A 253193-nucleotide genomic window follows, 5' to 3' on the forward strand; every position below is an offset into this window, starting at 1 on the left:
CTCTAGTAAAAATACAAAAAATTAGCCAGTTACAGTGGTGCACACCAGTAATCCCAGCTACTCGGGAGGCTGGGGCTGGAAAATTACCTGAACCCAGGAGGCGGAGGCTTCAGTGAGCTGAGATCGCACCACTGCTCTCCAGCCTGGGAGACAGAGCAAGACTCAAAAAAGAAAAAGAATTTAAGAGTGCACAGTTTACTAACATGATGGCAGTGGTGGTGCAGGTTGGGCCACAGGAGTCATGTTGACCCATTTTAAGTTTGAGATCTCCATTTGTTTATTCAAGTGGTTATATCTTATGTCTGGGGTTTGGGCTGCAGATAAAGATGTGGAAGTCATCAGTGATGCTATTTAGAGAATCTGTGATGTCTGGAGAGAACAGGAAGCCCAGGGTGTACTTGGGCAGGCTGCTATCTTGGGAGAGCATGTGGGATTAGATACTTAGGTTTGGTTTAGGGGAGCCACTGTGGGGGTAGTGTGACAATATCTGGGTTGGAAACTTCTGAGCATTCACCAGGAGCCAGAGGAAAGATTTGGCTCTTCATGAAGTTGGTATCTTGAAAAAAACTGATGGTCTACTAACTCCAACCAGTCTCCCCATAAGTCATCCCAGCAAAGAGATCCAGGGTAGCTCTGCCCCCAAACACGCACACACACACACACACACACGCACACGCACACGCACACACCCTACCTACCTGGTAAAGGTGGTGATTCCCAGGATGGAAATTTCTGCTTCCAGACTCAGAGTAGGTTGAATGTCTTATTAGACCAGGGGTTGGCAAACTTCTCCTGTAAAGGGCTAGATGGTAACTATTTTAAGTTCTGTAGTCCATAAAATCTGTTGCAACTATGCAGATCTGCTGTTCTAGGCAAAAGCAGCCATCAACAATACATAAGTGAATGAGTATAAAACTGTTCAAATAAAATTTTATTTGCAAAACCAGGCAGCAGGCTAGAGTTGGCCATAGTTTGCAGACCCCTGTCTTAGGCTGTAAATTCTGTTGCATGTGACAGAGACCCAAAATAATAGTGGCTTAAATAAGATAGAAGTTTCTTTCTTTCTTTGCAATATGGAAGTGGGCTGGTATGGTGGCTGTGCTCCCTGAAATTGACGAGAGACCCAGGCTCCTGCTATCTTGTTGCTCTGCCATCCCACGTGTTGCTCTTGTCCTTATGGTCTGAGATGGCTGGATACCATTTCCGTATTACAGTTAGGAAGGTGGAAAAAAGGTATGTCCCTTTCCTTTTTTTTAAACGGAGTCTCACTCTGTCACCCGGGCTGAAGTGCAATGGCACGATCTTGGCTCACTGCAACCTGTCTCCCAGGTTCAAGCAATTCTCCTGCCTCAGCCTCCCAAGTAGCTGGGATTACAGGCATATGCCACCACACCTGGCTAATTTTTGTATTTTTAGTAGAGACAGGGTTTCACCATGTTGGCCAGGCTGGTCTCAAACTCCTGACCTCAGGTGATCCACTGGCCTCAGCCTCACAAAGTGCTGGGATTACAGGCGTGAGCCACTGTGCCCAGCCGTCCCTTTCTTAAGCTTGCCTATTCTACCCAGGAATTTAGCCAGAAATCAGTCACAAGGCCACATCTAGCTGCAAAGGAATCTGGGAAATGCAGTCTTTTCAGCTACTGTATGCCTAGCTAAAAACAGAGACAGTGATCAGTCTACCACATCCACCTCACCTGTGGGCTTTAAAAACATCCCTCAACATAAACAGAGTCTATAAGTGTTATATGCAAGGCATCAACCATTATCTGCAGGTGCAGGGCAGGTAACTAAGGGGGTAAAACTGGCCTGGTGAGACTCATCTCCAGTTGAGGGTGACACCCACTGCTCCCTCCAGCCTGTTGTAGCGTCTGTCCTGCCCCTGCTGACAATGTGAGCCTAGGTTGGGCCTTTCAAGAGAGCCAAAAATAGGATCTTAATGGGAAATCTCCCAGTGTTGGCCAAATAAAACCCGAAACAGAAGGTATCTCTGTTTGATTCCAAACCAGTTTCCCCATAAAGCGAGGCCAACTCTGGCCTGAGTTCCCCCACCTGCCCACACCCTTATGTTCTCTGGAAATTCCCACTCAAAAGCCAGGGCTCCCTGTTTAGACATTTTAATATGGATGTTTTCTGTTTTTAGATACTATTCCTGTTAGCTTATTCATACCATTTCACCTACACATATGAAAAAAATATTTCATGACTAGAATGATATACAAAATTATTTAAATGAGACATAAATTAACGGGGGACTAGTGCCATCTAGTGCCATGGCCCCTGAGTGAGGATGGCAGGGGGTGGGAAAGAGACACAAGGACTCCAATTGCCACCCCCACTCAATTGGGGTCCAGCTCCCAACTTTGCTGCCCCATCCCCAAAAGCCCAAGTTGCTCCACATCTGGAACTCATCTGGTGGCATTACAGGCCAGCAACACCTCACCTTCCCTGCCCCCATTCAGGCAAAGGTCCAGGGCAATTTGCTCCCATAGCCTATGGCATCCATCTGGGAAGAATGAAGGGTGATGGCACAATCTGCAGCTAGGTATTTAACTGGGAATAAGGGAGACACAAACCATTTCTCTCCCGCACTCCCTTCCCATTTTTTTTTTTAAACAAAAGATTTCATTATTGTCTGATTTCACTGTCTCACGAAGGCCCTGTGTCCTCCAAAGACTGAAGCTCTAAATGAGAATCTTCTGGGTCCTCTTTATTAAGAGCCCTCTGCCTTCCCAGGGGAGGGAAGCAAATCCTTCAGGGCCCCCAGAGTTCCTGCACCCCATATCATCGGTGAGTCCTACCGGCCACAGAGCCACCTGTCACCATGGAGAGGCTTAAGCTGCACTCAGAGCTCCCCCCGGGCATGCCGAATGTAGTGTTGATGCAGCCCTGCTTCCTGAGCAAAGTCTTGACCGCACTCCGTGCAGGCGAAGGTGCCAGGAGGGGCACGGACCTCATGCATCTGGCGGTGCCGCCTCAGAGAAGCAGCCTGCCCAAAGGTCTTGCCACAGTCAGGACAAGGGAAGGTGGGCTGGGCAGTGGTGGTTGCAACTGGCGGGGTGGGCTTGGCGGCTGGACCGTGGCTGCGCTGGTGGGTGATTAGGGCTTTGGAGGAGGGGAAGGAGCGGGCGCAGGTGAAGCAGATGAAGAGGACCCCCTGCAGCTTCTGGGCCACGAAGTCCGCTGGGTGCTCCCGCTTCATGTGACGCTCCTGGAACTTGGAATCTGCGAAGGTGATGAGGCAGCGGGTGCACTTCGGGGCCCCCAGGTGGCCTGAGGGATGTGGGGGAGAGGTCAGGGGAGGCCATCAGGAGTCTCCAAGACCTCTCCTGAACCCCAGAATCATACCAACAATTAACATTGAATGTGCTATGTGCTAGGTTCCATGCTAATGCTGGACAACCAAACGGGAGAACTGTTCTTGGACCTATTTTATGGATGAGCAAACTGAGATTCAAAGAGGTTAGGCAAGTTGCCCATAGTCATGAGGCTAGGAAAGGAAATGGCGGAGCCAGGGTTGGAACCCAGAGTGTCAGCCTGCCCAACAGAGGGGTATGGTGATTACAGCACAGCCTTTGGAGGCAGACTGCTTGGGATCGAATCTCACCTCCACCACTTCCTAGGCAATTACATCAGTTTCCTTATCTGGAAAATGGGCTAATAACAGTATCTACTCCATAGGACCGTTGGAAGAAATAAATGAATTGCTGTACAGTCATTTGCAATTATGACTAATGATACAGAGAAATCCACCCCGACATCCAGGATCTGGCCTGGTACTCACAGCTAGACCTTGATGTTCTGTTGAACATAAATTTTCACAGAATATCAAGGACAGACAAGGCCACGCTGTGACTAGAATGAATCAAGACAAGACTATATCATCGTAATGTCTGAGCACAGACAAAATATGAATGCTGTCCAAGCAGAAAAATGACCAAACATCCTCCTATCCTGGCTAATGTGAATGTCTGCTGCTGCTTTATCAGTCAGAGCTTGAGCCTCGCCTCCTTCCTTCCTCCTTCTGGGTAAGATTTATTACGATAGCCAATCATAGAATTGCCCCTGCTTCCTGGTAGCATCCAATCCAGAGCAAAACAATTTTGCTCGAACCTTCCCCAGAATCACCACCCACAAGCCCAAATCCTATGTCGTTTTTACCATCCTTAGTGAGACACCCCACAGTTCCCCCCATGGTGTGTGTTCTTCGTTGCAGTGAGAAACCCAACGTGTTCAACTGCAGGTGTGTTCCTGGTAGTCTCTGGCTCAAGGGCTTTGAGACTACAGCTCTTGTTACAAATAGCTCTCTTTGCCTCAGTTCCCAGTTTAAAGGGCCTATTATTAGAAGGATTCAATGAGACAATGAATGTTAAAATCGTTCATAATATGAGAATAAATACACCTAGCTCATAATAAAACACTGAGCAGGAGGTGTTGCTATTACGTGTCAAACTGGCTACCATCATTAACCCCTAGCTTCCCCCTTTGCTGCAATTAATCCCATAACCACCCTGTGAGGTGGGTAGTGCCACCCTCTTTTGACAATCAAGGAAACCAAGGCCCAAGTTACACTGAAAGTCTAGGGCAGAGATGGGACCAGAATCTTGGGGCTTCTCTCCCAATAGAACCATTCCCAGCCACATCTCCAACCCAAGCCTCTCCTGGAAGCCACCCTATCTCTCTGAATACATAAGCATTGCAATCCTGCTTATGTGGCCAGAGGAGGGTGAGTGCTCTGGCCACATAAGCTGGTGTGAGGAGATGCACTTCCTGCTAGGGCAGCTCAGGGACCATTACGGCCCCTTCTCAACAGGCAAAACTCTGTGGCGCCTTGGATACCGAAGTGCCACAGAGATCTTCTTAGCATCAGCTCCTGCACCCCACCCTCCTCTAGCCCGCCAGCCATGTGTACTCACAGATGTTGCCTCCTGGGCTCTGGGGACTTCTCTCCTTGGGTGAATCTTGCTGCTTCATGTTCTCTTCAGGGTTCGGGTCCCCCATGGTGCTGGGACCCTTCTAGTCAGGAGAGGAGCATGCATGAGTGAAGCTGTTCATCTGTTACCAGTCTTAGAGGGCACCCTAAGTCTATGACCTTTGACATCGCCAGAGGCTCTCCTTGCCTGCCTTTGACCCCTACGACATACTATCTCCTTGAACTCTAATTGATGGAGTTCTTGCTAAAAGAAGCTTCAAACCTCCCAAAGGACTGGACTTCCTGGGTTTGGGACTCCCCTAGAGTCTTCTCACTGGTGTGACCTGTGACCTGCTGCATCAAACTAACTCCCTGAACTCAGCGTGGAAGCCTTGATCTTTGACACCAGCGTCATCCCAATCTCAAGTGTCTTGGGGCAGGTAGTGATACCCACCCTTTATCCCAGTTCTTCCCGGGAAACATCCTCTGACATCCTGTGATTTTTTGTTCCGCCCAGAGCCCCCGCCTCCCACGCGCGCTTGCAGCTGCTATCCCGCTACCCTCAAGCGCTGCCTACAGGTTTCCTGCTCCAAGGCCTCAGTTTTCCTCCTTAGAGCAGAGGGCTGCCTTTCGCTGCGCCTGTCAGTCGCTGGCTACAGCGCCGCCACCCAGAGACAAGTGGGATAGGGACCACTCAGTCTCAGGGCCCGCGTGGTTTCCGTGCCCTTTTGCCAGATGAGCCTCTCGTAGCCGAGATCTCGGATTTGCCATTCGGCAGTAGTATAGTCGCACCAGCCCGGTCCTTAAAATAACGGGAGGGGTCCTTCTCTGCCCTATGGCACGTTATGATGACGTTCAGCCTCCCGCGGCGTAGCTAACTAAGCTTTTTGCGCATGCGTGGGTAGGCTCTCGTGGCGCGCAGGCGCGTTGACTCATTCATTGTTCTAGGCCCTGAGGCCGCCGAAGAGGGGCGTGCGCACTTCGGCCGTTCTGCGCAGGCGCTGCGAAGGGCTTGGTCTCTGCGGTCTGTCTTCCAAGACACACCCCCTTGGAAGAGGGAGTGACGTCAGGTTGAAGCTACCGGGACGGGTCCCGGCATCTCTAAATCACCGCGCCCTGGCCTCTTCGGCCTCCGTCCGCCGTGGCCCAGGGGCCGGGCTTCTCAGCTGCTGACCCACTGCCACCGACTGCGCTCTCTCCCGTGGGTCGGCTTTTTGCTCGGTTGGTGATTTGGAAGGGGGAAGGGGAAAGATAAAAATAACAATGTGTCCGAGGGAGGAGGGACTGGAAGCCAGATTTCTGAGGTTTTATTTGTCTTTATTTATTTTTCAGAGAGGGTCTTGCTCTGTCGTCTGGGCTGGAGTGCGGTGGTGTGATCACGGCCCACTGCAGCCTCCAACTCCTGGGCTCATGCGATCCTCCCGCCGGAGCCTTCCGAGTAGCTGGGGCTACAGGCGCACGCCACCACGCCCGGCTAAATTTTATTTTTTGTAGAGACAGATACTACCAGAGAGGGCCCCACATGTTGGCCAGGCTGGTCTCGAATTCCTGGCCTCAAGCGATCCTCCGGCCTCGGCCTCCCAAAGCGCTGGGATTACAGGCATGAGCCACCGCGCCTGATTTCAGAGTTTTTGAAGCAGAAAGGGAAACGTTTCCATCTAGAAAGAGGGCGGACAGACAGGACCCCTGGGATTCTGGGGGAATAGGGTCTGGGCTCTGGATTTTTTAGGTCCTGGAGAGTGACACTCAAGAACCGAAGGGGACAGGGTGGAGGACTGAGGCCTGGGTTCCGAGTGGGGCGGCTAGGAAAGGAAAAGGCTAGGTGCTCCCTGACCCGGGTCTTCTCCACCCGTTGCTTTCCAGCCATGCCTCCGCCGCAGGGTGATGTGACCGCCTTGTTCCTGGGGCCTCCGGGCTTGGGGAAGTCCGCGCTGATCGCAGCGCTGTGCGACAAGGATGTGGAGACGCTCGAGGCCCCCGAGGGACGGCCGGACTCCGGGGTCCCCAGCCTAAGAGCTGCGGGCCCAGGCCTTTTTCTGGGCGAGCTGAGCTGCCCACCCGCAGCACCGGGGCCCTGGGCGGCGGAAGCCAACGTGCTGGTACTGGTGCTGCCCGGACCCGAGGGGAACGGGGAACCGTTGGCTCCAGCCCTGGGAGAGGCAGCGCGGGCCGCCCTGGCTCGAGGGACCCCGCTACTGGCTGTGCGGAACCTGCGTCCTGGGGATTCACAGACTGCTGCCCAGGCCCGTGATCAGACAGCAGCTCTGCTGAACAGCGCGGGGTTAGGAGCCGCGGATCTGTTTGTGCTACCGGCACACTGCGGCAGCAGCGACGGCTGCGAGGAGCTAGAGCGCCTCCGGGCGGCGCTGCAGAGCCAGGCAGAAGCGCTGCGGAGGTGAGTGCCGGCTTTCTGGCTGGGTCCGTTAGTCGAGACCCTAGGCACCTAGGTGCGTCCGTGGAGGTCCATGAGATCCCTCTCCCAGTGAGTTTGGGGCAAGGCTTAGCTCTGTTATTATTATTTTTTTTTTTCCTGAGAGACAGGGTCTCGCTATGTTGGTTAGGTTGAATTTGAACTCCTGGCCTTAAGCAATACTCCCGCCTCAGCCTCCCAAAGTGCTAGGATTACAGGTGTGAACCACCACACCTGGCCTTTTTTTTGAGACAGGGTCTCACTCTGTCTCCCAGGCTGGAGTGTAGTGCCAGGATCCTAGCTCACTGAGGGCCTCCACCTCCTGGGCTCAAATGATCCTCCTGCCTCAGCCCCCAAGTAGCTAATACTACAGGCTGCAAAACAGGATCTCACTGTTTCCCCAGGCTGGTCTTGAACTCTTGGCCTCAAGCCATGCCCCCACCCAGGCTTCCCAAAGCCCTAGAATTAAAAGGGAAAGGCTTAACACTTTATCTGCTGGGGTCCTGAGGCTCCTTTTTCCAGGCCCTGCCCTGACCAAGGTGATCCACCCTCCTTGGCCTCCCAAAGTGCTGGGATTACAGGCGTGAGACACTCTGCCCAGCTCCCTGGAAGATTTTACCTGAAAACTCTAATCCTTGAGCCCTCCCCACCATCAGCTTTGTTTTCAAGCTACCTAAAGCCACACCCGCAATGAGCTTTATTATTTTGGGGCATCCTCATCCACCTCCTTTCTCCAGCTCCCTCTCGTTTCTGTGCCCACTTGCTGGCTACCTCCTGAATTTGCTCTACCATCTGCCAGCCTCCCCATTTTACAGACTTTAAAACGAGGCTCTGAGAGGGACAGTCCCTTGTCCCAGTACACTATCATCTTTTTTCCTTAGCCTCACCTGCCCAGGAGTCACCTTAGCCACTCCCCCTTGGTAAGAACTAGTAGATGAGATTTCTCCCCTCACTGACCCTCCTTAGGCCCAGCCCCTGAAAAGAGTGCCCTTGGGGACCTTGTCTGTCTCAAATAGTGCTGGACTTGTGTTTAGGCCACAATACAGTTGCGAGTCTTTGTTCTAGGCCCCACCGTCTGTGAGCTTTGTCCCACCCAGCACAGCTGACCCTTGGAAAAAACCCCGCCCCCAAATACTGTATTCCATGGAAGCTTTAGCCCAATCCCCATTTTAGGCTAGGGTGAGAAACCTGACCTTATGTCCACCCGTTCAATAATCAAGACTCCCATTATTGCTTGAAGCCCCACCCATATAATCATGGCCCCTCCCCATCTGGTTTTTATTTGCTGTGCCATCAGTCTGGCCCTTCCCTTTCCTACCCCTGCCCCATTCTGAGATCATTAGGACAGCTCTGCCCTTGTCGTCGTAGCCCAGTCCATGTCACCCAGCCCCTCTTCTACCTTTGACCCTGTCCCTTCTTGTCCCCACAGGCTCCTGCCACCGGCCCAGGATGGCTTCGAGGTGCTGGGTGCAGCAGAGCTGGAGGCTGTGCGTGAGGCCTTTGAGACCGGCGGCCTGGAGGCTGCGCTGTCGTGGGTGCGCTCAGGCCTGGAGCGCCTGGGCAGCGCACGGCTAGACCTGGCCGTGGCCGGCAAGGCTGATGTGGGCCTTGTGGTGGACATGCTGCTTGGATTGGATCCTGGCGACCCAGGTGCTGCGCCTGCTTCGGTCCCCACGGGACCCACTCCCTTCCCAGCCCCAGAGCGCCCGAATGTGGTGCTCTGGACCGTGCCTCTGGGCCCCACGGGCACTGCCACCACCGCGGCCGCCGCCTCTCACCCAACGCACTACGACGCCCTCATCCTCGTCACCCCTGGGGCCCCCGCTGAGAAGGACTGGGCCCAGGTCCAGGCCATGGTGCTACCAGATGCGCCTCTTGTCTGCGTGCGCACTGACGGCGAGGGCGAGGATCCGGAGTGTCTGGGAGAAGGCAAGATGGAGAAACCCAACAGCGAGAGCTTAAAGAACGCAGGCGGAGGGGGATTGGAGAATGCACTCAGTAAGGGAAGGGGGAAATGTAGCCCTGGATCGCAGAAAGCAGGCAGCGGGGAAGGTCCTGGGAAAGCTGGCAGCGAGGGTTTGCAGCAGGTTGTCGGCATGAAGAAATCAGGTGGTGGCGACTCAGAGCAGGCAGCCGTGTTAAGCCCGGAGGACGAGACGTGGGAGGTGCTGGAGGAGGCGCCGCCGCCAGTGTTCCCCCTACGGCCTGGCGGACTTCCAGGGCTGTGCGAATGGCTGCGGCGAGCGCTCCCCCCAGCCCAGGCGGGGGCGCTGCTGCTGGCGTTGCCACCAGCATCTCCCAGCGCTGCCCGAACCAAGGCTGCGGCGTTGCGGGCCGGGGCGTGGAGGCCAGCTCTGCTGGCTAGTCTGGCGGCGGCGGCAGCACCACTCCCAGGGCTGGGCTGGGCATGCGACGTGGCACTTCTGCGGGGTCAGCTGGCGGAGTGGCGACGGGGCCTGGGGCTGGAACCCGCGGCACTGGCTCGACGTGAGCGCGCCCTGGGCCTGGCTTCTGGAGAGCTGGCAGCTCGCGCTCATTTCCCAGGCCCGGTGACGCGCGCCGAGGTGGAAGCAAGGCTGGGCGCCTGGGCGGGCGAGGGCACTGCTGGGGGCGCAGCACTGGGCGCCCTCTCCTTCCTCTGGCCTGCGGGTGGTGCAGCGGCGACAGGTGGCCTGGGCTACCGAGCGGCTCACGGCGTCCTGCTGCAGGCTCTCGATGAGATGCGGGCTGATGCTGAGGCTGTGCTGGCACCCCCTGAGCCTGCCCAGTGAGGAGTGGGAAGGGGCTTGGGAGTCCAGACTCTGACAGGGGATGCCTGGGCTTAATCCTGGGTGCTTACGGGGATGTGGGCTCTTGACTTCTAGCTGGGATGTGTGACTTCTCATCACCTGGATTCAGAGAGTCTGGGGGACAGGAATCCTGATTTCTTTTTTTTTTTTTTTTTTTTGAGATGAAGTCTCTTGTTGCCCAGGCTGGAGTGCAATGGCGGGACCTCGGCTTACTGCAACTTCCGCCTCCCGGGTTCAAGCTATTCTCCTGCCTCAGCGTCCGGAGTAGCTGGGATTACAGGTGCCTGCCACCATGCCTGGCTAATTTTTTTTTTTTTGAGACGGAGTCTCGCTCTCTCACCCAGGCTGGAGTGCAGTGGCGGGATCTCGGCTCACTGCAGGCTCCGCCCCCCGGGGTTCACGCCATTCTCCTGCCTCAGCCTCCCGCGGAGCTGGGACTACAGGCGCCCGCCACCTCGCCCGGCTAATTTTTTGTATTTTTAGTAGAGACGGGGTTTCACCGTGTTAGCCAGGATGGTCTCGATCTCCTGACCTCGTGATCCGCCCGCCTCAGCCTCCCAAAGTGCTGGGATTACAGGCTTGAGCCACCGCGCCCAGCTCGGAATCCTGATTTCTTTGGGAACCATGGTGCGTGACATCCAGACCCGTCTGTCCTGAAGGGAGTTGGGTGCCCAGACTCTAGCAGGGACTATGTCTTTGTCTCCTAGGGAGTAGAAACGAGTTGCTGGATGTTTCGTCCTCCAGGGGAGGGGGGTAGAAGTCCTGTTTCCTAATTGGTGGGGAGGTGTCCATGACTGGGACCTGAACTCTATCTAGTATAGGGGAGGGAGACCTGATCGCCCCAGGGAGCTGGAACTCTTGGGCTTCAGAGCCTCAGAGGGAAACAGGGTCTACATTTCTCTGGGAGAAAAAGCCTGCGCACAGGTCCCCAAGGAGCAGTGGGCTTTGAATCTTGATGGGGTGGCGGAGGCCCCTGGGGTCTCAGACCCCGGGGTTCTAAGATGGCTGTGGACCTTGGTTCCTAAATCTTGGGTAAGAGGAGGTCTGCATCTGGAGGAGGGATCGGGGGCTTGTGGGAGAAAGCTGGAGACTTCTTGATCTCTCCTGGGGAGTGGATGGGTTTTTATAATTGCCCTCCAAAAGTATGTAGGGAGGGTGGTCCCACAAAAATGAGGTGAGGTGGGTAAGAGGTCTGGGCATGGTGGGCTGTGGGAGTAGCCAGGGACCAGGAATGAGGCCTTCTGGGTGTGGAAGGGCAGGAAAGCATACCTCAGAGACAGCTCCTCCAAACCTTGTATTGGGATCCCGGCAACTGCCTCTCTGAGTGTGACTGGGAAGGGATATGACTGCCTTCATCTTCTAGGTGCTGAGCAATTCAGGTGATCTCTGGGGAGTCTGTTTCTCTGTCTCTTTTCTTTAGGAGTTTCTATCTTTTTTTTGGCCTTGGTTTCTCCTGTTATTTAACCATAACCCTTTCTGGCCTTGGTGTTTTGTGCACCTTCCTTTTTGGAAGAGCAGCTGTACTGCTGCACTGGTCCAAACACTTCTGTATAGACACCTCAGGTATCCCCAAGAGGCTCTGCTTTCTGGTGTACGTAGAGGGTGCTGCATTGAGCCAGGGGCCCACAAAATGGGTGGTCAGGCATTCGAGACCATGGGAATATGCCAGGAGTGAATGAAGCAAAGGCAGAAACCACAGTGCCTGGAATGTTCTAGGCTGCTAGCCACACGTGGGGGAAAAGTTGCAGGTTACAGAATTCTTCAGTGTCAAAAACAGAAAAGGAGGATCTGAGAATCCAAGCGATAGAATCCCTTTTGTTGTAGACAGAGCAAAATCCAGAGAGGGCAGGCTTGAGGCCCAACAGCACACAGTAAGGCCCTGTGGGTCTGGCCCTTGCCCGTTCTCATTCCCTGCCCCTTCTCACTCCTGTCCAGCCTGATAGACTTTCCTTCTTTTTTTTTTTTTTTTTTTTTTTTGAGATGGAGTCTCACCTTGTCACCCAGTCTGGAGTACAGGGATGTGATCACTGCTCACTTCAACCTCCCTCTCCCAGCTTCAAGCGATTCTCCTGCCTCAGCCTCCCGAGTAGCTGAGATGACAGGCATGTGCCACCACACCTGGCTGATTTTTGTAGTTTAGTAGAGAAGGGATTTCACCCTCTTGGTCAGGCTGATCTCGAACTCCTGACCTCAGGTTATCTACCCGACTCAGACTCCCAAAGTGCTGGGATTACAGGTGTGAGCCATCGTGCCCGCCTGACTTTCCTTCTGATGCCTGAGTGGCCACCTTGAGTCCTGTGTGGGGACCCTTGCACCTGCTGTTCTCTTTCCTTCAAGGCTCTACTCACAACTTCCTGTTCTACTCTCAAACCTTCCTGTGACGGGCTTAGTCAGATCTCGGCTCACGTATCCCCTCAGAGAGGCCTTCCCCTCCCTACCACCCTATCTGAAGTAGCTCACATCCCCCCATTATTCATTTTGGCCAGTTGAGTTTCCTTGTAGCAATTATTACTGTCAAAAATGATCTTATTTATTTACCTGTTTATTGGCTTTTGACCTGTTGCCTGTCCTGTTCTCTGTTGTTCCCCCAGCATCTAGAACAATAGGTGCCTGACACAATAGGTGCTTCGTAAATATTTATTATTATTATTATTATTATTATTATTATTATTTTAGAGACAGGGTCTTGCTCTGTTGCCCAGGCTGGAATACAGTGGGATGATCGTGGCTCACTGCCATCTCCAACTCCTGGGCTCAAACGATCCTCCCACCTCTGCCTACAGAGTAGCTGGGTCTATAGGTACGTAGCACCAAATTTTCTGTAGAGACGGGGGTCTTGCTTTGTAGCCCACACGAGTGTTGAACTCCTGGCCTCAAGTGATCCTCCTGCCTTGATGGGATTACAAGTGTGAGCCACCACACCCAGCCTAAATGTTTATTTCATTGATCAGTGTCAGAACTAGGGTTGGAAGTTAGATTGTTGATCTCTTGCCACAAGATAGGAAAATGGAGCAAGATGAAGAGAAACGAGCATTTAATGGGAGAGAACACCCTTGTCTGAGGTCAGGGACCTGGGAAGCAAGCACGACTTTGCCACTGTCACTGTGTTACTTGGACAGTGCCTTATTTTCCCATCTGTGAAATGAAAGAGCTGGATAAGAATCTTAAATAGTTTTGAGATACTGGCTCCCTTAAAAGCTGAAGACAAGGGTAACTGATCCAAGGGCAGATACTCGAGGGATGGTACCATCATCTCCAGCTTGGACTCCTACTGCTGACACAATTTGTCCCATCAAAGTTGAGATATCTACCATGGGGAAGAGCACTTGGTTCTATACAGAATGGCTCGAGGCATTTTCATGAAAGCTCTTTCAGCTTTAGGGGAAGAATATTCATCTATATCTGTAATATCTACACCTCTTTACCCCATCATATTAGTGTCTAAGCCCTGCAATCAGGCATGTCAGCCAGGTGATGGAATGGGAGGGCTGCAGGGCAGCACTGTCCAGTAGAAACAAAATGCAAGCCACATATGTCATTTTAAGTTTTCTTTTTTTTGAGATGGAGTTTCACTCCGTCACCCAGGCTGGAGTGTAGTGGCACGATCTCAGCTCACTGCAACCTCTGCCTCCCGGGTTCATGTGATTCTCCTGCCTCAGCCTCCTGAGTAGCTGGGATTACAGGCGTATGCCACCATGCCTGGCTAATTTTTGTATTTTTAGTAGAGATGGGGTTTCACCATGTTGGTCAGGCTGGTCTCGAACTACTGACCTCAGGCCACCCGCCTTGGCCTCCCAAAGTGCTGGGATTACAGGCATGAGCCACCGCGCCCAGCTAATTTTTGTATTTTTACTTTATTTATTTATTTTTTTGGAGACGGAGTCTCGCTCTGTCACCCAGGCTGGAGTGCAGTTGTGCGATCTTGGCTCACTGCAACCTCAGCCTCCTGAGTAGCTGGGATTACAGGCATGCACCAGCTAATTTTTGTATTTTTAGTAGAAATGGGGTTTCACTGTGTTGGCCAGGCTGGTCTTGAACTCCTGACCTCAGGTGATCCACCGGCCTCAGCCTCCCAAAGTGCTGGGATTATAGGCGTTAGCCACTGCACCCGTCCTAATTTTTGTATTTTTAGTAGAGATGGGGTTTCAGCATGTTGGCTAAGCTGGTCTGGAAGTCATGGCCTCAAGTTATCTGCCCACCTCAGCCTCCCAAAGTGCTGAGATTACAGCCAAGTTTTCTAATAGCCACATTAGAGAAGTAAAAGGAAACAGATTAAATTCATTTTAACATGTTTTACTTAACCCAATGTATCCAAAATAGCATTTCAACATGTCATCGGTTTTTTAGTTTTTTTTTTTTTTTTTTTTTTTTTTGAGATAGTGCTTTGCTTTGTTGCCCAGGCTGGAGTGCAGTGGCACAATCTCGGCTCACTGCAACCTCCACCTTCCAGGTTCAAGTGATTCTCCTGCCTCAGCCTCCCGAGTAGCTAGGATTACAGGCACCCACCACCATGCCCACTAATTTTTGTATTTTTGGTTAGAGGTGGGGTTTTGCCATGTTGGCCAGGCTAGTCTCAAACTCCTGACCTCAGGTGATCCGCCCACCTTGGCCTCTCAAAGTGCTAGGATTACAGGCATGAGCCACCGCGCCTGGTGTCATCGGTATTATTTAAATGAATTATGTTACATTCTTTTATGCTGTCTTCAAAATCTGTTGTATATTTTACACTTACACCAAATCTCAATTACCATGATACATTTTTATCTGAAATGCTTGATCTGTATTTTGATTTCATAAAATTCATTGTTGGAGAAGTAGATTCACATATCTAAGTTGTTCCAATTATATAGTAGTTTTCCAAAAACTGAGATGGGTGTCCATTTTTTTTAAGTAGAGATACAGGTCTGGTTATGTTGACCAAGTTGGTGGGTTGTTTTGTTTCGTTTTGAGACAGTCTCACTTTGTCACCCAGGCTGGAGGGCAGTGGCATGACCTCAGCTCACTGCAACCTCTGCCTCCCAGGTTCAACTGATTCTCTTGCATCAGCCTCCTGAGTAGCTGGGACTACAGGTGTGTGCCACCATGCCCGGCTAATTTTGGTATTTTTCTCAGAGATGGGGTTTCACCATGTTGGGCATGCTGGTCTTAAACTGCTGACCTCAGGTGATCTGCCCACCTCAGCCTCCCAAAGTGCTAGGATTACATAGTGAGCCACCAAGCTGGTTTTGAACCCCTGGCCCAAAGTGATCTTTCCACCTCAGCCTTCCAAAGTGCTGGTATTACAGGCATGGGCTACCGCACCTGGCCTCAGCTGTTCAATTAAAAGTAAATAAAACTTAAAATTCTATGTTTCATTGGCAGTAGTGCAACATTAATACTGAGTAGCCACATGTGATCAGTGGCTACAGTATTGGACAGGGCAGGTACAGAATACTTCCATCAACATAGAAAATTCTATCAGTCTAGTTCTAGGGGCAGATAGTCCTTCAACTGACGGGCAAGTCACTCTACAAATGGCATCTACCTCACATGGTTATGGTGAGAATTCAGCATATATATGTACATGCATGCACACAACATGCACACACACACATAACATAGTGCACCCTTTCCTGAAAAGCCTGACACAGAGCTCAAACGTGAGTGCCACCCACCCCTGGGCAGCACCAAGATGGCTCTAGTCTGGGCGCCTTTGTCTCACCCCCATGCCTTTGCTCGAAGTGTGCTCCTCATTTTTCTGCCACTTTGACCCTGTCTCTGATTTGGTCCTGTCTGACATCCCTGCCATATGCTTCGCTGCTCTCAATTTCCTCTGCCCTCATGCCAGCAGGAGTCATGCCAGAGATCATATCTGAGAAAGCAAGACAATTTTGTGTGTGTGTCTGTGCCCATAGAGGAGTGCTGGTTGTGTTGATATAGTTGTAGATTGGTTGTGTTTACACAGTTGTATATATTGACGCCCTTGAGTGTTATGACTTCTTTTGGGGGTGGTCGCCTTTTAAATGATGACTTTTGATGGGATTCCATTTTAGTCTTTGTGAAGACGTAAGGTTGTTGGTAGGCATCTGTCCCTGGGAGCATCCAAGCAGAAAAGACTAAGACTCCCTTGTAGACAGATCACTGGCCACCACTGAAGTGTGTCTGCATGGCACCACAGGGCTGGAAGACCCTTGAAGGCAGGAATTCAAGGAAATGTGTGATGAATTTTGGCATTGCCATCAGAAGCAGAACAGGCATGGAAAACTTGGGTGAGTGGGCGAGACAACCTCATCACCACAGCAGAGTTCCATACATGCCTGGATAATGATGGAGGGATTTGTGTCCACTGCAGTGGGGAACCATGAAGGACATATCAAGGGTGTGGTTGGCCTGTGGTGCTCTTTGGAGGAATGAATAAAAATGAATAGAAATCCTATTGCGTGTCTGTTCTTTTGGAGTTTGAGGGAAAAGAAAGATCCTTGAGATTATGACTGGGCTGGAAACCTAGACTCCAGCGTCTGGGGATAGGAGGGATGGTGGGGAATCCGCTGGGAAAGACTGGGCTGTGATCAAGAGAATTTATCAGTATCTGAGTTTTGCCACCCTAGAAAGAGTGCAGGCAGACTTACTGTTTAAACATTGGGAGCTTATGATGGTAAAGCACCTTAGCTCTGGAGCCAGCTATACCCATTAATGACCCCAATTGGGCCAGCCTTTCTGTAGCCATGCCCTTGGATTCTTGCTCTCCTAGGCTTGACTATGGTTTGCTTCAGCCACTAGAACAATAGCAAACATGATACAAGCAGAGGCTTGAAAAGTGCTTATGCAGCCGGGTGTGGTGGCTCACACCTATAATCCCAGCACTTTGGGAGGCCAAGGCGGGCAGATCACAAGGTCAGGAGATCGAGACCATCCTGGCTAACACAGTGAAACCCCATCTCTCTACTAAGAATACAAAAAATTAGCCGGGTGTGGTGGTGCACACCTGTAGTCCCAGCTACTCGGGAGGCTGAGGCAGGAGAATAGCTTGAACCCGGGAGGCTGAGGCAGGAGAATAGCTTGAACCCGGGAGGCGGAGGTTGTAGTGAGCTGAGACTGCACCACTGCACTCCAGCCTGGGCGACAGAGCAAGACTTTGTCTCAAAAAAAAAAAAAAAAAAGTGCTTATGCACTGGGACTTCCTCTCTTGCTCCCCTTGGGACCCCTACCACCACTGCCACATCCAAACCCTGGGCTGGCTGAGCATGGTGGCATATGGGTATAAACCCATAATCCCAACACTTAGGGAGGCAAAGGTGGAAGAATTTCATGAGCCCAGGAGATCGAGACCAGCCTGGGCAACATGGCAAGACCCCCATCTCTACAAAAAAGCAACAACAACAAAATTAGCCAGATGTGGTGGTGTGCACCTGTGGTCCCAACTACATGGGGGAGGCTGAGGCAAGCGGATTGTTTGAGCCCAGGAAGTCGAGGAAGTGAGCTATGATGGCTCCACTACACTCCAGCCTGGGTGACAGAGCAAGACAATGTCTAAAAAAATAAAAAGAAGGAAAGGAAGAGAAAAGATCTGGGCTAACCTGCTGGGTAATAAAGGGAAAAGAGACACATGGCTCCGTCATCCTTAATCCCCACCACCCATAGCCAACCAATCTCTGAAACAGAGCTCCCTAGCTGATAGGCAGCTGAACCCAGCTGAGACCAGCAAAAGAACTGCCCAGCTGATCCCAGACCAAGCTGCAACCCAGAGAATCATTAACTAAATAGGTGATTGTTCTAAACCACTAAATTTTGGAGTGGTTTGTTGTGTAGCAAAAGCAACTAATACAGACTTGTTCTCTCTGTGTGTGATGTGGTCTCTTTCTCCCCAACAACATAACCCAGTGATTAAAATCTTAAACTCTGCCACTTTTTAGCTGTGTGACCGCCAATGTGACAGCCTTCTGAGCCTCTGATGTCTCTTGAAAACAGGGATGTGAATAATAGTGCCTATCACATAGAGTTGTGAAAATAAAATGAAAAACAGCTTCTAAGGGGTCATGGTGGTCATTTGTGCTATTAATGAAAAGTGCAGTTCTCTGCCTTCTGACCTTGGGGCAGGATCTCACTTCCTGGTGCCCATGTGGCTGGGTGGGCCATGTGACTAGCTCCATCCAGTGACTCGTATTAAGTCACTTCTGGGTCACAGCATGTGATTGCCCGTGGTAGACTTCCTGTGACACAGAAATTGGCCACATTCAAGTCGGTGGATGCTTTATTTTATTTATTTAAGGCAGGGTCTCACTCTGTCACCCAGGCTGGAATGCAGTGGCAAGATCTCAGCTCACTGCAGCCTCTGCCTCCCAGACTCAAGCAATCCTCCCGCCTCAGCCTCCCAGGTAGCTGGGACTATAGGCGTGCACCACCACGCCTGGCAAATTTTTTTTTTTTTTTTTTTTGTATTTTCATAGAGATGGGGTTTCGCCATGTTGCCCGGACTGGTCTCAAATTCCTGGGCTCAAGCGGTCCTCCTGCCTCGGCCTCCCAAAGTGCTGGGATGACAGGCGTGAGCCATTGTGCCCTGCCGGTGGCTGATTTATGACTATGATGAGCAAAACACCCTCTGGATAGTGCTAGGGTGAAGGAAAAGTTAACCTTTTGTGAATGGGCAGTCATTCAGCAAATATCCACCTCTCCCTTCCACTGGAGGGGGAATATATTTCCCTGCTCCACTGATGGGTTTGACCATATGATTTACTTAATAGAATTTTAGCAGACCTAACCTTAGCAAGGGCCTTAAATACACTTGGCTTTTGTGTTCCTGTGATGTGCCATGAGAACATTTGCCAGGGAGCTGTTGATCCCAGAAAATTGTGGAATCTCATGGAAGAGACCTGAATCCTCCCAAACTGCAGCCAAAGCAGCCATCCCACAAACTCTTATAAGAATGCTTGTTGGCCGGGCGCGGTGGCTCACGCTTGTAATCCGAGTTGCAGTGATGGCCAGGATACAGTCTAGGACACAGGAGAACCGTCTTAAAAAAAAAAAAATTACCGGGCTGGTGGCGGGCTTGTAGCTTGTAATCCCAGCACTTTGGGAGGCTGAGGTGGGCCGATCACGAGGTCAGGAGATCGAGACCATCTTGGCTAACATGGTGAAACCCCGTCTCTACTAAAAATACAAGAAATTAGCCGGGCGTGGTGGCAGGCGCCTGTAGTCCCAGCTACTTGGGAGGCTGAGGCAGGAGAATGGCGAGAACCCGGGAGGCGGAGCTTGCAGTGAGCCGAGATTGCGCCACCGCACTCCAGCCTGGGCGACAGAGCAAGACTGTCTCAAAAAAAAAAAAAATGCTTGTTGGTATAAGTCTCAGTTTTCATGTTGGGAGTCCAAGGTGGGTGGGTCACTTGAACCCAGGAGTTTGAGACCAGCCTGGATAACATGGGGAAACGCTGTCTCTACAAAAAAAAAAATACAGGAAATAGCTGGGTGTGGTGGCGCATGCCTGTAGTCCCAGCTACTAGGGAGGCTGAGTGGGGAGGATCGATTCAGCCCATGAGGTTGAGGCTGCAGTGAACTGTGATGGTTTCACTGCACTCCAGCCTGGGAGACAGAGTAAGACTCTGTCTCAAAAAGGAAAAAAAAAAAAGTCTCAGTTTTAGGATGATTTGTTACACAGCATTATTACAGTGTTAGTTAATATAGCTTTGTTGTTTTAAACCACTGAGATCAGGGACTTGTTTTGTTACTGTAACATCATCTAGTTTCCCAATTGATGTCAATGTTTAGCACCTGTCAGCTAATGGCCACTCAGTAAGTGGCAGCTATTATGATGATTACTGTTTACTCAGGCATACATTGTCTTTAGAATCCACATGGTCTTAAAGGTGCTAGGCATTGCACTAAGTGCTTTTTAAGTTGTCTTTCATTTGACTCTTACAACAACCTTATGAGGTTATAACTATTAATATCTACATTTTGCAGACACGAACACTGAGGCAAAAAGAGGAAGCAGTTAAGTGAGAGAGATGATCATGGACTCTGAAGTATACCAGACTTGGGTTCAAATCAAGGTTCTGACCCTCCCTAGTTGTTTGACCCAAGGCAAATGACACCCACAATCTATGCCTCAGTTTGTTCATCTGTAGAGTGGGGATAATAATATCAACCTCACAGAGTTGTTATGATCATGAAATGAGGTATAGCATGGAAAACACAGCACAGGGACCTGGCAAAGAGTAATCCCTTCATAAAAGGCAGGGCCACCAGGCATGGTGGCTCACACCTGTCATCCCAGCACTTTGGGAGGCCAAGGATCGCTTGAGCCCAGGAGTTCAAGACCAGCCTGGGCAATGTAGTGAAACCCTGCTGCTACAAAAAAACAAAAAAATTAGCCAATCGTGGTGGTACACGCTTGTAGTCCCAGCTACTAGGGAGGCCGAGGTGGGAGAATCACCGAGCATGGTGGTGCATGCCTGTAGTCCCAGCTACTGGGGAGGCTGAGGTGGGAGAATCACCTGAGCCCGGGAGGTTGAGGCTGCAGTGAGCCTTGAATGCACCACTGCACTCCAGCCTGGGTGACAGAGTGAGACCCTGTCTGAAAAAAAGAAAAGAAAGAAAGGAAGAAGGCAGGGCCTTCCCTCTCTTCCTCAAAAGGAGGGGATTTGAAATGAGGATTGAGACCCCCTATTTCCTGCATTCTATCTCCTCAAGATACATCACACCACAAGGACTCAGGCTTGCTCTATTAACTTCTTTATAGGCACACAGGCAGTTACAGGCTGAGGACAAATGGGGACTTCACACTACATATATCTTCCTCTGTTCAGATCGCTTTCCAGGGGGAGAGAGTGCACTCTATATGATGGAGGAAGAGGACATGGGTGCCTGTGGGCACTTCAGCACCAGGCTTGGTGAAGCACATACTCTCTGTAGCACAGCCCCGCATAGCAAATCTGGGTTTGAAGATACCTGAAAGGGAGATTTCAGACTGGAATCAGGGACCTCAGCCCCTTCTTCCTCATAGTCCCAGAACACATCCTCACCCACTTCTCTGGAACCCTCTCCTCCCATGGAATCTAGAAGTTTGGGCCTCTAGTTCTGTTTCCTTTTCCAGAGATCCAGGCACCACTCACCAGCCTGCACGTGTCCAGATAAGGAGACGCAGTGGTTTTCCTTGCCAGTACAGTGGGTCATGGGCCCCACGCATTTGTCCCTGAAGTTCTCAGTGCAGGCGGGGCACATCAGGCCATTCTCAGTATGATTGGTCAAGGGAACTGAGGATGAGGATGAAGTGTAAGGTGAATAGGGATGCTTAAGCCGTTCCCCCCAGCCTCCCAACAACCCCGGGAAACACCAGGGTTGCTAGTAGACTGCATTTCACAGGTAAGGAAACAGGCTCAGAGCCAGCAAGTGGCTAAAGCAAGGGTCAGTGGAGAGCCAGAGCACACACCACACACCACGGGCTTCTTACCAGACAAAAAGGCACTGTTGCAGCCGTCGCTCTGGCAGCAGAAGGAGCTGGTTACCATGTGGTCCTTGGGGCCCATGGTGGTGGATATAACGCCAGAGTAGCAGTCCCGGGACCTGATGCAGCCCTTGTAGGTGTGCACCAACTCCTTGCCCTCTGTGGGATGGGGACAGGCAGGGACGGTGCTGGCTGACCACTCCCTGGCCTCAACCCCTGCCTCACGGTCTTGCCTAACCCTAGGCCTCCCCAACCCCACAGCTTCCTGGTCTCTTTCTTTTTTTTCTTTCTTTCTTTTCTTATTTTTTTTTTTTAGACGGAGTTGCCCAGGCTGGAGTGCAATGGCGCGATCTCGGCTCACTGCAACCTCCACCTCCGGAATAGCTGCGATCACAGGCGACCGCCACCATGCCCGGCTATTTTTTTGTATTTTTAGTAGAGACGGGGTTTCACCATGTTGGCTAGGCTGGTCTCCAACTCCTGACCTCAGGTGATCCGCCCGCCTCGGCCTTCCAAAGTGCTGGGATTACAGGCGGGAGCCACTGCGCCCGCCCGGCCAGGGCAGTCTCTTTCAAGCCCCCTAGAGCCATGCCGCCTAATCTGTCTGGTGCATGGCCTGGAGTGCTTTCTTAGGTAGCCCTCCCTCCCGCTGCCATAGCCCCTAGTCGGCGTTTGGTGGTCTCTTCCAGCTCCCCATTGTCAACCTCAGCCTGCTGGATGTGGTCCCTTCCACCCCACCCCACCCCACCCACGGCTACCCCTCTCTCCCTGTCCTGCCAGGACTACTCTATTTCAGCCCGCCTATGGCCACCCCCATGCCTTCGTGAAATGGTCTCTTCCAGCCTTCACAACTCCCCGCCAACACCCCCCCACCCCGTAGTCTCTTCCAATGAACCCCGGTCCCAGCAACAGGCATCCTCCTCTCAGATCCTGCCATGGTCACTCCTCAGACCTCCCAACGAGGGTCTCTTGCTGCCCCTCTTGGCTATTTTCAGGTCTTGTTTAAGGTGGGTTCTTCCAGTCTCCCAGGCCTTCCCCCTCCCCACCATGTGGTGGTCTCTTCCTACCCAATTCACAGGTTCCCCCTTCAGCCCATCGAGGGGTGGCCCAGCTCCCTCTCCTCCCTTCCCCAGGGTGCGTTTCCTCTTCTATGTGGGGATGGGGGTTCTCTTCAAGCCTTTCAGGTCCTTCCCTAACCCACCAACGCTGGCTGGGTGATCTTCTATCTCACTTTCCTTTCACAGCCCCTCCCCACCAGTGGTTTCTCCCTGCACCCAAAGTCGCCTTCATTCCCTCACCAGTTCTCATCATCTCTCCTCCTGTGACTGAAAGTCTCTTTCAGCTTTGTATAAACATCCCTGTCCCCCATTGGTCTCTTCCATTGCTCCCTTTCTCCTCCATCCTTTTTCAGGTCTGGGGTGGTCTCTTTCATTTAACTCATGCCCATCTTCTCTCTTCCATTTTATTTTCTGAGACAGGTTTCCTTCTGTCGCCCAGGCTGGAGTGCAGTGGTGTGCACTTAGCTCACTGCAGCCTCGATCTCTCAAGCTCAAGTGATCCTCCTGCCTCAGCCTCCCAAGTGGCTGGGACTACAGGCATGTGCCACCATGCGCAACTAATTTTTTTTTTTTTTTTTTCCTGTAGAGATGGGATCTCTTTTTGTTGTCCAGGCTGGTCTCAAACTCCTGGGCTCAAACGATCCTCCCACCTCAACCTCCCAAAGTGCTGGGATTACAGGCGTGAACCACTGTGCCCGGCCTCCCTTTCATTTTACTCATCCACATCTCCCCCTCCCTGTCTCTGCTTCTCCTCTTTAAGATGATTTGCTCAGCCAGGCACGGTGGCTCATGCCTGTAATCCCAGCACTTTGGGAGGCCGAGGCGGGAGGATCACTTGAGGTCAGGAGTTCAAGACCAGCCTGGCCAACACGGCGAAACCCCATCTTTACTAAAAAACACAAAAATTAGCCAGGCGTGGTGGCACGCACCTGTAATTCCAGCTACTCGGGAGGCTGAGGCAGGAGAATCGCTTGAACCCGGGAAGCGGAGGTTGCAGTGAGTAGAGATCGCGCCATTGCACTCCATCCTGGGTGACAGAGCAAGACTCCGTCACAAAAAAGAAAAAAAATAGGCCGGGCGCGGTGGCTCAAGCCTGTAATCCCAGCACTTTGGGAGGCTGAGGCGGGCAGATCACGAGGTCAGGAGATCGAGACTATCCTGGCTAACACGGTGAAACCCCGTCTCTACTAAAAATACAAAAAATTAGCCGGGCGTGGTGGCGGGCGCCTGTAGTCCCAGCTACTCGGGAGGCTGAGGCAGGAGAATGGCGTGAACCCGGGAGGCGGAGCTTGCAGTGAGCCGAGATCGCGCCACTGCACTCCAGCCTGGGCAACAGAGCAAGACTCCGTCTCAAAAAAAAAAAAAAAAAAAAAAGAAAAAAAATGATTTGCTCCATACTTCAAGGTTATCGTCCCTCTCCTGTTTGGGGTGGTCCCTTTTCTGTCTCTCCCACTACTTCAACACTCCAACGTCATCTCTCCTCCGTCAGGAATGACCTCTTCCCTGATTACACTTACACTTTCCCACCCCAGCCCAGCCTCTTCCTTCTCTATCCACTCCCCACCATTTCCACCTCCTGCCGGTTAGATTCTTCCCTTCTCACTATTTCTCTGCCCCCCTCCACAGTGTCTTTCCTTACCCCTCTTCTGCCTAAGAAAGTCTATTAACTCTCACCCCTCCCACATTTTCCTTCTCTTTAGGACAGTCTCATTTTCAGAATTCTGTGACAATAATGATTTCTATCACACCGTTTATTTCTCTTCCCTCCATCTCATGATGGTCTTTCCCTCTTTCCTGCTCTCCACTGATTTCTTCCCACGCTCCCCCATCTTGAGAACCGTGATGATCCCCCCTCAGCGTGGTAGTCTCTTCCACCCTGAAGGTACACCCCACCTCCCCATCAGGTCCCAGGCCACATCCTCTTACTTGAAGTAGCCTTCCCCACCAGGAGCACACATGTGTCCTTGTCACTGCTGCAGGTCTTCATTTGGCCATGGCACCTGCTCCCCGCCGCCGTACATATTTCGCAGTGTAGTGGGCACCCTGCAGTGTAGACAGAGGGCGAGGCTGTAGTCATGGGTGGTGTGGTCTTCGAACCACGACTTTGACTTAGGACTTTTGTGTCCTGAGAGAGGAGAGACCAGCAGCTCCCTGGTTTTTCATGGGCAGGATGCTGACCGCTGCCCAAGGAACTATCCAGAGTCGGATGAAGAAGCAGTGGTGATGCCAGCCAAGCTGCTTCCAGGGGCGGGAAGCGACTCCACCATGAAGCCTGTTTGCCTAATTACATGGCTGGAGATTTTGGATGCCAGGGTCCTCTGAGAAAGCTCAGGGGCAGGGAGGGGTCATGGTGGAGGTTTCCATGGACTTCTGTGAAACTTCAGGTCCAGCTGGTTCTTGAATGTGGGATTCTCCTCCTTGAAGGTACCATGTAGGTACCGGGAGCTCGGGCAGGGGGCCCTGAGGCTGGGGTCTGCATCCCAGGTCAAGGAGGGAGAGTGAGGACCAGGAGGGCAAGGACTTGAACTTCTTGGTCCTGAGAAAGGGGACAACTAGGGGCCCAGATACCTGGGCCCTGGGGAAAGTGAGTCTTGCCTGGACTCCTGTGTGCAGGGGAGCAGGGGGCTGGGGCCTGAACTTTGTAGTCTAAGGAGAAAGGAAATCTCTCTTGCTCTTTTAAAAAAATATATCATATTATATTAATGTATTTTTTTTTTTTGAGATGGAGTTTTGCTCTGTCACCCAGGCTGGGGTATGCAGTGGCGCAATCTTGGCTCACTGCAACCTTTGCCTCCCGGGTTCAAGCAATCCTCTCACCTCAGCCTCCCAAGTAGCTAGGATTACAGGCGCCCACCACCAAGCTCAGCTAACTTTCTTTGTATTTTTAGTAAAGATGGGGTTTCACCATGTTGGCCAGGCTGGTCTTGAACTCCTGACCTCAAGTGATCCACCCGCCTCGGCCTCTTAAAGTGCTGGGGTTACAGCCATGAGCCGCCGCACCTGGCCTTCTCCCTCTTTTTTAAAAAAAAATTATATTTTTAAAGACTTCCCTTTCCAGCCATGCTCTCATCTGATTTCCTAGAATTGAGATGTATTTGGGATCCTTCCTGGAGGATGGAGGATTCAGAGCCCACCAAGCCCCTCTCTCAGGGATCCAATCACAGGAGCTTTTCTTCTCTGGGACCCCCAGGCTTTCTCTTCCTTTACCCTTGGCCTCTTCCATGAATCTGAATTTCCAGAATGCCTCCCCGTTCACCTTGAGGACTTGCTGAAGGCTCTCTCTCTATCTATCTCTATCTCTCTCTCTCTCTCTGGGACCTCTCTCTTCCTGAGGTCCCAGAGACAGTCCAGGTCCCTTGTCACTTACCAAGACCCAGGAGGGTGCAGAGCAGCACAAAGGCCAGCAGAAAGGTCCCTGGTCTCCTGGAGGACCTCATGGTGTGTGTATCAGCAGTACCTCATCCCCAGCTTTTATAGGAAGCTGAGGAGGGGCGGGTCTGGACCCACATTCACCCTACGGGGAGAAATAGCTGAGGTCAGAACCCAGGGCAGTCCTCTGTGGCCTCTGGGTTGGGAAGGCCGAACCAGAATCCAAAAGTGTCCTGGGCATCTTGTGCCCAGCCCCCCACCTCCATGGAGACCCCAGGAGTCTGGGCTTCCATCCCTCTCTTCCATTAGAACCCAGAAAGTCACTACCCTGTTTTCTCACCTTCCCAAGGCCCATTGCTGTTTGTTTGTTTGCTTGAAGACCAAGACGGAGTTGGGCCTCTTGATTCCCAGTGGCTGCAAGAACTGGGATTCCCTCTCCTTCTCTCTCTTCCCCTCTCCTCCCAAGGAAGCACCCAGTGTGGGTAGGGCCCCACCTTGGAGCACCCAGCATGTCCAGGCTGGTCCTGCGGGTGCGGGGGTGCCTCGTCTCCCTTCCCTTCTCTTCATGTGCTTGGCTCACACTCCTTGCGTGTTTGGGCTGTCTCCAGCTGCGACCCCACCCAGGGCTGCAGCCTTGGGTCTCCAAGGGACCGAATGAACAGAGGGATGTCTGTCAGCAGTCATAGGCGGGCATAGTAAAAGACAGATGCCCACAGTCCACATATTGGGAAACTGAGGCTTTTGTAGAAGAACTCCAGGATAGGGGTGTGTGTGGGGGGGGGGGGGGGGGGGTTGGGCACATGCTTTGTGTTATATTTAGGACGCTGAACCCTTCTCTTTTGGCCTCAGGCATAAGGCTGAGAGAGATCTGATAATTTTTTTCGCGCGCGCGCTCGTGTGTGTGTATGTATATGTGTGTGTGTGTGTGTGTGTGTGTGGCAGGGGGACAGAGAGAGGAGTGCAGCCGCCTGAGCCATTTGAGGAGATCCTGTTGCGTAGAATCCAGGTTCCCTACGAAACTAGGAAAATTCACTGAGATCTGCTGTCCTAGCCCAGCGCGGTCGCTCACGCCTGTAGTTCCAGCACTTTGAGAGGCCAAGGCAGGTGGATCGCTTGAGCTCAGGAGTTCGAGACCAGTCTGGGCAACATTGCAAGACCCGCCGCTCCCTCACCCCGTGTCTCCACAAAAAATACAAAAATTAGCCGAATGTGGTGGCGCGTGCGTGTAATCCCAGCTACTTAGGAGGCTGAAGTGGGAGGATCCCTTGGCCCCAGGAGACAGAGGTTGCAGAAAGCCGAGATCCTGCCGCTGCACTCCATCCTGGGTGAGAGAACAAGACCCTGTCTCAACAAAAAATTAAAAAAAAATAATAATAATACAGCAAAAAGATTTGCTTTCTCGCTTCAGTGTGGGCGGTGACTCCATCGTCCAATGAGAATGGCGAATTTCTTCTGGACACCAATCCCGGAGGTCGCTTCTGTTGCTAGGCTCCCAGAAAGCAGGGTTCTGACGTCATTGGGAGGCGAGGCTAGAGCGGGTTTGTGTGTGGCGGAGGGAGGCGGGGCTGGAGGAAATGCTCGTTGCTAAGGAACGCAGCGCTCTTCCCGCTCTGGAGAGGCGCGACTGGGCTTGCGCAGTGTCGACGCCGGCGCCGGCGCGCCGGGGTTTGAAAGGCCCGAGCCTCGCGCGCTTGCGCACTTCAGCCCGCGCAGGGCGCACCCCACCCCCTCCCACCTTCCCCGCCCCTCGGACCCCATACCCTACCTCATCCTTCTGGCCAGGCGAAGCCCACGACGTTGACATGCCGGAGATCCGCCTCCGCCATGTCGTGTCCTGCAGCAGCCAGGACTCGGTGAGGGACCTGCATGGGGGAGGTTGGAAGACGTGAGGGAATTAATGAGGATAGCTCTTAAAAGAACTTTTGGGGTTCTCTTGGAAGTCTAAGGAGAGTCATGGGGGGATTTCCAGGAGGCTAAAAGTGAATTGTGGAGAGATGTTGAATTAGGGACGTTCCGGCGTCTAGGGAACTTCCGGAGAGAAAAGGAGGAATAGGGAAGCTTTCTTGGAGAGCCCATAGGTGAACTTCCACGGGAAACTGTTGTAGGGGAAACTCCAGGCAGAGTGTGGGGGGATTAACTGGAGAGTTTAAATCTGGGGGATCGTAGAGGCCTTGGGAGGACTCAAAGGAATATCTGAGAGCTAGAGGCCTAGCTGTCATCTCTGTGCCCTAATTCTCCTCTCCCACTGTTGTTTCCAGACCCACTGTGCAGAAAATCTTCTCAAGGCAGACACTTACCGAAAATGGCGGGCAGCCAAGGCAGGCGAGAAGACCATCTCTGTGGTCCTACAGGTGATCCTGCCACCCCACCTCCTCCTCACTAGGAGTCTGGAGTCCGGGGTTCCAGATTCTGCTCCTGAGCCAACTGGCAATGGGTTGAGTCACTTTCTTTGCTGGGCCTCAGCTTCCTTACTTGGAAAATGGGTAGCATAATCCCTGTGCCCCTCAGCAGAGAGGAAAGGAGACCCAAGGATTAAGTCCAGGATGACCACAGGAATCAGTGTGTGGTCCTGGGCAGGTGGCATCTACTTTCTGGGTTCCAGTTTCCTCAGCTGGAACAAAATGAATCATTGCCATGTACCCTGCAGTGGGCTCAGGGCTGGAAGGTGTCCAGGAAGATCATCTAAGCCAATCAACTCCACTTTAAAGAAGGGGAAACTGGCCGGATGCCGTGGCTCATGCCTGTAAACCCAGCACTTTCAGAGGCTGAGATGGGAGGATTGCTTGAGCTCAGGAGTTCCAGACCAGCCTGGGCAACATATCAAGACCCTGTCTCTATTTTTATTAAAATAAATAATTTTTTTTTTTTAAAGAATAATAGGCCAGGTATGATGGTTCACACCTGTAATCCCATCACTTTGGGAGGCCAAAGCTGGAGGATCGCATGAGCCCAGGAGTTTGAGACCAGCCTGGGCAATATAGTGAGATGTCATCTCTACCAAAATTTTATAAATTAGCTGAGCATTGTGGTGTGCACCTGCAATCCCAGCTACTGGGAAGTCTGAGGTGAGAGAATTGCCTGAGCCCAGGAGATGCAGGCTGCAGTGAGCTGAGATTGTGCTACTGCACTCCAGCCTGGGCACCAAAGTGAGACCCCCAAAATATAAAAAATAAAATAATAATAATGAGAGCTAACATTATTCACCGTTACCTGCCAGTCACTGCTCTACACACCTCACTCACATGGATTAGCTCATTGAGTCCTCATAAAAAACCCCAAGAGGCAGGCTCTGTTATCCCCACTTTTACAGATGAGGAAACTGAGGCCCAAAGAAGTTATACAATTTGCCTGACAGTCAATCTTTTATTTATTGAGACAGAGTCTCACTCTGTTCCCAGGCTGTAGTGCAGTGGCATGATCTTGGCTTGGCTCACTGCAGCCTCTACCTCCTGGGCTCAAGCGATCCTCCCACCTCAGCCTCCTGAGCAGCTGGGACTGCAGGTGTTCTCCACCATGCCTGGCTAGTTTTTTTTGTATTTTTTTAGAGATGGGGTTTCCACCATGTTGCCAGGCTGGTCTCAAACTCCTGGGCTCAAGCGGTCCTCCTGCTTCAGCCTCCCAAAGTGCTGGGATGACAGGTGTGAACCATTGTTCCTGGCCTGGGGGCTGCTTTATGACTATAAGGAGCAGAACACTCTGTGGATAGTGCTAGGGTGAAGGAAAAATTAACCTTTTGTGAATGGGCAGTCATTCAGCAAATATCCACTCCTCTCCCTCCCACTGGAGGGGGAGTATATTTCCCTGCTCCATTGATGGGTTTGACCATATGATTTACTTAATGGAATTTCAGCACATCTAACTTCAGCAAGGGCCTTAAATGCACTTGGCTTTTGTGTTCCCATGAGAACATTTGCCAGGTTACTGCTAATCCCAGAAAACTGTGGAATCTCATGGAAGAGACCCGAATCCTCCCAAACTGCAGCCAAAGCAGCCATCCCACAAACTCTTATAAGAATGCTTGTTGGTATAAATCTCAGTTTTCATGTTGGGAGGTCGAGGTGGGTAGATCGCTTGAACCCAGGAGTTTGAGACCAGCCTGGGTAACATGGGGAAACCCTATCTCTATGAAAAAATACAAAAAAATAGCTGGGCATGGTGGCGCATGCCTGTAGTCCCAGCTACTAGGGAGGCTGAGCGGGGAGGATCGATTGAGCCCATAAGGTTGAAGCTGCAGTGAACTGTGATGGTTTCATTGCACTCCAGCCTGGGAGACAGAGTGAGACTGTCTCAAAAAAAAAAAAAAAGTCTCAGTTTTAGGATTATTTGTTACACAGCATTATTACAGTGTAAGTTAATACAACTTAGTTGTTTTAAACCACTGAGATTAGGGACTCCTTTGTTACTGTAACATCATCTAGTCCATCCCAATTGATGTCAATGTTTAGTGCCGTCAACTAATGGCCTCCACTTCCCAGGTTCAAGTGATTCTCATGCCTCAGCCTTCTGAGTAGTTGGAATTTACATGCCTGGCTAATTTTTGTATTTATAGTAGAGACCGAGTTTCACCATGTTGGCTAGGCTAGTCTTTTTTTTTTTTTTTTTTTTTTTGAGATGGAGTCTCGCTCTGTTGCCCAGGCTGGAGTGCAGTGGCGCAATCTTGGCTCACTGCAAGCTCCGCCTCCCGGGTTCACGCCATTCTCCTGCCTCAGCCTCTCCGAGTAGCTGGGACTACAGGCGCCCGCCACCACACCCAGCTAATTTTTTTTTTGTATTTTTAGTAGAGACGGGGTTTCACCGTAGTCTCGATCTCCTGACCTTGTGATCCGCCCGCCTCGGCCTCCCAAAGTGCTGGGATTACAAGTGTGAGCCACCGCGCCTGGCCAGCTAGGCTGGTCTTGAACTCCTGACCTCAGGAGTTCAAGGCAAATGATCACCAAATGCTAATTTAAGTGATCCACCCACCTTGGCCTCCCAAAATGTTGGGATTACAGGCATGTGCCACCGCACCTGACCTCAGTCTTTTAAACTGTGATAGATACAGGTTGCTGACGGTTTTAGTCTTGAGATCTAGATTCAAGCCCCCAGCTCTTCCTCTTACTCGGTGACCTCAAGCAAATTGTTTCATTTCTCTAACCTGTTTTCTCATGTGTCCATTGGGAATAATAACATCCAAGCCCGGAGTTGTGAAAATTCGGTGACATAATGTCTGCACAAGTGCTCTGTCAACATGTAGGTGTTTGTGTAGAGGGAGGGATTCATGTTTTTATTACTTAGTGGGTGATGATTCCACTGGGCTCTGTTATGATCAAGTGACTCCAGGGAAATCACATTTCATTTTGTTACCCCAGTTGCTGTGGAAACAGAGTGACTGGAGGCAGAAGAGACAGAACCTGTCTCTGGCCTGGGAGAGACTGAGGGAGTATTGCAGCTGTCACCAACATGGTAGACCCCAGAGGGAGCAGCTTGGGGAGGTGATGTGTTTCAATTGGGATGTCCAGGTTTGATGTGACTTTGGGACATTCAAGGGGTGGCATCCAGGAGGCAGTTGGGGATCACATGTGGAGCCAGAGACAGAATGTGTGGAAGTTGTCAGTGCAGGGAAAGAACCTGTAGACTCAGGAGTAGATGATGGATTTATTTGTTCATTCACTCATTTATTTAGTCAAGTATTTATTAAGTGCCTTCTGTAGGCCAAGCACTGTTTTAATACAGCAGTACACAGCAGAAGACAAAAAATATTCACTCTCAGTGGGGTGCAGTAGCTCACGCCTATAATCCCAGCACTTTGGGAGGCCAAGGTGAAGGGTCATTGAACCTGGCAGTTCGAGACCAGCTTGGGCAACACAGGGAAACCTCATCTCTACTAAAAATACAAAAATCTGCCAAGCATGGTGGCCCATGCCTGTGGTCCCAGCTACTCCAGAGGCTGAGACGGGAGGATCACTTGAGCCTGGAAGATCAAGGCTGTAGTGAGCTGTGATCGCACCATTGCGCTCCAGCCTGGGCAACAGAATGAGATGCTGTCTCTTAAAAACAAAAGAAATTCAGTCTTGTGGAGCTTTCACGTTAGTAGGGGAAGACTGACAATGAGTCAGTAAAACATATGTTGGATGATGAGTGCTGTGGAGGAACTTAATGAAGGGGAATGAGAGTGCCCCAGCTGGAGCTGGAGCAGTGGCAAGGATTTTTATTTAAATAGGGTCCGGGAAGGCCTCCCTGAAAACGGGACGTTTGAGCAACATGAGCTATGTATGTATCTAGGGAAAAGACTCTGAAGCTGGCCTGTGACAGCAAGGAGGCCAGTGTGGCTGGGGTGGAGTCAGCCAGGGGGAGAGAGGTAGGAGATGAGGTAACAGGGTGGGACTGGGAACCCCTAAAAAACCCCTTAAGGCCTGGAAAGCCATTGAAAGGACTTGAGCTTTTACTCCGGGTGAGATAGGAGCCACCCGAGGGCTCCGAGCAGAGGAGGGACAGGATCTGCCTTAGGCCTTCACAGGATCCTGCTGGCTCCATGTTGACAGTCAGCTGCAGGAGCCACACACAGGAGTGGGAGACCAGCATTGCAGCAGCAGTTTTGTTAACTTATTCCACGTCAGAGACCCTTTGGAATGACTGATTGCATCTGGCAATGACTAATTTGTGGGGTTACTCTGGATTCATCAAATGCTAATTTTGATTCTTTTGACATAACTGATAAGGCAGACATTTCTGGCCACCAAGGCAGCAGGCTTATCTCTGGGTTGTTTTGTTATGTTTTGAGATAGGGTCTCACTCTCTTGCCCAGGTTGGAGTGCAGCTGCAAAGTCATGGCTCACTGTAGCCTCAACCTCCTGGGCTCAGGCAATCCTCCCACCTCAGCCTCCCAAATAGCTGGGACTACAGGCGCGTACCACCAGGCCCAGCTAATTTTAAAAATTTTTTGTAGAGATGGGGTCTCACTGTGTTGCCCAGGCTGGTCTCGGACTCCTGGGCTCAAGCAGTCCTCCTGCCTTGGCCTCCCAAAGTGCTAGCATTACAGGCATGAGCCAAGACACCTGGCCACATTTGTGGGTTCTTCTACTACCCTGCATTTTCTCCTCTAATCATTGTTACGCATCATCTGGATCTTACCACATGGGGCTTAGCCATCTGCTTATGACAGCCCCACACACCTGATTGTTTGCAGTAGCCACAGCAGGCTCTGTTGTCTGTTCATCACCTGCCCCCAGAGGGAAATGCCAAGCTCTTTGCTAACTACTCCTGGGCTAGAGGGGTGGCTTGGACAAGACCCAGGTATAACTCCGGTGTGTCACTGGAGGTGTGTCATTTTTAGAAAAAATGTTCATCAGCAATAGGGCCTGTGGTCATTTTTGATTGTCATTGGTTTTCTAATCACTCAGTTCGCCACTGTGGTGTTTTAAATTTGTTTTTACTGTTTCTTGATATGTAACATACATAGAGTGAAGGTGTAAGTAAGCGTACAGCTCAGTGACTCTTCGCAAACTGCAGCCCTGTGTTGCACTCCACACCCAGATGCAGCACAGAACGTGCCTAGCCCCCAGCAGTTCCCTCAGGTTCTTCCTGTCAGTACCCCTGCAAGGGTGACCGCTGTCCTGATTGTTAACAGCATGGATTCATTTTGCCTGATTTTGAATTGCATATAAAATGGAATTGTGTGGTATAAACTTTTCTTGTCTGGCTTCCCTTGTTATGTTTGTTCGTTTCATCTATATTGTTGAGTGTAGCTGTAGATGGTTTATTGTGATTTTTTTTTTTTTTTTGTCTGAGATGGAGTTTTGCTCTTGTTGTCCTGGCTGGAGTGCAATGGCACAATCTCAGCTCACTGCAACCTCTGCCTCCCAGGTTCAAGTGGTTCTCTTGCCTTGGCCTCCCAAGTAGCTGGGATTACAGGCATGCCCCACCACACCTGACTAATTTTTTGTATTTAGTAGAGACAGGTTTTCACCATGTTGGTCAGGCTGGTCTCGAACTCCTGACCTCTGGTGATCCACCTGCCTCGGCTTCCCAAAGTGCTGGGATTACAGGAGTGAGCCACTGTGCCCGACTCCTATTGTCTCTTTTTTTTTTTTTTTTTTTGAGACAGGGTCTCTGTCGCCCAGACTGGAGTGCAGTGGCACCATCTCAGCTCACTACAGGCTCGAACTCCCGGGCTCAAGCGATCCTCCCACCTCAGCCTCCTCAGTAGTTGGGACTACAGGCATGTGCCACTTCACCAGTCTGATTTTTGTATTTTTTTGCAGAGATGGGGTCTCACTGTGTTGTCTAGGCTGGTCTTGAACTCCTGGACTCAAGCATTCCTCCTGCCTCAGCTTCTTAAATCCTTGGGATTATGGACATGAGCCACTGCGCCTGGCCTATTGTCATTTCTGTATAGTATTCTGTTATATTGAGATAACTATTACGGTTTTATTTATTTATATTTGATTTTTTTTTTTAAACGGAGTCTCACTATGTTGCCAAGGCTGGTCTTGAACTGTTGATCTCAAGTGATCCCCCAACTTGTCCTCCTGAGTAGCTAGGACTATAGGTGCACACCACCACACCCAGCTCATTTGGTTTTTTTGTTTTTTTTTTTAAGCTTTTTGGAGGCAGCTTCCTGAGTAGCTGGGATTACAGGGATTACTGACAGGCCACAAAGACCTGGCCATTGTGGTTTTATTATATTTGCTTCCTGAATGGGCATTATATGCATATAGTGCAAAATTCAAAAGGTGCAAAAGGGTATACACTAAAAAGAAAATCTCCCGCTGGGCGCGGTGGCTCACGCTTGTAATCCCAGCACTTTGGGAGGCCGAGGCGGGTGGATCAGGAGGTCAGGAGATCGAGACCACGGTAAAACCCCGTCTCTACTAAAAATACAAAAAATTAGCTGGGCGTGGTGGCGGGCGCCTGTAGTCCTAGCTACTCGTAGAGGCTGAGGCAGGAGAATGGCTTGAACCCGGGAGGCGGAGCTTGCAGTGAGCCGAGATCGCGCCACTGCACTCCAGCCTGGGCGACAGAGCGAGACTCTGTCTCAAAAAAAAAAAAAAAAAAAGAAAATCTCCCCTCATCCTTTCCATCCCTGCCTGCTTCCTCCCCAACTCCTGCTCCCTCATTCTTCTCTCTTGATGCAACCACCATTAGCAGTTTTTTTGGGTGGTCTTCCTGGGTCATTCTGTACACATACAAGCACATATACCTACCCCCTCCATCCCTTTTTTTTTTTTTTTTTTTTTTTTTTTTGAGACGGAGTCTCGCCCTGTCGCCCAGGCTGGAGTGCAGTGGCGCAATCTCGGCTCACTGCAAGCTCCGCCTCCCAGGTTCACGCCATTCTCCTGCCTCAGCCTCTCCGAGTAGCTGGGACTACAGGCGCCCGCCACCACGCCCGGCTAATTTTTTTTTTTTTGTATTTTTAGTAGAGACGGGGTTTCACCGTGGTCTCGATCTCCTGACCTCGTGATCCGCCCGCCTCGGCCTCCCAAAGTGCTGGGATTACAAGCGTGAGCCACCGCGCCCGGCCGCCTCCATCCCTTTTTAAAAAATTCATAGTACATACACTGTTCCCTTGTGTGTTTTTTTTCAAGTAACAATGTATTTTGGAGATGCACACTGCATAAAGTTCTACCTTATTTATTTATTTACTTACTTACTTTGAGACAGAATCTCACTCTGTCGCCCAGGCCGGAGTGCAGTAGTGTGATCCTGGCTCACTGCAACCTCCCGCTCCCAGCTTCAAGTGATTCTCCTGCCTCAACCTCCCTAGTAGCTGGGATTACAGGCACATGACACCAGGCTTGGCTAATTTTTGTATTTTTGGTAGAGATGGGGTTTCCCCATGTTAGCCAGGCTGGTCTTGAATTCCTGACCTCAAGTGATCCTCCTGCCTTGGCCTCCCAAGGCGTCAGCCACGCCGCATGCAGCCTACCTTATTCTTTTAAATGATGCATACAATTGCATTTCATGGCCGGGTGCAGTGGCTCACGCCTGTAATCCCAGCACTTTGGGAGGCTGAGGCGGGTGGATCACGAGGTCAGGTGTTCAAGACCAGCCTGGCCAAGATGGTGGAACCTGTCTCTACTAAAAATATAAAAATTAGCCAGGTGCAGTGGTGGGCGCCTGTAATCCCAGCTACCTGGGAGGCTGAGGCAGGAGAATTGTTTGAACCCGGGAGGCAGAGGTTGCAGAGGGCCGAGATCGTGCCACTGTACTGTAGCCTGGGTGACAGAGCAAGACTCTGTCTCAAAAAAAAAAAAAAAAAGATTGCATTTCATGGATGTGGAACAGTTTTTTAGCAATATACCTCTCAGGAACTTTGCCTTCCTGTGCCATGTTTGTTTCAGGAACAGTTCATATCATGAACTGTGTCTCCCTGAGAAAGCTGCATGCACACGAACCCAGGCCACAGATGATAGTCATCTTGTGCCTGTATCCTCACAGCTGATACATACTGAGCACTCATCTCTTATTTTGAGAAAAATTCACATAAAATTAACTGTTTTAACCATTTAAAGTGCACATTTCAGCCAGATGCGGTAGCTCACACCTGTAATCCCAGCACTTTGGGAGGCCAAGGCGGGTGGATTGCTTGAGGTCAGGGATTCGAGACCAGGCTGGCCAACATGGTGAAACCCAGTCTCTACTGAAAATACAAAAATTAGCCGGGTGTGGTGGTGCGTGCCTGTAGTCCCAGCTATTCGGGAGGCTGAGGCAAGAGAATCACTTGAACCGGAAGGCAGAGGTTGCAGTGAGCTGAGATTGCACCACTGCACTCCAGCCTGGGTGACAGAGTGAGACTCCGTCTCAACAACAAAAAAAATAGATAGATAGATAAATAAATAAATAACTAAAGTACACATTTCAGGGTTTTTTTTTTTTTTTTTTTAGCATATTGACAATGTTCTTCAACCATCTCCATTCTCTAATTCAGAATATTTTCATCACTCCAAAAAGAAACCACATAACCATTAAGCAGTCACTTATTCTCTCCCCAATGTTGCCCTTGGCAACCACTGATCTACTTTCTGCTTCTCTGGATTTGCTTATTCTGGACTTATAAATGTATATGTGGTCTTTTACACTTAACCTTGTTACACTTTGCATAATGTTTCTGAGGTTCATCCATGTTGTAGCATATATCACAACTTGAGTTTTTTAAATAACTGAATGATATTCCATAAATATACTGTACAATGTTTATTCATCAACTGATGGACATTTATTGGGTTGTTGCCATGTATATACAAACTTTTTTTTTTTTTTTTTGAGATTGAGTCTTGCTCTGTTGCCCAGGCTGGAGTGCAGTGGTGCAATCTCGGCTCACTGCAACCTCTGCTTCCCAGGTTCAAGTGATTCTCGTGCCTCAGCCTCCCGAGTAGCTGGGACTACAGGCGCATGCCACCATGCCCAACTAATTTTTCTGTTTTTAGTAGAGACGGGGTTTTGCCGTGTTGCCCAGGTTGGTCTTGAACTCCTGGGCTCAAGAAATCCACCTGCCTTGGCCTCCCAAAGTGTTGGGATTACAGGCGTGAGCCACTACCCCCAGCCTCCATGTATAAACATTTTTATCAGATTTTTAAAAAGTATTTATTTACTTTTTTTTTTTTTTTGAGGCAGAGTCTCGCTCTGTCATCCAGGCTGGAATGCAGTGGCGTGATCTTGGCTCACTGCAACCTCTGCCTCCCGGATTCAAGCAATTCTCTGTCTCAGCCTCCCGAGTAGCTGGGATTACAGGCGCCCGCCACCATGCCTGGCTAATTTTTGTATTTTTAGTAGAGACGGGGTTTCACCCTCTTGGCCAGGCTGGTCTTGAACTCTCCTGACCTTGTGATCCGCCAACCTCTGCCTCCCGAAGTACTAGGATTACAGGCCTGATCCACCATGCCCAGCCACTTTTTTTTTTTTTTTTTTTAGATGGAGTCTCGCTCTGTCATCCAGGCTGGAGTGCAGTGGCATGATCTGGGCTCGCTGCAACTTCTGCCTCCCAGGTTCAAGTGATTCTCTGGCCTCAGCCTCCCAAGTAGCTGGGATTACAGGTGCATGCCACCACGCCTGGCTAATTTTTATATTTTTAGTAGAGACAGGGTTTCACCATATTGGTCATGCTGGTCTCGAACTCCTGGCCTCAAGTGATCTGCCTGCCTTGGCCTCCCAAAGTGCTGAGATTACAGGTGTGAGCCACCGTGCCCAGCCTGTTGTTTTCTCTCTTGAGACAGAGTCTCACTCTATCACCCAGGCTGGTGTGTAGTGGCTCATCTCAACTCACTGCAACCCCCACCTCCCAGGTTCAAGTAATTCTTGTGCCTTAGCCTCCTGAGTAGCTGGGACTATTGAGGCACGTGTCACCACACCCAGCTAACTTTTTGTATTTTTGGTAGAGACAGGGTTTTGCTATGTTGGCCAGGCTGGTCTCGAACTCCTGGCCTCAAGTGATTCTCCTGCCTCCACCTCCCACGGTGCTGGGATTACAGGCGTGGGCCAGTGCTCCTAGCCAGGACTTTTTTTATATATGAAGAAGAAATGTCAGGGAGTGCCTGTGCATGTTTAAAGTAGAAATAGTTATATATGCAGTAGGAATTGTTCATTTAAAATACAAGCATCTCCATCCTACTACATTTAGGAGCCGTGCTGAATATTGTGGGAGAGGTAAAGATGCTGAGTTTGACTCAGGGATGGAAGGAAAGGAGTTGAGAACAGTGGTAGTATTGGACAGTGCTTTGTAGTCAGGCAGTTGGGTCTGAAGTACTCTGCTACTTATTAGCTTGTGTGCCATGTAAGCTATTGATTTAACCTGTCTGAGCCTCAGTTTCCCCATCTGTGAAACTGGAGTCATAGCAGACCCTTCTATTTAAAGTTGTTTTGAGGCTTCAGTGATGCCCAGCCCACGCTTAGCCAAGTGTGGTGGACAGAACACTGGTGCTCAAAAGATGTTCATGTCCTCGTCCCCAGAACCTGGAAATATTTTAATGGCCAAAGGAGCTTTGCGGGTTTGATTAAATTAAGGATCTTGAGATGGGAGAGTGCCCTGGATTATCTGGTGGGCCTCATGTAACCCCCGGAGGCCTTATAAGGGAAAGAGGGAGGCAAGAGAGCTGGAACCAGAGCTGTGAAGATGCAAGCAGAGCCTGGAGTGATGCCAGCACTTTCAGCAGCTTTGAAGACGAGGAAGGGACTGTGAGCCAAGGAAGGCAGGTGGCCTCGAGAAGCTGAAGATGCAAGGAGACACATTCTCCGCTAGTGCTCCCAGAAGGAAGGAATGCAGCCCTGCCGCATCTAGATTTTAGCCCTGTAAGGCCCAGTTTCAGACTTTTGACCTCCAGATCTGTAAGATATTAAATTTGTGTGTGTGTGTGTTTTTTGTTTTTTTTTTTTGAGACAGAGTTTCGCTCTTGTTGCCCAGGCTGGAGTGCAGTGGTGTGATCTCGGCTCACTGCAACCTCCACCCCCTAGGTTTAAGTGATTCTCCTGCCTCAGCCTCCTGAGTAGCTGGGATTACAGGCATGCGCCACCACGCCTGGCTAATTTTATATTTTTAGTAGAGACGGAGTTTCTGCATTTTGGTCAGGCTGGTCTCGAACTCTCGACCTCAGGTTATCCGCCTGCCTCGGTCTCCCAAAGTTCTGGGATTACAGGCGTGAGCCACTACACCTGGCCAAATTTGTGTTGTTTTTAGCCACAAAATTTGTGCTAATTTGTACAACAGTTAACAGGAAACTCATACACCAAGCACCTGGCACACGGTGATAATTTGAAAATGTTAGCCATGATGATCCTCTTGTGACAGATGGGACACCCAGGCAAACAGCAGAGAAGGGGCTCAACAGGGCCACTTGATAAGGGAGGACAGAGCCAGAGTTACTGCTTAGTAACTCTTGAGTAGTAACTTCTGCGAATGGTCGCTGGGCGCCTGTTCTGCGTCCGTCTATCCATCCATCGGGAATGCACTAGAGGCCTGCTGTGTTAATGATATTCTCAGCTGACATTTATATAGTGTTTGCTCTGTGCCAGGCAGTATTCCAGGCACTTGGTATGTTATTTCTCATTCTTGGTATGGATTTGAATGTTCTCAACAACTTTATGAGATAGACGTTATTATTGTCCCCATTTTATAGGTTCGAAAACTGAGGCACAAGGGGTGAAATGAAACCATTTGCTCCAGGATCACACAGCAGGAAATCAGCAGAGCTGGGAAGGACAAGACACTGTTCTTGGCCTTGGGGACACAGTAGGGAACAACTCAGACACTGTCCTTGCTCTTGTGGAGCTTAAAAGTCTGGCGGGAGAGACAGATGCTAGACAAATACAAACAAAAAAGATGTAACTGTGTAACACCAAGCGGTAATCATGAAGAAAAGTAAAGTCGGGTAGGGAGATAGAGAGTGGCACCAGGTAGGTTACTTATGGTCTGAAGTGACATCTGAGTGGGCACCTGAAGCACAGAAGGCAAACTTTTACCCAGCTATGGATATGTTTGAGGGAAAAGTGGTCCAGACAGGGGGATTGGCAGGTGCAGAGGCCCTGCGGTGGGAAGGAGCCAGACTGTTCTTGGCACAGAAGGGAGGCCGTTGTGGCTGGTGGAAAGTCACCAAGCCTGGCCTGGGGAGCAGTCGGACTGGGACTTCTTGTTTTTTTTTGTTTGTTTGTTTGTTTTTGTTTTTTTCGAGACAGAGTCTCACTCTATCGCCCAAGCTGGAGTGCAGTGGCACAATCTCGGCTCACTGCAACCTCTGCCTCCCGGGTTCAAGTGATTCTCCTGCCTCAGCCTCCCCAGTATCTGGGATTACAGGCGCACACCACCATGCCCGGCTAATTTTAATTTTCATATTTGTAGTAGAGACAGGGTTTCACCATGTTGGCCAGGCTAGTCTCAAACTCCTGACCTCAAGCGATTCACCTGTCTCAGCCTCCCAAAGTGCTGGTATTACGGGTGTGAGCCACCGCACCCGGCCCAGACTGGAACATCTCATGAGCCCAGGCAGCACTGTACACTGCCCAGGGCCCAGGGCTGGGAGTGGTGGTGGAGGCAGGGGAGTCAGCAGGAGGTCTGCCGGCCTCAGCCTTAGGCAAGCCCTTCCTCCAACACCATCTTCCTCCTCTAGCGCACGTCAGTGGTGTGATGGAGGAGCACGCGTGGACTGTCGCCAGCCTGCCTGAGTTCTGGTCCGGCTTTGCCACCCACCAGCTGTGAAGTTACATAACCACTTCCTGCCTCCGTTTGCTCATGTATAAGATAGAGATAATTATAGCAACTGCCTGGCAGAGCCGTTGCAGGAGAGTAGCTACATGTATTATTAGCAGGAGTCTGGCACACCAGGAGCGCTCAGCGCACTCGGATGTTGGCCGCAGTTGTGGTTATAGTTGTTAATTCTGTGTCATCTCAACTTCCTTCAGAGGGAGGTCTGAAGGACAAGGTCTGAGGACAAGGTCTCATCACTCTGTCGCCCAGAGTACAGTGATGCGAACATGACTCACTGCAGCCTTGACCTCCCCAGGCTCAAGTGATCCTCCTTCCTCAGCCTCCTGAGTAGCTGGGACCACAGGTATGTGCCACCATGCCTGGCTAATTTTTGTAATTTTTGTAGAGACAAGGTCTGGCTATGTTGCCCAGGCTGGTCTTGAACTCCCAGCCTCAAGTGATCCTCCCACCTCAGCCTCCCAAAGTGCTGGTTATAAAGATGTGAGCCACTGCGCTTGGCCAAGGAGGGAGGGTTATGACCATCTTCCCTTTTTGCATGTGAGGAAACTGCCTCACAGAGATGTTGACTACATCACCCAAGGTTGTGCAGGTTGGAAATGGCATTGCTGTATTTGAGCCCAGGCCTACCTCACCCCAAGTCCAGGCTCCCTCCTCCCATACAGTGGTGTTCCTGTTGATAGCAGTGTGCAGGTGATGTCTAGATGATCTGACAGGGAGGCAATAGAGCAGATTGGAGCATCTGTCATCACTAGGGGTGGGAGAGGGCAGTGTAGGGTGGTGGATTAGGTACCTTGTTTTTTTTTTTTGAGACAGAGTCTCGCTGTGTCACCCAGGCTGGAGTGCAGTGGCATGATCTCTGCTTACTGCAACCTCTGCCTCCTAGGTTCAAGAGATTCTTGTGCCTCAGCCTCTTGAAGAGCTGGGACTACAGGCATGTGTCACCATGCCCAGCTATATTTTATATTTTTAGTAGAGAAGGGGTTTTGCCATGTTGGCCAGGGTGGCCTCAAGTGATCCACTGCCTTGGCCTCGCAGAGTGCTGGATTTACAGGCTTGAGCCACTGCACCTGGCCTAGGTACCTTTGAGAGTTGTAATAATGCATCATTCTAGGATCCTAATAAAAGAGCCCCAAACTGGAAGGCAGGACACTTGCCTCAACCTAACTGCCTCCCGTGCCCGCACAGCTCGCATGGCTTTCTGCATCTTTATCTGTCAGACAGGAATGGCAGATCCTTTGAGATGAGCCCTCCTGCAGGTAGCTCTTTTCTTCTTTCAACAAATAGTTGTCTAGCACTGACTAATAATACCTCCTGACTGACAGCAGTTAATTGCCTACTCTTCGCCATGCCCTGTGGCCATTATTTATGTGCATGATCCTAGATATGGTGGTCATTCCCATTTTACAGATGAGAAAACTGAGGCTCCAAAAGGTTAACTGGCATGGTCATACAGTTAGTGTGCAGCACAGCTGGGATTCAAACCCAGGAACCAGTGGTGAGCAAGATCGGACAAAGCCCCTGCCCTCAGGGAGGTTTCCTGGAGTCCTCAGCGATTGTGGGTGAGGGGTGACATGTGCTGTTTGTCTGCATGATGATTTGAATAAAGTTATAACTCTGGCAAGTGCTTACCAAGGAGAGCTCCATGGCGGCGTGTGATAGGCTGACCTGGTGGAGTCTGGAGAGGTCAGGGGAGCAGGTATGTGTGGGGTGGGTGCGTATGCATTCATTCAGTGACTATCTTGTGAGTTCCTGCTCCATGCCATACCCTGTGCTGCATGGAGGGGACATATGGCACCACTCAACCCTGGTGTGCCGCCTCACAGAGTTGGCGTTGCAGGGACATGGTGATCCAAAGGAGATTCATCCTGAGGTCCCACCGTGAGCCCAGAGGCAGAGCAGGCACTGACAGTGGCCTCTCTCTCTGCCCACAGTTGGAGAAGGAGGAGCAGATACACAGTGTGGACATCGGGAATGATGGCTCAGCTTTCGTGGAGGTGCTGGTGGGCAGTTCAGCTGGAGGCACTGGGGAGCAAGACTATGAGGTAAGTAGGGCTATGAGATGGATCCCATACTGACCTCTGCCCCTCATGCTCACATCACCGTCTCCCCCAGGGGCTGGGCCTGGGAAGACATGGGGCAGATGTGAGTCACACCTGATTGCTGCCCTCTGGAGGATCACCCAGTGTACGGAGGAGACAGAAGGCAGACACAGGGTGGTAAACTGCACATCAGGGAAGAGAGCAAGTTTGGATCATGGCTTAAAATGACACAGATATATTATTTGACTGTTCTGGAGGTCAGAAGTCTGAAATCACTCTCACTGGGCTAAAATCTAGGTGTGGGCAGAGCCGTGTTCCTTCTGGAGGCTCTAGGGGAGAATCCATTTCCTTGCCTATTTCAGCTTCTAGAGTCCATCTGCCCTCCTCAGCTTGTGACCCTTCCTTCATCAAAGCCAGCACTCCTGTCACTAACGCCTGCTTCCACTTCCATTGTTACTTCTCCAACTCTGACTCTCTTGCCTTCTTTTTTTCTTTTTCTTTTCTTTTTTTTTTTTTTTTTTTTTTTTTTTTTGAGATGGAGTCTTGCTCTGTCGCCCAGGCTGGAGTGAGTGCACTGGCGCGATCTTGGCTCACTGCAACATCTGCCTCCCGGGTTCAAGCTATTCTTCTGCCTCGGCCTCCCGAGTTGCTGGGACTATAGGTGCCCACCACCACGCCCGGCTAACTTTTTTTTTTGTATTTTTAGTAGAGACGGGGTTTCACCATATTGGCCAGGCTGGTCTCGAACTCCTGACCTTGTGATCTGCCCGCCTCAGCCTCCCAAAATGCTGGGATACAGGCGTGAGCCACTGCGCCCGGCCTTCTTTTTCTTTTGTTCATTTTTTTTTTTTTTTTGAGACAGGGTTTCATTTCCGTTGCCCAGGCTGGAGTACAGTGGCATGATCTCAGCTCACTGCAACTTCTGCCTCCGAGGTTCAAGCGATTCTCCCACCTCAGCCTCCCAAGTAGCCGGGGCTACAGGTGCACACCACCACTCCTGGCTAACTTTTGTTATTTTTTGTAGAGAGAGGGTTTCACTGTGTTGCCCAGGCTAGTCTCAAACTCCTGGGCTCAAGCGATCCACCCACCCCAGCCTCCCAAAGTGGTAGGATTACAGGCATGAGCCACCACACCCAGCCCTCCTTTCTTATAAAGACCTTTATGATGACACTTGGCCTACCCGGATAATCCAGGGGCATCTCCCCCATTTCAGTATCGTCAAGTTCATCACATCTGCAAAGTGCCTTCTGCCACATTTCCAGGTTCAGGGATTAGGATGTAGACATCTTTGAGGTGCTGTTATTCTGCCTGTCTCCTATGTTTTCTTCTAGAAGCTTTCTATTTTTAGATTTTACATTTAGATCTCTGTTTCATCTCAAGTGAATTTTCATGTATTGTGTGAAGCAGGGGATAAGGTTTATTTTTTCTGTATCTTTTTTTTTTTTTGAGATGGAGTCTCACCCTGTCGCCCAGGCTGGAGTGTAGTGGCGCGATCTTGGCTCACTGCAAGCTCCGCCTCCCGGGTTCACGCCATTCTGCCTCAGCCTCCCAAGTAGCTGGGACTACAGGAGCCCACCACCACGCCCGGCTAATTTTTTGTATTTTTAGTACAGACAGGGTTTCACCGTGTTAGCCAGGATGGTCTCGATCTCCTGACCTTGTAATCTGCCTACTTTGGCCTCCCAAAGTGCTGGGATTACAGGTGTGAGCCACCGCGCCTGGCCCTTTTCTGTGTCTTTTTTATGTTTGTTGACAATGCTTATTTATTTATTTTATTTATTTTAAGACAGAGTCTCACTCCGTTGGCCAGGCTGGAGTACAGTGGCATGATCTTGGCTCACTGCAACCTCCACTTCCCAGACTCAAGGGATTCTCCAGCCTCAGCCTCCTGAGTAGCTGGGACTATAGGTATGAGCAGCCTCCATGCCCAGCTAATTTTTTAAAAAATTTTTTGTAGAAATGGGGTTTCACTACATTGCCTGGCTGGTCTTGAACTCCTGAGCTTAAAGTGATCCTCCCACCTCGGCCTCCCAAAGTATTGGGATTACAGGCCTGAGCCACTGCACCTGGCTGAAAATACTTAAAAAAAAAAAGACTTCCCTTTTCTCATTGAATCATTTTGACTCCTTGTTGAGAATTAATTAACCATATGTATGGGTTTATTTCTGTACTCTCTTCTCTGTTCCATTGATATGTATATTTTTCTTTATGCCAATACCAAACTGTCTCTTTTTTTAACCATGTATTTCATTTTATTTATTTATTTATTTGAGATGGGCGTCTCACTCTGTTGCTCAGGTTGGAGTACAGTGGCATGATCTCAGCTCACTGCAACCTCTGCCTCCTGGGCTCAAGTGATCCTCCCGCCTCAGCCCCTGAGTAGCTAGTGGTAGCCACCATGCCCAGCTAATTTTTAAATATTTTTTGTAGAAATAGGGTTTCACTATGTTGCCCAGGCTGGTCTTGAACTCCTGAGGTCAGGTGATCCACCTGCTGCGGCCTCCCAAAGTGCTAGGATTACACATGTGAGCCACTGTGTGTACCTGGCCTACTCTTTTTTTTTGAAACGAGGTCTCACTTTGTCACCCAGGCTGGAGTGCAGTGGCACAATCTCAGCTCACTGCAGCCTTGTCCTCCCGGGTTCAAGTGATCCTCCTGCCACAGCTCCTCAAGTAGCTGGGACTACAGGCTTGCATCACCATGCCCAACTTTGCACTAGTCAGTGTGACAAGGTGAGAAAAAGAAAAAACTATCTTTTTTCACAGATGACGTAATTGTCTATGCAGAAAATCCCAAGAGATCTAGACAAACTACAAGGTTTAGTAAGTGAAGGTCACAAGATGAGAAGTCAATATACAAAATCAACTGTATATTACACGTCACTTCTGTGGTATTCTGGCCAAAGTGTGCAACCTAAATTAATCACAAGGAAACATCAGATATTTTGTACAATAAGTGATATCTGACAAAAATCACTGACCTCTACTCTTCAAAAACATCAAAGGCACAAACCCAAAGTCACAGGAGCCTTCCTTCCTTCCATTCTCCCTCCCTCCCTCCTTTTTTTTTTTTTTTTTTTTGAGACGGAATTTTGCTCTTGTTGCCCAGGCTGGAGTGCAGTGGTGCAATCTTGGCTCACTGCGACCTCCACCTCCCAGGTACAAACAATTCCCCATCTTAACCTCCCAAGTAGCTTGGATTACAGGCCTGTGCCTCCATGCTTGGCTATTTTTTTTGTATTTAGTAGGATGGGGTTTTCCCATGTTAGTCACCAGATGATAAATGCGGCTTCCCTGTCAGCTCCAAATCAGGCCTTTTATAAACAAGTATAGTCAAGGTCAGGAAGAAAGCTTCCCTTCTGTATAATTGTCTTTCTTGTTTCCTTTGCACAATCAGCTGTGCACAAAGAGAGCTATAGTTATGTTCTGTTTTTCTCAGCAAAAGGCTTTATTGTCCAATTTTATAAATTTCACAGCATGTCAGTTAGAAAAGAGACTAAGTCAGTAACAAAATATACCCAACCAAAAGTGGCTGCATTCATCTTTTTTTTTTTTTGAGACAGAGTCTCGCTCTGTCGCCAGGCTGGAGTGCAGTGGCGCGATCTTGGCTCCCTGCAACCTCCACCTCCTGGGTTCAAGTGATTCTCCTGCCTCAGCCTCCCAAGTAGCTGGGACTACAGGCACGCGCCACCATGCCCAGCTAATTTTTTGTATTTTTAGTAGAGACGAGGTTTCACCATGTTGGCCAGGATGGTCTCGATCTCCTGACCTCGTGATCCGCCTGCTTTGGCCTCCCAAAGTGCTGGGATTACAGGTGTAAGCCACTGTGCCCAGTCTTTTTGTTTCGCTTTTTGTTTTTTGGCAGAGTCTTGCTCTGTCACCCAGGCTGGAGTGCAGTGGCACAATCTTGTCTCACCATCACCTCCAACTCCTGGGTTCAAGCAATTCTTGTGCCCCAGCCTCTCGAGTAGCTGGGATTATAGGTGCCTACCACCATGTCCAGCTAATTTTTGTATTTTTAGTAAAGATGGATTTTCACCATGTTGGCCAGGCTGGTCTTGAACTCCTGGCCTCTTGTCCCCCAGGCTTAAGTGCAATGGTACGATCTCAGCTCACTGCAACCTCCACTTCCTGGGTTCAAGCAATTCTTGTGCCTCAGCCTCCCAAGCAGCTGGGACAACAGGCGCCTGCCACCATGCCTGGCTTAAGTTTTGTATTTTTAGTAGAGATGGGGTTTTACCATGTTGGCCAGGCTGGTCTTGAACTCCTAACCTCAAGTGATCCGCCTGTCTTGGCCTCCCAAAGTGCTGGGATTACAGGCGTGAGCCACTGCGCCTGGCCTCAGCTTGGGTTTTTCAATTGCTAACATGAATTTCTACTCTAAATTCCTTGAGAAAACAGACGTGAGGAGTTCTCCAGAGAAGAATTTTCACCTTTTCTTTGGTGTCCCCCCAAGCTAAGGCCAAGACAGACAGGCCTCCCAGGGACTCTTTCTACAGGCTCATTTCCCCTTCATGTAACTAGTATGGGCGTTGCCTTTGGGGAGTCCTCAGTTCTATGCAATGTGGTGAGGATCTCTGAGATGCCACTCTCCCTTGCTTGGAGCCTAGGTTTTCTCTCTTGTTCTCTTTCACCACCACGTGCATAACTCTTAAAGATCAAGTTCTAGCTGGGTATGGTGGCTTACACTTGTACTTCCATAGCTTTGGAAGGCTGAGGTGAGAGGATCATTTGAGGCCAGGAGTTCAGGACCAGCCTGGGCAACATAGCAAGACCCTGCCTCTACAAAAAATAAAAAATTAGCCAGGTGTGGTGTCGTCGTGCATCTCTAGACCCAGCTACTCAGAGGCCAAGGTGGGAGAATCACTTGAGCCCCGGAGATCGAGGCTGCAGTGAGCTATGATCGCACCACTGCACTCCAGCCTGGGTGACAGAGAAAGACCCTGTCTCTTAAAAAAATAATAATAATAAGTGAAATCAAGTTATTTGCCACCTGGGATCAGCACCACGACAAACTACCAACATTAGTGCTGCCGGGTCAGTCAGGGTCCTGCCAGGAGACTAAAACCACACCAGTTATTTTAACAGATAATTTGATAGAAAGAACCAGTAACTAGGTGTTACTAGAAGACTAGGATATGAGGGAGAAGCAACTGCAGGGAGTAGCTACCACTTCCAGGGTTGGGGGAACAAAAGAAAGGGGCAGGCATTATTGAAACGTAGATGTTTGGAAACTTGGAGGTGGGGCCCCAGGAGCTGAAATTCAGATTGTTTGAGGAGGGCTTCCTTCCCCACTGGCTGCTCAGAGGGGCTGAATGTGGCTGTTTCTGGTGGTATTGGGACACTGCAAACTGGATTCATCTGCTGCTGCAGGCAGGAACCACTGCAGCAGCAGAAACTTAACTGGGGGTGATGCTCACAGGATCTGCAAATGCACGAGAAGGAGGGCCCTCCTCCCTCCTGCAGTCTTGCAGCCTCTCTCTCTCTCTCTCTCTTGCTCCCCCTATTGGCAGAGCCTGGTTACGATCAGCTAGGGAAGCAGAAATGTGGTTTGCCTAGTGCGGGCCCAGATCACAGAGATGAGTTGTAGAGGGTAGGTTTGAGCTGAGAAACAATCACTTAATACTTAGTGCAGCTCGCCTGACTCTCTGGATTCTGATCTCTCATTTCCAGCCTCTAGTAATTCCCCTTGCCTTTCCGCTGACTCACCTGTGCGTTTCCAAAAGGTGTTTGAATATTGTGCCAGTTTACTGAATATTCTCTGCTGGTAAAGTTCCTTAGGACATGTAGCCCGCTGTATTGCCGGATATGGAAGACTCCATGGGAGAATTTAGATAAGGGTCGCTCACATCTGGAGGATAAAAAGATCCCTCTGGGGCCTGTGTCAGGGCAGGACTGACTCAAGGCCTAGAAACAAAGGGTCTGGAGACATCTAGGCCCAAGCTACATTCTAGTGGCTCCCAGTCCCCTACGTGGGCCCTGTGCCCTCTTCCCCAGCCCCTAGAAGCTCTCATCTAAGCCAGTCTGCCCTGGTTCTCATGCACTGTGGCTTCTCCCACCCAGGTCCTTCTGGTCACCTCATCTTTCATGTCCCCTTCCGAGAGCCGCAGTGGCTCAAACCCCAACCGCGTTCGCATGTTTGGGCCTGACAAACTGGTCCGGGCAGCCGCCGAGAAGCGCTGGGACCGGGTCAAAATTGTTTGCAGCCAGCCCTACAGCAAGGTACCTAGGGTGGGAGCCAGGGTGCAGAGTCCTTGGTTCTGGGCAAGGAGGGAAATAAGGGCCAATATTGAGTCCCACAGGGCTGGGAGGAGTATACAGCTGGTGTCCCATGGGATTATGGGGAGGCTGGGTCTCTGCGTTCCCCGAAATGGGTTTGGGATCTTTCCTGTAATGAGAAGTTTCATCTCCCTAAGGGAATCTAGGAAGGGTGAACTGCAGCATCTCAGAGGGGAATCGGAGGAGGGGAACTGACTTGTTAGAGAGGTGGCCTAGTAGAGTGGGCCTAGTAGTTAACATCAGGAGATCTGGAGTCTGATTACTGAGTTCACGTCCTGGCTATACCACTTTTTAGCTGTGTGATCTTGGGCAAGTGACTTACGCTCTCTGGGCCTCCATTTCCTCATCCTTATAGGGTTGCTGTAGGTTAAGGGATGCTAAAAGCTGTGGTAACAGTGAGACTGGAGTATGTGATGATGCCACACACTAAAGGTGTGCTTCTTGCCCAGGTAACTGTCCTGGGGAGTGTTTAGCCTGTCAGCTGGCTTCTCCTTATGAGGTCATGCAGGGACCCAGTCTTCTCCTATTTTCTGGCTCCGCATCCAGCTGGCAGAGGAGAGAGCCTGGAACACTTCGGTGTTCTGGAAGTGGCACGCAGCACTCCCTCCCATTCCACAGGCAGGACTTTGTGCATAGGGCAGTGGATTCGCTGGGACACCCAGTAGACTCTGCCAATTGCTCAAAGAGCTAATGCGTGAAAAGGGCTTGGAGCCAGACTCAGAGTTAGGGCTCAGTCATAATAGCTTAATCCTATAATTGTCATCACCATCACCAGGGCCCCTCCTTCAACATGGGTGTTCATGAGAGGGAAAGAGCCAGGAAGGGGTTTCCCTGAGTGAAAGGGTCTTGGGGCCTGGCCTCTGTCCTTGGGCCAGACTCCCTGACTCCCACCCCTCCTTTCCCAGGACTCCCCCTTTGGCTTGAGTTTTGTACGGTTTCATAGCCCCCCAGACAAAGATGAGGCAGAGGCCCCGTCCCAGGTAAGCTGTACCCGTCGCTCCCCATGGCCTTCTCCCTGCCTCTCCACCCCCACTCACCAGCAGCCCACCTATAACACTGACCTTGCGGGACCTTAGAAGGTGACAGTGACCAAGCTTGGCCAGTTCCGTGTGAAGGAGGAGGATGAGAGCACCAACTCTCTGAGGCCGGGGGCTCTCTTCTTCAGCCGGATCAACAAGACATCCCCAGGTGAGCGCTGACAACCGGGGCCCTAAGTGAGTAGGGTTGAGACCTAGACTCGTGGGTCTGAGGGTAGAGGGGGCTGGAGCTCAGATTCCTAGGTCTGAGGGAGGAGGGTAGTGCAGTCCTGGACTCCTGGGTCTCAGGGGGAGGAAGGTGGGCCTGGCCTCTTGTGTCCTGAGGGATGAGAGGTCTGGGGGCTGGGACTCCTGGATCACAGGTGGGTTTTGGCAACAATACTCTGTGTCCCATAGATAGGAATGAAGGGGTCTTGGGGCTCAGCCCTCTCATCCTGGATCCACTTTCTCCCTTCATAGTCACAGCCAGCGACCCGGCAGGACCCAGCTATGCAGCTGCTACCCTCCAGGCTTCTAGTGCTGCCTCCTCAGCCTCTCCAGTCTCCAGGGCCATAGGCAGCACCTCTAAGGTGAAATCATCAGACTTTGGTGGGGTAGAGGAGGGGAGAAGCTGGAGGCCTCAATCCATCCCCATCCCCTCAGCCTCAGGAGTCTCCCAAAGGGAAGAGGAAGTTGGATTTGAACCAAGAAGAAAAGAAGACCCCTAGCAAACCACCAGCCCAGCTGTTGCCATCTGTTCCCAAGAGACCTAAATGTGAGCTAACTAGATCCCTTGTTCCCATAGGGGCCTGTGCTCCTGTGTCCTAGGGGAAGAGGGGCTGGAGCCTGCTGTACTGAATCTGAGGGAGGAAGGGCTGGGGGCCTGGACCCCTGGGTCTGAGGGAGGAGCGGCTGGGGGCCCAGATTCCTGAATCTGAGGGAGGAGGGGCTGAGGGCCTGAACCCCTGGGTCTGAGGCAGGAGGGGCTGGGAGCTTGGACCCCTGGGTCTGAGAGAGGAGGGGTTGGGGGCCTGGACCCCTGGGTCTGAGGGAGGAGGGGCTGGGAGCCTGGACCCCTGGGTCTGAGAGAGGAGGGGTTGGGGGCCTGGACCACTGGGTCTGAGGGAGGAGAGGTTGGGCCCTGAACCCCTGGGTCTGAGGGGGGAGGGGCTGGGGCCTGGACTGCTGGGTTTGAGGGAGGAGGGGCTGGGGGTTGAGCCCCAGTGGTGCTAACTGAATCTACTCTTTGTCTTCTCCAGTGCCAGCTCCCACTCGTACCCCAGCCACAGCCCCAGTCCCTGCCCCAGCACAGGGGGCAGTGACAGGCAAACCCCAAGGAGAAGGCGCCGAGCCCAGACGACCCCGAGCTGGCCCAGAGGAGCTGGGGAAGATCCTTCAGGGTGTGGTAGTGGTGCTGAGTGGCTTCCAGAACCCCTTCCGCTCTGAGCTGCGAGATAAGGCCCTAGAGCTTGGGGCCAAGTATCGGCCAGACTGGACCCAGGACAGCACGCACCTCATGTAGGCTTGCGCCCCCCTCCCTGCACCACTGCAGTTTCTCTCCCAGCTCCCTGTGTCTCCTCCACCTTGTGCTTTCTCTGTGTCCACTATGCTGCATGCTTTCTCTCTCTCTCAGTCGCTTTCTTTCTCACCTGCACTCTGTAGCCTTTGTCTTCTCTCTGATTTTTGCATCTCTCCCTCGATCTCCAACCTCTTTTTGTTTCTCCCACCTCAATCTCATGATCTGTCTGTCTGTCTGTCTCTCTCTCTCTCTGTCTGTCTCCCCGGTCTCATTCCCCTTTGTCCCTCAGACCACACCTAACTGGCATCCTCACTTCTGCCCCCCACCAGCTGTGCCTTTGCCAACACCCCCAAGTACAGCCAGGTCCTAGGCCTAGGAGGCCGCATCGTGCGTAAGGAGTGGGTGCTGGACTGTCACCGCATGCGTCGGCGGCTGCCCTCCCGGAGGTGAGGCCACACACACCAACCCTGCTCCTTATCCTGTGCTGGGCAATGCCAGGGATCTGGAGGGGAGTCAGACTGGGGCCCGCCAGCAGAGAACACAGGTGGTCCCAGCCCAGAGTCAGCAGACTTCTGAGAGGAGCAGGGCAGGGGCTGGGGTACTCCAGATGAGGGAAGGAGGACCTGCCTGGGAGGTCACAGAGGGCTCTGTGAAGCCTGCTTATCAGAAAAGGCTGGAGGAGTAGTTTGTACAAAAACTCAGGGGTGGGAGAACAAGTTCTAGGCTCCATATTCATTCATTCATTCATTCAAAGTGAGTCCTGGTGCAGTGGCTCACGCCTGTAATCCCAGCACTCTGGGAGGCTGAGGCAGACGGATCACTTGAGGTCAGAACTTCGAGACCAGCCTGGCCAACATGGTGAAACCCCGTCTCTACTAAAAACACAAAAATTAGCTGGGCATGGTGGTGCACGCCTGTAATCCCAGCTACTCGGAAGGCTGAGGCAGGAGAATCGCCTGAACCTGGGAGCCAAAATCGTGTCACTGCACTCTGGCCTGGATGACAGAGCGAGACTCCATCTCAACAAAAAGAAAACCAAAAACCAAAATGAGTCCCAGAAGCCCCTGCTTGGTGTCAGGCTGGACTGTACAAGGCTGAGGATCCATTCATCGAGCCCTGCCCTTGAAGGCTTCTCACTTTGATGAAGGATCAGAATTGTTGTAACAGTGCAGTGGAAGCCCCACGGGGTGGCCCGCAGAGAGCGAGGGGTCTTGAAGGTCCAGGGGAGGTTTTTCAGGCTGAACAGAGGCAGAGAACATGCTGGGCAGAGGAGACAAGGTCAGGGCAGCCTGTTGTCTGCCTGGAGTTGTAGGTGAGGCTGAGCTTACATGGGGGCAAGAAGTGGCAGGAAAAGTGGGACTGGGACAATAGGAACCACAGAAGGCTTTGGACTGAGCAAAGGCAGGCTCAGATCTGAGGCCCATGGATTGGAGGGGAGACTGGATTGTACTCCATGGCCTGAGTGTGTTCAGAAGTTAGCTGTACCTGGTGTATTTGAGAAATTATTTGCCTTGGGGGATAGTGAGGCTGTGAGGTGGGTGGGCTCAGGTCAGAAGGGGCTTCCGGAGCCCGGCCTGCACACTGGGCTCCATGCAGCTTCACAGAACCCTCATCTGTTATTCAGGAATCCAAACATCTCTAGAAGCTGAAAGTTCTTTTCTAGGTTCAGCATAAACTCATTTCGCTGCAGTCATCCTGAACTAATGTGAGGCTATTTGTGGACTTTTTTTATCCCCTTAAGTGTGTCATGGTCTTAACTGCAGAAATATTAGTGGGTTTGATCATGGGGTGCTCCCCCAGGCCCTCCTGGGAGTTTATGTAACAATCTGTACGCCAGCCATTTGCCTTTCTGAAATCTGAAAGTTTCAAAATTCTGAAGCCCATCTGGCTCTAGGAGCCTCCTCTGTGAGCAGAGGGGAGTCACAGAAGATTTGATGGGGGCAGGGGCAGGCTCTGTTGGGAGGGATGAAGTGTCAAGGGGAGGCTGCAGGTGAGGACCCCTGAGTAGGCTGGGGCCTCAGGAACAGAAGAGGGGATGGGCTGGTGCTATATTTGGGGCAGAGGGAACCAGATTTGGGTTATTATCTGCCTGGGAGAGCTTAAGTAGGGCATGAAAGAAAAGGGAAAAAGACAAACAGTGTTGGATTTGCAACTGGTCTTAACAAAAAGAATTCACAAAGCCTTTTATAGTTTTAAAAATTCTGGCTTGTACTCATTTATAAAATAAAATTAACTATATGACGTGGGCAACATAGTGAGACCCCATCCCTACAAAACATGAAAAAATTATCCAGGTGTGGTGGCACATACCTGTAGCTACTTGGGAGGCTGAGGTGGTAGGATCACTTGAGCCCAGGAGGTCGAGGCTGCAATTAGCCATGATTGCACCACTGCACTCCAGTCTAGGTGGCAAATCAAGACCTCATCTCAAAAATAAAAATTCGGCCGAGTGCGGTGGCTCACGTCTGTAATCCCAGCACTTTGGGAGGCCAAGGTGGGTGGATCACTTGACATCAAGAGTTTGAGACCAGCCTGGCCAACATGGTAAGCCCCCATCTCTACCAAAAAATACAAAAATTAGCTGGGCGTGGTGGCGCACACCTGTAGCCCCAGCTACTCTGGAGGCTGAGGTGGGAGAATCCCTTGAACCTGGGAGGCAGGGGTTGAAGTGAGTCGAGATCAAGCCACTGCACTCAAAAAATAAAAATAAAATAAAAATTCAACTATAGAAGGAAGACCCCAAGAGGATGACTCTCCATACCTAATAAGCACAAATTTAGTTTTTTTAAATCTTTGAATAGAGCACTTTGAAGAAAAAGTTAAGTAAACCTACTATTGACTGTTAATGAACTACTACATTTTAAATCCTCTGAATCTCCTGTAGCCACCGTTTTATGAGTGTGACTTACCTAAACAGCATTTCACCAGCTTTAAAACAACCAAATTAAATGCAGAAGGGTCTTAATATGTATGTCTCAGAAAAATGGAACTAATACATTCATTTGCGTCTGCATACCTTCCCTGTGGCTTAGGGCAGATTAAATAATCTCTCTGTGCCTTAGTCTCCTCACCTGTAAAATGGGGCCAAAAATAGCACCTACGTCAAGATTCAGTGACTCAGTCAGTATTTGCTACCTGGCATGTAGGAAGTCCCATGTAAGTGTCAACCTGCTACTGTTAGAGCTAGGAAAATCCTTTTCCTGGAATGTTAGTGGCTTAAGGAACCATGATTATAGTGTTGTAGTCTTTCAAATGTGTTTGCTTTGAGATTTTCCCCTTAAATGGTGGGTATTTTCCTAATGAGAAACTGACTTTGATTCTTAAAGGGGAAAGTTCTGATTTTTCGTTCCTTTCTGAATTGAGACATTTCTTCCCCAAGAGGGAGGGGAATGCCGGGTGCTGTGGTTCATGCCTGTAATCCCAGCACTTTGGGAGGCTGAGGTGGGTGGATCACTTGAGGTCAGGAGTTTGAGACCATCCTGGCCAGCATGGTGAAACCTCGTATGTACTTAAAAAAACAAAACAAAACAAAAAACACAAAATTAGCCAGGCGTGGTGGCACACACCTGTAATCCCAGTTACTGGGGAGGCTGAGGCAGGAGAATCGCTCGAACCCTGGGAGGTGGAGGTTGCAGTGAGCCAAGATCACGCCACTGCACTCTATCCTGGGTGACAGAGTGAGATCTTGTCTCAAAGAAAAAAAAAAGGCCAGGAGTGGTGGCTCATGCCTGTAATTCCAGCACTTTCAGAGGCCGACGGGGGCAGATCATGAGGTCAGGAGATAGAGACCATCCTGGCCAACATGGTGAAACCCTGTCTCTACTAAAAATACAAAAAATTAGCCGGGCTTCGTGGTGTGCACCTGTAATCCCAGCTACTAGGGAGGCTAAGGCAGGGGAGTCGCTCAAACCTGGAGGCAGAGATTGCAGTGACCCGAGATCAGGCCACTGCACTCCAGCCTGGCGATGGAATGGACTCTGTCTCAAAAAAAAAAAAAAAAAAAAAAAGAGGGAGGGGAAGAAAGGGGGTACCCAGGTCTGCAGGGCAGGTGGCCAGGCTGACTGGGTTCACTGGGGCCTTCCTGAGCTGGGAGAGAATGGGCTGGGAGCAAGACCATGAGGCCCACTAGAGTGAGTATTTAGTAAATGCCAATGGCTGTTGCCTCCTGAACGCCCTCCCCACTTCCCTTGGGCCTGTCTGTCTGAGGCTCGATTTGTCCCCTAGGTACCTCATGGCAGGGCCAGGTTCCAGCAGTGAGGAGGATGAGGCCTCTCACAGCGGCGGCAGCGGAGATGAAGCCCCCAAGCTTCCTCAAAAGGTCTGATGCCCCCTGTCCAGTGGGGGAGGGTGTAATGGGAGGATGACATGGGTCTGCTGTGGCACCCCAAACTTCCCACTCCTGCCTCTTGCAGGTATCCCCCCCATCACACCCACACTGTTCCTGCCCTCCTCACCCACTCACTCTCCCTCCTCAGCGCCCCCAGACCAAAACCAAGCCCACTCAGGCAGCTGGACCCAGCTCACCCCAGAAGCCCCCAACCCCTGAAGAGACCAAAGCAGCCTCACCAGTGCTCCAGGAAGATATAGACATTGAGGGGGAACAGTCAGGTCAGACTCTGAGGGAGGAGAGGCTGGGGCCTGGACTCTTGTGTCTGAGGGAGGAAGGGCTGGGTCCTGGACTCCTGGGTCTGAGGGAGGAGGGGCTGGGGACCTAGACCCCTGGGTCTGAGGGAGGAGGGGCTGGGCCTGGACTCCTGGATCAGAGGGAGGAGGGGCTGGGAGCCCAGATGACTGGATCTGGAGGGCAGTTGAGGCCAGGGGCATGAGATGCCTGTGTCTGTGCCATACTGGGAGAGCTGCCAGTCTTCAGAGGAGACAAGGCAGCCTTGCATTGACTGAGCTTCTACTTGCAGAAGGACAGGACAACGGGGCGGAAGATTCTGGGGACACAGAGGATGAGCTGAGGAGGTAGGGCTGGGGCTGGGGTTTGGGGTGGCCTTGGGTGTAGGGGAGGCTGCCCTGCATGTTCACTCTTACTCCTCTTGGCATCCCCAGGGTGGCTGAGCAGAAGGAACACAGACCGCCCCCTGGCCAGGAGGAGAATGGGGAAGACCCGTATGCAGGCTCCACGGATGAGAACACAGACGACGAGGAACACCAGGAGCCTCCTGATCTGCCAGTCCCTGAGCTCCCAGGTGGGAAATCCCCCCATCCCTCCTGAAGCGGCATTTTCTCTTCTCAGTTCTCAGCTGGGACTTGCCCTGGCCAGCCCTGGGGTCACTGCTGCCTGGGTGTCTTGCCTCCCCTCTCCTTCCTCAACCCACTCCCTGGCTCAGCACCTCCAGGTTCTGCTAGGCTTGTTCCTTTCCTTTCAGCATCCTGTGACTTCCCTTTTTCTCCCGTCCAGATTTCTTGTTCTGACCACTCCCCTCGCAGCCATGTGCCAGGTGTGACCTCCTTTTTTTTCACGTCAGAGGTGAGGGTCCTACCCTCATGCTAGTGCTTCACTTGCCCAGGTGCCATTCTTTTGGTCTGGGGTGAAGCCGGGCATACCAGGTGACAGGGGCACTGCTGTCAGGCCCTGGGTGGGCACACACCAGTGTTCGCTTTAACATCAGCCATCACTCTGGACATGGATGCTGTCTGCACACATTGTGTGTTTGCATTTTCGGTGTAAAAGAATAAGAACAAAAGGAAATGGGGAAACTCTTCAGGGAGTTTTGGGATGAGGGGCAGGGAGTCAAAGCTTCTTCGAGAATGAAGGGAGCAGAGGAAAGACAGTCATGGGCTGTGCAGAGGTCTGGTTCAGGGGCTTCCAGAAGAGCCATTTCCACCCAGTTCCTTGTGAGTGATGGGCAGGAAGATGCTTTGATTCTCCAAAGCCCCTAAAGTAGCATCAGCAAATTGATGGCCTAGAGAGTCACTTTAAAATGGAAAGAAGGAGCCACCCTAAAGGTCAGAGCAAGAAAGGTACTGGTTGGAAAGGAGAGCAAAGGTGAAGAAGTGACAGATACTGACGTTTTCAGCCTGGACTAAGCTCATTAAGTGGCTCCAGGCAGGCCAGGCGCGGTGGCTCACCCTGTACTTTGAGAGGCTGAGGTGGGAGGACTGCTTGAGTCCAAGAGTTCAAGACCAGCCTGGGCAACATAGTGACACCCCCCCCCCAACCCCCGCCTTTACAAAAAATTTAAAAAATTAGCCAAGCGGGGTAGTGTGTGCCTGTAGTCCTGGCTACTCAGGAGGCTGAGGTGGGAGGATTGCTTGAGCCCAAGAGTTTGAGACCAGCCTGAGCAAAATGTCAATACCCCGTCTCTCTACAAAAAGTTTAAAAATTAGCCAGGTGTGGTGGCACGTGCCTGTAGTCCCAGCTACTGGGGAGGCTGAGATGGGAGAATCACTTGAGCCCAGGAGGCAGAGGTTGCAGTGAGGCAAGATTGTGCCACTGCACTCCAGCCTGGGCGACAGAGTGAGCCCTTGTCTTAGAAAAAAGAAAAAAGAAAGGGAAGTGGCTCCAGCCTGTCTGTCAGAAACAAATCACAATAATAGTCATTGTATCTTCTACTGTTAAAGCAAACCAACCAACCAACTAACCTACCTCCCCAGAAGGCTCTGATAGGCTGCTGGGCAGGGGCCACTGCCTGCCATCAATCCCCGCCCACATGTGGACAGCCCTCTCCTCATCTCCTGGGTCAGCCTCGTCACTCCTGTCTGGTGCCTGGGAACTCCTGGGGCCTCACGCTCACCTTAGCCCCCTTCTCTCCTGCAGATTTCTTCCAGGGCAAGCACTTCTTCCTTTACGGGGAGTTCCCTGGGGACGAGCGGCGAAAACTCATCCGATACGTCACAGCCTTCAATGGGTGAGTCTCCAGGGAATGGAGGGGGGAAGGGGTGATGGATCCAGGGGAGGGCTCAGGGACCTGCTGGGTGGAGTGGGGGTGTGGGAAAGAAGACCATCAGGAGGATGGAGAAGGGCCATGCTCAGCAGGTGGACACAGGCCATGGAATCCGAATGCCAGCTTGCCCACCGCTGGCAGCCCAGGATGCATTGCTCGCCTCAATTTCCTCTTCTCTACGGCGAGGATCCCTACCCCTACCCCTGCTTCTGAAAGGGCCGGCCTGAGGATTAGCCACTGTGGGAGCTCTGGTCATTGTGGCTGTGGCAAGATGGATACACGGAAGAATGGAGGCACCACAGGCAGCCTAGAGGGGGCATAGGTGGGGACAGTGTGAGGACAGCCATTGAGAGTGGCTGGGGAGTAGGATGTCAGTGCTGATTCCCTGATGTGCCTTCTACCTCTTTTCTTCTCTCCCACCAGGGAGCTCGAGGACTATATGAGCGACCGGGTTCAGTTTGTGATCACGGCGCAGGAATGGGATCCCAGCTTTGAGGAGGTGAGTATCAAAGAGGCAGAGAATGGGAGACCCTGGCACACCTTTGCATCTCCTCCATCCTCCCCTCGATGACACATTCCCATATGGACTCCACCCCACCCTACAGGCCCTGATGGACAACCCCTCCCTGGCATTTGTTCGTCCCCGATGGATCTACAGTTGTAACGAGAAGCAGAAGTTACTTCCTCACCAGCTCTATGGGGTGGTGCCGTAGGCCTGAAGTATGTGCTACACACACACACACACACACACACACAGAAGATGCATTTAATAAAGATGAGTTGGTTTGGAGCAGCTGCCTATTCTCACCCAGGAGTCTCCCAAAACTCTAAGAGGCTCCCTGGGACCTGGGGAAGAATGCTGGGCACCTTCATCAGAGATCTGGTAGAGAAGGAACTCTTTGTCTCTTCTGCTTGGCCCCTTATCCCTGTGTTGGCAAGAGGCAGGGAACTGGGAATCTGACCCTCAGCACTGCCCCTCAACTTGTTCTGGCCCTCTGAGCCACACCTGTGTCTTGGCTGTCCCTTTGTGGCTGGAGGCCTGGGTACCCATGAGGCCTGTCTCTCTTCTGAAGCCTCAGCGTCCCCAGGCCAGGGATAGTGCCTTTCCTCCAGGGTTTCCAGAAGTAGCTGTATAATGAATGTCACCACTGTAGTTTTACATCACCTAATTAGGAGGTAGAATGGGAGGAAGGGACATTTTAACCCACCCAAACCCTGGACCCCCTTCAAGGCTCCACAACATTTAAGTGGGAATTGAGCTGCTTGTGAGAGAATCGGGGCAGAGGATGGGATGGTGCTCTAGGCAGAGGCCACAGCATGGGCCAGGAGGTGGGAAGCAGCCTGAGGCTGCTGCCGGAGAGCATTGCTGCCTTTGGTGAAGAGGCTTTGGGGGCAGATTTAGAAAGCCAGGCACAGTCCTTGCAGTTCTGCTGTTCAGTGTGATCACCACTGGGTGCAGGTGGCTATTTAAATTAATTAAAATGAAATGAAATGAAATGTAAACTTCACTTCCATAGTCACACTGGCCATGCATTTCAATTGCTCAGTGGCTACTGTATTGGGCAGCACAGAGAACATCTGCATCACTCTAGAAAGGTCTTTTGGACAGGGCTGGCCTGAAGGTCTGCGAACTCCAGGCTGAGAAGCCTGAACTTTAATCTGAGGGTGGGAAGGTTGGGAGGGGGTTTGAGCAGGACAGATGCCAGGGTCAGAGGTAGGTTTGAGATCTGACCTTTGCGTAACCTTTTATTGGACATTCTAAGCCCTTTCCCAACTTTTGCCTCATCAACCAAGGGCTACCAGTCTCACTCCTGTCTCTTTCTGGACCTTTGTTTTTACATCTTTAAGATGAGGGTGGTTTTTTATTATCATTATTATTATTATTATTATTAGAGACAGGGTCTTGCTCTGTTGCCCAGGCTGAAGTGCAGTGGTGCAATCACTGCTCACTCCAGCGTCGACCTCCTGGGCCCAAGGGATCCTCCTGCTTCAGCCTCCTGAGTAGCTGGGACTATAGGCATGTACCCCCACACCTGATAAATGTTCTATTTTTGTAGAGGTGGGCTCTCACTATGTTGCCCAGGCTGGCCTCGAACTCCTGGCCTCAAGCAATCTTCCCACTTTGGCCTCCTCAAGTGCTGGGATTACAGGTGTTGAGCCACTATGCCCAGGGTGGCTTTAGACTTCACGTTCACTCATTCATTTGCTCATTCACACTCCTACCAATAATTCACCATGTTAGTTTTGTACTACTGCTATAACAAATTATCACAAACTCAGTGGCTTAAAATAATAGAAATGTATGATCTTATAGGTTTGGAGGTCTGAAGTCCAAAATGGGTGTCCTTGGGCTAAAAATCAAGGTAGGCAGGGCTGCGTTTCTTCTGGAGGCTCGAGGGGAGAAGCTGCTTTCTTGTCTTCTAGAAAGCCACCCACATTCCATTCCCCTTCTTTATTCCAGGCCTGCAATGGCCTGTTGAGTCCTTCTCACATCCCATCACCCTGACCTTGACTCTTCTGTTCCATACTTCCACATGTAAAGATCTTTGTTATTGCAGGCCAGGGGCAGTGGCTCACGCCTGTAATCCCAGCACTTTGGGAGGCCAAGGGGGGCGGATCACCTGAGGTTGGGAGTTTGAGACCAGCCTGACCAACATGGAGAAACTCCATCTCTACTAAAAATACAAAATGAGCCGTACGTGGTGGCACATGCCTGTAATCCCAGCTACGCGGGAGGCAGAGGCAGGAGAATCGCTTGAACCCAGGATGTGGAGGTTGCAGTGAGCTGAGATCATGCCATTGCACTTCAGCCTGGGCAACAAGAGATCTTTGTGATTACATTAAGCCTACCTGGATCATTTGGGGTAATCTCCCTGTTTTTTTGTTTTTGAGACGGAGTCTTGCTCTATCACCCAGGCTGGAGTGCAGTGGCGTGTTCTTGGCTCACTGCAACCTCTGCCTCCCAGGTTCAAGCAATTCTCTGCCTTAGCCTCCCGAGTACCTGGGATTCCAGGCGCCTGCCATCATGCACAGCTAATTTTTGTATTTTTAGTAGAGACGGAGTTTCGCCATGTTGGCCAGGCAGGTCTCGAACTCCTGACTTAAGGTGATCCACCCGCCTCAGCCATTCAAAGTGCTGGATTACAGGCATGAGCCACTGTGCCCAGCCGGGATGTGAACATCTTTGGGAGGCCATTACTCTGCCTACCACAGCCACCATGTGGGGGACACTGGGAAGACAGTATGAAAAAAACAGTAGTCCCAGATCTCATTGGCCTGACATTGTATAGGGGGAGAGAGATGGTGCATGTGCAGTGCAACCTTGGACAGTGGGAAATGCTGTGAGAGCAAGGAAAATAGAGCATCATGAGTGACAGAGCAATGGCAGTGTCCTGGTAGTTTAGATAGGATGATTGGGGATGGCCTCTTGGAGGACTTACCCCTCTGCAGGGACCTGGGAGAAGTAAGGAGTATCTGAGAGGGCCCTTCCAGGCAGAGGAAAAGCAAGTGCAAAGGCCCTGAGGCAGGAGCGAGCATTATGTGTTCAAGGAACAGCTAGGTGGGTGTCAGGCTATCAAGAGACCTAGGATCCACCTAGACTCAGGTACTGCCCTGTGGTTTGGTTGCCGATAAATCTCATCTTTCCTGGCCTCATTTCCCCCATCTGTAAAAGTAAGGTTGGACCAGATCAACGCCCTCTCAAATGAGTATGTATCTTTGAAACTTTGCTGCTGGTGTGGTTGCTTTGGAGAAACTGTTCCGGACAGTTCTCTGCATATACGTGGATACAAGCAGCACTGCTGGGTTGGGAGGACAGAGTAGAACCCTTACCCCTCCCAAAACCTTCCGCGAAAGGCCTTACTGAATAGAGTGCAGTACAGCAGCCTGCTCAGTCCTAGCCCTCATGCTGGACGCTTTCTTTTCTCCTACTTTTATTTTAAGTTCAGAGGTACATGTGCAGGATGTGCAGTTTTGTTTCATAGGTAAATGTATGCCATGGTGGTTTGCTGCACAGATCATCCCATCACCTGGGTATTAAGCCCAGCGTCCATTAGGTATACTTCCTGATGCTCTTCCTAGCCCCCCACCCCCACCTCCTGACAGGCCCCAGTGTGTATTGTTCCCCTGATGTGTTCTTTTTTTTTTTTTTTTTTCTGAGACAGAATCTCACTCTGTTGCCCAGGCTGGAGTGCAGTGGCATGATCTTGGCTCACTGCAACCTTTGCCTCCTGGGTTCAAGGGATTCTTGTGCCTCAGCCTCCCGAGTAGCTGGGATTACAGGCATTTGCCACCATGCCCAGCTAATTTTTGTATTTTTGATAGAGGGGGGGTTTTGCCACATTGGCCAGGCTGGTTTTGAACTGACTTCGGGTGATACGCCCGCCTCCACCTCCCAAAGTGCTGGGATTACAGGCATGAGGCACCATGCCCGGCCATGTCCCTGTGTTCTCATCATTCAGCTCCCACTTATAATTGAGAACATGCAGTGTTTGATTTTCTGTTCCTGCGTTAGTTTGCTGAGGATAATGGCTTCCAGCTCTATCTGTGTCCCTGCAAAAGATGTGATCTCATTCCATTTTATGGCTGCATAGTATTCCATGGTGTATATGTACCACATTTTCTGTATCCAGTCTATGGACACTTTCTACTCTCTCACTCCTTCCACCACAACTTTCAGATCTCAGTTCAAACATTACATCCTCAACAAGGCCCTTCCTAACCTCCACTATATAATAGGATATGCCAGGTACACACTCTTAAAATACTATATCTCATCCATCCTAGTCCTAACTTTACATTCGTTTATGGTCACATTTACCCATCTTTTCATCTATGATTTACACTCTTTTGTCTCTTAAGGATACTGTCTCTACTTCTGGAATTACTAAGATAATTCTTCTTATTTCCATGTAAATATTTTTGAGTTTTTCTCTTCAGATTTGGATCTTAAACTCCCAGAAACTTGTTTTTGCATATGGTGTGAGGTAGGGATCTGCAGTAGTTTCCCATTGTTACTGTAACAAATTGCCATAAGCTTAGTGGTTTTAAACTACACAAGTTAATTTTATTATAGTTCTGGAGGTCAGTAGTCCAAAATCAGCCTTACTGGGCTAAAATCAAGTGTCAGCAGGACTGCAATCCTTCTGGAGGCTCTAAGGAGGAATTTATTTCCTTGCCCTTTGTAGGCAAAATTCCTTGACTTGGGGCCTTTCATCACTCAAATGTTTGCTTTCATGATCACCTCTCTCTGTCTCCTGCTTCCTTCTTTCCCATATAAGGACCTTTGTGATTATATTGGGCCTATCTGAATAATCAGGATAACTTACCCAACTCAATCACATCTGCGATGTCCCTTTTGCTACATGCAAGCTAACATACAGGTTCTGGGGATTCAAATGTGGATATCTTTGGGGGATCATTCTTCTACACACCAGGGGATTCAACTTAATTTTTCCCCATGTCTCTTAGCCTTATTTATGATTAGTCTGTCCATCCTCCACTCATCCATGTCAAGGTTCAACAAACTGTAGCCCACAGGCAAAATCCAGCCTACCTAGTGTTTTGGTAAATGTTTATTGGAACACAGCCATGCTCATTCATTTATGTATTGTAATGTGTGTGGCTGCTTTCCTGCTACTGTGGCAGAGTGGAATAGTTGTGGAAGACACTGTATGGCCTGCAAAACTTAAACATATAACAGATGCAGCTGGGCTTGGTGGCCCATGCCTGGAATCCCAGGACATATTGGGAGGCCAAGACAGGAGGATCACTTGAGACTAGGAGATTGAGACCAGCCTGGGCAACATAGTGAGACCCCATCTCTACAAAAAAATTTACAAAAAAAATTTAGCTGGGGGCTGGGCGCAGTGGCTCACCTCTGTAATTCCAGCAGTTTGGGAGGCCAAGGCAGGCGGACCACTTGAGGTCAGGAGTTCGAGACCAGCCTGGCCAACATGGTGAAACCCCATCTCTACTAAAAATACAAAAATTAGCTGGGCATGGTGGCGCACACCTGAAATCCCGGCTACTCAGGAGGCTGAGAGGTAGGAGAAGCTTGAGCCCGGGAGGCAGAGATTGCAGTGAGCGGCAATCATGCCACTGCATTCCAGCCTGGGCAACAAAGCAACACTCCATCTCAAAAATAAATAAGCCGGGTGTGGTGGTGCTTGCCTGTAGTCCCAGCTACTTGGGAGGCTGAGATAGGAGGATCGCTTGCGCCCAGGAGTTCAGGGCAATGAGCTGCGATCGTGCCACTGCACTCCAGCCTGGACAACAGAGCAAGACCCTGTCTCAAAAACAAAACAAAACAAAACAAAAAAAACAATGCCCCTTGACTTACAATGGTGCTAAATCCAGATGAACCCATCACAAAGTTGGAGAATCCTGAAATCAAACCATTGTTAAGTCAGGGGACATTTGTACTCTTTGGCCCTTTATAGAAAAAGGTTGCCACTCCCAGGTCTACAGGTCCAGTTTGTCATATGTCAGCATAAGCACAGGTCTGTTTCTGAGCTCTCAATTGTCTTCCACTGGCCCATTTTCAAGCCAACACCACCAATTTCATTATTGCACAGCTTTGTAATAATTCTTGTATCTGGGTTGAGGGGGTGGGGAGCCAAGGCTCTCCTACTTATTCTTCTAAATGGACTTGGGGCCGGGCATGGTGGCTCATGCCTGTAATCCTAGCACTTTGGGAGGCCAAAGTGGGAGTCCAGAAGTTCAGACTAGCCTGGGCAACATAGACCCTGTCTCTACATACATACACACGTGGATGAATGAATGACTTGGCTGCTGCTGGTTTTTTTTTTTTTTTTTTTGAGGCAGGCTCTCTGTCGCCTAGGCTGGAGTGCAGTGGTGCAACCTTGGCTCACTGCAACCTCCGCCTCCCAGGTCCAAGCGATTCTCATACCTCAGTCTCCCAAGTAGCTGGGATTACAGGTGCATGCCACCACGTCCAGCTAGTTTTTGTATTTTTAGTAGAGACGGAGTTTCGCCATGCTGACCAGGCTGGTTTTGAACTCCTGACCTCAAGTGATCCGCCTGCCTCAGCCTCCCAAAGTGCTGGGATTACAGGCCTGAGCCACCCTGCCTGGTCTGCTGCTGCTTTTTAAAATTAGTGTTCACTTTCCTCACTAGACAAGGTCTGTCTTCAATGCTGTGTCCCCAACACCGCATGCAGGGACCAGCACGCAGGAGGTGCTTAATATCTGTGGAATGAAGAACATTCCAATGTTGGCTTGTTCATCCTTATTTTATAATGGGAGAAACAGGCTCCAAAAGGGGAACTGACTTTGCCTGAGGTGTTGCTTGCCCCTTACAAATGCCTTATAACCCACCCATTTTACAACAAAGGCATCTGAATCCAGAGGAGTGACAAAGCTTGTCCAAGGCCTGGCAACTTGTAAGAAGTGGGTCAGGGATGGGTCTGAATCTTGGGCTTTTTTTTCTTTTTCTTCTTGAGATGGGGTCTCGTTCTGTCACCCAGACTGGAAGGCAGTGGCATGATCACAGCTCACGGCAGCCTTGACCTGCCAGCTCAAATGATCCACCTTCCCCAGCCTCCCAAGTAGCTGGGACTACAGGTACATGCCACCACACGCAGCTCTTTTTTTTTTTTTTTTTTTTTGGTAGAGATGGCGTCTGGCTATGTTGCCCAGACTGCTCTTGAACTTCTGGCCTCAAGCTATCCAAAGTGCTGGGATTATAGGCGTGAGCCACCACACCCAGCCTGAAGCTCGGCTTTTGAATGTCTTTAAATGGTCAGTGGTATACCCTTTGTTCTTGCTTTTATCACCTATCAGAGATCTTTCCACATCAGTACATATAGCACTTCTTTTTTTCCTATGGCTACCTATTCCATTCCATGGCTGTAATTCAATAGTCGGTCCCCTGTTCTTGGGCACTTGAGTTGCTTCCAATCTTTGGCCACAACAGTCGCACTGCGGTGAACACCCTTAAACACTATGCTTTTTTTCACATGCATGAGTTTATATAATAAATTCCTACAAGTGGAAGAGTTGAGACAAGCATGTATGTATTTTCAATTTCTTAGATACCGTCATATGGCCAAAGTAGAGACACCAATTTAAACTTCTAACAACAAGAGAGCCTGTTTGCCCACAATCCTCATCAACCCACGATAGTAGCAGACTTTTTACCTTTGCCATGTAAGTGTGTGGGGAGAAGCAGAGCCAGCGCTGTCAAACCACAGCTCCAGGTCCATGGTTTGAGATCTCCCCAAAGCAGGGGAACAAAGAGTTCCTCGGGCTTCTGAGCTCGAGCCCAGTATAAATGGCCAATCCCTTGCCCTGCCCTCTGCCAGCTATCTGCTCATACAGTCGGTCTTAGAAATCCCACCTCTTACTGGCGAGGGCTGGCGGCAGAGGGGGACAGTGAACCAAGAGAGGGCTCAGTCTCTCTCCCCCTTGTGCTCCACCTGGTGGTGGCTGCGTTGATGAAGGAGCAGTAAGCGTCTCTGGCCAAAGGCCTGGCCGCAGCTGGAGCATCGGTGCCGGGCAGTCGCCTGGCTGCCGGGCGCGGCTGGGGGGTCGTGACATAGGCGATGGGCGGCCAGCTTGGAGGGAAATGAGAAAGCCTTGGGGCAATGCGGGCAAGGATAGGGGCGGGCGTCGGTGGCGTGGTGTGTGTGGCGGTGGGCCGCCAGCTTGGAAGGGTAGCAGAAGGACTTGGAGCAGTCGGGGCACGGGTAGGGGCGGGTGGGTGCGTGGGTCCAGAGGTGAGCCGCCAGCTTGGAGCGGTGGCCAAAGGCCTTCGGGCAGTGTGGGCACGGGTGCGGGCGGGCGCCGCTGTGCGTGAGGCGGTGGGCTGCCAGCTTGGAGGGGTAGGAGAAGGCCTTGGGGCAGTCTGGGCATGGGTGGGGTCGGGCGCCTCCGTGTGCTAAGCGGTGCGTGGCCAGCTTGGACGGGTACGAGAAGGCCTTGTCACAGTCGGGGCAGCGGTGCGGGCGCTGGGGCGGGGGCCGCCGGCGAGGCCGGGGAGGCGAGCCCGCGGACGCGGTGGGCCCTGGAGCTGACTGGCTGGGCTTCTGCGGTGGGCCCTGGTGGGGAGCTGGGGGACAGGAGGGCTGGTGGGCTCCAGGAAGCAGCCAACGCCCTGGGCCTAGGCCAGGGTCCGCCACGACTTTGCTATTCGAGGGGCTCCTCCAAGTGTACCTGGGCACCTCAAGCATCACATTGAGACTCCCCAAATTGCATGTTTCTGCTCCCCCCTCCCCCCAGGCGTCATTCTGAGGGACTCCAAAGGGTTACTTTCCTGGATCCCCAAAGCTACTAAGGCTTCCTCAAAGCTACCAAGGTGTCCGTTTCTAGTATCTTCCCAGTGATCACCCTGACATCCCGCATGTCATCCCTGCCCCGTCCCTTCTGTAATTTCCTGAGCCCTAGCAAATGATCACTGAGGCTCTCTCTGAGCCAAGTGGGAGGATTTCCCAGAACGTGGCAGTTTTGGGGATCCCAAATAGTCATCACCGTGGGGCCCTCAAACTTTCACCCTGAGATTCCCCCAGAATGTGATTATTTTGGCCCCCATTCCTGGAGAATGCTTCCTACTCACAGGCGGGGCACTCTCACCTTCTTTGGTCACCGGTTCCTTGCCAGTGGGACTAGGATCGGTGACCCCGGTGGCGGACTCCGCGCCTCGCTCTAGCATCTTGCTGGCACAGGAACCTAGGGGCAGGGCGCGGGGCGGGGGTGACGCCGGTGATTACCAGGCTGATGGGGATAGGGTTGGAGGGCCTAAAATGAGGGATCACACTGTTTAGGAGCAAGGTCTGTAAGTACAGGATGCTAAGGCGAGGGCAGGCTTAGCGGGGAGGCGGAGCCTAAGAGCACAGTGAGCGGGGCTATGCAAATTTAAGCCAGAGGCGGTCCCTTCGCTATCTAAACCCAGAGTTGGAGTCTTTGAGCAGAGTGGGCGGGGTCTCCGCAACTAAGCGCCCATCTTAAGCGCGGAGCCGGCGGGGCCTATGCGCAGAGTGGGCGGGACCTTCCCCACCAGACCCTGCAGTCCTGGAATGGGCGGAGCTGTACAAGAAAAGTCTTGTTCTGAAACTAGACCCAGGGGGCGGGGGCCTTCGAGCGGAGTGGGCAGGTCTTTCATCACCGTCCCAGGGGAGGGGCCTACAGGCACAGTGGGCGGGGCTTCACGTCGAAGACCTAGCTTTACCCGGCTTTTGACTTAGTCCCAGTTCATTGACGCCGCGTCAACTGCGTCCTTCTTGCCGTTAAATTTCATCCCTGGCTTGGATGGGGCCGTGGAGGATAGAGGGGGGACCTGGAGGAAGATACGGAAGGAACCTGGCATGTGTCGCGGTCCAGAGACCCCTAATGGACTTTTCCCTCAGAGTCTCAAGCGTAAAGGATTCAATGCACCCCTCGGAATCAGACATTCAGGTACCGATGCACCCTCCCGAGGCTCTGGCACCAATGCACAGTCCCTCCAGAATCTCCAGAATCTAGGCGTCCGGACCACAACCGATCTCCCTCGGGGTGATTCTGGCATTCAGCCTGCAAGCCAATATCCGCGCCCGAACCCCTGCCTCCTCACCTGCAGGACGGCCCCTCCCCGGGGGCGGGGCTTCGGGCTCCTCCCGCCGCGGCCACGGCCGCAGCCGCTGCCGCTGCACTGCCCTCGGACCAACGGAGCTGCACCGCCCGGCGCGCGTCCGGCGTCGGGGGAGGGCAGGGAAGGGAGGGCGCGCGAGCTGCTCGGCCCAACCTCATTTCCATCCCCTCCTCCCACGCTGGACCAAAGGGGGCGTCAGAAAGCATGCGCAGTGCCGGCTGGCAGAGGCTGCGGAGCGGGAAGGAGGAATGGAAGGAGGGGCTGGGTGCGCCACCCAGGCAGGCAAGTTCGTGAGCAAGCGCGAAGCTACCGTATCGACAGAAAGTGCACAGCCGGTGGCGGGGCCTACGGTGGCTGACTGGAGTCAAGCACGTGCAAGACTAACATGGACAAACTGCGCTTGGAAATAAGTGCATGCACCCCTCTTTTTAATGTCCCTCTTCTTTTCGAGAATTCCGCTGGGTTCCATTTCCAGAGGCAGTTTCAAGAGCTCGCTGCTAATTCTACCCTTCAAGGCGTTTGCAAAAAGTCTGGCCACTTCTTCGAGAGAGGTCGGGGGCGGGACTCCGGGCTCATAGCCAGTGCCCAATAAAAGGCACAGTATTTGCACAGCGCCTTGGCACACCTCGCTACTGGGTGATTGAAGATTCTCAGCCACGCCCCCATCTACCTTCCGCCTCGGAAGCCTGTGTGGTCCCGAGGTGCCCTGGCCCATGCTCCTGGTGCCAGGCCTGGGGTGGCATGCAGCTTGGCATTCTTCCCGAGCAGTGGCGGTGCACCTTCCTGCCTGGTGCAGAAAGGACCAGGAAATGCCCATAAAAGTCCTCTGCATGGGTGGGTCTCCAGTCCGATAATCCGCAAGGTCTGGCGATCCCTGGGAGTTGTTTGGCAGGGTTATTTGGACTCTGGAGCCAGATTGCCTTGGTAACTGGTTTGGAATACGGCTGTGCCACTTTCTGGCCGTGTGACCCTTTCTAGCTCTCTTTCTAGGCCTGTTTCCTCATCTATAAAATGGAGCGTTTTGAGGATTAAATATGATAATCAATGGAAAGTGTTTAGAATAGAAGGTGCCAAGGCCGGGCTCCCTGTCTCATGCCTGTAAATCCCAGCACTCTGGGAGGCAGAGGCGGGCGAATCACTTGAGCCCAGGATTTCCAAACCAGACTGGGGCCAGGCGCGGTGGCTTACTCCTGTAATCTCAGCACTTTGGGAGGCGGAGGTGGACGAATCACTTGAGGTCAGGAGTTCGAGACCAGCGTGGCCAACATGGTGAAAACCCATCTCTACTAAAAATACAAAAATTAGTTGGGCGTGGTGGCACACGCTTGTAATCTCAGCTACTCCGGAGGCTGAGGTGGGAGGATGGCTTGAACCTGGGAGGCAGAGGTTGCAGTGAGCCAAGATCAAGCCACTGCACTCCAGCCTGGGCAACAGAGTGAGACTCCGTCTCAAAAAAACAAAAAAATAAAAAACCCAAACAAACAAAAATCCCAGCCTGGACAACATAGTGAGACACCTCCCCATCTTAAAAAAAAAAAAAAAAAAAAAAAAGACTGGCTTAATGGCAGCCTGTAGTCCCAGGTATTTCACTGGGGTAGGGAGTGGGGACTCACCCAGGAGTTCATGTCTACGATGAGCTATGATTGTGTTACTGCATTCCAGCCTGCGCAACAGAGCGATACCCCATATCTTTTAAAGAAAATTTTTTAAAAATAATTATTCACTCATGACCAGTATTGTTTGATTTACCCCCATCCACTCTTCCCAAATGATTCTGAAGCTAAATGTCAAACATCATATCTCATAAATATCTTTTTATTACACTTGATTTGCTTGACTCAAGATCTAAATGAGCTCCACACATTGTATTAGTTTGAAGTGACACTTCGGTCTCTCTCTCTCTTTTTTTTTTTGAGATGGAGTCTCGCTGTGTCCCCCAGGCTGGAGCGCAGTGGCGCAATCTTGGCTCACTGCAACCTCTGCCTCCCGAGTTCAAGCGATTCTCCTGCTTCAGCCTCCCAAGTAGCTGGGATTACAGGCGCTCACCACAACACCCAGCTAGTTTCTGTATTTTTAGTAGAGACAGGGTTTCACCGTGTTGGCCAGGCTGGTCTCGATCTCCTGACCTCGTGATCCACCCATCTCGGCCTCCCAAAGTGCTGGGATTACAGGGTGAGCCACCATGCCCATCCCTTTCTTTTTTTGTACGGAGTCTCGCTCTGTCACCCAGGCTGGTGTGCAGTGGCGAGATATTAGCTCACTGTAACCTCCGCCTCCCAGGTTCAAGTGATTCTCCTGCTTCAGCGTCCTGAGTAGCTGGGATTACAGGCACCCGCCACCACGCCTGCCTAATTTTTTTTTTTTTTTTTTTGTATTTTTAGTAAAGATGGAGTTTCACCATGTTGGCCAGGCTGGTCTCAAACTCCTGACCTCAGGTGATCGGCCCACTTCGGCCTCCCATGGTGCTGGGGTTTCAGGTGTGAGCCACCGCGCCCAGCCTCTAGGGCCACAGCTATTTTCAAGAACCATGATTTTAAGAAGGCAGAGTAGAAGCCAGAAGACCAGTGACGGTATTGTTATATATTAATTACAGTATTAATTGCTAGCACTTATTATACACTGGAAACTGTCCTTATGTGCATTAATTTATTTAATCCCCATAGCAACGTTTTGAGAGGAGGCACTACTATCATCCTTGTATAGAGGAGGAAAATAAAGTGTGGAGGAGAAGGTCATCCCAGCCAGGAAGTATCAGAACCAGGATTTGAATCCCTCAGCCTGGCCCTGCAGTCCAGACAATTTGCATTTATGCTTTGCTGCCCCTTGAATGGGGCAGAGGGTGTGATAATGGAAAAGTGGCCTGGTTAAGATCGGTTAAATCTGGCTGGGCACGGTGGCTCGCCCCTGTAATCCCAGCACTTTGGGAGGCTGAGGCAGGTGGATTACTTGGGGTCAGGAGTTCCAGACCAGCCTGGCCAACATGGTGAAGCCCCATCTTTACTAAAAATACAAAAATTAGCTGGGTGTGGTGGTGTGCACCTGTAATCCCAGCTACTTGGGAGGCTTGGGCAGGAGAATCTCTCGAACCCAGGAGGCGGAGGTTGCAGTGAGCTGAGATTGCACCATTGCACTCTAGCCTGGGTGACAGAGCAAGACTCCATCTCAAAAAAAAAAAAAAAAAAAAAAAAAAAGAAAGAATAAAAAAGAAAAAGAAGAAAAAGAGAGAGGTTAACTCAGCAGGGCCTGGAAGTGGGTGGAGGTGGCAAGGGTAGGAAGGAGTCAAGGATAGTGACAAAATAATGATGGGCAGTTCCCATTGAGAGCCTGTGCTATGGCAGGCTATTGAACTATTTTCAACCTCATTTTGTAGGTAAGAAAACTGGAACCCAGAAGAAGATAAGTTTTCAGCCCAAAGTCCTACAGCTGAGAAAGGTGAAGCCAAGTCTAACTCTTAGAACATCTCACAGCTAAACCTATAAACTCCGCCTAGGGTGTGTCTTCAAAGGACAAATAAATGGTCTAGAAATTCTGCAAAAACAACGGGAAAGGGTGCCAGGGGTGAGAAGTTCTTATTTGGGGGACCCTCTCAGTAAGGAGTGCCTGAGGGTCTTCCTTTCCCTGGCTCCTCCCTCCCCTGAGCTCCCCAAATCCCTACACCTCCCTGTGTCTCAGACCTGCTGTCCCTACCTCTCTCCCCTACCAGCCAGACTGAGTCACCTCTGGGTCCTCAGCTTTGTCTAGCTTGAGTCAGGCATGCATGAGACCTCATACCTGGAATTTTTTTTTTTTTTTTGAGACGGAGTCTCGCTCTGTCGCCCAGGCTGGAGTGCAGTGGCATGATCCCGGCTCACTGCAAGCTCCACCTCCCAGGTTCACGCCATTCTCCTGCCTCAGCCTCGAGAGTAGCTGGGACTACAGGCCTCCGCCACCATGCCTGGCTAATTTTTTGTATTTTTTTTAGTAGAGACGGGGTTTCATCACGTTAGCCAGGATGGTCTCAATCTCCTAACCTCGTGATCCGCCCGCCTTGGCCTGCCAAAGTGCTGGGATTACAGGCGTGAGCCACCACGCCTGGCCTTTTTTTTTTAGACACTCTAGCTCTGTTGCCCAGACAGGGTTTTGCTATGTTGCAGAGGCGCAATCTTGGATCACTGCAAACTCTGCAACCTCTGCCTCGGGTTCAAGTGATTCTCATGCCTCAGCTTCCCAAGTAGCTGGGTCTACAGGCATGCCCCACCATGCCCAGCTAATTTTTTGTATATATATATTTTTTTTCAGTAGAGATGGGGTTTTACCATGTTGGCCAGGCTGTCTCAAAGTGATCTGTCTCAAGTGATCTGCCCGCCTCGGCCTCCCAAAGTGCTCAAAGTGCCTGTGCATGAGCTAGGCCATATACTTTTTTTTTTTTTTTTTTTTGAGATGGAGTCTCTCTCTGTCACCCAGGCTGGAATGCAGTGGCACGATCTCAGCTCAGTGCAACCTCCACCTCCTGAGTTCAAGCAATTCTCCTGCCTCAGCCTCCTGAGTAACTGGGATAACAGGTGCGCACCACTACGCCCAGCTAATTTTTGTATTTTTAGTAGAGATGGGGTTTCACCATGTTAGTCAGGCTGGTCTCGAACTCCTGACCTCGTGATCCACCCGCCTCAGCCTCCCAAAGTGCTGGGATTACAGGTGTGAGCCACCGCGCCCAGCTGGCCACATAAAATTTTAATGAAGCAATTTGATAGGCTTAAGGAAAAGCAGGCCTTCTTTGTGTAAAGGCATTCACACAGGGCCTGCTCTGAAAATAGCTCCAGGGACCATTCCCTGGAAACTCCAGAATTAAGATAAATGTTGTTGCAGGAAACCCCTCCTCAGAAGCTGTGGGACAGGATAACTCAGTGGTTCATACCCGTAATCCCAGCATTTTGGGAGGCCCAGGTGGGAGGACCATTTGAGGCCAGGAGCTGGAGACCAGCCTGGGCAACATAGCAAGACCCCTGTTTCTACAAAAAATTTAAAAAATTAAAAAAAAAAAAAACTCTGCCCCTAGGCTGGAAATCAAGGCTGCTCTGATGTCACAAAGTGACATAGATCCTCCAGATGAGAGTGGGATGTCCTATTCTCACTACTGCTACGATTACAAAGAGCAGACTGACAGCTCATGACTTGAGACGACAGTTTCTCAGCCCCAGGTCCTTGGTGTAAATGAACAAAAGCTCTTTTCAGAGGTTCACACCCCAACAGAAGATGAATAATCCCCAATCTGATTATTCAAGAGATAATGCAAAATTATCTTTTTTTTTTTTTTTTTAAGATTTCTTCCTGGAAAGAGAGAAACATTCCTGATAAAATGCTTCTGCAATTTCTGGATGAACTTTAATGGGATTAAGTGTTGTTCTGGTAACCAGGCACCCACTCAAAAGTCCTTCAAGATATTAATGACCTGGAACCGAACGAATATCTTTTCTTTTTTTTGAGATGGAGTCTTCCTCTGTCGCCCAGGCTGGAGTGCAGTGGCGCCATCTCTGCTCACTGCAACCTCTGCCTCCCAGAACCGAACATCTTTTTCTAACCATGACTATCCTACCATCTGCTAGAAAACGGCCCCAGGGGACGCGGTGGCTCACGTCTGTAATCCCAGCACTTTGGGAGGACAAGGTGGGAGGAACGCTTGAGCTCAGGAGTTCGAGATCAGCCTGGGGAACATAGTGAGACCTCCGTCTCTGCAAAAAACAAATTACATGTGTGTGTATATATATATGTGTGTGTATATATATATATGTGTATATATATGTGTATATATATGTATATCTATGTATATATATGTATATATGTATGTATGTATATATGTATATCTATGTATATATGTATATATGTATATCTATGTATATATATGTGTGTATATATATATGTGTATATATATATGTGTGTGTGTGTATATATATATATATATATATATATAATGCCGGGTGTGGTGGCAACGTGCCATAGTCCCAGCTACTCGGGAGGCTGAGGTTGGAGGATCGCTTGAACCCGGGAGTTTAAGCCTGTAGTAAGCTGAGATCGAGTCACTGCACCCAAGCCTGCGTGACAGAGCAAGACTCTGTCTCAAAATAAAACAAAAGAAAAAGGAAAAAACCGGCCCCGAGGCTATGAGTGTACTGGGGCCTCTCCCTGGGTTTCTACTTCTCTCCCTATCTGTGTTCCTACATGAGTATGTCTGTGTGTCTCTGAGCGTCTGTCCCTCGCACTTTGAGTGTCTCCCTGTTCTCTGTTTTCTCTGGATCTCAGAGCGTCCAGGCATTGCACTCTGGCTTCCTCGGTCTCGCCCTCGCCCTAGTCCCGCTCGGCGGTCCCCCGCCCTCCGCCCCAGGCGTCCGTGGCCCCTTTAAGGCGTGCTCCGCCCCCGCCCCGCCTTTCCCCGGGTCAGTGCCGTAGCGCCCGGCTCCTGCAGGCGCTCGGCCTCGGCTCATTCCTGACCCCGCAGTGGGCGCGATGGCGGGGGCTGTATTGAGGGTCGCCCGGCGGCAGCTGAGCCAGCGCGGCGGGTCTGGAGCCCCCATCCTCCTGCGGCAGGTGAGGGTGGCTGGACCTAGGAGGGGACTACTGGGCGCTAGGCGGCAGCAAGGACGGAACTCCGGGGTCTCTTAATAGGGAGAGATCCGGGGGACCCACGCCTGCATCTTGCGGAAAGCGGGGTGGAGGTTTAGGGCTGGACTCTTGGGTCCTTTAAAGGTGAGTGGTCTGGGGACCTCTGGGCTTGGGGCCGGACCCCTGGGTCCTCTGAAAGAACGTGCTGGGGACCCTGATTTTGGGATGTTAGAAAGTTGGAACTCTTGTTCTGATAGTGGGGCTCCAGACTCCCGACTCCAGCGGAAAGAAGGGGCTGGGGTTTCTGCTTCCGAATCTTAGGAAGAGGATAGAGTCAGTCTGGACTACTTGCCCTGCAGTGGGTGGAAATCCGGTTCTGCGCTCTCACCTGGGTCCCCCGTTCCCAGATGTTCGAGCCCGTGAGCTGCACCTACACGTACCTGCTGGGTGACAGAGAGTCCCGGGAGGCCGTTCTGATCGACCCGGTCCTGGAAACAGCGCCTCGGGATGCCCAGCTGATCAAGGAGCTGGGGCTGCGGCTGCTGTATGCTGGTCAGTCCGGGGACCAAACTCTTGGATCCCAGCGACGCTGGGCTGCAGCGTCAGTGGAATGGGAAGCCGGGGACTTGAACTCCTGAGTCTGAGGGAGAAGGATCTGGGCTGGGACTCCCAGGTCCTTTCTGTACCCTCCTGGACCTGTCCCTCCTCTCTCTCCCAGTGAATACCCACTGCCACGCGGACCACATTACAGGCTCGGGGCTGCTCCGTTCCCTCCTCCCTGGCTGCCAGTCTGTCATCTCCCGCCTTAGTGGGGCCCAGGCTGACTTGCACATTGAGGATGGAGACTCCATCCGCTTCGGGCGCTTCGTGAGTTGGGTGCTGGGTCCCCAAGAGGGTGGTGGCCTGGACTCCTTAAACTTAAGGGAAGAGGGGCCTGGGGGCCTGGGATCCTGAGTCCTTGGGGAGGAGGGACCTCAGGACCTGAGTTTCTGACCCCTGAGCTCATATTTCTGGGAGGGGGGCACCATAAACCCAGGTGGGGCACTGGGGCAAGAGGCTCTGGGCAGGTGGGGCACTGGCGGAACTCCTAAGTCAACAGCATTTAAGGAGTTTCCTTCCTAAAGCTTAGGGGCAGCTCTTTGGCCTGGCATGCATCTCCATAAAAGTTGATTAAGGGGCTGGAATTCTGAGGGCAGGGCTGAGAAGGAAAGAGACCCAGTCCTGTCTTGCGGAAACCTCCGTTTGAGGAAGGAGCATCTGGGTGCTTAGAACCCGGAGCCCAGGACTAGGATAAGGACTGTGAGGACCCTGGAGTGCAACATTTAAGGAGGCATTCGCTCTCAGGGTCCTGTAAGAGCAGGGCCCGCACCTGTGAGTGGGCGCCTCCTTAAATCTTGCACCAACAGCCTCACCCTAGTCCTAGCCCTGCCGTTGCCTCACACTGGGAAGTTCTAAAGGTTCCTGCCTTCCTCACTTTCTTTGCCACAGGCACCAGCGGGTTTCCGGCCGTAATTGCAACCAGGCCATGGGGGGAGGGCCAGGGGAGTTGCCCTCAGAGAGAGGGAAACAGCTGGCAGGGCATTTTTCTGATCAATTGCTAAAGATGTATAATAAAGTTTGGCTGACTTTGGGGACAGAATGTCAGGTGACAGAAGACAGCCTCCAGGTTAGAGAGTTTTGCCAAATAGGGACAGTTCATTTGAGTCAGAGTGTTTAGAGGAAATGAGGGCTGTGTGTGGGAAGAGAGTTTAGCTACAATGGTTATAGAAGCTTTATTTCAAGCCTTTTTCTGGAAGCAGGCAAAAATACATTGTACATGTATGTACATTGTACATAATAGGTGCTAACAAACATGTCTTGAAATGAACGAAGGGTTTAGCTATGGTAGATTTAGCTTCAGTGTTTTTGTTTTCTTTCTTTCTTTCTTTTTTTTTTTTTTTATTTGAGACTGGGTCTCTGTCACCCAGGCTGGAGTGCAGTCAGCCTTGACCTCCCAGGCTCAGGTGATCCTCCCACCTTAGCCTCCCTGGTAGCTGGGACCACAAGCATGCACCACCACACCTGGCTAATTTATGTATGTTCTTGTAGAGACAGGGTTTTCTTATGTTGTCCAGGCTGGTCTTGAACTACTGGACACAAGTGATCCTCCTACCTTGGCCTCCTAAAGTGCTGGGATTACAGGGCCTCTGAAAGTGCTGGGATTACAGGCATGAGCCACTGCGCCCACCCTTTTTTGTTGTTGTTGTTTGTTTGTTTGTTTTTGAGAAAGGGTCTTGCTCTGTCACCCAGGCTGGAGTGCAATGGTGGGATCATAGCTTACTGCAGCCTTGACCTTCTGGGCCCAGGTGATCCTCCTGCCTCAGCCTCCCAAGTAGCTGGGACTACAGGCACCTGCCACCATACCTGGCTAATTTTTTAATTTTTTGTTGAGCTGTGATCTCACTATGTTGCCCAGGCTTAATAGCTTTATTGATATAACCCACATACCATATGATTTATCTATTTCGAGTGCACAATTCAATGACTTTTAGTATATTCAGAGTTGTACATCCATTACTACCATTAATTGGAAAATGTTTCCATTACTCCAGAAAGACCCCACACCCCTTAGCCATCACCCCTGTCCTTCCCTTTTCCCCCCTCAGCCTTAGGCAACTTTTTTTTTTTTTTTTTAATTTGAGACAGGCTCTCACTTTGTTGCCCAAGCTAGAGTGCAGTGGTGCGATCTTGGTTTACTGCAACCTCCACCTCCCGGGTTCAAGTGATTCTCTTGTTTCAGCCTCCCAAATAGCAGGGATTACAGGCATGAGCCACCAAGCCCAGCTAATTTTTTTTTGTTTTACTTGTTTATTTATTTATTTGAGATGGAGTTTTGTTGTTGCCCAGGCTGGAGTGCAATGGTGCTATCTCAGCTTAGCGCAATCTCAGCCTCCCGAGTAGCTGGGATTACAGGCATGTGCCACCATGTCTAGCTAATTTTGTATTTTTAGTGGAGACGGGGTTTCTCCATATTGGTCAGGCTGGTCTCCAACTCCCTATCTCAGGTGATCCATGCGCCCTGGCCTCCCAAAGTGTTGGGATTACAGGCATGAGCCACTGCACCCGGCCACATTTTTATTTATTTTTTTGAGACAGAGTCTTGCTCTGTCACCCAGGCTGGAGAGCAATGGCAAGCTCTCAGTTCACTGCAGCCTCTGCCTCCTGAGCGCAAGCGATTCTGCTGTCTCAGCCTCCCAAATAGCTGGGATTCCAGGCACGTGCCACCATGTCTGGCTAATTTTTGTATTTTTAGTAGAGATAGGGTTTCACCATGTTGGCCAGGCTGGTCTCAAACTCCTGACCTCAGGTTATCTGCACGCCTCGACCTCCTCAAATTGCTGGGAATTACAGGCATGAGCCACCAGGCCTGGCTTGTCTGAGATTTTGGAGATGGGGGTCCATTTTTCTCTCCTTTATTTTTCCTTCTACTTTAAAAAAATGAATTGTTAGCCTGGGTGTGGTGGCTCACGCCTGTAATTCCAGCACTTTAGGAGGCCATGGTGGGTGGATTGCTTGAGCCCAGGAGTTCAAGACCAGCCTGGGCAACATGGCGAGACCCTGTCTCTACAAAACAATACAAAAGTTAGCAGGCCATGGTGGCATGTACCTGCAGTCTGAGCCACTCAGGAGGCTGAGGTGGGAGGATCACTCGAACCCAGAAGGTGGAGGTTGCAGTGAGACGTGATCACGCCACTGCACTCCAGCCTGGGTGACAGAGCAAGACCCTATTTCAAAAAAAAAAAAAAAGAAGGTCGGGCACGGTGGCTCATGCCTGTAATCCCAGTACTTTGAGAGGCTGAGATGGGTGGATCACTTGAGGTCAGAAGTTCGAGATCAGCCTGGCCAACATGGTGAAACCCGTCTCTACTAAAAATACAAAAATTAAGCAGTATGGTGGTGGGGCACCTGTAGTCCCAGCTACTCAGGAGGCTGAGGCAGGAGAATTGCTTGAACTTGGGAGGCAGAGGTTGCAGTGAGCCGAGATCACACCACTGCACTCCAGCCTGGGTGACAAAGCGAGACTCCATCTCAACAAACAAACAAACAAACAAAACCCAGTTGTTAACATTCATGGAATGAAGTGAGTCCACATATTATATATGTGCATGAGTACTTACCCAGATCCCGATACAGAACTTTCCCATCACCCCAGAAGGCTTCCTTGCCTCACTTTCTGGCCAATGACCGCCCTCCCAAGGCACCATTCTTCTGATGCATTTAACCACAGGCCAGTTTTGCTTGTTCTGACTTTATAAACAGGACTTATACAGTGTGCTCTTTTGTGTCTGGCCTTTTTCCCACTCTGCATGACGTTGGTTTATACTTGGAGTTCTTTCCTTCTTATTGCTATAGAGCAGCAGTTGGCCACCTTTTTCTGTGAAGGACCAGATAGTAAATATTTTCAGTTTTTACAGGTAGTAGGGTCTCTGTGACAGCTACACAGCTCTCTTATTGTGGTATGAAAGCAGCCACAGGCACTGCATAAATGAATAGGCATGGCTGTGTTCCAATAAGACTTTATTTGTGGCCTCTACTTTTGGATTTCAGGCCAGGCTCATGCCTGTAATCCCAGCACTTTGGGAAGCTGAGATGGGTAGATCACCTGAGGTCAGGAGTTCGAGACCAGCCTGACCAACATGGTGAAACCCCATCTCTACTAAAAATACAAAATAAGCTGGGCGTGGTGGGGTGTGCCTGTATTCCCAGATACTCGGGAGGCTGAGGCAGGGGAATTGCTTGAACCTCCACTGGGAGGTGGAGGTTGCAGTGAGCCCAGATGGTGCCATTGCACTCTAGCATGAGTGACAAGAGTGAAACTCTTATCTCAAAAAATAAAAAATAAAATTTGGATTTCATATAGGTTTTTTTTTTTTAATTTTTTTGAGACAGGCTCTTGTTCTATTGCCCAAGCTGGTATGCACTGGCATGAGCATAGCTCATTGCACCCTCCAACTCCTGGGCTCAAGTGATCCTCTCACTTCAGCCTCCTGAAAAGCTGGGACTATGGGCATGTGCCACCATGCCCAGCTAATTTTTAAAAAATTTTTTGTAGAGACTTGAGTCTTGCTGTGTTGCTCAGATTGGTCTCGAACTCCAGGCCTCAAGCAACCCTCTTGCCTCAGCCTCCCAAAGTGTTGGGATTACAGGTGTGAGCCCCATCTAGTTTTTACATGTTACTTTGATAGTTTTCAATGTGAAAAAAAGTTAAAAATATTCTTAGCTTACAGGCCTTACAAAAACAGATGGCAGGCCAAATTTGGTCCACTGGCCATAATTTTTGCCCTACAAAATGGGCAGGTTGTGGTGGCTCCTAGGCTCAAGCGATCCTCCTGCCTCAGCCTCCCAAAGTACAAAGTGAATTACAGGCATGAGCCACCACATCCCATTTTCCTTCTGATTATTCAGTTTTTGGCTACCACGAATAATGCTGCTATGAAGATTCTTCTGCTAATATCTTGGGGAACATTGTCCTGAATTCTAAGGATTGGACTTGCTGGGTCACTGAGTCAACAAATGTTTAACTTTCATAGAAACTCCCAGTTTCTTGAACTGGTTGTTCATCTTATATAAAAGGTGGGACAAATTTAAGTGGTTTCATTGTAGAATGAGTTTTGTTTCTTTTTTTTTTTTTTTTTTTTTTAGAGACAGAGTCTCACTCTGTCACCCAGGCTGGAGTGCAGTGGCACAATCTCGGCTCACTGCAACCTCTGCCTCCCTCTGGGAGCCTCAGTTCCCTGCGCTAAAACACAGGGTTTATCACAGCACCTTCCTCTTGAGGCTATTTCAAGGATTAGCTGGCTGCCCTCAGGGTCTCCAACCCAGAGGTTCCCCTTCTAGGTGTGAAGCCCAGAGACACCCTTGCTCATGTGCACAAAAGACAGCAGGGGTGTAGGGCAGGGGACAAAATACACCACAGGGGACTGTTAAATACATGATGACGCCACAAGGCAGGGGACAAAGTACACAGCACGGGACTGTTTAATACATGATGACGCTACAAGGCTGTGGATCGCCAAAACAGGAGCAATTCTTTTTTTTTTTTTTTTCTGAGACAGAGCCTCACTCTGTCGACCAGGCTAGAGTGCAGTGGCACAATCTCGGCTCACTGCAACCTCTGCCTTTCGGGTTCAGGTGATCCTTCTGCCTCAGCCTCTCCAGTAGCTGGGATTACAGGTGCACACCACCACGTCTAGCTAAATTTTGTGTTTTTATTAGAGACGGAGTTTCGACATACTACCAGGCTGGTCGTGAGCTCCTGGCCTCAAGTGATCTGCATGCCTCAGCCTCCCAAAGTGCTGGGATTACAGGTGTGAGCCATCGCGCCTGGCCCGGGTTTTCTTTTTTTAATAAACAATGATTGAGAAGTGAACATCTTAGCTGCCACAGGGTGGCTGAATCAGAAAGTTAGGTTTGCCTGTTAAATATGCTGGCTTAGAGAAGTACTGCTGAAAACACTGATGCCCCAGGTCCCTTAGAATCAGAGAGTCTGATTTAATTGTTCTGGGTGGACACAAGGAATTGGCATGTTTTAAAAGCTCCACCATTGATTCTTATGTGGCTCAAGTGTGGGTTTCAATACTTCCTCCTTTTAAACTTGTGAAACAAGTAATTTTTCTTCCAACATTTTATTATGAAAAATTTCAAGCATAGAGAAAAGCTGAAATTTTATTTTTTTATTTTTATTTTTATTTTTTGAGACAGGGTCTCACTTTGTCATCCAGGCTGGAGTGCAATTGTGCAATCATAGCTCACTGCAGCCTCTACCTCCTGGCTCAAGTGATCCTCTTGCCTCAGCCTTCCAAATAGCTGGAACTACAGGTGTGCACCACCACTCCTGGCTAGTTTTTGTGTTTTTTGTAAAGACAGAGTTTTGCCATATTGCCCAGGCTGGCCTCGACCTCCTGGGCTCAGGCAATCCTCCCTCCTGGGCCTCCCAAAGTGCTGGGATTAGAGTGAGCCACTGGACCAGGCTTAAAATTTTTTTTTTACAGTGTACATCTCTATCCATCCATCACTCCATCTTTTTTTCTTTTGAGATGGAGTCTCACTCTGTTGCCTAGGCTGGCATACAGTGGCACAATCTCGGTTTACTGCAACCTCTGCCTCCTGGGTTCAAGCGATTCTCTTGTTTACAGGCAAGTGCCACCACACCCAGCTAACTGATTTTTAAAATATTTTTAGTAGCAATGAGGTCTCACCATGTTGGCCAGGCTGGTCTCGAACTCCTGACCTCAAGTGATCCACCTGCCTTGATCTCCCAAAGTGCTAGGATTACAGGTTTGAGCTGCTGCGTCCGACCTATTCTTTTTTTTTGGATGGGGTCTCGCTATGTTGTCCAGGCTGGTATTGAACCCTGGCTAAGGCGATCCTCCCGCCTCAGCCTCCCAAGTAGCTGGGCCTACAGACATGCACCATCATGCCTTGCTGTAATTGTTCTATTTTATTATTAGCTATTATTGATTTATTAGTGTGCCTAATTTATAAATTAAACTCTATCATAGGTGCGTGTGTATAGGAAAAAGCATAGTGTGTAGGGTTCTGTACTATCTGCGGTTTTAGGCATCCACTCCGGGTCTTGAAATGTATCCCAGGCAGATAAGAGGGGTTTACTATAGTTTTGAGTAATGAAGGGAAAGAACTTGGGAACCAAATGGAAAAGAAGCTGAGAGCTTACTTGCCACCAGGGGGCAGTGTCGGCCGTGGGAACTCCAAGGCCAGCAAGCTGAATGCTTTACAGGATCCCTTCTGGGTTATGTTTCTTTGACGGGGGTAGTTTCAGGTTTAGCTGCTGCAGGGAACAGATGAAAGAAAAGCTCTGGGGATGTGTCACGGACATGATGCATCACAGAAGGGAAGAATGAATTTGTTGAAAGAATTTGGGGTTAGGCAGGCTGGGCTGTTGCGGAAATCACTTGACAAGTTTCAGGGACAATGAAGGCTGCTTTAGGTCAAGATGTTATGTGCTCCCCACCCACAATTTCTTATTTTGATTTTTTTTAAATCTACATGGAAATAATAGTACAAAATGTAACAATACACAAGCACAGGCCGGGCGCGGTGGCTCATGCCTGTAATCCTGGCACTTTGGGAAGCCGAGGTATGTGGATCACCCGAGGTCAGGAGTTTGAGATCAGCCTGGCCAACATGGTGAAACCCCATCCCTACTAAAAATACAAAAATTAACCGGGCATGGTGGCACGCTCCTGTAATACCAGCTACTTAGGAGGCTGAGGCATGAGAATCACTTGAACACCCAGGAGGTAGAGGTTGCAGTGAGCCGAGATCGCGCCACTGCACTCCCGCCTGGGCCACAGAGCGAGACTGTCTCAAAAAAAAAAAAAAAAAAAAGAATACACAAGCACAAATTTCATCAGCCATCAGAGCAATTATGTCACTATAGGTCATGAAACTTTTAGAACCGCCCCTCCCTCCCCCAAATGTTTTTGGGGAATGAGAGTGAAAATGGGCAAAAAGTCCAAAAATAGTTTTGATCTTGCAGACTGTCAGCGTTCTCTAGGCTATACTTTGAGACTTACTCTTTTACAAAACCTTTGTCACGTCTAACAAAATATACAGTAACTTTATATCATCATTAAATATTCAGCTTGTGTTAAGATGTCTCCAATTACCCTAGGAATAATTTTTACAGCTTTTTTTTTTCTTTTTTCTTTCTTTTTTTGGTAGAGATAGGATCTCACCATGTTGCCCAGGCTGGTCTCAATCTCCTGGGCTCAAATGCTCCTCCCCTCTCGGTGACTCAAAGTGCTGTAATTATAGGTGTGAGCCACGGTGCCCAGCCTATGGCTGTTTTGAGGAACCAGGATGCAGTTGAGCTTTGTGTTTGGCCACTATGTCTATTTAGTCTCGTGTGTGTGTGTGTGTGTGTGTGTGTGTGTGTGTGTGTGTGTGTGTGTGTGTGTGTGTGTGTGTGTGTGTGTGTGTGTGTGTGTTTTCTTTTTCCTTCTTTTGTTTTTGTTTTGTTTTCTTTTTATTATTTATTTACTTGTATTTATTTATTATTTTTTATTTATTAAAAATCTTTTTGGATCTAGAACAGTTTCATATCCTTTTGCCCCAGGATATTGACCTTTTTTTTTTGAGACAGAGTCTCGCTCTGTCACCCAGGCTGAGGATATTGACTTTTGCTTTGTTTTTTTTTTGAGATGGAGTGTCGCTCTGTCACTCAGACTGGAGTGCAGTGGCATGATCTCTGCTCACTGTAACCTCTGCCTCCCAAGTTCAAGCGATTCTACTGCCTCAGCCTCCCCAGTAGCCTCCCCTGTAGGCGTGTGCCACCACGCTCGGCTAATTTTTTTTTTTTTTGAGGCGGAGTCTCACTCTGTCACCCAAGCTGGAGTGCAGTGGCATGATCTCGGCTCGCTGCGGCCTCTGCATCCCTGGTTCAAGCAATTTTCCTGGCTCAGCCTCCCGAGTAGCTGGGATTACAGACATCACCACCACGCCTGACTAATACTTGTATTTTTAGTGGAGACAGGGTTTCACCATGTTGGCCAGGCTCGTTTGAACTCCTGACCTCAGGTCATCCACCTGCCTCGGCCTCCCAAAGTGTCACGATTACAGGCGTGAGCCACCGTGCCCAGCCTTGGCTAATTTTTGTATTTTTAGTATGGATGGGGTTTCACCATGTTCACCAGGCTGGTCTCAAATTCCTGACCTCAAGTAATCCACCTGCCTCGGCCTCCCAAAGTGCTGGGATTACAGGCATCAGCTACTGTGCTCGGCCTCCAGGGTATTGACTTTTGAAGCTTCCTGACATGCTGTCTTCTAAAATATTCCACGTTCTGGACGTGTTCGACTGTTTCCTCATGGTGTGTCATTTAACGTGTCTTATTAAAACTTTTCTTTCCTATGAACTGAAGTAGATTGTAGATATTTTTGTATTAGTTAATAATAATAAGGCTGGGCACAGTGGCTCACGCCTATACTCCCAGCACTTTGGGAGGCTGAGGTGGGCAGATCATGAGGTCAGGAGATCGAGACCATCCTGGCTAACACGGTGAAACCCTGTCTCTACTAAAAAATACAAAAAAAATTAGCCGGGCGTGATGGTGGGTGCCTGTAGTCCCAGCTACTCGGGAGGCTGAGCCAGGAGAATGGCGTGAACCCGGGAGGCGGAGCTTGCAGTGAGCCGAGATTGCGCCACTGCACTCCAACCTGGGTGACAGAGCGAGACTCCATCTCAAAATAATAATAATAATAATAATAATAGGCTGGGCACAGTGGTTCACGCCTATAATCCCAGGACTTTGGGAGGCTGAGGTGGGAGGATAGTTTGAGCCCAGGAATTTGAGACCAGCCTGGGCAACAGTGCAAGACCCTGTCTGTACAAAAAATTAAAAACAAATTAGCCAGGCATGGTGGTGCGCCTATAGTCCCAGCTACTGGAAAGGCTGGTGTGGGAGGATCACTTGAGCCTGGGAGTTCCAGGCTGCAGTGAGCTGTGATTGCGCCACTGTACTTCAGCCTGGGTACAGTGTGAGGCCCTGTCTTAAAAAAATGCATTTTATGTATGCATATTTTTTTTCCAAGATGGAGTCTCACTGTGTCGCCCAGGCTGGAGTACAGTGGTGTGATCTTGGCTTACTGCAACTTCCGCCTCCCAGGTTCACGTGATTCTCTTGCGTCAGCCTCCCGAGTAGCTGGGATTACAGGTGCACACACCACCACGCCTGGCTAATTTTTTGTGTTTTTAGTAGAGACCGTGTTTCACTATGTTGGCCAGACTGGTCTCGAACTCCTGACCTTGTGATCTGCCTGCCTCAGCCTCCCAAAGTGCTGGGATTACAGGTGTGAGCCACCGCACCTGGCCGCATTTAATATATTTAACCTACTAAACATCATAGGTTAGCCTACTTTACCTTAAAGTGCTCAGAACATTTACATTAGCCTACAGTTGGGCAAACTCATCTAACAGAAAGCCTTGTATTTTATACAAGAGTGTTGAATATCTCATGTAATTTATTGAATACTGTATTGAAAGTGAAAAACAGAACGGCTGTATGGGTGCATGGAATATGATTTCTATTGAAAGTGTATCACCTTTGGCTGGGTGCAGTGGCTTATGCCTGTAATCCCAGCACATTGGGAGGCTGAGATGGGAGGATTGTTTGAGGCCAGGAGTTCAAGACCAGGCTGGTCAACATAGTGAGAGCCCATCTTTACTGAAGAAAAAAAAGAAAAATGAAAAAAAGAAATAAAATGTATCACTTTCACATTATTGTAAAGTCAAAAAATTGTTAGTCATCGGGCACATCACACCTGTAATCCCAACACTTTGGGAAGCCAGTGTGGGCAGATTGCTTGATGCCAGGAGTTCAAGACCAGCCTGGTCAACATGATGAAACCTCGTCTCTACTAAATAACAGTACAAAAATTAGCTAGACACAGTGGTGCGTGCCTGTAATCCTAGCTACTCAGAAGGCTGAGGCACAAGAATTACCTCAACCCAGGAGGCCGAGGTTGCAGTGAGCCGAGATTATGCCACTTCACTCCGCAGCCTGGGCAACAGAGAGAGACTCTGTCTCAAAAAAAAAAAAAAAAAAAAAAAAGCCAGGCGTGGTGGCTGGCTCATACCTGTAATCCCAGCACTTTGGGAGGATGAGGCAGGCGGATCATTTGAGGTCAGGAGTTTGAGACCAGCCTGCCCAACGTGGTGAAATCCCATCTCTACTAAAAAGACAAAAATTAGCCAAGTGTGATAGTGGGTGCCTGTAATCCCAGCTACTCAGGAGGCTGAGGCAGGAATCGCTTGAACCTGGGAGGCAGAGGTTGCAGTGAGCCGAGATCGCAGCACTGCACTCCAGCCTGGGTGACAGAGTGAGACTCTGGTTAAAAAAAAAAAAATCATAAGTCAGACCACCTTAAGTCGAGGACCACATGTATACCAAGGGTTGAGCCACAGGGTATGTGTAGATTTAGCTTTAGTAGAAACTGCCCATTAGTTTTCTGTGTACTCTCCCACCATGGTGTATGAGAGCTTCAGTTACTTCAAATCAATCTTTTTCATTCCAGCCATTCTGGTGTTGTGTAGTAGCATCCTATTGTGGTTTTACTTTTATTTCCTTGATGACAGATGAAGTTAGGCACCTTTTAATGTGTTTGTTCCATCTGGGCACCCTCTTCTGCAAAGTGTTTTTTTCAAGTCTTTGCTAATTTTTCTATTAGGGAATCCATCTTACTGATTTGTAGATGATCTTTATATATTCCAGATCCAAGAACTTTGTTGGATCCACTACAACTCCTTTACCTGTGGTTTCACTTTCTATGGTGTCAATTATCTGTGGTCAACCATAGCGTGAAGATATTCAATGGAAAATTCCAGAGTTAAACAATTAGTAAGTTTTAAATTGTACATCGTTCTGAGTAGCATGATAAAATCTCACACCATCCCACTCAGGACATGAGTTATCCCTATGTCCAGTGTATCCGTGCTGTATAGGAGTATGTTACCTGCTCAGTAATCACTTAGTAGCCTCCTTGGTCTTCAGACAAAAAAAAAACATAGTATTGGCCGGTCACAGTGGCTCACGCCTATAATCCCAGCACTTTGGGAGCCTGAGGCGGGTGAATCACCTGAGGTCAGGAGCTTGAGACCAGCCTGACCAACATGGTGAAACCCTGTCTCTACTAAAAAAATACAAAAATTATCTGGGCATGGTCATGGGCACCTGTAATCCTAGCTACCCGAGAGGCTGAGGCAGGAGAATCACTTGAACGCGGGATGGGGAGGTTGCAGTGAGCCAGGATCATGCCATTGCACTCCAGCCTGGGTGACAGAGCCAGACTCCGTCCAAAACAAAACAAAACAAAACAAAACAGTATTTATAGGGTTTGTACTATCTGAGGTTTCAGATATCCACTGGGGTCTTGAAGGTATCCCCTGCGGATAAGGAAGGACTACTGTTTATGTTTGTAAATATCATTTCCTACTCTGAGGGCTACCTTTTCACTGTCTTTTTTTTTTTTTTTTTAAGGTGGAGTTTTGCTCTTGTCATCCAGGCTGGAGTGCAATGGTGCAATCTTGGCTCACTGCAACCTCTGCCTCCCGGGTTAAAGTAATTCTCCTGCCTCAGCCTCCCAAGTAGCTGGGATTACAAGCATGTGCCACCATGCCTGGCTGATTTTTGTATTTTTAGTAGAGATGGGGTTTCACCACACTGGCCAGGGTGGTCTTAAACTCCTGACCTCAGGTGATTTGCCTGCCTCAGCCTCCCAAAGTGCTGGGATTATAGGTATGAGCCACAGTGCCAGGCGCCACTGCCTATTTTTTATTTTTAAAAGTGTAAAACATTGAATTTTATTTCAACAGTACTGCTTTTAATGACTGTTGGGTATTCCATTTTTATATTAGTGTGCTTACCTTTTTAAAATTGATTTGCAAGATCTGTTTGTATATTAAGTATATTGACCACTGTGTGGTATGTGTCTGTTACAAATATATTTTCCCAGCATGTTGGTTCTCTTTAGATTTTGTTTATGGTGCTGCTGCCATTCAGAACCTTCTGACTGATCTTTTCCTTAATGATTTATCATTTTAGGTATCACATTTGAATATCCCTTCTGTATTAGTCTGTTCTCATGCTGCTAATAAAGACATATCTGAAGGCTGGGTGTGGTGGCTCACACCTGTAATCCCAGCACTTTGGGAGGCCAAGGCAGGTGGATCATATGGTTAGGAGTTTGAGACCAGCCTGACCAACATGGTGAAACCCCATCTCTACTAAAAACATAAAAATTAGCCAGGTGTGGTGGTGCATGCCTGTAATCCCAGCTACTCAGGAGGCTGAGGCAGGAGAATTGCTTGAACTGGGGAGGTGGAGGTTGCAGTGAGCCGAGATTGCACCACCGCACTGCAGCTTGGGCGACAGAGCGAGACTCTGTCTCAAAAAAAAAAAAAAAAAAAAAAAGACATACCCAAGACTGGGTCATTTATAAAGAAAAAGGGATTTAGTGGGCTCACAGTTCCACATGGCTTGGGAGGCCTCCCAATCACGGTGGAAGGCAAAGCAGGAGTGAAGACATGGCTTACATGGCGACAGGCAAGAAAGCGTGTGCAGGGGAACTGCCGTTTGTAAGATCATCAGATCTCGTGAAACTTATTCACTATCATGAGAATAGCATGGGAAAAACCCACCCCCATGATTCAATTACCTCCCACCGGGTCCCTCCCACAACCCGTGGGGATTATGGGAGCTGTAATTCAAGATGAGATTTGGGTGGGGACACAGCCAAACCCTATCATTCCACTTTGGTCACTCCCAAATCTCATGTCCTCACATTTCAAAACCAATCATACCTTCCCAACAGTCCCCCAAAGTCTCAACTCATTTCACCATTAACTCAAAAGTCCACAGTCCAAAGTCTCATCTGAGGCCGGGCGTGGTGGCTCACACTTGTTATCCCAGCACTTTGGGAGACCAAGGCAGGCAGATCAAGACCAAGGAGTTCAAGACCAGCCTGGCCAAAATAGTAAAACCCAGTCTATACTAAAAATACAAAAATTAGCCAGGCATGGGGGCACATGCCTGTAGTCTCAACTACTCGGGAGGCTGAGGCACAAGAATTGGTTGAACCTGGGAAGCAGAGGTTGCAGTGAGCCAAGATTACACCACTTCACCCCAGCCTGGGTGACAGAGTGAGATTCTGTCTCCAAAAAAAAAAAAAAAAAACAACAAAATAAAGTCTCATCTGAGACAAAGCAAGTCCCTCCCACCTATGGGCCTGTAAAATCAAAAGCAAGTTTAGTTATTTCCTAGATAAGTGGGATACAGGGATTGGGTAAATACATCCATTTCAAATGGAAGAAATTGATTGGCCAAAATGAAGGGGCTGCAGGCTCCATGCAAGTCCTAAATCCAGTGGGGCAGTCAAATCTTAAAGCTCCAGAAAGATCTTCTTTGACTCTGTGTCTCACATCCAGGTCATGCTGATGCAAGAGGTGGGTTCCCATGGTCTTGGGCAGCTCTGCCCCTCTGGCTTTGCAAGGTACAGCCCTGCTCCTGGCTGCTTTCACAGGCTGGTGTGGAGTATCTGTGGCTTTTCCAGGCACATGGTGCAAGCTGTGCATTCTGGGTTCTGGAGGGCGATGGCCCTCTTCTCACAGCTCCACTAGAGGCAGTGCCCCAGTGGGGACTCTCTGTGGGGGCTCCCACTCCACAATTCCCTTCTGCACTGCCCTAGCAGAGGTTCCCTATGAAGGCTTCACCCCTGCAGCACACCTCTACCTGGACATCCAGGCATTTCCATACAGCCTCTCAAATCTAGGTGAAGGTTCCCAAACCTCTGTTCTTGACTTCTGTTCACCAGCAGGCCCAGCACCACGTGTAAGCCACCAAGGCTTGGGGCTTGCACCCTCTGAAGCAATGGCCTGAGCTGTACTTGGCCCCTTTTAGCCCCGACTGGGATGCAGGGCACCAAGTCCTGAGACTGCACAAAACAGCAAGGCCTTGGGCCCTGCCCATGAAACCATTTTTTCTCCTAGTCCTTTGGACCTGTGATGGGAGAGGCTGCTGTGAAAACTTCTGACATGCCCTGGAGACATTTTTCCCATTGTCTTGGTGATTAACATTTGGCTCCTCGTTACTTATGCAAATTTCTGCAGCAGGCTTGAATTTTTCCTCAGAAAATGGGTTTTTCTTTTCTATCACATTGTCTGGCTGCAAATTTTCAAAACATTTATGCTCTGTTTCCCTTTTAAACATAGGTTCCAATTCCAAACCATATCTTTGTGAATACATAAAACTGAAATGAATGCTTTTAACAGCACTCAAGTCACTTCTTGAATGCTTTCCTGCTGAGAAATTTCTTCCACTAGGTACCCTAAATCATCTCTCTCAAGTTCAAAGTTCCACAGATCTCTAGGGCAGGGGCAAAATGCTGCCAGTCTCTTTGCTAACACATAACAAAAGTGACCTTTATCCCAGTTCCCAAAAAGTTCCTCATCTCCATCTAAGACCATGTCAGCCTGGACTTCATGGTCCATATCACTCTCAGCATATTGGTCAAAGCCATTCAACAAGTCTCTAGGAAGTTCCAAAATTTCCCACATTTTTCTTTCTTCTTCTGAGCCTTCCAAACTGTTCAAACCTCTGCTTGTTACCCAGTTCCAAAGTCACATTTTCACATCTCCTTATAGCAGCACCCCATTTTACTGGTACCAATTTACTATATTAGTCTTTTCTCATGCTGCTAATAAAGACATCCCTAAGACTGGGTCATTTATAAAGAAAAAGAGGTTTAATGGACTCATAGTTCCACATGGCTGGGGAGGCCTCACAATCATGGTGGAAGGCGAAGGAGGAGCAAAGGCCTGTCTTACGTGGCAGCAGGCAAGAGAGCGTGTGCAGGGGAACTGCCCTTTATAAAACCATCAGATCTCGTGAGACTTATTCACCATCATGAGACAGCATGGGAAAAACCTGCCCCCATTATTCAATTACCTCCTGCCCAGTCCCTCACATGACATATGGGGATTATGGGAGCTACAATTCAAGATGAGATTTGGGTGGGGACACAGCCAAACCATATCACCTTCCTAACCAGAGGTCACATATTTTTTGTATTTTTATTGTTGTGTGTCACAGCTTTGTGGTTTTATTTTTCATGCATTTAAATCTTTAATCCACTTGGAGTTTACTCTGATAATATAAGATTACAGCCTGGGAATCTACATTTTTTACCAAAATGTTTATCTAGATAAGACCCTGGGGTAGGGTGGGGCTTTGGGGGCCAGTTTCATCTTGAAGGCTTCTCGGTGACTATCTCTGTACTCTTCCACCCCTGCTAGGCCTTGGAGACCAGGGCCAGCCCTGGCCACACCCCAGGCTGTGTCACCTTCGTCTTGAATGACCACAGCATGGCCTTCACTGGAGATGCTCTGTTGATCCGTGGGTGTGGGCGGACAGACTTCCAGCAAGGTGACCAGCTCCTTTATCCAGCCCAAGATCTTCATAGTTACGTGTGTGTCAAGTGTTGAAGTATCTGTTACACGAATGAATGGATGGACATTAGACTTTTAGGGGACTTCAGTATTAAATTCAAGTTTACCTGCTAGAACAGTGGTCCCCAACCTTTTTGGCACCAGGGACCAGTTTTGTGGAAGACAGTTTTTCCATGGACCATGGCAGGGCATAGTTTTGGGGATTCAAATGCATTACATTTATTGTGTACTTTATTATTATTACATTGCACTAGATAATGAAATAATTATGTAACTTACCATCATGTAGAATCATTGGGAACCCTGAGCTTGTTTTCCTGCAACTAGATGGTCCCATCTGGGAGAGATGGAAGATAGTGACAGATCATCAGGCATTAGATTCTCATAAGGAGAACATAACCTAGATCCCTCGCATGTGCAGTTCACAATAGGGTTTGTGCTCCTGTGAGAATCTAATGCTGCTGTGGATCTGACAGGAGGCAGAGCTCGGGTGGTAACGGGAGTGATGGGCAGCGGCTGTAAATACAGATGAAGCTTTGCTCATTCACCCACCGCTCACCACCTTCTGCACAGCCCAGTTCCTAACAGACCACGGACTGGTACCCAGGGTTAAGGACCCCCATGCTAGAGTATGGGAAGAGTTAGATTCAGGGGCTTAGCTGTTGGGGGACAGTTAGATTCAGGGGTGTGTTAGTTACCTATTTGAGCCCAGCTTTGGCAACATAGTGAGACTCCCTCTCTAAGAAACAAATATAGCTAAGAAAAAAAAACAAAGGGCCTGGCACGGTGGCTCACGCCTATAATCCCAGCACTTTGGGAGGCTGAGGCGGGTGGATCATGAGGTCAGGAGTTCAAGACCAGCCTGGCCAAGATGGTGAAACCCTGTCTCTACTAAAAATACAAAAATTAGCTGGCCATGATGGTGGGAGCCTGTAATCCCAGCTACTCGGGAGGCTGAGGCAGAGATTTACTTGAACCCAGGAGGCGGAGGTTGCAGTGAGCCAAGATTGCGCCACTGCATTCCAGCCTGGGTGACAGAGTGAGACTCCATCTCAAAAAAAAAAAAAAAAAAAAAAAAGTTGTTAGAGCCAGCAGTTTTAATTGCCAGGGAGCAATGAATGATCCATTTGGAGTCTAGCTGCTAGGGACAGTTAGATTTAGGAGCTTCCCTATAGAAAGGGAGTATAGTTTCAGAATCTCAGGGTTGGGCCATCCTTTGAGCATGTGTGTGAATGTGGGGTTAACACTAGGCCTGGAATTTAGCTGCCTTATGGGGAGAGGTGAGGCTGGATGAGAGGGAAAGACAGAAGCCATGATGAGACGGCCATGGGAAGCCACATCCCCAGGCCTCTTCCTCCCTCTTCCCTCTCTCCTTATCTCTGCATCTCAGTCTCTGTCTTTTTCTCTCCAAGGCTCCCAATCTCCCATTTATCCATTCGCAGTATAGTCAGGAAGCTGAAGGATTTAGGCTGAAATGCAAGGTGGAAGAGAAGTTTGCCCCATACTTAGGACTCATCGCTGCTTGTGGGGACCATGGCTTCACACTCTCCTCCTGGGCCTCGTGTCTGCAGTTTCTTTCTTCTTCTTCTTCTTCTTTTTTTTTTTTTTTCTTGAGACAGAGCCTCGCTCTATCTCCCAGTCTGGAGGGCAGTGGTGTGATCTTGGCTCACTGCAACCTCCACCTCCCGGGTTTAAGCAATTCTCCTGCCTCAGCCTCCCGAATAGCTGGGATTACAGGCATGGGTCACCACGCCTGGCTAATTTTTGTATTTTTAGTAGAGACAGGGTTTTGCCATGTTGGCCAGGCTGGTCTCGAACTCCTGACCTCAGGTAGTCCACCTGCCTCAGCCTCCCAAAGTGCTAGGATTATAGGCATGAGCCACTGCACCCGGCTTTGTCTTCAGTTTCTTACCTTCTAGTCCACCTTCCTTGTTCAGAACCCTTACTTGACATCCCGTGGGTGACAGCCAAGGTCACAGATGACACTCTTTGGTGCTTCACGGTGTCATTCCAACCCTATTTACAGCCATGCTGAATTTCTCATCATTCCTCAGTTATTTGTATATGCTGTTCCATCTACTTGGAATGCCTTTCCCTGTTCTCTACTTAGACAAAGGGATATTGGCAGGACACGAAGGAGAGGGTTTAGCTGTAGTGATTTTATCCTCCTACTCTTTTCTTGAAGGAAGGGATTAGAGTCTTCTGTCCTGTTGATCCACCGACCTCTGATCTTTCCTTCCCTAGGCTGTGCCAAGACTTTGTACCACTCGGTCCATGAAAAGATCTTCACACTTCCAGGCGACTGTCTGATCTACCCTGCTCACGATTACCACGGTGAGGGCTTCCTGGAAGAGGTGTGGGGCGTACATAACTTTGAAAGTGGAGTGTGAATTTCTGTAATCCTTGTAGGGCATGAAGACGACCAGTCTCAGAAATTTCTCTGGCCAAAAAAAAATTAAGTGTTTGAGGCTGGGCAAGGGGGCTCACGCTTGTAATCCTAGCACTTTGGGAGGCCAAGGCAGGAGGCTCCTTTGAGCCCAGGAGTGAGTTCGAGACCAGCCGGAGTAACATGGCAAAACCCTGCCTCTACAAAATACAAAAAATTAGCCAGGCATGGTGGCATGCTGCCAGCTACTTGAGAGGCTGTGGTAGGAGGATTACTTGAGCCCAGGAGGTTGAGGCTGCAGTGAGCTATGATCGTACCACTATATTCCAGCCTGGGTGACATAGCAAGACCCTGTCTCAAAAAAAAAAAAAAAAAAAAAAAAAGATAAAGTGCTTGAGCCTGCTGTGTGTGGATGTAGAAACCATGTGACTGCCAGATGCCTAGAATTCTGCAGGGCATGGGTTTTCCTGGGCCTTACTTGTGGAGCTTAGGGAACTGGGGGAAAACTAAATTTCCCATAGTGCCCATGGAGGAGGGAAAGCTATTTCAGGAATATTCTGGGAAGAGCCCCTGCCAGAGAGGCCCCTGCCAGAGAGGCACCCAAGGCCTCCTGGGGAATGTAGTTCTGAGAGGCCTGAGGCACTGGACTCCTCGACTTTCCTTCCCCTCCCTTGGCCACTAGGGTTCACAGTGTCCACCGTGGAGGAGGAGAGGACTCTGAACCCTCGGCTCACCCTCAGCTGTGAGGAGTTTGTCAAAATCATGGGCAACCTGAACTTGCCTAAACCTCAGCAGATAGGTGAGAAGCTGGGGACCTGGACTCCTGGGTCTGAGAGAGGAGGGGCTGAGGGCTTGGACTCCTGGGTCTGAGGGAGGAGGGGCTGGGGGCCTGGACTCCTGGGTCTGAGGGAGGAGGGGCTGGGGGCCTGGACTCCTGGGTCTGAGGGAAGAGGGGCTGGGGGCCTGGACTCCTGGGTCTGAGGGAGGAGGGGCTGAGGCCTGGACTCCTGGGTCTGAGGGAGGAGGGGCTGGGGGCCTGGGCTCCTGGGTCTGAGGGAGGAGGGGCTGGGGGCCTGGGCTCCTGAGTGTGAGGGAAGGAGTGGGCTCAGGCGAAAACTCTAGTTCCCTGAAGAGGAAAGGTTCCCAGGATTTCTGGGTCTCCAGTGGGGCCTGGAGCTCTGCCTAGGCCCCTTAGTTTTAACCTTGATTTCTTCCTTTCAGACTTTGCTGTTCCAGCCAACATGCGCTGTGGGGTGCAGACACCTTCTGCCTGATCTCACTTCTGTCAGATGCTCCCATCGGTATTAATGCACTAGGCAGGAGGAGAGGGCGGCGTCGACACTGCACCTCTCCTTTCCCACCCCATTCCCGAACCCTAGCCCCTGGAGCTTCCTAAATAAAACTTTTTTTAACATGAGTCTGACTTCTACCTATTTTCTGGGGGAACCAATTGGGTTTCTGGGCCAAAAGGGATGGAGTTCTGGTCCTGTAGAGACGCCAGGGAGCCTGCAAGATTTCTTTTCTTTTTTTTTTTTTTGAGATGGAGTCTCCCGCTGTTGCCCAGGCTGGAGTGCAGTGGCACAATCTCGGCTCACTGCAACCTCTGCCTCCCGGGTTCAAGCGATTCTCCTGCCTCAGCTTCCCGAGTAGCTGGGACTACAGGCGCGTGCCACCATGCCCGGCTAATTTTTTTGTATTTTTAGTAGAGACAGGGTTTCACCGTGTTAGCCAATATGATCTTGATCTCCTGACCTCGTGATCCACCTGCCTCGGCCTCCCAAAGTGCTGGGATTACAGGCGTGAGCCACCGCGCCCGGCCTGGGAGCCTACAAGATTTCTAACTCACAAGATCAAAAACAAACACAGATATCTGGGGCAGGTCTTCTCATCACCTTGGATTAGAACACCGGCTTGCTTTTGAGCCACTTCCCACTTAGCCCTGGGGTAAGGTACTTCACTTCTCTAGGCCTCAGTTTTCTTATCTGTAAAATGGAAGGGATAATAATAGGGTGTTGTGATGCTCTGATGAGTCAATGTGTGTGAGTGCTGGGCACGTGACCTATCGGTGTTCACCATTAAAGTTACTATCATTTAGAATGATCTTTTGGGTACATCCTGGCTTGTAGTGACAGTATATGCAATGGTTAAGAACATGGACTTTTGAGAGAATGAAGCCTGCGTTTTACCACTTACAACATGTGTAGATCTTGGCTACATTTTTTTTTTTTTTGAGATGGGGTCTTACTCTGTTGCCCAGGCTGGAGTGCAGTGGCGCATTCAAGATTCACTGCAGCCTCGACTTCCTGGGCTCAAGAGATCCTCCTGCCTCAGCCTCTGGAGTAGCTGAGATGACAGGTGTGTGCCACCACACCTGGCATAATTTTTGTAGTTTTAGTAGAGATGGGGTTTCTCCATGTTGCCCAGGCTGGCCTTGAACTCCTGGTCTCAAGCAATCCACCTGCCTCGGCTTCCCAAAGTGCTGGGATTACAGGCCTGAGCCTCTGTGCCCAGTCAACCCTGGGTGCATTTGTCTTCCTCAGCTTGTATCCCCAAGTATAAAATGGAGATAGTAGGCCAGGCGCGGCGGCTCACACCTGTCATCTCAACACTTTGGGAGGCCGAGGCAGGCAGGTTGTTTGAGCCCAGGAGTTCAAGACCAGCCTGGGCAACCTGGAGAAACCCAGTCTCTAGTAAAAAAAAGAAATGGAGGTAGTAATCACTTTCTGGCTGGGCAGCTTTGAGGGTGAAATTAAATGACTGGGTATAAAGTGTTTAGCACAGCTCTTGACTTCTAATCATCCCTTTTCATATACCAGTTATTTTCCTGTTTTCGCCCAGAGAGGAAAGGGTCTGGCTGAGACCTTTAACCTCTGCCCTCCACCCCATAGCGAAGCGGGGGGGTGGGGGGGGTGGCGGTACACTTCCCTCAGTCTCTGGGCAGGTCTCTGACTCAGTTCAGGGCACCCCTTCCCCTTGTCCAGCTCCCCAAACCGGTCAGGGCCCTTCTGAAGGGCTCATTAGAGGGGAGACATCCCCATCTTCATTCCTGCCTTCCTTTCTGAACTCCCAAGGTCTGGACATTAGAGCGGCGCCCATACAGAGGTGGCCAAGACTCCTCCAGGGGGGCAGGAATGAGGGGCTCGAGGGAGACTGGGAGGTCGCGATGCTGAGTTCCACAAGGGTGGGGCCGGGGCCGGTGGGGCCGGGATGGCCGGATGCCGAGGCCACGGGTGGGGCAAGCCCGTCGCTCCCTCCTCCCTCGGGAGCTGTTGGACCTGTTGTCCCCCCTCCACTTCCGGGCTGCTGGGGAGGGGGACCGGGCGGCCTCTCTCCTCCCTCTTCCCCTGCCACCTGTCTCATAGGCAGAAGCAGCCGTGCCCAGCGCGCAGAGCGGAGCGCGCCGAAGCCTGAGCTGGTGAGGGGGCCGAGGCTGTGGGGAGGTGGCAGCTGGACTTCGGAATCTCAAGGACTCCGACTCCTGGCTTGTTCAGAGGAGAGCCTGGGAGCCCCGACTCCTGGATCCCTAGGTGAGGCGGCATGGGCGCTGTTGCCCTGCACAGTGGGGTCGGGACTAAGACTACGGGGCTCCGGGAAGGATGGCGCGGGAGCCGAACTGCTGAGTCTCGGAGGGAGAAGATGGGTCGCTCTAAGCGAATCCAAGAGATTGTAGGGGGCTGCTCGGAGGGTACACGGCCTGACACCTGGAGCTGAGGGAGGGGAGGCGGAGTCGAAGAGGCCAGTAGGGGGCGTGCTACGACCCAGACTCAAATTCCGGTCCCGTCTCCGGGGGCGTGTCGCCTTGGAGCCATCAAGCCCCGCCTCTGGAAACTTCAGGACACGCCTCCGTAACGCTCAGTTCCATCCTTTGAACTCTTAGGCCCCGCCTCCTGGGGGGGGTCTCGGCGCCCCGGAGCAGACGCGAGCGGCGCTCAGCCGTCCTAGGCTTAGCCCCCGCCCAGGCCCCGCCCCCAGAGCGCCTGGTCCCGCCCACCCCGCAGGAGCCCGAGCGGCCATGGGGACGCGGAGCAGCCCCGAGGAGGGGACCCCGCCGCCTCCGGTCCCGGAATGCGACGTGGATGTCCAGCCCCAGGGCCATCCCGAGGAGTCCCGGGAACAGGAGGCACCCGAAGTCCTGGCGGAACCTTCGAGCTGCAGGGGAGCTGAGCAGCAGGCGGAGGAAGAAGAAGTGGGAGAAGGCAGCAGCACTGAGAGCAGCCGCGACGCGGTGAGTGGCCCTAGGGCGACAGCGCGGGGGGCTTGGACGGACGGGGACCCAAACAGGTGGCCGGACAGGTAGACAGGTAGAGGGAAACCAGAAAGACAGAGACCCGGAGACAGGGAGAGAGACCCAGTGATAGCAGAGACTACTGAGAGACAGACACCAGGACACGGAGCCAGAGAGGCAGAGGCACAGACGGACAGAAACCAGATACAGAGACAGAAACCAGATAGAGCCACGGGGAGGCCCCAAGAACGGAGACAGACCCAAACGGGCGACAGTGTCAGAGAGATGGGTATAGAGGAACCAGATAGGTGGCTCACGCCTGTAATCCCAGCACTTGGGGAGGCCGAGGGGAGGATTGCTTAAGCCCAGGAGTTCGAGACAAGTCTGGGCAACATAGCAAATCCCTGTCTCTAGAAAAAAAAATACAAAAATTGTCCAAGCACAGTGCCGCATGCCTGTAATCCCAGCTACTCGGGAGGCTGAGGCAGGAGGATTGCTTGAGCCCAGGAGTTGTAGGCTGCAGTGAACTATGACTGCGCCACTGCACCCCAGCCTGAGACAAAGCAGAACCTATCTCTAAAAACGAGAGAGAGAGAGAGAGAGAGAGAGACCAGATAGACAGGAGAGACTACTGAACAGAGAACCAAACGAGTAAGAGATGTAGAGAGATCAAGAAACCAGACAGAGACCCAGAGACATGGAGACTGAGAGACAAAGACCCCAAAAAGACAGAGACACAGACTAGAGTCAGAGAGAGGGGAATCGAGACAGAGGGAAACCCAGAAATAAACGGCAGAGATGCTCAGAGAAACAAATAGAGAAAAACCTCGAGAGAGGGACATACTTCGAGAAAGAAAGATCTAGTGATTCAGAGGCAGTGGACAGATACCGAATCTGAGAGACTGGGGTCGGGTGGAGAGACAGAGAGACAGATCCAGGCACTACAAGAAAGTGACGCCAAGAGAATAGGACCTGCTAGAGAAAAAGAAACACCTTTCATAAGTCGGCTTTACATCCGCCCAGCCTCCATACGGTACTGCAAGCCTCTGTGGTCCGTGTGATTGGGTGGTCACGGGACTTGCACCCTCCCCTACTCCGACCTGAAATACAAGGGGCTGAGGCCGGGCGCGGTGGCTCACGCCTGTAATCGTAGCACTTTGGGAGGCCGAGGTGGGAGAATCGCTTGAGCCTAAGAGTTTGAGACCAGCCTGGGCAACATAGCATGACCCCTTCTCTACCAAAAAAAAAAAAAAAAAAAGAGATTGGCGTGGTGGTGCGCGCCTGTAGTCACAGCTACCTAGGAGGCTGAGGCAGAAGGATCGCTTGAGCGCGGGAGGTCGATGCTGCAGTGAGCCATAATCGCGCCACTGCATTCCAGCCAGTGAGACCCTATCTCAGGACAAAAAAAAAAAAAAAAGAATGAAAGAAAATAAAAAGAAAAGAGCCTGCGACAGATTATGGGAGTGGTGGTTGGGTTAGGTAAGTGGACTGATGGACTGAGACCCGCAGAGGGGGATGTTGGGTGGGGACCAGACCTACTTAGTGATTGCAGGGGGCGAAGCATCTCCGCTTAACCACGCCCCCTCAACTTCAGCCCGAGGCTGCGCCTCGGATAGCGATGGCGGCCACACCTCCCGCATCCACCTCTTCGCGGGAAGGGGTGCGAGGGGCGGCGCGGCGCCTGCAAGGACAGCAGCTGGAGTCATTGACTCGCGTGGCCCTGATGGAGCAGCGAGTGAAGGAGCTACAGCGCCAGAGGAAGGAGCTGAGGATCGAGGTGAGGCTGCGGACCCCTTGGGAAGCCTGGCCCCAACTCAAGCGGAACTGGCAAAGCCGGACTGCCAGCCTTTTCCTCTGGTGGGATCGGATTTTAGGGCCTCCGCTCTACTTCCCTCCAAATTCAGGTCCCTGGAGTCCATCCTCCCTTCGAATCCGGTAGTTCAGGCCCTGGGCCTCTTCCTTGGACCTAGGCGTTCGAGCCCCCAGCCCTGGCATTCTCTCCGCAGATGGAGGTGGAGGTGGCCTTGCTGCGGGGTGAGCTGGCTGGGGAGCGAGTGGCCGCTCGCCGGGAGGAGGAGCAGCTGCGGGAGCTGCTGGGGCAGCAGGCGGCCTCGGAGCATCGCGGCCGCCAGCAGCGGGAACAGGTCTGTTTGGCTCACCGGGTCTTCATCAGCAGCGTCCTTCCTGGTCCATGGATGTTGGTGTGCTCCTAGCCACCTGCGCCCCGGGGTTGTCCCCATTCCCCAAAGGAAGACATTTGGGCTCCTGAGAGAGTGAGGGGCAGATTCCCCTCCTGGTTTTCCTCCTCCCTCCCTGGGCGAGATTTTTGGGGCTCTTCCTTTGTCCCCTGTCCGTTTGCTATTTAAATGCGGGTGTGTGAAAACTTCCAAACTGGCCGGAAGCGGTGGCTCACGCCTGTAATCATAGCACTTTGGGCGAGGCGGGCGGATTGCCTGAGCTCAGGAGTTTGAGACCAGCCTGGGCAACATGGCGAAACCCCGTCTCTGCTTAAAAATACAAAAATTAGCAGGGCGTGGTGGTGGGCGCCTGTAGTCCCAGCTACTTGGGAGGCTGAGGCAGGAGAATCGCTTGAATCCGGGAGATGGAGATTGCAGTGAGCCAAGATCGCACCATTGCACTCCAGCAGCCTGGGAGACAAGAACGAGACTCCGTCTCAAAAAAAAAAAAAAGTAAAGAAGAAAACTTCCGAACCCACTATAGTTAGGCAGCTCCCATGTCTTGTGCCCACCAGCTTCAGCAATGATTAATATTCTTACATTCTTGTTTCATTATCTCCAATTTGTTCCCGTCCCCAGTTTTAAAAGCCAATCCCAGACATCATATGGCCTGTACATAATGTTTAGAGTGTATCATTGACAGATAAGAAATCCTTTTTGGCTGGGCGAGGTGGCTGACACCTGTAATCCCAGTACTTGCTGGGGAGGCGGGGTGGGGCGGGGGGGGGGAACGAGGGCGGGGCAAAGTAGGAGGATCGCTTGAGCTCAAGACTATGAGACCAGCCTGGCAACATAATGAGACACCGTTTCTGTGAAAAATAAAAATACAAAAATTAACTAGGCATGGTGGCATGTGCCTGTGGCCTCAGACTCAGAAGAGTGAGGTGGGAGGATCAATTGAGCCCAGAAGGTAGAGGCTGCAGTGAGCTGTGATCATGACACTGCACTCCAACCTGGGCGACAGAGCTAGACCCTGTCTCAAAAATAAAAAATTAATTAAGTTCTTAGCATTGTCTTATTTCTGGTTAGTTTTTGTGTTTCCCAGACAGTCTCAAAATGCCAGTTAACAGGTGGCTTGTTTGAATGAAGTCCCCAAAGGTCAGTGTGATTGGCTGATATGTCTTGCCCGTTGTTTTATCTCTGGTGGTTCCTACCCGCTGTGCCTTCTCCATATTGTTTATTGGAAGAACGCAGTCTTCTGTCCCATAGGCAGAGCATGGCCGATTGCATGCCAGTGGTGCCCTTGAACATGCCTCTGTTTCTGCAAGTGGGTGTTGGTTAGAGGGAGAGGTTTGATCGTATTCAGAAGTGCTTTAGTGCTTCCTGAGCTGGTGTTGGGAACCTCATCTCTGGTTGTCCCAACCTAATGAGATCACCCTAGTCTCTCTCTTTTTTTTTTTTTTTTTTGTGAGACACAGTTTCGCTCTTGTTGCCCAGGCTGGAGTGCAATGGTGCAATCTTGGCTCACCATAACCTCCGCCTCCCAGGTTCAAGTGATTCTCCTGCCTTAGCCTCCCCAGTAGCTGGGATTACAGGCATGTGCCACCATGCCCGGGTAATTTTGTATTTTCAGTAGAGATGGGGTTTCTCCATGCTGGTCAGGCTGGTCTCGAACTCCTGACCTCAGGTGATCCGCCCGCCTTGGCCTCCTAAAGTGCTGGGATTACAGATATGAGCCACCGCAGTTCGAGGCCAGCCTGGCCAACATGATGAAACCCCATCTCTACTAAAAATACGAAAAATTAGCTGGGTGTGGTGGCAGGCACCTGTAATCCCAGCTATTCGGGAGGCTGAGGCAGTAGAATTGCTTGAATCCGGGAGGTGGAGGTTGCAGCTCCCAGGAGCCAAGATCACACCACTGCACTCCAGCCTGGGCAACAGGAGCAAAACTCTGTTTAAAAAAAAGAATCTTTTATCTGAAGATTGTAACATCCATCAGTTGTCATTGCTTGGGTCAGTTACCATTATAGATTGGAAAATGGTGACTTGTGATTTTGTCAGTTTTTTTCTTTGCAAGTGTCGTGTATGTTGGAATTTTATGAGGCTGGGTCCTAGGCCCTCATTTATCCTCAAAGATCATATATTTCTCCCAGGCCTTCTCTCCTGAGACAGAAATGTGCCCTTCTTCCTAGGGTACTGGCTACTAGGTACTCCTTTCTCACCCAGATCCAGAAATCTCGGTCACAGCCCCTTCTCCCTCTGTCCCAGGAGTCCAGGCCCCCAGCTCCTCCTCCCTCAAACCCAGAAGTCCGGATCCCCAGATCCTCCCTCCTCAGATCCAGGAATCCAGGCCCCAGCCCCTCCTCCCTCTGACCCAGGAGTCTGGCTGACCTCAGCAACTCCCTTCTCCACACTGTTTGTCTTGCTGTCCCTTTGGTCACCAGGCCAGAGTCCTGGACTTTGCCCTGTACACTTCCCTGTCTCTCACCTCCAAGCCCGTCAGCCACCATGTCCTATCCTTTCTGCTTCCTGATCCTCTTTGTCTAGTCCATCTATTTTTCAGCCCCACTGCCCAGGCCCCAGCTTAGGTCTCACCCCCACTGCTTGGAGGACTCCCAAGGGAGCTGCTCTCCACCCCTCTAACCCATCTCCCAGAGGGATGATTCCTAGCTCCTACTCCATCCTTTCAGTCCTTCTGAGGCTCCCCATATCCCCAGGTTGACCAAACCCCCTGTGAGCTGGACGAGCTGGCCTTCCCACTGTCCTCTCCCACCACGTTCTTCCCACCACCACATCCTCTTCCACCCTGGCTGGAGTTTGTCCCCCAGACTTCTTGTACTTTTCAACTTTCATGCATTTGTGCCAAGCCGTTTCCTCTGCCCAAAATGCTCTTCTAGCTCCTTATATTTTCCCAGATCCAAATGCTCCCTGACTGTTTTGTTTTGTTTTGTTTTGTTTTTGAGACAGGGTCTCACTGTCGCCCAGGCTGGAGTGCAGTAGTGCAATCACTGCAGCCTCAACCTCTGGCTGACGTTGTTCTTCATTCTAGGTTCCCACAGTCTCTGGATTTTACTGCCCTGATCTTTCCAACTGGCTGTGTTCCCACCTGGAGGACAGGGCCCAGACACAATCCACTTCTGCATCCACTGTATCACATAACATGAATATGTTTTGCATTCATTTTTCTTTCTTTCTTCCTTCCTTCCTTTTTGTTTCTCTTTCTCCTCCTTTCCTTTTCTTTTTCTCTTCCCTCCCTCCCTCCCCCTTTTCTCTCTATCCTTCCTTCCCTCCCTCCCTCTTTCTTTCTTTCTCCCTCTTTCTTTCCTTCCTTCCTTCCTTCCTTCCTTCCTTCCTTCCTTCCTTCCTTTCCTTTTTCTTTCTTTTCTCCTTTCTTTCCCTTTCCTTTCAAGACAGTGTCTCCCTCTGTCACCCAGACTGGAACAGTGATGCAAACACAGCTTAGTGTAGCCTCAATCTCCCTGGCTCAAGCAATCCTCCCACCTCAGCCTCCCAAGTAGCTGGAACTACAGGCGTGCACTAACACACTCTACTAATTTTTTTTTTTTTTTTGTAGAGGTGGGCCCCCCCTATGTTGCCCCAGGCTAATCTCAAACACCTGGGCTCAAGAGATCTTCCCGCCTTGGCCTCCCAAAGTGCTAGGATTACAGGTGTGAGCCACCACACCTGGCCTCATTCATTTCTTTAAAATCTTGGCGCTGACTGTGAGGCAGGCCTACACAGGAGTGAATCACATGGATGAAGTCCCTGCCTTTGTACAGCCGACACCCCAGGCAGGCGCTGAGATACGGCTGGCTGCTGCTTCCCCTGCTACGCTTAAGCTGAGGCTGAGAACCTGGTTGTTCTTTCAGGAGCAGAGGCGGCTGAGCCAGGAACGGGATCGCCTAGAGGGTCTTCGCCAGAGACTCCGCGAGGCCCAGGGACAGCTCGACTCACAGCCAGAGGACCAACGAGAGCGGCTTCTGCAGGGTGTGCAGGAGGTAATGGCCCTCTGGTTTTTTTTGTTTGTTTGTTTGTTTGTTTTTGAGACAGAGTCTCGCCCCGTTGCCCAGGCTGGAGTGCAGTGGTGCGATCTTGGCTCACTGCAACCTCCGCCTCCCAGGTTCAAGCAATTCTCCCACCTTAGCCTCCCGTGTAGCTGGGACTACAGGTGCGCACCACCACACCTGGCTAATTTTTGGAATTTTAGTAGAGACGGGGTTTCACTGTTTTGGCTAGGCTGGTTTCGAACTCCTGACAGGTGATCCACCCGCCTCGGCCTCCCAAAGTGCTGGGATTACAGGCGTGAGCCACTGTGCCCAGCTGGCCCTCTGATTCTTAGCCCCCTCCTCCCCCAGGACCCAGGAATCCAGGTCCTCAGTCACCTTCTTCCTCTAACCAGGAGTTCCAGCCCCAGCTCACTACTCCCTGGGGTCCTAGGGATTCAGGCCTCCACGCTTTTTGTGTTCCGACCTATAGATGAGGGAACAACTGGATGTGGCCCAACGCGCCTATGAGGACCTGGAGTTCCAGCAACTGGAGCGGGAGAGCCGGCAGGAGGAGGAGGATCAGGACAGCCCTGGGCCCCAGGTGCCAGACCCCAAGGTCCAGGAACTTCAGGCCAGCATGGCGCAGCACAGAGTGAGTCATGCCCGACCAGCGCTGCCCCCCTTGCCGCTCCTCTCTGTCTCCCCTGCTCTGTCTGCATTTTTCTCTGTCCTTGTTTCCTGCCTGTCATGTTCTTCTGAATAGTAACAACAAGAGCTGATACTGATGAAACATTTACTATGTGCCAGATATGGTCCTGAATATTTCATGAGCATTTCCTCACTGAATCCTTACAACAAACCTATGAGGCAAGTCCTATTACGTTTTTTTTTTTTTTCCATGTTATAAATAAAGAAGCTGAAGGTCAAGGTGCTTAAGTAGTCTTTTCCAAGTTTCCTTAGTAAGGGATAAAGCCAGGATTTTTTTATTTTTATTTTTTGAGATAGGGTCTCACTCTGTCACCCAGGCTGGAGTGCAGTGACACGTTCACAGCTCACTGCAGCTTCGACCTCCTGTGCTTAAGTGATCCTCCCACCTCAGCCTCTCGAGTAGCTGGGACCACAGGTGCGAGCCCCCACACCTGGATAATTTTTGTATTTTTAGTAGAGACAGGGTTTCACCTGGTCTCAAACGCTTGGGCTCAAGCAATCTCCCCACCTTGGCCTCTCAAGGTGCTGGGATTACAGACATGAGCCACCGTGCCTCGCCACAGCCAGGATTTGAACAAACTTGGTATTCACCACCACATTCTTTGCCTCTATTCCAAAAAGACGCTCCATCAGATCCCTCCTGGGAGCTTCACATTCAAGGGTCTGACTTGTCAGACCCTTGGGAAAAAATGGGCATGTTTGACCATATTTAACCCAGAGTTTCCCAAAGTTTTGGATTAGAAAGCTCGGCCAGGCTTGGTGGCTCACTCCTGTAATCCCAGCACTTTGGGAGGCCGAAGCAGGCGGATCACCTGAGGTTGGGAGTTTGAGACCAGCCTGACCAACATGGAGAAAGCCCGTCTCTATTAAAAATACAAAATTAGCTGAGCGTGGTGGTGCATGCCTGTAATCCCAGCTACTCGGGAGGCTGAGGCAGGACAATTGTTTGAATCTGGGAGACAGAGGTTGCGGTGAGCGGAGATTGCACCATTGCACTCCAGCCTGGGCAACAAGAGTGAAACTCCATCTCAAAAAAATAAAAAATAAAAGCTTTTCTTGGGTCTCCTTTCCCCACCTGTTTCTGGATCTTTTTTCTGTCCCGCTGGCTTTTCCTTTGTCTCGGGTTGTCTCTATTTGTCTCTGTTCTATTTCTATCTTTTCTTTTGCCTGAATCTTTGTCTACATCTCTGTCTTTTGGGGCCTGTCTTGGTTGCTGTTCTCTCTGTCCATCCCTTTCTCTTCATCTTCCCTAGATCTCTTCTGGACCCTCAAAAGGGAAGAGGGTCCAGGGAGCTGAACGCTGGGTCCCCAGCCCTGGACACTCCGATCCCATGGTCTCTGGGAGGGGCTGGAGCAAACCCCATCCCTCCAGGCGGATGTGGTCCTGTGGGAGGGTGGCCTGGAGAGCTGGCTGGGGCCTTGGCAGAGGAGTAACTGGGACAGAGGGGTGCTCTGCAGCACCGGATCCGGGTCCTGGAAGAGCAGCTCAAGTCACTGGGGGAGCAGATGGCAGCCGAGAGCCGGGGGCTGAGCCGGAAGAAGGAGGAGGCCCTTCAGGCCCTGTCACAGGTGAGCTCCCTGGCACCTGTCCTACCGTCCTCACTTTCCCCTGGGGCATCCCACCACCTCCCTGCACCCCAGATGTCTCCTGACATTAGGGAAAGCAGCTGAGACAGCCCATTCTGACTTTGACACGTAGCTGTCCATATCTTCTGGTAGGAACGGAGCCGGCTGCTCGAGCTCAACTGCCTTCAGGGAACACCTGGCGGGGACTTCTCTGACCCCAACCCGGCCCTCACTAAGGTATGGGGATTTTGTATGCCTCTCACTCCCTCTTCCCTCAGACTCGAAAGTCCAGGCCCCAGCCCTTCCTCCCTCAGACCCAGGAGTCCAGGCCCTAGCCCCTCCTCCCTCAGACTCAGGGGTCCTGCCCCAAGTCCCCTCTTCCCTCAGACCCAGCAGTCCAGGTCCCCAGCCCCCTCCTCTCTCAGACTCAGGAGTCCAGGCCCCAGCTCCTCCTCCCTCAGACCCAGGGGTCCAAGTCTCAGCCCTCCTCCCTCAGACCCAGGAGTCCAGGCCCCAGCCCCTCCTCCCTCAGACTCAGGGGTCCTGCCCCGAATCCCTTCCTCTCTCAGACCCAGGAGTCTAGGCCCCAGACCCTCCTCCCTTAGACTCAGGGGTTCTGCCCCAAGTCTCCTCTTCTCTCAGACCCAGGAGTCCAGGCCCCAGCCCCTCCTCCCTCAGACCCAGGAGTCCAGGCCCCCAGCCCCCTCCTCTCTCAGACACAGGAGAGGCCCCCTGCCCCCTCCTCTCTCAGACCCAGGAGTCCAGGCCCTCAGCCCCTCCTCAGGGAGCCAGGAGTCTCTGCCCACAGCCCTACACTGGGAGACTGGACAATAAGGACCACATTTCATCTCTCCTTAGTTTGTCTTTCTGAGAAATGGGTGGCACTAGAGGCATGGGCCAGAGCATGTGGAAACTGACAGTGGCTCTGGGGTCCCTCCTGCTCCCATGAAACTTCACCCCCCTCTCCTGCAGCTGCTGTTCACCCAGAAGACAGACCGCCAGCTGCTGGTGCTCCAGGACGCCGTGGCCCACTCCGCTGCCACCCCTACTTCTTCCTGCCTCTTCTCTGTCCATAGCTCCATGCAGGTGCCTCCCCCACTGCCTCTGTTTCCCCATGTGTCTTTATTGGTCAGTGGGGAGGGAGGGGCTAGGAGCAGAGTCCCCGAACTGGGGTCTCCAGAACTTCCACTCTGATTTTCTGTAGGGGGTTGGGGGATAGGGAAGCTTGGCCAAGGGGTATTCCTATGACTCCAGCTTTATTATTATTATTTTTTTCTGCGTAACACCCACCCCTGCCCTGGCGAAATGGGAACATGTGCACCCAGGAGTAGATTTTAAAAGCAACCAAACAGCATATTTTAATAAGGTCTCCCCTTCTCAGAAGTAACGCAGCTACTTGTGTTTTGAGAATCCTTCTAGACTTCCTTAAAACTGCGGAGGTGGTTAGGGGGCAGCTCATTTATAGTTAACAACAGACGGCCAGAGTGGTGGCTCATGCCTGTAATCCCAGCACTTTAGGAGGCCACGGCGGGCGGATGACCTGAGGTCAGGAGTTTGAGACCAGCCTGGCCAAGATGGCGAAATCCCATCTCTACTAAAAATACAAAAATTAGCCGGGCATGGTGATGCGAGGCTGAGGCACGAGAATTACTTGAATCTGAGAAGGCAGAGGTTGCAGTGAGCCGAGATTATGCCACTGTACTCCAGCCTGGGCGACAGAGTGAGACTTTGTCTCAAAAAACGAACCAAAAAAATCCCTAATCCAAAATGCTCAAAAATCTGAAACTCTTTGAGTGTCTACATGATGCTGCAAGGAAATGCACATTGGAGCAGTTTGGGTTTCAGAGTTTCAGGTTAAAGATGCTCAACCCAAATATTCCAAAATGTGAAAAACAAAATCCCAAATCTGAAACCTTTCTGGTCCCAAGTATTTTGGAGAAGGGATATTCAACCTGTCCTTTTGAAAAATGTGTATATTAGCTACTAGTTGGCTTTTCTTTTTAAAAATGATATATTTTGAACATATTTATGGGATACCTATGATATTACATGCATAGAATGCGTAATAAGTCAGGGTATTGGGATATCTATCACCTCAAATGTTTATCATTTCTGTGTGTTGAGAACATTTCAAGTCCTCTTCTAGCTTTTTTTTTTTTTTTTTGACAGAGTCTCACTCTGTTGCCCAGGCTGGAGTGCAATGGTGGGGATCACAGCTCACTGCGGCCGCAACCTCCCAGGCTCAGGTGATCCTCCTTGAGTAGGTGGGACCACAGGCACGCACCATGCACCACCATGCACAGCTGATTTTTGAAGTTATTTTTGTAGAGATGGGGTCTCCCTATGTTGCCCAAGCTGGTCTTGAACCCTTGGGCTCAAGTGGTCCTCCTGCTTTAGCCTCCCAAATTGCTGGGATTACAGGCATAAGCCACCGCGCATGGGCCCAATTTGTAGAGATAGGGTCTCACTGGCTTTTATTTATTTATTTATTTAGAGACAGAGTTTTCCTCTTGTTGCCCAGGCTGGAGTGCAATGGCGCGATCTCAACTCACTGCAACCTCCGCCTCCTGGGTTCAAGCGATTCTCCAGCCTCAGCCTCCCGAGTAGCTGGGATTACAGGCATGCACCACCATGCCTGGCTAATTTTTGTATTTTTAGTAGAGATGGGGTTTTGCCATGTTGGCCAGGCTGGTCTCGAACTCCTGACCTCAGGTGATCTGCCCACCTTGTCCTCCCAAAGTGCTGGGATTACAGGTATGAGCCACTGCGCCTGGCCCACTGGTTTTTATTTTTTAACTTAACTCTATCTTGGAGATTGTTTTATATTGATACATTTAGAGTTGCCTCATTTTTAATGACTTCACAATAATAACAATAATAATAACATTGACAATGGCAATAATCATAACAATGGTTTTATTGAGGCATTATAGTATTCAAGGCATGGTTACAAATTCTTCTGCTGATTGGCTTACTGATTTGTCTTTGCAACAAATCTGTGAGCTAGGTTCTTGTTTCCATGTTATAGGCAAAAACACCAAGACAGAGAGGTTAAGTTGTTTAACCAGCTAGTATGTGGCAGAGCTGGGATTTGAACCCAGGTACTCTGTTTTCAGAACTTAGGTTCTTTTTCCTTTTTTTTTTTTTTTTTGAGATAGGGTCTGGCTCTGTCACCCAGGCCAGAGTGCAGTGACATGATCTGCCTCCCAGGCTCAAGCCATCCTCCCACCTCAGCCTCCAGAGTAGCTGGGACTACAGCCACCACACCCATCTAATTTGTGTGTGTGTGTGTGTGTGTGTGTGTGTGTGTGTCTGTGTGTGTGTGTGTAGAGATGGGGTTTTGCCACGTTGCCCAAGTTGGTCTTGAACTCCTGAGCTCAAGCAATCTTCCTGCCTCGGCCTCCCAAAGTGCTGGGATTACAGGTGTGAGCCACCACACCCAGCCTCCTAGAGCCTAGGTTCTTAATCACTCTGGGCTTCACAACTCTACTGTGGGGGCATGGAACAGCTCTCCCTCTGCAGATGGTGATTTGAGGTTTTTTTTGCAGTTTAAGCAATACTGTTAAGAATACCAGTGTGTGGGCCGGGCATGGTGGCTCATGCCTGTAACCCCAGCATTTTGGGAGGCTGAGGCGGACAATCACCTGAGGTCAGGAGTTCCAGACCTGGGCAACAGAGTGAGACTTTGTCTTAAAAATAAATAAATAAATACATAAATAATAACAGTGTGCATCAGCTCATGCCTATAATCCAGCACTTTGAGAGGCCAAGGTGGGTGGATCCCTTGAGGTCAGGAGTTCAAGACCAGCCTGGCCAACTTGGTGAAACCCCATCTCTACTAAAAATACAAAAAATTGGCTGGGCCTGGTGGCTCATGCCTGTAATCCCAGCACTTTGGGAGGCTGAGACAGGCAGATCACAAGGTCAGGAGTTCGAGACCAGCCTGGCCAACATGGTGAAACCCCGTCTCTACTAAAAATACAAAAATTAGCTGGGTGTAACGCACGCCTGTAGTCACAGCTACTTGGGAGGCTGAGGCAGGAGAATTGCTTGAACCCGGGAGGCGGAGGTTGCAGTGAGCTGAGATCATGCCACTGCACTCCAGCCATGGGAGACAGAGCGAGACTCCATCTCAAAAACAACAACAACAACAACAAAAACGCCAGGTGCAGTGGCTCACGCTGGTAATGCTAGCACTTTGGGAGGCTGAGGCGGGCAGATCATAAGGTCAGGAGATCGAGACCTGCCTGGCTAACATGGTGAAACCCTGTCTGTACTAAAAATACAACAAATTAGCCTAGTCCCAGCTACTCGGGAGGCTGCAGCAGGAGAATTGCTTAAACCTGGGAGGCAGAGGTTGCAGTGAGCCGAGATTGCACCACTGCACTCCAGCCTGGGCGACAGAGCCAGACCTTGTCTCAAAAAAAAAAAAAAAAATTAGCTGGGTGTGCTGGTGCGTGCCTATAATCCCAGTTACTTGGGAGGCTGAGGCAGGAGAATAGTTTGAACCCAGGAGATGGAGGTTTCGGTGAGCTAAGGTCGCACCACTGCATGCCAGCCTGGGCGACAGAGCGAGACTCCATCTTAAAAAAAAATCTTGTTATTTATTAATCAATATTAATAACACTAATTTTAAAGCACTTAATATAGGTCAGGGTCTGTTCTAAACCATTTTATCACTTTGAACCTTATGGAATTGCTATTATTTGGAGGCAAGAAACAATCATATACTGGCAATTCCCCTGGCTCAACCTAACACATAAAATTTCATTTTTTCTTGAGAAGAACCCCCACAAGCAGGTTCCGTTATTATTTGGGTGAAGGGTTAGCAGATGTTCTTCTGTATGGGAAATTAACTTTCTGGCTGCTTCCCCTGGAAACCTGATGAAGGTAGGTGTCAGCTGTGTTGCCAGGCAACGTGTCTTGGCATAGCAATTACCCTTATTAGTAAATTGCATATATGAAAATACTTGGTGGGACGCCATGTCCAGTCCTATGGAGTTGTCACCTGAGTTGTTGGCGCCTGTGCACTGGAGGCCTCTAAGCCCAGGTGCACCCTGTACCCACCAATGTGGATCATTGCTTAGCTTCTGGATCTCACCTGGGGGCCATGCATGCTCTACATGCATTGTGGGAGGTCACTCATTTAATCCTTGCAACAACCCAGGAAGGGCAGTGAGATGTTACCCACTTTACAGAGAGGATACCTCGCTTGAGAAGAGAAATGGCTTGCCTACGTCATGCACCCAGGAAGTGGCAGAGCTGGGATTTGAACCCGAACCGGCCTGTTTCTATGGCCTGCTGATGGCTTATGCAGTTCCTACAACATAAGTGCCATGCTGACAAAGCTGGGGTCTGTCCTGCCCACTTGGTTCCTCAGTGCCAAGTATCTAAGATCTCCCAGCTAGGAAGTGCTGGGAATGTGGCTGGAAGGAAGGAAAAAGTCAAGTAAAGCACAGGGATTTGAGCCTCAGTTTCTTCTCTGTGAAGTGGAGCTAACATTTCTCAACTCCCAGAGTTTTTATTTTTTTTAGTTTTCAGCTTTTGAGACAGTCTCGCTCTGTCGCCCAGGCTGGAGTGGAGTGTAATGGTGCGATCTTGGCTCACTGCAGCCTCTACCTCCCAGGCTCAAGCGATTCTCCTGCCTCAGCCCCCCAAGTAGCTGGGATTACAGGCATGCGCCAGGCTAATTTTTGTGTTCTTTGTAGACATGGGGTCTCACTATATTGCCCTAGGCTGGTCTCAAATTCCTGAGCTCAAGTGATCTGCCTTCCCTGGACCTCCCAAAGTGCTAGGATTACAGGTGTGAGCCTTCATGCCTGGCCCATTATTTTCTTACCCATGATTCCCCTTAACCCCTAAATATTCCTAAATTTACTACCTAATGTCAAGCCCATTCTGTTACACAAGCACAGTTCAATGATCGATTTCAGGAAACTAACACTGAGGCAACACTATTAGAATCCACAGACCTTATTTATATTTTGTCAGTTGTTCCACCAATGTTTTTCCCTCCCTCCCTCCCTCCCTCCCTCCCTTCCTTCCTTCCTTCCTTCTTCTCTCTCTTTCTCTCTCTCGCTCTCTCTTTCTTTTTTTTTTTCTTTTTGGCAGAGTCTTGCTCTGTCGCCCAGGCTGGAGTGCAGTGGTGTGATATTGGCTCACTGCAACTTCTGCCTCCCTGGTTCAAGTGATTCTCCTGCCTCAGCCTCCCAAGTAGCTGGAATTACAGGCGCCCACCACCACGCCCAGCTTATTTTTGTATTTTTAGTAGAGACAGGGTTTCACCATGTTGGCCAGGCTGGCCTCGAACTCCTGACCTCAGGTGATCCGTCTGCCTCGGCCTTCCAGAGTGCTGGGATTACGGGCATGAGCCACTGTTCCTGGCCCCACTAGTGTTTTTTCTAGCAAAAAATTCACAAAAAAAACAAACTTTTTTTTTTCTTGGCTCAGGAACACAGGTTGCACTTAGTTGTCATGTTTATTTGCTTTTAAAAAGTTAACATTCTCCTCGTTCAAAATTCACACGGCGTGGGAGGATATTCAGAGAAGACTCTGCAGCTCTTATTCCCCCTCCTACGCTGTTCACTTCCTGAGGGCCAGCAGGGTTACCAATTTCCCATGTGTTCCCCGGAGATATTCTGTGTTGACACAGCTAGTCATGTATGTACTTTCGCCCTCTTTTTATGCATACCTAGTTTATTCTATGCTGTTCTGTACTTGCTTTAAAAACAAAACAAAACTTTAAGAGACAGATCTCACTGTCGCCCAGGCTGGAGTGCAGTGGCATGATCATGGCTCACTGCAGCCTCAACCTCCTGGGCTCAAGTGATCCTCCCACCTCAGCGTCCCGAGTAGCTGGGACTACAGGTGCACGCTACCACACCTGGCTTTGCTTTTCTCTTGGATATTATGTTCTGTTTTTTCTTTTCTTTTTTGGATATTATTTTCTATCTGGATGTAGGATGCATCTTCCTCTTGTTCTACACTGCAGGATTGTCCTTAGAGTCAGCTGGGTGCGGTGGCTCACGCCTGTAATCCCAGCACTTTGGGAGGCTGAGGCAGGTGGATCACTTGAAGTCAGGAGTTCGAGACCAACCTGGCCAATATGGTGAAACCCCATCTCTACTAAAAATACAAAAATTAGCCTGGCGTGGTGGCACACGCCTGTAATCCCAGCTACTCGTGAGGCTGGGGCAGGAGAATCGCTTGAACCCAGGAGGTGGAAGTTGCAGTGAGCCAAGATTGTGCTACTGCACTCCAGCCTGGGTGACAGAGTGAGACTCCAACTCAAAAAAAAAAAAAAAGTCTATGGAGTGCATAAGCCATGTTCATTTACCTTGTCCCCTTTTGATGGACACTTAGGTGGTCTCCAGGCTTTTGCTAGCACAGATGGCACTGCAGGGAATCACCTTGAACTCAGATGACTTTGCATGTGTATGAGTATATCCATCCGCTGAATTCCTAGAAGTGGAATTGGGGCTCCATGGTTTATGCATTTGTCATTCAGATTTTTTTTTTTAAAAGCCAAGTTGCCCTCCATAAAGCTTGTTCCAGTAGAACACCCCCAGTATCATGTGAGGGCATCTGGGTTTCCTACATAGCCACCAGCACGGTGGGTTTTTTGTTTTTTTGTTTTATTTATTTATTTTTTTGAGACAGGCTGTTGCTCTGTCGCCCAGACTGGAGTGCAGTGGCACAATCTCAGCTCACTGCAACCTTGACCTCCCGGGTTCAAGCAATACTCCCACGTCAGCCTCCACAGTAGCTGGGATTGCAGGCATGTGCCACTGTGCCCAGCTAATTTTTCTATTTTTTGTAGAGACAGAGTTTCACCATGGTACCCAGGCTGGTCTCCAACTCCTGGGCTCAAGCAATTTGCTTGCCTGGGCCTCTCAAAGTGCTGGCATTCTAGGTGTGAGCCACTGCGCCTGGCCGCAGTGAGATTTTTTTTTTTTTTTTTTTTTTTGAGATGGAGTCTCACTCTGTCGTTCAGCCTGGATTTCAGTGGTGAGATCTCAGCTCACTGGAACCTCTAACTCCCAAGTTCAAGCAATTCTCCTGACTCAGCCTCCTGAGTAGCTGGGATTACAGACACGTGCCACCACACCTGGCTAATTTTTGTATTTTTAGTAGAGACGGGGTTTCACCATGTTGGCCTGGCTGGTCTCGAACGCCTGATCTCAAGTTATCCACCCGCCTTGGCCTCCCAAAGTGTTGGGATTACAGGTGTGAGCCACCACACCCGGCCCACAGTGGGATTTTTAGAAAGAGTTTTATCGAGGCATAATTCACGTCCCCATACAATTCATACATTTAAATTGTACAGTTCTGTGTCTTTTAGTATATTCAAAGTTGCGCAAACATTACCACAATCAATTTTAGAACATTTTCATTACCCCGCAAAAGAAACCCTGCATCCCTTAGCCTCTTGGTTCCCCCATCTACGCCTGTCTGGGCAACCACAATTCTACTTCCCATTTCTATGTTAATTTGCCTGTTCTGGACACATTTCTTTTTTTCTTTTCTTTTTTTTTTTTTTGAGACAGAGTCTCACTCTGTCACCCAGGCTGGAGTACAGTGGCACGATCTCGGCTCACTGCAATCTCTACCTCCTGGGTTCAAGCGATTCTTCTGCCTCAGCCTCCCGCGTAGCTGGGACTACAGGCGTGTGCCACCACGCCCGGCTAATTTCTGTATTTTTAGTAGAGACGGGGTTTCACCATACTGGCCAGGCTGGTCTTGAGCTCCCAGCCTCAGGTGATCAGCCCGCCTTGGCCCCCCAAAGTGCTGGGATTACAGGCATGAGCCACTGCTCTAGGCTTGATATTTCTTATAAATGGGATCATACCCCTGTGAGGTCCTTTCACTCATGGACAGTAGCGTTTTGATTTGTGCTGACTGGATGGTGGTTGCACTGGGCAGTGCTCTGACTTAGGGTGGAGATCAAGCCTTTTTCCTACGCTCATGAGGCTTTTGTGTTTTCAGGGCTCCATTGGCCTCCAGAGGACTGGGAGCCTGCCCCGGAAAAGGGGAGAGAGGGCGAGCCAGAGAGGATCCCTCCGACCTCTGTCCTTCCATTGTACTGGTGAGGATCCCCCTGTTCCCCACTTCCTTCCTGCATCAGCACCCATCCTGCAGCAGAGGATGGAGGAAACCCGCACCTATGCCTGCAGGGGAGAAGTGGAGGGGCTCAGGCCAGGGTGTATCCAGCCCTGTAACCTGGTCCCCTCTACCCTAGAATCCCTGGAGGCCTCAGCTCTCCCACCAGCAGTGGGGGACTCCGGCAGATACCCCCTCTACCAGCTACTGAACTGTGGCCATGGGAATAGGTGAGACATCAGAGAGAAGGTGGGGAGATGGGAGAAGAGGCCCAGCCACTGTAACCCACCCCGTCTGTGTTCCCTCCTCCTAGCTGTGGGGCCATCCACCCACACATTGCCCACATGGAGCGGCTCCTGCAGCAGGCCATGGCAGAGAGGGAGCGGCTGCTCAAGGCCCGGGTGAGAGCCCAGGCCATCCTCTTAGGAACAGAAGACTGCCCCAGCCCCTCCTCCCTCAGACCCAGGAGACCCCCAACCCCTCCTCCCTCAGACCCAGGAGTCCAGGCCCCCAGCCCCTCTACCCTCAGAACAGGGAAACTAGGACATTCTCCGGCCACCCCACCATCTTATGGGCTGGCATCCTCATTGAGTGCTTCATCCTGAATCCACAGGAAGGAACAAGAAGGGGCACGGAAGGTTCCTCAGGCCCTGCTGTTCCTGCCATCACGGTCAGTCCCACCCCCGCCCTCACGCCCACCGCTCCCTACTCTGTTTCTCCCCCTGACCTATGCCCTTTCTTACATCTGACCCTTTCCTCTCCTCCAATTGAACAGAAAAGTGTCCTGGGCTTGGCAAGGGAAAGGGAACTGCAGAGGACCAGTTCCTGTTCCCATGACCCGATGACGGTCATCTCCATGTGTGGCAGGTCCTCGGGTAACTTGCTCTACTCTGCCTCAGTCTCCTCTTCTGTACATTGGTGACAATGTCAGCAGTCAGTACAGAGGAGGACGAGTCCATGCTGGGACTTACTCCTGGCCTCAAGCAATCCTCCTGCCTCAGCCTCCCAGGGTACTGGGACTATAGCATGAACCACCATGCCCGGTCCATGCTGGAACTTTTCAAAATCATTTAAAATTTTGTTTTTGGCCGGGCACAGTGGCTCATGCCTGTAATCCCAGTACTTTGGGAGGCCAAGGTGGGTGGATCACCTGAGGTCAGGAGTTTGCAACCAGCCTGGCCAACATGGTGAAACCCCATCTCTACTAAAAATACAAAAATTAGCCGGGCGTGGTGGCACATGCCTGTAATCCCAGCTACTCGGGAGGCTGAGGCACGAGAATCACTTGAACCCGCAGGTGGAGGTTGCAGTGAGCCGAGATTGCACCGCTACACTCCAGCCTTGGCGACAAGAGCAAAACTCCGTCTCAAAAAAAAAAAAAAAAAAAAAACCCTCAAAAAACTGTTTTTATTTTTATTTATTTAAAAAACCTTTTTATTATAGAAATATTCAAGCATATGCACGAGAGAAGGAGTAGATTAATAGACCCCCAGGTGCCCACTGCGCAGCTTTAATCATTTTCAATATTGAATCTTGTACTTGGCAACTTTTTATTTATTTATTTTATTTAATGTTTTAAATTGTGTGAGTATGTACTAGGTATATATATTTTATTTTTATTTTTAATATTTTTCTTTTTTCTCATAAGTCTTCTGCAATCCTATATTTTTAATGTATTTTATTTTTGTAGAGATAGAGTCTTGCTATGTTGTCCAGGCTGATCTCAAACTTCTGGCCTCAAACAATCCTCCCATCTCAGCCTCCCAAGGTGCTAGAATTATAAGCATAATTCTAGGGCATGGGTGCCCAGCCACCAATTTTATTTTACTAATCCCATACCTACATCCCACTCTGCACTGAAATATTTTAAAGCAAAATATTGTATCCTTTCACTCAAACATCACTATGTATCTCCAATAGATAGGCTTGTGTTTTGGGGGACAGAGTTTTACTCTTGTCGCCCAGGCTAGAGTGCAGTGATGTGATCTCAGTTCACTGGAACCTCCGCCTCCCTGGTTCAAGCGATTCTTCTACCTCAGCCTCCTGAGTAGCTGGGAGTACAGGTGCCCACCACCACATCCATTTAGTTTTTTTTGTTTTTAGTAGAGATGGGGTTTTGCCATGTTGTCCGGGCTGGTCTTGAACTCCTGACCTCAGGTGATCTGCCTGCCTTGGCCTCAAAAAGTGCTGGGATTACAAGTGTGAGCCACTGTGCCTGGCCAATAGTTTTTTTGTTTTATTTTTAACATAACAAAAATTCCATTGTCATATCTTATGAGATTATTAATTTCATTATATTGTAATATATAGTCCATATTCACATTTCTCTCATTGTCTCCAAAATATGTTTTTTAAAATTTATTTATTATTTTTCTTTCCCTTTTTTTTTTTTTTCAAGATGGAGTCTCACTTTGTTGCCCAAGCTGGAGTGCAGTGGCACGGTCTCGGCTCACTGCAACCTCCGCCTCCAGGGTTCAAGCAATTCTCCTGCCTCAGCCTCTGGAGTAGCGAGGATTACAGGTGCCCACCACCATGCCTGGCTAATTTTGTATTTATAGTAGAGACAGGGTTTCACCATGTTGGCCAGGCTGGTTTCGAACTCCTGACCTCAGGTGATCCACCCGCATTTGCCTCCCAAAGTGCTGGCATTACAGGCATGAGCTACCGTGCCTGGCTTTGTTTTCCATTTTTAACAGTAGAGACACTAGGTTGGCCAGGCTGGTATTGAATTCCTGGCCTCGAGCCTCCCTTCTGGCCAGCCAAAGTGCTGAGATTATAGGCCTGAGCCATCATGCCTGACCCAAAATATCTTTTCACAGTTGATTTATTTGAGTCTATATGCAAAGCACACACTATGCATTTGGTTTAATGTCTCTTAAATCTTTTAATCTCTAACAGTTCCGCCTCCCCATTAAAGAAATGCTATTTATTTGTGGAAATAATCAAATCATTTATCCTGTTGATTTTTCACATTCTTGATTTAGCTGACAGCTCCCTTACATAAATTATATTTTTGCCTATACTAATAACATTCATAGAATCAATGCGTTTTGTTATAAAGAATGATAAAGCTAGGCACTGTAGCTCACGCCTATAATCTCAGCACTTTGAGAGGCCGAGGTTGGAGGATCACTTGAGTCTCGGAGCTGGAGACCAGCCTGGGCAACATAGGAGACCCTCATCTCTACAGAAATTTAAAAAATTAGCAGGTGTGGTGGTGCAAGCCTTTGGTCCCAGCTACTCGGGAAAAGGCTAAGGTGGGAGAATTGCTTGAGCCCAGTGGGTGGAGGCTGCAGTGAGCTATGATCGCACCACTGCACTCCAGCTTCAGTGACAGAGTGAGACCCTGCCTCAAAAAAAAAAAAAAAGAATGATAGATAAAGTATTAAGAAAGTGGTCACTTTCTTCCTGATCTCACTTCTACTGCTGAGAAGCCTTCAAATCTATGTTTATACTTTTCCACATGCAACAATCAAGGCATATTTTGTGAATTTGTCTCATAAATAAGCACATCCTTCCCAACCTTTTTGTTTTTACCACCATCTGTCCTTCCCTTATTCATTTCAGCCAATATTTATTGAGTGCCTACTGTGTGCTAGACCCTGGGTTATAGCAGTGACCAAGATGACAATCCCCACCTTTGGGGGAAGCTGATGTTTTAAGGGGGAAGATGGACACAAAGCAACATCAATATGTAAAATAAATAGCATGTCAGAGGCTGTTAAGAGCCAGGGAGCAAAATAAGGCAGGAACGGCAGTGGGGTCTTCTGCATTGTTAGGCATAAGCTTGTGCTCATTAAAAACGAAGCACAGGCCGGGCGCGATGGCTCACGCCTGTAATCCCAGCACTTTGGGAGGCTGAGGCGGGCGGATCACCTGAGGTCGGGAGTTCGAGATCAGCCTGACCAACATGGAGAAACCCCGTCTCTACTAAAAATACAAAAATTAGCCAGGCATGGTGGCGTGTGCCTATAGTCACAGCTACCCGAGAGGCTGAGGCAGGAGAATCGCTTGAACCCAGGAGGCAGAAGTTGCAATGAGCCAAGATCACAGGACTGCCTTCCAGCCTGGGTGACAGAGCAAGACTCTGTCTCAAAACAAACAAACAAACAAACAAACAAACAGAATTGCTCCTGCTCTGGTGTTCTGCCTGGCTTGTAGTGTCATCATTTATTAAACAGTCCCCTGCTGTGTGCTTTGTCCCCTGCCGTACACCCCTGCTATTTGTTGTGCACATCAGCAAGTTTGTCCCTGGGCTTCACACCTAGAAGAGGAACCTCTAAGTGAGAGACCCTGAGGGCAGCCAGCTCATCCTTGAATCCTGGGTGGATTTGGGGAGATTGCAGGCCCAGCGGGTGCTCTTTAAACCTGGCCTTTCCCTCTCTGCAGTCCTCCTCCCTAATCCTTCTCATTTCCCCACCTCACTCTCCTGTCTCCAACCAGTAAATCTCATCTGTTTCTCATCCCTTCTTGCTCTGGCCTTGCTTCAGTTTTCTTTCTTTTCGTTCTTTCTTTTTTGTTTGAGACACGGTCTCCCTTTGTCCCCCAGGCTGGAGTGCAGTGGTGTGATCTCGGCTCAGTGCAACCTCCACCTCCTGGGCTCATGCAATCCTCCCACCTCAGCCTCCCAATTAGCCGGGATCCTAGGCACACACCACCATGCCTGGCTAATTTTTGTATTTTTTTTTTTTTGAGACAGAGTTTTGCTCTTGTTGCTGGGGCTGGAGTGCAATGGTGCCATCTTGATTCACTGCAACCTCAGCCTCCCGAGTAGCTGGGATTACAGGCATGCACCACCACACCTGGCTAATTTTGTATTTTTAGCAGAGATGGGGTTTATCCACGTTGGTCAGGCTGGTCTCAAACTCCCGACCTCAGGTGATCCCCCCACCTTGGCTTCCCAAAGTGCTGGGATTATAGGCATGAGCCACCACGCCCAGCCTAATTTTTGTATTTTTTGTAGAGACAGGGTTTCGCCATGTTGCCCCAGGCTGGTCTCAAACTCTGGGTTTAAGTGATCCTCCCCTCTTGGCCTCCCAAAGTGCTGGGATTACACGTGTGAGCCACCACACCCATCCTGCTTCAGTTTTCTAACTCCTTGACACTCAAAGTGTGGCTGGTGGAACAGCAGCATCAGGGCCCACCTGGGAGCTTGTCAGACATGCCGAACTTCTCCCCCTACCCCAGACCCCACCCTGAAATGACTGAATCAGAGTCTGCATTTTAACATTTTAACAAAATCCCCAGTGGATCTGCTTGCATGAAGAAATCTGAGCTGTACTACCCTGAACCTCAGTTTGACCTCCGGAATCATACCACTGTTTGCAGGGATTATTTGGGAAGAATAGGTTGGATCAGACCAGCTCATGGTCAGGCTCTCATAAATAGTGGACACTTGTATTGCCTTAAATCCTCCTTCCCAACCTGTATGACCATCTGAGGTGCCCACTCTACCTGGTGAGTCCTGGCTGTGTCAGCTCTGGCTGTGTGACTTGTGCCGAGTGATTTAACCTCTCTGAGTCTTGGTTCCCACATCTGTGAAATGGAGATAAACGTACTTACCCCTCCAGGAGAGTTTGAGGGGGCAGAGATTATATGTAGAAAGCACTTAGCAGAGGATTATATTCATTAATTTCATCACAACAATAATAACAACAATAATAATGTAAACAAGCTCTCTTTTTTATTTTTGAGACAGGGTCTCACTCAATCACCCAGGCTGGAGTGCAGTGGTGCGATCATAGCTCAATGCAAGTTCGATCTCCTGGGCTCAGCCTCCTTAGTAGCTGGAACTATGGGTGTGCGCCACCAGGCCCAGCTAACTTTTTGGATTTTTAGTAGAGATGGGGTCTCACTATATTGCCCAGGCTGGTTTCCAACTCATAGCCTCAAGTGATCCTCCCACTTCAGCTTCCCAAAGTGCTGGGATTACAGGCATGAACCACTGCACATAGCTTATCTCTCTCTCTTTTTTTTTTTTTTTAAATAGAGAAGGGGTCTTCTGTGTTGCCCAGACTGGTTTCAAACTTCTGGGATCAAGGGATCCTCCCACCTCAGCTTCCTGAGTAGCTGAAATTACAGGCTCAAGCCACCACACAGGCTCCAATCTTCATTCCTTTTTTCCAAAAAAAATTTTTTTTTTCAGAGACAGGATCTCGCTATGTTGCCCAGGCTGCCCTTGAATTCTTAGGCCTAAGGGATCCTCCTGCCTCAGCCTCCCAAAGTTCTGAGATTACAGGCATGAGCCACCATGCCCGGCCCAATGTTCATTTCTGTTGATAGGCCTCTGATGTTTCAGGGTGAGCTCTAGGGTCAGAAATACCTGGGTTTGTGTCCCGGTTCTGCTGCCTAGAAGCTCTGTGTGACCTCGGGTGCATTATGTCATCTCTCTGTACCTCATTTTGTTCATTTGTAAAATGGGGCTCACAGTTGCCATGAAGTGCCAAGGAGCTGATGTCCATAAAGTCCTGGGCAGAGCATCACAGTCAATCCATGTAGCCGTTGCATTTGTCAGATGGTGCTAATTAATATTACCCTCTAAAGGCTGTAGTGGGCCTTACATGCAAGCTGCTATGACTTGCTCCCCTCGAGGGGCTCCAGGCTGTAGAATCCCCCGCCCCTTACATCAGCTGCCCCTTCTCTTTGCTCCCCAGGCCCCGCCCACCCCACCCCACTCTCCAGGCCCGCGAATCTTGGATCTCCGGCAGCATCTGGAGGGATGGGGCCACAACCCGGAAAACTGCCCACATGTGCAGGTGTCTGGGGGCTGCTGCCGCGGACCCCTGGTGAAGATGGGTGGCCGCATCAAGACCTGGAGGAAGCGATGGTTCTGCTTTGACCGCCAAGCCCGCCGCTTGGCCTACTATGCGGGTAAGCCCAGCCTGGCCACCACGGGCCCCGGGACGCTGGAATTCCACTCCGGAGGCCTTTCCGCTACAGGCACCAGAAGTCCTGGCCCCCACTTTCCATGTTCCCCTGGATCCAGAAGTTTGGTTCCCTAGCTCCTACCTTCTCTACAACCCAGGAGTCCAGGCTCCCAGCTCCCTCTTTCCTCCATACCCTGGAGTCCAGATCCCCAGCCCCTCTTTAAGCCACCCAGAATTCAAACCCCCAGTCCTCCTCAGGGACATAGATAACAGTTTAGTACAATTCAAGCTTTCCAGGGCCCATGTTCCTAAGACATCCATGAGTCAACCTGCACTGTCAGCTGCCCCCAACCCCCAACGGCCAGGAGTCTGGGGCCCTTGTCCTTCTTCTCTAGGAGAATCTATTATTCCAAACCTCTCCTTGGACATTTTGTTTTGTTTGTTTGTATGTTTGTTTGTTTTGAGACAGAGTCTCGCTCTGTCGCCCAGGCTGCGGTGCAGTGGCACGATCTCAGCCCACTGCAACCTCCACCTCCCCGGCTCAAGCGATTCTCCTGCCTCAGCCTCCCGAATAGGCAGGACTACAGGCTCATGCCACCATACCCGGCTAATTTTTTGTATTTGTAGTAGAGACTGGGTTTCACTGTGTTAGCCAGGATGGTCTCGATCTCCTGACCTTTTGATCCGCCTGCCTCAGCCTCCCAAAGTGCTGGAATTACAGGCTTGAGCCACTGCGCCCAGCCTCCTTGGACACTTACCTGTATGACCCTGTATGACCATTTGACTCTACTTGGTGAGTCCTGGCTCTGTCAGCTCTGGCTGTGTGACTTGTGCCGGGTGACTTAACTTCTCTGAGTCTTGGTTTCCACATCTGTGAAATGGAGATAAATGTACTTACCCTCCAGGAGAGTTTGAGAGGGTTAGAGATTTTACCTAGAAAGTGCTTGAGCACTCCCTGAGTTCCTTCCCTTCTCAGAGACCAAGACATTCAGGGCCTAGGATTCCAGCTCCACAGACCCCACTCCCTAATTGTGTCCAGTTTCTGTACCCAGTCTCCCATCCAGCGTTAACATTCACTCACCTCGCAACCTTTAGAGACCTTCAGACTCTTGTCACCATGTTTCTTACCCCAAATCCAGTCTCAGGACTTAGGGCCAATGATCCTCACCTCGACACACACAGACACACCTTTCTCACTGGCTCTCTTTTTCTCTTACCTCCCCTACCAGACAAAGAAGAGACCAAGCTCAAAGGTGTCATCTACTTCCAGGCCATTGAGGAAGTCTATTACGACCACTTACGCTGTGCCTTCAAGGTGAAGCCCCTCAATGTCACCCTGCCCTCCCAGCTGGAGACCCAGTTGGAGTCAGGCCTTATCTCATCCTTGGCTCATCCTGGGGAAAGCCACCTGCAGCTTCTCCTGTCAGGGTACTCATAGGAGTACCTGTTTGTTGCAGAGAAAACAAACAGGTCACCTGACTGCAGGACTAAAAATTAAGAGCCCAGACTCTAGTTTTCAGCCACTGTTAATTTTCTTTTTTTTTTTTTAAGATGGAGTCTCATTCTGTCACCCAGGCCGGAGTGCAGTGGCGCCATCTCAGCTCACTGCAACCTCCGCCTCCCTGGTTCAAGCAATTCTCCTGCCTCAGCCTCCTGAGTAGCTGGGATTACAGGCACCGTGCCCAGCTAATTTTTGTATTTTTAGTAGAGACAGGGTTTCACTGTGTTGGCCTCTCAAAGTTGTGGGATTACAGGTGTGAACCACCACACCACACACGGCTCTTTTTTTTTTTTTTTTTTTTTTTTTAGACGGAGTCTGGCTCTGTCGCCCAGGCTGGAGTGCAGTGGCGCCATCTTGGCTCACTGCAACCTCTGCCTCCCAGGTTCAAGTGATTCTCCTGCCTCAGCCTCCCAAGTAGTTGGGATTACAGGCGCGCCACCACACCTGGCTAACTTTTGTATTTTTGGTTGAGATGGGGTTTCACTATGTTGGCCAGGCTGGTCTTGAACTCCTGACCTCATGATCTGCCCACCTTGGCCCCCCAAAGTGCTGGGATTACAGGCGTGAGCCACCACACCTGGCCTGTCACTGTTAATTTTCTTGGAGCAAAAGTTTTAGAGCTAAAATATGGCAAACTCTGATGTTAGACTGGGAATAAATGAATGAATAGGTCAGAGCAAGAGTGGGGCAGCCTGGGAGCATCTAAAGGAGATGATCTACCAGGCGTGGTGGCTCATGCCTGTAATCCCAACATTTTGGGAGACCGAGATGGGAGGATTGCAGGAGGCCAGGAGTTTGAGACCAGCATGGTCTCAAACTGTTTTTTTTTGATCCCATAGCAAGATCCCATCTCTGTTTTTTTTTTTTTTAATTTTTTAAATGAAAAATAAATAAAGGAGATGGTTGTTAGTTGGCTCCTGCCAACAGTTGCCAAGTGGGAGTGGGCCCCATGGTGTTATCTCGTATTTATTTTTTCCCAGAGAACTCAGGAATTGGAACTTGAATAAAGCACAGTGCCAAAAATTTAAATGTTGGCAACTGATACAATATTTAGAAAGCTCTGTGGAGAATAACCAAACTGTGGCTTTTTAGCAATTAGGTTGGAATCTCAGCTATGTGATATCAGGAAAGTGACTTCCTTTCTTTAGCCTTTAGCCTTAGTTTTCTTTGTTTCTTTCTTTTCTTTTTTTTTTTTTTCTTGCTCCGTCGCCCAGGCTGGAGTGCGGTGGTACAATCATAGCTCACTGCAGCCTCTACTCTCGGGCTCAAGCAATCCTCCTGCCTCAGCCTCCTGAGTAGCTAGGACTATATGTGTGTGCCACCACACCCAGCTAATTTGTTTTGTTTTGTTTTTCTGGTATTTTTTTGTAGAGATGGGGTCTCCCTATGTTGCCCAGGCTGGTCTTGAACTCCTGAGTTCAAGCAATCAATCCGCTTCAACCTCCCAAAGTGCTGGGATTACAGGCGTGAGCCACCCAGCCCAGCCAGCCTTAGTTTTCTCATGTGTAGAATGGGCACGCATCAACCCATTCCATCAGGGTTATTGAGAGGGCTAAAAACAGATTATGGACATAAGGGATTTACTCAATTTGGGACTGGCAAGTGGGTACTCAAATAACGGATTCTAGACACTAACTTTCCCCAGGTACAAGGGGACCTAGATTTTGGGGAGGTGGAATTTGAATGCTTGTATTTCTAATATAGGAGAAGTTAGGCTGAGAGAAGACGCCGTAAGTCCTACTTTTAAATTTCTCGGCCTGGCGCAGTGGCTCACGCCTATAAGCCCAGCACTTTGGGAGGCCGAAGCAGGCGGATCACAAGGTCAAGAGATCGAGACCATCCTGACAAACATTGTGAAACCCGGTCTGCACTAAAAATACAAAAATTAGCTGGGCGTGGTGGCGCACGCCTGTAGTCCCAGCTACTCGGGAGGCTGAGGCAGGAGAATCGCTTGAACTCGAGAGGTGGAGGTTGCAGTGAGCCAAGATTGTGCCACTGCACTCCAGCCTGGTGACAGAGCCAGACTCCGTTTCAAAAAAAAAAGAAAAAAAATTTATCTTGCCCCTAATTTATCAGTAGCGCTCTACAAGTTAATTTTAAGCACTTTCTTGTGTTAATTCATTTAATCCTTATGATCCAGTGAGGTAGGTGGCATCATTTGGGAAGACAGGGAAACTGACATTCAGATACTTAAGTAAGTATCTGACTTACCACACAGACTGTAAGCAGCAAGGCTGGATTCGCACCCAGACTGTGGCCGGTGTCTTTTGTCTTAATTACCCTCACTTTCTGCTTATTGCAGAGCCCCAACCCCCGCCTGACCTTCTGCGTCAAAACCTACGAACGCCTTTTCTACATGGTGGCTCCGAACCCCGAAGCCATGCGCATTTGGATGGACGTCATCGTGACAGCAGCTGATGAAAACCACGCCCCCTGAGTGGCCCCGCCCTCTTGGGGGAAGTCCCTTCGAGGCTCCTCCGGCGCGGGGCGCGGGGGCGTTCCTGGGCCCCGCCCACTGCCGGAAAACTTGGTCGCACCGCTTTGGAACTCTCCCGGGAATTCCGCAGGCGCCGCAGCTCAGCTGGCCTGAGCTGCTGCGTTCTGGGTTGCAGGTGCCTTGCCTCCGACGGGATCGCCGGCCCCTGAGGCCCTGCCCGGGGCAGGAGGAAGATTGCAGGGGCGGGAAGAAACTATTTATTGGTGCTCCTGTGATACCGAATTAAATACGGAGGAAAAACAGGAATTGCTGCTGTGGTTTCCAGCCCAGGCATCCGGGGCCCCTGGGGCCCTAGGCAGGACATCTGAGTTATAGGTGCCTCTGGGAACCACGCGTCCCACAGCCAGCTTTCTTTAGCAATGGAGGCCTTCAACTCTAAGGTCATGGCTGGGAGAAGAGGGTGAGAGGCATGTGTCCTTAGTGTTTGGCAGTTTTGCTTTTTTAGTTTGTAGGCCCTTCTGTTTCCACCCTTTCTGGCCTGATTCGCTGCTGGAAATTTCTAGGAACTCCTAGGCTTCCCCTCTTTGGGCCTTTGCCTACGTTGTTCCCTCTGCCCTTTTCTTCCCTTTTTTTCTTTTATCTATTTATTTTTATAGAGATGGGGTCTCACTGTGTTGCCCAGGCTGGTCTCCAACTCCTGGACTTAAGCAATCCACCCACCTTAGCCTCCCAAGGTGCTGAGATTACAGGTGTGAGCCACCACGCCCGGCCCCTCTCCTTCCCTTAATCAGCTGCACCTCATTCTTCCAGCCTTAGTTCAGTTGGCACCTCCTTCAGGAAGCCCTCACTGACTTTCCTGGCTGGGTCAGGCACCCCCTTTTGAGCTCTGTCATCCCATCCTTGAGGACCCTGGGTCATCATGGGCGATGGATCTGTGTCCTTTATGCGCTGGGAGCTCCATGAGGCACAGCCAGCATTGTCCTGGTCACTGCTGTTCCCAGCACCATAGAGCATGTCTCATTCCATGAAAGTGGAAAAAAACCAAAAAACAAACTCGCTTCCCTTTCACCTCTGGGCCTTTGTACATTCTGTTCCCTTTGCTTAGGCACCTCTCCCCATTCCACAAAAGCCCTACTCATCATTTAGCTTTTAGTTCCTGTGTTAAGTCTCTTTCTTTAGGAAGCCCTCCCTGATTTTCCTGGCAGGTCAGATGCTTCCTCTGGGCTTTTCTTTTTTTTGAGACAGAGTCTCGGTCTGTCGCCCAGGCTGGAGTGCAGTAGTGCAATCTCGGCTCACTGCAACCTCCACCTCTCAGGTTCAAACGATTCTCCTGCCTCAGCCTCCCGAGCAGCTGGGATTACGGGCACCCATCACCACACCACGCCTGGCTTTTTTTTTGTTGTTTGTATTTTTAGTAGAGATGGGGTTTCACCATGTAGGCCAGGCTAGCCTCCAACTCCTAGGCTCAAGCGATCTGCCTGTCTCGGCCTCCCAAAGTGTTGGAATTACAGGCGTGAGCCACTACTCCTGGCCCTGGGCTTTTCATTATAGCCCTGACCGCCCCACCTGTGCCTCCCCATTCCCAACCCTGATCATTCTATCCTGTGCTTCTCTCATCATGGCCTTCACTACCTGGGATCATTACTGCTGTTGAGTCTGTCTCCCTCTCTGGCCTGGGAGTGAGTGCTGTCTTGGTCACCACTGAACCCTTGGTACAGCAGAGGGCCTGGTGCATACTAGGTACGGACGGAACATCTAGTGGTTGAATAAACTGATGGGAAAGTGATGCTAAGGGCTGGGGACTGTCATGAACAAGGCAGGCAGAGCTCTTTGGCTGACTTCATCCTTCAGGTCTCATCTACGGCGCCCCTTCCTTCAAGAAGCTCTCCCTGACCCCTAGGCCGGGTCAGGTGCCTGCTCTGGGCCTCTACAGTCCTCCAGGGTCCCCCACTTGAGCACTCTAGGCTGTCACTCTGGAGACAGCTCTTTCCTGCCTCAAAAAGTTCCCTTGAGTACCCAGATAGAGTGCTCTGAGTCCCGGGAGGGCAGCCACCCAAATTCCTAGGTCCTCTGGGACTGTAGGTGTCCCTTGGCCTCTACCTTCAGGTGTGTGACATCTGTATTCTTGGATCAGTTCATCCCCCAGCCCCTCTGCAAACCGGGTCCCTTACTGAATCCCACTTCATGGACATCTGACCAATGTAGACGACAGCTCCCCGTGTTCAGAAGAGCCCTGCTCTTGGGTTTAATGCTCTGTGGTCACTGTGTAGAAATTTGTAAACGTATCTTTGAATTTCTGTTTTGTAAGATAAGACTAATGAGACAATGAAAGCATGATGAGGCAGCCTCACCTCTCTGGGACAAGTTTCCACTCCTGTCCCCACCTCCTTTTTTTTTCTTGAGACGGAGTCTTACTCTGTCACCTAGGCTGGAGTACAGTGGCGTGATCTCGGCTCACTGCAACCTCTGCCTCCCAGGTTCAAGCGATTCTCCTGCCTCAGCCTCCTAAGTAGCTGGTATTTTAGGCACTGGCCACCACACCTGGCTAATGTTTGTGTTTTTAGTAGAGACAGGGTTTCACCATGTTGGCCAGGCTGGTCTGGAACTCCTGACCTCAAGTGATCCGCCTGCCTCGGCCTCCCAAAATGCTGGGATTACAGGCGTGAGCCACCGTGCCTGGCCTGTTCCCTTCTCAACTCTGCCCCGTGATCACTGGCCCTGTCCATCCCCGTTGCAGGCATGCCGCAAGACGATCAGGGTTGGGTGCTTGTGCCTCATGGTATCTTGGGGTGGAACATGGCGGTGGGCATCTGGTGGGATGGGGAACCCAGCCAGGTTGCCCACGTTGTGTGGCAGGGTCCCTTCGAAGCCACTTTCGAAGATCTGTGCTGGTCCCACGAGTATCTCTGTGCCCAAGGGAACATAACATTAAACACCATGAGGGCTCAAGAGAAAGGCTGAGGGCCGGGTGCAGTGGCTCATACCTGTAATCCTAGCACTCTGGGAGGCTGAGACAGGAAGATCACTTGAGCCCAGGAGTTTGAGACCAGCCTGGGCAACATAGCAAGACCCTGTTTCTACAAAAAAAATTTAAAAATTAGCTGGACATGGTGGCACACGCCTGTAGTGGCAGCTACTTGGGAGGCTGAGATGGGAGGATTGCTTGAGTCTGGGAGATAGAGGCTGCAGTGAGCTGTGAGCTGCATGCCAGCCTGGGTGGCAGTGAGACTGTCTCAAAAAAAAAAAGAAAGAAAAAAAGGTTTTCTTTTTAGGTACCTTACATTTTCCTTTTTTTTTTTTTTTTTTTTTTTTTTTTGTGAGACAGATTTTGTCACTGCAACCTCTGCCTCCTGGGTTCTAGCGATTCTCCTGTCTCAGCCTCTGGAGTAGCTGGGATTACAGGCACACGCCACCACACCTGGCTAATTTTTTGTATTTTTAGTAGAAATGGGGTTTCACCATGTTGGTCAGGCTGGTCTGGAACTCCTAATCTTAGGTGATCCTCCCACCTCGGCCTCCCAAAGTGCTGGGATTACAGGCGTGAGCCACCGTGCCTGGACTCTTTTCCTGCCTTTTGAACCAGGTCTCTAAATTTCATTTTGCACTGGGGCCTGAAAATTACACAGTCAGCCCCGTCGCTGACTCCACTCCTTCCCTAACTTGTCCCAAATGGTGTATCCCAGAGGGAGTGGGCCTGAGTCAGGCTGGGAACCTCACTGGGCTCAGAGCCTGCTCTGCCACAGGGAGACAAGAAATCCAGAGTGAATATGGTCCTGGGCTTGTCTGAGGCCTGGGAGTGATCTGTATGGCTGGCGGCTGCCTCCGCACTGACCCCTGAGCCAGATTCTAGATTCTTTGCCATAAAATCTGCAAAGGATCTAGAAGAGCCAGCCACCTACCACACAGCGGGCTTAAGTGGTGCCCTGCATTCAAACCTCCTTCTGTTCTCTGGTCATGGGCCAGGCAGGGGTCAGTGCCCAGAATCCGGGCAGGCCTGAGCAAGAGGTACCTCTCCACCCTGGGTCCCACTCCCTCCCGAGATGCTAGTTCTTCTGGTCTGGCCAGTTGGGGTTCCTCCCTGAAACTCTCCCACACAGCTGGGACCTGCAGGGCCTCCTGCTTCAGAGCAGCACACAATAATAATGCTAGTCTCACCCTGCCTGTCACTCACTGGGTGCCCGCTCTAGCCCTCAGGAGGTAGGGGTTTTCAGCTGAAGTTCAGAGAGGGAGATCGAGTTGCTTGAGGTTACACAGCAAGAGGGTGGCAGAGATAGGATTAAAATGTGTCTGTCCACTTCCAGACTCGATATTTTGCCCACTGCCTTACCCTACCATGAAAGATAATCCTTCTTTTATTATAAAAAAGACACTGTGGGTCGGGCACGGTGGCTCACGCCTGTAATCCCAACACCTTTGAGAGGCCGAGGCAGGCGGATCACCTGAGGTCGGGAATTTGAGACCAGCTTGACCAACATGGTGAAATCCCATCTCTACTAAAAATACAAAAAATTTGCCGAGTGTGGTGGTGGATGCCTGTAATCCCAGCTACTCGGGAGGCTGAGGTAGGAGAATCGCTTGAACCCAGGAGGCAGAGGTTGCAGTGAGCTGAGATCACGCCATTTGCACTCCAGCCTGGGAAACAAGAGTGAAACTCCGCCTCAAAAAAAAAAAAAAAAAAAGACACCTTGGAGGCTCAGAGAGGTGAAAGCATTTATGCAGCATCACACAGCAAAGCAAGAATCGGGGCTGAGATTCCAAGGCTGGGAGGCGGGGGGGCAGGAGCCAGTGCTGAATGAATGACTTCACAAGGAGTCATTCACTTTCTCTCTCTGAGCTTCAGCGTGATGCCAAGTGACCTCACCCAGGTGACTGAAGTGCTCGTCATTGTTGGGAACGGGGGTGCCTCACAGGGTCTGGAGAACAGATAATATCTTTATAAACACGACCGCTGCTTGTCTCATCATCAGACAGTGAGCCAGCCCCCTGCAGCCAGGTCTGACATCTGACTCTGCCGCTTCCCTTGCTGTGTGAACTTGAACAGATACCTTCCTCTCTCTGGGTCTCAGAGTCTTCCTCTGTGAAAGAGATCCTCCTCTCTACCCCCTCGTTAGGAATTCAAGGTGAGATTGCTTGTATAAGAGCCGACCACCCTGTGTGGCACACGGTTGGAGCTCAAGAAGTGAGGGCTATTACTAATAATAGTAATACTAACAATCTACTTATTATTATTATTATTGTTGAGACAGGGTCTTTCTCTGTCAATCAGGCTGGAGTGCAGTGACGTGATCACAACTTACTGCCGCCTTGACCTCCCAGGCTCAATGTGATCCTTCCACCTCAGCCTCCTGAGGAGTTGGATCTACAGGTGCGCACCACCACGCCTGGCTAATTTTTGTATTTTTTGTAGAGATAGGGTTTCACCATGTTGCCCCGGCTGGTCTCAAACTCCTGGGCTCGAGTGATCTGCCCGCCTCAGCCCCCACAAAGTGCTGGGATTACAGGCATCAGCCACTGTGCTCGGCCCTTAACCTATTATTAGTAATAAAAACTAATGCTTTCATAGCTCCTAGAATTTGACCCTATTTTAATCGTTTCACATATATTTAACATTGATGCCCTAGCAGTATAGTATTTCACATATATATAACATTGATGCCCTAGCAGTATAGCACCTAGTATGAGGTGGGTACTACTAAGACCCTCATTTTATGGATGAGGATGAGGACACTGAGGCACACGGGGCCAAGTAATTGTCAAAGTTTCACAGCTGATATCCAATGGACCCATGTACCTAATTATAGGTACTGTTAGTTAAGCCAGACTGCCTGAGTTCAAATACTGTCTCCACCACTTCCTAGCTTCGTGACCCTGAGCAAGTTGTTAAGCCCCCCATGCTTGCCTCGATCTCCCCATTTGTAAATTGACCATCATAGAAATCTCTCATAGGATCATGTGTAAAGGGTGTGGAAAGTTGCCTGGCACAGAGGAAGCACTGAATGCATGTGCTTTTGTCATAGTCCTTGTTTAGACAGGAAGCCTCTGAACATCAAAGAACTGGAGCCACTTGATCAAGTCACACAGCAGATTAGGGTTGGTATTCAAATGCATGCCTCTCTTGCTGTGAAACTAAGGGTCATTGCAAAATATAATCTCAGGCCTAAAGCCAGGCTCTGACTTTGGCAAATGGCATGGAGGCCTTTGGAGACAGCCCTGGATTCAAATCCCAGTTATGCCACTTCCAAGCCTCTCCCAGTCTCAGTTTCCCCATCTGTGAAATGAGATTTAGTTCTCTCTTTGCAGAGCTGTCGTGACATTCAGAGAGGATTCACAGAAAGTGCTAAGCACAGAGTAGGTGGTTAATAAATGCTAATAAGCGTACTTACAGGTGAGGATTAAATGAGATAATGCATGCCCCCTGTTCAAAACAGTTTCTGGGAAACAAACACTTGATACTCAGTCACTGTTGTTATTATGACTTTTGTTACCATTGTTATTAATGTCACGATGTGGTTTATGGCAAGAACTGTCTGGAATCAGCTTGGAAACCTCCCACTTCCTCATCCCTCACATTGGATCCATCAGTAACTTCTACCTGTTCTTCCTCCTAAAATATTTTAGATCTTTCCACTCTTCACCTTTCCTTTGGGACACCCTTGGCCAAGTACATCTGCTCTGGCCTGTGTTCTCCACCAGGGACACACCTGTGGTTGAACAAGTTTGGTTTATTGCTTCTTGCAATGAGGGAGAAAACACACCATGAGGTAACTGTGAGGTGTCTAAGTAAAAGGGTGTTAGAAAGGATTGATTTTTTTTTTTTTTTTTGAGTCAAAGTCTTGCTCTGTCGCCCAGGTTGGAGGGCAGTGGCACGATCTCAGCTCACTGCAACCTCTGCCTCCTAGGTTCAGCGATTCTCCTGCCTCAGCCCCTAATCCCCAGTAGCTGGGATTACAGGTGTGTGCCACCACACCCAGCTAACTTTTTGTATTTTTAGTAGAGACAGAGTTTCACCACGTTGGCCAGTCTGGTCTCAAACTCTTGAGCTCAGGTGATCCACCCCCTTGGCCTCCCAAAGTGCTGGGATTACAGGTGTGAGCACCTGGCCAGAAAGGATTGATTTTAAGATTTGGGCTTGTGTGTGGTGGTCTTGGGAACGGTGCAAGGAAGTGGGGCCTCGTTCTGGTTTGGATACTGTTAAACAGAGAAGGAGTAATGCTGTGGTTGGGCATTTGCATAAATCTCATTTATGAGGCAGGAGAAATAAAGTGAGGTTAAAGTTGTAACTTTATAATATAATGTAAGCAGTCATTTATATTAGCCAGGATATGGGGATGCTTAGTCATTCTGCGGTTTGCACAATGATCTTGTTTGTTTCTGTGTTCAGACATGGTTATGGATTTGTCTTGATTTTTTTTCTTTCTTTGTTTTTTGTTTTTTTGAGACAGGGTCTCACTCTGGTTGCCCAGGCTGGAGTGCAGTGGCGCAATCTCAGCTCACTGCAGCCTCAACCTCCCAGGCTTGGGTGATTCTCCCAGCTCAGCCTCTCAGGTAGCTGAGATTATAGGTGCACACCCCCACGCCCAGCTAATTTTTTGTATTTTTAGTAGAGACGAGGTTTCGCTGCGTTGCCCAGGCTGTTGATTTTTTTCTTGATCCTTTACTGTCGCAGTGTGGCCTTGTCCAGGTTGGTGCTCTGTGAAATTATCTATGTGCAGTTGAACTCCATGGCCTCACTGTGTGTGTCAGGCCAACTCCCAGCTGTTAGGGGCTATTTTTCTCTTTCTTCCATGGAAAACTACCCGGCCCCCTGTTGGTTTCCTGGCCTTCTCTCTCACCCCTTCTAGAGTCATTTTCCTTTTTCACACAGAGGCCACAGTGACATTCTTTACCTTGTTTTTATTGAAGAATAACATACGTCCAGTGACAGGCCTGAGTCACTGATTCTCTGTGTATCTGTACACACATGCGGCTGTCACCTAGATGAAGATCCTGGGGGCTCCTCCCTGTTGCTCCTTCTGGGGTGATGCCCTCCCAAAGGTAACATGTGTTCTGATTTCTATCACCACTGGTTAGTTTTGTCTGTTCTGGAACTTCATATATATTGAGTTACACAGTATTTTTGTTTGTTTGTTTGTTTAAGGCTTTCTAAACTCTAACACCAAGTTTTTTCTTTTTTTAAAATAAAATGAGATGGGCTCTCATTATGTTGCACAGGCTGGTCTCAAAACCCCTGGGTTCAAGTGATCCTCCCACCTTGGTCTCTCAAAGTGCTGGGATTACAGGTGTGAGCCACTGTGCCTGGTCCCAACACAAAGTTTTTGAGATATGTTGCTGCATATATCAGGTGTTGGATCTTTTCCATTGGTGTGTAGTATTCCATTGGCCAAATCAACCACTCTCTTTTGCCATTCACTTCTTTTTCTTTTTCCTTTTTTAAAATCATATATCCTACTCTCAGATCCATTTACTTTTAAAAAATTTTTTAATTTTTTAATTTTTTTTTGAGACACGGTCTCACTCTGTTGCCCAGGCTGGAGTGCGGTGGCGTGATCTCAGCTCACTGCAACCTCCACCTTCTGGGCTCAAGTGATTCTCCTGCCCTACCCTTCCGAGTAGCTGGGACAGCAGGTGCACGCCACTGCACCTGGCTAATTTTTTTTAAATTTTATTATTATTTTTTAATAGAGATGAGGTTTCACCATGTTGCCCAGGCTGGTCTCAAACTCCTGATCTCAAGTGATCCACCCGCCTCGGCCTCCCAAAGTGCTGGGATTACAGGCATGAGCCACCGTGCCTGGCCTCCATTTACTTCTTGATGGCTAGCTGCACTCTTTCTCAGGTTGATCATATTAGGAAGCAAATCTATTATGTCCTCCAGCTCATTTAGACCCTCTTAAAGATTCTCTACTATTCTCAAAATTAATCCAAATCTCTTGTCGGGGCCTCTAATGCCCTGAGTGGTCTCGGCCTCTGCCTGACTCTTTCATCTCAGTTCCTGCCCTTCTCTCATGGACTTCTGAGCTCAGGAGCACTGCTCTCCTTTCCATGTTTGAATGGTTCATCCTACCTCCTACCTCCAGGTGCTCCCACGTGCTGTTCCCTCTGCTTGTAAAGGACTGTGTCCCTCTCTTGACCTGCTCTAGCTGGCTACATCCTGCATGCCCTTGAGGTTGCATCTCAGATAACCTCAAGGAAGCCCTCACCGACCAGCCCCCACCTCTAGACTCCACATCTCCTTGTATCACTACACTTTTTCCTTCAGTGTCTTAGTCTCTGTGGTAAACACCAATTTGTATGATTATTTGATTAGCATCTGTCTCCCCCATCAGACTGTGAGCTCTGCCAGGACAGGCGCTGGTTCTGTCTTCACCTCCAGCATTACCTAGACCAAAGCCGGGCACACTGTAGATGCTCATTTACAGTTCCCGAACACTGAATGTCGAGTAGCCCCAGCCTGTCTTTAAGCCCCACTACTCTTCCACTCCAAACATACACAGACTTTCTCCCGCGAGCTGTCAGGGAACCTCAGCCCCCACCCTTTACCTCCTTGGCAACTTCACAGGGCAGGGACCGCTCTCCCTGTGGATGACGCGCCTAGGGGCGGGGCCCCGCCCCACAGCCGACGCTGAGTTGGCCCGGTTGGGCAAGGCTGGGGTTGCCTGGGGCGAGGTTACTCATCCTGGGCTCAGGTAAGAGGGCCGCAGCTGGGAGGCGGCACACCCAGGGGGGACGCCAAGGGAGCAGGACGGAGCCATGGACCCCGCCAGGAAAGCAGGTGCCCAGGCCGTGATCTGGACCGCAGGCTGGCTGCTGCTGCTGCTGCTGCTCCTTCGCGGAGGTGGGTCTGCTGCCCAGAGAGGTGGAGGGGGTAGAGTGGGAGCTCCTAGGGAGGAGGCTTCTCTGGCCCCGTATAGAGAAGGCTGTGGGAAGGATCCCCACATAAGCAGAGGGCACTGTGGGCAAAGTTCCCCCGTCCTGAGCAAGCGAGGCAGAGGGAAGGGTCCTCCACCATGGGCAGTAGGAAGGGTTCCCCACCACGGACAGGGGGAACTGTGGGCAAAATTTTCCTATCCTGAAGCTGTAGAAAGAAGTCCCCTGTTCCTAGGCCGGGCGCGGTGGCTTACGCCTGTAATCTCAGCACTTTGGGAGGCCGAGACGGGCGGATCATGAGGTCAAGCGATCGAGACCAGCCTGGCCAACATGGTGAAACCCCGTCTCTACTAAAAATACAAACATTAGCTGGGCGCGGTAGCGCGAGCCTGTAGTCCCAGCTACTCGGGAGGCTGAGGCAGGAGAATCGTTTGAATCCGGGAGGCGGAGGTTGCAGTGAGCCGAGATTGCGCCACTGCACTCCAGCCTGGCGACAGAGCGAGACTCCGTCTCAAAAAAAGAAAAAAAGAGTCCCCTGTCCTGGGCAGAGAAGCTGTGGGTAGAGTTCTCTCATTTGAGCAGAAGGGAGCTGTGGGAAGGGATCCCTCACTGAGCACAGTCTAGCACAGTGTACTGTGGGAAAAGTTCTCCCACACACTGTGGGAAAAGTTCTCTCATTCTGAGCAGAAAACTGTGAGGAGGTATCCCTCCTACCCCGGGATGAGGGGCTTCATGGCGGGGATCGCCTACAGTGGGCATACGGGGCTGTCGGAAGGATGTGCCCACGGTTGGCATAGTGGGTGTGAAGGAAAAGGGTCCAGTGATTCCCGTGCTTCCAGATTTGTGGAAAGCTTTTCCCTACTCCTGCCCTGGAAAAGTGTGTGCAATAAGACTGTCTTATTCCGGGCCAGAGGGCATGGGAAGGACTATTTCTCCCTTGGGGATGGACGCTTTAGCAAGGAGGACTCAGGTCTACTCGGCTCCGCTCCCCCAGGAGCGCAGGCCCTGGAGTGCTACAGCTGCGTGCAGAAAGCAGATGACGGATGCTCTCCGAACAAGATGAAGACAGTGAAGTGCGCGCCGGGCGTGGACGTCTGCACCGAGGCCGTGGGGGCGGTGGAGACCAGTGAGTGGGGACCCCCGGGCCACGCACACCACTGCAGGCTCCTCCGGCCCAGCCCGCCTCCTTAAAGTCCTTTCTGGATCTGGCCACGCCCCTTTAACGCGGCCCCACCCCTCCCTTTCAGCCTGGCCGGGACCCTAAGACACAGCCTTGCCCCTTCTCCCAGGCCAGGGCTTCTCTATTAACAATTACAAGGGCGAGGAGCAGAGAGCTGAGAACTGGGTGGGGCGGACTGGGAGAGCTCGGGTTCGGAACGAGGTCACGTCCTATGCACTTCTTCTGCTTCACCACTGAGACCTCCCCATCCCTGCCTGTCAACCGAGCTGTCTCCTCCGACTCTGCTCTTTGAGGTTCCGCCCCCGTTCCATGACCCCGCTCCTCCCTCCTTCAGTCGTTGTTTCAGCTCTGAGCGGCTCTTTGGGGGCGTCCATCCGCCAATTCCTGCCTGTCGGTCCTGTGGTGTTGGCCTATTTGAGGCCCCGCCCCTCCCAGACCCTACCCAACTTTGGGCCACGCCCCATCTGAGACCACGCCCACAGCGAATCCTGCCCTTGTCCGTCTCCCCAGTCCACGGACAATTCTCAATGGCAGTGCGGGGTTGCGGTTCGGGACTCCCCGGCAAGAATGACCGCGGCCTGGATCTTCACGGGCTTCTGGCGTTCATCCAGCTGCAGCAATGCGCTCAGGATCGCTGCAACGCCAAGCTCAACCTCACCTCGCGGGCGCTCGACCCGGCAGGTCCGTGGGGGGCGGGGCCGTAGCTGCGGGGGCGGAGCCACATTCGGGCCGGCCAAGATGGAGGCGGAGCCGTGGCGGAGGCGGGAGTACTCGGCCTGGGCTGGGGGTAGGGTCACACTCTGGGGCGGGGCCAAGAGGCAGCAGGAGGGACTTTCTGGCTGTAGGCGCCGGGAGGTTGCGCGCTGGGGCGGGGCTACTAGTAGGCGGGGTCATCGATAGTGCGGGGCCAGGCCTTAGGGGCGGGGCTAGAGGACGAGCTGCGGTTCCCGAACCCTTTCGACGCCTTTTCTTCCTCTCGGCTCCCCTCGCAGGTAATGAGAGTGCATACCCGCCCAACGGCGTGGAGTGCTACAGCTGCGTGGGCCTGAGCCGGGAGGCGTGCCAGGGTACATCGCCGCCGGTCGTGAGCTGCTACAACGCCAGCGATCATGTCTACAAGGGCTGCTTCGACGGCAACGTCACCTTGATGGCAGGTGAGGGAGCCCCGGAGCACGGGACCTGTGGGAGTTAGGGTAGCCCTTCTGAAGCACCCTGGGCGGTAGGGAACCCTTTACCCAAAGCGTTTCCTTCACCTGCGACGCATTCTGGGAACCGTGGGGCCTAAGTGCTTGTATCGTAGGGCATCATGGAAAATGCAGTCCCTTCCCCCAACATATTAATAGTGTGGGGATAGTGATGCTTTGTCCCAGAGTGTTTTGGAGGGAAATACATTTCCATAGAGGGCTGCCAGGTACTTAGGAGGCATTTAAGCCTCTAAGCTTCTGCCCAGGCACTGCGGGGAATCTCTAGTTCTTAGCCCTTAAAACTCAAGGGGTCCTCCGCCTGTCCCAGACTATTGAGAGATGTAACCATGGAAAATGAAGTTCTTCAAACCCCATCCCCTGCCAGTTATGCTATGGAAGATGTAGTTCTTTTTTATTTTATTATTACTTTTTTTTTTAAGCGTCTTGCTCTATCGCCTAGCCTGGAGTGTAGTGGCGCAATCATAGCTCACTGCAGCCTCTACCTCTTGGGCTCAAGCAGTCCTCCTGCCTCAGCCTCCCAAGTAGCTGGGACTACAGGGGTGCACCGCCATGACTGGTTCCTTTTGTTTTTGGTAATGGTGGGGTCTCGCCATGTTCCCCAGGCTGGTATTGAACTCCTGGGCTAAGCAATCCCCTGCCTAGGTCTCCCAGAGTGCTGGGATTACAGGCGTGAACCACTGAACCTGGTGCCGAGATGTAGCTCTGACTCTGAGACTAAATTCTGATGGGGAAGTAAAAGCCGGGGTGAAGGCTAGGGGGATGACGGCGAGAGGGTTGTAGAGGAAGTTTGTTCTGCCCCGTGGTCTTGTGAGAGGTCTCGTATCTCAGTCTAAGTCTTTGTTTTAAACCCTACTTTTGGTTCAGCCTACACACATTTCCATTCAAAGCACAATGGAAAATGTTAATCCACCATGTGCCAACCAAAGACAGTGAGTCTGTCTGTTTCTCATAGTAGGACCTGAGTTGAGATTTTGGGATTAATGGATGCAGGGACCTTCTGTCTCCTTTTGGGTGTTCTCTGTTCTTTTTTTTTTTTTTTTTGCAAGACAGAGTCTCACTCTGTTGCCCAGTGATCCACCTGCCTCGGCTTCCCAAAGTGCTGGGATTACAGACTTGAGCCACCATGCCCGGTTGGGTTCACTGTTCTTGTCTGATGCCTCTAAGTTTCGTTCTGGCCATGTCAACCTCTCTCCCTCCAGCCACTGACCTATCTGTGTCTCCTTCCTGCAGCTAACATGACCGTGTCCTTGCCTGTCCGGGGCTGTGTCCAGGATGAATTCTGCACTCGGGATGGAGTAACAGGCCCAGGGTTCACACTCAGTGGCTCCTGCTGCCAGGGGTCCCGCTGTAACTCTGACCTCCGCAACAAGACCTACTTCTCCCCTCGAATCCCACCCCTTGTCCGGCTGCCCCCTCCAGAGCCCACGACTGTGGCCTCAACCATATCTGTGGCCTCAACCATGTCTGTCACCACTTCTACCTCTGCCCCAGTGAGACCCACCTCCACCACCAAACCCATGCCTGCCCCAACCAGTCAGACTCCGAGACAGGGAGCAGAACATGAGGCCTCCCGGGATGAGGAGCCTAGGTTGACTGGAGGCGCCGCTGGCCACCAGGACCGCAGCAATTCGGGGCAGTATCCTGCAAAAGGGGGGCCCCAGCAGCCCCATAATAAAGGCTGTGTGGCTCCCACAGCTGGATTGGCAGCCCTTCTGTTGGCCGTGGCTGCTGGTGTCCTGCTGTGAGCTTCTCCACCTGGAAATTTCCCTCTCACCTACTTCTCTGGCACTGGGTACCTCTCTTCCCATCACTTCCTGTTCCCACCACGGGACTGGGCTGGCCCGGCCCCTGTTTTTCCAACATTCCCCAGTATCCCCAGCTTCTGCTGCGCTGGTTTGCGGCTTCGGGAAATAAAATACTATTGTATATATCCTGCCAGGGGTGTTCTAGCTTTTTGAGGACAGCACCTGTATCCTTCTCATCCTTGTCTGTTTGTCCTCTTGTGATGTTAGGACAGAATGAGAGAAGTCAGCTGTCACAGGGAAGATGACAGAGAGGATGCTAAGCTTCCTACTCACTTTCTCCTAGCCAGCCTGGACTTTGGAGCGTGGGGTGGGTGGGACAATGGCTCCCCACTCTAAGCACTGCCTCCCCTACTCCCCTCATCTTTGGGGAATCGGTTCCCCATATGTCTGCCTTACTAGACTGTGAGCTCCTCGAGGGCAGGGACCTTGCCTTACGTCTGTGTGTGATCAGTTTCTGGCACATAAATGCCTCAGTAAAGATTTAATTACTTTGTATAGTGCTTTAAAGGAGTCACTTCCACCTTGTTTCTCGCAATAACCTCTGTAGCTGAGCTAGGGTGGGCATCATAAAGCCTTTAACAGGAGAGATATTGGACCTAGAGCCACAGCCCTGGGGGAAAGTCATGGTTGAACTTTAATCTCCTGGGGTCTAGCCTGCATGTGGGTGGTCCCACTGGTGAGGGGGAGACCGGGCGAAACCGTAAGTGGCATGGAGGGGTGAATGGGGCTTTTAGCAATGCCAGGGAACAGAGACCTTTGTCTAATGAGTTTGTGTACCCTCCCTAGGCTCCACCCACCTTGCCATCCAGCCAGCCGTCTGCATTTTTTTAGAGACGGAGTCTCTGTCACCCAAACTGGACCGCAGTGGCCCAATCATAGCTCACTGCAACCTCTAACTCCTGCCTCAGGCTCTCAAGTAGCTGGGACTACAGGCTCACCCTATCATAATTGGCTAATTTTATTTTTTGTAGAGATGAGGTCTTGCTGTGATGCCCAGTCCTCCTGCCTTGGCCTCCCAAAGTGTTGGGATTATAGGCAGGAGCCACTGCACCTGGCTTCATCTGGTTTACTAAGAGTCATTAAGGCTGGGCGCAGTGGTTCATGCCGGTAATCCCAGCACTTTGGGAAGCCGAGGCAGCCGGATCACCTGAGGTCCAGAGTTCGAGACCAGCCTGACCAACATGGAGAAACCCTGTCTCTACTAAAAATACAAAATTAGCTGGGCACGATGGCGCATGCTTGTAATCCCAGCTACTCGGGAGGCTGAGGTGGGAGAATCGCTTGAACCCAGGAGGCAGAGGTTGCGGTGAGCCGAGATCATGCACTGCACCCCAGCCTGGGCGAAAAGAGTGAAACTCCGTCTCAAAAAAAAAAAAAAATCGTTAACTGGGCTCACCTACTGTATCCCACTTGTCCATAGGGCCCAAGGGTGCTGCTGTTGGTCTTTGCTTGATGTTGGGGACCTGGGGCTTGAGCCCCACCTCCATCTCCTTCCAATCAGATGAAGGCCTGGCCCTAGAGGCACTGGAGGGGAAAACGCCTGGCTTGGGAATGAGAGAGTTCCTGGTAGGCTTTGCAACTGCTTGATGGGAGGAGGATCAGATTTGGGGAATAGTGAGATCATAACAGTATATTGCCAATATTACTATTGATAGCCAATAGTACTATTGATAATGGGGAGTAGTGTGAGGTAACAACAAAACAAGAGCAAATAATGAGTATAGCAACAAAATAGAACATCAAAAAGAGTATGAGCTCTTATTCTGAAACACATATATTATAATACATGTATAGAGGGAAACATCAGTGATGGTAGATGTAGTGTTGGGAGTATTAGTGATTTTTCTTTTTTTTTTGAAATGGAGTTTTGCTCTTGTTGCCCAGGCTGGAGTGCAATGGCACAATCTCGGCTCACCACAACCTCCCCTCCCAGGTACAAGCGATTCTCCTGCCTCAGCCTCCCGAGTAGCTGGGATTACAGGCATGTGCCACCATGCCTGGCTAATTTTGTATTTTTAGTAGAGACAGGGTTTCTTCATGTTGGTCAGGCTGGTCTCAAACTCTTGACCTCAGGTGATCCACCCACCTCGGCCTCCCAAAGTGCTGGGATTACAGGCGTGAGTCACCATGCCCGGCAGTGATTTTTTAATTTTAATGTAACTTTTATTTGTATTGTAGAGATTGGTGTCTCACTATGTTACCTAGGCTGGTCTCGAACTCCTGGGCTCAGATGATCCTCCTGCCTCTGTCTCTCAAGTGCTGGGATTACAGATGTGAGGCACCGTGCCCAGCTGTGTTAGTGATTAAAGACAGTCTTACTAGATGCCCAGTCTATGCTATCAGTTTGCAGCCATCATGTCATTGACTTTTCCACATTATTTTCAGATGGGATGATTGGGGAAACTGAGGCTTAGAATGGTGAAGTAATTAACCCACAGCAAATAATACATTTATTATGTGCCAGGTACTGTTTTAAGTGCTGTACTTGGATTAATATATTTAATCTACAAAACCATCCTATGAAGTAAGTGTTAATCATCTGCATTTTACAAGATGCGGAAATCAGGGCTAGAGAGGTTGAGAAACTTGCCCCAGGTCACTCAGCTATTAAGCAGTGGAGCTCAGATTTGAACACGGGCAGGTCAGCTTTACAGAGTGTACCAACACTGCCATAATGTTTCCCTCAGCTTGACTAAACTTTAGACAGGCTTCCTCCTGCCTCTAGGCCCTCAGAATCCAGAGGGTCTAAGCACTGAGGCCCCTTATCTCCCTTTTCTTAGAGCATTTACTTGAGAAAACTTGTCATTGTAAATTATTTCTTTGTCCATTTGAGATGGATATAAACCTCTTCAAAAGTCTTGGCCGGGTGCAGTGGCTCACACCTGTAATCCCAGTACTTTGGGAGGCCGAGGCAGGCAGATCACGAGGTCGGGAGTTCAAGACCAGCCTGACCAACATGTTGAAACCCCGTCCCTACTAAAAATACAAAAATTAGCCAGGTGTGGTGGCACGTGCCTGTAATCCCAGCTACTCAGGAGGCTGAGGCAGGAGAATCGCTTGAACCTGGGAGGCGGAGGTTGCAGTGAGCCGAGATCACGCCATTGCACTCCAGCCTGGGGGCGACAAAATGACACTCTGCCTCAAAAAAAAAAAAAAGATATCTTGCCAGTTTATAGCCCAGGAAATGGAGTCTCACTATGTTGCCCAGGCTGATCTTGAACTGGGGTCAAGGTATCTTCCTGCCTTGGCTTCTCAAAATGCTGGGATTACAGGGGTGAGTGACCAGGACCCAGGAAACTATCTCTTTGAAATGTAAACATAAAAGGAAATGGCACTCCTATCTCCCCCAAGAAGGTGAGAGCCTTAACTTTGGTAGATGACTCAGCTCTCAGTTGTGAAATACCTCTTGTCATGAAGGCAGAAGAAAGTTGCCTTCTCCTCTGGGTAAAGCCGATTAAAAACGCAAATGACCTACAATCTCCCATTCACCCCAGCTCAAAATTCCTACCACTCGGCCGGGCGCGGTGGCTCACGCCTGTAATCCCAGCATTTTGGGAGGTTGAGGCAGGCGGATCCCTTGAGTCCAGGAATTCAAGACCATCCTGGGCAACCTCGTCTCTAAGAAAAATACATTAAAAATTAGCCAGGTGTGGTGGCACGCACCTGTAGTCCCAGCTACTTGGGGATGCTGAGGTGGGAGGATCGCTTGAACCTGGAAGCCGAGGTTGCAGTGAACCATGATGGCGCCACTGCACTCCAGCCTGGGTGACAAAGCGAGATGCTGTCTCAAAAAAAAAAGAAATCTGGCTTCCAATTTTTTTTTTTTTTTTGAGATAGAGTCTCACTCTGTTGCCCGGGCTGGAGTGCAGTGGCGTGATCTTGGCTCACTGCAACTTCTGCCTCCCAGGTTCAAGCAATTCTCCTGCCTCAGCCTCTTGAGTAGCTGGTTCTACAGGCACACACCACCACGCCTGGCTAATTTTTGTATTTTTAGTAGAGATGGGAATTCGCTATGTTGGCTGGGCTGGCAATATATTTACTTAGTGGATCCATCCCCCTGAAAGTAACCAATCTTTTGCAGCTGTCACTGTCCACCCTTCCCGTCTTCTTGGGAGGATGACCTCCTTACCCATCTTGACCTCTGAAACCCGTTATGGGCCCTGAGACTCCTGCTCCCCCACCGCAACCTCTCCAACCTCCTTCCAGACAGCTACTTGCTTGTGTTCAGGAGGAGAAGAGAAAAGAAGAGCTTAATGTGTTTAAAATATAATCAGTTGTTTTGCTCATCTAGTTTCTACTTCTAAGCTCCTAGCTCTGCTTTCTGTTAAAAATACCAGATTCTGGCCAGGTGTGGTGGCTCATACCCATAATCCCAGCACTTTGTGAGGCCGAGGTGGGTGGATCTCTTGAAGTCAGGAGTTTGAGACCAGTCTGGCCAATATGGTGAAACCCCATCTCTACTAAAAATGCAACAAAATCGGCTGGGCATTGTGGCTCACGCCTGTAATCCCAGCTCTTTGGGAGGTCGAGGCGGGCAGATCACCTTAGTTCAGGAGTTCAAGACCAGTCTGGCCAATATGGCGAAACCCCATCTCTACTAAAAATGCAACAAAATCGGCTGGGCATGGTGGCTCATGCCTGCAATCCCAGCACTTTGGGAGGTCGAGGCAGGCGGATCACCTTAGGTCAGGAGTTCAGACCAGTCTGGCCAATATGGTAAAACCCTGTCTCCACTAAAAATACAAAAATTAGCTGGATGTGGTGGTGCACTCCTGTAGTCCCAGCTACCCAGGAGGCTGAGGAAGAAGAATCGCTTGAACCTGGGAGGCGGAGCTTGCAGTGAGCCAAGATTGTGCCATTGCACTCCAACCTGGGTGACAGAGTGAGACTGTCTCAAAAAAAAAAAAAAAAAAAAAAAATCAGCCAGGCTTGGTGGTGTGCACCTATAATCCCAGCTACTTGGGAGGCTGAGGCAGGAGAATCGCTTGAACCCGGGAGGCAGAGGCTGCAGTGAGCTGTGATTGTGCCACTGCACTCCAGCCTGGGCGGCAGAGTGAGACTCTGTCTTTCTCTCTCTCTCTCTCTCTCTCTCTCACACACACACACACACACACACACAGCCAGATTCTGTATAACTTATTAGACTGGACATGGCTTTAAAGTGTTTTTAATGACATCTCACCAAAACAGAAGTGAGAGAAAGAAGAAAAAGGAGGAGGAGAAAGAAAGGGAAGAGAGAGTGAGAGGATTTAGCCGTATGAAAAGCCACAGAGGGGGAAAGTTACAAAATCTCTTTCCTGTATTTTTTCCAAGGTTTGATGTCTGAGGTCCATGTGTGAGAAATTGATTTCAGCCTCTTCTTCAGGGCTTGCTGGGGACAAGGCAGGTGTGACAAGGGGCAGGGTGGATCTGCCTGAACTGACCTTGCTGCTTTCTCTTCTTCCTGGATTTGTGTGTTTTTAACGAAGGGCTTGTTTAATTTTAATTACATAAGCAAGACATGACTATCTTCTTGCTGTCAAACATTAGAAAAATACAGAGACAGCAAAAGAGAGAGAGCTCAAAAAGCCCTTTTGAGAAATGATTGGTCAATCAGTTGCAGGGGAGGGAAATTGGGGTGCAATTTGGAAACGTCTCTCTAAATGACAAATGCAGATCGCTTCTGACTTGGCAGGTTTTTCTCTCAGGAATTTATCTCACATGTAGACGTGGATGCCTGTGGCCGATGTCAGGTCTGCCCAAGGATGTTAACTGCAGTAGTGTTTGGAATAACAAAACATTAGGAATAACCTAAATGTTTATCAGAAGGGAACTGGTTATGCTTACGATGGTGCGCTCACACAGTTTGATGCTTTATGGGCATTATAAAAATAAAATGAGCCGGGCGCAGTTGTTCACGCTTGTAATCCCAGCACTTTGGGAGGCCGAGGTGGGTGGATCACCTGAGGTCAGGAGTTCAAGAGCAGCCTGGCCAACATGGCGAAACCCCCCTCTCTACTAAAAATACAAAAATTAGCCGGGCGTGGTGGTGGGTGCCTGTAATCCCAGCTACTCGGGAGGCTGAGGCGGGAGAATTGCTTGAACTCGGGAGGTGGAGGTTGCGGTGAGCCAAGATCACGCCACTGCACTCTAGCCTAGGTGACAGAGTGAGACTCTGTCTCAAAAATAAATAAATTAATAAAATAAAATAAATAAAATGAGGCACATCTATTTGTATTAATCTAGAAAGATCTTGAAAATAATGTTAAGTAAAATAAAAGATAAGATACAGAACAGTGTACCACTATTGTGTAAAAAAAAAAAATCTGTGTGGAAATGCTTGTATATGCCTAGAACACATCAAGAAATACCCACAGGGCAATAAATACCATTGCCTCTGGAAAGGGAATTGGGTGGCCATGGGATGGGGGTGGGAGGAAGCTTTTCCATCTTTCCCCTCTGTGTGACGTTGGATGAGTCACATGTCTCCTCTGAGCCTCAGTTTCCCCATTTGGAAAGAGAGGGTCATAAAATGAGAGACTAGAGTTCTCCTTCCAGAGCCTGGCACACTGGAGATACTTGTTGAAGAGAGGCTCTCCTGGCCGGGCGCAGTGGCTCACACCTGTAATTCTAGCACTTTGGGAGGCCGAGGTGGGAGGATCGTTTGAGCCCAGGAGTTCTAGACCAGTCTGGACAACATGGTGAAACCTTGTCTCTACAAAAAAATACAAAAGTTAGCCAGGTGTGTGGTGGCACGCGCCTGTAGTCCCAGCTACTCAGGAGGCTGGGGTGGGAGGATAGCTTGATCCCTGGGAGGTTGAGGCTGCAGTGAGCTGTGATCATGACATTGCACTGCAGCCTGGGTGACAGAGCAAGACCTTGTCTCAGAAACAAAACAAAACAAAACAAAAAACCCCACAAAAACCAAACCAAACCAAACAAACAAAAAACAAGAACAAAGAGAGGCCCTCCTCCTACATCCATCCTCCTGGTCTGGGACTTCACAGGGCACTCACCCCAACTTTCTGCTTTTCCAGTGGTGAAGAATCCAGTAGCAGTGACAGCCACTAGTCTATAGCCCATAGTGCAAGGGGATTTTTCCAACTCCCTGGCAATCTGTGGCAAGAAAGAGGAAAATCTTTTCCCACATCTCTTCACTCCCACCCACACCGTCGTTCTTGGGACCAACTGTGGGTTTTCCCTTCAGTATTCTCAAGAATCACTACCATTCTCTCTTTACTGAGACCTCTGGGGGGAGTAGGATTGGACCACCAAGGACTCACACTCACCCAGCCCAATGAATGACCATGTAGGAACCCATCTCTGCTCTCCTTGCAAGGAGCCCAATGGCCCAGGTTCAAATCCCTGCTCCTGCTCTAGCTTGTGACTTTGGACAAGCCCCATCATCTTTCTGTGCCTCAGTTTCCTCATCTATAAAATGGCAATGGCTGGGTGCGGTGGCTCACACCTGTAATCCCAGCACTTTGAGAGGCCGAGGCAGTCAGATCACCTGAGGTCAGGAGTTCGAGACCAGCCTGCCCAACGTGGTGAAACCTTGTCTCTACTAAAATACAAAAATTAGCCAGGCGTTGGGAGGCCGAGGCGGGCGGATCACGAGGTCAGGAGATCGAGACCACGGTGAAACCCCGTCTCTACTAAAAATACAAAAAATTAGCCGGGCGTGGTGGCGGGCGCCTGTAGTCCCAGCTACTCGGAGAGGCTGAGGCAGGAGAATGGAGTGAACCCGGGAGGCGGAGCTTGCAGTGAGCCGAGACTGCGCCACTGCACTCTAGCCTGGGCGACAGAGCGAGACTCCGTCTCAAAAAAAAAAAAAAAAAAAAAAAAATTTTGCCAGGCGTGGTGGTGCGCACCTGTAATCCCAGTTACTCAGGAGGCTGAGGCAGGAGAATTGCTTGAACCTGGGAGGCAGAGGTTGCAATGAGCCAAGATGGTGCCATTGAACTCCAGCTTGGGTAACAAGAGTGAGACTCTGTCTCAAAAATAATTAAATAAAAAAAATGTGGTTGCTAGAAAAAAAAATTTTTTTTGAGACAGGTTCTCGTTCTGTCACCCAGGCTGGAGTACACTGGTGCAATCACAGCTCACTGCAGCCTCTACCTCCTGGGCTCAAGCAATCCTCCCATCCCAGCCTCCTGAGTAGCTGGGACTACAGGCATGTTCCACCATACCTGGTTAATTTTTGTATTTTTTTTTTTTTTGTAGAGATGGGGTTTTGCTATGTTGCCCAGGCTGGTCTCGAGCTTCTGAGCTCAAATGATTCTCTCACCTTAGCCTCTCAAAGTGCTGGGATTACAATCATGCACCACTGTGCCTGGCCAGAAAATTTATTTTTAAAATTTATTTATTTTTCTTTTGAGATGGGGTCTTGCTTTGTCACCCAGGCTGGAGTGCAGTGGTGCGATCATGGCTCATGGTAACCTTGAACTCCTGGGTTCAAGAGATCCTCCTGTCTCAGGCTTCTGAGTAGATGGGACTACAGGTGTGCACACCGTGCCCATGTAATTTTTAAAAGCTTTTTTTGTAGAGATGGAATCTCACTATGTTGCTCAGGCTGGTCTTGAACTCCTGGCCTCAAGCAGTTCTCCCTCCTTGGCCTCTGAAAGTTCTGGGATTCCAGACATGAGCCACTGCACCCAGCCAACCTTTGTTGTTTTGAGTCACTGAATTCTGGAGCTGTTGGTCACTGCAGCATAACTTAGCCAATCCTGACCGATATGTTCCCTCATCTCCTTCCCCTGTTTTGCAATTGGAATCATTTGCAAACTGGTGAAGTCCTCCCATTGACTATAACCCTGTTGTGACTCCCAGCACTCGCAGGGTAAGATTCCAATGCCCTACCATGGCTTACAAGCCCACACAGGAACTGGTGACTGCTGCACGCTTGCCTTTAACCCCTCCCTACCCTTTGCTTCTTTCACATTCCAGTGACACTGAACTTTTCAGTTTACTGCAAGCATCAAACTCTTCCGCTCACTCCCAGGCCTTTGCAGGTGCTGTTCCTTCTGCCTGGAATGCTTTTCCATTGCCCTTCCCTCTCTACCTGGCTGACACCTACCCTTTCTTTAAGACTCAGCTTGGATGTTCTCTCCATCAGGTAGCTTTCCTGACCACCAGTCTGGGTCACATGCCTCATTTGGGGCTTCCCCCATTATTGTTTTGATCACTTGGGATTGTTGCCATCTGGATATATTAGTCCGTTCTCACACTGCTATAAAGATACTACCTGAGGCTGTGTAATTGATAAAGAAAAGAGGTTTTTTTTTTTTTAATTTATTATTATTTTTGAGACATAGTATTGCTCTGTTGCCCAGGCTGGAGTGCAGTGGTGCAATCTCGGCTCACTGCAACCTCCGCCTCCGGGGTTCAAGTGATTCTCCTGCCTCAGCCTCCTGAGTAGCTGGGATTACAGGTGTGTGCCACCATGCCCAGCTAATTTTTGTATTTTTTTAGTAGAGATAGGGTTTCACCATGTTGGTCAGGCCGATCTTGAACTCCTGACCTCGTGATCTGCCTGGCTCAGCCTCCCAAAATGCTGGGATTACAGGCATGAGCCATCATGCCCAGCCTTTAATTTTTTTTTTTTGAGATAAGGTCTTACTCTGTTGCCCATGCTGGAGTGCAGTGGAGAGAAGTTGGCTCAGTGTAACCTCCACCTCCCAGGTTCAAGCGATTCTCCTGCCTCAGCCGCCCAAGTAGCTGAGGTTACAGGTGTCTGCCACCATGCCTGGCTAATTTTTGCATTTTCAGGAGAGATGGGGTTTCACCATGTTGGCCAGGATGGTCTTGAACTCTTGACCTCAGATGATCTGCCTGCTTTGGCCTCCCAAAGTGCTGGGAGTACAGGTGTGAGCCACTGCGCCTGGAATGAAAAGAGGTTTAATTGACTCACAATTCTGCATGGCTGAGGAGGACTCAGGAAACTTACAATTATGGCAGAAGGTCAAGGGGAAGTAAGGCATGTCTTACATGGCAGCAGCAGAGAAAGAGAGAGAGACAGAGAGAGTGAGAGAGTGCAAGGGAAACTGCCACTTTTAAACAATCAGATCTCGTGAAACCTCCCTCATTATCACAAGAACAGCACAAGAGAAACTGTCCCCATGATCCAATCACCTCCCACCAGGTCATTCCCTCACACATGGGGATTACAATTCGAGATGAGATTTGGGTGGGGACATGGAGCCAAACCATAACACTGGAAGATGTGTCTGTCTCTGCCCCGGTCTTTGAGTCTCATGAGGGAAGGGCTGGGGCCATGTTGTCAGTGCCACACGCACAGCTCAGGGCTGGGCACAGAGGAGGGCTTCAATTACAGTTTGTCGAATGAATAGTGCATGACTTCAGACGTTAGGCAGATCTGTTCATCACAGGATTTCTGAGAAGCGAGAGTGCTGTCTCTTTCTCTTCTCTGCACTTTTTCCCTGACAGGCTTTCTTGAGAACTGAGACTTGACAACTGGCACAGTTCTTTCCTGGAGGCCAGCTCTATGCTGCAGGGAAGCGGTTGTGGTTTCTGTGGAAAGTCCCAGAGCAATTCATTTCTTCTTGGTTCCTCCAACCAATCAATCCAATCCAAATTCCTTTGCTGACTCAACACTTTCCCAAATTTTTATTTTTACTTTTGCACAGACCTTTAAAATGAATAATTTAAAACATAGAGAAGCTAAAATAATCTTACAGTGAACACTCATACATACCCATCACCTAGATTCTATTTGTATGATGATTATTATTTTTTTTGAGACAGAGTCTCACTCTGTCACCCAGGCTGGAGTGCAGTGGTGCGATCTGGGCTCACTGCAACCATCACCTCCCAGGTTCAAGCGATTCTCTTGCCTCAACCTCCTGAGTAGCTGGGATTACAGGTGCCCACCACCACGCCTGGCTAATTTTTGTATTTTTAGTAGAGATGGGGTTTCACCATGTTGGCCAGGCTGGTCTTGAACTCCTGGCCTCAAGTGATTCCCCCGCCTTGGCCTCCCAAAATGCTGGGATTACAGGGGTGAGCCACCGTGCCCAGCTCTATTTTTATTTTATCTTTGGACACAGGGTCTCACTCCCATAGCCCAGGCTGGAGTGCAGTGGTGCAATCTTGGCTCACTTCAGCCTCGACTTCTGTGGCTCAGGTGATCCTCCCATCTCAGCCTCCTGAGTAGTTGGGACTAGGGGCATGTGCCACCACGCCTGGCTAATTGTTTTTTGCAGAGATAGGATTTCGCCCTGTTGCCCAGGCTGGTCTCGAACTCCTATACTCAAGCCCTCTGCCTGCCTTGGCCTCCCAAAGTGCTGGGATTACAGGCATGAGCCACCACGCCTGGCCGAATCACCTAGATTCTAAATTAATTAACATCTTTCTCAACTTGCTTTATCAAGTATTTACCCACCTTTCCATCCATCTATCCACCACTCCTTCTTGCCTTTTCGATGCATTTCAAAGTAAGTTGAAATGCATATTTATTTAGTTTTTCCTTTTCAGGTAAAATTTACATATGCTGAAATGCACAAAACTTAAGCACATTGTTAGAGGAATTCTGACAAATGTGCAGGCCCATGCCGCCGAAATCCTTATCTTGAATCAGAACATCACCATCACTCCAGAAGGTTCTCTCCCATCCCTTCCCAGTCAATCCCTGGGTTTCAGAAAGGAATGTAGTGGGTGGGGTGGGAAGAGGAGGCAGAGGTTAGGCCTAGACCTTGAAGGGCCTCATAGACCACAATAAGAAATACAATAACAATACAAATATAACACTATGCTGGATTTTTTCTTTTTTCTTTTCTTCCCTTTTTTTTTTTTTTTTTTTTTTGGAGACAGGGTCTCACTCATGCCCAGGCTGTAGTGCAATGGTACAATCATAGCTCACTGCAGCCTCAAACTCCTAGGCTCAAGCCATCCTCCCTCCTCAGCCTTGGAAATAACTGGAATTACAGGTGCATGCCACCATGCCAGGCTAATTAAAAAAAATTTTTTTTTTTTGGTAGAGATGAATCTCATTATGTTGTCCAGGCTGGTCGCGAACTCTCGGCCTCAAGTGATCTTCACGCCTCAGCCTCCCAAAGTGCTGGAATTACAGGTGTGAGCTGCCGTGCCCGGCCTATGCTGGATATTTTTTGTTTATCTCTTCAGGTCCACTCTCCACCTCTCCCCGCCATACTCCTGGGAGTCTCATCATACCTTGGGATCAGCATGAACCACAGTGAGCTTTCTGAACCTCTAGCTTTCTGCATTGGTTTGCCCAATGGGGAGACCCTGGCAAGAAACTGGAGGGTGGGTATTTCCCCAGCTCCCTTCTTGATGTGTGGTTGCCTTGGACTGCCTGTATCTTTCTACCCACTGCCTCCACCCTTGTAAACTCCTTTTTTTTTTTTTTTTTAGACAACAGTCTTTATCACCCAGGCTGGAGTGCTGTCAGTGGCACCATCTCGGCTCACTGCAACCTCCGCCTCCTGGGTTCAAGTAATTCTCCTACTCAGCCTCCTGAGTAGCTGGGATTACAGGCGGGCGCCACCACGCCTGGCTAATTTTTGTATTGTTAGTAGAGATGGGGTTTCACTATGTCGGCCAGGCTAGTCTCAAACTCCTGACTCAGATGATCCGCCAGCCTCGGCCTCCCAAAATGCTGGGATTACAGGCATGAGCCAGTGTGCTCGGCCCGATACTTACTTTTAATTACATGTAGATTAAGGGGCGGTTTACGCAGAAATTTCTAGGGAAGGGGTAATGACTTTTGGCTTGTGGGGTTATTGGCATGGAAAGGGGCAGTAATGCCCAGGTGTTGCCATGGCAACGGTAAACTGACATGGCACACTGGTGGGCGTGTATTATGGGAAACTGCTTAGCTAGTCCTCAATTTGGTCCCATACCCAAGTCCCACCTCTGGAGGTGAGTCCAGCCTCCTACCTCAAAAACAGTGGCATTGGCCAGGCGCAGTGGCTCACACCTGTAATCCCAGCACTTTGGGAGGCCAAGGCAGGCAGATCTCTTGAAGTCAGGAGTTCAAGACCAGCCTGGCCAACATGGTGAAAACCCATCTCTACTAAAAATACAAAAAAAATTAGCCAGGCCTGGTGGCGGGTGCCTGTAATCCCAGCTACTGGGGAGGCTGAGGCAGGAGAATTGCTTGAACCCAGGAGGTGGAGGTTGCAGTGAGCTGAGACCATGCCGCTGCACTCCTGCCTGGGCAACAGAGTGATACTCTGTCTCAACCCACCCCCCCCATAAAAAAACAAAACAAAAAAGCCCCCCAAGCCCCAGAAAAACAAACAAAAAACAGTGGCATCTTGGCGGGGCGTGGTGGCTCATGCCTGTAATCCCAGCACTATGTGAGGCTGAGATGGGAGGATCACTTGAGCTCATGAGTTTGCCCAGCTTGGGCAACATAGCGAGACCCCATCTCTGCTAAAAATACAAAAATTAGCTGAGTGGTACACACCTGTGGTCTCAGCTACTAGGGAGGCTGAATGCTCACCTAGCAAAGCTAAAGTGCAGTAAGATAATCCAGAATGCAAGTACCACTCCAGTGACAACCATCATCACTAGTGTCATCAAGGGCACTTCATATAAAAGTGCCAGTGTGCGCCGGGCGCAGTGGCTCACGCCTGTAATCCCAGCACTTTAGGAGGCTGAGGCGGGCGGATCACGAGGTCAGGAGATCGAGACCATCCTGGCTAACACAGTGAAACCCTGTCTCTACTAAAAATACAAAAAATTAGCCAGGCGTGGTGGCGGGTGCCTGTAGTCCCAGCTACTCGGAGGCTGAGGCAGGAGAATGGCGTGAACCTGGGAGGCAGAGCTTGCAGTGAGCTGAGATGGCGCCACTGCACTCCAGCCTGGGCAACAGAGCGAGACTCTGTCTCAAAAAAAAAAAAAAAAAAAAGTGCCAGTGTGCATCAGGGATAAGAGTGAGACAGCATCCACTGGTTTATAGTCAGCCAATGAAACAAGAACAGCAATTAGGAATTTATTAGGATCAACAGGAATCCTAAATATTAGCAGTAAATTAGCACATCACAAGAAACTCATGAACATGGGTTAACAAAATGAACCACTGACAAGCCAACTTTTCTGTGTCAAAAGGTGGGAGGTTCACTTGAGCCCAGGATGACGAGGCTGCAGAGAGCCGAGATCGCGCCACTGCATTCCAGCCTGGGTGACAGAGCGACACCCTGCCTCAAAACAAACAAAACAAAAACAGTGGCACCTTAACTGTTAATTATAAGAGCAACTGGGAGCTCCTGTAGGGTTTTCACTCTAGAAGTCAGATTGGTGTTTTCCATGCGCCCTCTGGCGGCTTGGAGCAGCAATATCAGCTAAGCATCAGCATCCAGCCCTGGCTGGACTTTCGGGAAGTACTACTGCTATTTGGCGAATGCACTTGCACCAACATTCAGCTAAATCTGCAGCAGAGACAGTGACACAGCTCTGCCTGGGTTTCCAGGACATCTTCTCAGAGGTCGTGATGGATAAGACCAGGATCGGGATCTTAAATAACAAGGAGCACGTGCAGAGGCCTGAGCGAACATGCCTTGTGTCGGAAACTGGGTGCAGCTTCCTGGGAGGGAGCAGGGAGATGAGGTTGGGGAATTAGGTCGGGCCCATTCGGGAAAGAACCTTGGCATTGGGACTTTCCTGTAAACCAGTTTGGAGATTGTGAACCAGCAAACTTCAAAGACAAAATTGGAGGGTCAAGCATTAAGGATGTCAACTTTTAATTTTGTTAGTAGGGACTTAAAAACAACTATTCTTATTCATCCTAAAAGCTTTTAATGAACACCTACTGTGTGTTAGGGAATGTTCCGGGCAGGATCTGAGTCTGCGTTGCTCACTGTTGTACCCTCAGAGTCTAGAGTCATGCAAAGGCCCCAAAAGAAGGGATGAATGAAAGGAAAGATCATTGCTAAAGCAAGGTCAAGGCAGAGATGAACTGCCAGGGGTGAGTCCAAGCTGGATGAGATTGTGGATGAGTTTGGAGACAGAAAAACATAAAGGTGAAAGGGCTTAGTCCGGCCAGGCATGGTGGCTCACGCCTGTAATCCCAGCACTTTGGGAGGCTGAGGCAGGCAGATCACGAGGTCAGGATTTCGAGACCAGCCTGGCCAACATGGTGAAACCTCATCTCTAATAAAAATACAAAAATTAGCCAGGCACGGTGGCAGGTGCCTGTAATCCCAGCCACTCGGGAGGCTAAGGCAAGATAATTGCTTGAACCCGGGAGGTGGAGGTTGCAGTAAGCCAAGATTGCCCCACTGCACTCCAGCCTCGTGACAGAGCAAGACTCTGTCTCAAAAAAAAAAAAAAAAAGAGAGAGAGAGAAAGTGTTCCAGTCCCTGAACTATCAAAAGACAAAAGCACAACAAATTTGCTAGTAGATTCCCTCCCGCCTCAGCCTCCCAAATAGCTGGGATTACAAGCATGCACCATCATGCCTGGCTAATTTTTGTATCTTTACAAAAGATACATGTTGGCCAGGCTGGTCTCGAACTCCTGACCTCAAGTGATCCACCTGCCTCGGCCTCCCAAAGTGCTGGGATTACAGACGTGAGCCACTGTGCCCAGCCTGCTTAAAGATCTTAAATGGTTTTTATTCGTGATTTTAGAATTGGGCAACATCGAATTATGAGAGATAGAATGAGTGTTCTGATGAGGCGAGCAAAGGAGGTTGGTTTTTTATTTTTTTTATTTTTTTAGACGGAGTCTTGTGCTGTTGCCCAGGCTGGAGTGCAGTGGCGCGATCTCGGCTCACTGCAAGCTCTGCCTCCCAGGTTCACGCCATTCTCCTGCCTCAGCCTCCCAAGTACCTGGGACTACAGGCGCCCACCACCACGCCCAGCTAATTTTTTGTATTTTTAGTAGAGGCGGGGTTTCACTGTGTTAGCCAGGATGGTCTCGATCTCCTGACCTCGTGATCCGCCCACCTTGGCCTCCCACAGTGCTGGGATTACAGGCGTGAGCCACTGCGCCTGGCCAGGAGGTTGATTTTGTAGACAGAAAGGGCAGAGACTGCAGAAACAGAGAAGAAAAAGTGGATTGGCCATTTCAAAATTACTTTCTTTGTAAAGGTTAAAGGACAGGGGGTTTCCTTATCATGCAGGTTAAAACTGGCCTACTTGGGGACTTGGCTATCATCTTTCACTCTCCTGATTTCTTGGAAGGTCAGATAAACAACTCGGTTTTGGCTTGGTGATGTGGCAGTTAGCATGAGTGACTCCATTTTGGTTTGGTCTGTTGGGCTTTGCGCAGAAGCTTGGTCCAAACTAGTGGCCTCTGGTAAATTTCATTTAACAATATTATTATTAGTTTTTTTCTTTCTTGAAACAGGGCCTCACTCTGTCACCCAGGTTGGAGTGCAGTGGCGTGATCATAGCTCACTGCAGTCTTGACCTCCCAGGCTCAAGCCATCTTCCCAGTTCAGCCTGGAGAGTAGCTGGGATTACAGGTGTGTCCCACCATGCCTGTCTAATTTCTTGTAGAGATGGGGTCTCACTTTGTTGCCCAGGTTGGTCTTGAACTCCTGGGTTCAAGCGATTCTCCCGCCTTGGCCTTCCAAAGCATTGGGATTACAGGCATGAGTCACCGTGCCTGGCCAAGAATGGTTAACTTTTGAAACACTCATTGAGTGGAAACGCTATGCCCTTGGCGTGCCCACAGGCTCCACGGGGTCTGGCCCTGACCACTGTGCTGGCCGCACCTCCTTGCACTACCCACTGCCTGCTCCACTGCAGCCACGCAGGTCTCCTGGATGAGGCTTAGCCACAGAAACCCATTCCCTTCTCAGAACCTTTGCACTTGCTGTTCCTTCTGCCTGCAGTGCCCATCCTGCATTTACCAACAGCTATGCGCCAAACACTCCTGGCACCAAGCACAGTTCTGAGCTGTGAGAGGAAAATAAATATTGGGGCCCCAAAATCACCAAAGCTAAAGGGAAAAGTCAAGCTGGGAACAGCTTAGGGCGAACCTGCCTCCCATTCTATTCAAAGTCACCCCTCTGCTCACTGAGATAAATGCATATCTCATTGCCCCATTTGGAGAGGCTAATCAGAACCGCTTGAACCTGGGAGGGGAGGTTGTGGTGAGCCGAGATTGTGCCATTGCACTCCAGCCTGGGCAACAAGAGCAAAACTCCATTTCAAAAAAAAAAAAAAAAAGAAAAATCACTAATACTCCCACCTTTCCCTCTGCTGGGAAAACCTCCCTCATGGTCTCTTCATTCACACGTGGCTGGGATGTCATCTCCTTTTGGTGGGCGTCCCTGACTACCTTATGGAAAGCAGTGTCTCCTCTCCCCATCACAGCCTCCATCCTTTAGTCAGCTGTGCTTCTCTTCAGAGCACTTACTTCTCTCTACCTGACTTCATATCATAGATCTGTTTGCTTTTTATGCATATGGAACTTTCTCTCGGTCACTGTTTTGGTTTTTTTCAGACGGGGTTTTGCTCTGTTGCCCAGGCTGGAATGCAGTGGTGTGATCATAGCTCACTTCAGCCTCAATCTCCTGGGCTTAGGTGATCCTCTCACCTTGACCTCCCAAAGTGCTGGAACTATAGGCAGGAGCTACCACCCCTGGCTAATTTTTAATTTTTTTTCTTCTTTTTGAGATGGAGTTTCGTTCTTGTTGCCCAGGCTGGAGTGCAATGGTGCGATCTCGGCTCACCACAACCTCGGCCTCCTGGGTTAATTTTTTTTTTTTTAGAGATGGGGTCTTGCTATGTTGCCCAGGCTGGCTTTCAATTCCTGCGCTCAATCAATCCTCCCACCTTGGCCTCCCAAAGTGCTGGGCGTGAGCCATCATGCTCAGTCTATCTTGGTCATTGTTGTCTCTTTCTCACACAGAGCAAGAGGAACCCCATAAACTGTCAGCTCCTGAATGATGGAACCATCTTGTTGGGTTAGACCTGCTCTTATCCCATTTTATAGACGAGAGATCTAAGGCTCAGGGAGGTTCAGTCACTCAGCTGACAGATAATGGAGATGGGTTTCAAATCCAAGCAGGCTAACTTCAGGATTTGGCTGAGCAGCTGCAGGTTTCTTGTATTGGTTAGTTACAATAATGCTGTGTAACAAACCGCCCCAAAGCTCAGTAGCATGTCTTTTTAGCTTCTGAGTTTGAGGGTAGGCCGTTTAGCTGGGCTTGGCTGGATGGTTCTTCTAGGCTCATCTGTACCTTCTCATATGTCTAGAACTCAGCTGTCAGCTATTCTAGGTTGGTCTTGTCTTCAACAACTGGGTTGGTTGGTCTCTGTGAGGCTTTCGTTTTCCAACAGGCTAGCTTGGGTTTCTCACAGAGGTACAAAATTACAAGTGGCCAGGTGTGGTGGCTCACTCCTGTAATACCAGCATTTTAGGCAGCCAAGACCAGAGGATTGCTTGAGTCCAGCAGTTCCAGACTAGCCTGGGCAACATAGCAAGACCCGATCTCTACAAAAAATTTAAAAATTAGCCAGGTGTGATGGTGTGTGCCTGTAGTCCCAGCTACCTGAGCGGCTGAGATGGGAGGATCGCTTGAGTCAGGGAGCTTGAGCTTGAAGTGGGCTATGATTGTGCCACCACACTCCAGCCTGGGCAACAGAATAAGACCCTGACCCCCCACCCCAAAACAAAATCCCCACAAAAGTACAAGTGGAAATGTGCAAAGACCATTTGCACTCCTCTCAGTGGAGGCCCAGGCTTGAAACTGGCACGCTGTCACTCCAACCTAATTCTGTTGGTAAAAGTAAGTTGCATGATGTTCTGTGGTGAGCAGGTATATGCAAACCTACCCCAAAGGCCCAGGGTGCTGAGAGGCCCATACATCCAGTTTCTCAGGAAGAAACATTTCACAGGGATTCACAAACATAAGCAATGTCTCAGGTGGCCATGAGACGGTGGGTCCCTGCACCTGCCCTACAGAAATTATCCTTTTATATAGCAAGCTTTTAGGCTAAAACGTGTAGCTGGTCGTGTCTCAGATGTTCTTGCTGAAACATGTGATCCCTGGGAGGTTGGATGAGCATCTTTTTGAGGGGTTGTCTCTGCTATTGGCATTGTTTAAAGAGCTTGTTGCAGAGCGCCTTGGTACGTGGAGGTCAGGCACTTGGTTTCTTAAATCGCCCACTTGGCCCTCTTCCAAATGCACTTTCCTTTCCTTACTGTTATAAAGCTTTATTTTTTTATTTATTATTATTATTTTTTGACTTAGTTTCACTCTTGTTGCCCAGGCTGGGGTGCAATGGCGCAGTCTCGGCTGCAACCTCCACCTCCTAGGTTCAAGCAATTCTCCTGCCTCAGCCTCTGGAGTAGCTGGGATTACAGGCACCTGCCACCACGCCTATCTAATTTTTTTGTATTTTTAGTAGAGACAGGGTTTCACCATGTTGGCCAGGCTGGTCTCGAACTCTGGACCTCATGATCTGCCCGCCTCAGCCTCCCAAAGTGCTGGGATTACAGGCCTGAGCCACCGCACCTGGCCTGTTCTAAAGCTTTTTAATAAGCTTCCAACCTTGCTCTGAAACTTGCCTTGGTCTCTTTTTCTGCCTTATTCCCTTCAGTTGAATTCTTTCTTCTGAGGAGGCAAGAACTGAGGTTGCTGCAGACCTGTCTGGATTTGCGGCGGGTAACTCAGACACCTTCCACTGGTAACATATTTGATGCCACTTGACTCAGATGGCAAGGGATGTCTGTGCCTCGCCTTCTTCCCATGGAGGCATCCAACCCCCCTGCATGGTTTTTCTTCTGCTCTCTCTCTCTTTTTCTTTCCTGCTTACTAACCAACCCTAAGAACAATTCCTCTTGGACATAAGTGACTCTGCTCCCCCATGGCTCACAGGGGTGGGAAGGACCTTAGGGTCCTCACTGAGAAGGCTGGAGGCACTAAATGGCCCTCCTTGACAAGAGGCTTGCAAGAGAGGTGAGACTAAGGTCTAAAAAGCATGCAACGTCTGGGGTTTCCTCTGCTTTTCAACTAAAATCTGCTCTTTTCCAAAAACCTGAACTGCTCATACTCCTGTTTTCTCTGTGTGTGTTCTAAAATGGCTTTGCACACCCGCTGGACTGTCCACCTTGGGGGCAAGTCTGCCTCTTTGCTTACACTTTCCATGCAAAATGAAAACAAAAACAAAAAAAGAAAAAGAAAGAAAGAAAAAAGAGCACCTTGGTATGTGGGGGTCAAACATTGATCATCGTGCCAGTTTTGCTTGAAGATGGCGTCACTCTTGCCATGCAACAGGCTGCTTTCTGATACATGGCCAAGCCCAGAGTCCTCTCATCAGCTCAACGTTCTTGGGCTCTGCTTCCAGGTAAGAGAGTCAGAGGCCGTTTAGGGGAGGACCTCAGGGAGCTCCCTTGTATGGCTTCTTTAAAGGACACTCCCAGGTTCAGGAGGCACAGGGTTTTGGCGGCGGGGGGCCGGGGTGGAGGCGGCGGCGGTGGGGGGGGGAGGGTAGGGGGTGGGGAGAACGGAAATGAAGTAGGAGAGAGTAGTCAAGCAAAGAAGCTGTTGTGTCTGCATTTGTCATTTGGGTGTGGTTGTCTAGAGGAAGTTGGCAGGAAGCTTTGAAGGCATTCACATTTGCTGGTTGATGAGAAGTGAATGATTTGACGTTATTTGCTCTTAGTCATGGCATTATTTGTTCTTAGTCACTGCATTATCAGTTTTGTTTTTTTTAAATATATGTATGTATTTATGTATCTTTTCATTATATGTCTATGTTTTCATAATTAATCTTAATCTTTCTTAATCTTAAAATGAAGATTTGCCTTTAGCTCCGTTAAGCATTGATTTGAAAATAAAGGTGCAGATAATGAGGGTTTCATGCATCCCAAGACCTTTGGAGCTCATTTCAAAATCTTCTCTCATGTGCACCTCATAGACCTGGATTCCATCCTGGTTCCATGTACCTGATTTGCAGAAGCCACTTAATTGTCACGACAGCTCTATGAAGCCAGACTGTGATTATCGCCATTTTATAAGCCAGGGAAATTTAGTGGTTTGTACAAACCAGTTTCCCAGGATTTTGGCTGCTTGTAAAAAATAACCAGACCCAGATGATTCCAGATGATTTCCCTCAGCACTGATGATTTCTCTGAGTAGAATGGGCTGGCTGGGCTGTCACCGGCAGATTAGAGACAGCTGTCTTGGCATGAGGGCCTGAGCCAAGGATCCCGGCTGAGTCTCATCTCTCCAGCATCACAGTAGAGGGCTGGTCTGGTCTGCAGCTGTCATTCTTAACCATTACAGTGGGTGTGGGTGTTTCCTGGTTCCTGGTCTCCTGGAGTAACCTCCCTACCCTCAGGGCTCTCAGGCTTGGAGTGCCTTATATCTGTAATAGCAACGATGCCTTTACAGTTGGTGAACCCCAATACATAGATAGACAGATGGATATATAACTCAAACTCTCGGACAAGCATCTTTCAACCTTCCCTCTGAGTCATCATTAAGGACCTTTGGGTTTTTTCCCCTGTAGAGGCAGTATTTGAGAGATCTATTGTTCCTGAGGATGCATTTGGAATGTTGATTAATTGCCCAGGCTGGAGTGCACTGGTACCATCATGGCTCACCGCAGCCTTGACCTGCCGGGCTCAAGTGATCCTCCTGCCTCAGCCTCCTAAGTAGCCGAGACTACAGGTATGCACCACCATGCCCAACTAATTTTTAAAATTATTTTTATTTTATTTATTAAAAAAATAGAAATGGGGTCTCACTGTGTTACCCAGACTGGTCTTGAACTCCTAGGCTCAAGCAATGCTCCTGTCTTGGCCTCCCAAAGTGCTGGGATTACAGGCATGAGCCACCATGCCTGGCTAATTTTAAAATTTTTTTCTAGAGATGGGGGTCTCACCACGTTGCCCCGGTTGGTCTCGAAATCCTGGGCTCAAGCAATCCTGCTGCTTCTGCCTCCCAAAGTGCTGGGATTACAAGCATGAGCTACCATGTCCAGCCCTAATAAGCATTTATTGATCTATTTATTGATGTGGACCGGGGCTGCTGTAGTCGTCGGGAAGTTCAATTGGGGCTGGAGGATCTGCTTCTAAGATGGCTCCTTCACAGGACTGGCAGGCTGTGCCTGCTGTTGGTAGAAGGCTTCAGTTCCTCAGCCCCATTGGCCTTTCTGAAGGCTGCCGTGTAGGGGCCAGCCCTGCGGGGCTTAGCGCGTGTTCTCCCCATGTGTGGAGACAAGAGATTGTAATAAATAAAGACACAAGACAAAGAGATAAAGAGAAAACAGCTGGGCCCAGGGGACCACTACCATCAAGACGCGGAGACCAGTAGTGGTCCCGAACGGCTGGGCTCGCAGATGTTTATTGCATACAAGACAAGGGGGCAGGGTAAGGAGGGTGAATCTTCTAGGTGATTGACAAGGTGAAGCAAGTCACATGATCATAGGACAGGGGGTCCTTCCCTCTTGGGTAGCCGAAGCAGAGAGAGAGAAGGCAGTATACGTCAGCGTTTTCTTCTCTGCACTTATAAGAAAGATCAAAGACTTTAAGACTTTCACTATTTCTTCTACCGTTATCTACTACGAACTTCAAAGAGGAACCAGGAGTGCCGGAGGAGCATGAAAGTGGACAAGGCGCGGGACCATTGAAGCACAGCACCACAGGGAGGGGTTTAGGCCTCCGGATGACTGCGGGCAGGCCTGGATAATATCCAGCCTCCCACAAGAAGCTGGTGGAGCAGAGTGTTCCCTGACTCCTCCAAGGAAAGGAGACTCTGTTTCGCGGTCTGCTAAGTAATGGGTGCCTTTCCAGACACTGGCGTTACCGCTTGACCAAGGAGCCCTCAAGCGGCCCTTATGCGGGCATGACAGAAGGCTCACCTCTTGCCTTCTAGGTCACTTCTGACAATGTCCCTTCAGCACCTGACCCTATACCAGCCGGTTATTCCTAGGTTATATTAGCAATGCAACAAAGAGTAATATTAAAAGCTAATGATTCATAATGTTTATAATAATGATAATGTCCACGATCATTTCTATATTTAATTTGCATTGTGACTATTCTTATTCTAACTATTTTCTTTATTATACTGAAACAGTTTGTGCCTTCAGTCTCCTGCCTCGGCACCTAGTTAATCCTCCACCCACACCCATTTAGTTGACTCGAGACAGTACAGACCCACCAAAGTGGCTGACATCTACATACGCCAAAAGCATGGCCTCGATGAGGACAGATTTTTCCAAATTTCCTGGAGGGACTTTCCAGAGAATCTCAAGAAGTTTCCAGAAAGATAAGATGTGTTTCCAGGGCTCTGTGAAGGAGGAAGTTGGTTCCTTTTCAGGGTGTTGTGTGTCCCCATTGGGGTCAAAACCCCGGGAATCCCCAACCTGTGCCATGTGTTTTAAAATTTTCAGGCCAACATCCTTCTGGGGGAACCCAAACCCTGCCTGGGGAGTAACTTGAAGCATCTCAGTTCTCAAATTGCCCCCTGCTCACCCCTAAAAGGAGACCACAGAGAGCTCCAACAACCTCGAGGCAGGTCTGTATGTGGAGGGAGAAGAGTGGGAAGAGATTCAGAGCAGTGTTTCTTTCTTCTCTCTTCTTCTTCTTCTTTTTTAGATTTATTTGTTTGTTTGTTTATTTGACAAAGTCTCACTCCGTCACCCAGGCGGGAGAGCAGTAGCGGGATCCCGGCTCACTGCAACCTCCTTGTGCTAGGTTCAAGCGATTCTCATGCCTCAGCCTTCGAGTAGCTGGGATTATAGGTACGTGCCACCACGCCTGGCTAATTTTTGCATTTTTAGGACAGACCGGGTTTTACCATGTTGGCTTGGCTGATCTTGAACTCCTGACCTCAAGTGATCCACCCAACTTGGTCTCCCAAAGTGCTGGGATTACAGGTGTGAGCCACGGCACCCAGCCATTTCTTTCTCTTTTTCTCTCTTTCCCTTCCTTCCTTCCTTCCTTGCTTCCTTCTTTCCTTTTCTTTCCTTCCTTCTTTTTCTTTATCTCTCTCTCTTTCTCTCTTTCTCCCTTCCCTTCCCTTTTTCTTTTTCTTTTCTTTCTTTCATCTTGCTCTGTTGCCCAGGCTGGAGTAGTGCAATCATAGCTCATGGCAGCCTTGAACTCCTGAGCTCACGTGATCCTCCCTGACCACCCAGCTGTTCTTATTTCATCTATCTTTCCAATTAATTTGAGATCAACCCCAAACATATCATTTCACTGATACATATTGAAGAGACAAAAACTTTAGTATCTTATAAGAACTCTTAAAAGAAAATAACCATAATATATTATCATATCTAAAAGTTATTAATAACTTGTTAATATAATTAACTATCTTCTTCTTCTTCTTTTTTTTTTTTTTTTTGAAACAGTGCCTCACTCTGTTATCCAGGCTGGAGTGCAGTGGTGTGATCATGGTTCACTGCAGCCTATTGACCTCCTGGGCTCAAGTAATCCTCTTGCCTCAGCCTTCCAAGTAGCTGGGACTACAGGTACACCACCATGTCTGGGTTATTTATTTTTTTCTTTTTTTAGTGCTGAAGGTCTTCATGTGCTGCCCAGGCTTGTCTCCAACTCCCAGCCTCAAGTGATGCTCCCTCCTTGGCCTCCCAAAGTGCTGGGATTACAGGTGTGAGCCACTGCACCCGCCATAAAACATTTATTGCATAGTTGGTTTATTCAACTCATGAGAAAAACAAAGATCTACACATTGCATTTCATGGATCCGTTTCTTAATTCTCTCTGAATTTTGGGATTCTCCCTCTTCCTCGCTTCCTTCTCTTACAGTACGTTTGGTGAATAAATAGGGTCCTTTCTTCTCATAGGGTTTGCAACATCCGGGATTTTGCTGGCTGCATCCCAGTGGAATCATTTATCATCCTCCTCCATTAAGTGTTTCTCAAAAGGGAGACCATGATAATTTTCAAAAAATTAGTTTTATTGGCTGGGCGTGGTGGCTCATGCCTGTAATCCCAGCACTTTGGGAGGCCGAGGCAGGTGAATCACCTGAGCTCAGGAGTTCGAGACCAGTCTGGCCAACATGGTGAAACCCCATCTCTACTAAAAATACAAAAATTAGCCAGGTGTGGTGGCAGGCACCTAAAATCCCAGCTACTCGGGAAGCTGAGACAAGAGAATCACTTCAACCCGGGAGGCGGAGGTGGCAGTGAGCCGAGATCATGCCATTGCACTCCAGCCTGGGTGACGAGAGTGAAACTCCGTCTCAAAAAAAAAAAAATAGCTTTATTGAGGTGTAATTGATATGCAAAAGCTGCACATATTTGAGGTATACAGCGATGAGCTTTGACATATGTATTTACCTGTGAAACCATCACCACAACCAGGGTAATGGTGAGAAATCAGCTCTCTCCTTCATTGTGGTGGGAGTGTAAATTGGTGCAACTTTAATGGAGACAAATTTGACATCTCTTCATGTAACCAGCACAAACACTCTTTGGTTCACCAATCCCACTATCCCACTATTCCACTTCTCACACTTGTGGCAAATGGTACGTTTATAAGGGTGTATGTTGCAGCATTGTCTGAAATATAAAATGATTATAAAAATCTCAGTGTCCAATACCAGGATATAGTAAAACACTCATGCAACACTCATGGAATACATGGCCACTGTTCTCAGTGCTCTACAAATAATCATTCATTTAATTTTCACAATAACTAGATGAGGTAGGTACTATAATTAGGCTTTCTTTTTTTTTTTTTTTTTTTTGAGATAGAGTCTTGCTCTGTCACCCAGGCTGGAGTGCAATGACGCGATCTTGGCTCACTGCAACCTCCACCTCCCAGGTTCAAGCGATTCTCCTGCCTCAGCCTCCCGAGTAGCTGGGATTACAGGCGCACATCACCATGCCTGGCTAATTTTTGTATTTTTAGTAGAGATTTGGTTTCACCATGTTGGTCATGCTGGTCTCGAACTCCCGACCTCATGATCTAGCCCACCTCGGCCTCCCAAAGTGCTGGGATTACAGGCATCAGCCTCTGCGCCCAGCTGGCTCATTTTAAAGATGGGGAAGCTGGGGCACAGAGAGGTTAAGTAGCTTGTCTAAGACCACACAGCCAGCCAAGGCTGCACTCACACCCAGGCAGCCAGTCTAGGGAGCCTGCAGTCTTTTCTGCTGTGTTGCAATAGTCCAATTATGATTGTGCCATTGATGCAGCAACAATTAGTGGCTGGCTGATTATTTTATTTTTTATAGAAACGAGGTCTCAGTTTGTTGCCCAGGCTGGTTTTGAACTCCTGGGCTCAAGCAATTCTCCCACCTTGGCCTCCCAAAGTGCTGGGATTATAGGCCTTGAGTCACTGTGCCTGGCGTTATGAGAATTATCTATGTTGTTGCATGGCATTCATTCTCATTGATGTATATAGCATTCCACTGTGATTTATTTATTCATTCTAACTGTTGGGGGCATTTGGGTTGCCGCTGATCTCTGGCAATTACACATAGTGCTGCTAGGAACATTGCTGTACAGGTCATTTAAAGAACATATGGATGCATTTCTGTTGGGTATGTAGGCCAGGACCTGAAGGGCAAGGTCACAAGGTATGCATATGTTTATGCTAAATACTGACAGTTTTCCGCAATGGTTGTATATTTGAATCATAAGATTGTATTTCTCTTTCTATTTTTTTGTAGAGATGGGGGTCTCACTATGTTGCCCAGGCTGGTCTTGAACTCCTGGACTCAAGTGAGTCTCCCACCTCGACTTCCTAAAGTGCTGGGATTACAGGGGTGAGCCACTTCGCCCAGACAGGAGTGACATTTCTGAATAGGTGAGGTCATGTGCGGCTGGGTTTTCGAGAGGACTTGGCTGTAGAGAGCTGAGGTGGGGAGAGCCCCCTTGTGTCTGGAGAGGGAATGTGAGCACCTGGGGCCCTGTTCTCCCCACCCCAGGGTATTCTCCACCAGGCTGGTCCTGCATTCTGATCCTTTGCGTATCTTGAAAGTACTGATACACTAGTTGTTTATTCTATTCTGTTTTATTTCGAACTTTAAAAATTTAACGTCTAAAATGGAGATAACTTACAGCATAAAACTGAAGTATAAAGCTCAATGAATTTATGTACATATCTTTGTAACCACCACCTAGGTCAGGATATAGAGCATTCCCATCGTATTAGAAGGTTCCTTTGTGCATTCTCCCACTCAATAGCATGCAGAGGTAACCACTTTCTCATTTCTGTCACCACAAGTTAGGTTTGCCTGTTCCTAATGCTTATATAAAATGCATATACAGTTATGTCTAGCTTCTTTCTTTTCTTTTGGTGTCCAGCTTTCTTTCTTTTCTTTCTTTCTTTCTTTCTTTCTTTCTTTCTTTCTTTCTTTCTTTCTTTCTTTCTTTCTTTCTCTTTCTTTCTTTCTTCTTTCTTTCTTCTTTCTTTCTTCTTTCTTTCTTTCTTTCTTTCTTTCTTCTTTCTCTTCTTGCTTTCTTTATTTCTTCTTCCTTTCTTTCTTTTTCTTTCTTCTTTCTTCTTTCTTTCTTCTTCCTTCTTTCTTTCTTTTCTTTCTTTCTTTCTTTCTTTTTTTCTTCTTTCTTCTGTCTTTCTCTTTTCTTTTCTTTCTTTTTTTTTTTTTGATAGAGCCTTACTCTGTCGCCCAGGCTGGAGTGCAGTGGTGCGATCTTGGCTCACTGCAACCTCCGCCTCCTGGGTTCAAGCAATTCTCCTGCCTCAGCCTTCCAAGTAGCTGGGACTATAGGTGCACACCACCATGCCCAGATAATTTTTTTGTATTTTTAGTAGAAAGGGGGTTTCACCACATTGGTCAGGCTGCTCTAGAACTTCTGACCTCAGGCGATCCACCTGCCCTGGCCTCCCAAAATGCTGGGATTACAGACGTGAGCCACCACGCCCGGCTTAGCTTCTTTTCTTTTCTTTTCGTTTCTTTTCATTTTTTATTTTTTTGAGACGGAGTTTCAGTCTGTCACCCAGGCTGGAGCACAGTGGCGCGATCTCAGCCCAACGCAACCTCTTCTTCCTGGGGTCAAGTTATTCTCCTGCCTCAGCCTCCCGAGTAACTGGGACTACAGGCATGCACCACCATGCCCAGTAAATTTTTTTTTTTTTTTTTTTGATGGAATCTCACTCTGTCACCAGGCTGGAGTCCAGTAGCACGATCTCGGCATGCACCACCATGCCCGGTAAATTTTTTTTTTTTTTTTTTTGATGGAATCTCACTCTGTCAGCAGGCTGGAGTCCAGTAGCACGATCTCAGCTCACTGCAACCTCTGCCTCCCGGGTTAATGAGATTCTCCTGCCTCACCCTCCCGAGTAGCTGGGACTACAGGCACGTGCTGCCACGCCCAGCTAATTTTTGTATGTTTAGTAGAGACGGGGTTTCACCATGTTGGCCAGGGTGGTCTTGATCTCCTGACCTCGTTATCCACAAGCTTCGGCCTCCCAAAGTGCTGGGACTACAGGTGTGAGCCACTGAGCCACTGTGCCCAGCCCTGTCTGGCTAATTTTTGCATTTTTAGTAGAGACGGGTTTCACCATGTTGGCCAGGGTGGTTTCGATCTCCTGACCTCAAGTAATCCGCCCACCTGGCCTCCCAAAGTGCTGAGATTACAGGAGTGAGCCACTGCATCTGGAGGTGTGTAGCTTCTTCTTTTTTTTTTTCTTTTGAGACGGAGTTTTGCTCTTGTTGCCCAGGCTGGAGTGCAATGGCGTTACCTCGGCTTGCTGCAAACTCCACCTCCCGGGTTCAAGTGATTCTTCTGCCTCAGCCTCCCAAGTGACTGGGATTACAGGCATGCACCACCACACCTGGCTAATTTTGTATTTTTAGTAGAGACGGGTTTCTCCATGTTGGTCAGGTTGGTCTCGAACTCCCGACCTCAGGTGATCCATCTGCCTTGGCCTCCCAAAGTGCTGGGATTACAGGCGTGAGCCAGTACGTCTGGCAATGTCCAGCTTCTTTCACTCAACATTATGTCATATTTGACCATGCTGTTGCATGTTGGTGCATGTGCTGTTATTTTTTAAAATTGTTGTGTAGCATTCCATTTTATGACTATACCACGTTTATTTATTCGAATGTATTGTTGATGGACATTTGGGCTTTTTCTGATTTTCGGCTACTATGAAGAGTTGCTAGAAGCAGTCTTGTACGTAGACATGCAACCATTTTTCTTGGGTATATTCCCAGATGTGGAACTGCTGGGCCATAGGATATACATATGTTTAGCCTTAGTAGGTACCGTGAAACATTTTTTCCATTTTCATTCCATGATGTAGTTTTTGTTTGTTTGTTTTGTTTTTTGAGATAGGGTCTCATTCTGTCACCCAGGCTGGAGTGCAGTGGTGTGATCTTGACTCACTGTGACTTCTGCCTCCCGAGCTCAAGCAATTCTCATGCCTCAGCCTCCTGAGTAGCTGGGATTATGGGTGCCTGCCACCACGCCCAGCTAATTTTTGTATTTTTAGTAGAGACGGGATTTTGCCATGTTGCCTAGGCTGGTCTCGAACTCCTGAGCTCAGGTGATCCACCCGCCTTGGCCTCCCAAAGTCCTGGGATTACAGGTGTGAGTCACCATGCCCAGCCAATTTCGGTCTTCTAAAGAAAGTCATTTGCCTATAATCCCAGCTACACAGGAGGCTGAGGCAGGAGAATCACTTGGAGGCAGAGGTTGCAGTGAGCTGACATCGTGCCTCTGCACTCCAGGCTGGGTGACAGAGTGAGACTCTCTGAAAGAAAAAAAAAGAAAGAAAGTCATTTGTCTTGAGACATGCCCAGAAAGTGAAACACTGCATTCGAAGTTTGTTTTGGACAAAGTTTCTATTTCCTTCTCTTGTTTATAAAGTTGCCAGGCAACTTACTGTTGTCTTAGTTCGCATTTCCTGGATTTCTAGGGATGGAAATTGAATGTCTTTTCCAGTCTTCTAGCACACTAGATCATTTACAGGTAATGCCTTTGTCTAAAGGTCATTGTCCACCAGGGGGCACTGCCCCACAGGAACCCTTCACAGAATTCTGCTGTAGGGTGCATCTTTCACAGAGACTATGCTGGCTGATGAGGGTGTCTGGGGCTGTGCATTTCTGTATCAGGGCTCCATCTCTCTTCCCTTAGGATAATTTTTATTTTTATTAAATTAATTTTTATTTATTTATTATTTCTTTTTTTTTTGAGACAGAGTCTCGCTCTGTCACCCAGGCTGGAGTGCAATGGCACAGTCTTGGCTCACTGCAACCTCTGCCTCCTGGGTTCAAGCGATTCTCCTGCTTCAGTTGCCCAAGTAGCCGGGATTACAGGTGCCTGCCACAATGCCTGGCTAATTTTTTGTGTTTTTAGTAGAGACGGGGTTTCTCCATGTTGGCCAGGCTGGTCTCAAACTCTTGACCTCAAGTAATCCTCACGCCTCAGCCTCCCAAAGTGCTGGGATTACAGGAGTGAGCCTCCGCTCCTGGCCACGGGCTTTGGTTTTTACTCCAAGTGAAGTGGAGAGTCACTGTAGGGTTTTGATAGAGAGAGAGTTTATTTTATTTTTTATTTCTTCATTTCTTTATTACTTTGTTTTTGAGACAAGGTCTTGCTGTGTTGCCCAGGCTGGAGTGCAGTGGCGCAATCATAGCTCAGTGCAGTCTTGAACTCCTGGGCTCAGGCGATTCTTCCGCCTCAGCCACCTGAGTGGCTGGGACTACAAGTGGGCACCACCATGCCTGGCTAAGAGAGAGGGTTTAGGCTTACTTTAAAAAAGGATCACTGCGGCTGCTATGTCGAGAACAGAATGGGATTGTGGGAAGGGAAAGGTCAAAGCATAGAGACTCTTGGCTGTTGCAATAATCAAGGTGAGAAATGGTGGCAGCTTGGACTGGAGAAGAAGCAGTGGAGGTTATGAGACATAGTCAGGTTCTGGAGGTATTTTGAAGGCAGAAGCAACAGGATATGCTAAAGGATTGGATATGGGATAGGAGAGGGAGATCAAGAATAACTCCAGTGTTGTGGTCTGAGTAGCACACATAAAACTCTTTTATTATGGACTGTTTCAGAATTATATCTAAGTACATAAAAATCTTTTTTTTTTTGAGAAGGAGTTCCACTCTTGTTGCCCACGCTGGAGTGCAGTGGCGTGATCTCGACTCACTGCAACCTCTGCCTCCCGAGCCCAAGCGATTCTCCTGCCTCAGCCTCTGGAGTAGCTGGGATTACAGGCGCCTGCCACCAGGCCCGACTAATTTTTTTTCTTTTTCTTTTTCTTTTTTTTTTTTATTAGAGACGGGGTTTCACCATGTAGGTCAGACTTGTCTCGAACTCCTGACCTCAGGCGATCCACCCACCTCGGCCTCCTAAAGTTCTGGGATTACAGGCATGAGCCACTGCGTCCGGCCAGACAAGTCTTATAGTGAACCACATGTAGCTGTCAACCAGCTTCAATAATGATTGCCTTGAAATGATGACCAGTTTCATTTCATCTATGCCTGTCCCTACTCTCTATTCCATATTGTATTGAAGTAAATCTCAGACATCATTTCATTTTATTTGTAAATCCTTCTGTGTGTGTGTGTGTATAGTGTGTGTGTGTGTATATATACATATGTATATTCTTTTTTTTTTTTTTGATGGAATCTCACTCTGTTGCCCAAGCTGGAGTGCAATGGTGCCATCTCGGCTCACTGCAACCTCCGCCTCTCAGGTTCAAGCGATTCTCCTGCCTCAGCCTTCTGAGTAGCTGGGATTACAGGCACCCACCACCATGCCTTAACTACGTTTTGTATTTTTAGTAGAGACGGGATTTCACCATGTTTGTCGGGCTGGTCTTCAGCTCCTGACCTCAAGTGATTCGCCTGCCTCGGCCTCCTAAAATGCTGGGAATACAGATGTGAACCACCACGCCCAGCCATTCTTTATATATATAGTTTTAAAAAGATGAGCCTCCTTCTACCTTTTTTTTTTTTTGAGATGGAGTCTTGCTCTGTTCCCCAGGCTGGAGTGCAATGGTGTAATCTCAGCTCACTGTAACCTCTGCCTCCCGGGTTCAAGTGATTCTACTGCCTCAGCTTCCTGAGTAGCTGGGATTTCAGGCACGCGTCACCATGCCTGGCTAATTTTTGTATTTTTAGTGGAGATGGGGTTTCGCCATGTTGGCCAGGCTGGTCTTGAACTCCTGACCTCAAGTGATCCACCCACCTCAGCCTCCCAAAGTGCTGGGATTACAGGCATGAGCCACTGCGTCTGGCTGAGCCTCCCCCTTTTAAAAAATAAATATGCCACATTCTGTGCAAGTTACATAAAGTTACAAGAAAATAAAAAAAAACATTTCACGAAATCATCATATCTATAAATGGTTGACTTTCTTGCAAAGACTACCAGAGAAACCCATTGATCATGCAAAGTAGAGTTTATGAGGCCAATTGCAGCAAGGGAGAACAAAGTTCGGTGGTGTCTCAACAGTGTCACAAAGGGGAAAATGATGTAAGAGTATTTGAGGTAATTCTTTAAAGCAAGGAACTGACTAAAATTGGGCAAAGGGCTGGGTGCAGTGGCTCACGCCTGTAATCTCAGCACTTTGGGAGGCTGAGGCAGGCGGGTCACCTGAGGTCAGGAAAGAACCTAGGAGGCGGAGGTTGCAGTGAGCCGAGATCATGCCACTGCACTCCAGCCTGGGCGACAGAGCAAGACTTCATCTCAAAATAAAATAAAATAAAATAAAATAATAAAATAAAATAAAATAAAATAAAATTGGATAAAGAGTATGAGACAATAGTTTAGAATTGGTGAACACAACAGAATGGAGGTCTTGAGACAAGCCTTGAGAAGCAAACTATTGTCTGATAAGTGAGATTTTTGCCCAGTTGAGCCATGTGTTGAGAGGAGAGCTATTTGTCCAGGTGAGCAAATTGTTTGCCTAGATAAATTTTCTTTTTTTTGGATTTTCCTGAAGCAAACAATGAATTCTTTATTGTTTTATAGTCTTATCCTTCCAGGCAAGACTTTCTGGAAAGTCAAACAAACAGGTAAGTCATGTTGAAATACATGATCTCAGTTCTCATCTCTAATAGAATTTAAGATGCCTACCTCATTAAATAATCAATGAATGCATTTTCTTAGCTGTCTCAGAAAAGTATTATTTTATATCTGATTATTCAAGCCCGGATCCAAGCGAGGCCCACAAATTGCATTTGACTTTGTGTATTTAAGTCCCTCTTAAACTATAGCTTCCCTTACTTTTTTTTCTTCTTCTCTCAAATTTACGTTTTGACAAAATTAGGTCATTGTCTTGCAGTTTCCACAATCTGGATTTTGCTAGCTCCATCCCCATAGGCATTTAACATGCTCTTTTCTCCTCTTAAGTTCCTTTCAATTTGGTAGTTAGAACTGATGCAGGCTGAGTGCAGTGGCTCACGCCTGTAATCCCAGAAATTTGGGAGGCCAAGGTGGGAGGCTCGCTTAAGCCCAGGAGTTTGAGCACAGCCTGAGTAACACGGTAAGACCCTGTTTCTACAAAATTAAAAAAAAATTAGCCAGGTCTGGTGGTGCGTGCCTGGAGGCCCAGCTACCCAGGAGCCTGAGATGGGAGGATCACTTGAGCCCAGGAAGTAGAGGCTACAGTGAGCTGTGTTTGTGCCGCTGCACTCCAGCCTGGGTGACACAGCAAGACCCTGTCTCAAAACAAAACAAAACAAAACAAAAACAAACAACAACAGCAACAAAAACAAAACAGAAAAACTGATGCAGGATGGACAGGCCCCCAAATTGATGCTTAGGCTGGGAGGGTTCTTGGCTTTGACCGGGAAATAATTCAAGGGCGAGCCCCGGGCATTAGGCAGTAATCTTTTATTGAATGGGACTGCTCCTTGCCGAGCAGGGATAACTCATTGGCAGTGTGCCCAGAGTTGGCAACCTGTGAACCCTTGGCAACTACATTTATACTCTCTTATAGCCACTTCAATTCCATGCAAATTAGGGTGTGGATTAATGCAAATTAAGGAGTGAGTTATTTAAGAAGTTTCCAGGAAAAGGGCAGCAACTTCCAGATCATTGCCATGGAAATGGGTGGTAACTTCTGGGTCGTTGCTATGGCATTTATAAACTGTCATGGTGCTGGGGGGAGTGTCTTGACCTAATGAGCAATGAGGGCAGCTAGGGTCACTTTTGCTGTCATCTGCTGGTTTTGTCCAGTTTCTTCACTTTATCCTGTCTGGACTAGATTCTGTTTTAGTCAGCAGGGTTGTGACTAGAAAACAAGTCTTGTCAATCTCCTAAACTACTGATCTAAGCTATTCAGCTTTTAAAAATGTGGCAAACAGCAATTTAGTGGGTCTCCCACTGCCAGTTTTGTCTTCCTCCAGCCCATTCTCAACATTGCAGCTAGAGGGCTCCTTGGACAAGAGAAGTCAAAACATCGTATCACACCCTGACATAAACTAACTTTTTCTTTTTTCTTTTCTTTTCTATTCTCTTTTCTTTCTTTTCCCCTCCCTCCCTCCCTACTGCCCCCTCCCTCCCTTTCTCCCTTCCTTCCTTCCTTCCTCCCTCCCTTCCTTCCTTTCTCTCTCTCTCTCTCTCTCCCTCAATCTCTCTGTCTTTATTTTTTAAACAGCGTCTCACTCTGTCACCCAGGCAGAGTGCAGTGGTGCAATCAAAGCTTACTGCAGCCTTAACCTCCCAGGCTCAAGCAGTCCTCCTGCCTCAGCCTCCTCAGCAGCTGGGACCAAAGGTGCATGCCACCATGCCCGGCTAATTTTTTAAAATTTTTTGTAGAAATGAGGATCTTGCTATGTTGCCTAGGCTGGTCTCAAACTCCTGGACACAAGCTATCCTCCCACTTTGGCCTCCCAGAGTGCTGGGATTACAGGCATGAGCCACCACATCTAGCCTGACCTAAACTCTCTAACAACTTCCAGATTCACCTGGCATAAAAGCCAGAGTCAGTGCAGTTGCCTATGAGCTCTCTGAGATCTGTGTTCCCCGTTACCTCTGACCACATCTCCTAAGATGCTCTTCCTCATTTCCTCTGCTGCAGTCACCCTGGCCTAGCTGCTGTTTCTTGGGATCTCATGTAGGTGCCCACCCATAATATATGCATTCCAGTTTTTCTATATCCCTGCCAACACCTGTATACTGGAAACGAGACAACAATGCTGAAGGAAATTTCACTCTGTGAAATAATACTGTGTCTTCTTCCCATTCATACCATATATCTTTTCATTGATTTCAGCACTGTTGTGAAATCAGTGAAAAGATATAATGGTATGAATGGGGAAGAAGACACAGTATTATTAATGTTGCTGGAAAAAGGGGTCTTAATCCAGACTCCAAGAGAGGATTTTTGGATCTTATGCAAGAAAGAATTCAAGGTGAGTCACAGAGTGCAGTGGAAAGAGAGAGTTTATTGAAAGCTCATCAGTTACACCGTAGGGTGGCCTCAGAAAGCAAGAGAAAGAATGCACTGTCTTTTTTTTTTTGAGACAGAATTTTACTCTTGTTGCCCAGGCTGGAGTGCAATGGTGCGATCTCGGCTTACCAAAACCTCTACCTCCCAGGTTCAAGTGATTCTCCTGCCTCAGCCTCTCGAGTAGCTGGGATTACAGGCATGCGCCACCACGCCCGGCTAATTTTGTATTTTTAGTAGAGACCGGGTTTCTCCGTGTTGGTCAGGCTGGTCTTGAACTCCTGACCTCAGGTGGTCGGCCTGCCTCAGCCTCCTAAAGTGCTGGGATTACAGGCGTGAGCCACTGCACTCAGCTGCACTGTCCTTTTTTTAAAACTCTTCTTATACAGGGATCTTATCTATATAAAAGCTAAGCTAAGTTATGTCTATGTGTGGGTTGGCTGACAGCATGAAAAATTTATTATTTTGCTGATTTAAGGAAAGTTATCTGCCAGGTGTGGTGGATCATGCTTGTAATTCCAGCACTTTGGAAGGCCAAGGTGGGAGGATCGCTTGAGCCCAGGAGTTTGAGACCAGCCTGGGCAACATGGTGCAGTCCTGTCTCTACAAAAAAATACAAAAATTAGTGAGGTGTGGTGGCTCTCGCCTGTAGTCCCAGCTACTGGAGGGTGGGGGTGGGAGGTGGGAGGATTGCTTGAGCCGGGGAGGCAGAAGTTGCAGTGAACTGAGATCATGCCACTGCACTCCAGCCTGGGTGATGGAGCGAGACCCCATCTCCAAAAATAAAAATAAATAAATAAATAAAAGTTATTCTTGGCATTTTAGTGCATAAGTACATCAAAGAATGACTCTATCTTGAAAGCGTATATTGTTATATGATATTGGGACATCTGGACATTCTTCTGTCACAGGAGTTTGTCCTTGCAGGCATTAATAAACTGCCCCTTTAGCTGTAAACGTCTTATGACCATGGGTTGTGATTGGCAAGGAGCGTACCTTGCTAGTTTTACAACGGAGTTGATTTTAAAATGGTGTCACCCTGGCTCTCCTATGCTCCTGTTTCCCTAACATTAAGATGTCAATTCTCAAACAATCCCAATCAAAATCCTTGCAGGATTTTTGTAGTAATTGACAAGATGATTCTAAAATTCATTTGGAAATGCAAACGACTTAGAATAGCAGGGACAACAACAATAACAAACAAAAAACAATAAAAAACTTGGCTAATATATAATATATAATACTAAAAGCATATTTCATAAAGTTGATAAATTTGACTTCGTTAAATTACAAACCCATGCTCTGCCAGGTGCAGTGGCTCATGCCTATAATCCCAGCACTTTGGGAGGCCAAGGCGAGTGGATTGCCTGAGCGCAGGAGTTCGAGACCAGCCTGGGCAACACAGTGAAACCCCATCTCTACTAAAATACAAGAGATTAGCCTGGTATGGCAGCGTGTGCCTGTAGTCCCAGCTACTCAGAAGGCAGAGGGAGGATAATCGCTTGAACCCGGAAGGTGGGGGTTGCAGTGAGCCGAGATTGCACCACTGCACTCCAGCCTGGGTGACAGAGCTAGACTCCGTCTCAAAAAAAAAAAAACAAAACAAAAAACCATGCTCTGTGAAAGACACTAAGAGAAGAAAAGGACAAGGCAGAGTAGAAGAAAATATTTTAAAATGATATACCTGATAAGGAATTTGCATTTGTAATATGCAAATATGGAACATACTCAAAACTCAGTAATAAAATAAACATCACAAAAAAAGGGCCATCCATCTGAAGAGGCATTTTGTATTATTTAGATCTGTGCTGTACAATATAGTAGCCACTATATCATATAGTAGCCACATGTGGATACTGAATGCTTGAAATGTAACAAGTCCAAATTAAGATGTATCATGATTGTGAACTACACACCACATTTTGAAGACTTAGTATATAAAAAAAGTAAGATAGCTCATTAAAATTTGTATTGATTACATGTTTAATGGTACTATTTTGGATATACCATTCAGTTAAATAAAATACATCTCTATTGCTATGATTTTGCCATTTCAAGAATATTATATACATGAATTCATATAGTACACATATGACCTTTGAGATGGACTTTTTTCCACTCAGCATAATGCCGTTGAGATCCAGTCAAGTTTCTGTGTGTATAAATAGTTTGTTTCTTTCTGTAGTGGAGTTTAACATTCACCTGTGTAAGACATTCTGGTTGTTTTCATTTTGGGCTATTACAAATAAAGCTGCTAAGAACAAGCATGTACATGATTTTGTGTGGACTTAAGTTTCCATTTCTTGTGGATAAACGCTCAGCAGTATGACTGCCGGGTAGATGGTAAGTGTGTGTTTAGTTTTTAAATAAATGGCCAAAATATTTTCCAGAGTGGGTGCACCATTCCACATTCTTACAGCAATATATGAGAGATCTAGTTTCTCAATTCCTCTCCAGAATTTGGCATTGTCACACTTTCCTTTTCTTTCTCTTTCTTTCCTCTATTTTCTTTTCCTCTTTCTTTCTTCTTTCTTTTTCTTTCTTTCTTTCTTTTCTTTCTTTCTTCCTTTCGTCTCTCTCCTTCCCTCCCTCCCTTCCTTCCTTCCTTTTCTCTTTCCTTTCTTTCTTTCTTTCTTCTTTCTTTTTCTTTCTTCTTTCTTTCTGTCTTTCTTTCTTTCTTTCCTTTCTTCTTTCTTTCTTTCTTTCCTTTCTTTTCTCTCTCTCTTTCTTCCTTTCTCTCTCTCTCTCTCTCTGTCTCTGAGACAGGGTCATGCTCTATCATCTAGGGAGGAGGAGTGCAGTGGCGTGACCTCAGCAAACTGTCCACCTCCCTGGGTCAAGCCATCCTCTTGTCTCAGCCTCCCAAATAGCTGTGACTACGTACAGGCATGCACTACCATGCCTAGTTAATTTTTGTATTTTTTGTAGAGACGAGGTTTCACTATGTTGCCCAGGCTGTCTCAAACTCCTGAGCTCAAGTAATACACTCGCCTTGGCCTCCCAAAGTGCTGGCACTATAGGTGTGGGCCACTGCACCTGGCCCTCAGTTAAAATTTGATTTTCGTGTGCTTCTTCTTCCTCTTTAGGGAGATTTAGCAAACTGACACAATGGGGACTGGCTACCTAAGGACAAAGATAAAGAATTAGCTAGAGTAGTGCTTAAACTGCAAGAGAGTGGTATAAATCAAAGAAAACGATTGAAGTGAGTCTTAATTATTTGTTTCTTTTCTAAGGTTTAGGACATGCCCAGGAAAAAGAAACACAGAACCACAGGAACATCTGTGATCTGTGCTATTTCCAAAGAGGATTTGGGGACTTCAAATTTTTTTTTTTTTGAGACAAAGTTTCACTTTTGTTGCCCAGGCTGGAGTGCAGTGACATGATCCCGGCTCACTGCAACCTCTGCCTCCCAGGTTCAAGCAATTCTCCTGCCTCAGCCTCCCAAGTAGCTGGGATTACAGGCGTCCACCACCACAACCAGCTAATTTTTTATATTTTTAGTGGAGACGGGGTTTCACCATGTTGGCCAGGCTGGTCTTGAACTCCTGAACTCAGGTGATCCACCTGCCTCGGCCTCCCAAAGTGCTGGGATTACAGGCATGAGCCACCACACCTGGCCTGGGGACTTCAATATTTAAAGTGGGGAAAGGAGTGGGCAATAGGGGAAAGAGGAAAGAAAAAAAGGAGGAGAGTAAATAAAAAGGGAAAGTGGTTGCATTCTTTTGAGGCTTTGATCAGCTTTCACTGAATCTACATTTTACATGTGAAAGGCGAGGGTAGAGGAATCGTCAACTATGCAATCATCTTGCCCTCAGTGAATTTGCATTCTTCTTTTTTTTTTTTTTTTTTTGAGATGGAGTTTTGCTCTTGTTGCCCAGGCTGGAGGTGCGATGGCCCTATCTTGGCTCACTGCAATCTCCACCTTCTGGGTTCAAGTGATTCTCCACCTCAGCCTCCCGAATAGCTGGGATTACAGGCATCTGCCACCACACCTGGCTAATTTTTGTATTTTTAGTAGAGATGGGGTTTTACCATGTTGGCCAGGCTGGTCTCAAACTCCTGAGCTTGTGATCTGCCCACCTTGGCCTCCCAAAGTGTTGGGATTACAGGGGTGAGCCACCGTGTCTGGCCAGATTTGCATTTTTACATAAAATAAACTAAACATCTAGCAGAGGAAAGAGTGAAATAGGCATTTGTCTCAGGTGAGCAGAGGGATGACTTCTGGTCCTGTCTTGTCCAGTACCTGTGAAGATAAGCTGTTCATTACATTGTCAGGGTGAAACTCAACAGAACTGTTTTAAGGTAAAGATCTTGGGGCCCACAAGGAATTTCCCTGTGGCCAAATTGTGAGCAAGGCCTGCTGGAGAGGTGTGTAGCCTTCTATCTTTGCAGCTATATATTTAGGAACAAAATAGGAGGCAGTTTGGTGTGACTCCATTCCCAAGCCTGACTTTTCCCTTTAGCATAGTAAGTTTGGTGTACCAAGATTTTTTTTTCCTTTCTCAGTGGGTAGAACCAGAGAAATTTCTAGAAAGAACTTGGTTGGAATGTATATACTATGGCCAAACTCCCCAGTGTTTTGGGAGGGGAACAAGTGTTTGTAATAAAAGTCTCTCCTTCCACCTCCACTGCCGTTTACTGTGTGTCAGATAAGTCTTAGTAAAGCTGTTTTTTTTTTTTTCAGAAGAAAATATCTGTCTCCCTTTTACCCTCCCCACCTTTTACTTTGCTCTATACACCTCTGATATCATTTGAGTCTTTTACAATAAGACAGAGCTTATGTATTTTTGAGTAATAATAAGCATGAGAATTTTCCAAAAATCTTTGCTGCCCAAGTAGTCACAGGTCCCCTTTCACCATACTGTGATGAATCCTTCCTCCCTCCCTCCCAAGTCCACTGGAGAGTCATTAAGTCAGCCCCAGGGAAGGGAAGGAATGATGCAGAGCAGGCAAGGGCTAGACAGGACACAGAGAAATGGGGCCCACTGTAATGAGAGAACTTGCCTTTTGTTTTGATAGAGGATCTCACTGTGTCATCCAGTCTGAAGTGCAGAGGCATGATCATGGCTCACTGCAGCCTCAACCTCCTGAGCTCAAGTACAGACAAAACAATAAAATTATAAGCCACGCCCACCCCACAACCATCTGAATGGACCCCTCCTCTCAGCCAGGGCTTTCCAAAGTTAACCTGAAAAACTGGTTCAGGCCATCCTGTGGGAAGGGAGAGTCGGCCATGCCTCATTATACCCGCCTCCCTTTTGGATTTTGGGAAAAGCTGAGCAGCCTGAACATCAACACAGACCTTAAGTCTGATAAACATTTACAATGTATTCTCTCTGAAGCCTGCGACTTGGTGGCTTCATTTGTGTGATAAAACTTTGGTTTCCACAATCCCTTATCATCATAACCCAGACATTCCTTTCTACTGATTCCAGGTCTTCAGATAACAACTCTTTTAACCAATGGCCAATCAGAAAATTTTTGAGTCTATCTATAACCTGGAAGTTTCCTCCACTTGGAGTTGTCCTGCCTTTCTGGGCTGAAACAATGTACATCTTACATGTATTTGACTGCCTCATGTCTTCCTAAAAGGTATACAACTAGGCTGTGCCCCGACCACCTTAGGCACGTTTTCAGGGTCTCCTGAGGGCTGTGTCACACACCATGGTCACTCACATTTGGTTCAGAATAAATCTTTTCAAATATTTTACAGAGTTTGACTCTTTTTGTGGACATAAGTGATCATCCCACTTCAGCCTCCCAAGTAGCTGGGACTACAGGCGAGCGCCACCATGCCAGGCTAATTTTTGGATTATATTTTTTTGTAGAGATGTAGTCTCACTAGGTTGCCCAGGCTGGTCTCAAACTCCTTGGCTCATGCAATCCTCCCACCTCTGCCTCTCAAAGTGCTGGGATTACAGGTATGAGCCACTACAGCAGGCCCATAATTGGAGAATTTGGAGTCTGATTTTTCTCATTCGGCCATACCTCCTAGGGGAATTTTAGAACCCCAAAACAGCAGCCTTAAGATTAGGCTGGGAGTGCTCTGGAGGAGGCTAACCCTAGAAGAGTTAGCATATTAGAGTGAAAGGAAAATCAGACTTTACGTCAAAATATCTACGTTCTTGCGTTGACTCTGGCCATAGCTAAATGTAAGAAACTCACTGAAGTTTTCCAGATCTCAGATTCTCTTTCTGGAGAATGTGTGGTTTGGAGAAGATGAATTTTAAAGGCTCTTTCAGCACTAAAATTCCACTTCTAGTGCTGAAACATACACAAATTGCAGCAGAAATGTTTATTAGTAACGCCTACTGCATACAAAAATTACAGCAGAAATTGTATTAAAAATGTCAAATACATTCACAGTATCTCTTTGTTCTCCCTCAAATTCCCACCTACTCCTCAACTTGTTGAACCTCAACAGTAAGAAGGCTCCCAGTCAAAAAAGATGTCCTCAGACCCAGGCCCAGAAGTGCCTTCTTAGGAAAAGTGAATAAATGATGGCAACAGCAATGGTGGCAGTAGCTGTAACCCCCAAACAGGAATGGGAAGACAGGTGGCCCCATTTTCAGTCTTTCGAGATTGAGTGAGCAGCTGATGTGGGCACACTTCCCTCACAAACATGGGTCCTACTGCTAAGATTCCAGACATCAGCCTGCAGCCAATCGTGGCTGTACAGCCTTTGACCTCCACAGACGACTCAATGCCACCTATGGAACAAGGAAGGATGGGGAGAGACAGAGATGTTTTAGGACATCAGAGGAGAATCCAGTCCCCTCTCATCCCTGGAGAGCTCAATGTCAGAATCTCTTGGGATCCACTCAAATGGTTTTCCAGCCTCTGAAACTATCAGATGTTCATTTCAGTTTACCTCCAGTGATCTCAAGTTTTCCTTGATAGCATCGAGTTGTACCATTGGGACAGGGAAGAGAAGGAGCACTGAAACAGGTCCCCAAAGCCACACAGGTTGGGCAGTGGAGGGTTGTTGACACGGTGGAAGCTGGAGGGAAACGAGAGAGACAGTTAAGGGCAGGTCCTGCCTCCAGAGATGTTGCTCCTTGCTGCCTTCTCTTCCCCAAGATTTTCCTGCAGATGCCACTCTAATCAAGGCCCATTACTTCAGCCTCCCCATCCTTCTCCAGCTGGTGTTCTCTGCTGTGAAATCTCCATCGATCTGACTTCCAAACTCTGCTGAGGTGTGAAGATACAGAGATGAAAAGGACATAGTTCCTGTCACCTAGCATCTCTGCCTAGGAGAGAGACATGTAAGTAATCAACTCAGTAGCTGCTGTGTTCAAGGTATAATGACAAAGGAATGAAGGAATACCCAACTACCTAAAAGAATTTGGTAAATATTTTCAAAGAGCTGATACCTGAGTTGACATGGAGGATGAACAGGGGTTAGCGATGTGAAAATGGGGAGGGGAGGGGTAGTAAAGGAAACAGCAAGGACAAAGGTCAGGTGGTGTGAGCCAGCTTGGTGGATTCAGGGAATTGTGAGAAGTTGCACGGCTGATATTCAGCTTGTAGGCCCAGCTGTTTCTTTGAGCTGTTTTTTTGTTTTTGTTTTTTATGGCCCGAATCCATTTCGATTGGCCAGTGCCATCTACATTGTTAAGTATTTTGAGTATTAGCCCCAGTTAGCATATAGTAAATGAGAGAGGGAAGAGAGGGAAATGAAACTGAAAAGACAGGCAGGGCCAAGTTACTATAGGCCTTGTAAATTGGGGAACTGGGCTGTTCTCATGCAGCAGTGGGAAACCAATACTTGTTAGACTGATAATACCACCCTGCTCAGAAACCTACACTGATGTCTTATTGCTTTTTTTTTTTTTTTTTGATGGAGTCTTGCTCTCTCTCCCAGGCTGAAGTGCAGTGGTGTGATATTGGCACACTGCAACCTCTGCCTCCTGGGTTCAAGCAATTCTCCTGCCTCAGCCTCCCGAGTAGCTGGGATTACAGGTGTGTGCCACCAGGCCAAGCTAATTTTTGTATTTTTAGTAGAGACAGGGTTTCACTATGTTGGCCAAGCTGGTCTCAAACCCCTGACCTCAGGCAATCCACCTCACCCCGCCTGTCTTATTGCTTAATAAACACAAAACCCAGTTTACAGTCCAGCCTTCACTAGTGTCTCTCTGCTCTGAGCAGTGTTTAGATCCCAATGAACAATTCAGAAAAATAAAATTACTTGAACTGTGAGGTACTTTAGGGTATGGGCCGCTTAGGCTAAGCCAAGTCAGAATGCAAAGGGAGGACATACATAAGCTCTTCATGGAGTTTCTCTTAGTACCTATCTCCCCCACTTGCAGGGTACCTGTGGTCTCACTGAACTCCCAAAACTGAGACAGGCTGTCTTTGTCATTACAGAAGGAATCCTCACAGTAGTTACTGTAGGAGGTCACCATCAGGCCGGGGGGTGAAGAGTGCTGGACAATTGTTATGGCCTCCTCCCCTTCCGGGATGCAGCCCTTTGTGGCCAAAATGGCTGTCTCAGTCCCTGTTATGAGACAGGAAGGAGGGGAAATGGATGGTGGCCGTCACGAGTGGCCTGGACAAAGGGAACAAGCATTGGCATGGACATATCAACCTCCCTCCTACCCAGCCCAACTGCCCCATCTCATTTCACCTGCGTTAATTATTAGTATGGTTTCCTGGCAAAGTGCCCCTTTGTCACAAGTCTCAACTTCCTCTGTGGTCCAGTTAAACATATTGGCTGGATCCGCTTCCACAGTCATGGACAGACCCTTTTGACAATACAGCTCTAGGCCCGCTGAGGAGAAAACGAGAAAAGGATAAGCACTTCTCCATGGGCCAAGGTGGCTCCTTTTTCATCATCAGTACACCTTCTGTGACACACTGCTCTCCCCTATGTCCCCAATACGCACAGGTCAGGAGGGAGGTTCCTAGGACCAGGAGGATCAGCAAATGCTGGATATGGGGGGTTCCCATGGTTTCCTCTGGAGAGGTTTGGGAGGAGCTGGTCTGGATCTGTGAATTTGAGGGAGAGAAGGCAGTTAACTTTTCAGCCAGAGCACATGAGATCAAATATAGGTCCTGGCAAGTACTAACTTCAGGATGGGGTGTTTTAATCTGCATTTTTTTTTTTTTTTTTGAGACGGAGTCTTGCACTGTCGCCCAGGCTGGAGTGCAGTGGCGCAGTCTCGGCTCACTGCCTCTGCCTCCTAGGTTCAAGTAATTCTCCTGCCTCAGCCTCCCAAGTAGCTGGGATTACAGGTGCCCGCCACCACACTCAGTGAATTTTTTGTATTTTTAGTAGAGATGACATTTCACCATGTTGGTCAGCCTGGTCTCGAACTCCTGACCTCAGGTGATCTGCCTGCCTAGTCCCCCCAAAGTGCTGGGATTCCAGGCGTGAGCCCCGACGCCCGGCCTCACAGTGGGGTTTATGGTGTATATGACCACGACTTCTGAAGTCGTTCTGTCCCTAAGCGGCTTGTGAGCTGGAGCGAGTTCACAGGTTTATCATGGCCCAGTTTTTCATGGTTTTAATTCTCACGCCCGGCCACTCAGTGCCCTCCAACTTCAGGATCAGGAGTGTGGCCCTGAAGGCCGCTTCTCCCTCAGTCTCAGGAGTCCCTTACATTCTCTCAGGGCCCCAGAATTTCAGCCCCCAGCCCCAGCCCCATCAGAACCTGGGATTCTGAGAGCCCAGCCCCGTCCTACGTAGGGATCGAGGAGTTTGGGTTCCAACCACCTTTTCCCGCGGGACACACCATTCTGGGCCCCTCCCCTCTCCGGCCCGGGAGCCCAGGCCCCCAACCCTCGTTCCCCTCAGAGCCAGGATCTGGGTCCCCAGCCTTCTCTTTCCTCAGAATCCAGGAATCTGAGTCCCTAGCCTTCTTTTTCTCTTTAAAGAAGCAAAATTTCCGCCGGCTTCCAGGCAGACGCCTCACAAGAATCTCACGACGCCGAAGTTGAGGCCCGGAACGCCTTCACCTGGGGCTTGGCATTCTCTTACGCCGGAAGGCCAGGACAGCCTGACCACACAGCACTCGAAACCCCATTGGTGGATGCAAAAGCATCGGATAAGTTCATTGGATGAGTCTGGAGGAACACGGCACCTCATTGGCCACAGAGAAGTCAATTCCTGGCAATCTCTGAGGGTGCGCATGCTCGGAAGGCGAGTGGCGGGCAAACCGGCCAGAAGAGCCCGCCTCTTTTTGCAGCCCCAGGCACGCAATGCAGGGTGGGCGCTGCATTGCCAGATGACCTCGCCTGGCCCTTTTCTCCACACTCTGTTGTCTCTGCTTCTCCAGCCACACTAAGAGGTCAGACCCTTGGCCCTCACTCACGGAACTTATCTCCCTACCCAAATGGCCTCTCATGTTCCCAGCCTGGCCCCTGCCTCGGCACCCACCTTAGTGGCCCCGGCTCCTGGGAGTCAGCTTGGCCTCTTCAGTCTTCACTTGCAGTGGCCCCTGCGCAGCCCAGCTGTCTTCCTCTGATTGCACTATGGCACCAGCCTCCTCATGGCCTCCTGGAGGGCTGAATCCAGGAATGCCCCCTTCAGCGTCACTTTGGGCACCCCGAATGCATGCATGAGCAGTAGCTGTGATGGCACAGGCTGCTGTCAGATCGAACCCACGCGTCCATGTCAGGACCATGAAGAAGACTCGGATGTCACTCGGATTTGTTGCTCATGGCTGGTAGTTCACTTTCACATCTATGTAACCTCCCCTCCCCTCCTCTCCCCTCCCCTCCCTTCTCTTTTTGACAGACTTTTGCTCTTTTTGCCCAGGCTGGAGTGCAATGGCGCAATCTTGGCTCCTTGCAACCTCCTCCTCCTGGGTTCAAGCGATTCTCCTACCACAGCCTCCCAAGTAGCTGGGATTACAGGCATAAGCCACCATGCCTGGCTAATTTTTTGTATTTTTCTTTTTTTTTTTTTTGAGACAGAACCTCTCTCTATCCCCCCCAGGCTGGAATGCAGTGACGTGATCTCGGCTCACTGCAACCTCCGTCTCCCAGGTTCAAGTGGTTCTCATGCCTCAGCCTCCCCCGAGTAGCTGGGATTACAGGCACCTGCCACCACACCTGGCTAAGTTTTGTATTTTTAGTAGAGACAGGGTTTCGCAGTGTTGACCAGGCTGGTCTTGAACTCCTAACCTCAGGTGATCTGCCCACCTCGGCCTCCCAAAGTACTGGGATTACAAATGTGAGCCACCAACCCTGGCCTATGTAAGCTTTCCAGATGTGACATGAAGTTGTAGCAGGACGAGCTGCAGACAAAACTCCTCAGATATCGGATTAAAGACGGAAGAGGTTTATTTGGCTGGGAGCCTCAGCAGACTTGAGTCTTAAGAGCCAAGCTCCCTGAAAAATAAATTCTTGGCCTTTTTTTCTTTTTCAGAGTCTCGCTCCGTCACCCAGGCTGGAGTGCAGTGGCGCAATCTCGGCTCACTGCAAGTTCCGCCTCCCGAGTTCACGCTATTCTCCTGCCTCTGCCTCCGGAGTAGCTGGGACTATAGTCACCCGCCACCATGCCCGGCTAAGTTTTTTGTATTTTTAGTAGAGATGGGGTTTCACTGTGTTAGCCAGGATGGTCTCGATCTCCTGACCTCATGATCCGCCAGCCTTGGCCTCCCAAAGTGCTGGGATTACAGGCGTGAGCCACCGCACCTGGCCAATTCTTGGCCTTTTTAAAGGCTTACAACTTCAAGGGGTCCACATGAATGGGTCGTGATAAATCAAGCAAATGTGAGAAACGTGACTGGGGGCTGTATGCATCAGCTAACAGAACAGAAAGTTTTGCAATGCTTTTTCATATAATGTCTGGAATTTACAGATAACACAAGTAGTTTAGGTCAGGGGTTGATGTTATTATTATTACTTTTTTAACTCCTAGGGCCGGGTGGTGGTGCCAAGGTTTACTGGCTATTTATCTTACTTCTGTTTCTTTCCAAATTTTTGCTTTCTCTCTTTCCTCCTTTCTTGTGAACTAGGCAAGGTCGGGGGAGGAGGGCAGCAGGAGTAGTAGTGGTCTCCTTCCTTAAAGTAAGGCAACGCTTTGTATACTTTCAGAATTGGTACTGATTCTGTAAGTTATAAATGAGTATTTATTTTTAATAGAGAAAATGCCACAATAAGAAAGGGATTGGTAAAGCTCCAATCCCTTTGTTATCTTTGAACTGTTATCTTTGAACGATCACATGTCAAAGGATCTGGGAAGAATGTGTGCCAGTTTTCAGCCCCCATCTGTCCCTTGAGGGCTTGTGCTTGGGCAAGTAATCACCTCGTTGAGTCACTCTCCAGGTGACCTGGTCACAGAATCCCTCCATCTCACACTTAGAAGAGACCTTGGAAGCCTAAGCGCCCTCCACCTCTATTCTTCACCCCATTTCTGCTTCAACAGCTCCAGGGACCTCCTCTTGCCCCATGACATAGTTTGGATATTTGTCCCCCCCCTCCCCAAATCTCATGTTGAAATGTAATTCCCAGTGTTGGAGGTGCGACCTGGTGGAAGGTGTTCGGGTCATGGGGGCGGATCCTTCGTGACTTGGTGCTGTCCTTGCAATGGTGAGTGAGTCCTTGCCAGATCTGGTTGTTTAAGTGGGTGGCACCTCCCCTTCCTACTCTCTCTTGCTCCCCTTCTCTGGCCTGCATCCTTTCGCTATCAGTAAAAGCTCTCTGAGACCTCCCCAGAAGGAGATGCTGGCACCATGCTTCCTGTACAGCTGCAGAACCTTGAGCCAATTAAACCTCTTTTCTTATAAATTACCTAGTCTCAGGTATTTCTTTATAGCAGTGCAAGAACACCCCCAATACACAGCCCCTTGAGAAAGGTGGCTCTGCCTTTTTGGTGCAAGAGAGATCGACAGATCTTCCTTAGCCTGAGCCAGTTTCTGTTCCTCCCCAGGCTTCAGTGTCCTCATCTAGAAAATGAGGAGGTTAGGCCGGGCGCGGTGGCTCAAGCCTATAATCCCAGCACTTTGGGAGGGCAAGGCGGGTGGCTCCCCTGAGATCAGGAGTTTGAGACCAGCCTGACCTTCACCAACATGGTGAAACCCCGTCTCTACTAAAAATACAAAAATTAGCTGGGCCTGGTGGTGGGCGCCTGTAATCCCAGCTACTCGGGAAGCTGAGGCAGGAGAATCGCTTGAACCTGGGAGGTGGAGGTTGCAGTGAGCTGAGACTGCACCATTGCACTCCAGCCTGGGCAACAAGAGCAAAACTCAGTCTCAAGCTTACATAAAAAGATGCCTTCACTGTATGTGGAGGTTAGTTTAGAGCAATGGTTGGCAAATTTATGAAAATCCATGGAACATTTGTAAAAAAGAAAAAAGCTCAATGGCTAACATACAGTGAAGGCATCTTTTTATGTAAGCACTTGTGACACCACCATTGGTCACTGGATTATTGCAATACGCCCTGCCCTTGCCCACGTGGCTATTTCCCACCAGGCACCAGAGCGGTCTCTTAACTGTAAGCCACACCACATTACTCCTGTTTAAAGTTTCTAATGGGCCAGGCACAGTGGCTCAGGCTTGTAATCCCAGCACTTTGGGAGGCCAAGGTGGAGGATCACCTGAGATCACGAGTTCGAGACCAGCCTGGCCAACATGGTGAAACCCTGTCTCTACTAAAAATGAAAAAATTAGCTGGGCGTGGTGGTGTGCCCCTGTAATCCCAGCTACTCTGGATGCTGCAGCGAGAGAATCATTTGAACCTGGGAGGTGGAGGCTGCAGTGAGTCAAGATTGTGCTACTGCACTCCAGCCTGGGTGACAGAGCAAGATTCTGTTTCAAAAAAACCAAAACCTTCCAATGGATTCTCATTTTACCTCAAGTAAGATTCTAGGCTGGGTGCCATGGCTCATGCCTGTAATCCCAACACTTTGGGAGGCTGAGGTGGGAGGATTGCTGGAGCCCAGGAGGTGGAGGTTGCAGTTGCAGTGAGCCGAGATAACGCCACTGTACTCCAACTCTTGCTCTGGTGACAGAGCAAGACCCTGTCTCAAAAAAAAAATTTTTTTTTTGTACTTTATAGTGTAATTGGCTATGTGTGTTCATGTGTGACTGTGAGTGCATCCATGTTTGTGTGTGCACATATCTGTATATATGTATGTCTCTGTGTGTGTACCTGTGTGTTGTGTGCAAATGTGTCTGATATGTGTGTCTCGGTGTACATGTCAGTGTGCATGTGTGCATGGGCATGTGTGTGTCTGGTTCCTTCCAGCTGTGTCTGATCCATCTCTGTGTACTCAGCATATGATTACAGTGTAGGTAAGTAAACGTTTGCTGGATTAAAGAATGTCTCTTAGATCCAGAAATGAGAAACACAACAGTGAGCCACCACATACCTCAGGCCCTCCGTATTCCATCCTCAGAATTTTTTCCATGCTTCCTGTATTCCTGGGGGAAAATTCCAACCTCCCTCACTGGTCTTGGAGACCAGTCCCCATGCCCCACCCTTATCATTCCCTGTCTAATATCTATTCCCAGGACATCCCCAGTCTTTTCCAGCCTCTTTGGCTTTGCTCACATTGTTCCTTCTGCATGGGAGACCTCTCCCTAATCCGCTTCCCCCATGCATTTGTTTACCGCACAAACTCCTAATTGTCCTTCAAAGCCCATCCCTCCAATGCCCACAGCCCTCAGTGAAGCTGGCATAAGCATCGTGCAGCTCCCTTCTTGAGTGCTCCAGGAGTTTCCCTCTCAAACCAAAGTGCTTTTCCTTCCTACTTGTAAAGGATTGAGATCTTCTGCAAACCTTACAAAACAATGAGTTGTAAGCCTTGAGGTTAAACCACCAGTTTTACCTTTTTTTTTTTTTTTGGGACAGGATCTCTCTCAATCTTGTCCAGGCTGGAGTACAGTGGTGCAATCACAGCTCACTGCAGCCTCAAACTCTGGGCTCAAGCAATCCTCCCACTTCAGCCTCCGGGGTGGGAGGATAGGCACATGTCACCATGCCAGCTAATTATTTTACTATTAAACTCCAAGCCACGGAATGTCTTTTTGAAGACTACTAATTACTAATCATAGAGGAAACACTTGCCTTGCTCACACCCACATTTGTTTCTCCTTCCTTTTTTTTTCCGCCAGAGATGGAGTCTTGCTCTGTCACACAGAGCTGGGGTGCAATGGTGCAATCTTGGCTCACTGCAACCTTCACCTCCCAGGTTCAAGCAATTCTCCTGCTTCAGTCTCTGTAGTAGCTGGGATTGCAGGCATGTGCCATCACCCGGGGCTAATTTTTGTATTTTTAGTGGAGATGGGTTTCGCAATGTTGCCCAGGCTGGTTTCAAACTCCTGACGTTGTGATCTGCCCGCCTCAGCCTCCCAAAGTGCTGGGATTACAGGTGCGAGCCATCGTGCCCGGGCTTTTTTTTTTTTTTTTTGAGATGGAGTCTCACTCTGTTGTCCAGGCTGGAGTGCAGTGGCACAGTCTTGGCTCACTGCAACCTCCACCTCCCAGGCTCAAGCAATTTTCCTGCCTCAGCCTCCCAAATAGCAGGGATTATAGGCACCCGCCATCACACCCGGCTAATTTTTGTATTTTTAGTAGAGATGGGGTTTCACCATGTTGGCCAGACTGGTCGCAAACTCCTGACCTCAAGTGATCCACCTGCCTCAGCCTCCCAATGTGCTGGGATTACAGGCGTGAGCCACTGCGCACGGCCACCTTCCTTTTTTCTAACCACCAAACGAATGCCTGTAATGTATAAAATCCACTAACAGCTGGAAGTCAGCTGGCTGGTTTCTGGGCTGTCCCTCCTGCTGTCTAAAAAAATGCAGATCAATATTTTCATTTCTTTCCTGTTTTGGTGTTTGTATTCTGGGATTCAGGATGTATTAAAAAGCTTTGGGCCGGGCGCGGTGGCTCAAGCCTGTAATCCCAGCACTTTGGGAGGCCGAGGCGGGTGGATCACGAGGTCAGGAGATCGAGAACATCCTGGCTAACACGGTGAAACCCCGTCTCTACTAAAAATACAAAAAATTAGCTGGGCGTTGTGGCGGGCGCCTGTAGTCCCAGCTGCTCAGGAGGCTGAGGGAGGAGAATGGCGTGAACCCGGGAGAGATCGTGCCACTGCACTCCAGCCTGGGGGACAGAGAAAGACTCCGTCTCAAAAAAAAAAAAAGCTTTGGCCAGGCGCAGTGGCTGACACCTGTAATCCCAGTACTTTGGAAGGCTGAGGCAGGAGGATTGCTTGAGCCAAGGAGTTCAAGACCAGCCTGGGCAACATATGGAGTTCCATCTCTAGAAAAATGAAATAAAATTAGCTGGGTGTGGTGGTGTGCACCTGTAGTCCCAGCTACTCAGGAGGCTGAAGTGGGAAGATTGCTTGAGTTCAGGCATTCAAGGCTGCAGTGAGCTGTGATCACACCACTGCACTCCAGCCTGGGTGACAGAGTGAGACTCTATCTCAAAACAACAACAACAAAACTCATTAAAAAAAAAAAAAAGAATTCCCCTGTTATGCTATCCACGAGGGCGTTTCTTACTCAAATCTTCCTAATTCTCAACAGCACTTCGTGGTGACCAACCAGGACTTGGGAAGTTACAGAAAATCATATCAGACACCACCTTTTTCCATGAGCTCCAGTCTCCCACCCTTGCTCAGTTTTGTGTTTTCTTTTTTTTGAGACGGAGTCTTGCTTTGTCACCCAGGCTGGTGTGCAGTGGTGCGATCTCAGCTCACTGCAAATTTTGCCTCCCAGGTTCAAGTGATTCTCCTGCCTCAGTCTCCCAAGTAGCTGGGATTACAGGCACTTGCCACCACGCCTGGCTAATTTTTGTATTTTTAGTAGAGACGGGGTTTCACCATGTGGGCCAGGCTGGTCTCAAACTCCTGACCTCAGGTGATCTGACCACCTCGGCCTCCCAAAGTGCTGCGATTACAGGCGTCAGCCACCACGCCTGGACTTTCTTTGTTTTCAACGTATGTACTGCAAGTATTTTCTCTGTTTGTGACTTGTGTTTTTGCTATTAAGAAAATGGTATATTTTAAAAGAAGTTTTTTATTTTAAGAAAATCCAGGCAGGGCGCTGTGGCTCACAAGGTGATCACGAGGTCAGGCGATTGAGACCATCCTGGCCAACATAGTGAAACCCTGTCTCTACTAAAAATACAAAAATTAGTTGGGCGTGGTGGCACATGCTTGTAATCCCAGCTACTTGGGAGGCTGAGGCAGGAGAATCGCTTGAACCCAGGAGGCGGAGGTTGCAGTGAGCTGAGATCACGTCACTGCACTCCACCCTGGTGACAGAGAGAGACTCTGACAAAAAAAAAAAAAAAAAAATCCCAAAAAATCACATTTTTTCTTTTATGATTTATGTTTTTTCGTGTCCAATCTAAAAATTTTTGTCGGCTGGGTGCCATGGCTCACACCTGTAATCCCAGCACTTTGGGAGGCTGAAGCAGGCAGATCACGAGGTCAGGAGATCGAGACCACCCTGGCTAATACGGTGAAACCCCATCTCTACAAAAATTACAAAAAATTAGCCAGGCGTGGTGGCGGGCGCCTGTAGTCCCAGCTACTCAGGAGGCTGAGGCAGGAGAATCACTTGAACCTGGGAGGCAGAGGTTGCAGCAGTGAGCTGAGATTGTGCCACTGCACTCCAGTCTGGGTGACAGAGCGAGACTCTGTCTCAAAAAAAAAAAAAAAAAAAAAAACTTTGTCTACCCTAAGGTCACGAAGATTTTTTTCCTATGTATTTTTCTAAAAGATGTATAGCTTTTGCATTTACATTTAGGTTTATGATCCATTTTGCATTAATTTTGTCCAATAGTGTAAGGTAAGATTGAAGTACATTTTCACCTGTTAGATGCCTTTATTATGACAATATATAGGTAAAGCACTTAGGCATAACCTTAACAAGAAGTTCATAACATGTATATAAGAAAACTTTTAAAACACTCATAAAGGACAGAAAAGTCATCTTCAAGAGATGAAAAGACATATCCAGTCTTTTTTCTACCATTTTATTATGAAAATTTCCAAACATACAAGAAAATTGAAAAAATGGTCCGGCATGGTGGCTCATGCCTGTAATCCTAGCACTTGGGAAGGCCGAGGCGGGCGGATCACTTGAGGTCATGAGTTCGAGACCAGCCTGGCCAACATGGCGAAACCCCATCTCTACTAAAAATACAAAAATTAGCTGGGCATGGTGGTGACACCTGTAATCCCAGCTACTCAGGAGGCTAAGCCAGGAGAATCACTTAAACCCAGGAGGCGGAGGCTATGGTGAGCTGAGATTGCACCACTGCACTCCAGCCTGGGCGACAGAGCACAATAGAGCAAGACTTCTAAGGTGCTGAATTTATTGGTATGAAATTATTTTCAATATTTCATTATCATGTTTATATATATAGCATCTCAAGTGATAGAAGTTACTTTATTCCCAGTATTGGTAATGCATATTATCTCACTTTTTCTCTTAATCAGACTAAGTAGAAATTTATCAATCTTGTTGAACTTTTTCTAAGACCCAGCCAACTCTAGGTTTTGCTATTTTCTTTGTGACTTGTTTTCTATTTCATTGATTTTTGTTCTTATATTATTTTCCATCTTTTGCCTTGGATTTACTGTGCTCTATTTTCTTTGTATTTTAACTACTTAAAGTGGAATCTTAGTTCATTAATTTTAGACCTTCCTTCTTTCTTCTTTTATAATGTATTTAAGTTATACATTTCCCTTTATGTACCACTTTAGTTGCCTCCTACAAATTTTGATATGTTGCATTTTCATTAACATTCAGATTAAAATATTTTAAGAGCTCTCTTGTGACTTTTTTTGTGATCCATGGCTTATTAAAAGTGTATTGTTTAATTCCCAAATCTCTAGGCCTTTTAGATAGCTTATTGTTATCAACTGCTACTTTAATTCCACTATGAACACAGAAAATAATCTATGTAATTTCAGTCTTTTGAAATCTACTGAGACTTTTTTCCTTAGTAAATACACTTGCATAGCATGTGTGTATTATGTGATTTCTGGCCGTGGTATTCTATGAATGTCAATTAGGTCCAAGTAGTTGGTAGCGTTGTTCAGATCATCTATGTCCTTCCTGATTATTTTTGTCTAGTTTTTCTAACAGTTTCTGAGACAGGGGTGTTAAAATCTCTTTATAGGATCATGAATTTGTCTATTCTTCTTTTAATTCTGTCACTTTTTTAGTATATGTTTTCAAACTCTATTACCAGCTTCATACCTAATTATCATTTTTGTGCTTCATTGATGGATTGACCTTTTACCTTCTGTTTTGAATTCTATTTTCTTTCTTTCTTCTTTTTTTTTTTTTTTTTTTTTACTGGTACTTCAACTTTCTTGTGCTTACTGTTTGCATGGTATGTCTTTTCCAATACTCACACTTTCAATAATGCTTTTCCCTATATGTAAAATACCTCCCTTGTAGACAGTATATAGTTGGGTATTGCTTTTTTATGCAGTTTGACCAATCTGTGCCCCTTAATTGAAATGTTTGGCCTGTTAACATTGTTAGGTCTAAAGTTGCCTCCCTACTGCTTTAAGTTTGGTCTAATGGTTTCTCCATACATAGTGAACTGTAACCTAACTTGATGTGTAAACGGTCTGTAACCTGCTATTGTAAAAATAGCTGAGTCTCAGCCAATCACAGGTACCCAACTAACTGTTCAAACTTGGTTCAAATAAGACAAGCACCCAACTGTTAGCAGTGCAGCTATTTCTGTGCCCTCCTTAGTTTCTTCTACATCACTTTCTTCTGTGGTAGATATTATCCAACCATTTATGGACGGAGCACCCTGAAGTTTCTCTGAACCTATTCTGGTTCTGGGGGCTACCTGATTAATGCATCATTCATTACTCAGTTAAACTGTGTTAAATTTAATGTGCCTGAAGTTTTTCCTTTAATCAGCCCATTAATCTAATTATTGATTTGACTGCATGTAAATCTATGCTTTAACTTTTGTGAGATGGAAGTAGAATGAGGTCACAGTATCAGGTAGCACCAGGCCTCCACGGGTTCATGAGAATTTCCAGATGTCCAGGGGTGGGATCAGGCCACAGTATCAGATGGCAGCATCGGTGCTTGAGAAGTTTCCCATGTGACCTCAGGGATCCCAGGATGATGCCCCACAGTCCAGGGATCTTGGGGATGGGAAGAGTCCAGTCTGACTCACTGTGAGGCCTTGCTGAAGCTGTCTTTCCCTGATAGTGCAGCCTTCCCTGAATCCAGGGCTGGAGTGACCTCGATCTGCACAGATGTCTCCAAAAAGAACAAAGACCAAGGTCTCTGGTGCAGGCCCTTCTGGGAGAGGGCACTTCTCAAGGTGGGCGTCAGGGGTGGGTGTGGCCCTGGTTCTAGAGGGTGGTGTGGCTCCAGAACGCACGCACAGCACTAAAACATCCCTGTCCACCCCCAACTCGCCATTAATTAATTAATTAATTAATTTATTTTTAAGAGGAGGAGGGGTGCAAGGGCGGTGACCGCCCGGACCCTCTTCTCCTCCGCCCCCTACAGGCCCACCGCTCAGATGGCCACACGCGCGGCCGCAGCCACCGCTACCTCCTGGCCCACAGCCACCCCTCGAATAGGGGCCACCGGGCCACCCTCCGACGTGCCTTGTTCGCTCCCCCAGCCCCGATGCCCGTGGTCGAGTCCGGGCAGAACGAGGAGAAGACCTGGCTCCCAAACAGGACGCTGCGGGGGCGGCCCTCACCGCCCCTCCACCCCCGGAAGCGCATGTTCCCTGCGGCCCTCGGAAAGCCCAGAGGGCGGGGCGGGCGCCTCCTGAGGGCATTGCGGGCTCGGGCAGGCTCGCGGGAGAGACGTCACTGGTTCCCATACCAGAGGCCGGGGTGGGGGTATGGGGACGCGGGGGACCCCCGGGATTGAGGAAGGAAGGATTGATGGCTCTGCACACACGCTGCGAGGCGGACACACGCCTGTGTGGAGGGCTAACTTTCAACAGATCCCTTTCAGGGAGCTACTCTGCTGCAGAGAAAACTCGGACCCAGAAGCAGCTCCTCTAGGGATGGTTTAGCGCCAGGTTCCCCACAAATGCGCCTTTCGTGAAGGGCGAGGGGCCGGCCACCCTTCCCACTGCCGGTTTCCCAAGACAATGAGCTCTCCGCCTGGGGCCTCAACCCTGCTGCACTGCGTCCTGTTGGCGAGGACCGGCTATCCCAGGCCAACCGAGACTCCATGGCGCTGCCCTATTGTTCTGCCTGGGCATATTCTGACTTAGAGGCCTTCAGTCAGCATCCCACGGATGGCAGCTTAGCCCAGTGGTCCCTCATCCAAGCGCAGGCACCAAACGTCTGAACCTGGGGACCTGTGGTACCGGGCAGGATCACCATGGCAACCACGCATGCTCACTAGAGTGAAATCAACCTGTTTCACATGGTCTAATCCCCGCTCTGGTTTTCTTTTCTTTCCTTTTCTCTTTCTTTCTTTTCTTTCTTTCTTCTTTCTTTCTTTCTTCTTTCTTTTTCTTTCTTTCTTTTTCTTTCTTTTTTTCTTTCTTTTCTCTTTCTTTCTCCTTTCTTTCCTTTCCTTTCCTTTCCTTTCCTTTCCTTTCCTTTCCTTTTTTCTTTTTAGATGGAGTTTCGCTCTTGTTGCCCAGGCTGGAGTTCAGTAACACCATCTCAGCTCACTGCAACCTCCGCCTCCCGGGTTCAAGCAATTCTCCTGCCTCAGCCTCCCGAGTAGCTAGGATTACAGGCATGCGCCACCACGCCCGGCTAATTTTTGTATTTTCAGTAGAGATGGGGGTTTCACCATGTTGGCCAGGCTGGTCTCGAACTTCCGACCTCAGGTGATTCGCCCACTTTGGCCTACCAAAGTGCTGGGATTACAGGCGTGAGCCACAGCCCCAGCCCCAGCTCAGGTTTTCTGAGTGGGTGAACAACCCAACCTTGGTGAATTCCGTCTTCCAATGATAGGAAGAGCCCACATCCAAGAATCAAAAGGATTAAAAAGCCACAGGACACGGTGGCTCAGGCCTGCGATACCATTTATTTTGGAGGCTGAGGCGAGAGGATCACTTGAGCGCCGATCACATAGCTCACATAGCACAGTTAGCTATGGTGGCACCACTGCAGTCCAGCCTGTGCCACAGAATGAGACCCTGTCAAAAAAAAAAAAAAAGCCTCATTCCTATGATTGCTTTCCTGCTGCAAATCAGTTATCCTTGTGACGACTTTTCTCACACCCCCTTTTTAAAACTCAAAAGGTCAGAAGGATCCTGAGGCCCTGCTTTCACCGTCTGAACTCCTGCTGCAAATCCAAGACCCAAGAGCTTTTGCCCTCCTGCCCCACGGGAGGCTTCTGTCTTCCTAAGCTGCCTTAGGACACCTGCATTCAGACGTGTGTCCCAGTCTCCCCATCTAGCGCTGCCCCTGGTGAGCTTGGCTAAGGCTTGGCGCCAGAAGCCAGAGCCTCTCTCGAAACTCGCGCCCGACACCCCCACCAGGTTAGTGAGAAAACAATCAATAGTGGAATTTCACCCACAGCCAGCAAGGCGCATGTACCTGCCTCGCCTCCATGCGGGAAATGGAGATGGAGGCGGGACCGCCCACTGATCCCCCTCCCCTGTCTCTTCACCGTGTTTCAATCAGGCCCAGCGGGTTCTTCTTTCCCGCAGGTTCCGCCAAGCCTGTCCCTTGGCTGTGGTGTCGCTGGATGCTACGTAGGGACGGTGGGAATAGCGTCTATCCATTCGCGCGCATCACTAATTACATGGGGCATTGCCTCTTTTAAGAGGGTCACGGTTGCTCCTGCCCTTGATCCGGGCTTCATTGCATTCCTTCACTTTGACATTCAGTGCCCTGCACAGAAATCACAAGACGTCAATACCCACAGCAGCCTAAGCCGTGTTTTGTTTTAATTCAACAGATGAAAATCAGAGACCAGGACGGGCTCGGTGGCTCACGCCTGTAATGCCAGCACTTTGGGAAGCCGAGGTGGGAGGATCACTTGAACCCAGGAGTTTGAGACCAGCCTGGGCAACATAGTGAAACCGCTTCTCTACAAAAAAATACAAAAAATTAGCCGGGCGTGGTGGTGCGTGCCTGTCTGTGGTCCCAGTACTTTGGGAGGCCGAGGCGGGCAGATCATGAGGTCAGGAGATTGAGACCATCCTGGCTAATATGGTGAAATCCCGTCTCCACTAAAAATACAAAAAATTAGCCGGGTGTGGTGGTGCGTGCCTGTGGTCCCAGCTACTCAGAAGGCTGAGTCCAGGAGGTCAAGGCCGCAGTGAGCCAAGACTGCACCACTGCACTCTAGCCTGGGCGACCGAGTGAGACCCTGTCTCAAGGGGAAAAAAAAATCAGAGTCCTCCATGCAGATGACACACAATTCCAGTCCTTCCCTCTGTCACAGTAACAATGTGTGATGGTGACAGTGATGTCCTCTTCCCATTGTGCTGGGCACCAGTTCTTTGCCCACAATGAGAGGGAGATGGGGAGGAGATGGCTTCTAATAGCACTGCTGAGGTCCTGGGGGCGGGGCTGCTGGTGCCCAGAGCTGCTTTCTTCCAGTACATTCCACATTGTCTTCCCACCTCCAAAACCTCCTTTGGATGTTATTTCTTACCTGCAATGTAACCCAAATCTTGATTCTTATGGAGAGTGAGTCTTGGATGGCCTTGTCTTTAGTGGGTTTCTATAGTTTTCCATGGAACAGGGCCCTGGCCAAGGAAATGTTACCGCCATGAGTTGCCTGCCTTCAAAAATAGCCTCCTTGTCCCAGCCACCCGACCTCCCTCTGTAATCAGATGCCGTTCCCCCGACTGCAGAGTGACCTCTCCTTTGCCTGCTGTTTTGGAAGCACAAGGGGCACAGGATGGCTGGAGGGCTGTCATGGCTTCCTGCAGATCAGAACTAGAAAGAGATTCCTCATCCACAGCAGCCCAGGGCCACGGGGACAAGGAGCAAGCATTCTCTCAGTGGGCTGGCAGGTGCAATCATGGGAGGCACCCGCCCTTATTCTTCCTGTCTTTCCTGGATCTTTGCATCTGGCCCTGGGAAAAGTGACCCGATAGCCTGGTTGCTGGTTTATAAGATGTGTGGCATCTCCTGTGGGGTGGTGGGGTACGGTCTCCCTCCTGGTGCCCTGATAAGCCACACACGAGCCATTGCGCCAATCTGAGAAGCAGCTGTCTCTGTGTAGTGGGGCACCTGAGACGGTCAGTGGGTTCCATGGGTATGGAGAGAGAGAGAGAGGGAGAGAGAGAGAGACAGCTTACGCCATTATTTCTGCATATCAGAGACTTCTAGTACTTTCACTAATTTTGCTACTGTTATCTAAAAGGCAGAGCCAGGCATACAGGATGGAACCTGAAGGCGGACTAGGAGTGTGACCACTGAAGCACAGCATCACAGGGAGATGGTTAGGCCTCTGGATAACTGTGGGTGGAGCTGACTGATGTCACGCCCTCCATAAGAGGTGGAGGAGTAGAGTCTTCTCTAAACTCCCGCGGGGAAAGGGAGACTCCCTTTCCAGGTCTGCTAAGTAGCGGGTGTTTTTCCTTGACACTGAGGCTACCTCTAGACTGTGGTCTGCTTGGCAACGGGCGACTTCCCAGATGCTGGCATTATCACTAGACCAAGGAGCCCTCTGGTGGCCCTGTCCGGGCATAACAGAAGGCTCGCACTCTTGTCTTCTGGTCACTTCTCACTATGTCCCCTCACCTCCTATCTCTTTATAGCCTGGTTTTTCCTAGGTTATGATTATAGAGCAAGGATTATTATAATATTGGAATAAAGAATAAGTACTACTAATGATTAATTATATTCATATATAATCATGTCTATGATCAAGATCTAGTATAACTCTTGTTGTTTTATATATTTTATTATACTGGAACAGCTCGTGCACTCGGTCTCTTGCCTTGGTACCTGGATGGCTTGCCGCCCACAGTTAGCAGGAAGGGCAAACCGCCCCCCACCAGAGTGCCAGGGCCAGTGCTAGCCCAACCCACCACGTGAGAGACTCCAGGCCCCCAGCCCCACCTCCCTCAGGCTGAGGGGCAGGAGGCGGCTCATCACCCTTCTCACGCACAGAGAAGATCCCGATTTGTCTGGTGTGGTTCAACAAGGAGCTGGAAGGTTGGGCCACGCAGCCCTGAATGCTCATTGTGGTGGTCAGCCCACCTAGAGGGAGAAGACCAAGTCAGAAAGGACACAGAGTACAGCCCAGCCAAATTTGTAAACCCAGGAGTCCAGGCCCCCAGCCCCTCCTCCCTCAAACCCAGGAGCCCAGACCCCCAGCCCCTCCTGCCTCAGACCCAGGAGTCCAGGCCCCCAGTCCTCTCTCCCTCAGATCCAGGAGGCTAGACCCCTAGGCCCTCCTCCCTTAGACCTAGGAGTCCAGGCCCCCAGCCACTCCTCCCTCAGACCAAGGAGCCCAGAGCCGCAGCCCGAGCTCCTCAGACCCAGAAGTCCAGGCCCCCACCCCTCCTCCCTCAAACCCAGGAGCCCAGGCCCCCAGCCCCTCCTCCCTCAGACCAGGAGTCCAGGCCCAGCCCCTCCTCCCTGAAACCCAAGAGCCCAGAGCCCCAGCTTCCTCTTCCCTCAGTCCCAGGAGCCCAGGCCCACCAGCGCCTTCATCCTTGGGGTCCCGCTTGCAGCACTCACCTCCTGAGAGATGAATGTACCCATCATAACAATGAGTGGCGCCCCTGGGGCAGGTCATTCGGGGGGAGTCACTTGAGCAGGTTCCAAAGAGCTGCACACAGGTAGGACACTGCCGGTCTCCTGGGATAGGGGCAGCTGGGGAGCAGAGGGAAGACGGGGGTACATGACTTTGTGCTCAGAGCAGCTGCCCACCTTGGGCTAGAGTCTCTGTGTGTCTGGGCCTCATTTCTCCACCGTCCTGGATCCCATACCTTGAGGAGGGAGGGAGTTCAGCAGGACGCTGCTGCTGCTGGCATTATTGCACAGGTTCGAGGAGCAGAAGTGGGTATAGGAGGCCACAAGCACCCCGGGAGGGGCTGAGTGGATGGTGGTCTTCTGGGAATTTTGAGCCCCAACAGTGCTGCAGCCTTTGGTCCCCACCAGGGTTGATGTGAGTCCTGAGGGTGAGAGGGAAAGCTGGGCTGGGGACTGGGCAGCTCCTAGGGCAGCAGGGGCTCCAGAGCTGGACTCCCTGCCCTTCACAATAACCCCCAGGCAGAGGGTGAATGCCCTGATCACAACTGCATGGGTCATGTTTAGTGTGGGGAAAGCCGGACGCCGGGGCCTGGGTCCTCCCGGAAGTTCTGCCTCCTCCCAGTTCTCGCTCAAACATCACCTTCTCCCTGAGTCTCCCCTGAGCACTGAGCTTAAAATTGCAGCCTTCACCTCACTTTTCCTATCTCCTTTTCCTTGCCAGATTTCTCTCCAGAGCTGGGATCTCCATTCCCTGTACTTTGCTGCTTTTTGTTTGTTTGTTTCCTGTTTCTCAAGGCATATAAAGCTGCAGGAATACAGATGGGATTGGATCTGCAGCGCCTAAAACAAATGCTGGGTAAATATTTCCAGAATGTATGAAGCCAATGAGATTCCTCGGTGTTGGCACGGTTCACCACCCTGGGCAGGGATTACCGCATACATCATCACCCCTACCCAGAAAGGCAGACACTGTCATTCCCACTGCTTCACCCCCAGTTTTCGTAAGGGGAACCCAAGATGTAGAGAGAAGAAGAGTTGGATTGAAAATTGTAGATGTGAAGGGAGCTGAGCAGGAAATTCAGGGGAAAGAATCCAGTGGGGTGGAGGGAGCTGCCAGGGACTTGGGACAGGTGTTCATCTTCTACCTCTGTCCACGCACCTCCATCAACGAGCAGCAGCGTCTCCTGACACACCTGCCCCGCCTCGCACATCTTGGTATTAGATGTGGTCCAATCAGTGGGTTTTTGAGCCGAGTTTCTCTGCGTCTCCACGGTGGTCCCCTGATGACAGGTCAGAAAATCTGGGGAGAGGAAACCCAGGGTCTGTGTAAGCCAGGAACCCACCATGTCTGTCCCTCCACGTCCTGGGCTAGGGAAGGTGATCTTGCTCTTGAGTCACACTCCAGGTAACCTGGCCACGGAGTCCCTCAACCACGGATTCAGAAGGGACTTGGGAGTCCAAACCCCACCTGCATCGTTCCCTGTTTCTGCTTGAACACCCGCAGGGACGTCCTCTCGCAGCCCTGTGGGAACGGCCGTTCCTTGCTTCAGCTGTGAGAGCAATGGAAGCTCTTCCTTATCCTCTGCCCATCTCTGCTTCCCCATCTGAGCTTTAAGGTCCTCATTTCAATAATAAGGAAGACAGCCTGAGACCTTTCTCATACCTTTCAGTTGCAAAGCCCTATGCTCCAAACAAAAGATGCGAAGGGCCGGGATGGGCTGAGCACTGCCGCTGAGCACTGCCTCTGCACCTGGCTGACGTCATTGCTTCCCACGGATCCACCCATCTCAGGTCCCAGGGAACTCAGCTTATCTAGGATGCCTCATTTCCCCACAGCACCCCAACAGTAGGTGGTGTCATCACAATCAACACCCTCATTTGCAACAAGGGAAACAGGCAGGATTGCTCAGTAGCTGCCCATGCCACACAGCCTGTGAGCGGCAGAGGTAGGCTGGGAACCCAGGGACTCTGGACCCTCAGGGTCGGGGTTGGGAGCAGGAGGGAGACAGGTACTGATGACCATCCTCGGCTACCTTGGCCCCGAGGCCCTCAAGGCTCTAGTGTGAAACCACAGCCCCCGGCCTTCCCTCGTGGCCATCACAGAGCAGGGGGGATCGGTCCCATGATGCAGGGACTCTTAGGCTGAGCCCCCAGCTTCCACCAACACATGCGACCTGCAGAACGGATGCCACCCTGGAGGGCTGCTCATTTGCATACTTCACAGATGACAAAATCAAAATCATGGCTCCTGCTCCCTTCTCCCACCCTTCTCTCTCCGCTCCCATCTCCCCTACTTATGCCTGTGGCGGCTCGTTTCTGCCGGCCTGGCTGATTGGTGCTGTCCTGGACTACTCCCTTTCTCTCCCACGTTGTGTTCCTCAAGAAATCCTACTGGCTTGAGCTGCAGAAAATCTTCAAAACCCAACCCCACGTCACCACCTCTGCTGCTTCCAAGCCCCCCTTGGCTCCCACCTGACTCCTGGGGCTCTCCCTGCGCCCGCCTGTCACTGTTCCTCCCGCTCCATTCTTCACCCAGCAGGCAGAGGGAGGCTGGGTAAACCTAAGTCAGTTCATGTCACTCCTCTGCTCTGAAGACTCCAGGAGGTCCCCATTCTGGAGAATAAAATTCTAAGCCCTTCCAATGGCCTGGGAGGCCTGATAAGAGGCGGCCGCCTCCCTGCTCCATGCAGGTGTCCTACTCCGCTCCCTCCAGCACTCTGCTCTGCACAGGTGCTTCTGGCAGGCACTCACCCACCCCATGGCCTTTGCATCTGCTTCCGCCCCATGTCTGCAACCATCCCCTCCTCTTCCCCAAATCCAGGGAAAGAGGCTCCATGAGATATGGACTTTTGAAGTGAAGTGAAGTGAAGTGAAGTGAAGCTGAGGCTGGAATGCTGTTTCAGCAGCAGAGCAGGGCCCGGGACCCACGTGTCCCTCAGACGCAGGCTCTTCCCTGCTCTCTCACTGGGACCGCTGCCCAGCTCCTCTAGGGGCAGCCAGGGCCTTAGCTGCCCGGGCCCCTTGGTTCTTCACAAGGGGCTGCTGCCATGGCCCCTTTTAGTAACCTGCATCCTTGCACCCAGCCCTCCCACTGCTGTGGCTTCTTATAAGCGGTTCCATCACCCTGAAGCCTCTTCTCTCCTGCACTTGGTCCCCAACGTCTTGTTGTTCCACCAGTTTCTGATGCCTGGTCTTGTGATGCTCACTGTCTGCTAAACTGCTGAACTGCACTTCACCGGGGAAGGCAAAACATCCTCCAAGATCTGGCTCCAGTGTTGGAAGCAGAATATGAATCTCCGGCCGGGCGCGGTGGCTCCCGCTTGTAATCCCAGCACTTTGGGAGGCCGAGGCGGGCGGATCACGAGGTCAGGAGATTGAGACCACGGTGAAAACCCGTCTCTACTAAAAATACAAAAAAATTAGCCAGGCGTGGTGGCGGGCGCCTGTAGTCCCAGCTACTCGGAGAGGCTGAGGCAGGAGAATGGCGTGAACCCGGGAGGCGGCGCTTGCAGTGAGCCGAGATTGCGCCCCTCCGCCCCCCCCCCGGGACAAAGGGGGGAGACCCCGTCTCCCAAAAAAAAAAAAAAAAAAAAAAAAGAATATGAATCTCCATGAACAGCACTGATTTGTGCATAGTAGCTGTGTTTTATGTGGTGTGTTCGTGTAGTGTGTGCGCATGGGGTGTGGGGGAGCATGCGTGCTGTGTGCAGGTGTGTGTGCTGTGTGTGTGTAGTACACACGTGGGGGGTGTGGTTGTATGGGGTGCGTGGTGTGTTCATGGTATGTTTGTGTGGTGTGTACACGTGTAGACATACTGCGTGTGATATATGTGGTATGTGTTTGTTTTGTGTGTTTGGTGTGGTGTGTGTTCTGTGTATCTGTGTTTTGTTTGCATGTGGTGTGTGTGGCATGCCAGGTGTTTTGTGTGTATTGTGTGTTGTGTGTGGTATGTATTGCAGTCCGATATGTTGAGAGGGAGAGTGTGTGTGGTGCCTGACGTGTAGTGTGTATGTGGCATACACACTACATGTACACGTAGTAATTGTGCAGTTGTGTGATGCATTTGTGTGTGTTGTGCATATTGTGTGCTCTGTGTGTGATTTGTGTTCCATATGTGGTATGTCAGGGGTATGGGGGAGTGTGTGTGTGGTATGTGATGTGTGGTGTGTATGTGGCATGGTGTGATGCATTCGTGTCTGCTGTGCTTATTGTGGGCTGTGTGTGTGGCATGTGGCGTCTGATTTGTTTCTGAAATACCTTCTGGGTTATCATGTCATCTGGTCCCAGAGACCAGGGCCAGATCCTTAACACCAGCATCAGTCAAAAGGAAAGATAAATGGTCAGACCCTGCCCTCCGTGCTCCACAATCTTCCATGGCTCCCCTGCCTTCAGGAGAGGGTCCACCCCTCAGCCTGGGTTTTCAGGTACTTGAGCGACCACCAGGTTCCCCACTTAGCTCTTCCTCCCCCACCGGTATCCATTCTGAAGCCATGCCAGTTCATTTGCTCCTCAGCCTCACACCTGCAGTGCTTTTGGCTTGGAGCCGCTCCCTCTTCGACCCCACACCCACCTTGTCCACCTGGAAAACTTCTAATCACCCCCAATCCCAGCTGTACCCCTTCATCTTGATGAGTCCTTCTCAGGTAGAGGGAGGGACTCTTCTTGAAAACAGCAGCCTCACTCCCACCTCTAGGCCTATACAGCTGCTACACACTGTTCCCTCTGCCACCAATGTCCTCTTCCTCTTCTACCAATAAGCTGTAGGTCATCTTTAACACACAGTTCACAGGCCACCTCCTCTGTAAAGCCCTCCTTGACTCTCTACCCCAACAACATCAGTATCTTCCTCCTCTGAGCTGCCCCAGTCCCCACATCCCCGTTTGCCACAGCCCTGATCACCTCAAGCTGTGACCATCTGTGTCTGTAGCACCTCCCCCTCCTAGTCCTGGAGGCTCTTCAGGTAGAAACAGGGTCTGACTCATGAGGGAGCTTTGCTCAAGTGAGCCCTCCGTGTCCTCACTTGAACAAACACCTCCTAGTGCCCTTCCTGAGCTGGCTCCTGAGCTACCCAAGGCTGGAAACCCTGGTGCCAGTGGTACCAAGCCCCTGGCCTCGGGCTCCCAGCCCAGCTAGGGAGAAACAGCCAAATACACAGAGGAATGTATGCAGAACTCACACAACTCTCTCTTCTAAGCTCTAAGGGTTAGTGTGATGTGGGCAGACAAGGAAACTGAGGCACCGGCAGGGAGGACTTTGCTCCTAGGAGGGAAGCTGGGATTCCTAGAAAACCCCCACCTCCCCACCATGGCTTCCTGTTGCTTTGGAGCCCTTCTTATGGAGACATTCCCTGGCACTCTCTTCCATAGCAGCACCTAAATGGGTAAGTGGGGACCCTCTCAGTGTCCTCCTTTAACTCTTGCTTTCTCTGTTACACCTGAAGTGCCCTTGATTTTCTCTCTGATGTTCTCTCCTGTGCAGGCAAGGCTGCTGGGGCTCTCCAGCACCATGGGTGGGGCGGGGGCTGGTGAGGGTGGTAGAGAGGCTACGGTGGCCTAGGGAAGTGGGACACCTAGGGTTACCCAAGGCCAAGGGTGTGGAGACACAGAAATTGAAGCAACCACTCTCAGCAGCTTGAGAGCCAGCAGGGGCCCCAGCACTCACTGTTGCCTAAAGCCACATGCCAAGCAACCCACCCTGCACCCTTGACCTTCCTCCTGCTGGCTTTGGTGTGATGGCTCTGGATGCCCCATGTGTCATCGTGCCCTGAGGCTGCGGTGCAGGGCACAGCCTAGGGGCGGGACTCACCTTTCGTATTGCAGTTCTCAGTCATACCCAAGGGCCCAATTTCCTGCGTCCCATTGAGCAGGTTGCAGCCCGGCTGGGGCATGCATCCCTGGACTCTCAGCTTTGAGAAGATGCCTCCTGCAGAAAGGGGGAGTGAGGGAGAGTCAGTGATGCTGCCTTGAGGACCACCCAACCCTCAGAGGCAGGCATAGCTCCAGGAAGCCAGGCCCACCCTCCTCTGGGTCTCATGCCATGCCTCAGCTCACCCTCGCTCCCCAAAGACTAAGATCTCAGTCCCCAGACCTTCCTGTTCAGTCCCCGCAGGGACCCCGATGTCCCAGGCTTACCTCCTCTGAGCCTGAGGAGGCCATTATAACAATGTGTGGTCCCCTTGGGGCAGATCTCTTCTGTTGTCCCCTCCAGACAGCCTTCCATAGACAAGCAGACTGGGCACCTCAAGGATCCTGCGCCTAGGGAAGTGACAGACCGAGTGAGGGGGCACTGAGAGGGCACTGGATTTGATCAGGTACCTTCTCTGCACCCCACTTTTGCTGGCCTCAGGAGTCAACTGCTCAGCCTTCCTAAAGGGGCCTTCTGCAGCTCCCATCATGGGATCTGGATGTGGGAAAATAAAGAAGCGTAACCCATGAAAGAGGAAGGGAGAGAGCAGGAAGTCTTGGTAGAGGCACCAGGGCTGGGTACAGAAAGTGGTCTTGGCTGGGTGTGATGGCTCACACCTGTAATCCCAGCACTTTGGGAGGCTGAGGCAGGCAGATCATGAGGTCAGGAGTTCAAGACCAGCCTGGCCAACGTAGTGAAACCCTGTCTCTACTAAAAATACAAAAATTAGCTGGGCGTGGTGGCGGGCTCCTCTAGTCCCAGCTACGTGGGAGGCTGACGCAGGAGAATCGCTTGCACCCGGGAGTCGGAGGTTGCAGTGAGCCGAGATTGCGCCACTGCACTCTAGCCTGGTCGACACAGCGAGACACTTTCTCAAAAAAAAGATAAAAGGGGGGGTTCTTGGGGGGCAAGTGGGGGTGGGAGGTGGGCAGGGTGGAGGAGGGGCCTGCTGAGGCCAAATGTAGACTCAGACATGGCCAAGTCTGAACCTTTCAACAAAGTCTGGCCTTCGGAGGGGAGACACAGAAGCACACTCCTTGGTCAAGGGAACCGGGGGTGCCCTGGAACGAGCCAGTGCCTTCACCTGCAAGTGCTACTGAACCTCCAAGAACAGGAGACTTCTGTGTTCACAAGCTGTTCCAATAAAAGAAGCGCAAAGTATCTGCCTAGATTCTTTATAACACCAGCCAAGGAAAGTGGAAAGTTACAGCTCAGTCTCCCTCAGGAAGAGGAAATATCAAAAACCCTGCGGGAGAACTTCTTGAACCAAACGCAACAGAATAAAAAAAAGAATGCAGGGTGACCCAGTTAATGGGGATTTCATATCAGAAATCCGTCCTGTTTGCTCTTAGAAGAGGAGGGATGCGGGGATTCCCGGGTGGCAGAGGTCAGTGGGAGGGATCCGGAGTGCGTGGGGAGGGACGGAAGGGGAGGGGGGCGGGGCGAGGGTCAGGGAGCAGTCAGGGGAGGGATGGAGCGAGCGAGGGGCAGGATAGCGAGCGAGGGTGGGAGGGACTCCGTAACAGCCCCTCTGTGCTCAGCTGAACCCCTCCTGGCAGCCCCTCCCTCTCCTCCCTCTCCTCCCGCAGGCACCTGCTGGGGGCTGCGGGGCCCAAAGCGGGGCGGAGGTAAGGAGGTTGTTGCAGAAGTCCTCCTGGCGGCACACGAAGGTGTAGGAGACCAGGGAGAGGCCGGGGCCCATCCGGTGCTCAGTGACGCGGGGCTCCTGGTCCTTGGACTCCGTGCAGCCCTTGGAGAGCACCACGCTCACCTGGGGTCCTGGACCGAGAGAGGGAGGCAAGCGAGGATGGAGGTCAGGGCTCCAGGGTCCTGGAGGGAGACGCTGCTACATGGCGTAGGCTGAGAGGCTGGAAAGGGGATCACCGGGACCCTAGGAGTCGATCCCCCCGGAGGGGTGGCTCCCGAGTCCCTGCACAGGGATGGAGGGACTGAGGGGACAAGGCGGGGTCTCTGCACCCCAGGGCCTTCTCACCACTCTCAATGAGCACCAACGTGTCCTGGCACCCCATGCCGCTGGCGCAGCTGGTGTTCTTAGGGGTCCATTGCAGGGGTAGGTCGGACAGATTCCACACATCCTGAATTGTCGCAAATTGGCAGAACAGCGCCTGCACTCCTGGAGTGGCAAGAGCAAATCCGTCTCAGCAGGGTTCCCTTGCCCCGCTTCCAGGGAATCTCCTCCAGGCTGGGGTTGTCACTCACCCGGCAGTGGGAAGGTGACCCCCAGGAGGGCCAGCAGTAACACCGGGCTCATGACCGCTCTGTGGCTGGTAATCTCTTTCTGCTTTTTCAGCAGGAAACAAGTCCTTTATACCAGCCCTTGAACAGCCAGCCCAGAAAAGGGTGGGGAGGGGAGGGCCTTGCTAAATGGAGGCCTGGGCCCCACCGCAAGTCTCAATGGCCCCAACGGCCTATCAGGGACCCCCTTTCTTCCTCAGACCTTTGGGTCCAGGCGTCCAGCCCCTCCTCGCTCAGATGGAGAGTCCATGACCCCCAGCCCCTCAGCCCCTCCTCCCTCAGACCCAGGAGTCCAGACCCCCAGTCCCTCCTCCCTCAGACCCAGGAGTCCAGACCCCCAGTCCCTCCTCCCTCAGACCCAAGGGTCCAGGCCCCAGGCCTCCCTCTCTCAGACCCAGGAGTCCAGGCCCCCAGTCCCTCCTCCCTCAGACCCAGGAGTCCAGGCCCCCAGGCACTCCTCCCTCAGACCCAGGAGTACAGGACCCCAGGCCCTCCTCCCTCAGACCCAGGAGTCCAGGTCCCCAGGCACTCCTCCCTCAGACCCAGGAGTCCAGGCCCCCAGTGTTTCCTCCCTCAGATCCAGGAGTCCAGGCCCCCAGTGCTTCCTCCCTCAGACCCAGGAGTCCAGGTCCCCAGACCCTCCATAGTTAGAAACTGTGGCATCTTGACCCTAGGTTCCCCCGGTCCAGACTCCCAGCCCTCTTTCCTCCTGAGCCCAGCTATGTGGTTCGCCACCCCCACCCTGTTTCTCCAGTAGTTTGGGAAGGCAGTTGCCTCATTTCTCATGGGCTCCCTTGCCACCTCTGTACCCCAGATGGGGAAATGGCCCAACTACCTGTGAGGACGTTGTGCAGTGGGCATCGGCTTGTCCCCATGTCTTCCGGTCCTAGTTTCTACCCTCCACTGGCTTCCCACTTCTCTGTTCTTTCTCTTTCCTTCCTATATTGCTTTTCTTTGGATTCTCCTTTTCATGCTTTTCTCTCGTTTTCTCTTCTATTCTCTACCTTCACAGTACAACATAGGACTCAATCCCCAGCTTCCTACTACCAGGAAAGGCTTGGCCAGAGGTGGAGTAGAGACTGAATATCTACGAAAGAATTAGGATATATCTGAAAAATGCAACATTTATTTGCTGGAAGGCGATGGGAGAGCAGTGTTGTGCTGAAAAACAATACCCACAAATCCTGCCTTGTAGTGTTGGCCTATTTCTCTGGTGTAAATACTCATAAGCATGTCTGATTTTAAGCTACCAACAGTTTGCCAACCGGACTGATGAAATCCCTAGCTATTTAACCATTGGCCTTTCCAGGGCTGTACAAACCAGCTGTAACACACTGGGGAGGAGGAAGACAGGAAGGAACCAGGGGTATCTGTCAGTGACTGCAGAGGGACGTTGGGGGTGTCAGTGATGGAGAGAGGAGAAGCAGAAGAGGGAAGGCGAGAGCAGGAATAGCAGAGAAAGAGAAATGAATGTGACCTGCAATTACATGTTTAAAATTTTTGACATCTCTATAGATTTTATCTTTATTTGTCTTTGCAAGTTTATTGCAAGTTTAATATTTGCCACACAGACAGGGAAGTGTTTGATCTCCTGCTATGTCTCCACCACCTACATGGCATATAGTACATGCCCAATAAGTTTTTTTCTTTTTTTTTAGAAACAATCTTGCTCTCACCTATGCTGGAGTACAGTGGTGCAATTGTAGCTCACTGCAGTTCACTACAGCCTCCATCTCCTGGACTCAAGCAACTCTCCCACCTCAGCCTCCCGAGTAACTGGGACTACAGGCGTGCACCACCATATCTGGCTAATTTTTGTAGAGACAGGGTCTCACTATGTTGCCCAGGCTGGTCTTGAACTCCTGGGCTCATGTTATCCTCCCTCCTTGGCCTCCCAAAGTGCTGGAACTATAGGCATGAGCCACCAAGCCCCAGCCTCAATATTTATTGAATGAATGAATGAATGAATGAATGAATGAAAAGGAGAAGACAAGAGCAGAGCCCTCACTCCATTTGTACAGGTCGTGCACCCTAGAAATCTTGCCCCCTCCGCAGCAATTCATGTTGTCACTGTGTGAATGGTGCCCTGGAATTGTGCATGGCCTGAAGCAGTTTTCCTGATGGAAGAGGGAAGGGAAGGGTGGGCAAAGAGGCAAACAGGGTCATAGGTACTCAATTAAGTGTGTTACTTTAACATACATGTGGTCAATAATCATATGAAAAAAAGCTCAGCATCACTGATTATTAGAGAAATACAAATCAAAACCACAATGAAATACAGCCTCACACCAGTCAGAATGACTATTATTAAAAAGTCAAAAATTACACACGCTGGGAGAAAAAGGAACACTTAGACATTGTTGCTGGAAGTGTAAATTAGTTCATCCATTGTGGAAGACAGTGTGGCGATTCCTCAAAGACCTAGAAGCAGAAATACCACTCGACCCAGCAATCTCCTTACTGGGTATGCACCCAAAGGAATATAAATCAGTCTATTATGAAGATGCATGCACAGGTATGTTCATTGCAGCACTATTCACAATAGCAAAGATGTGGAATCAATCGAAATGCCCATCAATGGCAGATTGGATAAAGAGAATGTGGTACATATACACCATGGAATACTATGCAGCCATAAAAAGAATGAGATAATGTTCTTGGTAGGAACACGAATGGAGCTGGAGGCCATTGTCCTTTGCAAACTAACACAGGAACAGAAAACCAAATACCACATGTCTTCACTTGTAAGTGGAAGCTAAATGATGAGAACACATGGACACTTAGAGGGGAACAACACACACTGAAGCCTATCAGAGGGTGGAGGGTGGGAGGACAAGGAGGAGGGAGAGGATCAGGAAAAATAACTACTGGGTACTAGGCTTAATACCTGGGGGGATGAACTCATCTGTACAACAAACCCCCACGACACAAGTTTACCCATATACTAATAACAAACCTGCACACATACTTCTGAACTAAAATAAAAGTTAAATTTTTTAAAAAGGTCTTGCTTTAGTCAACAAATGTTTACTGAGGCTGGAATATGTGCCAGACACCATGCTAGTGGCTGGGGATACAGAGAAGCCAAGAAGGAGGAGGCCACTGCTTTTTGTCATGCTCACAGCCTCTGACGGGACAGACTCTAAACAAACACACAAACATGAAAAATCTTAGGTGGTTCAGGGTGCTGGACAGAGCGTGAAAACCTGGTGAGGTCAAAGTAGGCAACTGAACCGGCTGCTTTGGCTGGTAAGAAATCAGTGAGGACCTTCCTGAGGAGGTGGCATTTAGCTGTGAGCAGAATGGAAAAAAAAAGAGCCAGGCCTAGAAGGACATGCAGAAAGAGCCTTCCAGGCAGGGCAGGAGCAGGTGCAAAGGCCATGAGGTGAGATCCAGCTTGGCTTAGGTGAGATTCAACTTGGTTTAGGTGAGAATTAGAACGAGATGCCAGGCCTGGGTGTGGTGGCTCACACCTGTAATCCCAGCACTTTGCAAGGCTGAGGTGGGGAACGGCCAAGGTCTATTCCTGAGCTGAAGAGGTGAAGAGGGTGCTGTCCCTGTGGCAAGGGGCTCCCATTGTTCAAGGGCAATTCTCTAGAGAAGGGGCACCTGTGAGACGTTTTCAGCCAACACCAGCTGGCCAAGGGGATGTGGGTAGGATATGCCTTACCCACTCCAGAGCTGGAGACACATTGGATTCCAGGGGCCAGTTCCTAACCACTACACCATGCCTGGATGCATGCGTGTCACTTAATTTCATAACGCGAACAGAGTAATAACAATGATAAACACAACTGTTATGACTGATGCCACAGAGCGCCCCAGTTAACAGCTCCAAGGCATTCGCCTGCAGCACCGCCGGTACTGGGTTTTCTTGTTCTTTTCTTCTCTTTCCTTCGCTGTTAGGTGCAACAATCACAGAAATTCCTTCCTCGTCTTGGTCTTGTAGAAGAGGATGCAGGAGCTGAGAGAAGGGAATGAGCTTGACCAAGACCTCTGAGTCAAGCTGTGGTCAAGCTAGAATCAAGTCTGGGCCCCTCAGCCCCCTGCTTGCAGGGAGAGAGGGGTTGGGAGGGACAAGAACCTCTGATCCCATGTGTCCTCAAAGCAGTCCAAGGGCTCTCTGTTTCCTTTTGTTCCCTACTGTTTCTCCTTCTTGAGCAGCCAGAGTGTTCCCCAAGTTTGAGAAGCCCAGATAGTGCCAGAATTTGCTTCCAATGTTTACCTACCAAAGACAAAGCCAGACTCTGTAGGACCTGGGTGGGGCTTTTTCCGTGGAGATAAAGCCTGCCCTGTTGAGTACAAATATTTCCTCCATGGAGACACTCTTGAAAACACACTCTCCCCACTGAGACTTCTCTTCATGATATCAGAAACGAGTATTTCCCCTGGGGGTTTCCCCAGCTCTGACCCTTGCCTCTGTCTCTGTCCTACTAATCACCTGGGCTGTGACTGTCCCCGTCTGTCTCTCAATCTCAAATTCTTGAACAGGACATCACAGAGGGTCTGGTCCACACAGGAGGGTCAGGGAGGGTCAAGGACCTCCTATCCTACCTAACTTCAAAGCATTCCACCAGCTTTCTATTTCTTTTTATTCCCTAATTTTTTTTTTTAAGACGGAGTCTTGTTCTGTCACCCAGGCTGGAGTGCAGTGGCATGATCTCAGCTCACTGCAACCTCTGCCTGCTGGGTTCAAGAGATTCCCCTGCCTCAGCCTCCTGAGTAGCTGGGATTACAGGCGTGTGCCACCACGCCCAGCTAATTTTTGTATTTTCAATAGAGACAGGGTTTCACCATGTTGTTCAGGCTGGTCTCAGACTCCTGACCTGCGGTGTTTTCATTTTGAAAAATTTCAGGCCGGGCGCGATGACTCACGCCAGTAATCCTAGCACTTTGGGAGGCCAAGGTCGGGTGGATCTATTGAAGTCAGGAGTTTGAAATCAACCTGGACAGCATGGTGAAACCCCATCTCTACTTAAAAAAAAAAAATACAAAAATTAGCCTGGTGTAGTGGCAGGCACCTGTAGTCCCAGCTACTCCGGAGGCCAAGAGGCAGAGGTTGCAGTGAGCCGAGATTGCGCCACTGCACTCCAGCCTGGGTGACAGAGTAAGACTCCGTCTCAAAAAAATAGAAAGAAAAATTTCAAACCTGCAGAAAAGCTGCAAGGATAGTACAGTAAACACAAGTATCCCCTTCACTGGATTCACCCACTCTTCACATTTTACTGTATTTGTTTATACACAAATGATACATGCTTTTAAAATATTCTTAAATTTTAAAAACAAGGAGTAGACGTCATAACTCTCACCACTAAGTGCTTCAGCAAGAACCTTCTTAAGATTATTCTTAAAGGGGCTGGGCACGGTGACTCACGCCTGTAATCCCAGCACTTTGGAAGGATCACTTGAGGTCAGGAGTTCAAGACCAGCCTGGCCAACATGGTGAAACCCCATCTCTACTAAAAATATAAAAATTACCTGAACATGGTGACACACAACTGTAATCCTAGCTACTTGGGAGGCTGAGACAGGAGAATCACTTGAAGCTGGTGGTAGAGGTTGCAGCAGTGAGCTGAGATCACACCACTGTACTCCAGCCTGGGTGACAGAGCCAGGCTCCATCACAAAAAAATAAATAAAAAATTTTTAAAAAGTATAGATTATTCTTTTTTTCTCTCTTGCTCCCTTTTTTTTTAGATGGAGTTTCGCTCTCTCACCCAGGCTGGAGCGAAGTGGCGTGATCTCTGCTCACTGCAACCTCCCCCGCACCGGGTTCAAGCAATTTTCCTCTCCCAGCCTCCCAAGTAGCTGGGATTACAGGCGCCTGCCACCACTCAGGCTAATTTTTGTATTTATAGTAGAGACAGGGTTTCACCATGTTGACCAGGCTGGTCCTGAGCTCTTGACCTCAGGTGATCCACCCGCTTCGGCCTCCCAAAGTGCTAGGATTACAGGTGTGAGCCACCATGCCCAGCCTAAATAGATTATTCTTAAAGACTTTGTCCTATGTAACCATAGACCAGGATCAGACCCGTGTAGTTTACACGGATGCACTGTTGTCTAATAGGAAGCCCATTTCCAGTTTTCCTCTGTTGTCCCAATAACATCCCTCATTGCTTTTTTGCTTTCTGATCAGAACATCCAGGGTCAAGCATGAACTGCACTGCGTTGGCTTTATAAAAGAGAAGCAAAAACTCAGGACCCCAATACACTATGACAGAAGGAAAAAAAAAACTGGAAGCTGAGTCATGCAAGAAACTTCCTTTCCTTTTATTCCTAAGCAGACAGCTACAGAGAAAAGGTTAAGTATTTCCGTAGGTAGCTACTCTATGTTCACCTTATCTTTTTTAAAAAAAATTTTTACTTATTTATTTTTTTTGAGACAGTGTCATACTTTGTCTCCCAGGTTGGGGTGCAGTGGCACAATCGTGGCTCACTGCAACCTCTGTCTCCTGGGCTCAAGTCATCGTCTCACCTCAGCCTCCCGAGTAGCTGGGACTACAGGCACCCACCACCACGCCCAGCTAATTTTTGTGTTTTTTTTGTAGAGATGGGTTTTGCCATGTTGTCCATGCTGGTCTCAAATTCCTGGACTCACGAGATCCTCCCGCTTCAGCCTTTCAGAGTGCTGGGATTACAGGTGTGAGCCACCACGCCTGGCCATATTCACCTTATCTTTCATAACGTGCCAATTTACTGAGCGTGAGATGAATACGTGATTGATTATTCCCCTACCTCCTGCTTTCTCTTACACCATGTGGATTCAGTAATGCGATCACACCCTCCTTCTTTCACCGCCAGCCAGCTTTTCCACTCTAAATATTGAAGCCTCAAAATTATCTTTGGAAAAAGGCACAGACCACAGACTGTTTCTATGATTGCACGGTTTTTTCTAAGTCCTTAACCTTGGCAAAATAAGCTTCTAAGTTGATGGAGACCTGTCTCAGATACCTCTTGGTTTACATCTCATCTCTGGACTCCCCTTTAATCTAGGAGTGCTCCCCAACTGCCTTTCAGTTTCTTTTTTCTTTTTTTGTAAAGTAGTCCACCACCTGCATGTGTCTGACTCGGACTTTATGATTAGAGTAGTTTTAATGGTTTCTGGCAATATTCTTCTACCTGGGTGTCGTGTGTCACATTCAGAAGGCCTTTAATGCCTGTTTCTCAATTCTTGGCTAATTAACAACTGCTCTGTGAGGTAAGCCACGGAGGCCGTGTGAATGTCCTATTCCCCACCACGAGACCGTTCTGTCTCCTTGCACACATTGTGCCCAAGCTACTTCCAGAAAATCCTCTGTGATCACGGCAAATCACATGACGCTTTTGGTCCAGCTCCCCTGCTGCCCTCCTATCCACTCCTCTGCCCATTACAGGAAGCCTTTACACCCAGGCAGCTCAGCACCCAGAGCTGGTTCCATTCATCCCCTTCAAGGAGAGGAAAACCGAGCCCTGGGAAGGAGAAGTAAAGCTGGAGTCACAAAGCCAGGAAATGGTGGCCAGGGGCACGACCCAGGCCTTATAAACAACCTGCACTCTTCCCCCTGCACCACAGCCTGCCGAGGACGCTCATCAGTCATCTCAGTGGTTCACTTCCAATGTCCTCATCTGCCAAGCACCCAGCATGTTCCAGCAAAGACAAATTATTCCTATGGCAAACTGATGTGCATTCAGTTTACAGGACTTTATATTATAAAGAGGAGGGATCTACGGCACTTAATGAAAAGTTACACTTAAAGATTTTCATAGGCCTGGCTGGGTGTGGTGTCTCATGCCTGTAATCCCAGCACTTTGGGAGGCCGAAGCGGGTGGATCACCTGAGGTCAGGAGTTCGAGAGCAGCCTGGTCAACATGGTGAAACCCCGTCTCTACTAAAAATACAAAAATTAGCCGGGCATGGTGGCGTGTGCCTGTAATCCCAGCTACTCGGCTGGGGCAGGAGAATGGCTTGAACCCTGGAGCCAGAGGTTGCAGTGAGCCGAGAGTGTGCCATTGCACTCCAACCTGGGCGACAGAGTGAGACTCCATCTCAAAAATAAAAGGAAAGATCTTTACAGGCCTTCATGTACTGACCAGAGGAGCAAAAATGAATAAAAAGATTACAACACGAGGCTGGCATTGCTGTGCGCCTATATCCTTGAGTGCTGGTGGCCCCATGGATTAGATCAACACCTTGGAAGCCAATTTGACACTAGACCAACAAAGTCCTTTGACCTGGAGTTCCATTTTGGCAAAAAATAATAAATAAATAAATAAATAAATAAAATCCCTAAAGTATATAAAGAGAAAGGAAGTTGTGATATTTGGAAATTGTGGGCTTTGAGTAAAGAGGCTGATATTCTAGACCTGCTATCGTTTCACTATGACCTGAACAATTTACTTCCTCTTTCTAGCCTTCTATCTCTTCCTGCAAAATAAGGCATGGTTTTCAATCTGTTTACCACACAGGAAAAGGAAACAGAAATAGAAATAAATAAAGCCCACTCCAGGAGCAGTGGCTCACGCTTGCGGTCCCAACACTCTGGGAGGCCAAGGTGGGCAGATCGCATGAGCTCAGGAGTTCCAGGCCAGTATGGACAACACAGAGAAACCCTGTCTCTACCAAAAATACAAAAAAGTAGCAAGGCATGGTGGTGTGCACCTGTAGTCCCAGGTACTCGGGAGGCTGAGGTGGAATGATCTCTTGAGCCTGGGAAGCGGAGGTTGCAGTGAGCCAAAATTGCATCACTGCACTTCAGCCTGGATGACAGAGCAAGACCCCCTCTCAAAAAAGACAAAGAAAGAAAGAAATAGACAAAGCCCAATGCTGGCAGTGCTGTGGAACTAACATCTTAGGATTGGTGGAGAGAGTGGACTTAGCACTTGTGGAAAGAGCCGTATTTCCTGGGGGCCATGAGGTCACATATGCCCTGTGAAGACTGACCAGGGAGTGTTGGGCTGCTACCCACATTTCATCTATTCATCAGGCAAAAGTGCTTTAAGGATCATTCCACTTGACTTTCCTTTAAATAAAAATAATGTGGGAATGGAATGGAATTGCCGAGTGGCATGGTGGGTGTATGCTGAAATTTTTAGAAGCTGCCAGACTGCTTTCCATAGTGGTTGTACCATCTTACATTCCCACCAGCAGCGTGAGCATTCCAGTGCCTCCACATCCTTGCCAACACTTGGCATGGTCACTCTTTTTAATCTTAGCCATTCTAATAGTTCTGTAGTGGTATTTTATTGTGGTTTTATTCTGTATGTTTTTCTTGAGACAGAGCCTCATTATGTTGCCCAGGCTGGGGTACAGTGGGCCCATCATAACTCACTTTCTCTTCAGGAAAGTCTTCCCTGATCTTTCAGTCTAGGTCAGAAGCCCAGTAATATACAGTCATGAGGCCCCATATTTATTCTTTTTGTGGTTTTTTTTGAGATGGATTCTTTTTTTTTTTTTTGCACTCCAGACTGGAGTGCAATGGCACAGTCCTGGCTCACTGCAAGCTCCACCTCCTAGGTTCATTCCATCCTTGTGCCTCAGCCTCCCAAATAGCTGGGATTACAGGCATGAGCCACCATACCCAGCTAATTTTTAAATTTTTGGTAGAGACAGGGTATTAGCATGTTGCCCAGGCTGGTCTCAAACTCCTGACTTCATCGGCTTCCCAAAGTGCTGAGATTACAGGCGTGAGCCACCATGCCTGGCTCAAGGTTGATTCCTTTTTTTTTTTTTTTTTGAGACGAAGTCTCACTCTTGTCCCCCAGGCTGGAGTGCAATGGCACAATCTCGGCTCACTGCAACTTCTGCCTCCTGGGTTCAAGCGATTCTCCTGCCTCAGCCTCCAGAGTAGCTGGGATTACAGGCACATGCCACCACGCCCGGCTAATTTTTGTAGTTTTAGTAGAGATGGGGTTTCACCATGTTGGCCAGGCTGGTCTCGAACTCCTGACCTCAGGTGATCCACCTGCCTCGGTCTCCCAAATTGCTGGGATTACAGGCTTGAGCCACTACGCCCAGCCAAGTTTGACTCGTAAGACTACAGCCTTGCTACTTCAGAGTTGGTCTGAGGACTGAAATATATCACCTCTTATCCATCAGGAAATAGCATCACTTCTCTGAGCTTCAGTGTCCTCATTTGAAAATGACAAAAATTCCTGCCCTGCAGGTAGGCGAGAAAGTTCAGAAGTGGTGTGTATAAAGTGCTACTTACCTAGTCAGGTAGTCTTGAGTTTGAAGGCCTGTCTTGTCATTCAGGGGCTGTGGAATGGTCTCAGTGTTGGAACAGGGAGTGGCATTTGATGCTTGGTGTCAGCCTAACCCTCACAGTCCCTGTAGTAGTTTGCTAGGGTTGCCATGACAAAATACTGCAGAAGAGTAGATAAGCAACAGGAGTTTATTGTATCACAGTTCTAGAAGCTGGAAGTCCATGCACTTTCCTCCTCTGTAAGCGTTTCCCATGAGCTCATATATATGGTGGAGGGAGAAACAGAAGGAGCAGGTGCCATGGGAGTCTGAGTCACCCACTGGGTCACTGGTGCCCTGGGACCTGCTTGAGCCTGACCCCATGCACCGCTCTCCCTGGGATGCTGGAGGCTGCTGTGCATGCCCCAGGTAACTCAGACGTCACCAGGACATGATGCGCCATTCAGGTCCCAAAGCCCTTGGTGTCCTATGGTCAGGTATTCGAATTCCACTAAGCCCAGGGATAAGCCAAGAGCTGCTTCCTGAATGAAGAGTTACCTGCAGGAGGAGGCATGGTCTTTCTCTAGAACTTCCAGTTCCTCACGGTGAATCTTTTGGAGCTTGTGAAAGCCTGCATAAGATAATACACTGGATTTGGAACGCAGATGCTCTTACATTCGTTAATTTATTTTATTTTATTTTTTTTGAGATGGAGTCTCACTCTGTCATCCAGGCTGGAGTGCAGTGGCGCCATCTTGGGTCACTGCAACCTCCGCCTCCCAGGTTCAAGCGATTCTCCTGCCTCAGCTTCCCGAGTAGCTGGGATTATGGGCACCTGCCACCAAGCCTGGGTAATTTTTGTATTTTTAGTAGAGACAGGTTTTCACCATATTGGCCAGACTGGTCTCAAACTCCTAACCTCAAGTGATCTGCCCGTCTCGGCCTCCCAGAGTGTTGGAATTAGAGGTGTGACCCACCGCACCCAGCCTCGTTAATTTCCTAATAGGCTCTTCCAGGAGTTATTGAGAAGAATATTTTACAATTCTAAGTGGAATATTTTAGCAGGAAGGACCGTGGTTTATTTCTACGATAATTCTATTGTGGCTGAAACAGTTTGTTGTTTTATAATTTGGGGTATTCCCTCTACCGTCTATTGTTTACTTTCGACCTTTGATATTTAACCTTTGATATTTACCCTATGCAAATTTATCAACCCCTGATTTTACTTCTTCAAAGCCAGCATGAGGCTAGTCAAGCCTGGTTTCCTCTTACAGGAATTAAGGTTTTTGCCCCATGGTATTTGTGTAACCAGGTTACAAGATTTAAAAATCTATCGCAAGTGACAGTAATTAAAAAAAAAAAAATCAGCCGGGCGCGGTGGCTCACGCTTGTAATCCCAGCACTTTGGGAGGCCGAGGCGGGCGGATCACGAGGTCAGGAGATCCAGACCACGGTGAAACCCCGTCTCTACTAAAAATACAAAAAAATTAGCCGGGCGTAGTGGCGGGCGCCTGTAGTCCCAGCTACTCGGAGAGGCTGAGACAGGAGAATGGCGTGAACCCGGGAGGCGGAGCTTGCAGTGAGCCGAGATCGCGCCACTGCACTCCAGCCTGGGCGACAGAGCGAGACTCCGTCTCAAAAAAAAAAAAAAAAAAAAAAAAAAAAATCAAATGTGGGCTACTCTGGAAGAAGAAAGCATTGGAATGTAGTTTTATTTGTTTATTTGCAGAGACATGAACCAGCTTATACTCGTTTGATTTCCACATTATTCATGGCGGGTCCAAAGTCAATTCTGGGAACAACAAACCAACTTGAAAAGCTGTTTAAATTCTATTAGTGGGACTTCCAGAGGTACAAGGGTTAAGAAAAAGAGAGGAGAAAAGAGAAAAGAGGGGTAGGGAGAAATGAAAACGTGACACGAATGTGAGCCAGGCAATGGAGATGGAGAAAAAGCAGTTGAGAGGGACAGAGGGCGCGGTGGAGGTCTGCAGGATCTGAAGATCCGCCTCTCTTCTCCGGATGCTGACCTCTTACCTGATCACAGAAACAGACTGAGCTTTAACTCTGACCACATAGTCCTCAGGGTGACGGAGGGTGGGGCCACCTGCACCCCGCCAGCCTTCCACAGCCCCTCTGCATGGGCTCTGCCCCGCACCCTACACGTGCTCTGAGGCCTCTTATTGCAACAAATGACTTCCTCGGGCTTCCATTCCCTCCACCGCCTCTTTCTTCTTGGCCAAGCATCTTCAATGGTCTGGATATACGTTTCTTTGCTTCCATTGGTCGCCTTTCACTCACTCGTCCATATCCACTTCCATCTTCCCCTTTCTCTAACATTGCTTGTACTGAGATCAGCAACATCCTCCTTTATTGCTAAACCTGCCAGGAACTCACAGGTTAGTTTTGCATCCTTTGACACTGAGGGCCACTTCTTTTCCTGGAATAATCTCTGTGAGGTAAATATACATTTTTAAAAATTTTGTTTAGCCTGTTGCAAAAAGATAAAGAGACTCTCCTCTTTTCGCTCAGAGCATTTTCTATTCATTCATTCATTCATTCATTCATTGACAGAGTCTCCCTCTGTCACCCAGGCTGGAGTGCAGTGGTACCGTCCAAGCTTACTGCAGTCTTAACCTCCTGGGCTGAGGTGATCCTCCCTCCTTAGCCTCCTGAGTAGCTGGGACTACACGCACACCCCACTATGCCCAGCAAATTTATTATTATTATTGTGTGTGTGGAGATAGGATCTTGCTAGTTGCCTAGGCTGGACTTTGGGAGCATTTATTTTTTAGAAGAGGTGTAAGTGAAAATTCTTTCTCTGTCCCTTGAAGATGTATGCAAAGCTTTCTAAAGCATACATAAGCATCTTGCCTGCCTCTCAACCAGAACTGTCCTCCTCAAGGCCATAGGAGCCCTGTCTTTGAAAGGCAGGCATCCGGGCACAAAGCGCCCCTGTCTCCCAGTTTCTGTGAGAAGGAAGGAACCTCAGTTCTGGGGGCATCTCACTCCCAGTTGCAAAACTACCTGCTGTCATAGATAAGAGAGGTTTGTTTTTCCTGTGGATAAAGCCAATTAACCACACAGAGAATCAGCCCAGTTACTGGGTGAATTTAGGATGAACCATGTGTGACAAACGGTGCCGTTGAGTCCTCTCAACTGGGAACTAGTCACTGTCTATCTGGAGACCATGTGTGTAACGGGTTGCATCTGCTTGGCTGGATACAAAGGTGGGATTTCTTTCTGTCTTTGTCATCTCTTAGCAGATTGCATCACATTTTGGCTTAATGCTTACTCAATCATAAGACAGGTTTCTTTTACTTCTACGGATGTGAGGGGGGTTTCTGGGCTGAGAAGAAATTTGTTTCTTAATTATATTTTTCCAGCACCCCCTACCCAAGCTACCCCACCTTCTCTGAAGCTACTTCCCCCAGGCTTTAAAGGAGGCTGCTCCCCGGGGTTCCTCCCGGGCCCTGCCTCTCCCGGTTCATCTGATCTCCCACCCTTGAGGCATCGTACCTTCCCTCCCTTCCGTGTGCTCATGCCTCTAAGATCTCTAACTCTAGGCAGAAACCAGCTTCTCAGTTCCTCAGCTCAAACACCCACCTTGGGATGGGCGTCTGCACCGGGACATCCCGCCGGGAACTCTCCTGGTGGAACACGGTGCATGTTCTCTGGCTGCTCTGCAGTTTTCAAATGCCACCGGTACACATGGGGAATGTTCTGCCTTCCCAAGGAGGAAGCTGGAAAGTTCATTTTCCCAGCACTCCTTGCAGGAGGGACACCGACACGGGTCCAGCCTTTCCCCATCAGGTGCTCCCGTGAAAGACTCAGGATCCCGAACAGCACCGGGAAGCGGAGGGTGCATGGCACCGATTTGCTTTTTGTTTTTGTTTTAATTTTTTGAGTGGGGATGGGGGACAGAAGCTTCTGGTGCAGAAGCTTCTGGACTCCAGGGCCAGCCTCAGCAGTGCAGGGTGCAGGGTGTGGTTTCTGCATCCTGCAGTAGCCAGAAGATCTTGACTGGAGCTGTCCTGTGCCTGTGGTTTGGTCCTTGCCCTGGGCCCTGTGGCCTCCAAGCCGGCTTCATGAGGGCCCTGGGAGCTTGGTGACCTTCCTACCCTGTCCTTTAACCAGTTGCTTTTCTGCTTCTTGCTGGAGTGAGCTGGGCGGTTTTCTCTGAATCTGCTCCTGTCCTGGGTTCTCCCTCAGGGAAGGCACCCTGGGCACCCGACCCCTCAGCCGGATGCCCAGCAGATGTTCTCATGCTTCCACTTCCTTGTCCCTTTACGTCCGGTGATCACTCCTTTCTGTCCCTTCCATGTCCTACATCTCTCTCTGCTGTGTCCTGTCTTCTGCACCCTGTGGCCTGCACCTAAGTTTGCACCAGCACCCATTCCTCCTTGAATGAGTACAGTTGTCTCCCCGGGTCTCCCTGTCTCCTCGGGGGCCACCAGCATCCCAGCCAGTTTCTTCTCTGTGGCAGAGATGATCTTTTTCAGGCCTCCTCCAGCCATGGCCCCCTCTCCTGCTCCTCTTTCCAGAGCTGCCAAGTCCCCGGGATGCGCTCCAGCTGCTAAGAGAGGCCTCGAAGGTTGGGTGATGTGGCCTCCACAGTCCTCCTGAGCCGCCCCCGCCCTCATCCTTCAGCTCCATTACATTTCCTTTCTCTGTGTAATTGTTTGAATAGGTGTTGTATTTAGATGGCTCCGAAATTTGCATCCGTGTGTATCCGTATGTGTGTGCAGGCATGAAGAGCCTGTGTCTCATCCCTGTTCCCTATGCACCCGGGTCCTAGCCCCACGCCAGCCCCAGTGGCCAGCTGTGCTGTTCATGACCTGCAAAGCTTTCTACAGCTGTTTTATGCAAAACAATAGGAATTATTGTAAATTATGGTAAAGTATATATAACATAGAATTCACCATTTTAACCACTCTTTTCTTTTCTTTTCTTCTTTTTTTTTGAGAAGGGGTCTCGTTCTGTCACCCAGGCTAGAATGCAATGGCACGATCTCGGCTCACTGCAACATTCACCTCCCAGGTTCAACCGATTCTCCTGCTTCAGCCTCCCGAATAGCTGGGACTACAGGTGCATGGCACCACGCCCGGCTAATTTTTTGTATTTTTAGTAGAGATACAGAGGGGATTTTGTCATGTTAGCCAGGATGGTCTTGATCTCCTGACCTCATGATCAGCCCGCCTCGACCTCCCGAAGTGCTGGGATTAGATGTGAGCCACCTTGCCCAGCCCATTTTAACCACTTTTAAGTGTACATCCAGGGGCAGGAAGTACATTTAGGTTGTTGTTCAACCACCACCACTGTCCATCCCCACCCAGAACTTTTTCATATTCCCCAACTGGAATTCTGTACCCATTAAACACCAACTCCACTTTCCCCCTCCCTCCAGCCACTGACAACCACCTTTTCATTTCCTGTCTATGCATTTCATGATGTTAGGCACTTCTGATAAGTGGAATCATGCAATATTTGTCTTTCTGAGTCTGATTATTTCACTTAGCAGAAAGACCTCAAGGCTCATTCATGTTGAAGCACCATCAGAGCCACCCTTCTTGTTATGGCTGAATCCATTCGTTTGTATGTATAGACCACGTTTTGTTTATTCATTCACGGATGGATGGACACTGGGCTTGTTTCCAACTTTTAGCTATTGTGAATAACGCTGCTATGAACAAAGACATGCAAATATCTGCTGGGGCCCCTGCTTTCTGTTCTTTTCGGAATACACCAGAAGCCGAATTGCTGCATCTTGTGGTAAGTCTATGATTAATTTTTTGAGAAACGACCACAGTGGTTGCGCCATATTACATACCCACGAACACTACACAAGCGTTCCGATTCCTCCTCGCCAACACTTGTTCGTTTCCGTTCTTCTTTCTTTTTTTTTTTTTTTTGAGAACAACCATCGTAACGGATGTAAGGTGGTATCTCACTGTAGCTGTGATTTGTATTTTCCTAATGATTAGTGATGTTGTGCATCTTTTCATGTGCTTATTGGCCATTTGTAAATTAATTTTACATTTCCTCCTTTGTAATGCAAGAGGTAGCACACCGTGCATTGTTCTGCTTCTTGTTTTTCTCGCTGTGCTGTGTATCTTGGAAACCTTTCCTGGTGCACAGACAGAAGGACACCTCATTCTTTGCCACAGCTGCACAGTACCCATGATGTGGATCATGGCTCGTGACCCAGTTCCCTACGGATAAATGTCAGGGTCGTTCCCGGTCTGTGGCTGTCGCCAACACTGCTGTGACTAGTCTAGAATGGGTGCCATTTCACGCATTTGCAATTCCCAGAAGTACACTGGTTAGTCAGCAGGTGAGTGCATTGGTGAGAGGATGTGACTGTAGTCTCAGGAAATATGGAAACCTTCTTCCCTTTCTAGCTGCAGCACCCCCAGTCTGGACAGCATATGGAAAGCACTGAGAGGAAGCCCCTACTAAGCATAGAACCCTGCTGGCCACCCAAGACCTCAATACAGATGGACAACATGAAGCCCCTGGCTTAGGGGAAAACAGAGAGACTGAGAAACACACAGAGAGAGTTGGGGCAGGGATGGAGAGAGAAAGAGAAAATGATAAAGACCCAGAGAGAGACAGTCAGAGAAATACGGGGGTGGAGAGGGGAGATACAGAGAGAGACAGAGAGCAAAGGGGACAGAGACACTAACACAGAGAGATGGAGGGAGAGGAGAGGCATGGAGAGAGGGAGAACTCAAAGAGCCAGAGCCAGAGAAGTAGAAGGTGAGCCATAGAGAGATGTAGGGAAGGACTAGGGTGAGACAAGAGAGGACCCAGGCTTGTGGATTCTTGATTAAAAATCAATGGTGTTGTAATCCAGAAAAGAGAGAGAGTGGGGGGAGAGAGAAAAGGCCTAGGACCAAAAATTAAGGGGTCACTTGTGCAACCCCAGATTTGGGTGTCTCCTTAGATTTTGCAGCAGAGACACCTCACTTACCTCACCCTCGTCCTGGTCCTGAGACCCCCACAGGGACACAGAGACAGAAGGAAAACACACAGAACCAAAAGAGCATCCGAGAGGAGGAGGAGGAGGGACATGGAGACAGCACGATAGTCAAGCTGATGGGGCCACACAAAATCAGGACAGAGTGAGCTCCTTTCTATCCCCCAGAGCCACCTCTGTCACCTTCCTGCTGGGCATCATCCCACCTTCCCAAGCACTAAAGAGCATGGGGAGACCCGGCCAGCTGGGTTTCTGAATCACAAAGAAAAGAATTCCCCAGGTTTGGATTCCCAGGGCTCTGTGTGTGGAGCTGACAGACCTGAGGCCAGGACATATCAGAGGTCAGCCCTGGGGAGGGTGGGTCATCCTCCCAGGGGACAGGGTTGCACCAGCCTTGCTACTGAAAGGGCCTCCCCAGGACAGCGCCATCAGCCCCGCCTGAGAGCTTTGCTAAACAGCAGTCAGAGGAGGCCACGGTAGTGGCTGAGCTCCTGCTTCAGGCCCCAACAGACCATATCAACAGCACAATGCAGTCCTTCCCCAATGTCACAGTCACCAAAGAAAAACTGAGTTGCTACCTGACCTTCGAAAGATAATAGCCGATTTCACGAACAGGCCAGTTTCAATCGCATGACGATGACCTCCCCTCTGCTCTCACCGTTCCCAAAACAGGAACCTGATTCTCCCCGATCAGAGATTTCTCCCTTGTTCCATGAGCCTTCCCTGAGTGGCCCTCTGTTTTTTTTGTGTTTGCTTTCCGCAGCCCTCCCCTTTCTATTAAACCCGCGCTTCTGCTCAGCTCCTTGACCCAAGTATTCTGTCTCATGGGATGAAGTCTCGCCCAATTTTAGGATGGCAAATAAAGCCACTTGAAGTCTTTATCTGTGCTAGTTTGTCCTGTGACAGCTCTGTGTATCTGTATGTGTACATGTGTCTCAGTTTCAATGAGTCTGAGTATATATGTGTTTGTGTCCGTATATGTGTGTGTTTGCTTGTATGTCTGTATATACGTGTATATGTGTTTGCCTGTATGTCTGTATATATGTGTGCCTGTGTGTATGTGTGTCTGTGTTTGTGTCATGTCTCTGTGTATGTGTGTGTGCATCTCTGTGTGTCTCTCTGTGTGTGTATGTGTGTGTGTGTGGACAAGTGTGGAAGGAGAGCCATATCTAAAGAAGGCAAATGGCCTCAGCAGGTCCTAAGGACCAAACACACACAGAAGGGAAGGGGAAGCAGGAACCAGAAGGCAGGACTGAGAGGGGAGGGGACAGAGAGGCTTCCTGGCCAGAGCCCCACCCTTGCCCCTGGCCCTACGAAGTGCTCCTGCCCTGAGAGAAGGCTCAGCACAGAGGGAGGAAAGACAGCAGAACTGGCAGTCACAGTAGCCCTGACCATGCTGGAGCCAAGCTCCTCTCCACAGAAGAGAAGCAGGCAGCAGAGACCATGAGGCCCTGCCTCAGCCCATCCCTGCAGAGGATGCACCCCCCTGGAAGGGGCTCCTGCTCACAGGTGAGGGGAGGACTCCCTGGGAGAGGGTGGGAGGAGGAAGCACAGAGACTGGCTGGTGTCTCCTGGGGAAGACGGGGCTTTGAGAGGGGACAGAAGGCTTCTGTTGAAGCCTGAATAGGGGAGAGGACATCAGAGAGGGACAGGAGTCACAGCAGGAAAATTACATTGAACTGGAATTGGAAAGGAGCAGGAAAACCTCAATTGCTCCGTGTTTCTAAGGCAGTAATCAGTGGCCACTAAATATTGAAAAATGATAAGGAAAGCAACCATTTATGTCACCATGACACTGCAGAAAACAAACCTTCCCAGGGACTCCTGGGAAACCCCTGCCTGGTCTGAGACCCACTCTGAGGAAGCAGGGGGCAGGCTTGGGCCCAAGAGAGGCCGACGATGCCACGGGTGGGGGCAAAGGGGTGCTCCGGGGGAACTTATAACCCAGGCAGGCTTGGGTAGCAGCAACGCAAGGAAGACCCCCCATGTGCTCTGCACGCCTCTCTGGCATTTGATATCATGAAAAGAAAAGGAGAGGGAGAAAAGGGAGAGAAAAGGAAAAGAACATTCTTGGCACATGGAGCCATCTATCGCTTTCTTAGTCCGTTTACTCTCTACTTAAAGGAAGCCTCTCCCTGCTACAACCTGGGTAACATCCGTAAGAGGCGGGGACATCCTGGGCAGCAGCAGCCATCTTGGGTCCTGAGTGTTCCCTCCCCTGGCCACCTCCTCTACCTCACTTCAAGGTCCCTGTTCAGAACACATTTCCACAACAGCACAAACGCTGTCCTCACCTGCCTACCTCAGACATTGGCAAATAAACCAGTGTTTCTCATGGTTTAACACCATCCTCCTTGGTGCTGTCATTATGATAGTGAGTTCTCATGAGATCCAGTTTTCTGAAAGTGTGTAGGAAAGCATGTGGTAGAAAAGAAAAGCCCATGTTCAGGGGAGGAATTCAAGCAGGCTGCAGAAATTTGCATAAGTAAAGGGGAGCGAATTGCTAATAGCCAAAACAATAAGGAGAAGGCCTTAAAGGCATTTCAGAGACCTTTGCAGCAGCCCTTCCCATCACAGGACCAGAGGCCTAGGAGGACAGAATATATTTTGGGCCAGGCCCAGGGCTTTGCTGCCCTGTGCAGCCTCAGGACACTGTTCACTCCATCCCAACTGCTCTAGTCATGGCTCAAAAGGGTCAAGGTACAGCTCAGCCTGCTGCTTCAGAAGGTACATGTCATAAAGCTTGGCAGCTTCCATGTGGTGGTAAGCCTGCAGGTGCACAGGGTGCAACAGTTTAGGCTTGGGAGCCTACATTTCAGAGGATATATAGAAAAGCCTGAATGTCCAGGCAGAAGCCTGCTACAAGGGCAGTGCCCTCATGAAGAACCTCTACTAGGGCAGTATAGAAGCAAAATGTGGAGTAAGTGTCTCCACACATAGTTTTCACTGGGCCACTGCCTAGTGGAGCTGGGAGAAGATGCCCACCATCCTCAAGACCCCGGAATGGAAGAGCCACTGGCAGCTTGCACACTGCACCTGGAAAAGCCATAGGCACTCAATGCCGGCCCATGAGAGTAGCCATGGGGGTTGAGCCCTGCAAAGTCACAGGAGTAGAGCTTCTCAGGGCCTTGGGAGTCTACCCCTTGCATCAGTGTGCCCTAAGTGTGAGATATGGGGTCAAAGGAGATTATTTTGGAGCTTTAGTTTTAAAGACTGTGCTGCTGGGTGTCAGACTTGCATGCGGCCTGTATCTTATTTCTTTGGGCCTATTTCTACCTTTTGGAATTGGAGTATTTACCCAATGCCTATCCCCCTATTGTATCTTGGAAGTAAATAACTTGTTTCATTTCTGATTTTACAGGCTCATGGGCAAAAGGGACTTATGTTGTCTTAGAAGAGACTTGGGACTTTGGAATTTTCTGGTAATGCTGGAATGAGGTAATGGACTGTTGGGAAGCCACTGTTACATTTTGAAATGTGAGAAAGACATGAGATTTGAGAGAAACCAGGGAAAGAATGATATGTTTTGGATTTATGTTCCCACTCAAATCTCATGTCAAGTTGTAATCTCAAAAGTTGTAGGTGGAGCCTGGTTGAAGGTGATTGGATTATGGGGATGGTTTCTTGTGGTTTAACACCATTCCCCTTGGTGCTTTCATAGTGACAGTGAGTTCTCATGTGATCTGGTTAACAGTGTATATTCCTTGCTGTCTTCCTCCTGCTCTCACCTGTGAGATGCCTTGTTCTGCCTTGGCCTTCCACCATGATTGTAAGTTTCCTGAGGCCTCCTCAAAAGCTGAGCAAATGTGAGAGTCATGCCAAACCATGAGCCAATTCAACCTCTTTTCTTTATAAATTACCCCGTCTCAGGTATTTCTTAGTAGCAATGTGAGAACAGACTAATACAGCATTATTTTCAGGAGAAAAAAAAACAGGAAGTAAGCAATTCTAACTAGTTACCAGATGTAAAGCCCAAGATAAACAGCAAAGCTATGAAGATTATACCTGGAGAATCTAATCTCTTCCAGCATGGCCAAAAGCCACAGCCTTGGGATGGGATGAGTTTTGTCCCTAGTTCTTGCTATGGTCGCTGATCTAGAACTCAGAATCTAAAGGCTCAAATCTAAAGACATAAGGTCACAGAAAAACTAAGAAAATGTATATATACAGAAGCAACCATATGATGACCCTAAAACATCTAGTAAATACAATACAAACGTGTCTGCCAACAGACCCAGGCACAAATGTCTAAATTAAATCTGAAGACATTTCTACTTCATTTTACCAATAATTTTAAAACTATCTTTATTTACCAAATATTACGAAAAATCACATGTATTGAAAAGCATTTGGGATTATTTACTTAATTTATGAGTACTTACTTATTTTTACATTAATTTGATACTGTGTGTAAACAACATATAATCATATGTATGGACATATACATATATGTGATGCAGCATATAACATACACATGTGCACATAAAGATAGAGGGAGGCAGAAAGACTTTAGAGTTTTGATTTTAAAACTTTCAGCATGGGACCGATAAAATTAACTGTTTAAAAAAGATAGTTGGATTAAATTTGTGCCTTTGTAAATGGAAATGGTTAACATTTAAGGAAGCCTTTATTGAGTTTTAGAGAAAATTGGTAGCAAATTTACATCTCAAAGCATGGAGAGAAAGAGAACTAAAGCTTTTACAGGAACGAATTTGTGTGTGTTCAAGGAATATTAAAAATAGATGCCAAGGTAACACAAAAATGACAGAAATTTACCATAGGATTTTATAAGGAGACCAATTTTATTTAGAAAGGCAGCTTTTAATTTGGTCTCTGTTTTCCAACTGGACCACTGAGCTCAAGACAGAGCCCATTAAGGAAGAGGACCACCAAAGTCTTGCAACTTTTAGATCCTAATAATTTAAATACATAAAAAAAGACCCAGTTGGAAGGGACAGCATCTAGACCTTTATAAATCAAGAATTTCGCTGAATCCCAGGTCCCTGGGAAGAGGAAAATGCCAAGGGAACCATACTGTGCAACACTTCCACAGTGTACTTTGCTACAAAGGCATTTTTCTAATTATTTAAACTGTGTCTTTCTTATCTAAACATGCAAAGAAATGAGTAGCTTTCTGAAGTAATAATCATTTATTGCAAGCGCTGTCACCTCTGAAATCTTAACTCTTACCAGTGACCCAGCAGCCATCACGCACACAAGGTCCAGCATTTTTACCGTGCAAAGTAATCTTTGATGCCCTCAAAAGCCAAAGAGGTCAGGGAAAATAGAAAAGAGAGCAGAGTTTTAGACCTGAGAGGAATCTATCTACTTACAACTCTTGGGGTTCCATGAGGAAAAACAGTGGTTTCTCCTAAATAGGGGAGTCTGTGGCATCTTTTCTGTTTTCCTTTAGGGGTTCCAGCCTGTCAGAAATTCTTCAGGTTCCCTCATGTGGCATCAAGAGTAGCAAGAGGAAGGATGGAAAGAGAAATAAACAGAAAAAGAATTTTTAAGAAAAAAACCAGACAGACTAAGCATATGATTTAAAAAGATTTCGGTCAACTGAAAAAAAAAAATCTTTCAAAGATACAAAAGAGATGGCCAGAGGCAGTGGCTCACATCTGTAATGGCAGCACTTTGGGAGACTGAGGCGGGCAGATTACTCAAGGCCAGGAGTTCAAGACCAGCAACATGGCAAAACCCAGTCTCTAGTAAAAATACAAAAATTAGTCAGGTGTGGTGGCATGCGCCTATAATCTCAGCTGCTCAAGAATCCCTTGAACCCAGGAGGTGGAGGTTGCCGTGAGCTGAGATCATGCCACTGCACTTAAGCCTGGGTGACAGAGTGACAGCCTGTCTCAAAAAAAAAAAAAAAGATACAAAAGAGAAAAGCAGAAAAGCCTTCAATATACATTCAAGTCCTTTCTGAATATATATGCAACATGAATTTATATATTCTGTGTATATACATATTATATATATATGTATATGTATTTAATAGAAAATAAATATATGGCTTAAATATCAGTTTTTAATTAAGCTGACTGTTAATCACAGAGCTGTTTTGGAAAATCCTTCTCTTAGCTGCCAAACATAGCTGAGAAATGGCACCAAAGCATGTTAGCAGCAGCAAATCTGTACAAGTCTTCAGCAACCTCAATTCTTGCCTCTTTAGAAGAAGTAATTTGACTAAGGGGCATAAGGCAGAAGAATGGACTGAGGTAGGTGTTAGAGCAGGAGTAAAAGTTTGTTTAAAAGCTTTAAGGCAGAAATTAAAGGAAGTAAAGTACAATTAAAAGAGAGTCAAGCAGGCTGGATACAGTGACTCACACTTGTAATCCCAGCACTTTGGGAGGCCGAGATGGGTAGATCACCTGAGGTCAGGAGTTTGAGACCAGCCTGGCCAACATGGTGAAACTTCATCTCTACCAAAAATATGAAAATTAGCTGGGTGTGGTAGCATGTGCCTGTAGTCCTGGCTACTAGGGAGGCTGAGGTGGGAGGATCACTTGAACCTGGGAGGTGAAGGTTGCAGTGATCTGAGATCATGCCACTGCATTCCAGCCTGGGCAACAGAGCAAGACTCTGGTGCCAAAAAAAAGTAAATAAAAATAAAAAAGTAAAAAAGCCAAGCAGGCAACAAGAGATCAAGTGCATTGCTTGACCTCTGACTTAGGCTTTTGTATGTTGGCATAATTCTGGGGTCTGCATCTCCTCTCCCCTTATTTTCTCTTTGGAGTGGGCTGTCGGCATGTGCAGTGGCCTGCTAGCACTTGGGGTGGGGTAAGCATGCACAGTGTGTTTACTGGAGTTGTATACATGCTCACTTGAGGTGTTCTTCTCTTTCCAGTCAAATGTCCCTGGGAGGTCACATACCAGTTAAACTCCACCATTTTGCCTCTTAATGCACATGCTTTAGCCCACTCACCCAATTTCTGAGAACTTATCAGGAAGGAGCTGATCACCTGTTTCAGGTGTTTCCTGTCTATTGGGAGACTGCCTTTCCCTGGTGCTAGCTACAACCCATTATTATTTTAGAGAGACAGTTAACAACCACCTGACAATCACCTGATGGTCATGACATTCCTGGTGTGGTGGGGAAGGAGGCTCCCTGCTGTCTTGCTGATGTCTGACTAGCTACCCACTGTAATACTTCCAGATTTTTTATTATCAGATTTTAGCTAGGACAAACAGCTGATATTTCTGGCTTTTGAATTTTTTTAACCAAAAATATCTTCCCAGCTGAAACTGATAAGCCTTAACCATAATTATGACGTAGCCAAGGATGCATGAGACATTTCCAAAGATGTAAATGAGTACCTCAAAAACTCAAAAATCACACAAATATCAAAACAGAAGTGGCAGAGGCATTTGAACCAGAGTGACTCCATCTTGAGTGAGGGCTGGGAAAATGAGGCTGGGACTTGTTGGGCTGCATTTCCAGAAAGTGAGGCATTCCTAGCCTCTAGATGTTTATGGTTAAGGGAACAAATCAATAATATTTACTAAACAGACCCAGACTTGGGAGTGTCCAGATATCCCAATATCTGGAAAACAAAGTGATTCCTAATTTTGCTTTAAAGATAATAACATAGATTCTTGTAAAATATCACAATTAAGAAAATTAATCCTTATCACAAACCTTTGTAGCAGAGTACATTTCCCCATATATATGAGCACTGTACCTAGGGCGGGTGCGTTCCTCCTCTTATTTTCAAGAACACCCTACTCTGACTACGGAGTAGCTGTACTTTCACTACTTTACTTTCTTAATAAACTTGCTTTTACTTTGCACTGCAGACTTGCTTTGAATTCTTTCTTGTGCAAGATCCAAGAATCCTCTCTTTGGGTGTGGAATGGGACCTTTTTCCCGTAACAAAAGTGGCTTATTCTCTGACTTGAAATTGAATCCAGGCTGCAACAGTGAAAGTGTGGAATTTTAACTACTGGATGACATGGTGAAGTGGCTTTAATCCTTATGGCCTCAGTGGATCTAAAGCAAGCCATTTGAGCTTACAAAAAATTTAACTTCATTTAAGGCTAGACTTTTGCACTGTAATTTAGTCAAGAGAATTTTTAAGGCTAGCCATGATACTATTATGTGTCTTTCTTTAAAATTTGATTCTCCTCAAACTATCTTTGCAAAATTATGACTGAGACAGTGAAAGAGATCTAACCTAACCTTATGAACATCATCTTGCTTCTAACCTCCAAGCTGTCCTTGTACAGTCCTGGGCACAGCCTGAACTAACTTTAAGAGGAATTTAGTTTATAGTTTAAAACAAAGACGATAACAGCCCTTTCCCAAAACGAACCTCCTTCTTGCCTGGGGGCAAGACTGCCTTTGTAGGACTAATAAATTAGCCACAAGATTAGAAATTATGGTTTAAGAGTCATGCAGCTGGAGGCTACAAGATTCTGACCCTCCCTAAACTGTTCCTAAGATCTGTGTCTGAGATATTTGGCAGACCCTGCAGTTGATGGTTGGATGACTTGGCACCACCCAGATCGATAAAATGAGTCATTTGATCTTGTGGCCTCTACTCAGGAACTGACTCAGCAAAAAAAGACAGCTTCAACTTCCCATGATTTCTTCTCCTACCTAACCAATCAGCACTCATGCTACATCAGCTGATACTAAAATTACTTAGATATACAATTTGAATGAACGTCATGGTCTAAGTCAAATTACCTATGATAACCCATCAGTTATCAGTGCTATGCACATAATTTGAAGAAAAACTGTGATTCAAGAGGATATGAGTCTAATGTTAATTAAGCATGGATTCATGGAGAACCAGGATGGCCACCTTGTCCTTCCTTAGTCCTTAAAGCTTTTATTATTAAAAGTTCTGCATTCCATGACTCATCATGGAAAAGATAAAAATATTCAAATGGAATATATTGGTGTGGTGACTTAGAAATTGTTAAAAGAATTTATAACCAATGTTTGGCCCCATATTCCTGGGAAAACAATCAAAGCTTCAGGTACACTTGGTCACCTGCTGGTCCATTTAAGCATTTTATAATGAAATTTCATTCAATTGTTATTTTCAATGCATATTTTCTGGTTCTGGTTGTATAAAAGCTCTCCCATGCAAGAGGGCTCATGTTATCATACTAAGTTATTATGTTACAGTGTATTTTCACCAGATAAAGAAAACTTTCTATAGTTCACTAAAGATAATCAACTCGTTCACAACCTAGAATCCAAAGATTGGATCTTCTACAAACATCAGAGAAAGACTGTCTTTGCCATCCACATTGCAGCAAAACTTTGGAACCTTGAACTTTGGGTTCATAATCTCACAACTGAGAAGGGTCCCTCCACACTCTTGGAACTGTACACCCATTGGAACACTTAAGGTAAAGCTAACCAGGGAAGTCTCTCCCCAGAAGAAGATGGCATCCTTGATGTAAACAGCTTTTCCCAAGATCACAGATCAAGACATCTACCAACATGAGACTCTTATTTTGAATATTTTTTTCTTTTTTGTGCCTCTATAAACAATAGTAATAAAAAGGGGGTCTGTTGTTTTCCCTTATTGGGTACACTTTTATTTGTGAAGGATTTTGCAGCCAGGCTTATACATAGATAACCTTATACTTTGATAAGTAAAAGATGAAGGCCCAATGTAGGTGAGAAACTTTAATGGTATATACGTTGCCTCATAGTCAGTCAGAAATAGAACATTAATTCACTCCTCTTAACCTACACTATGAGTTAAAAAAATTGCCAAGAGGTCTTCACTTTTCTATAATAGAAGGGCATTACTTGTTAGGACTTTTTATATGGTTTGGAATAAAATAGGCAATGATTAGAAATGTATCTTTCATAATAGGCTCTATAGCAGATTCTACTGTAAAGGCTATGGTTACACAACTGGCTTTAAATTCTCTTGTGAAAGTTATGCTAAATAATAAAATTGACTAAACAGAAAAGTATCTGTGCAGCTTCTGGCACTTACGACCTATGGAGAAAACATCAGGTATTACAGAGATTCAGTTGTAGGGGATTAATAAAGAGACTGCTTAGTTAAGTGAGTAAACTCTTTACCTAGCTCACTCTTTAATCCATCTGATTTTAGGTGCTTTGGTTTATGGGGACTCTGGGCAAAAAGCATACTCTAAACTCTTGGTATTATCCTCCTAATAGTCATAATAATAGTCTCCCTGGTGCACAGTCATAATAACAGTTTCCCTGGTGCATTGTATTCTCTTGAAGCTATTAAATGTTTGCATGCAGCTATCTTTAGAATGTTAAATGGTTCATCTTCAACCAAAATGACACAAGCTGAAAGAAAGATGCAATCATAAGGACACCAAGATCTACGAATGACATGTTGAGACCAGAAACCCAAAATGATGGTAACTGAGAGTGGGCCTAAGACTCTATGTTTTGGTCACACTCTCACCTAAGTGAGAACATGACCCAAAAGGGGAATTTTAAAATCAAAATTATGGGAGGCCATTATATTGGACTGAACTTATGCACTAAGCCCTGACAGACCAAACCAAACAAAAATGGAGTTGCTCATGCTAAATGTGACATAATCAAACTAAGACTTTAAAGAAACACATGGATATTAGACCTGAACAGACCAGGTTTTGTTTTTCTCCTGTAAATAGAAGGTTCCAGCATAAGGAGGTAACTTCTACTTAGCCCTTTTTCCTACCTTTGAACAACTCACTGTTCTACTGTTTCTCAGTGGGTTTCAAGACCAAATAAGTAAATTTATGATGGTGATTGTGATATCAATGACTGAAGTTTTGGTCAATCTCTCAAAATTGAGAAAATGACCCAATGGGGTGAATTGTTCAAGCAGACTAAATATGGCCTGAGAAGGATTCTGTAATTCTAAATTTGAGTCCTTGTAGATGAACTGCAACCTAACTTAACAGGTAGACAAGATTAAAAACCTAACTTAGGTGTATGCACTTGAACAATTGCTAAGTCTTGGCCAATCCCAGCAGCCATACTTCAACAAGTTCTACACTGCTGATTGTTCAACCTGTGTTCAAATAAGGCAAATGCTGAGCTGTAACTAATCCAGCTGTTTCTGTACCTCAGTTCTGATTTCTGTATGTCACTTTACTTTTTTCATCTATAAATTTGTTCTGACCATGAGGTACTTCTGTAGTCTCTGAATCTGCTGTGATTCTGGGGGCTGCCTGATTCATAAATCATTCATTGCTCAATTAAACTCCTTTAAATTTAATTTGGCTGAAGTTTTTCTTTTAACATAGTAGAAATGAACACAGAGATACTGCTTTTGTGTTCAGAGAGAAGATGGTTTTTATAAGAACATATGAAAGCTGAAATTATAGGAGAGTCAGCTTAAAATGTACATTGTGTAGATGGTTCTCACCATTCACTTAAGAGATGCATTGTAAAACATGACGTTAGTAATGATTCTAGAAGAATAAAACATGCACCACATTTGCTGATACTGTTTTTTAAAAAAAATAATTTTAAAAGAATGGGGTGGTCCCTCGCATGTTCCTAGGCTGGGCCTCTGAACAAAATTCTCAAACTGCAATGACAACGCCTGAGAGGATGACATGGAATCAGGCCTGATATGCAGCCATTCTTGTCTACCCTGCTCCTGCTGCAAAACAGCCCCAACCCAGGGCCCAAATCTTTAGCTGGGGAGCTGAGAGAGGATATGGGATACTCAAGGCCTCTTATCTTGTTTCAGTCCACTGCAATGGGTACCAGAGTGGTCCATTTGCTTCTGAGGACACCCACATGCTGGGCCCAGCTTCTAAGGGTCAGACCTTCTTGGCTTCTCCGGGTCCCATCTGCTTTTACCCTGCTGAGCCCTGCTCCTCCCCATGGGGGTCACTGCTTTGCCAGGCACCTCTTCAAGCTCCAGCTGACAGGTCAGCCAAGGCCCAGACGCCAGAGGATTAACAAAGCTTTTAATATCTACTATGTCCAACTGAGATGCGGGTTGTACAAAAAGTAAAGAAGTAGAAATACATACAGCTCCCCTAATAATATTGTGTCCCAAAACAATGTCCTCTGTGCCCTTCATCATGGAGCCCCCTGTCCCTCACCACATGGGCAAGTGCTTACAGGATCTCTCAATTCTTTCACAGGAGGCAATGCACACGGTAACACAACACCTCAGCAAAGGAAGTGGGGATTATTTACCTATTTAGATTAAATTCCTAAAAAGGTCTCTAGACAACCAAATTCCTGCCCATACCCCCGCTCCCCACCCTGGGAAGAAACAGAAAAGGCTTCTCTAATTGTCAACCACTGCTTTTCAAAAAAGTATCTTTGAACAGCCAAAATAATCTTGCCAAGATAAATGTAAGAACTTGCACTTTCTTATTTGAAATCTTATAAAACAATACAATTATGAAAATAGTGTGCTGCTGGCATAAGGATACACATAGAGACCTATGGGATAGAAATAAACCCTCACACTATGGTCAATTGCTCTTTGACAAGGGTGTCAAGATAATTTAATGAAGGAAGAATAATCTTTTCAAATAATGGTGCAGAAAAAACTGGATAAACACAGTAAAAACAAAGAACTTAGGAAACTTACTTTCCACCATATCAAGCAATTATCTAAAAGTAGATCAGTGAGTTAAATATAAGAGCTATAACCAAATATCAAAATCTTAGAAACAGACACAGGAGTATATCTTGATGACCTCAAATGTGCGATGGATTCTTAGACATGACACAAAAGCATGAGACACAAAAAGGAAAAATAGGTAAATTGGGCTTTATCAAGATGTAACACTTTTGTGCATCAAAGCAAATTATTAAGAAAGAGACCAGACACAGAATGGGAGAAAAAAATTTCAAATCACATATGTAAGGGTTTTATGTCCAGAATATATAAAGAACTGTCATAACTCAATAAAAAGAAAAAACAACCAATTTATAAATGAGCAAAGGACACAAGTAGACATTTATTCAAAGATAATATAGAAATAGTAAGGACATGAAAAGACACTCAACATCATTAGTTATTAGGGAAAAGCAAAGTCAAAGTCAAAATGAGATACCATATCACACTTATAACTGTGGCTATCATTTTTTAAAAATGTTCAATAACAAGTGGAAGTTTTATGTAGAATTTGAAATGCTCATACATCGCTGATGAGAATATAAAAAGGCATGGCCGCTATGAGAAACAGTTGTACTGGTCCTCAAAAAGCTAATAATAGAATTCTCTTATGAACCAACGTACATTCCTAGGTATATACACAAAGCGTTGAGTCCTTTGTGTGAACAAAGGGACTCAAACAGGTACTCAAATGGGAATGCTGATTGCAGCATTATTCGCAATAGATAAAATATGGAAACAACTTAAGTGTCCATCAACACATGAATAGATACAAAAAATATGGCAATACATACAACAGAATGTTAATCAGCCATAAAGAGGAATGAAGCTCTGACCCCTGCTGGAACATGCGTGAACTTCAGAAACATTATGCCAAGTGAAATATACCAGAAACAAAATCACATATATGTGTGTGATTTTATTGATATAAAACATCAAGGATAAACAAATTCAGAGAGTCAGAGAGTAGCCTAGAGATCATCAAGGTCTAGGGTAGAACAAATAGGGAGCATTTGTTTAAAAGATACAGAATTTCTTTTAGGAGTGATGAAAATTTTCTAGAGAAAATAGTGGTGATGGTTATTTAACATGGTGAATGTGATTAATTCCATTTGGTTGCACATTGTAAAGTGGTTAAATGGTGCATTATGTAAAACTGTGTATATTTATAGATACATTTATAAATATGTATTAAATTTATATAAATATATATTTATATCTTACATATATAAATATGTATGTGTGTATATATATCCTCTACCACAATTTTTTGAGTAGCCTTTGGTGAAAAAACCCATTATGTAAAACAAACCCACCATGATCAGATAGCCCTCCTATACTTATATGCACTCCCTTCATGACCTTATCCACAGAGAGACTCAAGGATTTAGGAACACAAGACTGCAGAGCCAACTGCAGATGCACAATATAAATGTATTTGCAAAGACCGAGAGTTAAGCTTGGGGCACAGATCTCAGCACTGCCAGGATACACATTCTCCCTGTGGATACTAACTTTATCTGACCCAGCCAACAACCCAGATTTTGTTGTGGGGTTGAGGCAGGAGAGGTCATGAAGCCTGTCCTCTGAATACTCTGTGTGAGCACATGAGCAACCCCCATTAGGTATCCACACACAGCTCTGACCATCAGGCATTGCGAGGAGGACTCTAGCAGAAGCTCAGGGATCACACCAGAGAACTAGCTACAGACAGGAACAGAGTTCAAGGAGCTGGTTGCCAACACAGAGCAGGGTCCCTGTAGTTCATGGGTCCAGCCCACTCTTAAGTGCCCAGCCCCGCCCCACCCCCACTGTGATCCAGGAATCCCTGAGAAACAGCTTTTTCCAAGGGCCTCCTCCTTGGTAACACATCAAGGTTCTCCCCGGCCAGCCTCCCCAAGACAAGCCCCCCTTGGACAGCCCCCCCCCCCCCCCCGCCCGCTTCACCCTCCCTCCCTCCCAGGACTCAGGGCTCAGAAGAAATGGCAGAGGCCAGTGACGGGAGACATGGTGAATGGGTGGCAGTGACCTAGGGGTAGCTGCCTGGAATGAGTGGGGCCACAGGAAGAAGATGACATATTAAGGGAAACCCAGAAATGGGCAGGAGAGGAGGACACAGGCTCTGTGGGGCTGCAGCCTGGGGTGAAATTGTGAGTGTGAAGCCATCTCACCAGAGAAGGCCAGCTCCCATGAACTGGAAGGGAGGCAGCTCCCACCTCCCCTGCTTGGGACTGAATGTGTCTCCCCAAAATTGTTGAAATCCTTATCCTTAATGTGATGAAATTTGAAAGCGGGGTCTTTCGGAGGTAATTAGAGTAAGACTAGGTCTTAAAAATGTGGGCTTCATGATGGAATTAATGCCCTTATAAAAAGAGAAAGACACAAGAAAATAATATTTCTCTTTCCTTCTCTCCGTCTCTCCAACCCTTCCCAAACCCCCGACATGTGCAGATACAGCAAGAAAGTAGGCAATCTGCAAGGGAGCCCTCACCAGGACTGAATCTGCTGGAACCTTGACCTTAAACTTCCCAGCCTTCAGAACTGTGGGAAATAGATTTCTATTGTTTAAGTCACCCAGACTACAGTGTTTGCTATAGCAGCTCAAGCCCAGGAATACATAATCTGACCGACTGTTTTAAATGAAACTCTTCAGTTTCTCCATCAAATTAGCTCCTGTCCCCAGCAGCAGCAGAGGCCCAAGATAAGAGCCCCAGGAGGGGTTAACCTGCCAAAGTCCCATGGGGCCACCTCCACATCAGGTCCTGGATGGCAGGCAAGGATTCAGTGATACAGCAACAACGTGAAAGGGCAAGAGTTATTACTACACACAGACGCTGAAGAGCGCATGGTAACCCCTGGACATGACAGACTTAGAGGTCAGAAAGCCAAGGCAGGGAAGAGAGAAGAGACCTGTAGACCAATGGCTTTAGTGGGTCCAGGGTGTTATCTGACAGGTTTCTAGCACGGAGCTTTAATGGATGGGATTACATTAGTTAAACACTGGGGCCAGGAGATCACGCTGTGACTGAGAGGTGGTGACTTTAAATTTGAGAGCAAATGTCAGAAATGTCAGTTTAAAGGAAACAGCTGGAGACAGTGGAGTCTGGCATGTGTCAAAATTTTATCCTTTGCTAAGACTGAAGAATATTCCAAAGCATGGATATACCTTTTTGTTCATCCACTTATCTTTCAATAGACTTTTCAGTTGTTTCCACCCATTGGCTATTGTGAGTGATGCTGCTGTGAACATCAGTGTACAAATATCTGTTCAAAAGTTTTTCAATACTTTTGGCTGTATGTCCGGAAGTAGAATTGCTGGTTCAAGCGGTAATTCTTTCATTTTTTAAAGAAACTGACATACCATTTTCTTTTCTGTTGTTGTTGATGTTGAGACAGGGTCTTGCTCTGTCACACAGACTGGAGTGCAATGGCACAGTCTTGGCAGACTGCAACCTCCACCTCCCAGGTCCAAGCGATTCTCGTGCCTCAGCCTCCCGAATAGCTGAGATTACAGGTTCATGCATACCCAGCTAATTTTTGTACTTTTAGTAGAGATGGGGATTCCCCACACTTGCCAGACTGGTCTCAAACTCCTCGCCTCAAGAGATCCACCCATCTCGGCCTCCCAAAGTGCTGGGATTACAGGCGTGAGCTGGCCGTGCCATGCCATTTTTCCACAGTGGCTACAACATTTTCCCATTGCCATCAGCAATATGCTAAGAGCTTCAATTTTCCCATGTACTCGAAAACAATTGTTATGTGATGTTGTTGTTCATGTTGTTTTTACCAAACCCACCCCAATGTGTGTGAGGTCATGTATCACTGCGGGTTTGATTTGCATATCTCTAAGTATTAATATTGAGAATCCTTGCATGCCCTCATTGGCCATTTGTATATCTTCCTTAATAAAATCTCTATTTTAGTCTTTTGTCCATTTTTTATTGAGTTTTTGGAGTTTTGCTGTTTTTGATTTGTAGTGTTCTTCATGTATTCTGGAAATGAATCTCATCTGATATATGATTTGCAGATATTTTCCCTATGTCATAGTTTGCCTTTTTACATTCTTGATAATGGCCTTTGAGATATAAAAGTTTTTAATTTTCATGAAGTCCAATTTATCCTTTTTTTGTTGCCTATGCTTTTGTAGTTATAACTAATAAATCATTCTGAAATTCAATATCATGAAGCTTTTTCCTTATGTTTTCTTCTAAGAGTTTGGTAGTCTTCACTCTTCCATTTAGGTCTTTGATCCATTGTGGGTTCATTTTTTTGTATATGGTGTGAGGTAAAGGTTCAACTCATACTTGTCCATGGATAGCCAGCTTTCCCAGTATCACATGTTAAAAAGACTGTCCTTTCCCCATGGAATGGTCTTGGCACTCTTGACAAAAATCATTTGGCCATATATGCAAGCTTTCTTTCTGGGTTCTCTATTCTATGCCATTAGTTTCTATGTCCTCCTTTATGCCAGTACCACACTCTATTGATTACTGTAGCTTTGCAGTAGATGCTGAAATCTGAAAGTATGAGTCTTCCAGCTTCCTTTTTCCTTTTCAAGACTGAAGTTTTTAATTCCATCCTAGACATGCTGCACTCAGATATTTTTGAAGGTTTTGGGATGTGAGAAAGGCTGATTGCTATTTTCTATGGCTTTAGAACTTTCCACCTTTTCATAGTTGCATCTTTCTCTCGGTGTCTCAGTTGTGGCAGCCATGAATGGCCTCCATGGCAGGGACTTGACTGACAGAGGGCCCAGGTCAGGGCATTCCAAATTCACCTTATATATGATAAATCTATCGTGTATATACTTATCATTTATATATGATAAAATTGGCATTTATATTACACATGTGAATTTTATATATAAATGGCCTAGTGTTTTGTGTGTTACCCTTTTTTCATATATATGGAAATACGCATATATTTTAAATGGCTGTATATATATACTTTTAGATTATATATTGTATATAAATAAATATATAGAGATAAATATGTATATGCTTTTTCCATATGTATACATAGAAAAAGAGGTAACACATAAAACACTAGGAAGCTGTGGACACAGCACATGGGACACAGCACAGAGGACAGTGAGTGACACACACTTGGAGAAATAGGAGATTTGGCCATGGGAGCTCTGCATGGGAGGGACGGGGCAGTGACAAAAAGTGTGTAGTGATAGAGAGGGTGAGACTACCAGACACCATATATATGTCAATTTTATTATATATAAATGTCCTCGTGTTTTATGTGTTACCTCATTTTCCATATACATATATGGAAATGTGTATATGTTTTACATTATTATACATTTTATATTATTATATATTTTGTTATTATCTATTATATATAAATAAGTATATGGAAATATATATATTTTTCCTATACACACGAAAAAAGAGGTAACACATAAAACACTAGGACATAGTTACTGGCTACCTGTGGGAGAGAGAGAAAAAAGCTAAGTGCAAAAAAAAATCAAGCCTGATATGTTAGTTTATACCCACTGAGATGCATCCAAGATGGGATTAGACATGCAAGATAATTTATTAGGAAAAATGTCTGTGAGGGAAAGTGGAGAAGGCATGAAAAAAGTCTGGGAGAGCCTTGGGACCACTATGCAAATCTGATTCCTGTGAGGGAGAAAGAGAAAGAAGATTTAGCTTCAGTTCAAAGAGAGCATGGCAAGGCTGACAGGGAGTCCTCCCACCAGTCACCCAAGACAGTAAAACAGAGTCTCACAGAACTGGGCTTTCTTTCATATCCCTGCTGGGAGCTTCAGGAAAGTGAGGACTCTATGCAAAGTAGGTTGTCAATTTGGAATGCACTGATCTGGGCCTTCTGTCAATCAGGTCAATGATTATTAATTAATCAATTATTAGCTGGGAGTATAATAATTACCTAGGAAAATTTTCCAACATACATAAGCCTATTCTCTCTCAGCCCTATTCATTAATGGGCTCCACCAAGAACTCAGTAATCCTCTTGAGAAACACAAGCTGCCATGGAGATCTGACAGAGTCTTATTCATGCCTACCGCAACTGACACACTGAGAAAAAGATGCAACCATGAAAGAGTAGAAAGTTCTAATGACACAGAAAATAGCAGTCAGCCTTTCTCACATCATAAAGCCTTCAAAAATATCTGAGTGCAGCATGGTCAGGATGAAATTGACAGAATACTCATCACTAACCTAGAAACACATTGAGAGAGAAAAAAACTGCAAGAATATAGTTGGCTAATCATCTACCAGCAACCCTCCCACAAAATTAATGTAATCCCTGATGGAACAAGTAGAAACTACTTCATACTTAGTGATGGTTCCTAAGGTACCACACTGTAAAATAACATCACCTTTATTCCTTCTCTTCTTTTCTTTCCATGATAGATACTTCAGTACAAGCAAGTTCTCCTGGCCTTTCAGGTAGAGCCACTGTCAGCATCATGATTGGAGTACTGGCCAGCGTGGCTCTGATACAGCAGCCCTGGTGTAGTTTATTTCAGGAAGATTGGCAGGTATGATGCCCTTTCCTTTTGTCCTGTTTCCTGCAGGGCTGACTGCCATGCTTGGGAGAGAGAAAGGGCTTCTTTGCCTGTATCTGGGACTGGATCTCCTCCTCCTCCCACTAAACTCCCGCTTCTCAGCACTTATTCCTGCAGGTCTCTTCTCCCCTGTTCTTCATGCTCCCTGTACCCCACTGTCTCCTACAAATGATTATTCTCAACCTCTGCTCATTTGTTTCCCAGATTCAATGCCTTATAAAACCCTCTTGATCCTTTTTTTTAACATCTCTCACTTGTGTCATTCTCTCCATTCCCACAACCTCAACAACTGCTAGAGGTACTGCTTGACTTATCTCCAGTCTTTGAAATCTTCCTTGTGTATGACTGTCTTATTACCTTCCTAAATTCTAGTTAACTCGCCTATTCAAAAATCTTCAGGGATCTACTCTTGCCTATTTGATAAGTTCACATTTCTTCTCTTTACTAATTTTTATTGCTTCCATTCCCTCTATTCCCTAGGGTAATTCCTCCATTCTAATTAAATCTGTCTTTCTACACATCCCTTCCCCTCCACCTGATATACACATAGAATGCTGAGTTCCAATGCTATGGCTAAAAACAGGGTGATCTCCCATCTACCATCTGCAGTACGGGCTTACCCATACCCTTCATCACAAGCAACCTCTGACCTCCCGGAGAACGATGACTCCAGCATTAACGTGTAAACCTGAGACTCAGAACACAACCTACATGTGATTGAGAACCTTTTCCTGATGACCAACTCATATGTTCATGAAAGATACAGAAATGAAGAAGGCAAGGTTTCTACCCCAAGGAACATAAAGCCTAAGATAGATGATAAGACCAGAAAAATAATTATAATACCACAATAGAAAAAAGTGAATGCCACAAGAAATCAGAGAAATCTGATGGGAAATATAGCTACACATTGGAATCATTTGGAAAACGTTTTTTTAAATGGATGCCCAAGCCCCACCCAAGGGGATCCAATTTAATGGTCTAAAGTGAGACTCAGGCATTGGTAATTTTTTTTTTTGAGATGGAGTCTCGCTCTGTTGCCCAGGCTGGAGTGCAGTGGTGCCATCTCGGCTCACTGCAAACTCTGCCTCCCGGATTCATGCCATTCTCCTGCCTCAGCCTCCTGAGTAGCTGGGACTACAGGCGCCCACCACCACGCCCGGCTAATTTTTTTGTATTTTTAGTAGAGACAGGGTTTCACCATGTTAGCCAGGATAGTCTCGATCTCCTGACCTCGTGATCCACCCACCTCGGCCTCCAAAAGTGCTGGGATTACAGGCATGAGCCACCACCCCCGGCAGGCATTGGTAATTTTTAAGTCTTCCCAGATGCTACTAATGTGAAACCAGGATAAAGAACAGCTGTTCTAACAGGTAAAACTTAGACCTAAATTAATGATTATTAGCTGGGAGTATTGGAATTATCTAGGGAAATTTTTCAGCATACATAAGCCTATACTTTCTTGACCCTATTCATTAATGGCCTCCAGCAAGAACTCAGTAATCCTGTTGAGAAACACAAGCTACATGGAAAAGCCACTTTATTTGAGATGTAAAATTATATGAAAAGCATTTTCAAATCATAAGGGGTAAAGGATGCTAAACCTTCTCTATGGTATATTTATGGATATGTTACTGATATGATTGTTCCAAAAATTGTATGAGATTCCTAGAAATTAAATATGTTATCAGCCATAATGTCACATACCACAGAAGCAACTTTTTATGTGAGCTGTGTTATCACAATGAATTCTCATCAGAGTTTTAACCATAGTCACTTAAAATTTTGTCATTCACAGACATTGTTTTTATTCTTCCTCAAAGCACTTCCAATCAGCTAGAGTCCAAAATTGCTTCGTTTTCAAGGAGATTTATAGAAAAGATGCTGACAAGTACTCTTTAATAGAAGTTTCTGATAACTTTCAGATCATACACTGGACTGTCTAAGAACTTCCAAAACTTTAACAAACAGGCTGATATCTTCATAAAATTCCCAGCCTAGACCAAGCAGGAAAAACATTGATTTCATTGAAATAATTGATAATAATGAGGGTAATGTTTTTATGATTTTTATTTGAAAATTTGCTGATTCTTTAAATGGTTTGTTTTCTAGATTTATGGAATTTTCTCTTTTAATCTATCTATAGCTTATAGCAGCTCAATAAACTATACTTCTGGGAATGATAATTGAAATATTTACTTTTGCTCTCTACCTGACTGCCCCAGAATTGGGCAACTATTCATGAGTATTGATATGTTTATGGTAATACACATATTTTCACAAGTACAGTAAAAATCTGCTCTCTTTGTAACAGGACACACTTGAAATCATTGGTTATATTACCAAGGCTTTGACTGGGATGTTATATTTAAGAATATAGATAGAATGAACCAATATGAACTGCAGGCAAAGTCTGAAGTCAGCCTTGGTTTGGCATCCTATTCTCAAGAGTTTTGTGAAAGTTTAATCTGAGATTCCTTATAAAAACTTAGAGCAAAGAAAATTTTAAAAATTTTACACCGTCCATTGCTACTCTTGCTGCACTTACGTAAAGAATCAGACCATATTTGAAGAAACTCAATCTATTTTGCAAACAAACTTATTCTACTGAAATTATCATTGGTAAAAATAGAGATGACCATAGAGAGAAAAATTATGTGGAAAATAAAAACCGTAGTACACCTGTTATGAGATTGCAGCTCTGTTCATTGTTTCTGTGTTTTTATTATCCACCTGCAGACTGGACATTACCCTGAATTCTACTAGTTCCTCCAATTCCATTTTCTCCCATGGAATCACTAAGAGCAAGACCCACGCTGTTCCAGAAGCCCTATAAGCTGGAGGTGGACAACTCAATGTAAATTTCATGGGAAAACCCTTGGACCTGAAGCGTGAGCCACTCAGAACTCACCAAAATGTTCGATACCATAACGACAGCCGCCCAAACTGTAAACCAGGACAACAAGCTGATGACTTCACACCGTGGACAGTTTTTCTCAAGATGTCAGAACAAGACTCTCCATCATGATGAGGCTCTGACCCCTCTTAACTGTCCTTGCTCATGCCTGCCTCTTTCACTTGGCAGGATAATGCAGTCATTAGAATTTCACATGTAGTAGCTTCTGAGGGTAACAACAGAGTGTTGGATATGTCCTCTCAATCTCAAACTTTTACATAACATCTCAGGGGGAAATGTGGCTCTCTCCACCTTGCATACAGGGCTCCCAATGGAAATGAACACGGAGATATTGCCTGTGTGTTTGCAGAGAAGATGGTTTCTATAAAGAGGTAGGAAAGCTGAAATTATAGTAGAGTCCCCTTTAAATGCACATTGTGTGGATGGCTCTCGCTGTTTTCTAAGAGATACATTGTAAAAGGTGACAGTAATACTGATTCTAGCAGAATAAAACATGTGCCACATTTGCTAATACTGTTCTCTTAAAATAATTTTAAAAGAATGGGGTGGGCCCTCCCATGTGTCCAGGCCAGGTCTCTGAACAGAATCCTCCATCAGCGGTAGCAATGCCTAAGAAGATGACATGGACTTGGTCCTGATATGCAGCCATCTCTCTATACCCTTCCACTGCTGCAGGTCCGTAGCAGCCCAGGGCCCAAATCTTCAGCTGCAGAGCTGACAGAGAACATGGGATACCCAGCATCCCTTACCTTCTTCCAGGCCACTGCAGTGGCTACCGGCATGGCCCATTTACCCCTGAGGACACCCATCTGCTGACCCATAGTTTCTAAGAGTCAGACTTTCCTGGCTTCTCTGAGTCCCAGCTACTTTCACTCTGCTGAACCCTTCTTCTCCCCACAGGTGTCATTGCCTTAGCAGACACCTCTTTCAGCTGCAGCTAACAGGTAAGCCAAGACCCAGACCCCAGAGGATAAACAAGGATTTCAAAACATACTGTATCCAATGGAGATGCCCATTTGTGGGCGGCAAGCCACCCAGGTGCCGAGGTAAGAGACCGAGGGCACGAGCTGTTCCGTTATAATAAAATATAAAACAAGAATAGTTATACTAGATATAGATCTTAGATATGACAATATATGAATATCATTAATCATTAGTTGGTAGCAATTACTCTTTATTCCAATATTATAATAATCCTCGCTCTATAATCATAACCTAGGAAAAGCCAGGCCATACAGAGATAGGAGCTGAGGAGACATACTAAGAAGTGACCAGAAGACAGGAGTGCGAGCCTTCTGTTATGCCCAGACAGGGCCACTGGAGGGCTCCTTGGTCTAGCGGTAACGCCAGCGTCTGGGAAGACGCCGGTTGCCAAGCAGATCATGATGTAGCAGTAGCCTCAGTGTCAAGGAAGAACACCCGCTACTTAGCAGACCGGGAAAGGGAGTCTCCCTTTCCCCGGGGGAGTTTAGAGAAGACTCTACTCCTCCACCTCTTGTGGAGGGCCTGACATTAGTCAGGTCGACCTGCAGTTATCCGGAGGCCTAATCATCTCTCTGTGATGCTGTGCTACAGTGGTCACACTCCTAGTCCACCTTCATGTTCCATCCTGTACACTTGGCTCTGCCGTTTAGTTAGTGGTAGCAAATTAGTGAAAGTACTAAAAGTGCCTAATAAGCAGAAATAATGGTGTAAGCTCTCTCTCTCTCTCTCCTCTCTCTCTCTGCCTCGGCTGCCAGGCAGGGAAGGGCCCCCATCCAGTGGACACTTGACCCACGTGACCTTACCTATCACTGGAGATGGCTCACACTCCTCATCCTGCCCCTTTGTCTTGTATCCAATAAATATCAGCACAGCCTGGCATTCAGGGCCACTACCGGTCTCTGCATCTTGGTGGTAGTCGTCCCCCAGGCCCAGCTGTCTTTTCTTTTATCTCTTTGTCTTGTGTCTTTATTTCTACAATCTCTCATCTCTGCACACGGGGAGAAAAACCCACTGACCCTGCAGGGCTGGTCCCTACACCTACTGTACAGAGACAAAGAAGTAGAGACGTATTCAACTTGCCCAGCAACATTGTATCCCAAAACAGTATCCTCTCTGCCCCTCATCATGGAATTCACTCTCTCTCACCACGTGGGCAGGTGCTTCCAGGGTCTCACAACTACAAGAGGCAATGCACACTTTAACATACCACTTCAGCAAATAAAGTGGTGACAGTTTACCTACTTAGATAAAGTTTCTTAAAAGGTTCTCCCAAATTTCCCCCTGAAGAAGACAGAAAAGGCTTTCCCAATTGTGAAACATTGGCCTCCCCACCTTTCAAAAAAGTACCCCTGAATAGCCAAAACAATCTTGCCAAAATAAATTGTAGGACTTGAACTTTCTTATTTGAAATCTCACAAAGGAGTACAATTATTAAAACAGAAGCTGCTGGCAAAAGAATGGACATAAAGACAAATGGGATACAATTGACAGTCTAGAAATAAACCCTCACACTTATGGTCAATTACTCTTTGAAGGGGGTGTCAAGACAATTTAATGGAGGAGCAATTCTCCTTTCAAATGATAGTGCAGAAACAACTAGATACCCACATGCAAAACAGCGAATTTAGATAACTCTACCTCCCACCATATCAAACAATTCTCTAAAAAATTGATCAGTGAGTTAAATGTAAGACCTATAACCATAAAAACATCTTAAAATAGACATAGAGGTAAATATTGATGACCTCAAATGTACAATGGATTCTTAGATATGATACAAAAGCATGAGAAACAAGAAAAAAGATAAATTGGGCTTTATCAAGATGTGAGCCATTTGTGCATCAAAGGAAATTATCAAGAAAATAATTAATAGACACAGAATGAGAGAAAATATTTGCAAACCACATACAGGCAGTTTTCATGTCCAGATAATATAAAGAACTAGCTACAACTCCATAACAA

The 253193-nt window shown here is 48.8% G+C and overlaps 10 protein-coding genes and 1 long non-coding RNA gene across 22 annotated transcripts; 5 read left to right on the top strand and 6 right to left on the bottom strand.

Annotated features, from left to right (window-relative positions):
• Positions 1 to 2098: 2098 nt before the first annotated feature.
• On the bottom strand, positions 2099 to 5708 carry ZNF576 (zinc finger protein 576). Of its 4 annotated transcripts, none has more exons than XM_032172719.2 (3): positions 5487 to 5708; positions 4914 to 5013; positions 2099 to 3270 (listed from the first exon to the last, which is right to left on the bottom strand). In XM_032172719.2, exons 2-3 carry the CDS (start codon positions 4996 to 4998, stop codon positions 2843 to 2845), a joined length of 513 nt encoding a protein of 170 aa, XP_032028610.1. In that variant the 5' UTR covers positions 4999 to 5013; positions 5487 to 5708; the 3' UTR covers positions 2099 to 2842. The 4 variants fall into 4 exon arrangements, with proteins under 4 accessions (XP_032028610.1, XP_058282477.1, XP_032028608.1 ...); XM_058426494.1 differs by having other exon boundaries at positions 5470 to 5708; XM_032172717.2 differs by having other exon boundaries at positions 4914 to 5010; positions 5364 to 5708.
• A 241-nt stretch (positions 5709 to 5949) lies between these two features.
• On the top strand, positions 5950 to 16523 carry IRGQ (immunity related GTPase Q). The gene is made up of 3 exons (XM_032172720.2): positions 5950 to 6130; positions 6773 to 7304; positions 8749 to 16523. Exons 2-3 carry the CDS (start codon positions 6775 to 6777, stop codon positions 10088 to 10090), a joined length of 1872 nt encoding a protein of 623 aa, XP_032028611.1. The 5' UTR covers positions 5950 to 6130; positions 6773 to 6774; the 3' UTR covers positions 10091 to 16523.
• A 4276-nt stretch (positions 16524 to 20799) lies between these two features.
• PINLYP (phospholipase A2 inhibitor and LY6/PLAUR domain containing) lies at positions 20800 to 26099 on the bottom strand. The gene is made up of 5 exons (XM_032172721.2): positions 25953 to 26099; positions 24512 to 24628; positions 21534 to 21686; positions 21196 to 21336; positions 20800 to 21031 (listed from the first exon to the last, which is right to left on the bottom strand). Exons 1-5 carry the CDS (start codon positions 26020 to 26022, stop codon positions 20886 to 20888), a joined length of 627 nt encoding a protein of 208 aa, XP_032028612.1. The 5' UTR covers positions 26023 to 26099; the 3' UTR covers positions 20800 to 20885.
• Positions 26100 to 31350: 5251 nt separating this feature from the next.
• XRCC1 (X-ray repair cross complementing 1) lies at positions 31351 to 60735 on the top strand. Of its 4 annotated transcripts, none has more exons than XM_058426405.1 (17): positions 31354 to 31452; positions 43058 to 43168; positions 45756 to 45897; positions 49228 to 49386; positions 50349 to 50423; positions 50520 to 50631; positions 50940 to 51049; positions 51123 to 51234; positions 51719 to 51977; positions 52308 to 52424; positions 56203 to 56296; positions 56454 to 56586; positions 56892 to 56946; positions 57034 to 57173; positions 58745 to 58835; positions 59295 to 59370; positions 59477 to 60735. In XM_058426405.1, exons 1-17 carry the CDS (start codon positions 31445 to 31447, stop codon positions 59582 to 59584), a joined length of 1902 nt encoding a protein of 633 aa, XP_058282388.1. In that variant the 5' UTR covers positions 31354 to 31444; the 3' UTR covers positions 59585 to 60735. The 4 variants fall into 4 exon arrangements, with proteins under 4 accessions (XP_058282391.1, XP_058282388.1, XP_058282389.1 ...); XM_058426406.1 differs by lacking the exon at positions 31354 to 31452 and adding an exon at positions 41305 to 41469 and having other exon boundaries at positions 59477 to 60734; XM_058426408.1 differs by lacking the exon at positions 45756 to 45897 and having other exon boundaries at positions 31351 to 31452; positions 59477 to 60734.
• A 5934-nt stretch (positions 60736 to 66669) lies between these two features.
• Positions 66670 to 69763, bottom strand: ZNF575 (zinc finger protein 575). Of its 2 annotated transcripts, none has more exons than XM_032172725.2 (4): positions 69438 to 69763; positions 69057 to 69164; positions 68462 to 68557; positions 66670 to 67940 (listed from the first exon to the last, which is right to left on the bottom strand). In XM_032172725.2, exons 3-4 carry the CDS (start codon positions 68538 to 68540, stop codon positions 67282 to 67284), a joined length of 738 nt encoding a protein of 245 aa, XP_032028616.1. In that variant the 5' UTR covers positions 68541 to 68557; positions 69057 to 69164; positions 69438 to 69763; the 3' UTR covers positions 66670 to 67281. The 2 variants fall into 2 exon arrangements, with proteins under 2 accessions (XP_032028616.1, XP_032028617.1); XM_032172726.2 differs by having other exon boundaries at positions 68462 to 68626.
• Positions 69764 to 75714: 5951 nt separating this feature from the next.
• Positions 75715 to 96833, top strand: ETHE1 (ETHE1 persulfide dioxygenase). 3 transcript variants are annotated; one of them, XM_032172722.2, is made up of 7 exons: positions 75715 to 76016; positions 76439 to 76583; positions 76750 to 76898; positions 92878 to 93007; positions 95275 to 95364; positions 96099 to 96215; positions 96638 to 96833. In XM_032172722.2, exons 1-7 carry the CDS (start codon positions 75936 to 75938, stop codon positions 96688 to 96690), a joined length of 765 nt encoding a protein of 254 aa, XP_032028613.1. In that variant the 5' UTR covers positions 75715 to 75935; the 3' UTR covers positions 96691 to 96833. The 3 variants fall into 3 exon arrangements, with proteins under 3 accessions (XP_032028613.1, XP_032028614.1, XP_058282392.1); XM_032172723.2 differs by lacking the exon at positions 75715 to 76016 and adding an exon at positions 76157 to 76175 and having other exon boundaries at positions 96638 to 96827; XM_058426409.1 differs by lacking the exons at positions 75715 to 76016; positions 76750 to 76898 and having other exon boundaries at positions 76533 to 76583; positions 96638 to 96827.
• A 2003-nt stretch (positions 96834 to 98836) lies between these two features.
• PHLDB3 (pleckstrin homology like domain family B member 3) lies at positions 98837 to 128269 on the top strand. 2 transcript variants are annotated; one of them, XM_058426404.1, is made up of 16 exons: positions 98837 to 98943; positions 99294 to 99641; positions 101236 to 101418; positions 101648 to 101785; positions 105688 to 105816; positions 106295 to 106456; positions 107971 to 108081; positions 108232 to 108315; positions 109051 to 109164; positions 117064 to 117163; positions 117317 to 117407; positions 117491 to 117578; positions 117791 to 117847; positions 123831 to 124047; positions 125273 to 125358; positions 127847 to 128269. In XM_058426404.1, exons 2-16 carry the CDS (start codon positions 99429 to 99431, stop codon positions 127979 to 127981), a joined length of 1908 nt encoding a protein of 635 aa, XP_058282387.1. In that variant the 5' UTR covers positions 98837 to 98943; positions 99294 to 99428; the 3' UTR covers positions 127982 to 128269. The 2 variants fall into 2 exon arrangements, with proteins under 2 accessions (XP_058282387.1, XP_032028619.1); XM_032172728.2 differs by having other exon boundaries at positions 98903 to 98943; positions 99415 to 99641.
• Positions 128270 to 137694: 9425 nt separating this feature from the next.
• Positions 137695 to 142538, top strand: LYPD3 (LY6/PLAUR domain containing 3). The gene is made up of 5 exons (XM_032172729.2): positions 137695 to 137816; positions 138843 to 138974; positions 139539 to 139709; positions 140021 to 140182; positions 141464 to 142538. Exons 1-5 carry the CDS (start codon positions 137732 to 137734, stop codon positions 141976 to 141978), a joined length of 1065 nt encoding a protein of 354 aa, XP_032028620.1. The 5' UTR covers positions 137695 to 137731; the 3' UTR covers positions 141979 to 142538.
• A 40591-nt stretch (positions 142539 to 183129) lies between these two features.
• On the bottom strand, positions 183130 to 186286 carry TEX101 (testis expressed 101). Its single transcript, XM_032172733.2, has 5 exons — positions 186184 to 186286; positions 185925 to 186068; positions 185613 to 185795; positions 184170 to 184298; positions 183130 to 184008 (listed from the first exon to the last, which is right to left on the bottom strand). Exons 1-5 carry the CDS (start codon positions 186245 to 186247, stop codon positions 183779 to 183781), a joined length of 750 nt encoding a protein of 249 aa, XP_032028624.2. The 5' UTR covers positions 186248 to 186286; the 3' UTR covers positions 183130 to 183778.
• Positions 186287 to 202096: 15810 nt separating this feature from the next.
• CD177 (CD177 molecule) lies at positions 202097 to 221314 on the bottom strand. 2 transcript variants are annotated; one of them, XM_032172731.2, is made up of 9 exons: positions 221249 to 221314; positions 210799 to 210939; positions 210399 to 210584; positions 209033 to 209155; positions 208707 to 208823; positions 204061 to 204201; positions 203138 to 203323; positions 202887 to 203021; positions 202097 to 202403 (listed from the first exon to the last, which is right to left on the bottom strand). In XM_032172731.2, the coding sequence occupies exons 2-9, from the start codon at positions 210833 to 210835 to the stop codon at positions 202171 to 202173; spliced, it is 1158 nt and encodes a 385-aa protein (XP_032028622.1). In that variant the 5' UTR covers positions 210836 to 210939; positions 221249 to 221314; the 3' UTR covers positions 202097 to 202170. The 2 variants fall into 2 exon arrangements, with proteins under 2 accessions (XP_032028622.1, XP_032028621.1); XM_032172730.2 differs by lacking the exon at positions 221249 to 221314 and adding an exon at positions 211026 to 211080.
• A 100-nt stretch (positions 221315 to 221414) lies between these two features.
• Positions 221415 to 226729, bottom strand: LOC116480599 (uncharacterized). The gene is made up of 4 exons (XR_004251333.2): positions 226679 to 226729; positions 224824 to 225793; positions 223255 to 223669; positions 221415 to 221851 (listed from the first exon to the last, which is right to left on the bottom strand). It is a non-coding gene; the product is annotated as an uncharacterized LOC116480599 (long non-coding RNA).
• Positions 226730 to 253193: the final 26464 nt, after the last annotated feature.

Source organism: Hylobates moloch, unplaced genomic scaffold (assembly GCF_009828535.3).
Source record: "Hylobates moloch isolate HMO894 unplaced genomic scaffold, HMol_V3 SCAFFOLD_13, whole genome shotgun sequence".
Classification (NCBI taxonomy): domain Eukaryota; kingdom Metazoa; phylum Chordata; class Mammalia; order Primates; family Hylobatidae; genus Hylobates; species Hylobates moloch.

Excerpts from the sequence above, each read along its gene's own strand:
- ZNF576 (XM_032172719.2), bottom strand. The coding sequence starts at position 4,998 with ATGGGGGACCCGAACCCTGAAGAGAACATGAAGCAGCAAGATTCACCC. Across the intron at positions 3,271-4,913 it reads GAGCCCAGGAGGCAACATCT|GCCACCTGGGGGCCCCGAAG; the intron begins GTGAGTACACAT and ends CACATCCCTCAG.
- IRGQ (XM_032172720.2), top strand. The coding sequence starts at position 6,775 with ATGCCTCCGCCGCAGGGTGATGTGACCGCCTTGTTCCTGGGGCCTCCG. Across the intron at positions 7,305-8,748 it reads CAGGCAGAAGCGCTGCGGAG|GCTCCTGCCACCGGCCCAGG; the intron begins GTGAGTGCCGGC and ends TTGTCCCCACAG.
- PINLYP (XM_032172721.2), bottom strand. The coding sequence starts at position 26,022 with ATGAGGTCCTCCAGGAGACCAGGGACCTTTCTGCTGGCCTTTGTGCTG. Across the intron at positions 21,337-21,533 it reads CAACAGTGCCTTTTTGTCTG|TTCCCTTGACCAATCATACT; the intron begins GTAAGAAGCCCG and ends CCTCATCCTCAG. Across the intron at positions 21,032-21,195 it reads ATCTGGACACGTGCAGGCTG|GTATCTTCAAACCCAGATTT; the intron begins GTGAGTGGTGCC and ends TCTCCCTTTCAG.
- XRCC1 (XM_058426405.1), top strand. Across the intron at positions 56,297-56,453 it reads CCCCCAAGCTTCCTCAAAAG|CGCCCCCAGACCAAAACCAA; the intron begins GTCTGATGCCCC and ends CTCCCTCCTCAG. Across the intron at positions 56,587-56,891 it reads CATTGAGGGGGAACAGTCAG|AAGGACAGGACAACGGGGCG; the intron begins GTCAGACTCTGA and ends TTCTACTTGCAG.
- ZNF575 (XM_032172725.2), bottom strand. The coding sequence starts at position 68,540 with ATGCTAGAGCGAGGCGCGGAGTCCGCCACCGGGGTCACCGATCCTAGT. Across the intron at positions 67,941-68,461 it reads GGAACCGGTGACCAAAGAAG|CTCCCCACCAGGGCCCACCG; the intron begins GTGAGAGTGCCC and ends CCTGTCCCCCAG.
- ETHE1 (XM_032172722.2), top strand. The coding sequence starts at position 75,936 with ATGGCGGGGGCTGTATTGAGGGTCGCCCGGCGGCAGCTGAGCCAGCGC. Across the intron at positions 76,017-76,438 it reads CCCCCATCCTCCTGCGGCAG|ATGTTCGAGCCCGTGAGCTG; the intron begins GTGAGGGTGGCT and ends CCCCGTTCCCAG. Across the intron at positions 76,584-76,749 it reads GCTGCGGCTGCTGTATGCTG|TGAATACCCACTGCCACGCG; the intron begins GTCAGTCCGGGG and ends TCTCTCTCCCAG.
- PHLDB3 (XM_058426404.1), top strand. The coding sequence starts at position 99,429 with ATGGGGACGCGGAGCAGCCCCGAGGAGGGGACCCCGCCGCCTCCGGTC. Across the intron at positions 99,642-101,235 it reads CTGAGAGCAGCCGCGACGCG|CCCGAGGCTGCGCCTCGGAT; the intron begins GTGAGTGGCCCT and ends CCTCAACTTCAG. Across the intron at positions 124,048-125,272 it reads CCGCTTGGCCTACTATGCGG|ACAAAGAAGAGACCAAGCTC; the intron begins GTAAGCCCAGCC and ends CTCCCCTACCAG.
- LYPD3 (XM_032172729.2), top strand. The coding sequence starts at position 137,732 with ATGGACCCCGCCAGGAAAGCAGGTGCCCAGGCCGTGATCTGGACCGCA. Across the intron at positions 138,975-139,538 it reads CGTGGGGGCGGTGGAGACCA|TCCACGGACAATTCTCAATG; the intron begins GTGAGTGGGGAC and ends CCGTCTCCCCAG. Across the intron at positions 140,183-141,463 it reads CAACGTCACCTTGATGGCAG|CTAACATGACCGTGTCCTTG; the intron begins GTGAGGGAGCCC and ends TCCTTCCTGCAG.
- TEX101 (XM_032172733.2), bottom strand. The coding sequence starts at position 186,247 with ATGGGAACCCCCCATATCCAGCATTTGCTGATCCTCCTGGTCCTAGGA. Across the intron at positions 184,299-185,612 it reads GGAGTTCAGTGAGACCACAG|CTTCCACCGTGTCAACAACC; the intron begins GTACCCTGCAAG and ends GTTTCCCTCCAG. Across the intron at positions 184,009-184,169 it reads AAAACTTGAGATCACTGGAG|GTGGCATTGAGTCGTCTGTG; the intron begins GTAAACTGAAAT and ends CTTGTTCCATAG.
- CD177 (XM_032172730.2), bottom strand. The coding sequence starts at position 211,077 with ATGAGCCCGGTGTTACTGCTGGCCCTCCTGGGGGTCACCTTCCCACTG. Across the intron at positions 210,940-211,025 it reads GGTCACCTTCCCACTGCCGG|GAGTGCAGGCGCTGTTCTGC; the intron begins GTGAGTGACAAC and ends TTGCCACTCCAG. Across the intron at positions 210,585-210,798 it reads GTTGGTGCTCATTGAGAGTG|GACCCCAGGTGAGCGTGGTG; the intron begins GTGAGAAGGCCC and ends CTCTCGGTCCAG.